General features: G+C 46.1%; 6 protein-coding genes and 1 pseudogene across 11 annotated transcripts in view; 3 read left to right on the forward strand and 4 right to left on the reverse strand.

Annotated features, from left to right (window-relative positions):
* ATAT1 (alpha tubulin acetyltransferase 1) overlaps positions 1-10461 on the forward strand; it is a 21483-nt gene extending 11022 nt beyond the window's left edge. The window contains exons 4-6 of the mRNA XM_048487253.1: positions 3323-3420; positions 5584-5638; positions 9879-10461. Coding sequence (XP_048343210.1) covers positions 3323-3420; positions 5584-5638; positions 9879-10227 — 502 coding nt within the window. The 3' untranslated portion in view covers positions 10228-10461. The remainder of the gene's footprint in view (positions 1-3322; positions 3421-5583; positions 5639-9878) is intronic.
* Positions 10462-48525: 38064 nt separating this feature from the next.
* Positions 48526-59343, forward strand: LG03H6orf136 (linkage group 03 C6orf136 homolog). The gene is made up of 6 exons (XM_048489663.1): positions 48526-48747; positions 52318-52851; positions 54697-54785; positions 56757-56957; positions 58807-58876; positions 58990-59343. The coding sequence occupies exons 1-6, from the start codon at positions 48616-48618 to the stop codon at positions 59113-59115; spliced, it is 1152 nt and encodes a 383-aa protein (XP_048345620.1). The 5' UTR covers positions 48526-48615; the 3' UTR covers positions 59116-59343.
* Positions 59344-60223: 880 nt separating this feature from the next.
* DHX16 (DEAH-box helicase 16) lies at positions 60224-91985 on the reverse strand. 5 transcript variants are annotated; one of them, XR_007243919.1, is made up of 21 exons: positions 91767-91985; positions 89815-90089; positions 89575-89737; positions 89109-89165; positions 87735-87989; positions 85662-85886; positions 84191-84379; positions 81326-81436; positions 80127-80242; positions 77901-78111; positions 74945-75043; positions 74701-74853; positions 72211-72351; positions 70235-70397; positions 69365-69483; positions 68098-68165; positions 65433-65595; positions 63899-64060; positions 61716-61889; positions 60380-60580; positions 60224-60286 (listed from the first exon to the last, which is right to left on the reverse strand). XR_007243919.1 is itself a non-coding variant. In XM_048489644.1 (21 exons), the coding sequence occupies exons 1-21, from the start codon at positions 91968-91970 to the stop codon at positions 61185-61187; spliced, it is 3192 nt and encodes a 1063-aa protein (XP_048345601.1). In that variant the 5' UTR covers positions 91971-91985; the 3' UTR covers positions 60606-61184. The 5 variants fall into 5 exon arrangements, 2 of the variants coding, with proteins under 2 accessions (XP_048345602.1, XP_048345601.1); XR_007243921.1 differs by having other exon boundaries at positions 60377-60580; XR_007243920.1 differs by having other exon boundaries at positions 60224-60279; positions 60373-60580.
* A 4971-nt stretch (positions 91986-96956) lies between these two features.
* On the reverse strand, positions 96957-163088 carry PPP1R18 (protein phosphatase 1 regulatory subunit 18). Of its 2 annotated transcripts, XM_048489652.1 has the most exons (5): positions 161781-163088; positions 160844-160943; positions 158613-160304; positions 102154-102355; positions 96957-99270 (listed from the first exon to the last, which is right to left on the reverse strand). In XM_048489652.1, the coding sequence occupies exons 3-5, from the start codon at positions 160254-160256 to the stop codon at positions 99251-99253; spliced, it is 1866 nt and encodes a 621-aa protein (XP_048345609.1). In that variant the 5' UTR covers positions 160257-160304; positions 160844-160943; positions 161781-163088; the 3' UTR covers positions 96957-99250. The 2 variants fall into 2 exon arrangements, with proteins under 2 accessions (XP_048345609.1, XP_048345608.1); XM_048489651.1 differs by lacking the exon at positions 160844-160943.
* A 35960-nt stretch (positions 163089-199048) lies between these two features.
* LOC125427702 lies at positions 199049-223055 on the reverse strand (annotated as a pseudogene).
* A 38489-nt stretch (positions 223056-261544) lies between these two features.
* LOC125428967 (cholinesterase-like) lies at positions 261545-274675 on the reverse strand. The gene is given in 5 exon segments (XM_048489661.1): positions 261545-262908; positions 265270-265433; positions 267177-267736; positions 267739-268682; positions 274600-274675. Coding segments are annotated over 4 exon segments (1701 nt in total). The 5' UTR covers positions 268675-268682; positions 274600-274675; the 3' UTR covers positions 261545-262867.
* Positions 274676-275523: 848 nt separating this feature from the next.
* LOC125428968 (acetylcholinesterase-like) lies at positions 275524-284789 on the forward strand. Its single transcript, XM_048489662.1, has 4 exons — positions 275524-275603; positions 280213-281701; positions 283090-283253; positions 284680-284789. The coding sequence occupies exons 2-4, from the start codon at positions 280221-280223 to the stop codon at positions 284724-284726; spliced, it is 1692 nt and encodes a 563-aa protein (XP_048345619.1). The 5' UTR covers positions 275524-275603; positions 280213-280220; the 3' UTR covers positions 284727-284789.
* The last annotated feature ends 3569 nt before the right edge of the window (positions 284790-288358 follow it).

Genomic DNA, 288358 nt, shown 5'->3' on the forward strand with positions numbered 1-288358 from the left:
AACGTTTCGCCAGCATCTGTGGCTGGCATCTTCAGAGGTGTATCACAGAGGGAAGTCGGTCGCACCCTGTGTCTGGTATATAGATGGGTTACTTTCCGCTCCAGCTCGGAATCTTCTGAAGTCCTTCTATTTAAGAGGGGCATTCCTGACTCCCAAGGGTTTCCAGGTACAGTATTAGTAGTCTCACCCACCCACTCATTATTTAAAAAGCAAACAGCCCCTGTCTACTAGGGCCATGGCTAGGCGACTATGAAATGAATTAAGTCCCCCCGCCCAAGTTTTTTAAAAAGCCCTCAATAAAGTTAGTGGCCATCTCTTTAGGTATTTGAACCTTTAATCTATTGTGTAGTTGTGTTGTTCTGTAGTTATAAAATAAAAACAGGCGTCCAGCGGTACCAGTTCTTAAGGTGCTACTGGCCTCCTGTTTTATTCCTGTAATCTGATTCTGAAATGGGTCCCATCTTCCTCTGCTACGTGGTGTGCCATTTGTACTGTCTTTATCGTGTGGATGTAGTTCCGTCTGTAGTATTTCTCAGCGAGGGCCTCTTGGACTCCGACTGAGGCTGTTGAATGTTTGGTTTGTCATTTGAAAAGGACGTGCCTGTGATGATAAAGAAAACCTTTATGATAAAGAAAAAAAGAAGATGCCTTCAAGTTTCTCATGCAGGCACACTCTTAGCAAGGCTTTAAAGAGCAAGTGTAAACAGAAGTGGAAGGCCCGACCCCCCCCCCACTTTTTTTTTCAGTTTTAAGGTTGAAAATGAGCAAGTTTAGGGGATAAGGAAGAAAGACCAAGAAATTGGGATCCAGGAATGAGTGCCTGGGTTTGCTTCTTTGGAGTGGGAATTGGCCTGTGGTAAGGAAAAGACAAGTGTTGGGAGTCAGGCAGACAAAGCAGAATTTTGTATGCGTGACTGAGTGCATTCAGTAAAAATTAAAGTCGTGCCAAGGTAGCCTGCATTTTGTGTCAGAAGAAGCTGTACCTCTTCAGTTACGTTCAAATTCTAGTTACTGGAAAGAGCAAGGATACATACAGCTGCTATTATGTAGTAGGTAGAGTGTTTGACTAGGACTGGGGAGGCCAGGGTTCAAATTCTGGCTCCGTATTGAAGCTCATGAGGTAATTTTGGGCCAATATTTATTTATTTTTATTTTATTTATTTTTTGAGTTTTTTATACCGCCCCACCCCCGAAGGGCTCTGAGCGGTGAACAACAAATTGAGCAACATACAATTAAAACCATTTAAAAGCACAGATTAAAACCATTTAAAAGCAATAGATACATCTTGGTCTAACATTCCTCCCTGAGCGTTACAAAATTCTAGATGGATTGATTAGCCATTAACAGTCTTGACAACTAAAAACGGGACCTCCATTATTCGGAGGCAATATATTAGAATTGTGAACACTCAAGAATGACCATCCTACCTTGCTTGAGAATTTCCAGCACACGTCTGACTGGTCACTGAGGCAGCTCCCTGACTTGATCTATGTTATGAAGCTGCCTTATTCTATGCCAGACCTTTATTAAGATCAGTATTGGTTACTCTGACTGGCAGCTGCTCTCTGAGGTTTCAGGTAGAGTTCTTTCACATTATCTACTACCTGATCTTTTTTAAACTTGAGATGCCAGAAATTGAAACTGGGACCTGCTGCATGCTCTACATTTTATATAACACTGCTCCGTTTTGTGTTTCATGTTCCCAATAGGGGGGTGAGGGGCAGAGCCTGTTGAACAGGGAGTGTAGAGCAAGCAGGGATAAAGCCAAAACTTTGTCTAATATCTTCAGTACAGTAACAGTCTTCTTATGGGCTCATGAACAACACAGTAGTAATGTCCCTTATTCTAGGACATTACTGTTTCATACAGTGTATTTGGAAACTGCTGAAATACGGAGAACTCCAAAGATCCCCTTTAGATTTTGGACAGGAGCGTGATAGCATCCTTCCTTCCTTCTGGCTTGCCCTTATCAGTTTCTCTGTCCACCCTCCCTTCTGATCAGAGCTTCCCAGGCTCTGAGCTGTCTTCAGCTGTTTGTGTCCAGCATGGAAATAAAAGCTCTTGTTTACATTTCAATAAAGTTTCCTTTTTTAAAATTTCAAGCCGTGGTCTCCTTGTCTGGTTTTTCAATATTGGGCGACTTCCAGTATAATTGTAAGAACTGCTGCTCGGCATGCAGAGCCTTTTTCTTTTGGACAGTTCTTGGTGCTGCCGTGAAGACAGTCAAAGGTTTGAGCCAGGTGAGTCTATAAACTTGATTCAACCCAACGTTCTACTACGGCGCTGCTGGGTCGGCAGTGCACTACTACAAAAATCAAGAAGTTTGCGCCCGCACACACACAGCTTTCATCTGTTTAAAATGCTGGGGGACTACAGGGAACTACGGTAAAGGGGATGGCTGCATGTTGGATGTAAAACAGACGTGTGACCTTCTGCATTCATTCAGACACTACTTTTAAGGATCTATGGGACACACATCATCTTGGATTCTGCTATTAGTATTCCCTGTGTGTGATGTGACCCTGGTGTGTCTATCCACTGTTTTAATGTCCAAAGGACAGCATTCTCAATGTGTTTCCATTTAGAGAAGTCAGCATTTTGAAGTATGTATGTATGTATGTATGTATGTATGTATGTATGTATGTATGTATGTATGTATGTATGTATGTATGTATGTATGTATGTATGTATTAATGGGTTTTTTATACCACTCTACCCCCGAAGGGCTCTGAGCGGTGTACAACATAATTTCGTCTACACAGTGTACAATAACCCATATAAACAACCCCGTTAAAATTAGATTAAAACACAGCGATAACATTAACAAAGATGGCGTCCTGCGATACCCCAATTAAAACCCTTCCAGAGGGGGGAAGCAAAACAAAAAGTGGGTCCCATAGATGATCATGGGAACTCCGAACCGGAGGAATAAGTAGGGATAGTGCACAGAGATGAGACATGGAAAAACTAGGTTGATCACAATTCTGACTTGGGCAAGCTGCTGGACTTTCCATCCAAGCCTACCTTTCAGGGTTGTGAGAATAAAATTAGGAGAAACTACACCTGCAACTTTCCCTCAAGTATGTGGAACTCTGAGTGGGGAAGAAACTAAACACTGGCCCCTCATCTCTTCCTGCAAATTACCTTCCCCCAATGTTGCCAGTTCTGAGCGGGGAAAAGCATCTCTTCAGTCCCACCAATTCAGTTACCTTCCACGTATTTTTCTCTTCGCTGTTTGTTCTTGTTTATCCTGCTCTGCCGACTTCCTTTTGCTGCCTCGTGTCCATCTCCCAGCTTGACTTTTCCGCATCCCACCTCTAGGAAGAGCCCTCCGAAGGATGTCACGGTGGCTCAGAAGTGTTCTTACAGTCGCTTTGAGAACGGTGCCCCGATTTTGGAAGACCGCAAGAAAAGAGCAAGTGAGTGGGCTCTCCTCCTCACCCTTTTTCAGGCTCATAACTGTCCTTATCTCAAGGGACCGGGCAAATACATTTTAGAACGATTAGAAAAGCGAACACAAACAGTGCCAAAGAAGATCATTCTTGATTGAAGCACTCTCAGGGGACTGAGCTGCCTCAGTAGACCATGTATGAAACTTCAGGAGAGCCAAAGGTTTGCCTGTGGCGAGTTTACTATTAAGGTAATAGGCCTCTCGACGGCTGGTAGCCATGGCAACTTAATTGAGCCTCTATATTCAGAGATCAGGGCCCTGCCCTGATGCTTCCTAGCACTACTTTTTTGGGAGGTTTCCTTCAGTCACAACGGCTAGTAGCCTTTGGCAAGCATCTTCAAGGTGTGGGTTTTGACCTTTAAGGCCTTTCGCGGCCTGGGACCCTCGTACCTGAGAGACCGCATTACCCCATATGCCCCTACTCGGCCTCTGCGTTCGGCAGAGGCCAATTTGCTGGTGGTTCCTGGCCCCTCAATGATGCGGCTGGCCTCCACACGGGCCAGGACCTTTATGGCCCTGGCCCCGGCCTGGTGGAACACTCTCCCTCCAGCTGTCCGGGCCCTGCGGGACCTTGGTGAATTCCGCAGGGCCTGTAAGACTGAGTTGTTCCGCCGGGCCTTTGGAGTGTCCAGTCGCTGAGGTGCGCCCCCTCCCCCCCTCCTTTGCTTTGCTCCTTGGCCTTTTGCTCTCTATTTTATAATTTATTTTGTATATTCATTGTTATTTTAAGAGTCTGGCCACTCCCTCCTTTTTGGGGCGGTTTAAGGGAATTGGGTTACGGGACGCCATCATCATTATTATTGTTACTGTTTTTGACCGCTGTTTAAATGGTTTTAATGGTTTTTAATGGATTTTAGTGTATTAGGTCACCATTGTGACCCTTGTTATATATTCCATATGTAGTGTTGTACACCGCCCAGAGCCCCTCGGGGATTGGGCGGTCTATAAATTCAAATAATAAATAAAATAAAAATAAATAAATCTCCATGAATCTAGCCCCCTTTTCAAGCCATTATTTATTTATTATTTATTTATTCATTCCACTTTTATACCGCCCTCCCCCAAAGGGCTCAGGGCGGTTAACAACATAATACATACAAGTGGATAATAGAATAAAATACTAAAATTTATACAAGTTAAAATGCAGCGGTCCAAACTTATAAATATTTAAAACAGATGGCGTCTAACCTTTCACTCCTCTGACTCTGAGGGGGGGGAACAGCGGATCTCAGTTGTTAATGGGCACCTATCAGCAGCCGGCCTCCCCAAAGGCCCGGCGGAATAACTCGGTCTTACAGGCCCTGCGGAATTCACTGAGGTCCCGCAGGGCCCGGACAGCTGGCGGAAGAGCATTCCACCAGGCAGGGGCCAGGGCCGTAAAAGCCCTGGCCCTGGTGGAGGCCAGCCGCATCATAGAGGGGGCAGGGACCTCCAGTAGATTGGCCTCTGCCGAACGCAGAGACCGACGTGGGACATATGGGGCCAGACGGTCCCTAAGGTACGAAGGTCCCAGACCGCGTAAGGCCTTAAAGGTTAACACCAATACCTTGAAGACGATTCGGAACTCAACAGGGAGCCAGTGCAAGCAGTGCAACTGGCCGTGAATTCATAATTTAATTACTTCTTATGTGAAGAAGTGCTTCCTATTGTCTGTCCTGAACCCATCAGGGGCCCCAGAGTTCTGGTATTATGGAAAAGGAAGTAGTCCCGGCCCCCATTCCCCCGTTATGCATAATTTATAAGCCTTTAATGTCACGCACCGCCCACAACCAACCACGTGCCTTTTTTTCTAAACTGAAAATTCTTGGCTCTTTATCCTGTAATTGAAAGTTCTTGCCTGCCCTCTTCTGCAATTTTTCCGCTCTGCAGTATTTATGTTGACATACTGCAACCAGAAGTGTATCAGATTGGTCATCTCTCTGGCTTGTGCGAAATCAACGGGGCTCGTTGGTTGCGAGGGCTTGGGCTGGAGGCATTCCTTGAGCAGTCAAAAATGTCCTCCGAGAGCTGGTTTTTGGCTGACACCCCACTCCCCACGCTGTTCAGAAATTCAGTTCTCTGGCAGAGGAAGTATTACAACGTCTGTGCAAATGAAAAACTAACAGTGCCTGTTTTCTTCCTTCTTCTTTAGATGACCTGAACAGCGTCCTCAGCTCCCCTAGGCAAGTTCAGGAATCAGAAAGCCAGTAAGACATTCCTTCCTCTTCCGCCTGCTCTTTTTCTTTTTCAGTGCTTTGCTTCCATCTTCTTCTTACTGTCAGAAAAGTCTCCTATACAAGCAAACAAAATGTAGAGAAAATGGTGGTGGTGGTAATAAGGGCAGTGGCTTGAATGCTGTGCGTCACACAAGTCCTGGGTTAGTTAAAGGACAGAGGAAGACTGGGATACTGGAGAGCCACAGCTAGTCATGGTTGGACGATATTCAGTGGTGGCGAACCTTTGGCACTCCAGATGATATGGACTACAATTCCCATCAGCCCCTGCCAGCATGGCCAATTGGTCATGCCAGCAGGGGCTGATGGGAATTTTAGTCCGTAACATCTGGAGTGCCAAAGGTTCGCCACCACGGAGCTAGATGGACCAATGGTCTGACTTTTTATAAGATCGCTTCATCATATGCACCCACATAGATTTTGTCAGAAAAAGGTTAATTTGTCCCTGATTATATCTGGAGGGGGAAAATGGGCACTGTTATGGACTGCTTTACCTTGGAAGGGCTAGGCGACAGGGTCGGCCCTGATTAGTACTTTAATGGGAGATTACCAAGGAAGTCCAAGGTCAAGAGACAGAGGCAGGCAATGGCAAACTTCCTCTGTTGGTCTCTTGCCTTGAAAATCCTACAGGCTTCCATTGGGCGGCATCTTTCACCACCAGTTTTATGTATTGGAGTTTCATAGACAGCGTTTGTTTCAATTTATCCAGAGGACTTTCTTGTTCAAGAGAACAGGAAAACAAAGGGGATAAGCAGTGGTGGGATCCAAAAATTTTAGTAACAGGTTCCCATGGTTGTGGGATTCAAACTGTGGTGTAGCGCCAATGGGGCTGGGTGGGGCATGATGGGGGCGTGGCTGGGCATTCCTGGGCAGGGCTGTGGCAAGGACACAGCCACTGCGCCGGTCCTTGGGCGGGAAACGAATGCACGCAGGCGCAGGCTGCCACGCACGCCGGTGCACCTCTTGCTAGACTGCTTCAAGTTCTGTGCGCTACTGCTGAGAGGAGGGGCGTAACTAAGGCAAAAATCACATGGCAAAATCACCAATTAGTAACCCCCTCTCGGCACACACAAATAATTAGTAACCTACTCTCGGGAACCTGTGAGAACCTGCTAGATCCCACCTCTGGGTATAAGTAATCAGATGTGTTTCATGGTATAATTACAGGGTCACATGTCAGTTTTTCAAGTTATGCTGTGGTTTACTTCATAGGTTGTAAAATATGTGAAAACCATATATTGATCCACAGGTCTCAAAAAGCATATAATAACCGTTGTTTACCCAAAGCAAAACTAATCAGTACGAGTACACCAGTGCCTCCAGTTCCAAATTCAAGATTTCAACATTCCTGTCAGCCACTGATCTGAAGGCCTGAGGGCTTTAACACCAGTCTAGGCTGTGTTCAGTCTGCCAGTGTGGTGTAGTAGTTAAGAGCCTTTCAGGGGAGGGTGACAAATAAATCTAAAGTATAAATAAATAAAATAAATAAGAGCAGTGGACTCTAATCTGGAGAACGGAGCTTGATCCTCTACGTGAATGGTGGGCTCTTAGCAGCAGTAGCGTAGGAGGTTAAGAGCTCGTGTATCTAATCTGGAGGAACCGGGTTTGATTCCCCGCTCTGCCGCCTGAGCTGTGGAGGCTTATCTGGGGAATTCAGATTAGCCTGTACACTCCCACACACGCCAGCTGGGTGCCCTTGGGCTAGTCACAGCTTCTCGGAGCTCTCTCAGCCCCACCTACCTCACAGGGTGTTTGTTGTGAGGGGGGAAGGGCAAGAAGATTGTAAGCCCCTTTGAGTCTCCTGCAGGAGAGAAAGGGGGGATATAAATCCAAACTCTTCTTCTTCTTATCTGGTGAACTAGAGTTGTTTTCCTGCTCCTCCATGTGAAGCCTGCTGGATAACTTTGGGTCAGTGACGGTTCTCTCAAAACTCTTCTCAGATCTCTACTCAGTAATTTTTTCATTGAAGATGACAGGATTGATCTGTTGGCTCCTCTTCTTTTGTTCTGGAATGCTTTGCTTGGGTCCTAGGGCCATGAGGACAGAACTAGGTAAGCACTAGGATCCAAGTGGAGCATTCTAGAACAAAAAGAAGGGCCAGGAAATGGCAGATCAATTCACAAATCTCCTGTCATCTTTACCTCACAAGGTGCCTGTTGTGGGGTGGGGGAAAGGAAGGAGTTTGTAAGCCACGCCTTTCGGTAGAGAAGAGTGGGGAATAAAAGACAATTCTTCTCAATTCCAGTGAGAATGTTGGTGAGACCTGCTCAGTTTAACTACCGGTAGTAGCCATCACATGATGCAATGGTGCCTAATTATGGTGGGTTTGTTTTCTCTCATTCAGTAAGATGACAATTACCTTCCTGGATCAAACGCAGGTTCATCTGATCCAACCCCTTAGGATCCATCAACTCACCACATCAGTTGCAGGTTTTGGAGGATCCTGGACAGAGAGTCCCCTGTGTGCATTTCCATATCAATGCTAAGAAGGGGGCATGGGTGGTGGAGCCCTTCTAAGCGAATGGGTAGGAAGGGCACACGAGACAAGGGCCAGGGAAGTGTATGGGTAGGAGAACAAGCCCTGTCAGAAGCTCTGGGACCTAATGCTAGCCTTCCCACCAGTTAGATGATTCCACCACACAAGGTACAACACATAAAAGTGGTTCTTTTCATACACTCTGGATGTGGATGTTAACGGCGCCGTCAGCATGGACAGGAGATAATTTGTTTCCTTTTTGATACTGGCGAACAGCTGTGACAGTTAGTGGATGATGGTATGCAACGTACACCCATTAGGATATCCTAAAAGAAAACTGACTAGATATACTTTTATGGACCTAGTATCCTCTCCTAGGTCCTGGCCATTCCAGCTGCTCTCTGAGAAAAGGTGGAGTTAGGGCAGGGGTGGGCAATTATTTTTTCCATGGGGCCGCATAATTCTGCATAATAGGGGCAGATAAGTGACAGACAGGTGCACAGATCAACTTGGAATCAGTGGCAACAGTTCTGCATACAACACTATTTGGCACAAAGAATCACAGGCTCAACCTACCTGCATAGTTGTCCACTGTGACAGTCAAGCAAGTGGGGAGACTTAAGTCCCTTGACCTACTTTTTTCATCGACTGGTGCTTTTGAAAGCCCCGCACAAGCCGGTTGCCTTGGTTGCCCGCTTCTGCAGGGCTTTTAAAGGCGCCTCGCTCCCCAGCAAGGCTTTCAAAGGAGGGGAACACCCCAGAAGCCACTGCGCGAGGGGAGGGGCCTTTCTCAGAGGTTCTTTCCGGCGCAGTGGCAAGGTGAGGGGGGAAGGGGGAGGGTTAGCGGAAGAATGAGCAGTGCGGTTCTAAACAGGTCCTCTTAGGCCAGGGCCAGGTCTGTCATATGGGCCAGTCAGGGTCATCCGGTGGGCCGGATGTGGCCTGCGGGCCGTATAATGCCCAGGTCTGAGTTAGGGCAACCCAAAATTGCACATTTGAGGGAAAAAAGTGACCAAGCAAAAGCATCAAAAGAAAAGCTGTAAGATACCCTTCAAAGATAGGCACATTCACAGAGAATACCAGTGCTTAAGCGTGGGGTGTTTTGTGTATCAGAGACCATAGTATACTGGTTAATTGTGCAGTTCTATACAGAATTAATGCTAGGCTGGATAGGTTTTCAGATAAATTAGAATCCACTATCAGTTTTCAGCATGGCCAATTGGCCATGCTGAAAGGGGCTGATGGGAATTGTAGTTCCTGAACATCTGGAGAGCCGCAGGTTCCCTACCCCTGGTTTAGATAGAAGTGCCCCATGATAGAATGAATGATGAGGCAGCAGCCCCCTGGATCAAATCACACTTCAGCCCTAGGCCAACCATTGTCCGTTAGTCTCCCCCCCCCCCCCCCCCCCAAGCTATAATCTGGTATGGTGGAAACAATACAGGTTTGATGTATCGTCGAAGGCTTTCACGGCCAGTTTCAACTGGTTGTGGATTGTTAGGGACAAGATCCACCAGACCACAGCCACATAGCCCGAAAAACCCACCACAACCAATACAAGTTTGTTTCATAGGATTCGTTCGAGGATTTCTGGGCTGATGAAAAAAAAATTCGTATATGCCTATCTGTTTCCTGAACACTTCTTGAAAACCTTTATAATCATCAATAACGCTTGCCACTATTGGTGTCCCTGGTACACCCCCTGATCTATCTGTCTGATGCCATCTTTTTCTCCAGCAGGTCAGGTACCACCTCTACCACATGTTCTCACCACCTAGAACCAGATGCCCGTGGACATTCGGAAGGTGTTGGCCATCCTCCTGAAGATTCCTCTTTCTCCAAGATGGACCTCCAAACTCTTGCTGCTCCAAAGCGGACTAAAAGCCCTGATGCTCCAGCTGCTGTAACAAACCTGTCCTCCAGTAACAGTGAACCGTGTATGGACCACCTGTCTTGGAAGCAGAAGTGCTGTAGTCTGGCCAGAAGCCCAAAGCAGATGATGCCCACGTGGACAGTAGCAGGGGGACCCTATGAAGCCAAAAGGATCAGCCACATGTACCTGCATCGCAACACCAGACCTTGGTGATGGGGAATGGGGGTTGCTAAAAATAGACAGCCTTGTCAGTCTGGAGAACAATGATGAATCTCCTTAGCAAGATATCCTGCTGCTAAAGTGACTTGGACTGAACCATTTAACCTGGAGCCCCCCATTAAAAGGTTTGACTCCAGTGCCACTTCTGTCTCCCCCCACCCCACAGCTGCCTTGTATCAAACCCGTTAGAAGCAAGTCATTCAATATAGCCTTCTTGTTGACCTTGTATTAAGTGGTAGCTGCTAATTTATTCGTCGCCTATTTCCCTCTTTTGATCATTTCTATTTGCTCCATCTTTTGAAGTTAGGTGTTGAAAGGAAAGTGCACCTGAACTCTCTGCATTTCAAATATGGTCTTGAATTCCATATATGAAAAATCCAGTTTCTTAGAAGAGAAAAATCGAAAGTTCATGGCGTTCAAACACCGATGCAGAAATTTGCCAACAACATATTATTATGTTTTTATTATTATTTATTAAATTTGATAAACCGCCCACCCCCGAAGGGCTCTGGGCGGTGTACAACAAAATCACAACTAAAACAATGTGCACAATAAATAAGTGACAAATAGTTAAAATACATAACTCAGAATAAGCAGCATTCTAAAACCCAGAAAAACAATATTAATAATACTAATGATGGCTCCCAGTCCCAAGGCCACAATTATGAAAATGTAAAATTATGTCACAATTATGAAAATGTAAAATTTGAAAGTTGTATTATCTTCATCACCAGAAAAACCAGCACCTTGAAAAACTAACACATATTGCCAATTATTCTTTCCCCATTTGCTTTTTATCATGAAGCTTTTTGGAAATTTTGACAAAATATTATTAGGCTGAGAAATTTGGGATGTGCACAATTATGAAAATGTAAAATTTGAAAGTTGTGTTATCTTCATCACCAGAAAAACCAACACCTTGAAAAACCAACACCAATTTTTATACGGAACACTTTGAGGAACCAACATTCGAAGCCCCTTTTCGAGTTAAAAAAGCAGCATGGGGATTTCTTGCTTTTAAAATAAAAAAGGGGATCAAATAGGTGAAGAGTATCCATACGCTAGAAAACATCTCTCTCCTTACCTCATGTTAAGTGGGACTTACCTCCTGGTCTGAGACAGAGGAAAACTAAGACAGCAAGTAGACAAGCTGGAGCCATGGGTGCCCCTTCTCCAAGAAAAAGCCCACTGCACCAGCTCGCCCTGTGGTGTAGAGACGGACCTTGTCAGAAGGCAGGGTGTTTTAAAAAAATCTCTTGCCCAACCTGGGGTTAAGGCAAGCAATTTAATGTAGGGGCACTTGCAGAGGTTTCAAATGCTGCTCATCAATAGCAGTTCAACTTAAACCATGGGACCAGCTGCTCAACCTGAGATAACAGTTAAATAAGGCCAGATGGGATGTTATAGGATCCTGAGGTCATCTGGTCCTACTAGAATTAAACGCTCCACTAATCTTATATCTGGTGACTTTCCCCACAGAAGTGATGCAGAACAGTAGGCATCTCGCCAGCGTTCCTGCAAACATTCCTTGACTGATATAATATCACATGGAACAGAAGTTTCCAAAATAATGACAAATGCTATCAGTAGTTCAGGTAGATTCAGGTAGATTCGGCCTCAGCAGCATCTTAGAGACTAACAAGGTTTTGGGGGGGATCAACTTTTGAGAGCCAAAGGTCTCTTTGTCAACAGTGTTCATGTTGAATGAGCTAATTTGTCATCCTACTGACTGACCTTGCTGCTTGATCATGATTTTAGTTTTTTCAGCAAGAATCTCAGGGAATGAAGTGATGGCAAGTGATAGTAAGAGATATTCACATGGATGACATGGAAAAACATTTACAGTGCAACCCTAAACTGAATTGCACCCTTCTAAATCCATTAAAGTCAATGGAGCATTCTAAATGCAGTTTGGGATTGCATTATTCACTGAGTAACATTTTTTTTAAAAAAAAATTGTAAAACTCCTGCTGATTTCCTCTTTGTGGACACTGAAAGAGTGTTTGTCATATTGGACTGGTAATATCTTTGGTTTTCTTACAAAGAGATCGAAAGACCTACACATTGTGTAGCGGGCTTACCTATGGTACTGTCTTTCCCAGTACATTCCAAAAGAACACTTCACTCAGCAAATAGTATTCTTCTGGGTGTCCCTGGTCCCAAGGAAATCTGGTTAGCCTTGGCAAGGCAAGGGGTTTTTCGGACGTGGTCCAGCCTGGTGGAAAGCTCGGTCCAGTGGGATCAGGACCCTGCTGGATCTTATTCAATTATTAATGGCCTGTAAAACAGAGACACCTTCCACACAGCACATGTATAGCGAGTTGTAGTCGGGATAAAGTAACCGGAATAAAGTAACCGGTTTTCCTTTTTTCGTGTTCACAAGTATCTGGGCAGGCTGTGATTGGAGCGCATGAAAACCGTAAGAACATAAGAACAAGCCAGCTGGATCAGACCAGAGTCCATCTAGTCCAGCTCTCTGCTACTCGCAGTGGCCCACCAGGTGCCTTTGGGAGCTCACATACAGGATGTGAAAGCAATGGCCTTCTGCGGCTGTTGCTCCCGATCACCTGGTCTGTTAAGGCATTTGCAATCTCAGATCAAAGAGGATCAAGATTGGTAGCCATAAATCGACTTCTCCTCCATAAATCTGTCCAAGCCTCCCTTTAAAAAAGCTATCCAGGTTAGTGGCCATCACCACCTCCTGTGGCAGCATATTCCAAACACCAATCACACATTGCGTGAAGAAGTGTTTCCTTTTATTAATCCTAATTCTTCCCCCCAGCATTTTCAATGTATGCCCCCTGGTTCTAGTATTGTGAGAAAGAGAGAAAAATTTCTCTCTGTCAACATTTTCTACCCCATGCATCATTTTATAGACTTCAATCTTATCCCCCCTCAGTCGTCTCCTCTCCAAACTAAAGAGTCCCAAACGCTGCAGCCTCTCCTCATAGGGAAGGTGCTCCAGTCCCTCAATCATCCTTGTTGCCCTTCTCTCTGCATCTTTTTTTCTATCTCATCTTCAATATTATCCTTTTTGGAGATGCGGCTTTACCAGAACTGCTGACACACAGTACCTAAGTACGGTCGCATCTTTGACGGCTTTTGGTTATATAAGGGCATGACAATCTTTGCAGCTTTATTATCAATTCCTTTCCTAATGATCCCCAGCATAGAGTTTGCTGAACAACCATGCGGGCTGTTCTTGCGCATTCGCATGGAAAAGTGTCTATTTTTTAAAGAATTACTTTCTACCAATGCATATCTACGCAAGCATGCACAAACGAACCCCCACAGCCATGCTGATGTCTCACAATACGACAATCTGCACCTGCGTGGCTATGCAGATGTAAGCTGTGACATTTTTAAAAAAGATAAATGGAGGTGAATAAAGCTCCTCCTGCCTGGCTCTTTGCTCATGAGAAGCTTCAACCTGAGATTTTTAAAAAGACTCGCAAATAATGCGATAACAAGAGGCAGATTTGTTTTAGGGCCAGGATCTGTGCAAAGTTCCCCCCAAAATGTTTTTTTTACCATTCTAAACCCGTGTTTTTTAGCCCTTGCTGAGTGAGCCCGAATTGTTCCACCAGGCATATAGTTGAGGCAGCGACAGTACCATCTGGTCCCCCCTTTTCCATCAAGTCCACCGTTAATCCCTCAATGAATTCTGTTATAGTTTTTCACCATCTTGAAGATAGTGGTGAATGTAGAATGAAATTATCTCATCGTATTTTAAATGTTTAAAAGTGTGCCGTGACTGTTGTAAGCCATCCCAAGCCTGTAAAAGGGAGATGCGACATATTAAACCCAAATAAATAAATAAATCCCACATCCTTTTAGTATTACCCTCTGCCATTCAGTTGTATATATTGAGCATTTTGAAGTTATGCAGGATATCTAATAATAACAGGTGTATTGACAAAGTTTTACAGGGATATGTTTATTTATCAACTTAATTGAGAAAACAAGTCAAACTGGCAGTCTTTGACTTTAGAAAGACTGAGGTGAACACAAAAAAACTTTGATAATTTGAAGTAAACAGAGTGACCAATTAGAGATTTTGGGGTTAACTGAGAACACAGTGGTTTCCTTCAAAGCCATTTTAATATATTGACAGGAAAAAATAATATTTCAGTATAGCCAATTCCAAATATTACATTTTGAGGAAGAATAAACACTGGTAAGATTCATATCTTCCCATTCAATGATTTTTATTCTTAATAATGTTCCATTTTTGAGTGCTTAACAGAGCCTGGCAGAACATATTGTTAAGTACAAGGAAAGGCAATAAAACCCTCAAAATGTAAGCAGAAAATAGGCCCACAAGCAGACTATTTTGTTAAAGGGGCCAATGATTCCAGCAAAAGGGTAGCTTTTACTTTGGGGCAAACGCAAAGAACACACTCCTATATTTCAAAGTAAACAAAAACACTCCTAATGATTAGTAGGTAGAATTTTTTTTAACTTTTTGATTATAAATAAATACACGTGCACGAATGCAAGTAGAAAAACATCTACTGTTGCATTTCACAGCAAGGTAGATTACTTGTAGTGTGATTTTCACAAAACAATTAATCTGGTAGGTGTAGTCATTTAGGCCTAGGCACTGGAATTAGACTAAACGCACATGAAGACAAAATATCACACCAAAAAGGTTGCTTCAAGGTGGCAAAGGACAAGAGAGACACCCTCACTTCTGCAGAAGTCTATCACATACCCTGCAGCTGTGGAAAGGTCTACACAGGAACCACAAAAAGTAGCATTCAGGCTCGTATAAAGGAGCACAAAATACAGTGTGGGCTTAACCATCCTGAAAAATTCTCAGTAGCAGAACATGTGCTAAACAAAACTGGACATAATATTTTATTTGAAAACACTGATATTCTGGCAGGGGCTGATGGGAATTGTAGTCCATAACATCTGGAGTGCCAAAGGTTCGCCACCACGGGCCTAATGGGAAGAGAAAGAGTCACAAGTGTCCAGCCTGGAGGCCCTTCCCAGCCGCAGAACTCCAAGGCCAGAACAAGTAGATGATGATGCACCTGCAAAAGTGAAGGCACTCCCAGACAATCCCCCCTCCCAGCAATGTTATCCTGACAAAGTGGTCAGAGAATTGCAGACTGGAGGGGGAAAAGGGATTCGAAGCTGGATCTCCCTGATCCTCGTATGGCCTTCTAATTACTATACCACACAGACTTTTATAGGTTAGGGAAGGCAGGAGGGCTTCTGTGGGCCTGGGAGCAGCAGGTGCCCAGGCACAGATGCTCCAAAGGCCAGGCTGTTGGGGTGGGGGAGAGGTGGGAGGGATTCTTCAGACCTGGGGAGGGGACCAAGGGGGCGACCTGTTGATGGGGGGGAGGGGGGAGTGATTCTTTGAGCCTGTGGGCAGCAGGCGCTAAGGTGTTGCTGCTCCACCAGGTGGGATGGGATGCTGGGGCATGCTCCTTGGTTGGGGGGAAGGCAGGTAGGGGAGGGGATGGAATGTTGCCTGCCAATGGGCGAGCAGGACTCACTATCTTGCCAATTGGTGGATTGTTTGTTGTCACAACATTCCAACCCTTAGCCTTTTATTTAGAATGCTGTATATTATACCAATAGTTGATTATATACCATTGTAGCAATAACTGTTGTAGTAGTGCACTGCCGACCCAGCAGTGCCGTAGTAGAACGTTGGGACGCCAACGGACCTGCGGCCTTGCCGGTCGCATCGCACCCCCACTCCTCATCCCCCCATGAGTCACGGGTCATGAACTGTCTGGTTTCAATCAACCGGGCGAGGGACAAATTGGTCTTTGCCCCCCAGGTGAGGATTAGGTTTCGACGCTGCGACGCTTCTCCTCAGACGTAGCCAGATGAGATCATGCATCACATGATGATCTCCTCGACCTCCCCGCCCGATCCCCCCAGTCCTCCCTCCTACACGCCTCGGCAGAGTATCAATAAAGGTGCCAGGAACCGCAGGACGGGAGACTTCAAGCAGGAACACGGACCTCCTCGGTTCCGCCGCTGGCTTATCTCCACCAGATGTTATCTCCGCTCGCCTCGCTCTTTACGCTGACCGCGGGTCGACTCACATAAGCTGGTGCCGAAACTCCGGGAATCCCCCTCGAACTCTCCACCTCCTTGCTTCACCGTCGCCTGGGAAGGGCTGACACCTAAGTCCGGCTGATCGGGCGATTCAGGGACCAATCAAGCTGCATCGCCGTCCTGGATCGGGCGATTCGAGACACGCTGCCCTAGGACACTTCCTCGTCCGGGACGAACACCGGTGAGTATGGGAGCTTGCAAAAGCAGGGGCTTATGACAAGCACCGCTGGATCTAACTGAAAGCGCTAACTAAAATGCGCAGGGTCCCCCCGAAAGAGAAGGAGCTGCGCGAAATTGGTTGAGAGATAGCTCAGTGTCCATGGTACCCAGAGGGGGGGACATTGAATCTATAAGGACTGGAAAACATCACGCACTTTTCCGCATACAGAGCCTCGCTACAAGGCCGATGTCGCCAAGTACTGACGCGGAGACAATGTTTGTCGCCATCAGCCCGGCAGACCTGATGGTGGCTCCCTTGCTGTGGGTACCGCCTCTTCGATCTTTCACCTTCAATTTCAACCCGAATTTCTATCCACCAAATTGGACGCCTGTCCTCCTTCTGCTCCCCGCCCTTCACCTGATTCAAACTCTCCGCTCAGCCGCCTCTGTTCGGGCCTCTGCCTCGGCCACTGTAACTCCGCCAGCCCACGTATCGGCTGGTTTAAACTTTCGCAGAACGATAGCTACTTTATCTGCAGAAGAAAGAAACCCTGACGAAGACGATGCCGATATTCTTGCATTTCTCAGGCCCCATCCACCTTTGCCAGATACTGAGGGGAGAATGGCGCTGATCCGGGCGGTTGTCGAAAATCGCCTCCCTAAGCTATAACATCCTTACCGAGCTCCTCAGCAATGCGGACGAGGGAGTCACTAGCCCCTACGCGGAGAGGCATGTTGGAGGCCATCGCGAAGGGAACCACCTAATGGTCCCAGATGATCGAAGACCACTCTTCGTGATGCTCCCGGAGCCCACAATTTGTGGTCTGGGAAAGTGAGGTTCTCCACAGCAGCCAACAGAGCAGAAGCATCTCTATGCATGCTTACAATCACGGGCCAGCTTTATGCTTCGGAGCGTTTTAAGCAATCCCAACGTATCAGATTGTCCTGCCTGAGGCCACTCCCACGGTCGCTCTGGAGTGCTTCTTATAAGGCATTTATCAAAGTCCCCACCGCCGGCCAAAGTTAACCCAGAGTTTCTCCTCCATCCTGCAAAACCCCAAGAGCCCTATGCTGACCTCTAGAACAGGCTCCAGGAAGCCAAGAGGCAGGTAGATACAGGAGGCTCCAAACGAAGCCTCATGCGCCTGCCGCAAGGAGAACGCCTGCTGGAGTGCCGTGAGGGCAATCACGCCGGCCTAGGCAAAACCTGAACTGGTCACATGCTTAAGGCTCTGCCAGGACATTGGGTCCCTCCGCCCACTGCTAGCCTCTCACAAGTAGCATCTTCAATCAGCGGGAGACAGTCTCAGGGATGACTGCTTTAACTGGGCGGCAGACCTCGACACTTCCTCGGGCGGGAGTGTAGGCAGCCCGGTGGGGGGCTTTACAACCCCGATGGAGGAGGATCCCTCCCCCAGGAGGTGAGCCACCTAAAACCCTCGGGTGCCTGTACGCAGCCAGAAGGGCTTCCATTGAGAACGTGACCGTCTGGCCGGGAAACTTCCCGCCTCGGCGCTGCCTTCCCCAGCCCAGGGACCAGCGGAGAGGAGAGTACTAGAGCAGACCCAAACGCCAAGGCCCCCCTGCCAAAACCACCCCCCCTCGTGGTATCTCGCCAGATGCACCCAGCCCATTTCCTTTAAGTTCCCCTTCTAATGAGTTCTTGTCGCCTTCAACCCAGTATGACGGTTCCGGGTTTCACCGTGGACACTCTTCAGCTTAGTACGCTAAAGGCTCCTGCCGCTGAACAGGGGACTGTTCATCGGCTCCCGAGTGATCGCACTCCACGCACTAAGGACCCATCCACCTTCCAGGTCTGGACAAACATCCCACAGGAGCTGCTACCGCCGAGCCGAAGCTGCTGCGCCAGCTGATTCTCTTTGCCCCATGCGCTGCCCGCTGCCGACCCAATAAAGGCTAACAATGGTTCCAGCAGCCGACATGGTTTGTGCCTACACCCACCGTCGCATGTGGAGACACCTATCGGGAGCTCCGGCCCATATCTGGAGCTTCATAGAAGGATGTAAGTTCAAGGGCCTGGTGGACACCGGGCGCTGATACCGCCATCAGAGTGGCCGAAAGTGGTCTCCGGCCCAGCGGTTTAATTCCAGGCTTGCCCGCATTATCTGGGGTGGGGAGACAAACTCACAGACGGAGCATCCGCTCGCCACGGTCAACAGCCCAGGACTTGAGCTGCAGCTCACAGTCCGGGCTCTTAACAATTCTAGACATCCATGTCAATCTCAGAAGAGGACCTGGCGAGTCAGGTTAAACGACTGGTCTGATGGGTAAAGCCGGATCATTGATTCCAATCGTGCCTTCCCACCTAGCTGCGAAATCTGTTTCCCTTCCTCTCCTTTTTTCCTTCTGTTTTTCGACTAGGTAAAAGGCGGAGGGCCAATTGGCTATTGACTGGTCTCTCCTGGATTGCAATCTGGGGTCTGCCCTGATACCGCAGCACTGTCAGGATGCGGCCCCAGTTTAAAAAGGGTTGTCACATTAAGGCTTCACCAAACCTCGCTTAAGCAGGGCTGCCCAGCCTGGCAGCTTTGATTACTACCATGTTAAAGGTTAGCGCCAGCCGCAGGCCTTTAAGGAGCGTGTGTCTCGCGGACGCAGTTCCCAAGATAATTCAGGGATCACAAAAATTCTAGCAACCACATCCAGCTTCCCGCGCATTAGCCACTGCTGTCACGGTAAGCAACCCCTTCGCAAAGAAACCTTCCTTTCTCCTTGTGTGTGCGAGAACTTTGCTCTAATTGTCTGATTGCTTCATTCCGGGATGTTCCATTCTAAAAGGTGCCCAAAGCCCCTTTGTGTTGTTGATTAAGCATGCATACCTACAACTCTAGGACTCGGGCTTCTGTTCCTCTCTCGAGGCTGGACTTTGACGACTTGATGACGCTTGAAGTTAATTCCCACCAGGGTCGCTTTACCTCTTGCCCTCCTGTCAAAACAACTAAAGAAAGAGGAGGTAGGCTGCCCCGTGGGAGGCATTAAAAGCAACCGCTCCCCAGGAGGCATTTTCAAAAGCAACTCTTTCACAAGCTGCAAACAAGCCTTCTTCCTTCCCATATTAAATCTAAACACTAACTCCGATCCCACCTCCGCCTATCCGCCGAACTGAGCTCATGGAATCTCGTCTCGCAACTCCTGTGGCGGGTGTGTGTTTCAGTCCCTCTTCCTACAGGTTCCCGTGGGACTCGACATTCACCATGACAGGCCAACCTGATGGGAGGGCGCCAGGAGGAAACCAACCCCATCCCGAGATGGAACGATTCTCTAGAGGATCCCGCCTAGCGATCCTAGTGGAACGCCGCTTCAACGCCCAAAAGACCGAATGACCTGGGGAGGCCATCAAGGCAAACCACCAGCCAGTTCCAGCGGCTGCTGGGCGCTTCAGCAAGACTCACCCCGAGACAACTGGTGAACCTCTCGTGCCGCCTTTGGCGACCACCACCAACTCAGCCACCCACCATCCTTTGCCTGTTCTGCTGCCTTCTGCCGTACGGGCGACCGGCCACCCTGGCAAGCTTTCACCAGGACCTTCAACACCTGGGGAGTAGCTTTGTTGCCGTTGCTAAACGCTCATCTTTTGCCTAAAGCAGTACCTAGAGTCGGAGTCTAAGCTGAGTTCTGACTTGCTCCGCTGCCTGCAGCACCGAGACTTCCTAGCGGAGTCTGGGGGGCTGAGCCCCTTCATGAATGCCTCATCCATCAGATATATTCCTATGAGCCGACTGGGGACTCGCGCCGCCCAAACTCAGGCTGGCGCCTTTGGCAGAGTCACTGTCGCTAACCATGAGTCCAACACCTGCCACAGATCACCGGGCGCAGCCGAACGGGAACCACCCGCCTCCATTCGGCCGCCTCGGCTAGCTGGAATCCGCACACACACATGGGAGTGATGCCTCTCGGGTTCGAAACATCCTGCTCTGTGGGGCTGGTTATCTCTTGGACCTGGGTGGGAGAGACGACCAACACCCCGCCGGACTCCCGCTGAACTCTTTGTTGCCTCAGTCGCTTCACCATTGTCCTACTCCCAGGCTCCACCCCCCGAGCCCGACGCCGCCGCCGCCTCCGCCTGCTCACCCTCCTGTCGGGAGCGACGCTGGGTCAGCCCCTCCTCGGCCGAGTTCGCCTTCCTCGCAACCCCCCTAAGTAGTGGAGTCCCCGACTCGCTTCCTACACAAGCAGACTCATTGGCCGGCTGGCCTGTGCCTGCGAAGTCCATCAATCCACTTCCACCGCCTGATGCCTTCTGGCCTCCGAAAGCAGCAGGAACTACTGTAGCTTCTACCCTATAATCGTACGCTATTGATTATTTGTTGTTGTTACATCACCTCGCTGTGGTTCGTACATAATATGTGTTGTTTTAATCTTTCTTGATAATTCCTAGTTGATCCACATGAAAAGCGGAGCTGCAAGCAGTTGTATCTAATTCGAAGTAATGATGTTTATTCCCATTGGTGGTCAGCCTCTGAGCTGGCTGCCGGGAGTGATGGTTGAGTGCTATTGTACAGCTCTGCATTGGTTTAATTGTGTGCCTTGTTATCGATCTTGTTTCGTCAATGCGGTTCAATATTGCCTGTAACGTGTAAGAAACTCCCTCGTGATTTCTTTACCTCAAGAACCAAGTCTCTACTGCCAGACAAGCGCTTGGCTAACTTCTGGAATTCAAACGGGCGGAGGAGACAAGCCCTTTAAATCGCCCCTTAGCGCTGCCCCCCCGCTTTCTAAAATGTAAAAGGAGGAGATGTGGTAGTGCACCGCTTCACTCCAGCAGTGCCGTAGTAGAACGCTGGGACGCCAACGGACCTGCGGCCTTGCCGTCGTGACGCGACCCCCCACCTCATCCCCCCCCATGAGTCACCGGTCATGAACTGTCTGGCTCAATCACCGGGCTTAGGACAATGGTCTTTGCCCCCAGGTGAGGGATTAGGGCTCAGACGCTGTGACGCTTTCTCCGCGACGTAGCCAGATGAGATCATGCATCACATGATTCCTCCGACTCTCCGCCTCGAACTCCCCAGTCCTCCTACACCGGCAGAGTAACAATAAAGAAAGCAGAACCGCAGACGGAGACTCAAGTAGAACACGGACTCCTCCTGGTCTTCCCCAGCTGCTGGCCATGCATCTCCACCGATGTTATCTCCGCCTCGTCTTCGCTCTACGCTGACCGGCCTCCACTACAACTGTGACAGATGTTAGAATTATCAGCTTTCATTTCAAAAAAAAAAGTTCAGAAGTTTAATTTCAACCTTTTTCTATGGCAAAGACCAAAGGTATTGGGAGAATTCCTAGAGTGGCATGAAGGAAGTGATGCCATCCCAATCCTAATCTCCCCAGGCACCACCCCTCCAACTCCTGGCATTTGCCAGAGCGGAATTAGGAACCCTAGGTGTACCTTATCAGTACATGTGGAGCCCCAATGAGAAACATAATGCCCCTCTGGGTTGTTTCAAGTCCAGAAAATGTTGTGTAACTCTGTGTGGGAAAAGACTGAAGCCCCCCTTTCCTGTAAAAAAAAAAAAAAAAAAAAAATTCCATGCCATTGGGCTGTATGTCGGGATTAAATTCCCTAGTTCTAGAACTGACAATACCCTTTTGATCGCGACAGTCCAAGGGAGAACCTGGGAACAACAGAACGTAGTTATAAGTTAATGATGTCTCCCTTTCTACATCTTCTGGAAAATAGTATCGCCTAATGGTCTGAATAATGGAAATTTGGTGGGACCTAGCAGCATGCTCTGTACTTTTCTCTCCCATTAACAAGTGCTGTGTTGAATGCCGGAATTTCAACGAGACTTGGTGGTAGGTTAAAGTTACAGGCTGAGGGGCTTTTACAAAGTCTGTTCACGCGTTCTACAAGGGAAAAGAGTTGGGGAGGTACCTCCCAGCAGTGAGCATAACCATAAGTTCTCCAGATGTAGTGGACTTGTTCCATCATCCCTCAAGCCAGCATCGTGCTGGCAGGGGATGATGGGAACTGAAGTCCACAACATCTGGAGGGCCGCGAGTTTGACACCTGTGATCTAGGGCAACTCCACACATCCCATTCACTCCCAGCCGAAACAGAAAAGCCTGTCCCTGCAAAACAGATCCGCAGGCATTCAAACACTAGCAGCCTTCTGTATAGCCTCCAGATCAGCAAAACCTATGTTTTTATATCATTTTATTACGCTAGTCATAATGATTCTCCCCTGCTAAAAAGTCAAACACCTCCAAAAAAATTCACACACAGCCAAAAACTATACATTTATATCATTTTTATTCCAGCGTATTCAATCACAGTGGCCTTAAATAAAAGCCTTTCTAACATTTGCAAATAACAGCCCTAACATTATATCGCAATTTATACTATCATTTTATTCCAAAGTATCCAAACTATCAAGCATCCCGCCCATATGAGGATCAGGAAATCAAACAGCCATCCAAATTCTGCCCCCCCTACTACGGCGCCGTCACTGCTAGAGAGTTGTAGGTTTCTCCGGGCCGAAAATATGAGTTGCACAAGTCGTACTCATCACAGCAGAAGTAGCGAACATAAGTTTCAGGGTCTGCATCTATGTATGTTTTTCCACAATGCCTGTACGTGCTGGAAACACACTGTCTTCTAATTGACGTTGGACCCCCTGCAAAGAAGAGGACGTCTTATATTACCATTAATAATAAAGAACAATCAAAATATTAGGGAAACGAAGAGTAGATCTTGTCAGAAAAGGGTTGGGTCAATTGGAGCAATATTGGCATCGCCGGTTAAAAGTACATCGCCTCACCTTCAGCGAGCTTGCATTATTATTAAAAGAGGGTGTCACCTGAATCATATGTTTACGAAGCTTCACGCCAAGACTGTGATGGGGACACTGAAACAAAATGGAGGATCCTTTTCCGGATTGGTCGAAAGCTGTGCCAAAGTGCCTCAGCAAGATCAACCACGCCAGCCAACTCGCTGGGTTCCCACCACCCTCATGTTCTGGCTTGGGAAAATGTTGCTCTTTGAAGAGGACCTAATTTGACATGCGCCAGGGAGGTGGGAAAGCAGCAGATTCTGGCAGCCGCTAGTGAGGTCAGCTTGGGTGATGGGAACGCCCAGGATCCCTGGCACCGATCAAGAGGTAACCCCAAGAACTTAAGTGGTAGGAGGTGGGGAGTGGCCCTTGCAGTGGAACAGGAGTGCAGGCTCTTTGCCTTTACTCTCACCTGCTGGGACTGGGATTGGGAGAGGGTTAGTGGCAGCATGCCCTTTGCTGCCCTGCTTGTAGCTTGTCAACTTCCCAGGATTGCATGACAACAAATCACTTGATAGTTTTCAAGGATTTTATTGACAGACAACAGGGAACAAAGGAAAGACGATTCTGGAGAAAAGGCGCCAACAGTTGAGAATATGGTTTGCACATACCCCACACCCAGCGACAAATATCAGAGAAACACAGAGGTACTGCATCTTAAAGCTCCATCCCAATAGCAGACTCCTAAGGCCAGACTGTTAATAGGATAGCAAAGCACCTGCTCAAAAGCCGGTAAGCAACTCTACACTTCATGCCCTCCCAGCAAAGAACCTGACAGAGTTACTGGCACACTGCTGCCCCCCTCCTTTACAAAGCCAAGATTCGGGGAGTGACCAGAGCAACAGTTTTCTAGAGACTATTTGTATTTTTTTTTTGCATGACGAGCGTTATTGCTGGTCAATTATAATCAATGGGCCAAGGCAAGGTGGGAGAAAAGATAGTCTTTGGAGCCAATAGTTGGCATACTACACCACTACCATAGCCTCCACTCCCCATGTATGCCTGTTTTAGTCTCAAAAATAGCATTGGAAACACAATTAGATTGTTCCAGTTCCAAAAGTAAGCAAATTTGGTGAAGGGACTCAACTGGGCATCATGCAGCTGCGAGCATCAATTGGCTTGGCTTCAAACAATTTGAATATAATGGCCACCCTTTGTCTTAAGGAATTTAAGCTAGAATTTTGGAAGAATGTATATTGTGAAATCTATTACAACTTTCACACTGGCTTCCGCAGTGACCTCCCTTGTTTCAGAACTGCTTGGAGCTCTTTGAAAGTGAGGGTGGATTCATGCAAAAAATTCCTGGACCATTGATACTACAGACCTGAGCTATTGCTGCATCCCGCTTTTTTTAAAAAAAGTAAATGTTTGCATGCCGCTTTTGTAAATTGGTCTCTTGATGTTTAAATATTTGGAAACTGGATGCCTTCTTAATAGCTTAGTAGTAAATTAAAAATACCCGGCTGATGTTTTAGTTATTTGACCTGGAAGTCAAATGCTTTGGAAATCGATGGCGACGTACATTTTTTTTGTAACTGAATGTATCTTTTCCACCATCACTATAAATAAAAGGTCTGTAAAATAAACTGTAATCCACCTTTCAGTTGGCGCTTTGCACTCCATTTTCACTCACGGTATCGCAATTCAGATCTTGTGCTTAAGAAGAAAAAGCGCGGAAAGGGAAAGATTTGGGGTGGCTGGTACGTGGCTAGAAAAGAGTATTGGCCTCCTCTATTTTTAATGGGCAAGAGATTAGATAGGGAGGACCTTATACTCCATGATACAGTGACTACATTCTTCCCATCAGCTCCCCTGCCAGCATAGCCAATTGGGCCATGTTGGCAGGGCCGATGGGAACTGTAGTCCATAACACATCTGAGTACAAAAGGTTCGCCACCAATGGACCAGGGAAATGTAAAGGTGTAAAACTGCTCTATCTTTTATGGTTGCAACTCCTAAAGATTGAGTTATTTCCATCTATCATATATTTATAACGAAGTTGCAGTTGTTATAAATGATTGAACCCACAGGTGATTGGCAAACTGGTTATAAATATGCTGTGCTTAAATCCATCATTGTTAGAGTATTGGTTACTGCTGCAAGAAAAAGTTCAACCAAAGCCTTATGCTGAGGGATTGTGGGACCCACATAAGTATACATTATGACGGACAATGGTTGCAATAAGTGGGGAATGATGCAAAATTGGTCCAGGGAAGTCAGGTATTGTGTGCCTCTGAATGGCAGCTGTTCCTCAGGGTCTTCGCATATAGGTCTTTGCATCACGGTTGCAAGCATTCGATCCCTTTAACCAGTGATGGGATAGAACCAGAGACCTTTTATGCGGTAAGCAAGTGATGACCTACCACCGGAGCCAAAACCTTCCCCAAATGAAACCCGTGAAACCCCGTGGTGAGTTCTTGTACACCAAAACTGATTGGGTGTGTCATCTTTCTTTGTGCTGGTGGACAACTTTGTCATGCCGGAGTGAAAATGTTGTATGAATCCTTGGTTGGCAATGATTATGATGATGCCGCCTTTTTTCCTTTACAGCACCCAGTGCATGGTATTTGTCAGGGAGGAAGAAGAAGAATCCCTTACTTTTACTTGGAGTGATCATTGTATGCATCATTAAGCAGAGCCCGCCTTCCGTATTACACGTCTCAGAACATTTATGCCTGAAAGTTCTTACAATACATTTACTGCATGTTATGGCATCCCCTAAAAAAGAGAGAGGGGATTAGTTTATTCTCAGCATTCTTTATAAACATCTCCCTTAGTTAAGCGTCAATACAATGAAATTGTAGGTTTCCTTTAAAATGTCTAAACCAGACCTTCTTACACATGCTGAAGAATGCACTTTCAATCCAAATGCTTTAACTTTGCAGGCTGGGATTCTTTACTGGGCTTAGAAGTAGCAAAAATGCACTTTGCAATCTATTGTGGAAATGGACCAAAAGCAAGTACAATAATCTGCATGAGTGGGAGGGACCCATGATCTACCGATTTAGTTAAGGGATACAAGGTACTGGTTGGATGAACCATAGGCCCTAAATCCATAAGTTTCATGGTGTCTGCCTATAAACACATGAAGTTGCCTCAGTATCTAATCAGGCATTTTGTTCAGACTGGCAGTGGTTCTATATGGTTGAGGACTTTCTACACTATGTACCCGGGATTGAGGACTCTTCAAGACATAGTACTGCTTGACCCTTTTCACTGGATATATCAGGGATTGAACCGGGGACCTTCTGCATGCCAAATGGATACTCTACCACTGAGCCACAACCTCTTCCATAAGCCTCCTAGCCATCCTGCAAATGGTTTCGCATTGAAGATTCGGGTAAACGGAGAGGGTTAAGGCAGGAGAACCAGATCAAGCGATGCCAAGACCTGGGATCACGGGGTAAGCACTCAGATTTCTGCTCATTAGGAGAGATGATAATCGAAGCTGTGTTTGTGCTCCTGCCCAGGGTTCAGTAAATCATAGTCACCGCAGATGAAGAACACTCAGATGGGATTGCCACACTTTGCAGTGTAGAGTTTAGAAAATCTTTTCCCCGGACCTCTTTCCCTGGACAATCACCATTTACCTCCTACCGTCTCTTGCTCCTGGAGCCATTGTATCCTTTAATTAACAGGGAACTCCTGTGGGAGCAAAGAGAGGCAGAGAGAGACCCTTCCTCCTCACGGGTTAAGTTCAACCCACAGGACTGCTTGCCTGTCTGACATTAGCAGGGATTAGGCTATATTACAGGTAGGGAACCTATGCCTCAAGAGAGCCGCATGCTGCTCTTCTGCTCCTTGCACTGCTTCTCTCCATGAGCCGAGTCAGCTGGCTTTTCCCATCCTTGCTCCACCCTGCAGGCAGTAGGCTGGCACACCAACTAACTGCCCGCAGACGGCCATTAATAGCCACGGGCCTTTCAGCCTTCCCGCTTCGCCCGCTGGAGCGGGCTGGCGTCAGCAGCCGGCAAGGTCGAAAGCTGTTGGCCCCATCCCTTGCCATGATCCATGCTTCTCAGAAATGAGCCGAGTAAAAAGCAAAAACCCCCATTATATATATACAGTAAGTTATCTTTATTTTAAACGTCAAAAAATTATTTATAATCTCTAAGTGTTTTCTTTTCCCTTACGGAAAACGGTCCAAACGCCTTTGAGGCTAAAGGTTCCCTTATCCCTGGCTAGTAGGTTATCATCACAACAGCCACAAAGCATATACGGTCTTCGCTCTTTCAGAAGGTATTTCCGCCTTTCAGGAAGATATTTCCTCCAGAATATTCTCTAAGTCGCTTTTTCTGGAAGTTAAAACAGCAGCATACTGGGATTTGTTGTCTTTAAAGAAGGAGGGGACTCGGCGATACAAGAGCACCTACTGACATTCTGAAAACGTCTCTCCTTACCCTCATGTTAAGTGGGACTTCTACCTCCTGGTCCGGAGGCAGAGGAGAAAACTACAGGCAATTAGCCAGGCCGTTGATTACGGGTGTCTCTATCCAAGAAAAGCCCACTGCACCAGCTATTCTGTGGTGTAGAGGACGGACTTTGTCAGGAAGGCAGGGTGCTTTTAAAAAGCCCTTTGCCCAACCCAAGTTAAGGCAGGCAATGAATGTAAGCTCCCATGCAATAAATGTTTCAAGCGCTGCTTTTCAACAGCAGTTCAACTTAAACCATAGACCAGCTGCTCAACCTGAGATATCAGCTAAATAAGTACAGATGGGATGTTATTGGATCCTGAGGTCACGTTCGGTCCTCTTAGGGAATTAAATGCTCCACTCAACCTTTATATCTGGTGGACCCTCCCCACAGAAGTGCGGGATGCATACTGCAGTAGCATGTAGCCAGTGTTCCTGCAAACATCCCTTGACTAATATCATCTCATGGAACAGAAGTTTCCAAATAATGACAAACAAGATTTTGAGGAAACAACTTTTGAGAGCCAAGTTCCTTTGTCAACAGTGTTCATATGTTGAATGGGCTAATCGTTCCACTGACTGACCTTGCTGTTTGAACATGATTTTAAAAAACAAATATCCTAGAATAAATTGACGGCAAGTATGGTAAGATTTACTAAAATGGATGAAAGGAAAACACACAATACACATTTATGAGTAAACACTAAACTGGAATGCACCTCTAAATCCATTAAAGTCAATGGAACATTAAAGTTTGGAAAAGCTTAGGACCGGTCATTTACTGGCTGTACATTTTTTTTTTTTAATAATGAAAACCCGGTTGAGTTCCTCTTTTGGACACTGAAAGAGGTTGCTTGTCATGTTTCAATGGAAATATCTTGGTTTCTTTACAAAGAGATCTAAAGCCCTGCTATTAAATGGGATTGGCATAATCTATTTATTTATTTTATTTTATTTATATTTTAGATTTATAGCCTTCCACTTCGAAGGCTCGAGGCGTACCAACATGGCTGTTATTACCAGCAACCCAACAACATAACGAAACATTAAACTCCCAGCAATTAACATATAATTAAACAATCCAAGCCATTCAACCCGCAGGATAAAAATGTGTTCAAACAACAGGCTCGCTCCTAAGGCTAAAACAAGGGAAAAAGAGGAAAGAAGAGTTGAGGGCAACGTGACGGAGCCGCCAGCAGGCCCAACCGATGACAAAGATGGAAATTCGCAGAGTTTCAGTGCGGGGGGTGTAGAACAGCCAGCCTCCGGCAAAGGCCCGGTGGGAATTCTAGCCTACAGGTTCCATGAACTCACTCAAGATCCCGCAGGGGCCCGGACTGATGGGGGCAGGCGGTTTACTCAGGCTGGGGCCAGAGCCGAAGGCCCTGGGTCTGGTCGAGGCCAGCCAGATCGCCGGGCTAGGGTCGCCAGTACCCTGCCACTGCCGAGCCGCAGTGGCCTATGTGGAATATAAGGGTGATGCGTCCCAGATAAGGAGAGGGGCCCCACGCCGCCAGAAGGCCTTAAAGGTTATTACCAGCACTCTGAAGACGCATCCCGAACTCCACTGGGAGCCAGTGCACAGCACAGGCGCGGTCTGAGTAATCACCACCTGTCAGTAGCCGCCGGGCTGCATTCTGGACCAGCTTCCAACTCCGGATCAATTCCTAGTCCAAAGCGAAGTTACAGTAAACCCAGGTGACTGTCGCGATGGACGCAGTACAGTCAGTCTGGGAGAGATAGAGCCAACCGTGCCTGGGCGGCAGATGAACGCAACCTGGGTAACATGGGCCACCTGGCTCACCGGACAAGGCAGAGTCCAGGCGGACCCCAGGCTACGCAGCTGGGGATGCCTGGGCCAAACGCACTCTCCACACGAAGCGGCTAAATTCGTCTTCCCTCGCCCAGCTGCCAGAGGGACCTGCCTTTGTTGATTGGTTTTAACCTACTTGCTTCAACCAACCACAATCGACTTCCAGACAATGCTGTAGAGCTGCAGGGCAGAGGTCACTCTCTCCATCAAATAGAATACTTGGGTGTCATTCGATATTGGTGACAGACTAGCTCCAAAGCTCCTCGACCAGCTGAGCAAGGGGTCGATGTAGATGCTTAAATAAAGGAAAGCAAGGCCCCCTGAGGAACCCCACAACCAAGTGGGGCTCGAGGCCTCAACCCCGCGACCATACCCAAGGGACCCTCGACCCTGGAGAAACGAGGCAATCCATTGAGGACAATGCCCCAGACTCCGAGGCTGCCAGGCGTGGATCAAGGTCGCGGATCGAATTACATCAAACGCCAGTTGTGAGATCGGCAACACAAGCAGCTCGATCCGCTTTGGTCTAGCTGCATGGAGCATGTCTGTGATGGTACGAGGGGACGGTCTCCTCCACGCCCAGCACGGAAGCCGGACTGAAGGGATCGAAGCACCGATGCGTCCTCCAGGGCTCTGAAGCTGCTCCAACACTCTCACACTTCACTACCTTCCCCATCCACAAGTTCAAACGGGCGGCCAGATCGCCAGGATCTAAAGTTGGTCTTTAAGAGTATGGACCACTGCCTCCTTCAACCCAATTCGAAACACTCTTGCTCATGCGGGAGCAGTTTACCGGTATTCAACAGGTGGGTCGTAACTCCTCCCGCAAGCTTTATCAGCCAAGAGGGCAATGGATCCAGAGGATACAGGTAGTAGGTCTAACAGCAGCTAGGACCCTGTCAACATCGGACTCTCTAGAGTAGGGAACCAATATCCAGACTTGGACCCAAAGACGGCGAGAGCTCCTCGAAGTTCCTTTACTGTATCACTCAGGGTCAGTCCTGGCGGAGGATCACTTTATCTACAATACAAAAAAAAAAAGTCGAAATGCCTCACAGCCAATAGTCAATTGAGAATTTATAGACCCTCCACCAAGGAGGTGAGGGCGGCATCCCCTAAAAAAGAGAGAGGGGATTAGTTTATTCTCAGCATTCTTTATAAACATCTCCCTTAGTTGAAGGGTCATTAAATGAATTGTGGCTTCCTTAAAATGAAACTAGGACCTCTTCCACACATGCTGAAGAATGCACTTTCAATCCACGCTCTTTGCACTTTGCAGCTGGATTTTACTGGGCGAAATAGCAAAATGCACTTGCAATCTATTGTGGAAATGGACCAAAAGTACAATAATCTGCATGAGTGGGAGGGACCTATGATCTACTGATGGCAGGACAAGGCATTGCTGGGATGAACCAGGTCTTAAATTCATGTTTCATGGTGTCTGCCTATAAACACATGAAGCTGCCTTATATCGAATCAGGGCATTTTGTTCAGACTGGCAGTGGTTCTATATGGTTGAGGACTTTCACATTATGTACTCCGATTGAGGACTTTCACATTATGTACTACTTCACCCTTTGCACTGGATATGCCAGGGATCAAACCTGGGACCTTCTGCATGCCAAATGGATACTCTACCACTGAGCCACAACCCTTCTATGCTTCCCACATCCTGCAAATGAAAGCAGATGGAAGATTGGGGTGCAACGGAGAGGAAGGCAGGAGAACCAGATCATGATGCCAAGACCTGGGATCACGGGGGTAAGCATCAGATTTCCTCAGTTTCATTAGAGAGATGATAATGGAAGCTGTGTTTGTGCTCCTGCCCAGGGTTCAGTAAATTGGAGTCACTGCAGATGAAGAACACTCAGATGGGACACACTTTGCAGTGTGAGAGTTTAGAAAATCTTTTCCCCTTGGACCTCTTTCCTGACATCAATTTACCCTCCTACTGTTCTTTGCCCTGAGCCATTGTATCCTTTACTAACAGGAACCCTGTGGAGCAAAGAGAGGCAGAGAGAGACCCTTCCTCTCACGGTTGTCTACAACCCACAGGACTGCTTGCCTTGACATTAACAGGGATTAGGCTAGTACAGGGGTAGGGAACCTGCGGCTCAAGAGCCGCATGCGGCTCTTCTGCCCTTGCACTGCTTCTCCATGAGCCGAGCCGCTGGCCCCATCCTTGCCCACCCTGCAGGCAGCAGGGCGGGCACACCAACTGCCCGCAGACGGCTGGGCTGTGCCACGGGCTTTCCCTCTCGCCTGCCCCGTTGGAGCGGGGCGGGCGCTTTCCCGGCAGCCGGCAAGGTCGAGCTGTTGGCCCCATCCTTGCCGCATCCATGCGCTTCTCAGAATGAGCGGAGTAAAAGGTAAAAAACCCCAATATATACAGTGTTATCTTTATTTTAAATGTCAAAAATTATTTGCGGCTCCAAGTGTTTTCTTTTCCCATGGAAAACGGGTCCAAATGGCTCTTTGAGTGTTAAAGGTTCCCTATCCCTGGGCTAGTAGGTTATCATCACAATAGCCAAAGTACATGGTGGTCTGCCTTTCAGAAGGTATTTCCGTCTTTCAGAAGATATTTCCTCCAGAACATTCTAAGTCGCTTTTTCAGTTAAAACAGCAGCATGGGGATTTGTTGCTTTTAAAGAAGGAGGGGGATCAAATAGATGAAGAGTACCCACACACTAGAAAATGTCTCTCCTTACCTCATGTTAAGTGGGACTTACCTCCTGGTCCGAGGCAGAGGAAAACTAAGACAGCAATTAGCCAAGCTGGAGCCATGGGTGTCCCTTATCCAAGAAAAAGCCCACTGCACCAGCTAGCCCTGTGGTGTAGAGACGGACTTTGTCAGAAGGCAGGGTGCTTTTAAAAAGTCTCTTGCCCAACCTGGGGTTAAGGCAGGCAATTTAATGTAGGGGCTCATGCAAATGTTTCAAGTGCTGCTTTCAACAGCAGTTCAACTTAAACCATGGGACCAGCTGCTCAACCTGAGATATCAGTTAAATAAGGCCAGATGGGATGTTATTGGATCCTGAGGTCACCTGGTCCTCTTAGAATTAAATGCTCCACTAACCTTATATCTGGTGACCCTCCCCACAGAAGTGATGCAGAACAGTAGGCATGTAGCCAGTGTTCCTGCAAACATCCCTTGACTAATATCTCATGGAACAGAAGTTTCCAAAATAATGACAAACAAGATTTTGGAGGGAACAACTTTTGAGAGCCAAAGTTCTCTTTGTCAACAGTGTTCATGTTGAATGGGCTAATTTGTCGTCCTACTGACTGACCTTGCTGTTTGAACATGATTTTTTTAAAAACAAATATCTCAGGGAATAAATTGACGGCAAGTGATAGTAAGATTTTATTTACATGGATGAAAGGAAAAACACACACACACACACACACATTTATGGTGCAACACTAAACTGAATTACACCCTTCTAAATCCATTAAAGTCAATGGAACATTAGAAGTTTGAAAATAAGTTTAGGACTGCATGGTTTATTTACTGGCTACATTTTTTTTTAATAATGAAAAAAACCTGCTGAGTTCCTCTTTTTGGACACTGAAAGAGTGTTTGTCATATTGGGCTGGAAATATCTTTGGTTTTCTTACAAAGAGATCTAAAGCCCTACACAATGTGGGATTGGCATACCTATGCACAGGCGTAGCTACCATGGGGACATCCGGGGACAAGTGCCCCGGGCGCCACCTTGTGATGGGTGCAAAAATTGCAGGTTCGTTTGTGGGAGGGGCCAGCCAGCCTAGATTCCCTGAATACTGAGGTTACAGTTCAGAAAACCAGGTTGCCACCAAGGCACACGTTACTCAGGAGTAAGCTCGGTAAAGCAACCGTGACATACTTTGAATGGCTGAGTCGCGCCCCTCAGAGGGTTTACTCAGAAGCGACACCCAAGCGACAACAATCAAACTTACTCCCAGGTAAAGGATCATGACCACCCAGCCTAGATGTGTGGGAGGGGTGCCTTTCCATTCCCCCCAAGGAATGCGGTCACACACATCAATGACAACGCACAGTATCAGGCTGTACGTTTCCATGAGCACGAACTGCTGGCCTCTGCAATTGATTTGCTGCTACTGTTCCTTTCCCATTTCACCACAATAACCCACAGCAATGCGTGGCTGGGTACTGCTAGTTATTATTATAATTGTTAGATTATGTTGTTTCCTCGGTTTTATCTGTGGTTAATAGTGGCCTTGTTTTTATTCTGTTGAAATGTTCCATTGTATTTCAAAAGATCTTGCCAGTACTTTGTAGCTGGCACTTTGTAGTTGAAAAGTGAAATTCTTTGAAATCTGTGTTACTTTCATGCAGCTGGACATTTGCATGGTACTCACTTTCAGAGACGGTATATGATAGATTTTTTTCTGCTTTTTATTGTAGAGATTTTAATTAATACTACACCACTGAGCAATATTTCTGCCCATTTACTTCAAGCCTGAGAAGGACACGATGCAAGCAGACCCAAACCTTACTAGCTTGAAGAGACATTTTATAAGCTATCTCACAACAGAGGCATTTCTTAGTGCTTGTTTAAAGTGGCCCCACCCCTACCCCTCCAGCCAGGCCCCAAGACCCCGAGCAGCCCAGCCAGGCTGTTTTTTTAGCCGGCTGCAAGAGCAGCTGGCTGAACTAAGGTAAGTGGGTGGGCAGGGGGTGGGAACTTGCAGGGGTGAGGCCTCACAAGGGGTAGGGCCAGCCCCACCCCTACCCACCCCTACCCAGCCCAGCCCCACAAGCCAGACCCAGCTAGGCTGCTATTTCAGCTGGCTGCAAGAGCAGCTGGCTGAACTAAGGTAAGTGGGGGTGGGGGCGTAGCCTCATGGGGTGGGGGAGGGGCCACAAAGAGGGTGTGTCCTGGGCACCATTTTGCCCCTGGCGCCATCCCCCCCACTCCACTGCCTCTTATCAGTTGCCCATCATGGCTCTGAGTGGCAGCAGGAAATTTTAAAAAATTAACACCAACTGTTTTGCTTCACCACTTCCTGCCTCTGGGCTTTTCTTGGAGGTGATGTCAAGATGCAGCCCATGTTGCCCCCCCCCCCCCGCCCAAAGAATTTCGCTTTTCAACTACAAAGTACCAACCCTCTCAGTCTTGAGCTGGCAACCCTAGAAACTGCCTTGGGGACTGGAACAGGGAATGTGTAGGGAAAGCTGCTATCTGGGAGCCCCATTGATGCTGTGCTGCATAAACAGCTGCAGCGACACTTGGGCTTCCCATGTTCCAGAATCTGACACACTCAGAAAAATGTGTACTTGGGATCGTTTTCTGTGGGGTTTGTGTGTGTGTGCGTACATTACAAAAACAGAAATGTTTCTGCATTGATCTATTAGTTTGTTCCCTTACTTTAAAAAAGTTTTCAGAAACGAAACACTCTGAGGATGAAGACCGGTGGGGTGTGTGTGTTCCTGATGCAATTTCCTTGTGTCTCTGTGTGTGGGTGCATGCATGTACATCCATGCGGTTCAGCAAAGAGAAAATACTCAGTAAGAAACATGATAACCTTTCCCACAGGATATTATGTCATGGGGAGGAAAATAAACCTGTGATGCATTTCATCATTTCCAGAATTTCAGAACATCCACAGATACATTGATTTTCTAAAATATTTTTGCTGCAGAGAGGCCTCTGCTGTTCTTTCTGCAGTTTTCCATGGGGTGAGTTCAGTGGTGGGATCCAAAAATTTTAGTAACAGGTTCCCATGGTGGTGGGATTCAAACTGTGGCGTAGCGCTAATGGGGCTGGGTGGGGCACGACGGGGGTGTGGCTGGGCATTCTGGGGGTGGGCATTCCTGGGTGGGGCTGTGGCAAGGACGCAGCCGCTGCACCGGTCCTTGGGCGGGAAACGAATGCACGCAGTCGCAGGCTGCCACGCATGCTGGTGCACCTCCTGCTAGACTGCTTCAAGTTCTGCGCGCTACTGCTGAGAGGAGGGGCGTAACTAAGGCAAAAACCACGTGGCAAAATCACCAATGAGCAACCCCCTCTCGGCACACACAAATAATTAGTAACCTACTCTCGGGAACCTGCGAGAACCTGCTGGATCCCACCTCTGGGTGAGTTTCAAGGCTGAGGGACAAGAAAGGAGGGAAAATATGCCACCACAGATCCCTGGTCCACAGGACAATGTCCTTTAAAAGGAGTAAGTGAGGCTGTATTATTAAGGGAACAATTCTGAGCAGGTGTACTCATAAGTAAGACCCATGTTATTAAATGGGATTTACTATCAGGACCATATTCTTTCTTTATTAAATATATATATATATCTTTATTTGTTAACATCAAGAAATAACAATTAACATTTAAATTTTCAGACGTTACAATTAACAATCAAATATTCAATTACATTTTGACAATTTTCTCAACATTTCTTTTAAAATTTAATTTTGCAGTTATACTAAATCCAATTAATCAAAATTTAAACTTCAAAGTATCCTATAAATGTTTTTGCTGTCATATGATTCATTCATTGAAATGATTTATAAATAGATTCCATGTTTTATAAAAATATTTCAGGATGTCCTCTCAATTTCCATGGAAGTTTGCTTATGGCCATTATATTAGCTATATTTCTTTCCCAGTTTTCTAGCTGAGGTAATTCATTTGTTTTCCATATCTTTGCTATTGCTATTTTTGCAGTAGTTAATAAATAGATCAATAAGTTAATGTGTCTATTTCCTATTTTATCTTTGGTCATTCCCAGCAATATGTGGATTATATAAGGACCATATTCTTAGGTCTGCAGGAGAGTCAGAGTGGTGAAAAGGAGGAGGAGGTGGAGGAGGAGTTTGCATTTATATCCTGCTTTCTCTCCTGCAAGGAGGCTCAAGGTGACTTTCAAACTCCTTTTCCTTCCTCTCCCCACAATATACACCTTGTGAGATAGGTGGGTCTGAGAGAGTTCCAAAGGATTGTGACTAGCTTGTTTTCTGCTGCTCCAGAGACTAGGACCAGGAGTAATGGTTTCAAGGTGAAGGAAAAGAGATTCCACCCAAACTTCAGGAAAAACTTCCTGACAGTAAGGGCTGCTCTACAGTGGAATGCACAACATCCAAGTGTGCTAGGGTCTCCTTCTTTGGAGGTTTTTAAACAGAGGCTTAATGGCCATCAGTCAGGAGTGCTTTGATTGTGTGTTCCTGCATTGCAGGGGGTTGGGCTTGATGGCCCTTGGGGTGTTTTCCAACTCTATGATTCTATGATTCTAGTCTAAGGTCGCCCGTCAGGCTTAATGTGTAGGAGTGAGGAAACAAACCTGGTTCACTGGATAAAAGTCCACCACATGCGGGGGAATAGGGAATCAAACCCAGTTCTCCAGATCAGAGTTTACCACTCTTAACGACTACACTTCATTGGGTAGTAGTTAAGGGCACCAGGTTCTGATCTGGAAAACCAGGTCCATTCCCCCTTTCTTCACATGAACACTACTGGCTGACCTTGAGCCAATCACAGTTCTGTTAGACCTCTCTCAGCTCATGCAGAGGCAGTGAATGGTAAATCACCTCTGAAGGTCTCTTACCTTTCCATAAGTCAGCTGTGACTTGACAACAAAATCATACACACACAATGGGTAGAATCAGGCTTTGATCTCAGCTGATCTTTTTTACATCTGTCTCCAGCCTCATATTCCATCAGTCCACCACAACATTCCATCTTTGTGTTCACCTCTTCTTCCAGGTGAGCTACATCTTAGGAGTTGCAGAAGTTGGATGTGTCACAGCAAGTGTAGTCAATAAAATACCGGTAAATACGGTTTACATCAAATTGTCGAAATGTTCCACAGTCCTTGAAATTCCTCGGAACACAGCTCCTCCCTATTAGATCTTTTGCGGCTGCAAAAAAGAGGACAGTTTATATTACCATTAATAGTAAAGAGCAATCAAAATATTAGAGAAACTAAGAGCAGATCTTGTCAGAAAAGGGTTGGGTCAATCAGTGTCTGGAACAGAGAGCAGGTTTTGCCTTTACTTGTACCTGCAAGACTGGGGTTGGGAGAGGGCTGGCCGACGACATGCCCTTTGCTGCCCTGCTTGGAGTTACAGAGAGACCCTGAGTGATCCCAGTTGCTGGAAAAGACGGGGGAGGGCTCCTTACGACAGAGGCGGCTACTGGAAGCAGAAGGTTTACAGTGTAGGGAGTGCCTATGGAGATGGGACGAGCTGTCCCCATCTTCTCAGGCACCCTGCTAGCTCCCTCCTTTGCACAGCTGGGATCCAGCTTTGCAAACTGCAGGGGGGGCTTTACCGATGGAGATTGGGGAAAACTCTCCCCATTTTCACTGCCACACTGCTGACTCGTCCTTTTCAAAGCCAATAGTCGGTGAGTGACCAGAGCAACAGTTTTCTAGATCCTGTTGTATTTTTTTTGCATGATGAGCATTATTGCTAGTCAATTATAATCAATGGACCAAGGCCATGTAGGAGAGAAGATAGCCTGAGCCAATCGTTAAGTATGGCCACCCATACAGTAGCTTCGACTTTCATAAGGTGTGTTTTTAGACTTAAAGTAGCATTAGAAACTCAATCACATTGTACCAGTTCCAAAAGGACAAATTTGGTGGAGGGTCCTAACTGGGCATCATACAGGAGGTGGTCAATTGACTTGGCTTCAAACAATTTGAGTGCCGCAGGTATATAATGGTCACTTTCCACCCACAAGGGAAGTCGGTATTGTGTACTCTAAATGGCAGTTTTTCTCAGGGGCCTCAGAAAGAGGTCTTTGAATCAGGTGCCACCTGATCCTTTTAACTGGTGATGCTCGGGATGGAACCAGAGATGGGATGCAGCCGGTTTGGGACGGTTCGGTGGAACCGTTTGTTAACATTTTCTCAGTTTGGAGAACCGGTTGTTAATGATTAACTCCACTAGGGACAAGGGGGTAATCTCTGTCCCTGGGTGCAACAAATCTCGTCAAGTGGGGGATGCAAAATTGCCCCCCAGGGCCCTCCACGGGCCCCCTGCCCCGCATGGCACCCCCACCCCCACACACTTACCTTCGTTTCAGAGCGAGATAGAAATTGGCAGACAATCCCTAACTTAAGTCTCTTTTCTGCAGCGGTAGCTTTTGCCCTTAACAAAAATGGCTGCGGTAATGGGGACGAGATCATGTCTGAAAATTGTGGAGGTAGGTTTTATAAGAAAATATGACCTTCTACTTTCAGTTTTGTAGAGGCTTCTGCCTCATGAGGGAGGGAGGGGGTGGGCTTGAAAACTGGCAAAAGGGCTGGGAATGGGATGGAGCTGGGGTGTGTATGTGGAGTGGGGAAGAGCACTTTAAAACTGCATTATGCAAACAGCACACAAGCAGCAATTTATAAAGCTTGGAGATTAGGAATCTGAAGTTTGCAAATTAATCTCATAGATGCTAGACTGCATTCAGCCATGAAACTTGAACAATTGAACCTGCAGCGTTTGAATTAGTAGTTTTTTATATTATGCTATTGAATGGAGTTGCATAAGCCATTTAGTTAAAACAATTATGCAGGCACATGTATGTGATTTTACAATATTGTGTCTCTTAAAGTAAGTTCATAGGTAACTAAGGAGTACAAGTCATATGTTGTTCCAACCTCCAGGTGGTGGCTGAAGATCTCCTGGAATTGCAATTGATTTCCAAGCACAGAGATCAGGTCACCAGGAGAAAATGGCAACTTTATATGGTAGATTCTGCATGGTATAGGTGTGGGGAAAGGTAGTATGGATCCCTCAAGAGAAAGTGACTGTCTATTTTCAGGTAATTTACAAAATATTTCAGCTGATCTAATGCAAAAAATCGCTGGGGGGTGATTTGTGAGCCGGCCCCATTGGCCCCACCACCATTGGAACCTGTTGTTAAAATTTTTGAATCCCACCACTGGATGGAACCTAAGACCTTTTGTGTGCAAGGCAGATGATCTAACACGGAGCCAAAAATCTTCCCCTAAATACAAGCCTGTGAAACCCTGTGTGAGTTCTTGTACAACAAAACTGATTGGGGAATCAACTTTCTTTAGGTAGGGACATCTTGTCATGCTGAATGTAATGTTGTATGCATCCTTGTCATAATGATTGTGGATGAAACCTCCCCTCCTTTACATCACCCAGTGCATGGTATTTGTCAGGGAGGAGAAAGAATTCCTTACAACTAGGTTGCCTAACTGTTGCTGTTGCACAGGACCCGCCTTCCACAGTACATGTCTCAGAACATTTCTCACTGGAACTCTTAATCATACATTTATGGCACATTATAGCATCCCCTAGAAGACAGAGGGAATTAGTTTATTCTCACCAATCTTTATAAACATCTCCCTTAGTTGAAGGGTCACTAAATGAATTGTGGCTTCTTTAAACTGACATTAAGGCCCCTTCTGCACATGCAGAATAATGCACTTTCAACCCACGCTCTTTGTACGTTGCAGCTGGATTTTAGTGTGCGAAATAGCAAAATGCACTTGCAATCAATTGTGAAAATGGACGGAAAGTGCATTATTCTGCATATGTGGGAGGGGCCCAAGATCCACTTATGGCAGGACAAGGCATTGCTGGGATGAACCCAGTCTTAAATTCCTGTTACATGGTGTCTGCCTATGAACACATGAAGCTGCCTTATATCGAATCAGGGCCTTTTTTTCAGACTGGCAGAGGTTCTATATGGTCTCCGGTTGAGGACTTTCACATGATGTACTGCTTGACCCTTTTCACTGGATATGCCAGTGACTGAACCAGGGACCTTCTGCGTGCCAACTACCACTGAGCCACAGCCCTTCTGTCCTTCCCACATCCTGCAGATGAAAGCAGATCTGGGGTGCCATGGAGAGGCAGGCAGGAGAACCAGATCGTGACGGCAAGACCAGCAATCACGGGGTTAAGCATCAGATTTCCGCAGTGTCATTAGAGAGATGATACTGGAAGCTGTGTTTGTGCCCCTGCCCAGGGTTCAGTAAATTGGAGTCACTGCAGATGAAGAACACTCAGATGGGACACACTTTGCAGTGTGAGAGTTTAGAAAATCTTTTCCCCTTGGACCACTTTCTTGACATCAATTTACCCTCCAACTGTTCTTTGCCCTGAGCCATTGTATCCTTTACTAACAGGAACCCTGTGGAACAATGGCCCCTTCCGCACATGTAACCCCCATGCCCAGAATGGGTTGGCCCAGAATGGGTTGACCCAGTAAGGGGGTGGAGACTCAGAGCAGCAGAAAGGCTGAAAGAGCTCTTTGCAGAAGACAAGGGTACCAGACTCGGACCTTGATTTCTATAAGCCCTTAACACCTTGTTAAGGTAATTTCAATATTGTTGGGAACTACTGGGAAGGTAGTTGTTGTTTTGCTGTGTTGTAAATGTTGGAGTTTATTGTTTCAGGGTTTCTTTTGTGGTTGTAATGGGTGAGAGTTCTCCTGGAGACCTTCATCATGTTGCAACCTGTTCATCAAGCCCTTGGAGTCTTCAGGAGCCAGCCAACTTGCAAAGAAGAATTTGGACTTGGCAACATCAGTAGACTGTAAATAGAAGGACTTGAAATGCAACCTGAACAGGACCTTGAATTGTAACATTAAATGTTGATGTTATATGTTATATGTAAAGAAAAGTAAACTGTTTTGTTTAAATTTGGTTCTTTGCAACTCATTCCAAGTACTGCCCCACAGAACCCACAAGCTGAGGTTACAAATGGCGCCCAACCAGCGTGGGGCTTGGAAGTGAGATTGCAAATATAAATTGCTTGCAATGGAAATGTGCAGCAAGTTGGGGTTTGATCCCCATATAACTGTTTTGTTATGTGATGTAAGTTCAAGAGATGTTGCTATGTGAATTTGAAGCACATGATTCTGTTTGGCAGTTGCATGAAGGAGGGGATTCCAGTTGCAACCCCCCCATCCCTTCTGCAAACTAATTGGCTGAATTTGCAACATTTGCTGGAAAGTTTTGCAAACTTCCAGTGCAGCTAAGTTTGGAACAGTTGGAAATCCTTGCAAGGGAAAGACAATGTTCTGCATTCAGATGCACCAAATGTGGTTCCTCCAAGTACAGGAATCTCTGGGGAAATCATTGTGCAATGATTTCAAGAGTCGCATTGTGATTACTGTCGAGACGACAGAATTTTAGTGGGGGAGAATGTAACCCCCATGCCCAGAATGGGTTGGCCCAGAATGGGTTGACCCAGTAAGGGGGTGGAGACTCAGAGCAGCAGAAAGGCTGAAAGAGCTCTTTGCAGAAGACAAGGGTACCAGACTCGGACCTTGATTTCTATAAGCCCTTAACACCTTGTTAAGGTAATTTCAATATTGTTGGGAACTACTGGGAAGGTAGTTGCTGTTTTGCTGTGTTGTAAATGTTGGAGTTTATTGTTTCAGGGTTTCTTTTGTGGTTGTAATGGGTGAGAGTTCTCCTGGAGACCTTCATCATGTTGCAACCTGTTCATCAAGCCCTTGGAGTCTTCAGGAGCCAGCCAACTTGCAAAGAAGAATTTGGACTTGGCAATATCAGTAGACTGAAACTAGAAGGACTTGAAATGCAACCTGAACAGGACCTTGAATTGTAACGTTAAATGTTGATGTTTTAAAAGTGTTAATTGTAAAGAAAAGTAAACCATTTTGTTGTTTAAAAATTGTTGTTGCAACTCATTCCAAGTACTGCCCCACAGAACCCACAAGCTGAGGTTACACACACACAAAATAATGTGTTTTCAAAGCACTTTCACAACTGTTTGCAAGTGGATTTTGCTATTCTGCACAGCTTCAAAGAGCACTGAAAGCAGTTTGAAAGTGCATTATTCTGCATGTGTGGAATGAGCCAAAGAGAGGCAGAGAGAGACCCTTCCTCTCACGGTTGTCTACAACCCACAGGACTGCTTGCCTTGACATTAACAGGAATTAGGCTAGTGGGTTATCATCACAATAGCCAAAGTACATGGTGGCCTGCCTGTGTGTCAGTCTTTCAGAAGATATTTCCTCCAGAACAGTCTAAGCCCCTTTTCCAGTTAAAACAGCAGCATGGGGATTTGTTTCTTTTAAAGAAACAAGGGGATCAAATAGATGAAGAGTACCCGCACACTAGAAAACGTCTCTCTCCTTACCTCATGTTAAGTTATTTATTATTTGGATTTTTTATACCAAAAATATTTCTAAATTTACTGTAATTAAAAAAGCAAAATACCTAGGACTATACCTTACAAATAACAATCACCATCTGTTCCAAAATAACTCTATTAATCTATGGAATGAAATTAAAGAGAACTTACAAAAATGGAAGAATTTAAACCTATCCTTATTAGGTTAGATTTCTCTAATAAAAATGAACATACTCCCAAAATTTATGTAACTCTTGCCACTGATTGAGACAGGAAAACCTTTCGCTAATTAGAACAAAGAATTATCCAGATTTATATGGAATGGCAAGAAACTGCGAATAAAGTATATAAATATGAATTGACTCGAAATTCAGGGGAGGTCTTTCTCTACCTGACCTAAAAATATACCACGATGCATGTGCCCTAACTTGGATTAGGGAATGAATGACATTGTCTAATAAGGATCTGCTACTTCTAGAAGGATATGGCTTGCCCTCAAGGTGGCACAGTCAACTTTGGCCAGATCAATTAAAAAAAATTGTAAGAACAACAGTAATTAAATCACATTTCATTAGAAAAACACTTAGAATTAGGCAAAAATACCAAACGGTACTTTATAACAAGATGCTGGGATGGGTATCAAGATTTGAATCTCTACTGTTAGTGACCAACTCCTCAGAACAAAAAGTGTTATGTTATGAGGATATGTTAATGAAGGAGTTGTCTAATTACAACCTGAAAAAGAGAGAATCAATATTTATCAACACTAACATATGTCATTGGTACACCTATAATCAACTTTATGGCTACTGTAAAAGAGATAAGGACAGCTGGGGCTCTGACCTAACAGAAAGTACAATTGACAAATTTTTATTTAAAGGAAGGACTAAACAGGTCAGTAAGATTTACAAACTGCTACTACAGCATAAAACACGACATAAACAGGTACAAATCCACATGATTAAATGGGCTGAAAGTCTGGGTAGACCTATACCGATAGATAACTGGGCTACCTATTGGAAAAATATTTACCGTATATACTCGCATATAAGTCAAGTTTTTCAGCCCTTTTTTAGGCTGAAAAATGCCCCCCTTGACTTTTACGCGCCCCCCCGTGGAGCCGCAGCACTTACTCGTGAGTCACGAAGCCTCGTCCCCCTCACTAACTCACACTTACTTTCCTTTCCTTGCAGTCTCTGAGGCTTGGCTTCAGGGAAGCTGCCGCTCGGGCAGCCTGTCTCTATGGTTTTCTTAAAAGGGCTGTGAGGGGACGAGGCACTGCGCGACTCGCGAGTAAGGGCTGTGGCACTTATTCGCTAGTAAGCGGGGCTCCGCAGGTGGTCTCCGGGCACCATGTTGGTCTCCGGGCATCATTTAGACCCCATACTGCATTCTCTGCTTCACTTTCTCCTGCCTTCAGCCTCTTTCCCTCTCCCTGGACCTGCGCGCACCCGCCTCACTTCTCTTTAAAAAGCCTCCCAAAGGCTTCTGGGGCGCTTCTTTCCCCCAGCTGTGGCTCCTTTGCCAGCTCAGCATCCTGCCTCCTGCTGGACCTTTCCCACCCTCGACTTATACGCGAGTCAATAAAATTTCCCAGTTTTTTGAAGTAAAATTGGGTGCCTCGACTTATATGCGGGTCGACTTATATATCGACTTGTATTTTAAAAGTTTTTTATTGTGTCTTGATTGCTGTAAGCCATCCCAAGCCTGAAAAAGGGAGATGCGGTATATTAAATCCACACAAATAGATCTCACATCTTTTCAGTATTACCTTCTGCCATTCAGTTGAGTTTTTTGTTTATGTATATATGAAGCATTATGAAGTTATACAGGAAAGGTATACACTTCTGAAGATGCCAGCCACAGATGCAGGAACAAGATCTACCATACCATGGCCACACAGCCTGGAAAATCCACAACAACCTGTTGCATATACCCGTAAAAGCCTTCAACAATGCATTATATAGGATAACTAATAATATCAGGTGTACCGACAAAGATTTACAGGAATATGTTCATCTATAAACTTATTTGAGAAAACAAGTCAAACTGGCAGTCTGACTTTAGAAAGACTAAGGTGAACACACACAAAACTTTGGTAATTTGTTCTTAAAAGCCATTTTAATATATTGACAGGAAAAATTAATTTCTCAGCATAACCGATTCCAAATATTGCATTTTGAGGAAGAATAAACACTGGTAAGATTCATATCTTCCCAAGACAATGATTTTTATTGTTAATAATGTTCCATTTTTGAGTGCTTAACAGAGCCTGGCAGAACATATTGTTAAGTACAAGGAAAGGCAATAAAACCCTCAAATGCTGTAAAGCAGAGAAAGGTATAGGTGGCCCACAAAGCCGAGACTACTTTGTTTGCATTAAAGGGGCCAATGATTCCAGCAAAAGGGTAGCTTTTATTTTGGGGCAAACACAAGGAACATACTCCTATATTTCAAAAACACTCCTAATGATTAGTAGGTAGAATTTTTTAAACTTTTGATTATAAATAAACACACCTGCATGAATGCATATAGAAAGACATACACTGTTGCATTTCACAGCAAGGTAGATTACTTGTAGTGTGATTTTCACAAAACAATTAATCTGGTAGGTGTAGTCACATAGGCCTAGGCACTGGAATTAGACTAAATGCACATGAAGAGAAAATATCACATCGAGAAGGTTGCTTCAAGGTTGCAAAGGACAAGAGAGTCCCCCTCACTTCTGCAGGCGTCTATCACATACCCTGCAGCTGTGGAATGGTCCACACAGGAACCACAAAACGCAGCATTCAGGCTCATATTAAGGAGCACAAAATACAGTGTGGGCTTAACCATCCTGAAAAATCTGCAGTAGCAGAACATGTGCTAAACAAAACTGGACATAACATTTTATTTGAAAACACTGGAATTCTGGACAATTCAAGGAAGAATTACTATCTATCAGGACTGTACAGGGAGGCCAAATTTAAGAAATCTCACAGACACCAAGGAACTAACTTCACAACAAGAAAGAAGAGACTCTGAGAATTAACAAAGCTTGGCTCCCAGTACTTAAAAACACCAGAATTAAAGGCCAAGGGCATGCTAAGTTCATTCACCAATACTGCTGCTGCTGCAATACAATGCACTCAACCATACCTTTGCATAGCAAGTTCCAAACAATGATTTTTACTATTAATAATGTTCCATTTTTGAGTGCTTAACAGAGCACAGCAGAACATATTGTTAAGTACAAGGAAAGGCAATAAATTTAAGCAGAAAATAGGCCCATAAACAGATGTATTTTGTTAAAGGGGCAAATGATTTCAGTAAAAGGGTAGCTTTTACTTCAGGGCGAACACAAGGAACATACCCTTATATTTCAAAGTAAACAAAGAAGCTCCTAATAATTAGTAGATAGACTTGTTCAACTTTTAAAATATAAATATATACACCTGCATGAATGTGTATAGAAAAACATATATTGTTGCATTTCACAGCAAGGTAGATCACTTGCAGTGTGACTTTCACAAAACAATCTGTAGGTGTAGACACATAGGCCATGGCACTGGAATTAGACTGAACACACCTGGGAACAAACTACAACAAAATATATGAGCTTTGTCTCGAGGGGACTTTTTCCCTCGATGGCAAGAAGCACACATGAATTTAATTCATAAAGAAGGAAATGATCCAGAATTACCACAATCATATAGACCAGAGACATAGGTATAGAATTTTTATGGGGGGAGGGGTTCATGGGGTGGTGCCAGGCCCCCACCCGCCCCTGGGGGCATGGCCACACCTCCCGAAGCCCCGCCCTGGCCTCAGTGCTTATAAAGGCAGCTCTCAAGGCCAGGGATGGCAGACTCCCCTGCCCCGCCCTCCTCCCCACCAGCTGGGCTCCCAGCTGGCAGCCCCTTCTGCCTTCCCCTCTGGGCAGAGGCATAGCTAGGGAAAATGGAGCTTGGTGCAAAATCTGAGTTTTGTGCTGCCGCTGCCCCCCCAAAAATGGGGGGCCGCAGTGATGCTGGAATCCACTCCAAATCCACTCCAAACACTCAATGGTGTTTAAACTAGCGAGCCCAAATTCTCCTTTTAAATCCACCTTAAAGGGAGAATCTGGGGTCCCCAGTTAAAACAACATTCAAAGTGATGCTGTTTGGGGGTAGATTCTCTCTCAATGTTTAATGTTTAATGTTTAAACTGGGAACCTCAGTTTCTCCCTTTAAATCCATGCCAAATGGGGTGGATTTAAAAGGAGAATCTGGGGAAATTTGGAGGGTGCTTGCTGTCAGGGGTGCAATTGTTAAGTTAGCAACACCAAACTTTCAGGGTATTTGTAGGAGACTCTCCTAATGATATCACCCAGGTTTGGTGAAGTTTGGTTCAGGGGGTCCAAAGCTATGGACTCTTTGGGAGTCCATAGCTTTGGACCCCCTGGACCAAACTTCACAAAACCTGGGTGGTATCAGTAAGAGATTCTCCTGATGATACCTCCCAGGTTTGGTGAAGTTTGGTTCAGGGGTCCAAAGTTATGGACCCTCAAAGGTGTAGCCCCCATCTTCTATTAGCTCCCATTGGAAACAATGGGAGATGGGGGCACCCACTTTGGGAGTCCATAACTTTGGACCCCCTGGACCTCACCAAACCTGGGTAGCATCATCAGGAGAGTCTCCAAACAAAGCCCTGAAATTGTGGTGTTGCTAGCTTAAAACATGCACCCCCTGCAGGCCAAAAACAAAAAAACACTAAAAATACAAAAATTACACAAATGAGGGGCGGAGCTTCGGACATGCAATGGGGGGGTTGAACGCGAGAACCTCCCCCCTTACCTACGTCCTTGAATAAACTAATATCCCTGTTAAATGTGGATTACAAACTATTTGTAACTATAATGGCAATGAGATTAAGACAGTGTATTCATGAGATGATACATGAAGATCAGACAGATTTTGTATCCAAAAGATATATGAAAGATAATTTGTTGAAACCAAGAGAAGGAAACAGCATTTATCTTCTTGGACGCAGAGAAGGCCTTTGATCATATTTCATGGACATTTTTATTAAAAACATTAGAATAGTTCACTAATGAAGAGTTCACTAATGAAGCCACAGATGCAGGCGAAACGTCAGGAGAGAATGCTGCTAGAACACGGTCATACAGCCCGGAAACCACACAGCACCCCAGATCTTGTATATGTTTAGGAACAACCATGAACCTTTAAGAATTCTTGCACCAAGTTGCAGCAAATCTATGAAAAGTTAGTGTGAAAAAATTCAACAGGAAACCTTATGAATGCATCTCCAGTTGTAATTAATTGATCACGCAGGATTTGAAAACAGGACTGCTTGCTATCTCAGTCAAACGCAGCACAATTTTTCGAGGGGGGGGATAGCTCATTTGGGACAGCATGGTCTTGGCACACAGGTCCCAGATACAGTCAGCCTTATGTAGCCTCTTTTCCTGACCAAAGGCAAAACTAGGGGAGTAGCCCTGACTCAGTTGTAGATCATGTCCTTTGCATGCAACAGGTGCCAGGTTCAATCCCCAGGACCTCCAAATTAAAAGGGTCTGGAAAACCAGGGACAGTCCAGGTGGCAGGTAATACTGATCTTGCTGAACCCAATGCTCTGATTCCGTGCAAGGCGGCTTCATGCGTGCATGAATGTCAAGTGAGTGCAACGAAACGAACCTCAGACTTAAAAACGTTTTTTAAAGAACTTATCCTACTAGTCATTCGAAACTCAAAGATTTCGGACGGATGCCTGCATTTCAAACGCAAGCCACAAGAACGGAACCTTTGGAACCCGATTTCCCTCTTCGCGCAAGCGCAGACACAAAAACAAAGTCCGCCAGACTCGAGCCTGTTTATGTAAGTCGGAACCCCGGCAACTGTAGGCCGCATGCGCACTACGTCCTCCTTCACCCAAGGAGACTATGGCAACGCGCATGCTCCGACTGGACTGTTAGTTCGCGCAGGCTCAGTGACATAGCCGGCTGAAGCGGGCGGAGAGCGGCACGGGGTGGGCTGCGCGTGCCGGAGGGGGGAGCCGCCCCGTGCCCGCGCCATGTATCAGCGGAGCCGGGCAGTGGCCGGACGAATCGGCCCCCGGTGCTGCTGGGGCTGGGAGGGGAGCGGCGGAAGGCGCCGTTGGGCTCAGGGCGACTCCACGAGATGCTGTTATCGGGCGCGGCCGCGGGTGAGTGCGGGGAGGAAGGAGTGACCGGCGGGGTGACCCTGGAGACTCTCTGGCGGGCGTGGCTTTGAATGGGCGTGGCCAGGCGGCCTGGCTGTCAGAGTGTCTCGTGCGGGAGATGGGGAAGGGGGAGGCTGCTTGGGGTAACGCACGTGGTGGCGCAAGACAATCTGCGTCGTTCACACGTGCAAGAGAGTGAGTTGTCGGGAGCGTTGAAGTGGTAGGGGGAATGCACTGCGCCGCTTCAGACTGCAGCTCACTTTTGGGAGGGATCCCTAAATGTTTAAGCCCCCCCTCCCCAAGTGGTAATATTCTGTTTTGGAGTGTATGATAAAAGAAGTTTCTTTGATGGAATCTTTTAAATTAAGCGAAGCGATGGGCCGTAGGACCTAGGTGGACAGAAGGAATTACTGCATTACTCAGTGAGTAAAATTCATTACTAGTGGGCATACAGAAGGCCACGTGGACACGTTGTTTCAAACGGAAATAAGACAGATTCCTGGAGGATTGTTCAATCAGTGACTACTAGCCATGCATGGTGGCTGAAGGGCGTTTCCATATCCAGAGGCTTTAAACCAATGAATACCAGTTCTTAGGAGGCGACATTGGGGAAGGGCCATCATCTCTGCCCTATTGATCTTGCAGGACAACCGATAGGCTGCTGTGTGAAACAGGATGCTGGCCTAGAGAGACCACTGCTGGTCTTGCACTGTTACAATTCTTTCACTACCGATAGCAGTCTGTGAAGTGCTGCAGACCATTCGGCCGTCACATCCTGGTTTCTCTTCATTCTGCATTCATTCTTCATTCTCCCCTTAGCTGGAGATGGCAAGGATGACAACAGAGACCATCTGTATGCAAGGTCTGTGCTCTGCTACTGGATTATAAAGCTTCCCCGCGACAATAGCAATTAGTGCTATGTGGTGCATTGTAAGCTAGGAGGTGGCAAGTGGTAACAACTGAAAAGCAAAATAGAGCTTCTCAAAATCCACACAGAATCTGAGGCTCATTCCGCACATGCAGAATAATGCACTTTCAAACTGCTTTCAGTGCTCTTTGAAGCTGTGCGGAATAGCAAAATCCACTTGCAAACAGTTGTGAAAGTGGTTTGAAAACGCATTATTTTGCGTGTGCGGAAGGGGCCTGAGCATCTATAATTCTGCTCCATAGAAAGGTTTCTTCATATATGTTTGCTTGCCACACTTGATCTCTTTGCTTTCAATAAAAAATGGTGTTGGGAGGGGATGATGATAGATGACAGAAGCACGGGAAAGGACAGAGACTTCCTGAAGCCACAAGGGCTGCCCAAGTGACTTTCATTGGCTGCTTGCTTTCTCTAAACATCTGCCACTGTTCAAGCTTTGCTTTGAGCATTCTTGTGAGCTGGAAAGCTGACCTCATCGGAACACTGGGTTCTGCCCCAAAAGTCTTATGTAGTTTACTAGACTCAGACAAAAGCCAGGGCTAGCGTGGTGTCCTCTAAGTGGAAAGGAGGGAGGGAATAAAATCCCGTGAGGCTGCTGGACATATGGCTAGGGCAGTGTTTCCCAACATTTTTGATGTCATGGTACCCTTGACCTCACTCTTCGTATCTCACGGTACCCCTGCCATCCCCCCACGTTACCCCCCCAGTGCCCCTGTTTGCCACCGCCACCTCCCCCTCCCAGTGCCTGTGCTTGCCACCCCGCCACCTTTTCCTCCCAAGGTGAAGGGAAGCACTGTTGGGCTGGAAGTGGCTGCTGACCTTCTGGCAGGTCCTGCCCCCTGGGCCAGCTCCATGTCCTTGCTGGCACTGGCGGAAGACACTGCAAAAGTGAGGGGGGCGGGTTGCGTTGCCGTGGTACGCCTGGGACATGCTCACGGCACAACCACGGAACCCTGGTTGGGAATCACTGGGCTAGGGCTTCTGTTTCTGGTGGCGTGGGAGAGGGTATAAGCTCCCAGTGTATAAGTGGAGTGGGAGAGGGTATAAGCTCCCAGTGATCGTGAGACTTTGGGCCAATAATGGCTCAGAGTGGCCTCCCCTTCCTCTCTGCCATTAATACAGAAGAAGCAAATGTGTTTTTCCTCTAGGAAGGTAAGATTGGATGACCCAGGACAAGTCTGGCCTGTGTGTTCCTCTCTGGAGAGCAAAAACAGATTGATGCTCTATAGCTGATTCCATACAAGGCAAATATAATAGGTGCAGGACGCTATATAACCCTTGGGGGGGGGGACTTCACACATGTCCTGCCCCCCAAACGAGCCTCCCCCATTTTATTTCCCCCAACCCATTTTTTTTCCAAAAAAATAGCTAAACAAGCAATCTTTTTGAAAAATCTCAGGTTGGAGCCGCTCCCGAGTGGCCAGGCCGGAGGCACTTTAATTTCCCTCCCTTCCACCCCATCCTTCACAGTCAGGGAGAAGCTGCCTGCCATTGCTCTGCCTTTTAAAAAAAATTGTGGCTTGCATCTGTGTAGCTACACAGGTGCAGCCAGTCGTATCATGGGACAATCGGCATGGCTGTGGGGGTTGCATATGTTGCACGTAATTAGAAAAAAGAGAGAAGCATCTCTGCGCGAAGGCATGACAGCAACCCGGATTGTTTCTGCGGCCTCCAATCGCAGCCTGCATGGAATGCAAGTGAATGGAAAAACAGGAAAACTGGAAAGGGATTTGGGCGTCTTAGTTGATAGTTCCATGGGAATGTCAACTCAATGCATGGCAGCTGTGAAAAAGGCAAACTCTATGCTGGGGATAATTAGGAAAGGAATTGAGAATAAAACTGCAAAGATGGTCATGCCCTTATATAAAGCAGTGGTGCGACTGCACTTGTAGTACTGTGTTCAGTTCTGGTCGCCACATCTAGAAAAGGATATCAAAGAGATAGAAAAAGTTCAGAGAAGGGCAACGAGGATGATTGAGGGACTGGAGCACCTTCCTTATGAGGAGAGGCTGCAGCGTTTGGGACTCTTTAGTTTGGAGAGGAGACGTCTGAGGGGGGATATGATTGAAGTCTATAAAATTATGCATGGGGTAGAAAATGTTGACAGAAAAAATTTTTTTCTCCCTTTCTCGCACAATACTACTAGAACCAGGAGGCATACAGGCATTGAAAATGCTGGGGGGGGAAGAACTGGGACTAATAAAAGGAAACACTTCTTCACGCAACGTGTGATTGGTGTTTGGAATATGCTGCCACCAGGGAGGTGGTGATGGCCACTAACCTGGATAGCCTTTTAAAAGGGGCTTGGACCAGATTTATGGAGGAAGAATGGAGTTTATGGGTACCCAATCTTGATCCTCTTTGATCTGAGATTGCAAATGCCTTAACAGACCAGGTGCTCGGGAGCAACAGCCACAGAAGGCCATTGCTTTCACATCCTGTATGTGAGCTCCCAAAGGCACCTGGTGGGCCACTGCGAGTAGCAGAGAGCTGGACTAGATGGACTCTGGTCTGATCCAGCTGGCTTGTTCTTATGTTCTTATGTTCCTTTATCACGACTGCAACCCATTATACATTTGCTGTGCGAAATCAGCCATCTTTGCAAACTAGCTGTTGTTATTCTCAAAGACCTTTTGCTTTCGTTATAGGACCTAGATGCATCTTGGGATAAGCTGCCTCCTGGGCTCGTCCCTGTGGGCTCCATAGGGCCAACGTTGCACTCGCTTTTCACCAGGAGACCGTTGGAAGCCCCCACCTCCCTCCTGGCTTTGCCCGTCCCTACACAAGGCAACTTTGCTGGTATCAACAGAAGTGAGCCAAAGATCAGACCTTGCCCACTGACTCACCGGCCCAGTGTTGAGACAGGGGCTCTTTTTCATCCTGCTGTGCTTTCCCCTCCTGAAGGCATGGAGTGTGCCATAACATTGGTGAATGGAAGGCAGGAAGATGACATAGTGGTAAGGGACGGTGAAGGACTGGATGGTGCCTCTTTAGACTCTTTGCACAGCTTGTTCCATGGCTGGCAGTGCCGTTCACCCTACCAGGTGCCCGAGGTAACCCTGGGTCCGCTCACGCCCTTCCGAGCCACAGCAGGAAGTCCGTCTCCAGCCAGTTCTTCAAGAAGTGACGATTCCAGCATGGAGGATCATCTTGCAGTCATGCACCAGAAATTACGGAGTGAGGTAGGTGCATGGAGATCTCATACTGTTTGGGGCAGAGCTTTTCATGGAATCATGGAAGAGACCTCAAGGGCCATCAAGTTTCTGCAGTGCAGGAACAGACAATCAAAGCACCCCTGACAGATGGCCATCCAGCCTCTGTTTAAAAACCTCCCAAGAAGGAGACTCCACTACACTCTGAGGAAGTGTATTCCTTTGTCAAACAGTCCTAACTGTCAGGAAGTTCCTCCTAATGTTTAGATGGAATCTCTTTTCCTGTACCTTGAACCCATTACTCTGACTCTGTTGCTCCTGTATCTGTTCCTTATCCTCACTGACAAGGGAGAGAACTTCAGATCTATTTTGTAGATTCAAACTCACAGAATGCTCCCTGGTCCCTCTACTTTTTTGAGTCACATTCCTCCAATTGCCCACCTTCGGTGTTTGAGAGCTGCTATCCTCAGAGAGATCCCCTGTGGGTTCCACACCTATTCCTGCCTGCTTCATTCTGTCAAGGAAATCTTCATTTTTCTTAGTGTTTTGAAGTGTAGATACTTGCACCTCTAAGTGCTGGACCTTCTCTTCCAAAAGAGCAACCAGCTTACACTTGCTGCAGGTGTAAATACCCACATTGCCCAGGAATAAACCCAAACATTCCACAGCTGTTGCAGGTGACAGCAGCAACTCCCTGATTGTCCATATTTAGTAGCCTTCAATAGTGTTTCCTTCAAAAAGTCTTGCCAATCTAACCAAGGACTTGTTCACTGAGCTCCAGGGAATGAGACCTAGTGTCTGGAGCCTCTACCAGACTAACTCTCCTTCTATTGTCTACCCCAAGATTGCTGCTTACCGACAAACAAACAAACAAAATTGTGTGCACCGCTACCTCAGTGACAGTGCTGAAGATGGCTGAATGGCCGTTAAATAGAGGTGGTGACTCTGAGAAGCCTGAGGCAAGCACACAGCCAGGACAAACAAAAACCCTCACACAGAGAGAAGCCTTCCCAAGCCCTCAAAAAGCAAACATACAAACCCTCCAAAAATGAACACAGTTAAAAATGTGACCTTAAGAATCCCCCCCACCCCGCCAAAAAACGCACAGCTCACCTTTTGTTTTCTGCTTGTTCCTTTTCTGCTTCCTCCCAGAATTCAGGGTGCGCGCCTCTGCTTCGAGGAGTTTTCTCTTTTTCTTGATTAGTTTTCTTTTTTAGCCAGTGTGTAGTGTCGGAAGACATCTTCGCCACATATATTTGAAAAGCTTGCAAAGAAGTATGAGTTTCCGTACTTTGGAGAATCACGTATTGGCGTCTCTAAAAGGCCTTTTCTTGCAAGGGAGTTGAGGCTCAAGGCTGGGCTCCCAAAGAACTGTGTGATGGATTCTTGTGTGCACCTTTGGATTCACCTTCCCCACAGCGCTTTCCCAAAAACCACTTATAAGGACTTGTGTCCTCTGGGGCAGCATCTGGCCCACGAAGCCCTGCACGTGTTCAGAACCTCTTCAGGCCTGCTCATGAGGATTTCTGAATCCCAGCCCCAGTCTTTTGAATGGTAACAGCAAGGCACGTGTTTGTCTCTGAAGGTAAAAATGAAGCTTAAGCACCAGAGCTGGAGTTTCCATGTGCAAAAGGGAGGTTCTCAATCAGAACGTGTTTCAGCTGTTCCGAGTGATTCACTGGTCAAGTAGCCTGCTGTCTGGATTGCTCAAGGGGCAATTGCTGGGCATACAACAGGTGGGGAAACTGAGGCCTGGGGAGGCTAAGAGACTTTGCCAAGATTGTACAGACACGCAGTAGCTGGACAGTGAATGCTTGACATTTCTTTTTCTTGTAACCTTCTTTTTTCTTGTAACTCTTCCTCCACCCCTCCCAGTTACCAGGCTTCTTTTTGAAGATACACGACTATGGAATCTACTCAAAGGATGTGGAGTTTGACAATGAGATTCTGCACTTTAAAACTCGGTCAGTTTTGGGGACAGCTTGGGGGACCATTAATAAAAAAATTAGTGCCTTGGTACCATTGAACGCACCATTATTGCTCAGCTACCATCCCGTAGGCCAGATCTGTCCCCCAGCCAGCCATTGGTTGGTTTTCTACATGCTTGTGACCTTCTAGTGCAGTGTTTTGCAACCTTTTCGAGGTCAGGGTACCCTTGACCTCACTCTTCATATCTCACGGTACCCCTGCCACCACCCTCCACCGTCCCCTCCCATTGCCCTGCTTGCCACACTCCCCACCTTCCCCTCCCAGGGTGAAGGGAAGCACTGGGAGTGGTGGTGGCTGCTGACCTTGTGGCAGGCCCTGCCCCATGGGCCAGCTCCATGTCCTTGCTGGTGCCGGTGGGAGGCACCACAAAAATGAGGGGGGCAGTAGTTGTTGCAGCGGTACCCTGGGACATGCTCATTACAGGCACCCCAGGGAATTTACTCAACGGAACCCCTGTTGGTTGAGTATCGAAGCTGTTCTAGTGGGACCTCAAAAAGGCCTTTCAGACCTCTTTCCCTCATATCACTTCTGAAAATCATGGTGGGAATTGACCTCATCCCCAAATGTTCTTGTTCATGTTCAGCCTGTTAGTCTGGTATCTTCAGTCTTGCCACTTGAGTACACTGGAAGAGGCAGCTGAGTGGACAAGTGGCTCATTCTTTCATGCTTGTGGTCTGACTGGGGCAGTGGTGGTGAACCTATGTCACTCTAGATGTTCATGAACTATGATTCCCATCAGCCCCTGCCAGCATGGCCAATTGGCTAATGGGAATTGTGGTCCATGAACATCTGGAGTGCCATAGGTTCGCCACCACGGGACTAGGGTGACCAGGTCTTCTTTTCTAGCAGAAGACAGCCCCCTCCCCCCCACCTTGCTGCTGCTCAGTGAAGTAGCTGGAGCAAAGCTGGAAGTGGTGGTAGTGGTGGAAACCACCATTGCATTGATACCACAGAGCCGCTTCCAGCACAACCCCAAAGTGACATCTCTGTGTCAGGGCAATGCTTAACCCAACATGGTGATGTCAGTGCTGGAAATGGTGCTGGCGCAATGCCATTGCCCCTGCCCCTTCACTTCCCACCAGTTTTTTTTTTTTGGGGGGGGGGGGCGCAACCCTATCTCTGACCTACACTGGGCCAGCACTTCCTGTTCAATGCTGATACCTGGTCTTGGTTTATGTTAGCCCTTTGATTGCTGTGATCACCACATTTTTGACTCGTACTGCAAATTATTTTGGGGAGATAACATGGAAGACATATTTAGGGTACACGGAACTGTGTGCATGAGTCTTGGGAGTTGCAGTTGAGGCAGAACATGCATATATGAGCTCATATCCTGAGGCTCCCTAGTTTAAGAGGGGGGGAAGTTGTGGAAACGCTCATGTAAACTTTGACAGATGTCAATGAACTGCATGGAACTGTATCATTCATTTTTCATAGAGCAGGAAAGAGCTATCTGTATGTTTGTTGGGGCTGGATTTACTGCAGAGAAGGGGAGGGAGAGGTACAGTCTTTCATAGTGAGAGGGAAATACGGCCCACTTGCCTCAGTTGGGATGGGATGGTAGAACCATGCATGCCTTTCCCACCGTGGGAGAATGACAGGGAAGGAAGAAATGCAGATAGAAAAGATCTACATTGGGTACAGAAACAGGAAAGTAATGGTGGGATTATTTCCCCACTGTAGTGTGAGAATATCCACTATAGCACAGGTGTCAAACTCGCGGCCCTCCAGATGTTATGGACTACAGTTCCCATCATCCCCTGCCAGCATCATCCTGGCAGCGGATGATGGGAACTGTAGTCCATAACATCTGGAGGGCCGTGAGTTTGACACCTGTGCACTATAGTGTGAGACTATAATATACAGGAAGAAAGGTCCGTTGTTATTGTGTTCAATAAGTTCCTCGAATCATTTGGTAATTTCATAATTCCCTCTTCCGTCTCCAGTGGCCGAACTATGTACCAGCTGGCACTGACCTTGTGCCGTTTCGTGGCCTGGAACTACTTTGCCGACTTGCGCATGGAAGTGCTGAAGGTGACGCAGCACTCTGAGAACTGGAGCATCCAAGCCCGGTGGCGGATTACGGGGCTGCCTTTCCACGTCCTCCTTTTCCGCTTCTACAGGAGGGACAAGGCTGAGCTGTACAGGTGAGGCATTCCCCAGAGAGCCGCTGCTCTGTCTCTGAGCTGAGTATGTTCATTTCTGTTTCTCGTAGTCCTGGAAGCTTCTGACAGATCAGCACTTTGTAGGGCAATGCAAATACTGTCCTCCTCTTGCCATTAATCAGGGTATTTGAGGCAAGGCTGGACTTCTTAAGCCGTGACAGAACTTTATTTTTGTGTATCTTGTGATGGGGGTTCCGATAAGTTAGAACTGGGCTTGTACAGGGGGTGGGGGGTAAAGAAGGAGAGTTTGGATTTGTACTCTGCTTTTCTCAACCGTAAGGAGTCTCAAACTCCTTTCCCTTCCTCTCCTCACAACAGACATCTTGTGAGGCAGGTGGGGCTGAGAGAGTTCTGAAAGAACTGTCTAGTCCAAGATCAGCCAGCAGGCTTCATATGTAAGAGTGGGGAAAGAAATCCAGTAAGAGTCTGCCACTCGGGTGCAGGAGTGGGGAATCAAACCCAGTTCTCCAGATTAGAGTCCATCTGCTCTTAACCATTACACCACACTGGCTGTGACCATCCTGGAGCATACTATTACATCACAGCAAAAATAATTCCCGTAAGAAACTTCACGAAATTCGCTTACATTTCTCAATTTTAAAAAAACCTCTAAGTTGTTCAAGGCATATATTAATAGTGTACAAAGGTTTCCTTAGCGTACAATGTTTCTTTTGAATGATATCGTTTGTATCTTTGCTTTGGGGAAGATCTAGCCCAGGGGTAGGGAACCTGCGGCTCTCCAGATGTTCAGGAACTACAATTCCCATCAGCCCCTACCAGCATGGCCAATTGGCCATGCTGACAGAGGCTGATGGGAATTGTAGTTCCTGAACATCTGGAGAGCCGCAGGTTCCCTACCCCTGATCTAGCCCAAGTATGCCAGTGTTGAGAGCTAAGCAGGGTTGATCACGGTCAGTACTTGGAAGGGAAGATGGGAGTTGTTAGGCAGATGAAGTCAGCGGCAAACCACATCTGGTCATCTCTTGGCCCAGTGGTGGCGAACCTATGGCACGGGTGCCAGAGGTGGCACTCAGAGCCCTCTCTGTGAGCACGCGCAAACAGAGTGCCCCCCCATCTAGGCTGGCCCGGGCCGCTGGGCTCGATTATTAGCATTAAACCTAAGACCCAGTTTTGGGAAGCAGTGTAGCGCTGTTAAACCCCACTGATTTTCATGCGAAGAACTAAAGCACGATCCTTTACCTGGGAGTAAGCTCGGTTGCTGGCAATGGGGCTTGCTTCTGAGAAAAACCCCCTAGGGTCGTGATTCACCCATTGGAAGATTTGCACGGTTGCTTCAAAGCAAAGCCACCGACTACCTCCAAGCCTACTCCCGAGTAGCGCACGCCTCGGAGCCCACCGTTTTTTTAAAACTAAAACCTCAGTGTTCAGGTTAAATTGCCGTGTTGGCACTTTGCAATAAATAAGTGGGTTTGGGGTTGCAATTTGGGCACTCGGTCTCGAAAAGGTTTGCCATCACTGTCTTGGCCCCTGGATGGGGTCGCCGTGAGTCGGTTGCGACTTGGCAGTACCAACTTTTTCAGGCAGCTGACATTCTACATAAAGCAAGCACAGGTAGATCTAGTACAGACAAAATGTCTAAATCAGGGGTCTTCAAACTATGGCCCTCCAGATGTTCATGGACTACAATTCCCATTAGCCCTGCCACTTGGCCATGCTGGCAGGGGCTGATGGGAATTGTAGTCCATGAACATCTGGAGGGCCATAGTTTGAAGACCCCTGGTCTAAATCCTTATGATGCACTAGCAAGATGCTAGAAATATTTAGTGTCACTTAAATAAACCTTGATTTTTTTTTAAAATTCCCCTTCTAGGACCTACGATGCCTATTCCACTTTCTTCCTAGATTCCGAAGGGTTAATTAAATGTCACAGGGTAAGCAAGGTAAGTTTGAGGGGGATCTCTTCTCCTACCCAGAGCTTTGCCTGTTTATGGACAGGAAGCCCGTTTATGGCAGCTGTTAAGACTAATCTCACATGTTTTTTTCTTCCTTGCAGCTGATGCCATCCCAGCCTCCCCTGACCACGGTAAAAAAACTCCTGGTCGCCTCTTTGTTGGGCCTGGGGTTGTCTGACCAGAGGCCCTCTCTGCAACTCTTCTTTTCAGCTCTGGCAGGCAAATAGCAGGGGCTGCCAGAACAGCTGAGGCCGAGCCCACTTCTTGCGTTTCCTATAGTTCGTCTGCGCCAAGGCAGGGCGAGAATGTCACCAGGGGCTCATTGTGTCTCTGTGTGGCCTTCGTGCAGGGAGTGTGGGCCTTCCTTGACGTTGCTTCGTTAGTCCCACCTGATAAGTGCTGTAAAGACGGTTGTAATTTAATCTGTACATAATAAAGGTTTATGTTGAAGAGAGTTTGGCTAGTCCTGAGTGGCTCTGTCAAAATCAGGCAATTAGGTGGCAGGTTTCACATGGAAGTGGTGAACTTTGAACAAGTGTTGAACAAACAGGGAGCTCCTGTTTAGCTAAACCCTTTGCCTATCGACAGCATGTGCAAACAGCCCTTTGAAGTAGGAACTGCTTCTTTGATAGTGCCTGGACTGGAAGCTAAGCATGTGGTCTGTGCTCGGATGGGAAACCAGTGAGGAAGACTGGGATTGCTCCCCAGAGGCAACCCTAGGAAAACAGTGGCAAGCCATCTCTGCTCATCTCTTTGCCTAAGGCCGCAAAGAGCCCTGACAGGCATCAGCAAGGGCTGGAAACACCAGGGCTTTTTTAGAACTGGATCAGACCAGAGTCCATCTAATCCAGCACTCTGCTACTCGCAGTGGCCCAACAGGTGCCTTTGGGAGCTCATGTGCAGGATGTGAAAGCAATGGCCGTCTGCTGCTGTTGCTCCAGAGCACCTGGTCTGCTAAGGCATTTGCAATCTGAGATCAAGGAGGATCAAGATTGGTAGCCATAGATCGACTTCTCCATAAATCTGTCCAAGCCCCTTTTAAAGCTATCCAGGTTAGCGGCCATCACCACCTCCTGTGGCAGCATATTCCAAACACCAATCACACGTTGCGTGAAGAAGTGTTTCCTTTTATTAGTCCTAATTCTTCCCCCCAGCATTTTCAATGAATGCCCCCTGGTTCTAGTACTGTGAGAAAGAGAGAAAAATTTCTCTCTGTCAACATTCAGATACTAGTGGAAAGCCATGCCAATTCCGGGTGGCTGGAACAGTTCAGAGATTCCCCCCAAAGAAACGATCAAGAGTTTTTGAACAGGAAAACAAACAAGAATCCAAAACTTAAAAAAAAACCACCATGTTTATTCTGTATCACAAAATACTGTACAGCTGTGCAAAAAAACCCTAGTCCAGTGGTGGCGAACCTTTGGCACTCCAGATGTTATGGGCTACATTTCCCATCAGCCCCTGCCAGCATGGCCAATTGGCCACCACGGCCCTAGTCCCTGGGTGAAGGCATCACTGCAGCACAGGGTTAATGAGACGCAAGGCTGTCTGTCTGTTCCGGCTTCAGCCCAGCTCCTCCCGCGTCTTCCCCACTTTCTTGGGCAGCTTCTTGGTGGAGGCATCCTCCAGTTCCTTGGCCTTGTAGTAGTGGGGGGCCACTTCCAGCAGCCACGTGCTGTCAATCTCTATGACCTTCAGGGAAACGAGATGGGGGGGTGTTAGCCTGCTCTCTGGCAAAACCCTGTTTGTCATAATCAGTTCCTTTCTCCTGTTCCTTCACTTGAAAGTGCTGCCCTGCCCCCCCCCCCCCCCCCCGAAAAAGGGGACCTCACATGTAGTATGCACAGAAGAGGGAGAAAACAAGTGCTTTTAGAGAAGGTTACAAGGATGGAACCACAGGAGTGCACAGCCAGGCAGTACATGGAAGCATGAACCAGACCACCAATCCCTCAAGGTCAGTATTATGTACTCAGACATGCCGAACAGACGCTATGCCATGGAACCACAGCCTCCTCCCTCTTCCAAGGCTCAACACAGAAGGGGGATCCACTGTCACAGTCTGCTCACAAGACTGGATATCTGGAGCTGGGGGCGGGAAGGCTGCAGCAACTATGGGCCATACAATGACAGTGGTGGTGCTGGCTAAGGAAGGGTGTGTGTAGGCGTGCTTGGGTTTGAAAGTGGAATTAGGCTCTTTTTCAAGCTGTGTGCGCCCTTTCACTGTCTGACCCTGCTGTGCAGAGACAGTGAAATGATGGTGGTATCCGTACATGTGAAGGCACCTCAGACCAGTGGTCTATCTCACAAAGTACTGTCTAGGCCAGGGGTCTGCAACCTGCGGCTCTCTAGATGTTCATTTATTTATTTATTTATTACTTAAACTTTTATACCGCCCCCATCCCTGAAGCTCTGTCAGTTGGCCATGCTGGCAGGGGCTGATGGGATTTGTAGTCCACGAACATCTGGAAAGCCGCAGGTTGCAGACCCCTGGTCTAGGCTGACGGCCAGTCCAGCTATAGCTCTTGCAGGCCCCGATAACTTAAGATCTGAATGTGCTAGGAGTGGAATCTGGGACCTTCTGCATGGAAAGCATTGGGGCTCCAACTGTAAACAAAAAGGAAGGCAGCATATTAGAACCACCTGAACTAAGCTCCGCCCTATTAAACTATTTGAGCATCGCTGCTCAGCCTACCTAAAACTACTCTCTCTCCCGTGGCAGCTTTATCATGAAACATCTGCTATACCTGCCAACCATCTCCCTGCAAGACAAAAGGCTGCGTTGCCCTTATCAGTCAGGAATCCCCTGTGCGATGGCCGTGAGTCTTACCTGCCTCATGAACTCCTTAGTGGTGAAGACCAACTCGTGATAGATTAGCCAGCGTGGCTGCTCTTCAAACAGGGAGCTGTTTGGATGGGTAAACACTGTCTGCTGGTGCTTGACCGTCTTGTAACCACTACGGGTGAGGCGGGACGTGTGATAAAAGAAGCCAGCGGTGATGGCCTGAGGGTGGAGAGAAGAGGCGTAGCACTGAGAACGAAGACAGATCTGAAACCACAGTGCGGGGAATGCAGGCTGCCTCCTTTCAAAGCATCAGTCTCTGTGTGGCACCACAATTGGCCAAAGTGTTCAAAATGCTGTGGCTAGATTTCTCGTGGTCATTCAAATCCACAATTTTCTCTTAACTGTTCTTGACTTACTGTACTGGACTACGGTAAGAAAGCAGTGCTAATTTCACAGGACTAGTAAGACACCAGAAACATACTAGCAGACTATAAACTGACTCTCAGTCACGGACAATCAAGCCAATGTTTGGGGGTGGAGTCCTCTCCTTGATAAGACAGAAAATCTGGGAGGAAAATGAGACATTCATGTCCTGAACATGTTCACAGGAGTGATCACGTGCAAGAGGCACGTGGTGGTCTTGAAAGACAAGCCAGATCTTCTCCCTTCTCATTGCTCGAGGGTGTTTTGTTTAAGTTGGCTTCCGGTGGAATTCTGAATCATTTTCAAGGTGTGGGTTTTGACCTTTAAGGCCTTACGCGGCCTGGGACCCTCGTATCTCCGGGAACGCATTACCCCCCCACTTATGCCTCCCTCTACTGCGTCCTCTTCACGCTTCAGCTGGGAGGCGAACCCATTGGTGGTCCCCGGCCCCTCCATGATGCGGCTGGCCTCCACGCGGGCCAGGGCTTTTACGGCCCTGGCCCCGGCCTGGTGGAACACTTTCTCTCCAGCTATCCGGGCCACCTCCCGGAGATCTTGATGAGTTCCGCAGAGGGCCTGTAAGCACTCGGGAGTTGTTCCGCCGGGCCTTTGGAGTAACTGTAGCCCGGCTGAGAGTATGGCGCCAAAACTGCTCGCTTAAACACATCCTAGATTTATCCCTCCCATGGAGGAGAGTCCGCTGTCTCCCTAGGGAGAGTTTTAAGGGTAAGGACTTACCGGGCGCCTTTTAGTATGCCTTTAGTATGACTTTTAGTATGACTACCGCTGTTTTAACACAATTTAATATGTTTTTAGTATGTTTTAATGATGGAGCCTTATGGGTTATTGTTATCTTATTCATTGTTGCTCCCGACTTTGTTATATTAGTTATGTTGTACACCGCCCAGAGCCCCTGGGGATGGGGCGGTATAAAAATTTAAATAATAAATAAATAATAAATAAATAAAATAATAAAATAAAATAAATAAGTTTCTGGGCTGCCCCAGTTAATTGTTTGGCAACCTGACTTTGCTTTTCTCCCCTGATTAACCCTTCCTTGGGTTGTCACACACACTCTCCCACTCAACTGGCGGGGTATTACAGGCCAGAGAAATGGGACTTCATCCTTTTATTCCTCGGGAGCCTTGTGCTGGCTCTGCCTCCTTGCGGTGTGTCCCACTGAGCTCAGGTAGGAACAGACGGGACTACCTTTTGCACTCTCCCCTTGCTTTGCCTTTGGAAATGTGCTTCAGAGCCAGGACAGGATAACAGCAGGGTACAGAAATCAGACGTCTGGCATTCAACTTGTAAAGGTTAAAAAGGGAACCATGGAAGAAAAAGAAGAAGAAGAAGAGTTTGGATTTATATCCCCCCCTTCTCTCCTGAAGGAGACTCAAAGGGGCTTACAATCTCCTTGCCCTTCCCCCCTCACAACAAACACCCTGTGAGGTAGGTGGGGCTGAGAGGAGAGTCTCCGGTGAGAAGCTGTAGCCCAGAGCTAGCCCAAAGGTCACCCAGCTGGCATGTGTGGGGAGTGTACAGGCTAATCTGAATTCCCCAGATAAGCCTCCACAGCTCAGGCGGCAGAGCTGGGAATCAAACCCGGTTTCTCCAGATTAGATACACGAGCTCTTAACCTCCGACGCCACTGCTGCTTCTCCTCCCTGACGTTTTATATGAAAAGCCACGTTTTCAGGGTAGCAGATTCTCAAAGTGGGGTGTGCAGAACGTAGAAACATGGCTGTATCTTTCCACCACATGGTATTACCATACTGACAGAGTGAAAGAGTGCGGCCACGCTGTACCTTGCGGACAGGGATGTAGTCTCCCTCGCTGGAGGTGATGTCCACCTCGATGCACTCCATCAGCCCCTCCAGCTGCTCTCGCACGTCCCTGGCTCGCCTCATGGAACGGAACTGGATGAAGTTCTCATAGCACCACTGCATGGAGTGACCACTCTCCACCCACTGCAGAAAGTCAGAGGTAAGACAAGTTCAGTCCAGGGGACAGCCATTTCCTGGGGTGCCCTGCCCTGCTGCTGGCTTAACTGTAGGCTTGAGCAAGATCACGCACCACCTGCCCATCCCTACCTGCCACGGCCACTTCTGCAACCATTCGGTGTCAGTAATTCAGGGAACAGCCGTTGCCTGATGCCTCCTGAAAATCCCTGAGTCCCCACCCACTCCAGTAAGCACCTACAAGCAACTTTAGTACTTAATTTTTTTATCTATCATTAAACTTAACAAAAAGCTTATTCCTGTCCCTGATCTCGTTCCATTCCCTCTTTCCTCTCTTCCCCGGTGTCCTGATTTTCGTTGTATATTGGCATCTGTTTTTAGAAAAGCTGATGTCGGATGTCAATTTTGTTTTTAAACTGGTATTTTTTAACTGAAATGTTGGAAGCCGCCCTGTGCCCATGAAGGAAGGGGGGATACAAAACCAATAAACGAATTGAAATAATCGGCATGCCAGACTGGATTTAGATCCCTCCTGTACCCATGAAGTTCACTGGGTAATCTCAGCCCAGCCTGTCCCCTTGGGGTAGAAGACAAAGCTGGTGCATCCTCCAGTTCTTTGAAGCTTTGAAGAACTAGACCAGCCCGGGACTTAAACAGCCACAGATGCCTGAAGAACTCTGAGCACGCACGCACGCACGCACGCACGCACGCACGCACGCGCCAGTCCACTCTTCTTACAATCAAGGGCAACAAGGATGATTGAGGGACTGGAGCACCTTCCCTATGAGGAGAGGGTGGGAGGAGCTTCGCAAGCGTTTGGGACTCTTTCGTTTGGAGAGGAGACGGCTGAGGGGGGATATGATTGAAGTCTATAAATTATTATGCATGTGGTAGGAAATGCTTGACAGAGAGAAATTTTTCTCTCTTTCTCACAATACTAGAACCAGGGGGGCATTCATTGAAAATGCTGGGGGGGGGGGGGAATTAGGACTAATAAAAGTGAAACACTTCTTCATAATGCTAACGTGTGATTGGTGCTTTGGAATATGCTGCCACAGGGAGGTGGTGATGGTCCGCTTAACCTGGGATAGCTTTAAAGGGGGGGCTCTGGAGCAGGATTTGAAATGGAGGAGAAGTCGATTTATGGCTACCAATCTTGATCCTCTTTGATCTGAGATTGCAAATGCCTTAGCAGACCAGGTGCTCGGGAGCAACAGCCGCAGAAGGCCATTGCTTTCACATCCTGCACATGAGCTCCCAAAGGCACCTGGTGGGCCACTGCGAGTAGCAGAGAGCTGGACTAGATGGACTCTGGTCTGATCCAGCTGGCTTGCTCTTATGTTCTTATGTTCTTCTCCAAAGCTTATCAGCTCCTCCTGACCTGATTGTACACATTGAGAAGCACCAGGTGATCCCCACCAGGCAGGAAGAAATTCATGCGGGCGTTGTCAGCATGGACCACTTTGTCTTTGGGCCGGTAGAAGATGGCATTGTTGACTGACAGCATGGCAGCAATGGTCAGGATCTGCTCGGAGCATTTGTACCTGAACAATCACACCCAGTGGACAAAAGGGAGAAGTGTTAGGGTCTGGCAGAATAGCAGCTGATTGGGGAACAAAAGAAACTTGAAAAGAATATATATATAATCCAGGGACACAAAAGAAACGTGTGCCCTAAACTGATGCAACCTTTCCCCCCCGCCTCCCCAAGCATATTGCTTTTCACCAAGGCTACGACAGAAATCAGGCAAAGAAAGCTTCCAGCGCTTTCAAAGGCAGTGTAAACAGTAAAATGCCCTAGATCGGTGATGGCAAACCTCTGGTACGGGTGCCAGAGGTGGCACTCGGAGCCCTCTCTGTGGGCACATGCAAACAGAGTTCGTCATATGGGGGAGGAATCCCCCCCCCCCCCACATCTAGGCTGGCCTGGGCTGCTGGGCTCGAATATTAGCATTAAACCTAAGACCTAGTTTTAAGGAAGCAGTGTAGGTAACCCTGTAAATCGCTGTTAAAGCCCACTGATTTTCATGCAAAGAACCAAAGTGCAATCCTTTACCTGGGAGTAACCTCGGTTGCTGGCAATGGGGCTTGCTTCTGAGCAAACCCTCCTAGGGCCATGATTCACCTGTTAGAAGAGTTGCGTGGTTGCTTCAAAGCAAAGCCAACAACTACCACCAAGCTCCTAACCAACCGTTTTTTCTAAACTAAAACCTCAGTATTCAGGTTAAATTGCCGTGTTGGCACTTTGCGATAAGTAAGTGGGTTTTGGGTTGCAGTTTGGGCACTCGGTCTCGAAAAGGTTCGCCATCACTGCCCTAGATTGAGCTATATGTTCAAAACGGGTTGAGTCATCTTGAGAAAACGAATTAGCTTTTCAATGACACTCGTTGACAGATCTTCTCCTGGTCTGTCCCTCCCTCCCCCACCCATAATGCCAAGCCATTTTGGATCTAGCCAGAAGGCTAATTCAGTGGGTGGGGTGATTGCACACACAAAAAAGCAACAGAAAGGCAGCCAATCCAAGACAAGCTGAAAAATGATAGGGAGTTGGGTGCTGTGTGGTTTCCGGGCTGTATGGCCGTGTTCTAGCAGCATTCTCTCCTGATGTTTCGCCTGCATCTGTGGCTGGCATCTTCAGAGGATCAGAGGAAACCACACAGCACCCAAGTGATTCCGGCCGTGAAAGCCTTCGACAATACAATGATAGGGAGGATTTTCACAATTCAGAGGGACTGTTTTCTGTAAAAATAAAATTAATCTTCCAGCCTGCAAATTTTGGCATGTATCCAACCATCCCATGCATGTAAGTTTTCCTGTGTTCCTCTCCTTTCCTGCACCTCCTCTCGAACCCTGGAAAGATTGTTTATGGGGTCAAGGGGTCCATGCAGCCGTGTGGCCTGGGTGACTGGAGAAATAAGGAGCAAAAGGATGAAACTGACCCTTTGTGGCATAGGAGGTTAAGAGCTTGTGTATCTAATCTGGAGGAACCGGGTTTGATTCCCAGCTCTGCCGCCTGAGCTGTGGAGGTTTATCTGTGGAATTCAAATTAGCCTGTACACTCCCACAAACGCCAGCTGGGTGACTTTGGGCTAGTCACAGCTTTCTGGAGCTCTCTCAGCCCCACCCACCTCAGAGGGTGTTTGTTGTGAGGGTGGGAAGGGCAAGGAGATTGTGAGCCCCTTTGAGTCTCCTGCAGGAGAGAAAGGGGGGGGGATATAAATCCAAACTCTTCTTCTTCTTCTTCTTCTTCTTCTTCTTCTTCTTCTTCTTCTTCTTCTTCTTCTTCTTCTTTTCCTCAGTGAAGCTGTAACTGCAGTACAGGAAGAAGGAGCAATTTCACCCCCTTGGCCTTTCTCACTCTAGCCCAACCCAAGCAGCTAGTCCAGTCCATGGGTGCCATGACCCTCGGGAATGCTCTTTCCATGTGTCAGAAGGGCCTTGCAGAAATGGAGACAAATGTAGGAACACTCCTTATTCGGTGCCAAGCAATACTGCTGTATAATGGTTGGAGTATCAGACTAGGATTATTTATTTATTTTTTAGGCTGCCTCTTCCCATCGAGTTGGGCTCAAAGGCAGCTCACGTCGATCAACGCACAAACACAGCAATACAACAGGACATCCATTGACCAAGTCAAACCCAATTTCCAATTTAGGCACCATAAATAACAATATGCCTGGAAGACCCAGATAAGAACCCCAGCTCTATCAAGGAAGCTTGCCAGGCGGCCTCAGGCCAAACCCCGCAGGGTTGTTGTGAGGATAAAATGGAGAAAGGCTGTGTATGAACGAAGTAAATTAAGGCAAAGGGCAGCCGGCCCAAGATGCAATATCAAAAGACAGTGGGCTCTATCTAGCTGTGTCGTTACTCTTAATTGCTTACTGGTGTTGAGGAAATTGGAATTTCCTGGGAAGGTTATGAAAGGGAGCCAAACAGGAGGCCCGGCACTGAGAGACGCACGGTCACAAGACACACGAAGGAGAGGAAGCCGGACTAGCCAAGTAGCATTGATGGCAAAGAGGCTGAAGGGGGCTGAGAAAGACTCACTGTTCTGAAGCCAGAATCATCTTGGACAGCATCGGATCCACAGGAAGCTCCGCCATCTTCCGGCCCAACTGCATGCGCAACAAAGGATGGTCAAGCTTGGTCTCATTTAACAGCCCCTCAGATCTCAATTCAAAAGGTAGAATTGATACACAGACAAAAGTCTCACAGCGATTTAGGACCAATTAAAAAAAGAGCACCCCAAAACATCAGAAGCCAGTTGGGATATGATAGTGAGGCGCCAGGCTTGAGCTTGAGGCGAACTGAATTCTCAAATCCCCCCCTCAGGCATGAGTCTCCTTGGCTGACTTTTGGCCGGTTACCTTCCAGCCTAAGCCACTAAAGACTGTGGAGATAACACAACAGATGCCCCCCACCCTCCACACCAGCTCGTTGAAGAACGGGTGTAAGGTGGAAATGCAAACACTGGTGATTTTTTGGGAGGGAGAAAGGGGCACCTAACTCCACAATATGACAGGCTTTTATTTAACAGTGGGTCGGGGGGGGGGGGGGCGTTGCCTCTTGATGTTTCTTCTGCCCACCCCCCTGCCTATGACCTCTCAAGCTGAAGAAGATTCTCCTCAGGATTTTTCTCGAGTCTTCTCCCCGACGTACACCCTTTCTTTCTAATTGTTCTAATTAAAGTGTGCTAATGCTGACACACACTTTGGCCCGTTTTGTGCCCTTAGGATGTAGTGGGAAGTCAACTAAATAACTGCCACATAAACGGCTAAAGGATTCAGCACCTCTATTCCCGCTGTCGAGCCTTTGCCCTCCCTCTAGAATTGGCAATGATGACCACCGGTGAGAGCTGGCTAAGGACTAAGCACCAAGAATAAGGTGGAATCTTAAAATACCCCAGTCTAGAACCTGTTTCGCTACCTGTCCCAGTATGCCACGTTTTCAAAGCTCGTCCAGGATTAGTAGAGAGATGTGTATTGAACCCACTGTGGTGGAAGAGAGGTTGAGGTCTCTGCTGAGGTCTTGTCACAAGGTGATGGACCACTATCCTGGATGGGGCAGTCAGGAAGAGGGACATCGTAGTCCCGTGGTGGCGAACCTTTGGCACTCCAGATGTTATGGACTACAATTCCCATCAGCCCCTGCCAGCATGGCCTCATCTGGGTAGTAATGGGGAGATGCTGACCGGAGGCCCCAAACCTCCGTTCCCACTTCTCCAACTTTCCCCACTGGAGAAGAGGACAGTCAGCTTGCAAAACCAGTCTGGAGCCCTGACCAAGAAGATGGGTCTGAACCCAAGTAAGCTTACCTTGGTGAGCTCGCCAAGGTGGTTGAGGGCCCCCAGTGCATAGAGCTGCTCCAGGGCTAGAACCAGCGTTTCATGGGGAGGCGGATCCATGAAGTCAAAATGGATGAGGTCATTGATTCCTGAAGGGGAAGATGGAGGAAGGCTGGGCTAAGGAAATTGCATGCAAGTCCCTCCCCTCCCAAGCATTTGCATTGCCACAGAGAACACATGAAGCTGCCTTACACTGAATCAGATCCTTACACTTGATCAGAACAAGGTCATACTGGTTGCTCCGACAAGCGGCGCTTCTCCAGTGTTTCAGGCAGAGGGCTATCTCTCCTGCTCCCTGATCCTTTTAAATGGGGATGTCAGGGTTGAACCACGGGGTATACATTGAAAACCAGGGGGCATACATTGAAAATGCTGGGGGGAAGAATTAGGACTAATAAAAGGAAACACTTCTTCACGCAACGTGTGATTGGTGTTTGGAATATGCTGCCACAGGAGGTGGTGATGGCCACTCACCTGGATAGCTTTAAAAGAGGCTTGGAAAGATTTATGGAGGAGAAGTCGATCTCTGGCTACCAATCTTGATCCTCCTTGATCTGAGATTGCAAATGCCTTAGCAGACCAGGTGCTCGGGAGCAACAGCCGCAGCAGGCCATTGCTTTCACATCCTGCATGTGAGCTCCCAAAGGCACCTGGGGGGCCACTGCGAGTAGCAGAGAGCTGGACTAGATGGACTCTGGTCTGATCCAGCTGGCTTGTTCTTATGAACATGGGACCTTCTCCATGGAAAGCAGATGCCCCACTGCTGAGCTACCCAGTGGGAAAACCTTCACACCACCTAGCGGGATGGAGCATGCAACATCGCCACCTTAGACTGCCTACCCAGGCTCTTGAGCAGCAGCACGACGTTGCCCAGGTTGGTCCTCTGAATCTCTGGCACGGTGGTCTCTTCCATCTCGTTCTTGTAGGCCCAGGCCGTGTAGAGGCGGAAGCACTTCCCGGCAGCCACGCGGCCAGCTCGGCCTGCTCTCTGGTTGGCAGAAGCCTGCCGGGGATAACAGCATCGAAGTGAGGGAGAGGGCCTCGTGGTGGAATCTTTACCTGTTTGCTTGTGTTACTTGTAGCCTGCCTTTCTCAGAGTCTCAAGGTGGATCACACAATGTAAATCAAGAGGAGGAAACATCAGGTGAACATGGCAGAATCTGTCCTGACAATGTTCAAGGATAAAAACAAGGGGGGGGGGGGGGGAGGGGTTGTTGTTACAAGAACTAGCAATTATTCAGTGAAATAAACAGGCCTGCATGAGAGTTTTTTAAAAAGTCACAGCAAAAAACATTGGAGGAATTTTCTATTACATATCGTGTTTCCCCGAATATAAGACAGTGTCTTATATTAATTTTTGCCCCCAATGATGCGCTATGTCTTATTTTCAGGGGATGTCTTATTTTTCCTGTGTTCTGTTCGTCAGGCATGCTTCCAAACAAAAACTTTGCTACATCTTACTTTCGGGGGATGCCTTATATTTCGCACCTCAGCAAAACCTCTACTACGTCTTATTTTTCGGGGATGACTTATATTAGGGGAAACAGGGTAGTTCTGTGTTGCACTGACTTTGCCTTTACTGGGGACACCACCTGCCTGTTTTTGGTAACTAATTAAGATGACCTAGCTCAGTGGTGGCGAACCTTTGGCACTGCAGATGTTATGGACTACAATTCCCATCAGCCCCTGCCACCATGGCCAATTGGCCTAGAATGTTTAGAATAGCTCAACTTTCACTTGGATGAATCCAACATTCCTTGTTTAACTGTAAAAAAAAGCAAGTTTGAAAAATGTGTGCAGAGTTCAGCGAAGGTTGAAAAATTATGAACCAGGAGACGGGTGGAGATGGCACAGAAAATGCCATCCGAGGCATTTAGAAACAGCTTGAAATTTTCATGAGGATCTTCAGATCCACAAGGATCAGAAACTTGCCTTTGAACTATGCCCCCCAAATTTAAATCTTTGGAATGCAAATTCTTCCCAGAGGAATTCTGTGTGTAGAGTTGCATCACAAAATGCCTTGATTTGCTTTAAGAAGAGAAGAAGAAGAGGAGTTTGGATTTATATCCCCTCTTTCTCTCCTGCAGGAGACTCAAAGAGGCTTACAATCTCCTTGCCCTTCCCCCCTCACAACAAACACCCTGTGAGGTAGGTGGGGCTGAGAGAGCTCCGAGAAGCTGTGACTTGCCCAAGGTCACCCAGCTGGCGTGTGTGGGAGTGTACAGGCTAATCTGAATTCCCCAGAGACGCCTCCACAGCTCAGGTGGCACAGCTGGGAATCAAACCCGGTTCCTCCAGATTAGATACACGAGCTCTTAACCTCCTACGCCACTGCTGCTCCTGAAGCAGTTCGAACAGATTTAGGACCCACCAAAGAAATGCATTCATTACTTTGATGTCATCTACCCCATTATATTTCCTTGCCCAATTATCCTGTAATCTCTGCCTAATTCCTAGTCAACTGCTGGGAATCAACTAACTGGGAATCAGGCATTCTGCAGGAGACATTGCTGTAATTCAAGACGTCTCCAAGTGAGATTCCACATTACATAGTCTGGTTAAGCTCGTTTGGCTTTATAAAAACCACTGTCATGTGCATTTAATTTATCGTGCCCAGCAATTACCTCGGCAAACACACAAGCCCCTTCATCCCTTGTTACTTCACATTTAGCACACTCCCTCTCCCCAAGCATAAAGCCAGTGGGAATGAGAGAGGAAGCAGTGAGAACAGCAAACAGGACAAAGGTTTACTATCTGAAGTCCCTGCACACAAATCAGTCCAGAGGAGATGCAAGAGAGGTACAGAAGGCGGGTACCCGAGAGCAGGGGGTGACAATCAGCGACTCCATGCCTGTGCGAGCATTGTAGCTCTTCTGCTTGCAAAAGCCGGGGTCGATCACGTAAATGATGCCGTCAATGGTCAGAGAGGTCTCTGCAATGTTTGTGGCCACGACAACCTGGAGAAGGCAATAAGATGTATCACGTTAGGAAAGTTTTATCTGACACTGAGCCTGGTTGTGTCCAAAGCAGCTTAAGCTACACCCTTAGAATCAGCACCCTAAAAATCCAAAGCAAGTTTTCACGAATCCATGGCTCTCATAGCAGAAACCTCAGCATTCAAAACGAATGATACCTGAACCCTTGGTGAAAAGAGTTTGGATTTATATCCCTCCTGTAGGAGTCTCGAAGGGGCTTACAATCTCCTTGCCCTTCCCACCCTCACAACAAACACCCTCTGAGGTAGGTGGGGCTGAGAGAGCTCCGAGAAGCTGTGACTAGCCCAAGGTCACCCAGCTGGCGTGTGTGGGAGCGCACAGGCTAATCTGAATTCCTCAGATAAGCCTCCACAGCTCAGGCGGCAGAGCAGGGAATCAAACCCGGTTCCTCCAGATTAGATACACGAGCTCTTAACCCTTATACCCCTGCCTTTCTCTCCTGTAAGGAGACTCAAGATGGCCTACAATCTCCTTTCCCTTCCCCTCCCCACAACAGATACCTTGTGAGGTAGGTGGGGCTGAGAGAGTTCTGAGACTAGCCTAAGGTCATCCAGCAGGTTGCATGGGTAAGAGCAGTGAAAGAAAGCTGGTTCACCAGATAAGCTTCCGCCACTCAGGTGGAGGAGTGGGGGAATCAAACCCAGTTGTCCACCTGCTCTTAGCCATTACACCCCACTGGCTCTAGGACAGTGATGGCGAACCTTTTCGAGATCGAGTGCCCAAATTGCAACCCAAACCCCATTTGTTTATCACAAAGTGCCAACATGGCAATTTAACCTGAATACTGAGGTTTTAGTTTAGAAAAAAACAGTTGGCTCTGAGGCGTGTGTTACTCAGGAGTAAGCTTCGTGGTAGTGGCGCCACGTGGCATAGTGGTTAAGTGCTTGTGATGCCACTCACACGGTCAGGAGTTCAAGCCCCCTGTGGGTCAGATATCCTGGCAGCTGGCTCATGGTCAACTCAGCCATCCATCCATTCCTTAGTCTGTAAATGAGTACCTAGCACACAGCTAGGGGGCAAAGAGTAGCCAGGGAAAGCAATGGCAAACTACCCCACAAAAAAAAGGGCTTTCCTATGAAATTACTGCTTGCAGTGGTACCCCCCACTGGGTTGGACCACTCTAACTGAAGGGGAAACTTTACCTTTACCTAAGCTTCGTGGTAGTCAGTGGCTCTGCTTTGAAGGAACCATGCAACTCTTCCAATGGGTGAATCACGACCCTAGGAGGGTTTACTCAGAAGCAAGCCCCATTGCCAGCAACCGAGCTTGCTCCCAGGTAAAGGGTTGTGCTTTAGTTCTTCGCATGAAAATCAGTGGGGTTTAACAGCGCTTATCAGGGTCACCTACACTGCTTCCCCAAAACTAGGTCTTAGGTTTAATGCTAATAATCGAGCCCAGCAGCCCAGGACAGCCTAGATGTGGGGGGGGGGGGGGGCTGACTCTGTTTGCACGTGCCCACAGAGAGAGCTTTGAGTGCCACCTCTGGCACCCGTGCCATAGGTTCGCCACCACTGCTCTAGGAAGTCCTGTTTACAAGTTACAGAAAATGCACATGCAATCGGTGTCAGGTTTATGCTTGATTTTTCCTTATACGTGTTCTGAATCATTCTTACATTACATTCAGCACAGGCAAAGCTGAACGCATGATTTAGCCCTCATATTTATCTAAGTACCGGTCCCTGATTTCATTTGTAACGTGAATGTTCGTTGGCTCCTTCGTATGAAGAGATATACACATAGACATGCCAGAAATATTTTTGCCGCCTTGGGGACCCTATTTGGGTGGAAAGTTGGCATAGCAGCATTTTAAATAAAATCAATAAAAAATAAACAAACACTGTGCAAACGTCATGCCTTTTCCAAAAATCACCTCTACTTCTACCAAGTCTCTTCCCCATGCTCACAGTGTTGATCCCTCCAGACCAGCCATTCTCAACCAGGGTTCCGTGGTACCCTGGGGTGCCGTGAGCATGTCCCAGGGGTACCGTGGCAACACTACCGCCCCGCCCCCCTCATTTTTGTGGTGTCTCCCACCGGCGCCAGCAAGGACATGGAGCTGGCCCATGGGGCAGGGCCTGCCACAAGGTCAGCAGCCACCACCACCCACAGTGCTTCCCTTCACCCTGGGAGGGGAAGGTGGGGGGTGTGGCAAGCAGGGGCAATGGGAGGGGCAGGTGGAGGGTGGCGGCAGGGGTACCGTGAGATATGAAGAGTGAGGTTGGGAAAAGGTTGGGAAACACTGCTCCAGACAGTGGAAAGCCTGCTCCTAACAGTCAACCATTTGTTCCGTTCTAGCTTCTTAGATCCTACCTTCCTGGCCCCTGGTGGGGTCGGTTCAAAAATTTTGGCCTGCATATCAGAAGGTAGGTTGGCATAGATGGGGAGGACCAGGAGCTCTGCAATTTTGGAACCCAGGCGACGACAGCGATCCTGCAACATCTCACAGCAGGCTTCGATTTCTTCCTGCCAAGAGACAGTGGGGAGTTAGGCACACAGCGGGCTTGACACAAAAAGCCAGAAGAGGGCAGTGAAAGGGGTACTAAAGAGGACTCACCTGGCCAGTAAGGAAAACCAGGATGTCCCCTCTGGGCTGCGTAACATGGATCTGTAGCACTGACACCACACAGGCCTCCAAGTAGTCAGCCTCTGGGGCCTAAAGGCAAAGACCAGGGAGATGAGTCAGTGTGCCTGCAACAGCTTTCAGAAGACCAAGGCCACCATGCCACTCATCGAGGACACATATTCAACTTCCCTACACTTTTGGTGTCTCCTCCACAGGCTAGCTACCTTTTCCCTCTGCCATGGACTAGATCTCCCTTTCCTTATGTTATTCTGTCCAGCCAAGCCTTTTTGGTATTTCGTTCGTTTGCTCGTTTGCTCGTTTGTTCGCTCCATCCATCCATCCATCCATCCATCCATCCATCCATCCATCCATCCATCCATCCATCCATCCATCCATCCATCCATCCATCCATCCATCCATCCATCCATCCATCCATCCATCCATCCATCCATCCATCCATCCATCCATCCATCCATCCATCCATCCATCCATCCATCCATCCATCCATCCATCCATCCATCCATCCATCCATCCATCCATCCATCCATCCATCCATCCATCCATCCATCCATCCATCCATCCGGCTCCCCCAGCTTTTGCACATATGTCGCCTGCCCAACTGTGGAAAGACACCCTTTGGGTGAATTTGCACAATATTAACAAGGAATCCTCACCATAAAGTGAATTGGCCTACAGTTGTTGCAGCTTCACTGGCAGTGTGGGAGGGTGGAGAGCAAAAGGACTCTTTTATTCTTTACAGGGGGTGTGAAATTCAGAGGGTTGTTAGCCATACAAATAAGACACGGATCTCTGGCCACAAGGAGATCAACCATTCTATTAAAAGAAAAAAAAAAGATTCTCCTGGAGAGCAGGGCTTCTTTAGAAATCTTGGCTGAAGCCATCTTACTACACTCAATACCACAAGGTTCACTTACCACCTCTTCTTTCACCCTAACCCTAACACTGGCCCCAGTGGCAGATAGGAAGGCGCTCCAAAGGGTGATCACTACTGCACAGAGGATTATCGGCTGTCCTCTCCCCTCCTTGGAAGAACTCTATAATTCCCGAAGCCTAAAGAAAGCCCAAAATATTCTGAGAGACCCGTCTCATCCAGCACACTCTCTTTTGGAACTGTTACCATCTGGCAGACGATACAGGTCTATCAAAACTAGGACAAAGAGGCTTAGAGACAGCTTCTACTCAAGAGCTGTGGCAATGCTGAATTCCGTGGCTTCGTGTTGATGTGTTTGGGGCTGTGTAGGGATGGGTGGAGGAAGGGGAAAGTGAGGATGGGGTATGAGTCTGAAATTGTGTGCATCGAGGAATGCTGCTGTAAATTTCGTTGTGCGTGCACAATGACAATAAAATGTTTATGCTTACTGGGTCTGTGGCTGAGACCATCCACTAGTCCTAATTGTTCATCTTCTTGGCCTCCCAATTTCCATCCAATTGCCACCCTGCACATTTGTGCATTCCCGCTTTGCCCCTTGCCTCCCATCCCCCACCTCCCACCCCAAGTATAGAATCAGAGTAACTGGGAATGGGGTTGAAGTAAATGACTAGGCTTCTGGTCTTGGATTACTACTAGGCCACCATCCTATGTATTTGAGATTTAGATTTTTGGGTATAATTTATATTTTACTGACTTTCTAATTCTTATGAAAGCAGCCCTGAGCCCAGCTTTGACTGGGAAGGGTGGGGTATAAATACAATAAAATTTTTAAAAATAAAATAAAGAACAGAGATTCTCCTGGAGCCAGAAAGTTACATCTGGCTCTGTGAGACAACGGACATGCCTTATGGAAGAAGAATGTTTGGAAGTTCCTCATTCCCTAGAAAGGCTATGAAAACTTGAGGTGTTGAAAAAATCTAGGCATGTGTTTGGGGCTTTCCCCACTACAGAAGGGAGCTAAGGTCGACTCGGTTCCCTTCAGCGGAGGGCGATTCCAGGCTGTCCCCACAGCATCTGAGTTGGCACCCTGGGACCGAGCTAAGTGGGCGGGATCATCTTGGTGCCTGTTTCGCTCCTCGATCGTGACTGGCGCTTGTGTTATGGCGGGAAATGGGAGCGTTCTTTCTTTCTTTTTTTAAAATAGTTTTTACAGTTTACAGTTACATGCGCTTTCTGCCCGCCATGACTCTCCCGTTCTGCGCATGCCACAAAAGCGGCTCGTGATTGGTTGGACGGATGAGGTGTCATTTCGATGCTTCCCCACTTTGAAGCTTCAAAGCGGTATCGACCTTGTTCCGGCAGAAAAGTGTAGTTCATAACTGCGACAAGGATGTCGCAGTTCTGAGGGGAGGGGGGAGAAACTGAGACAAAACAATGTTGAGCTCGGTGGCAGTAGGAATTCACTGAGGCGAAACTAGGTAGAAACCAGTTCAACTCTGTCAGTGGGGAAAGCCCCTTGGGGGGGGGGGGGGAATCCTTTGGAAGGGCTTCAGGGCTGGGGAAGGTATAGACGGGATGGAAAGGTGGATCCTGTCTCAAACCTCTCTAAATCAGCAGGCCAAGCAGGGGCTGCCCCCTTTGGGGCTACAATGACATTCCCTGTTCCTATGCTTCTCAACAACCTGTTATGTGTGAGATGCAGGAAAAGCTTGGGAAACAATGCACACATACAGACAGATTATCAGGGTAGTCCAAACTGAAGTGAGAGGAATTAAGTTAAATCAGGGGAAATCCCAATATTGAAACACACAAGGTTGACTGCATTCCACATCACCAATTCAATTTTGAACACAGGAATCAGCATTCAGAGACCCTTGATTCGTTTTGTGTGTGTGTTTTTTAATGAAATTTCTAGAGCTTGAGCTTAAGACAGATCTATGGGCACAGATCCTGTGACGTGGCTCTGCTTCCTCGGTCACCATCTCTCTCACTTTCTGTCTCTCCCCTTCTCACACACCCACTCCACTGTCTTCTCTTCCTGCCATCCCCGCTGACCTTAGTGTAGTAGATGTCAACAGGGAAGCGGCGCCCAGGGATGCGAAAGATGGGGGCGTCGTCAAAGAAGGTGGAGAAGCGCTCCGTGTCCAGGGTTGCGCTGGCAATCAGCACCTTCAGCTCAGGCCGGAAGCGAGCGATGTCCTTGATCAGCCCAAAGAGGATGTCTGTGTGCAGCGTCCGCTCGTGCGCCTCATCTATGATGATGACACTAGGGAGGAAGTTGGGGGGAGCTTGTACTATAGCAAGAGTGCTGCTTATCACTGATAAGGCACTTGCAGGTCTGCAGACTTTGATGTATCCATCCCCAAGAACGCCAGCCTTCAACTGCGTGTCAGGATCATGCCTTTGTACTAATATAACCAATGCTGTTTGATCTGTATTTCGTTTGTAACAATCCTGACTTAGGTTTATGGCTTCTTCGCAACCTCTAGACGAGCCATTCTCAACCAAGGTTCCGTGGTACCCTGGGGTGCCGTGAGCATGTCCCAAGGGTACCGCGGCAACACTACCGCCCGCCCCCCCCCCATTTCTGTGGTGTCTCCCACAGGCGTCAGCAAGGACATGGGGCTGGCCCATGGGGCAGGGCCTGCCGCAAGGTCAGCAGCCAACCCCCCCCCCCATGCTTCCCTTCACCCTGGGAGGGGAAGGTGGGGGTGTGGCAAGCAGGGGAGGGGAAGGTGGGGGGTGGCGGCAGGGGTACCATGAGATATGAAGAGTGAGGTCAAGGGTACCCTGACCTCAAAAAGGTTGGGAAACACTGCTCTAGACAGCTAGACCTCACCTGACTGGAGTCTGGCATGCCAGCATCCTGAGCAAGTGTAATTGTTATCCTGTCTCTGGGATGCCAGCCAGGTAGCTCATTGTAGTTATCAGAATTGACAGAGAAACCTTGGTACCGAGCACAACCGAAAGTAACTTTTACCAGATGTTGTGCTCTGGGAAAGCAGGAGGGGGGATCTGACTGTAATAAATGTGTGTCAAATGGCCAGTTCCCCAGAACTGGCTTCTTCACGTGTATACGTGATCTATGTATCCACAATTAAAGACTACTGAGCAATATACCAGAGTCTGATTATTGGAACGAGATTCAGAGATCTAACACTGAGGAAACCTCCCCAGACCACAGAATGAACCTTTCCTGGTTCAAGCCAAACATGTCCCATCCACTGGACTGCACCACGTTAGAGGGGCATGTAAATGCCACCCTTGCATTAACTCGTGGCACTGGTATAAGGACCCTGGGCTGACTGCTTTGGTTCTAGATCAGTGGTTCCCACCTTTTTTTCCCACTTGCATACCCCTTGGCAACCCTAAAATTGTACCCCCATGTTAGAAAATTCATTAGGCATTTTTTTCCGCATAACCCCACCCCCCCTCACAAAACACTTTGGCATGTACCCCAGGTTGGGAATCACTGTTCTAGTGTATGACAACACTTGCTCAGTCATCTGTTAGACTAAGGGTGGACATGGTAGGAAGATATAAAATTATGCACAAGGTGGAGGAAGTGGATAGAAAGAACTTTTTTCTATCCCCCCTCCCCCCCATCATACTAGAACAGGGGTAGGGAACCTGCGGCTCGAGAGTCGCATGCGGCTCTTCTGCCCTTGCACTGCGGCTCCACGAGCCGAGCCGCCGGCCCCATTCTTGCCCGCCCTGCAGGCAGCAGGGTGGGCGCATCCATGCGCTTCTCAGAATGAGTGGAGTAAAAGGTAAAAAACCCAATATATACAGTGTTATCTTTATTTTAAATGTCAAAAATTATTTGCGGCTCCAAGTGTTTTCTTTTCCTGTGGAAAACGGGTCCAAATGGCTCTTTGAGTGTTAAAGGTTCCCTAGCCCTGTACTAGAACTTGGGGGAAGCACCCAGTGAAATTGACAAGCAATAAAAGTTCAGGATAGACCAAAAAAAGTACATATTCACTCCAAGAGTAATTAACTTGGGAATTCAAGATCACAGGATGCAGTGGTAGCTATCAGTTCAAAAGGTTGTTAGACAGATCCATGGAAGATGATAGGTCCCTCAGTGGCTGGTTATTGGCTCCCTACAGTCATTCTTTGGCTCACTGCCACCTTGCTGAAACATTCTTCCTAAGGTGAAATAGTTTGATTAAGGCGCCATCTGTGTATAATATGTATCAGTTTAGTTCTATTATTTTAATTATATTTTCAAGCCATGTGTCTGTGCTTGATGTCAGCAAAAGAGTCAAAGCTGCTGCCCACCTGTAGCTGCTCAGGTCTGGTTCAGTGAGGAACTCCCTCAGCAACATCCCATCTGTCATGTATTTCAACACTGTCCGCTCCGAGGTGCAGTCCTCAAAACGGATGCTATAACCCACCTGCAGGAAGACATTATTTAGACACAAGGTTACTACGAAGACACTCTTACTGCCCCCCACTGGAGCAGGTTCAAGAGGAGACACATGTAGGTCAGGACTTGGAAGATGGGAAGACTGTCATTATACCCCAGGCTAGGGCGGGGGTGCCCAACTCAAGCCCAAGATGGTCCACAAAACGAACATAAGATAAGATCTAGCCTGCTGGATCAGACCAGAGTCCATCTAGTCCAGCTCTCTGCTACTCGCAGTGGCCCACCAGGTGCCTTTGGGAGCTCACATGCAGGATGTGAAAGCAATGGTTCACAAGCGGCCTGTTGCTCCCGAGCACCTGGTCTGTTAAGGCATTTGCAATCTCAGATCAAGGAGGATCAAGATTGGTAGCCATAGATCGACTTCTCCTCCATAAATCTGTCCAAGCCCCTTTTAAAGCTATCCAGGTGAGTGGCCATCACCACCTCCTGTGGCAGCATATTCCAAACACCAATCACACGTTGCGTGAAGAAGTGTTTCCTTTTATTAGTCCTAATTCTTCCCCCCAGCATTTTCAATGGATGCCCCCTGGTTCTAGTATTGTGAGAAAGAGAGAAAAATGTCTCTCTGTCAACATTTTCTACCCCATGCATAATTTTATAGACTTCAATCATATCCCCCCTCAGACGTCTCCTCTCCAAACTAAAAGAACTCAAGTAAGAGAACTTGAAGGGCAACAAAGGTCCTTTTGACAAATGCGACGTCCACTCCCCATTACAAAAGGGCAATGAAGTGCTACCCCTGGTCACAAGAGACAATAAGCAACTATGCTTGCTGTGCTGTTGCTAGACTGAGAACAGAAAATGTCCAGTGACCACCAGACAGAGCGTGGATCCCATTCACAAAATCTGAGTGCCATTTAACTGTGTTAACATCGCTTCCCACTTTTCCAGATCAACTGCCATGAAGAAAGACTTGGTCTTCCCAGTTACAAACCATCTTTAGGCAAAGCCCAACACCTTGGTGTTAGAACGATTACTAGAAAGGTTAAACTGAAGAGCGGCTGACTGAACCAGGGGAATGACATGTGACTCTCCCTCCCCAACCACGTACTTCGTTTCCAAGTTTGACCCCCATTTCCTGCGACACGCGAGCAGCAACGCTCATCGCTGCCACTCGCCTGGGTTGAGTGCAGCCAATTTTCATTCCTTTCTCTGTGTACCCCTGTTGGGAGAAAAACAAAATGTTCACAACAACACGCACCACACACAGCCTGCATTCATAGAGACTGCTTGTTTCGGAAGAAGAGTTTGGATTTATATCCCCCCCTTCTCTCCTATAGGAGACTCAAAGGGGCTTACAATCTCCTTGCCCTTCTCCCCTTACAACAAATACTCTGTGAGGTAAGTGGGGCTGAGAGAGCTCCAGAAAGCTGTGACTAGCCCAAGGTCACCCAGCTGGTGTGTGTGGGAGTGCACAGGCTAATCTGAATTCCCCAGATAAGCCTCCACAGCTCAGGCGGCAGAGCGGGGAATCAAACCCGGTTCCTCCAGATCAGAGTGCACCTGCTCTCAGCCACTACGCCACTGCTGCTCTTCAGGAGCTTCTTTGCACAATGAGCGCTTAACATATGGAAATGGCTGCCATGAGAGGCAACAGCTGGTTTTAAAAGACAGATTCTAGAGCAATGGGTCTGCCCATGGCTGCTTGCCACTTCCAGAATCATTTTGCCAGCTGCTTGGAAGCAATCTGTGGGGAAAGGCTGTGGCCTTCATGAGCTTCTAGGCTTCCGAGAAGAATGTGGCTAAACCTTTGTCAGAACGGGATGCTGGGCTAGATGGAACTTCATTCATGAAATAATGAGAACTCATTCATTCTACTGATACATCAACAGGCAAGGTTGCCCTCTGCATCCCAAGAAAGGCAGGAAAAAAATTAACACCAATGGAAGCAAACAGCAAAGGGTTTTGTGCATCCACCCCACGGTCACGGAAAATGGCACAAACCTTGCAATCTGCTCAAGTCATTTTTAGCCATTGGTGCCGTACAGAACAACAACAGAAAAAGGGTCAAAAACTTAACCTCAGTAACAGAGGAAAGAACCCAAAGGTTAAGCCGAAATTGAGCCTTTTAAGATGGAAACTGCTATGCAGTGAAAATACAAATGTGATCATTTAAATTAAAATCAAAATATCAAATCAAAATATCATAGGTTTCCAAACATATAGATTAGATTAGATATTTAATTTATATACCGCCCTCCCCTGGAGGGCAGGGCGGTGCACAACATAATAAACAATAACATAATAATATGATAGGATTAATAATACAGTAGGACTAAGCAAAATAACAGAACCAATGTTACACTAGCCCCACAATGGGCCAACAATTCACCAAATACTTATCAATTCTATACCAGGTTAACAAATGATCAATATATCAATGAAAATCACAACATAATGACACATAAAGTCTTATGAAACCCTTTCAGACCCAAATACGTTTCAGCCCATTGGCCTTCTTCAGTGGACAAGAATAATGTTACGGAATATTGACATCTGACAAAATGTCACAATATTGACAACAAGTGCCTTATAAATGACGGAGGTAAATATTCAAAAGTTTAGCACCATTTAAACCCAGGTCTTCACTATGGAACCATTGTTTATTCAAAAAGTATGAAATGGTGTGCCAACATTTTCAATCAGGCTCAGTTCTGGTAAAACAGTGTCCTATAGTACCTCAGTCATGTCGAGTTTAAAGTCAGAAGTCGCGATTGTAGGCCCTCAGTCATTTAAAAGGCACTTTTTTGTCAATATTATAACAATTTGTAATACTCCGTAACATTATTTTTGAGCGCTGGGGAAGGCCAATGGGCTGAAACGCATGTGGCTCTAAAAGTGATGTACAAAACAAGTCAGAAAAATAGCATTTCCTCAGACTCTGGGGGACAGGGCAGCAAATACCCTGCATCGTCACCAAAACCATTCCTCCTAGGTCCACAGTTGCCATCATTGTCCCTGGGCCTTGCCAACATATATATATCAATTTCTATCTATCTATCTATCTATCTATCTATCTATCTATCTATCTATCTATCTATCTATCTATCTATCTATCTATCTATCTATCTACCTACCTACCTACCTACCTACCTACCTACCTACCTACCTACCTACCTACCTACCTACCTACCTACCTACCTACCTACCTACCTACCTACCTCAATCTCTCTCTCTCTCTCTCAATATCTATCTATCTATCTATCTATCTATCTATCTATCTATCTATCTATCTATCTATCTATCTATCTATCTCTCTCTCTCTCTCTCTCTCTCTCTCTCTCTCTCTCTCTCTCTCTCTCTCTCTCAATATCTATCTATCTATCTATCTATCTATCTATCTATCTATCTATCTATCTATCTATCTATCTATCTATCTATCTATCTATCTATCTATCTATCTATCTATCTATCTATCTATCTATCTAAATCTCTCTCTCTCTCTCTCTCTCTCTCTCTCTCTATATATATATATATATATATATATATCTGTATATCTGTATGTATGTATGTGTTTATATATCTTTATATATATTTTTATATATAATTTTTTTTATATATACAGGCAAGGCCCAGGGACAGATATATAAAAATTAGGTGGAATGATCCCAAAGCTGCTTTCTGACCGAATACTACCAGGGTAAGACAGGCATTTTAGCCAATTGCTCATTCCCTCCTTCTACTGCATATCTGATCTGGGATAGCGAGCTCCCCAAAAAGATGAACACTACAGCCCACTGGGCTCCTGGGGAATCAGGGACTCTTAGGAATAGTGTGGGAATGAAGCTGAGGCCTGAAATGGGCTATTTCTGTTGTTTTTTTCTATTCCCTGCTGATCCTGGCTCCCTTAACCTCTACTACAGTAGAGTCCATCCTGTGTCCCTTGCATCCCCCCACCGCCCCGCAGTCTCATTACCTCTTCAAACAAGTACTGTGGGATTTGAGTGGTCTTGCCGGAGCCTGTCTCCCCCTCGATGATGAGCACCTGATGTTCGGCAATGGCAGCCAGCAGGTCTTCACGATAGGGGAAGATGGGCAGACTGTGGCGCACCTCTTGGATAGACAGCTTCCGGAGCTCAGCCTCGGATAGCTCCGGCTTCTCTTCCTGGGAATAATGGAAACAGAGACTTATAAGCGAAGAGTTTATGCAGATGACCTTGTCCTTATTCCGGAAGACCCTTTAGACTCAGTTGACACAGTCAAAGATATAGTACATACATTTGAGAGTATACCTGGACTGAAAATAAATCTAGTTAATAAAATAAATTAATTAAGATACCATAGAGGCTAATAATAGTCATCAATTGGCAAATTAATTGAGATTTCAAGCGGCATCTAATGTAGAATATCTTGGTGTAAATATATCACCTTCAAAGCTTTCATTATTTAAAAACAATTAAATCAAAATAATAGTTAAAAAGTGGAACACTATCAAACAAAACTTTAAAAGATGGGGGAAAACTGGATTTATCTTTTATCGGTGAGATATCTGCAATCAAAATAATACATCCGCTGTTTGCTTAGCATCAGATACAAAGCACCTGCTCAAGGAAACCTCTAGGGATAATGAAGGGTGGGGCATCTTAAGATATAAGGTAATGTGTTGGAGGGCCTGAGTGCTTGGGAAACGCTCGAGTACGGGGGCACACCGCTGGAAAAGGGTCTCTCACACTCCCCCGACTGACCTCTCCTTCCAAAGTGTGGATTCAGAGAAACCGCTGAGGTTGCAAGACCTCCTGGCTCCAATGTGTACGTGCAATTTTGCCAAATCCCCTGCCCAAATCCCCCAGCGCCCTTTTGCCCTGTTCACTGTCTTGTATCCAGGTGCTGCAAACCCCTGCCTGCCTGCCTTGTTTGTTTTTCCTCTTGTAAACTGTCAATAAAAGGGCTTGGGGAGAAACAGGACAGCAGAGTTGCCCCCTGCATCTCTCACTGGCCGAAACGACATGCTGTCTCCGTTGCTGTAAGACAACAGTAATGGTGCTTCTAAAAGAGTTTCTTCATCTTTGTGCTGTTTCTACACGCCAGACTCCAGATTCAGCTGCTCTGAGCTTAATAAACCTGAGCTAGAGAACCACCACTGAATTACCAACATCCTTATCCTTTAACCCCATCCAGAACCTCCCCCGATGAGGTCTAGCAATATGCACGGCTCTGCCTTCAGACACAAAAGAGGACTTAACTCTTTTCTGGCTACTCTCCAAACGGCTGATGAAAAACAAATTATAGTCCTTTCTCTCATCTGCACTTTCTGGCGACACAGAACAGGTAGTCAAGACAAATGGAGCCTCATTTCCCACTAATCAAGCATGTTGTTCCTTGGTGACCCTGATGTGCTTACTGGCAGATTTGGCTTGATCAGCTTGATCTCCCACACACTTTCTCACCTTGCTCTGGCTTGTGCCCCGCATCTGCACAGCATTTACAAACTGGATAATCTCGTCCTCCTCGAGCACGTACTCATAGTCTTTCTGAGGGTGGCGCTGGCTGGAGTCCCGGGCCCCAAAGCGCAAGGCGGCAGCTCCAATGTGATCTTCCTCCCAGCGGCGCTGTTCATCTCGTGGGGCCGAGTGGTCATCCGCCTGAGGCTCCTCATAGCGATCCGGAATCTTCTGCGGGGCAGAAGGAAACAGGAAAAGGCTCAGGCGCGGCATTTCCTACTGTGCGTTGTGCAGCTCTGCTCTTTATGAGATCAGGAAGCTGAAGCTAAAAGCACAATCCCACCAGATCACACAGACACTGAAGTGAGCCCCACTAAGCTCAATGGGCTGTACCTCAGAGCAAAGGTATTGAAGACTACTCTTTTGGACACCACAGAAGGATGGTTTGGAATTCATGGAACTAAGGTTTTTTTTTCCAGAGTGCTGTATTCCCTTGGGCGGGGCCCCCAGAAGAACCCTCAAGCAACTTGACAAGCGTCAAAATCTAGTTGTGCCAAAGAGACGTAAAACCATCCACACAGACTTCCTGTTTGAGTAATCCACTCCCAACAATCTATCACCTGCCTATAACTTCCCTATTGGCCTCCTGTGGGCATGGTGGGGAGGCAGGGAAGTCGCCATCTGAGCTTCTTTTATTGGTTTTATGTATTTTGAACTGTTTTTATTATTGTTTTACTGTTTTACTGTTCGCCGCCTTGAGCCCTATTGGGGAGGGTGGGATATAAATAGGAAAAAAAACACAACCACCCAGGGAATGGTCATGCAAATTACTTGGGGAGGTGAGCAAATAAGAACTGGTTGGAACCCAGTGGCTGGGGTTGGCAGAGGTTATGGCATCCCAGAAGTGACTCCCAAGTTCCCCCCTCATATATTTTCTTCCTAGATAAGTGGGTGAGTGGTTGCCACTCTCTTCCACAGGAAAAAGCAAAACTCTTGAAAACGATACTATAATGGAAATAAAAGTCTGCATCCTATCCTCATGCTGGGTGGCCTGGCCCTGAGAGAAGCAGCTCCCAAAAGAGATTTGGTGCACCCTCTTGAAATAAGCATATTTGGTATAGTGTGGAATGGTGGTTAATAGCATCAGACTAGGATCTGGAAGACAGAGATAAATTTTTCTCTCTTTCTCACAATACTAGAACCAGGGGGCATTCATTGAAAATGCTGGGGGGGCGGGGGGGGGGAGAATTAGGACTAATAAAAGGAAACACTTCTTCACACAACGTGTGGTTGGTGTTTGGAATATGCTGCCACAGGAGGTGGTGATGGCCACTAACCTGGATAGCTTTAAAAAGGGCTTGGACAGATTTATGGAGGAGAAGTCGATCTATAGCTACCAATCTTGATCCTCCTTGATCTCAGATTGCAAATGCCTTAGCAGACCAGGTGCTCGGGAGCAGCAGCAGCAGCAGCAGAAGGCCATTGCTTTCACCTCCTGCATGTGAGCTCCCAAAGGCACCTGGTGGGCCACTGCGAGTAGCAGAGCGCTGGACTAGATGGACTCTGGTCTAATCCACCTGGCTAGTTCTTCTGTTCTTATGAAGGTCAAATCCCCAATCATGCCACAGCTTCCTGGATGACCTTGGGCCAGTGATGCTTCCAGCCTCACCGGGTTGTTGTGAGGATAGAATGGAGGAGAGTGATGTACGGCACTTTGGGTCCCCCAGTGGGGAGAAAGGTTGGGTATACATTGGTTAGAGAACTGGACTAGAATCTGGGATTCAACTTTGCAGAATGCCTCCCATATGACCATGGGTTCATAATCATTTGCACATGCCTCGCTTCATCCAACCTGAAGGGCAGGAACCAGGTCTGCTCTTAGTGTATCTCTCCGAGGATAAATGGCTGGGAGAACCAGAGCAGCTCTTTCCAAACTCTGCTAAAGGTCCTTCCCAAGACTGCCTCCAGAGGCCCTCTACCTGCAGCCACCAGAGGATGTTCTCCAGTACTCCAGACACGCACACCCTTCATTAAACCCCTGAATAAGGCTTAGGACTGATCCACACCCAGAATCGTTACCTTGCTGCGACTCTCTTCAGGCATGTAGTAGCGATTGCTCTTCTCCCGTTTCTCCTGCTCGCCGGCCTGCTTGTACTGATTCGCCAAGTCCCGCACTTTGCGCTTGTACTCCAGCTCCTGTTTCTCAGAGGCTGTCAGCTCAAGCTCTGAGAAGAGGTACTCCTCGTCTGCAATCTCTGCCTCCAGGTCCTCGATCTTGTCCTTTTCCCGCTTGGCCAAATATTCTCGGCGAGACTTCTTACGCAGCTCTGGGATCTGCCAGCAGACATGAGGATAAGTCCAACAGCAGATATTGTTTAAAAATTCCAGTCCCAAACTCTAGCTGCCAATAAGCCCCGCTAGGCTTTTTAATATTAGCTACTGAGTAGGGAAAGAATTGCACTTCCTTCCTGTTTCGCAGCTGCTTAGCCTCCCCAGTCAAACTGCCCCGTGCTGAGTAGCTAGATGCAGGCAAAAGTATGTTGATTTATTCACAGTATTTTCATCTCAACTCCTTGCGGGAGTATTTTCCACTCACAACAATAAAATAAAACAACCAAAAAAAAAATCAAAATATAAGAGCAAAAATAACAACTATTAAAAACTACATCAGACTAAAACATAAACTAATGACATAACCTCCTAAAGAAGCACACCATAAATTTCAAAACAGATAAAAGCTACAGGCATAAAATGGGGCAGATAGAAATTCTAGCGAAGGGGAATTCTAAACGGATGGAGACAATCAAAATGTCCTCATGCTGTACTAAAAGATTGTTAAATTTGGTGCTAGAGGCACTTCTGCAGGAAGGGAGTTCCAAAGCCTAGGTGCCACCACAGAGAAGGCCCTGTTTCTCGTGCTCACCCATCTAGCCTCTGAAAGTGGGATGATATAAGGGTGGACCTCTGGTGAGGATCTTAAGCAGTGGGCAGGTTCATTATGGGAGAAGGCGCTTCTTCAGATACCCTTTCCTCAGACCATCTTAGAGCTTTAGAGATGGAGACAGTAACCAGAACTTTTTGTGTTTGGAAGCAAACTGTCACTCCCTATGGATCTTTTAAGACTGGAGAGAGGCAATTCTTGAACCCTCCCCTACACACATAACTTTCCAAATCAATGGAAATATAAAAGTCTTTTGTTTTTTGTGGGTTTTCTAGACAAGCAGTAATTTTATTAAAAAAATTGTAAGTGGATTTCTCTTATACCTCTGGTATGCACACAGAGTAGCATCCAGCGAACAAGACTAAAATCAATCTGTTACTCATCCACAAAAATGCAGGAAAGGGAACTGGTTGGATGATCTGAGACAGGAACAGGGTTGCAGAAGGAATTCTAGAAAGAAATCATTGAACGATCCCAAATTTACACCATATAAACAAAACCGGAGTTCTCACCATGAATTTCCTGTCCTCTTCTGCCATCTTCAGTCGCTTCTGAGCCTCCTCATAGGCCTAAGCTCGGCATGACAGGAGAGCAAAACATATAAGCATTACACCCCCAACCAAAGCAGATTTCCCTCAAACTCCTTATCACCACCCTTGGCATCAGGATTGTTGAGACTGCCCAGGGCTAGTTAGTCCATGCACCATGGAAGTCAATGACTTACAGAATGCTCGTGTTAAAATCTCGCAAGGAAACTAAATAAAGAGCCCCCTCCCTACACTGAATCAGAATCATGAGATGCACGAAAGTCCTGTAAAGTTATTAGGAACCAACATCATTTACAATGCAAAGCTCCTAAATTATTTGCAACCCAAAAAGAACAGCCTGGGGGGAGGGAGGAGAAGAAACTGAGGAGCACGAGCCCTGAAGAATGATCGAACAGAAACAAGACTGTTCGCAGGGTGGCTGTGGCTGTACCTTCTTGTCTGAACGCTCGAGGATGTTGCGAGTCTTTTCCTTGTCCTTGCGTTTGACGCGTTCGGCAAAGGCATCCCGCTCCTCCAGATCCTGCAGCCGCTGTCGCTCACTCCGATCCCATTCGTCCTCTGAATCCTCTTTCACGGGGGACGCTGATGTCTTCCTGCAGAAAACCGAAGGGGTCAGGTTCCTGAGGCTTTGCTGGCCCATCCTCACACCCTGCAAAGAACCCGTACTCACGGCTCTCCATCGCCTTTGCTGCCTTTCCGGTCAGAGTCCCTGTCATCCTCTTCCTCCTCCTTACGGGGCCGCAGGTGCTTGTGCCGCTTCCGCTGCTTCCCCTCAGGGCCGCGTGGGGGCCGCCGACGCTTTGAGTCCTGAGCTCCTGTGGCCTTGCTGGCGTCTTCATCGTCACTGTCCTCCAGCAAGGTGTACGAGCGGTTCTTCTGTTGCAAGGCTAAGGCCTCCTTCTCAGCTGCTCTGGCTCGATGCTCCTGTGGGGCCGGATGGGGAACCTATCCAGAAGTTATGGGAGGGAACAGGTCAGGCAACAGGCAACTCAAGCCTCCTTCACTGCCCCGCAGCTCCCTTGGGCACCTGTCCCCTAAGATCTTAATCTCCAGAGGTCCAGCTCATGCCTGCTTCCTCTTCTCCAACTTCCTCATCTCTAATCTGTGTTCTACCTTAATGCCATCCTTCATCCTACCCTATTCCTATGCAATATTCCTGCTTACCTCACTCTCGTTGTCTTCTGGTGGCAGAAGGTGCCATTATGGCTCAGCTGACTCATGGCGACCTCGTAGGGCTTCCAAGGTAAGAGGCTTTCCTCAAGTTTTTATGGAACACAAACACACTATGCTTGAGGCCATGGGTCCCAAAAGGGCTTGTTTTTAAATACCATGGTTTTAGTTGCCTCAAGCACGTTTCTGGAGAAGAGACACATACATTTTCTCCATAATGAACAAGTACTAATAAACATTCATTTTCTTATGACCGGGATCAACTTCTATGGCAAATGCATTTCCAAGCATGCCCCTGGGAATAAAGGAACACATACTTTGCTATTTTCCTTCTCTTTAAAAAAATATATACAAAGCTATCAATACTCATGGAAACCACCAAGGGCCTTGGGACATATTGATGAATAATCCTGGCAAACCAGGATATCCTTGGTTCAAATTTTATCTCTACCAGCAACTCACTCCTCCAAGATAAGCTACTGTTTTCAAAATCAGCCTTGCCTGTCTCCTCATCCACAATGACAGAATTCCAATAACATGGGTTTAGCTTACCAGATCAGGATATTACAAAGCACTGACATAGTCTTCTCTCTCCCTACACACAAGTGCACAAACCACACACAAATAATCTACTAGCACGTGGAAGACTAACACATTTACTGTGGCAGAAGCTCTCATGATCCAAAACCCACTCCATCATGTTCATCTGGCAGGAGGTTCAGCCTCCTAGCACACTGGCGCATTACATTATTTTGGAAAGCACAGATGAAAAGGAGCCACAATACAAAGCATAAAGGATCAAAACAGAGGGCCTGGAGAGTGTTTCAAAATTGTGATAAATCAGGAGGCTAGGATCAATTTCAATAGACTTCACCAAGCTGAAAGGAGGGGACTACTTCCTGTACTGAGGGCATTTTCGCACAAGCAGAATAATGCAATTTCAATTCACTTTCAAAATTGTTTGCAAGCGGATTTTGCTATTTCGCACAGTAAAATCCAGCTGCAAAGGGAATTGAAAGTGGATCAAAAGTGCATGATTCCGCATGTGTAAAAGTGCCCTGAGCTGATAACCCCAACAGTGCAAATCCACACAAGGATGTTTACCCAGGGCTGGCCAACCATTTGTGCTTTGTATGGACACGTGTGCACGCTCATGCAAATAGGCAACATATGTAAAGTGCCTTGAACGCTCAGAAAGGACATCACTGTGTACATTTTACACACCCGTAATGATATCAGAATGTCACATACGTCCTTTCTGACCATTCAAAGCACTTTGTGTACACACACACACACACACTAAACTCTATGTATTCGTGTACAAGCATACAAATACATACAGTATGAGCTTTCCACATTCAGCCCCCTCCACTAACATTCTGTAAGGGACCCTCACCTTAAACGCCCCCCCCCCCTTCTACGTAACCACGCCCACCGGCCAAGCCGCCTCACCCGCTCCCAGAGCTGCTGAGCGAAGGCTCGCGCGGGAGGATCCGACACGCGAAGGGTCTCCGTCTCCTCCAGGCGCGCGAGCAAGTCGTCCGCCGTGCGGCTGCGTCGGGCCAGGCCCACCAAAAAGGCCACCACGTGACGCTCGCTGAGCCCCAGCAGGGCATGCAGCTGCCCAGACACCCACCGCTCCAGTTCGCCCGCCATGGTCGAGACCCAACGATTTTCTTCCGGTCGCTGCAGCAGCATTTCCTGATTGGCGTTCCGTTAACCAATCAAAGCTCTCAGAAGGAAACAACTTCCTGTGTTGGAGAATGACCATAGAGGACAAGGACGTGCTTGAGATTTTTCCCTCATGGGAGAGCTATCGGCTTACCATAGAGAATTGAAAGGCTAGAGTGGCACGTAGCTTGAGTTTCCGGCGCTCAAGGAAAAAGCTCGGCGACTGTTTTCTATGGACGCGTTAGGCTGTGGGATGGGGAGATGGAAGTAGAGTGGCTGAGAGGGCTAGATAGAAGGTCGGAAGATGCCTGACATCCTTTATCCTTTTGGAGTTTTAGCTCTTCCATAGAGCAGTTTAATAACCTGTCACCATTCAGTGGAATCGCCCAACAGAGGCACATTCTACACGGGCCAAGAAACATGGGTGTAAGACGCTACACAACATGTTTGGGGCGGAGGGACTGCACAGCTCCCACTCCCCAAATGAGTCCACCCCGTTTTATTTGCCCCAACCCGGGTTTTTTTGAAAACCGCTAAACAAGCAATCTTTTTGAAGAATCTCAGGTTGGAGCCATTGAGTGAAAAGCCAATCAGGAGGTGCTTTATTTCCCTCCCACCCCATCCTCCATGGTCAGGGAGAAGCTGTCAGCCATTGCGGTGCAGCAGGTCATATCATGGGACATCGGTATGACTGGGGGTTCTTTTCAGCCAGCCTGTGAAGCTAAACGTGTGTTGCAGAATTCTGTGACCTCCAACCGCTGCCTCCACGGAACGCACTGGAACTGGAAAACGGGTTTCTTTATCACAACTGCAACCCGTTATATGTTTGCTATGCAGAAGGGGCCAGAGTCGCAGTTCTTGCCTAAGTACAGAAATATGTATTTTCTTTGCTTGCTGTTGGTGGTACTAAAATGCTGTTGGTAGTGCTAAATGGTGGTTCAAGATGAAGCCACGCAGCCTGAGCAGCTACATATTTCTGCATATTTACTGGGAAGTACCAAATTTTATTTGGCGGGCTTACTCTGAAATAAGTTTGACCGTAGCCTTACAGCATTGTCTTGTGCATTGTCCAGAACTGGAGCATTTGTATACTGTCTTATGTATTTGGTGTGTGTTTGGATTTTGCTTTGGGTGGATGTTGTTACCTTCAACCCAGGCCTGTCAAGTCTTTTTTCTTTAGGGGTTTATAATTCGTCGGCCTTCCCAGAAAGTTTACAGCGGATTACTGTTCCTCCTTAATGCATAAGAAAAAGTCTATACAGGAAGTTTCCACAATTAAGCCAGTTCACTTTAGAAAGCAAGATGCTCTCTTTACCTGGGTGCATTCACTGAAATGGCCACATCCCTATGGATATGTTTCCTCCCTTAGTGTAAAGAAATTTTTAAAAAAGCATTTCCCCCCAGCATTGCATCTCTGTGGTGGGAAAAACTTGCTAGTTCTAGCCATTGTGTAGCCATCAAAAATAAAGGTAGCAAACCCAACAGTGCAGCTGTAAAATGAACTAATCAGAGCCCCCCTGCTGTTTTCCTTACAAGTGCCTGTGCTTTTAACAGTTATTGATATGGTCCTTTTTCCAAGCTGTTTCTTGGATGGAATAGTATGTGGCTATTCAAGGGACAGGAACCTATCAAGAAAGTATTTGGTAATCATTGGCCCATTACGCATAGAATGCTTACCTTGGAGCTCTTAACAGTGCAGTGGGCTTGTAGTGGGATTTCCTTGCATTCTGTTTACACACAAGGGGGCACTCCTTGCTGTGCAGCTTTTCTGCTGAGAACTCTCAGCCTGCTTTCCCTGGTTCTCATAACTCTGCCCATCAAGTCATTCTTGAAGGCACAGGTCTCATCACACCCAGCAGTCTCAAGATTGCTGGCTTTGTAGAAGCCATTTAAGTTATATCGACATCAAATTATATTGTAGTCCATTCCAAAAATAATCTCCCTCCTAAATGAAAGAGGCAAAGCAATTCCCTTGACCTCATGCTGCTGAAGAAGGGGACCATGGGGTAGAACTGATATTTTCTCCCCATCCCCTGCACACACACACAGTCTTTCCTCACAGGGAAGGGGCTCCTATCCTCTATTTATCTTGGTTGCCCACTACTGTAATTTTTCCAACTCTGCAGTGTCCTTTTTGAAATATGGTGACCAAAACTGCCCATAGTATTCCAAATGAGGCCACACCATAGATACATAAAGGGATGTTATATTGTCTGTTTTATTTTCAGTTCCTTTCCTAATAATCTCCAACATTTGAGTTTGCACTTCTCGGTCCCGCAGCACACTAGATCGACACTTTCATTAAGCTGTTATGACTCCCAAGATTTTTTTCCTTCTCAATCTCAGAAAGTTCAGACTCATTAGCCCATATTTGGATTTTTTTTGTTCTAGTATGTATCACCTTATTACACTTACCAACATTAAACTTCATTTGCTTCATCTTTGCCTGTTCACCCTGTTTGTGGAGGTCTTCCTGGAGCTCTTCGTATCCTGAATAATTTGGAGCCCCGTCCAAAGGTGGGGAAGGACTTTTGGGAGCGGCGCACCCTCAAGTCAGCATGTTTGCCCTCCCTGGGACACTTACCCTGACTGAGAGGCGAAACCACCGGTGTGCTGGCCTCCCCTGCTGCTGGGACACAGAATGCAGCGGTGGCAGTGGCCAGAGGAGGATCTGACATTAGTTGGCTTCCTCCCAGACATTTGCCAGGTTACACCGGTTGGCAGGAAATTCGGACTTATGCGACCCATGTAGCCCCTTAGAGGCTTCTTGGCAGTGGGAGGGCTGTTTTGTTTGCAAGCCTCCCGGCACAGCCGGGAAGCCTCTCTGGGAGCAGCAGGGCAGCGCGGTTGTGGCACCATGGCCGCCCATCTCACCACTTGGAAGGGGGTTCCATCAACTGCAAATTTGGCTGCTACAAATGTGCCCCTAGGTTCATTTAATTTATGAACAAATTGAATAGTACTGGTCCCACTACCAATCTTTGCAGGACCCCTCTGCTTACTAGTCTTCATTGTGAGAACTGTTTTTATCCCTACTCTTTGTTTCCTGTCATTCTGCCAATTTTAATCCAGAAGAGAACCCATCCTCTTATCCCATGACTGCTAAGTTTACTGAGGAGTCTTTGGTGAAGTACTTTGTCAAAAGACTTTTGAAAGTCTAAATATATAATGTCTACCCGGTCATTGTTGTCTGCATCCTTATTCACTTTCTCAAATAACTCCCAAAAGTTGGTGAGGCAGGACTTCCCTTTGCAGAAGCCATGCTGATTTTCCCTCAGCAGGCTTTGTTCCTCTTTTCTGCCTAATAATTCTATCTTTGATCACAGTTTCTACTAATTTGCCTGTAACTGGCCTGTAATTTCCTAGTTCCTTTCTGCACCCTTAAAAATGGTGTTACGTGTGTTACTCTCCAGTCTTCTAGTACAGCAGCTGAATTTAGTGATAGGTTACATATATTAGTTAGTAGATCTCACATTTGAGTTCCCTAAGAACTCTGGGTGTGCATGCTCTCTAGCACACCCAGGACTTGGAAACTTAGTGGTTTTTAATTTCCCCAGTAGAGCTGGGACTTCATGACTGGTCACCACAATTTGACACAGCTCTTCAGATCATCTTCCTGAAAATGGTGACTGTGGCATGGATACACACCCCACACTTTTTGCAGTGAACACAGAAACAGAAAATCCGCCGACCTCCTCTGCCATCTCTCCATCCTCCTTTAACAATCGTCCCTTTGTTGCTTGGTTATCCCAAGACCCAGCTGCTTCTCTAGTTGGTTTCCTGCTCCAGATACACTGAAAGAAATGTTTAGTGTTTGTTTCAGCAACCTGCTTTTCAAATTCATCTTTTTGCATGCCTAATTATTTCTTTTGCCAATTACCGTATATACTCGTGTATAAGTCGACCCGCATATAAGTCGAGGCACCTAATTTTACCACAAAAAACTGGGAAAACTTATTGACTCGCGTATAAGTCGAGGGTGGGAAATGCAGCATCAATTGAGGCATCAGTAGGTTAAATGTTTTTGAATATTTATTTCAAAGAAAAACAGTAAACTGGCTCTGTAAGTGGAAAAGGGGGTCAACAAGAACAGTATGGTATCAACAATAACTTTAAAAGTACAAAAACCTTAGCTCAACCAGCAACCAAGCTAAAACACAAGAGTTAAAATCCTTCAAAACTGGATTCCTCATCATCAACTGTATGTCCAAATGTAACCCAACTTAGATTTTAAGAGGGATATTATCAGAAATGAAAAATCTACTATTAGCTTCCATTGTAAACAATGGGGGATGGGGCATCCTCTTTGGGGGTCAATAACTTTGGATCCCCTGACCCAAACTTCACCAAACCTGGCTGGTATCATAAAGAGACTCTCCTGATGATACCAGCCAGGTTTGGTGAAGTTTGGGTCAGAGGGTCCAAAGTTATGGACCCTCAAAAGGGTAGCCCCATCTACTAATAGCTCCCATTGAAAACAATGGGGAATGGGGGCACCTCCTTTGGGGGTCCATAACTTTGGACCCCCTGAACCAAACTTTACCAAACTTGGCTGGTATCATCAGGAGAGTCTTCTGAGGGTACCCTGAAATTTTGGTGCTGCTAGCCTAACAACTGCGCCCCCTGCTGGCCGGCAAAGTAAAAACACACACAAAAATTTAATGACCCGCATATAAGTCAAGAGGAGCTTTTTCAGCATTAAAAATGTGCTGAAAAATTCGACTTATACATGAGTATATACGGTAATAAAGACAAGATCACTTCCGAGGCATACCAAAGTCCATGCATTTAGTTTCTAACTGTAAATACAGATGCCTCCAGGAGTTGGGCAGGCACAGGCAACATGGTTAAGGGAAGCACCTTCTGCGTTTTTTCCACCCTAACGGCACCTGAAATCCAAAGGTACATTGCCTGTGTCCATGGAAGTTTGTTTGACTATCGTGACTGACAGATGACAGCAGACAGGATGAATCCACGTGCAACATCGTTTGGATTTATTGTTATTAATAGTAATAATAATACATATAAAAACACTGATGAAAATGGCTGGACACAGCTGCTTCAGCCCTCGCCTCACATGCACTGATCTGGGCAAAGCTCTGTTCTGTTCCTGTAAAAGGAAGAGATGTTTGCCATGCCCAGTAATTCACTCTCTGACTTGTTCATGGGCTCTAGGTACGGCTGTTCCCGCAGTGCAAAAAAAAAAAAAGGGGGGGGGGAGATAATAAAAACTGTGCACAGGTAACAAGATAAATTAGCCAGGAAGGGAGAGGGAAGAAACACACTGTTTTCCTTGTTCCTTCCCCCCCTGTGCTTCCTTCATCCACTCATTCATGCTTCTGCTTGTTCAGCTCACACTCGTTCCCTACAGTTTGACTAACCAATGGCGTTCCTACAGTCACAACAACTCTCTTCTGTCATCCATCCATCACTCCTCTGTGCTCTCAGTCCACATCCTCTCTAACCGATGGGTCACACCCTTTCTCCACAAGCCACTGAACACAAGTTTTCCACAAGACACATATGATTCATATGTGGGGGATTCCAAGATAGGCGTTTTAAGAAATACTGCCATTCTGATCTGGACGTTTCCAGCATGGTTCTATGTTTACAGCAGGATTCGGAGAGTCATGCACAGACTATGACAGGTGGCATGGAGGGTGGTTGACAGTGCCCTCATTTCAACAGAGGGATCAGGCGAGGATGCTTGAAAAAACGGAGTAAAACTTTCCAGCGAAAGCACTGCATGGTCTGGTTGGGAATGTAAGAATCATTAAAAGGTTTTGTTTCCCTTTGCACCATTTGTTTCCTTGCCTGGTTATAATAATGCCAAGCTGGTTATTGCCCTCAGTTGCGAGGGGGAAAAATTGCCCTATTTGATTATACACCTCCAAGACAATATTGTTGTCCTATGGCTGGACTTTAGTCATCAGCACCGAGGAGTCTGAGCTGTCCCTTAAGAACAAGCCAGCTGGATCAGACCAGAGTCCATGTAGTCCAGCTCTCTGCTACTCGCAGTGGCCCACCAGGTGCCTTTGGGAGCTCACATGCAGGAGGTGAAAGCAATGGCCTTCTGCTGCTGCTGCTCCTGAGCACCTGTCTTGTCCAAGAGTCCTCAAAGTCCTGAATGTCAGTCTTTTGAACTGTTGTGACTACTGTGCATTGTGACATTTTTGAAAACCTTTCCTAAATTAGCCTTTCTCTCCATTGATTTAAAATGCCATGATGTGAAGAATGATAAACACTCATTTATCCACAGTCCATTTTCTACAATGCAACCTGCCTCTGCTCATTTGTTCAACTCCGCCTTCTCTTCCATGTCCACTTACCCAATCCTCCTGAATCCTTTGACAGGAAGTGGGTTGGGCAAAGACAGGAAGCCACATTTTTCCGCTCTACTTTGTTGCTTATCATCTCCATAAACAAGTGCCTTTGTTTTCCTGTTTCTAAGCACGAGTCCACCTTTGCCCAGTCGTGTGACTTAATACCAGCTGTACTTGTTTTAACAACACGGACAGCCATTTGGAATTGCCTTCCTTCATAATGGCTTACTAAAAAGGCTATTAGAAATACCCCTCCTTGGTAGAAATCCTTATACAATACTGATAGGTTGTTGGCCACCAAAATTGCGCCCCCCCCCCCAAAGCTAGTTCCTCTACCCACCCCCAACTCCCTCCCCACAACATGGCAGCGATTAGAAAATTTAAAAATAATGAGTCGTAAAGGATAAACCTCAGAGATTTTACAAAAATGTGGATCTCGGAATTAGAAACATCCCTCAGCCCACTGTGGGCTGTATTTGGGCAAGGAGAAATTAGCCCTTGGCTCAGGATTTGCTGCAATACTGGAGGCAAGCAGGCATGAGGTTTGGTGCTCCACCTTGCTGGCTGCTTTAACGTCTTCACTTCGAAGCTGCTTTTGCAAAACAAGATTTTCTTTGCGTCAAACTCGCATGGATGCAGTCTGGGTTGTCCCTCATCTTTTTGCTGTTTAGATTTAGGATGGGGTTTCTGAGGTTCTGTTCTCAGTGCCAGAATATTGATGAAAGAGTTTTTCAAGCTTTCTCCCATTCCAAAGAAAGAACCGCACGAGCCTTAGGAAAATGGACAAAATGGCCCAGTCTGGTATGGTCCCAGCTTCTTTCCTTGGTGTGGCAATCACTGGAAGACTAGAAGAAATAAAGTCCCACCGAGAGACTTTGAAGGGTGACACGAATCCTTAGATGTCCTCCATCTTTCCCCGGCGATGGAGAAGGATGAGTTGGGTTACCGCCGACAAGACTCATCTGGGAAAAGAAGAGAGAAGAAATAAGGATTTCTAAGAGTCCACGCAGTTCTCCAGATCAGCCTCTAGGTGGAGCTCCAATATTGGCGTCATCCTAAAATTTTCCAAGCATATTGAATTCAGCGGGTTCAGAAGGGGGGTACTTCTGAGGTTGGCATCACAAGGACCTTCTTGTTAAAAAAAAAAAGGAAACGACTACCTGTCTTCATTTCTAGCACTTCCAGACATAGCTTTGCTTCTGCTTTACAGGGATGATTCCAGTGCGCCCCACCCCCCTCAAATGCAGTTTGCTGGCATCTGCATTCCAATTAGTTTTCACAATTTTATAACCAGGGTTGTTTTTAATGCCTCAACCATGTACACCGACCCATATAGAACATTAATTCCAAAGGGGCACCCATGTTAATTGGTTATAGCAAAAATAAACAGGAGTCTAGTGGCACTTTAAGAACTAGCAATATTTTACTCTAACATACACTTTCACGGCCAGGACCCCACTTCTTGAGATGCTATGAGTGGATTTTATGTAAAGCTTATAAAAATGAATAAAATTAAAACCACTCTGAGCCCGTTGGGGAAAAGCTGCCTACAAATTGAACAGAGAAAGGAATACACAGAACAGGATAGAATTAGAAGATCTGAAAAAGTGTTAGGCTTTTTCAGTGTTCCCCCAACCAAAAGCCTATCAAGGAACAAGTTAGCCTACAACTGTTCTCTATCATCTTATCCTACCCCCTGCACTCTTGGAAGGCAGTTACTGTGGTACACAGCCCTGGAAATGTATGTGTTCTACTGGGGGGGTTTGAAACTGTTGGACATGTTTTATCATACTGCCCTTTTTATTGCAATTTTAGACATGATGTCATTATGCCTCCCCAAAATTCCAGGTAGATCAAAGGAGTCATCAATTGCCTTTCTCCTCTTGGACCATGAACTTTGGATCAGGGCTCAAGTGGCCAGATTCTGGCTATCAAGACCTGTTTGGTCTTGTCATGAGTGGGCGTGGGAGGTCTGGTATCTGGGGAACAGGCTGTTTATGTTCAATATGCTTGCTTTCATTTCTTTATTTGTATTGCTTTGGCTCTGCATGCTTGTTATGGAACAACTTTCATGGGAACTTCAGAGTGTGTTGTCTGTGAGGGTGCACAGCTGTACCAGCTAGCGAATAACCGTTGGGTATTGGGAGGAGGGGCTGAGGTAGTTTTGCTGGGGTTTTTGCACCCATTTTCAGATTGGGCAAAGTTCTTGTCTAGAGTGCATCTCTTCTGATTTTCTGCCAAATAAAATCGATTTCATTTCCAACTGAGTCTGATTCATTGAGAAATCTAGAGAACATGACACATACTGCCCTTTCCACACAAAGCAGTCAAAACATTTGTAGAACGTTTCCAGATTGTTTTCAATACTATTGTTTTCTGGGGTTTTGTCTGCATTTTGCCTTTTAAAATGTTCTGCAGATGTAACCCCCATGCTCAGAATGGGTTGACCCAGAAAGGGGTGGAGACTCAAAGCAGCAGAAGGCTGAAGAGATCATGTAGTTTGGAGGAGACAAGGCTACCAGACTCGAACCTTGATTTGTATAAGCCCTTAACATCTTGTTAAGGTAACTGCAACTAGTGGGAAGGTAGTTGTTTATTTTTGCTATGTTGTAAATGTTGGAGTTTATTGTTTCAGGGTTTTTTATGTTTGTAATGGGTGAGAGTTCTCCTGGAAACCTTCATCATGTTGAATCCTGTTCATCAAGCCCTTGGAGTCTTCAGGAGCCAACCCACATGCAAAGAAGAATTGGACTTGGCAGTATCAGTAGACCGTAAATATAAGGACTTCAAAATGCAACCTGAACAGGACCTTGAAGTGTGTTGTTAAATGTTGATGTTATATGTTATATGTTAAGAAAGTAAACCATTTTGTTTTAAAAATTTGTTGTTGCAAACTCATTCCAAGTTCTGCCCCACAGAACCCACACAGACAAAATTTTAAAAAATCACTAAGTTTGCACAGAAAATGTTTGCAACTTTCTGTGTAGAGATATCAGTTGTGACTTTGCCATAAAGGTTACTTTTTAAAAGAAAACATGCATGAATGGAGTTGATTCTTTGAAGATTCAGTCCTTAGAATCTATGCATCATTGATCCCACAACAGAAGATTTTTAAAAATGGGGTAAAGGCAAATTGATCGGCACTTCTGTTTTATAGGCAAGCAATACTGAACATATTACTGCAAATTGATGAAGAAAATGGTGGATGGCCGCGATGGCAGATGAGAAAACACCAGTTGGAAGAAGAAGAAAACGGCAGAAAACTGCAGAGGGTGAGGAAGAGGGGCGTGAATCTGTGATTTTGGATGGGAGAAATAAAATGTTGCATATTTAACTGCGCAACAAGGAAAAACATTTTGAAAACATTTCAGGGAAAAAAATTCTTGTAAAAGGGGTTTCATGTAAAATGTTTTCAGGCTGGAAAAAACCTATAAGTAACTATGGTTGTTTCCCCACTTACCTTGACCCAAGGTTGCTGCGCGCTACTCCCAGCGCGTGTCATTCCTGGCGCGCTCCCGGGCTTCCCCACGATCCCGCACTCTGCGCGGGGTCATCAAAAGGCGCCATTTTGAGGAGCACCAGGAATGACGCGCGCTGAGGGGGCGCGAGAGCGGCAGCGTCAGGGCGGCAGCATTGTCACCACCCCTGTAGTGGGAAGTGCCAGGAGACCCCGCGCTACTTGGGGAGAGTAGCGCGCAGCAGCAGGTAAGTGGGGAAACGACCTATGTTTAGGACTACACAATCTATGAAAAGACCCTCAATTTAGTTTCAGTGTACTGGGTGGGGGTGGGGGGCAGTGTTTTCTGAATGGTCATAACGCTAGACACATAACAGCAAGCACTCACCCACAATGAGGGGCTTGGTCCTCAATAGTCCAGGGAGACCCCGGTGAAGCAGCAGCAGCTCCTCCTCTTCCTCCTCCTCGTCCCCATGGGTAGACACCAAAGGCTCCGACTCCTCAGGGGGCCCAAACTCTTCCAGCAGGGAACCCTCTGATGGGTACTGGAAGGTCCTCTCCAGCTGGTTCTCGCTGAACGAAATCTTCAGCTGCAGGGGAGGAGAGAAGAGGTTAGATCCCCAAAGCCAGGAGCAACTACCCAGCATGCTCTGCTTTCAACCGCCCCATTCCCTTGGCTGCGCAAGATCAGAACGATTTCATGCTAGGATCTTTCCATTTGCATTGGGGTCATTTGGTAACGCATGCTGTATGTGGTCTCCGAGATCATAGTTCCGTGTTTATTCATTCCCCATTTTCTCCCCAATGGGGACTGTGGAGAAATGTCCCGGCCCTTCCTTTTGTTCCCAACCAGGCACCATAGAGCGGGTGGGCAGAAGTTGCAGTGAGCCTGGTAACAACATCAGGGGGAGCCAAAAAAGGGAGGGAAAAAAGGAGGGATAAAACCACCCAGAACCCTGTGGGCGGGGTCTTCTTGTTTTGCTGGGCTCTGGGAAGAGGAAGGCTCTGCCTGGGAGAGAAGGCAGCGGCCATTTCCCCGCAGGCCGTGTGCTAGGTCCAGTGATGGGAGCTTCCTCATAAGCCATACCTACGTAAGCCGAGGACCTACCCTGCTGGGCAACAACTAGTAGGCAGGGTATGTGGTAGCGACAGGGCCAGAGGACTTGTGGTTTGCTGTTCTTTAGTTTGTGTTCCTTGTTGTCTTTGGGGTGCTGTGCCAGAAAATCTCTCTAAATTCTTCTTCTTCTGTTATTAAAGAATTGACTTTGTTACATCTTTACCAGGAGTGGACATTTCTCTGTACTGCGTGTGTCCCCTCTGTTTTGGACCAGCTAGTGCAGGGGTAGGGAACCTGCGGCTCTCCAGATGTTCAGGAACTACAATTCCCATCAGCCCCTACCAGCATGGCCAATTGGCCATGCTGACCGAAACAGTGAGTAGGAATTGTGGATGGTATCTGAGGGAAGAAGGTTCCCTGATTCCTGAGCTTCAGTGAAGGAGAGGAGACTGGGAAGTCCTGGTCCTTTCCTCAGTGGACAATCCAAAAAAAAACTGACCAGGTGGGTGGCAGCTGAAGCCTGGAAATAAGATATAGCCCCTCTCCAGGGAAAGGTTGGCAACTCTGGGAGAGGTCAGAGGGCGAAATAGGGCCTGCAAGCCATAGGCAAGCCTGTTTAGCCACAGGGACATTAAAAAGCTTAAGACATCATTCTTCCCTCCTGTTTTTATCCTGATAACAACCATGGGAGGTAGGACGTCTGTCTGAATAGTGTTGTTAAGTTGCAGCTGACTCATAGCGACCTTTTATGGGGGTTTCAAAGTGAGAGACAAATAGAGGTGCTTTGCCATTGCTTCCTCTGCATGGCCATAGACTACCTTTGGCCATAGACTACCTAGCGCTTGGATGGGTGCGCACTAGGTCCATCCAAGCACTAACCAGGGCTGACCCTGCTTACCTTCCAAGATCTGACAAGATCAGGTTAGCTTGGACCACACAGATCAGTGTATGAGGCAGGATAGATAGAAAGACAATGTGACAAGCCCACAGTCATTCAGCAATCTGGATGACTGAGTAGGTATTTGTACCTGGGGCTCCTAATCTGTGGAAGAGTCCGTGTGGTATAGTGGCTATCAGTGGCGGACTCTATCCTGGAGAACCGGGTTTGTTTCCCCACTCCCTCCACATGCAGCCTGCTGGATGACCTTGGGCCAGTTAGAGTTCTCTCAGAACTCACTCAGCCCACACAGAGGCAGGCAATGGCAAACTATCTCTGAACATTCTCTTGCCTTGAAAAACTTACTGGGGGCGGGGGAGGGGGAGGGTAACTATAAGACAGTTGTGAGTTGACAGCCCACAAACACTGACCTAGTCTGGCCCTCAAACCACTTCACTAGGCTGGGGTAACAAAAATCCCACTTTTGAAAGCTTTTAAAGAGCAAATTTCTAACTACCATGAGCGCATAGATATCTGGAAAAATGATAATGGAAGAGGCGGGAAATAACAGAAAAGAAGTGTACATATTCATGATATTCTGAGTGACTGCTTCATCAGTTTATCAATAGTTAGCAGTGGTTCCCACCCATTCTGAGCAGATTCTTTACTCTTGACATTATCACGTGTTTTGATTTGTAACGTAACAAACTCACAGCCTGGGAAATGGAGCCTCTTTGTAACCTCCCTTCTTGCTCCCAACCCAGCCCGTCTGTTTTGTGCATGTAGCTTTGTGTACATCTCTTTCTCCCAACTGAATGGAACACCTCTGGCAAAATGACCTACAGCTCTTCAAAGCAGACGTCCCTATTAATTTATTATAGCCTTTAAGGGGCAACGAGACTCTGGCTTGCAGCACACTAATATGGCTACTCCTCTGGAACAAACAGACAGGGTTCACTGAGCCTGCCCTGTGCTATTTAAAACGGATCCCCATTCAACTCTTGTCCTGTGTAACAAGCTGGATAAGGATACGCATTCCTAACCACTTCAAAAGAAAATGCAGCTAGTTCAAAAGGACCCAGGTGAACATCACAGTGCAAGCACATCTGGATCCACACCTTCATCTGCGTAGGCTGATATTGTGTGCCAATCTCTTGTATTGGATCAGGCCAACCTGTGCTACCATTGGCTTCATATAGTATGGAAATGTGACCCACAGAGTGAGAGCCGTTGGAAGCTAGTGTCCTATTTTATATTTGAATAATTCAAAGGATTAAAATAATTCATTCGTTTTGATAATGTTAGTTCTCGAACCTTGAATCAATAAACAAACTCTGGATTGTGGATCAGTAGTGTTTGTTCTGGCGAAACTGGCTTTTGCTAACACATTTATTCAGAAATATCCCCCCCCCCCATTTTTGCAAAGAATGTAAGAAAGAGTTACTTTGGAGCTGAGGTGCCCCAAGGTCAGTGACAGTTAAAGCCACCTGGCCTCCTACCCCCACAGAGCAATGGAAACATCCATTTTCTCATGGAAGCAGAAGGTGTCAGGGGTAAGCCTAGTTATCTACAAAGCATGTGAAACCATAAAGTACAGATCAAGGGACGAATGTCCCATTACAGCATTGTTAACATATGGCAAACCGAGTACATATATCTTGTTATGGTTACATTGAAGCACGAATGCATCTCCATCAACTAGATACAATCACCACCCATATATTTTGGGACAATCATATTGTGCTAGGAATGCATCTCAATCAACTAGGTGTCATCCCTGAAAGATACCTGTATTACATTTTTCCTCGCAATGGGAACCCAAAGCAATTTACAACCATGTTCTCCCCTCTTCTCTTTTATCTCAACAACAACAACAACCACAACCCTGTGAGGTAAATGAGGCCGAGAGAAAGTGACCCATCTACCCGGGAAGCTTCCCAGATCAAACCCAGGTCTCCAAGAGCCTTGTGCAGCACTCTTAACTCACTGTGTGCTGGTGAGTGATCAGTGTAGAAACGATGGAACTAGATAAGCTTCCTAGTATATTCTAGTTTGCAGAAAGGTCTCCTGATGCAATTCTCTTTTGCCACACTGGCACTTTAAATAGCAGGTCTGCCTATAATTTATCAGGGTCATAAGAAGAAGAGTTGGTTTTTATAATCCATTTTTCTCCACCTTAAGGAGACTCACGCGGCTGGCCTGACTCCTTTCTCCCTCCCCTGTACAACAGCCACGTTGTAGGAGGTAGGTGTGGGCTGAAAGAATTCATGAAAACTGTGACTAGCCCAAGGTCACCCAGCAGGCTTCATGTGGAGGAGTGGGGGAATTTAATCTAATTCTTTAGACTATAGAGTCTGCTGCTCTACACTACCAGAGGCGTGCATCGAGGGTAAATGGGCTCGAGACAAACTGTCTCCAGGGACGTCCCACAGTGCCCCCTGGCTCTGCCTCCTGATGCCCCCCTGTGGCTCCAGCCCCCCACTGCCGGGTGCCCTCAACCCTGCCCATGTCACCATGGACATGGGCAAGGTCTAGGGTGCCCACCTCCCTCCCAGACTCCCCCTGCTGGCTGGGCTCCCAGTAGGCAGTCCCTTCTGACCTCCCCTCTGGGGAGGCCAGAAGAGACTGCAATCCCTGGCCTCAGAGACCTGCTTTTATAAAAAACGCGAATGACTATGGGCAGGGTTGAGAGCAGTGGCGTATCTAGGCAAACTGGAGCCCTGGGCAAAACCTGAGTTTGATGGCCCCCCCCACCCCCCATGAAGTGACGCCCTCTGCCTTCCCACAGTGACCAAACAATGATTTTTTCCCCCAGGTTGTTTCAAAGTCATCATCACATTATAGAGCCATGGTGGTGAACCTTTGGCACTCCAGATGTTATGGACTACAGTTCCCATCAGCCCCTTCCAGCATGGCCAATTGGCCATGCTGGCGAAACTGATAGAGCTATGAATGCATAACATCTGGAGTGCCAAAGGTTCACCACCACTGTTATAGAGCATGCCCCAACTCACAAATCTGAACACAGCAATGGGTCATGCCACACAGCAGAAATATTTTTTTGAAAACATTTTCAAAATGCTTTCAAAATGTTTTATTGCTGCTATGAAAACGTTTTATGGTGTTGTATCCAGTCCCCAATTGGGGGAAACAGCATCGATTTTCGTAATGTTATTTAAACTGGGGATCTCTTAGATTCTCCTTTAAGGTGGATTTGAAAAGGAGAATCTGGGCTCCCTAGATTTAAACAAGAATGATATGGAATCCACCCCCCCAAACAGCATTATTTTCAATGGTGTTTTAAACTAGGAGGCTAGATTCTCCTTTTAAATCCACCTTAAAGGGAGAATCTGGGGTCCCCAGTTTAATTCGCTAACATTGAAAGTGATGCTATTTTGAAATTGAATTATCCCCCACCCTGAAACAGCATCACTTTCAATGTTTAAACTGGGGACCTCAGATTCTCCCTTTAAATCCATGCCGAAGGGGGTGGATTTAATAATAATAATAATAATAATAATAATAATAATAATAATAATAATAATAATAATAATAATAATGATGATGATGATGATGATGATGATGATGATGATGATGATGATGATGATGATAATAATGATAACAACAACAACAACAACAACAACCTTTATTAGGCATTGAGAGATTAAAAGAAAGAAAACAAGCATTGGCAGGAAGGGGATGGATTTAAAAGGAAAATCTGGGGAAATTTAGGGGGTGCCTGTTGTCAGGGGTGCAATTATTAAGATAGCAGCACCAAAATTTCAGAGTTTCTTCATGAGACCCTTCTGATGATACCACCCAGGTTTGCTGAAGTTTGGTTTAGGGGGTCCAAAGTTATGGACCCTCAAAGGTGTAGCCCCATCTCCTATCAGCTCCCATTGGAAACAATGGGGGATGGGGGCACTCCCTTTGGACTCCCTAAACCAAACCTCACCAAGCCTGGGTGGAATCATCAGGAGAGTCTCCCAAAAAATCCCTGAAATTTTGGTGCTGCTAGCCTAAAAACTGTGCCCTCTGCAGGCCAAAAACGGTAAAACACTGAAAATACAAAAAATCCCACCAACGAACCTGCAGTTTTTGAGCCCCCTACAAGGTGGTGCCCTGGGCAACTGCACACTTTGCCCAATAGGAGGAATGCCTCTGGTTGAGAGCACTTGGAGGCAGCAGGAAGTCCTGACATGGGTGGGGTCAGGGGTTCTCGGAGACAATGAGGCAGCAGGATTTCCTGCTGCCTCATGGTGGTCTTCGAGCGCCCTGACCCTGCCCATGTCGGTGACACATGGACAGGTTGAGGCATGCGAAAAGGACAAGGCAGCAGGACTTCCTGGTCATGTGGGGGGCCGATTTTGCGCCCCCACGTGACCAGAAGAGTGGCGCCCGGGGACAAAGGGTACCCCTTGTCCCCTAGGTAGATACACCACTGTACACTACACTGGCTTCATTTAACAATATTTAAATAATGTTAGCAAAAGAAGGCAAACATGTGTACACGTGTACAAGCCTAGATTATGTACAAACACTGAAGTTTATTCATGTTTCTTATAGAAGAGTTGTTTTTTTATGCCCTGCTTTTTTTAACCTTAAAGCAGTGGTTCTCAACCTTCCTAATGCCGTGACCCTTTAATACAGTTCCTCATGTGGTGGTGACCCCCAACCCTAACATTTATCCATTTTACAGATGGAGAACACTGATGCAGAGCGTCTTAGGTGACCCCTGCGAAAGGGTCGTTCGACCCCCAGGTTGAGAACCATTGCCTTAAAGAGTCTCAAAGCACCTTGCAATCACGATCCCTTCCTCTCCCCCACAACAGGCATATTGTGGGGTAGGTGGGGATGAGAGAGTTCTGGGAGAACTGCGACGAGCCAAAGGTCACCCAGCAGGCTTCATGTGGAGGAGTAGGGAGTCAAACTTGGTTCTGCAGATCAGAGTCCGCCACTCGTAACCATGCTGGCTCTCAACATAAGCAGAGCCATGCTGGATCAGACTAAAAGCCCATCAGTTCCAGCACTGTTTACACAGTGAGTAACCAGCTGCTGCTATGAAGCCCATGACCAGATTGACTGAAATGGCATCCTCCCGCCTGTGCTCCCCAGCAGCTGATATACAGAGGCATTCTGCCTTCAACAGATGGGACGCTTCATTGGCAAAAGCTCAGGAATGACTCAGAATAGCTGGGGTGGGGGAGGGCAGCTGGATGTGTCTCAGATCCAGGAAGCCTAAAAATACAGGAGGTTGCATCGCCTTGGCCAGGTAAGCTTGTCTGTACTGGCCTGCCAAGATATGTCCTTTCTGCTCCCACGCCGAACCCGACGCTGGCAAAACCCAGGACGGAAGCCACAGCAGGAGATAAACCTGGGAGGAAATGAGATTACCCTCCCCACCTCCACCTATCGCAGCTCCAGTGGAAAGAGAGAGAATAATAATATTCCCAAGGACAGGTGTCCTGCCCCTGCCCCTTGGGCTCAGAAATAGCATCCGGGAAAAGTGGGTAGAAAGCCGCACCTGGAGGAGCAGATGACGAGGCACCGCTGCCTTTGGGGTGGAGCAGCTATTGCAGGGGTAGGGAACCTGCGGCTCTCCAGATGTTCAGGAACTACAATTCCCATCAGCCCCTTCCTGCATGGCCAGTGGCCGTAGGGAAAGACTGATAAGTGGACTATCTGGAAAACACAAATTCCAAACTATTGCCAATAGCTGCCGCCTGATTGCCACACACGGGTGTGCGTCAACAGTATGTGCAAAATGCTGCAGGGAGCCATGGAAGAGGTGCAGCTCCACCCTGCTCTGAAGGCCGACAAGGGGGGGGGGGTGCTGGGAGAGTTTGCAAAGGGATTGAGGGCAGCCAGGCCAGCCGACTGTCCTTTTGACACTGCTGCGGTGAAGGGGGTTGCTGTTAACACACCCGGAGCCATCCCAATTCTGCCAAGGGGCCCTTCTCAAAATCCCCTCTTCTGCACAGAGCCAGTGTGCGACATAGTGATTGGAGAGTTGGACTAGGAAGGGGAAGACACAGGTTCAAATCCCCATTTGGCCGCGAAACTCGCCGAGTGACCATGGGCAATCATATCCCGCTTAGAAGACAGAAGCTCTGCCCACCGTGTTTGGCTGCCCCAAGCACCCAGTTCCCAGGAGCTTAATGGGGTATTTACCCCCATAAGAACATAAGAACGAGCCAGCTGGATCAGACCAGAGTCCATCTAGTCCAGCTCTCTGCTACTCGCAGTGGCCCACCAGGTGCCTTTGGGAGCTCACCTGCAGGATGTGAAAGCAGTGGCCTGCTGCTGCTGCTGCTGCTGCTGCTCCCGAGCACCTGGTCTGCTAAGGCATTTGCAATCTCAGATCAAAGAGGATCAAGATTGGTAGCCATAAATCGACTTCTCCTCCATAAATCTGTCCAAGCCCCTTTTAAAGCTATCCAGGTTAGTGGCCATCACCACCTCCTGTGGCAGCATATTCCAAACACCACAAAAAGCTTCAACCAACCATGACTATACATAACTTCTACAGAAATGATGGGTCTTTTTCCTCCTCCAGGCCTTTTGGCAACCCAGTTCCAAAGCGAATTATTCACTGATTTATTTTGACGTATTCCTCTACTGACTTTCTGTCCAGCCTTCCAGGCGGCAGACATTAAAAGAAAATTAAAAACCAAGACACCTGGATGGAAAGGAAATTGGAACGATCCTGCTTGCTGGCTAGCGGCATCTTAGCACAACCTGGACGGAGTTTGTTTTCTCCTCTGTTTAGCCCGACGGGCATGACCAGAAGCTTGAACAGAGGGGAAGGATCCAGGACATATTTTTAGCTCTCGGCCCAAGATGTATTTTTTTCCCCTTTCTTTGTTCTGCTTATTTAAATTGGTGGTTCTGTATTTTTGCAAAACACTTTGGATGCCTTGGGGGAGAAAAGTGGTGTAGAAACGGCCCCTCCCCGATAAATAATTTCAAAAGCAAACTTCAGTAAAATAGTTTAAAATGCAAAAAAAAGTACGTCCTTGAATGGCCCTGTATATTCTGTCCTTTGGGGGAGGATTTCTATATATGCTTACAGTAGTTGAGCAGTTTGTCATTACTTCTCATAGCTTCTGCCCTTGGAAGCTTCTGCCAATATTGCAGCATGGCTGAGGTGCATATTTAATAAGGCTCATGGCCTCGTGGGCCCTCCTGAAAACATTTTCTTGTGCAGCTGAGTTGGCATTAAGGTTAGGTGGCAGTAAAGGTACCCATACGACAAGACCTCAATGACAGAAACGGGTGAGGCTCAGTCTGGGAGCGATAGGCTCATCCCTGGAGCCCAATTAGGGGATATGTGAAGTAATAATGAGGGTACCTTCAAACATGCGAAGAGCGCATCTCCTTTAGCAGCCTTGATTGACACATTTGCACAAGAGACGGGGCTTCAGCAACAGAAAATATGGCTTGCAGGCAAGTTTGAATCCCAGTAGCTTTCAGAAATGTGTTAAGGAGAACTGTCAGTATGCAAAGTTGTCTTTGCCCTCTTGAGCCATCTCCCATGTTAGAAAGGCTTTTTCTGGTTGAATTTCTGCCTATTGTATAGCCTTTAAAAGCCCCCCCCCCCCCCCCAGACAGTGGTGGGATTCAAACATTTTAACAACAGGTTCCGGTGGGGGTGGGATTCAAACAATGACTGTTAAAAAGTATTTAAAAATATTTTTAATATCACTTTTTCTATTTTAAGTATTAAAAATATTAATACAATACAAATATTTTAAGTATTAAAAAAGTGATATTTTAAATTTTAACAGCAGGTTCTACGGAACCTTCGGAACCCCCTGAATCCCACCTCTGCCCCCAGAGCTCCATTTACCACAGCCCCGTCACTGAATTATTCAAGAAACCTCCTCGTGCAGGTTGGCTGAAGAGATAACTTCAACATGGAGGGTCTGAATTAAAGGCCATAAATTCCAAGTCACAAATTCACAAGGTGACCTTGGATAGGCTGACCAGCCGTCCCGCTTTTGGCGGGACCGTCACGCCTTTAAACAATTTGTCCCGCGGGTTCTGCAAATTGTCCCGATTTTTGGGAGGCTGCTGCACTGCCTTCTGGGGCGCAAGGCAGTGCGGCAGCCTCCCGTGCGCCTGGCCGCAGGAGTGCATGGCCTTCTGGGGCTTGCCGTTTGCTGTTCTGTCACAGAGGCGAGGAAACGGTGCAAGTTTTCCCATAAGGCCGATCAACGTATACTATCCACGTGCCACTGTCTTGGGCTTGCCGTTTGCCTCCCTGTCACAGGGCGGCAAACGGCAAGCCCCAGAAGCCCGTGCGCTTCTGTGGCTCTTGGCGTGCGCCTGCTTTCCCTGTCCCGGACCACAAAGGTGACCATCTGGTCACCTTAACCTTGGACAATTATCTGGCTGAGTCAGTCCCCTCCTGTGCAGTTTTAACAGTCTTTCTGACAAGGTTGTTGTGAGAGAGAACAGAAAAGTCTCACAGTACTCCACTCATCACCTTTTGACTCATTCTAATTCTTAAAAACTCGATGTGCTCAAGTTCAGAATGGCTCATGAAAGCTGATTTCTCTCTTTACTGTAAAGTAGACCGGGCCTTTCTTTCTCCAGAGTTCTGCCAATGTTACAGTTTTTAACGATATCTTTGCCAATGGTTGTTTCAGGCCCCAATAACCCCTCTAATCCCATTTCTCCTCTGCCCCCCTACCCAGAGTTCAAAGACGCAGGGGGTCCTTGATCTTGTCTTCTTCTCAAACAGTTCACATGGGAATTAATCTCAGCTAATCTCAATTAACTGAGGTCTATTAATGACCAGGGTGGAAGCAGGGTGTTCATGTCTGGAGATTTGTTTGAGGCGGAGCAGAGAACAAAGTTGACAGCCAGCCAGGCCCACTTCTGTGCCTTTAAAACAGCGAGGTTTGCAACAACAAAAAAGGAGAATAATTTTTTCATAACCTGGAATGCAATATCAAGCTGCCATTAAAGGCACAGAGAAGGCAGTAGGGTGGCCAGCCCTGGACTGAGAAATATGGGGATTCTAGTGTGTGCAAGAGAAGGGTGGGGTAATTAGAGAGAGGAGGACTGTAATGGGATATAAATTCATCTTTCAAAGCAGCCAATTTCTCCAGGTGAAGTGTCACCTGGAGATCAGTGGTAATCCCGGGAAAACCCTAGAGGGCAGACAAAAAACTACTGTGGGTTGATACAGACCTGAGCAAACTGAAAATAGAGAAAGAATTGGAAATGTCTGAGGGAGGCCCTAAAGACAATTGGCAATATTTAAGAAAAGAAACAGCTGGCTGAATAGCAATCTCCTGTACCACTGGTCAGGTAGTAATTCTTATTTCTATGTCTTGAAAAGCTTCAGCCATCGAATCTTGCATATCGGGCTGCTATCAATCCCACAGGTGAAGATATGACTATTTTCTTCTAGACTGTTGGAAAAAAACGGTGCACCGGACATAATTTGAGCAAAGCCTCACCAGCAGTTAGCCTCCCAAGGTTAAACTTTACTCCTAAATGCAGGGGTGTAATGAGGCAAACTGGAGCCCTGGGCAAAACCTGAATTGGATGCCCCTCCCATGGACGGCCACCCCACCACGACCAAAAATTTTTTTTGCACCAGGTCATTGGTGCCTGCAGGGGGTGCATTTTTAGACAAATCGGCACCAAAATTCCAGCGTATCATCAGGAGACTGTCCTTATGCTATCCCCCAAGTTTGGTGCAGTTTGGTTCAGGGAGTCCAAAGTTATGGACTCCCAAAAGGGGTGCCCCATCCCCTTTTGTTTCCAATGGGAGCTAATAGGAGATGGGGGCTACAATTTTGAGGATCCATAACTTTGGCCCCCCTGAACCAAACTGCACCAAACCTGGGAGGTATCATTAGGGCAGTCTCCTGATGAGACCCTGAAAGCGTTGAGACTGTGCCTTCAGAAATGTCCCCCCCCCCCCCAGCCTGCAAGCCCCATTGACAGCAATGCAGAAAATTCAATGCAGAACAAAGATTCTTGGGCAAATTTGTGGGATGTTTCTGCAGGGGGCGCATTTTTGGATGTATCGGCACCAATATTTCAGGGTATCATCTGGAGACTGTCCTGATGGCACCCCTCAAGTTTGGTGCAGTTTGATTCAGGGGGACCAAAGTTATGGACCCTCAAAGGGAGTGCCCCATCCCCCATTCTTTGCTAAGGGGCTACCCTAGAACTTACTTCCACATCCCCCTGGTGGTTACCAAGGGGGGCCTGACAACCCTAATCCAAGCTAAGCATCCTTCTATGACGGAGGGAAACGTTCCAAAATGGTCGCTCTCTGTGGGTATAAAGTGGGCTCTTCCTACTGCAGTGAAGCAGAGGCAATCCAGGTATGATTCTCTGCTTTGAGAGAAATATTCTCTGGAAGAAGAATAACCGGGCACCATTAAATATATTGGGGATCACTGCATTAAGGCATGTATGACTGCCTGATATATATATTTTTTCCCTTGCAAGGTGTAAAGAAATCCCAAAGAGGCTTGAGCTCTGACTACTTAGTCTAAGCAATGTAGGTGTGAACAGAGGAGAAAGCAGCACACCATTTGAATGGGTTAGATCAGTGGTGGCGAACCTATGGCACGGGTGCCAAAGGTGGCACTCAGAGCCCTCTCTGTGGGCACACCCCACCCCCACCCCACACACATCTAGGCTGGCCTGGGCTTCTGGGCTCGATTTTTAGCATTAAACCTAAGACCTAGTTTTGGGGAAGCAGTGTCGGTAACCCTGTTAAGCGCTGTTAAACCCCATTGATTTTCATGCGAAGAACTACAGCTCCTTTACCTGGGAGTAAGCTCGGTTGCTGGCAATGGGGCTTGCTTCTGAGTAAACCCTCCTAGAGTCATGAGTCACACACTGGAAGAGTTGCACAGTTGCTTCAAAGCAAAGCCACCGACTACCACTTAGCTTACTCCCGAGTAACGCACGCCTCTGAGCCAACCGTTTTTTCTAAACTAAAACCGAAGTATTCAGGTTAAATTGCTGTGTTGGCACTTTGCGATAAATAAGTGGGTTTTGGGTTGCAGTTTGGGCACTCGGTCTCGAAAAGGTTTGCTATCACTGGGTCAGATAAAGAAGGGGGGCTCATTTTGATCTCTTTATTCATTATTTGTTTCTCCTATTTTCTCCACGGAGCTAAAAACAGCTCTCCTGCCCTCGAAATAACCCCGCAAAGCAGTTTCCGAGGGCAGCCGTGTTGGTCTGCAGTAGAATAATTAGATTTGAGTCCGATAGCGCCAAAGAGACCAACAAGATTTTAAGGTTATAAGCTTTCGAGAATTATCAGCTTGCCCAGAGCCACTAAAGTTGCCAGCTTGGAGAAAACCTAGCCGGGCTTGCTCCTGCGCTTTAACAGATACTTGAGTGGCAGAAACCAGCGAGTAAAGCTTGTCACGGCTTGCTAAAAATGTAGATCAAGGTGCTGATAAAGGCACAGGATCAGGGACTGGCGAAAAAAAATTGGCAACTGAAAGCCTTCATCTCTATGCTTTATAGCTAAGTAGAATTCAGGATAACCACCACACCCAATTGCCTTTGTATAGTAGCAATAATGTAGTATACTCAGGGCTAATCAGAAGGAACAGCCATTTTGTTCAAGCTCAAAAGGCCTCAAATTTAGACCTTTTTTTTGCATTTAATGAATGTTGTATCTTGTTCTTATGCACATGCTTACTGAACTGAACATCCTTACCGGATCAAAATGGGACACAGCCTCGATACCTTTTTCAGAATAAAGATGACAGGAGATTTGTGAATTCATCTGCCATTTTCTGGATCATCTTTGTTTTGGAATGCTCTGCTTGGGTCCCAGTGCCTTGGGGACATGCACCAGGACACAAATGGAGAATTCTATAACAATGACAGTCCAGGAAATGGCAGATGAATTCCTGTCATCTTTATCCTGTAAAAGCTATGGCGGTTTCTGCACGGGGTGAAAGCAACGGCTTCTGCCCAGTAAAACACCGTTTTGGCGGGGACCCTTAGCACAGGCACCGCTGCCAAATCGATGCAGCAGCGCTCTGTGCCCGCCAAAACGGTGCATTCAAAACTCGCTTGGGGAGCGAGTTTTCCTGCAAACGCCGGCTTCCATCCGCTGCCATGTGAACGGCAGCAGGTGGAAGCTGGCATTTTCCCCTCCCCGGCCCCAAACGCCTCATTACCTTCTGCTGGCAGCCACGTCGCTCTATTGTTGCTCTGAGGAGGGAAGGGGACACGCCCCGGGGCTCCGGTGCTTCAGCCGTCGCTGTGGCCATGGGAGCATGTCCCCTTCCCTCCTCAGAGTGACGATAGAGCAACGTGGCTGCCAGCAGAAGGTAACAAGGCGTTTGGGGCCGGGGAGGGGAATACGCGACTGTGCAGAGCTTGCTCCCACAGCTGTGCATCCCATGGGGCCATTTGTGCGAACAGCCCCAGACCCTGCATCGGCATGATTAATGCTGATGCAGGGTCTCTACCTTGGCTGTGCGGAAACCGCCTATATGTGGTAAAAGCCATACATTTTTTGTTAACTGATACAAATTTTGTTACTTTTTTGGGCACATTCTTTTGTTTCCATATGTCATAATTTTATTTGGGGGGAGGAAGAAGGCCACAAAAGTTAGCTCTCTAGACCTCTGAAAGGGCCTCAGTATATGGCAGTGGCGGCGAACCTATGGCACGGGTGCCAGAGGTGGCACTCAGAGCCCTCCCTGTGGGCACATATCTAGGCTGGCCTGGGCCACTGGACTTGATTATTAGCATTAAACCTAAGGCCTAGTTTTGGGGAAGCAGTGTAGGTAACCCTGTTAAGCGCTGTTCAACCCCTCTGATTTTCATGCGCTGAACTAAAGTGCGATCCTTTACCTGGGAGTAAGCTCAGTTGCTGACAATGGGGCTTGCTCCTGAGTAAACCCTCCAAGGGTCGTGATTCACTCGTTGGAAGAGTTGCACAGTTGCTTCAAAGCAAATACACCGACTACCACCAAGCTTACTCCTGAGTAACGCACGCCTTGGAACCAACCGTTTTTTCTAACCGAAAACCTCAGTATTCAGGTTAAATTGCCGTGTTGGCACTTTGCGATAAATAAGTGGGTTTTTGGATTGCAATCTGGGCACTCGGTCTTGAAAAGGTTCGCCATCACTGGTATATGGTGGATGGATTCAGACCTGGATCATACATAGAAGAAGTTTTTATATGACAGCAGAGTAGGAATATCAGGCTTCCCACTATAGCAGACCAACAGGTTATCCTGTTGTTTTGCCCACCAGTGGGAAGAAATGAGGGGTGGGGGAATGGATCATGTCCCAACATTCCTATCATCACCACTGGTAAAAACTGGAAGTGATTTTGTAGACTTTCTAGAATTTACAAACTCTATGGTAAAACTATAGAAGATTTTGTAAATTCTAGAGAGTCTAACAACGTCACTTCTGTTTGGTTTTTTTTGCTGAAAATTATGTCAGCACTCTGGCACAAAACAGGCCCTTCTAACATTCGCAGCAGCACTTCACACCAGAGGTGGCAAATTCCAACAACCAATGACATGTTATAATTCCATGCATAAAGAAAAGTAGAGCAACAGGAAAAGTGGTCCTCCCCTCTTGCTTGGATAGTTTTCAGAGACATTCCAGCACAGTAGAATGTTCCAAAAACATGTTCCTCCATCTCACTACCTCCTGACCTTGCATGTGCGAACAGGCCTAAGATTGGTGGTAGCACCTGTGTTGGTGACTTCTGGTCAGTCTCTCAGGGTGATTCCCCACTGGCAGAGTCAACCTAGGTTCGACCTAGGTTTGTCCCAGCAACCCGCTGATTTCGACCTGGGTTCGTTTCAGTTCTGCCCCCCTCAGAACTGGAATTTCTGGTTCCAGTTCTGAGGTACAGATTTCCTTTGAACCTAGGTCGAACTCAGTTGGAAGCTAGACAGTGGGGAATCATCCGTGGCGACTCTCCCGTTCAGCCAATCAAGAGCTGTGTTTTGGGCATGCACAGAGTTGAAATCAGTTGCTGTGGGGAGTGACGAGAGTTGACCTAGGGTCAGTACCCGTTAAAGGAACCGTGTCGAACCTAGGTTGTCTCTGCAGTGGGGAATCGCCCTCATTGTAATTTCTTGCGGTGAGTTGTGAGGAATAAAATGGGGGGAGGGAGGGGAGACCTGTACCCTGAGCTTCTTGGAGAAAAGATGGGACAAGATTATTGATAGAAACCTCAATACAGAACACTTTTTATGCATATGACAACTGCAGCAAGGATTTTATATGCATGCAAATGGAGGACAATAACATTCCAACAAAACAAGACTGGCTCTTGAAAGTCACAGAATATGCAGAGATGGCAAGGCTGATGGCGGTTATAAGAGACAAGAATACGGACAATTTTCTTAAAGACTGGAAACCCTTTGCAGACGACTTACTGGAAACATATGCAAAGAAACAATGGCAGGATTTGAGACTTAAATGAAAACAGCATATTGGATTAAGACAATTTTATAAGAAGGACTAAAAGTGAAAAAAATGTAGATATTAATTATAAGCACTGAGTTAGATGTACGTCTGGATCCATAGTGAGGTAGCTGGAAGTCACCATATATGTATAGGTGTGTGCAGTGGTGGCATCCAAAAATTTTAGTAACAGGTTCCCATGGTGGTGGGATTCAAACTGTGGCGTAGCGCCAATGGGGTTGGGCGGGGCATGACGGGGGTGTGGCCAGGCATTCTTGGGCGGGGCTGTGGCAAGGACGCAGCCACTGCACCGGTCCTTGGGCGGGAAACGAATGCACACAGGCGCAGGCTGCCACGCACGCTGGTGCACCTCCTGCTAGACTGCTTCAAGTTCTGCGCGCTACTGCTGAGAGGAGGGGCGTAACTAAGGCAAAAATCACGTGGCAAAATCACCCATTAGTAACCCCCTCTCGGCACACACAAATAATTAGTAACCAACTCTCGGGAACCTGTGAGAACCTGCTGGATCCCACCTCTGGGTGTGTGGGTATGTGTTTTCTTCTTTTTTTCATTTAGTATTTTTGATATTATAGGGGTAGAGGGACTAGATGGAATCTTTTCTTATCTTTCTATGTATTGTTATCCAGATGTGCAAAAATAAACAAAAATTCAAGTGTGGAAAGAAAGATAATTGATAGAAACCCCAATATATTTACTTAGGCTTTAAGATACTACACGGTTTTTGCTTGTTGGTGCTGAATGAAACCTACAGGGCTGTCCTCTGGAGTTTGAACGACTGCTGTTCACACACTCTTGGGTACAAAGCATATATCTCCCCGAATCCCATCCTCACCCCCCAGAGAATCTGGCTCTGCTTTCAGTCCTTTCCCTTGCTGCTCTGCATTACCGCACATGTGAGAAAAGGGGATTCTGAGCGGGGATTCTCCAGACTGGGCTGAGCCGAGTCAGACAACAGCTGCGTGGATCCTCAGCTTCCCCTCTGCTGTGCCAGGCCTTATTTAGGAGCCTGAGCGGGTGACTCAGACTTAGTGCATTCCTTAGGGAGGCAGGCATTCGGGTGGGGCACAGCAGCTGGGGTGGGCAGGGAGGAAATGCAAGATAGGAGGGGAGGAGGGAAGGCTGGGGAAATGTGTGGGAGGGGGATGGCCATTGCTCGGAGAAGAGCAAGGGGCAGATATGAAAGAACAAAGACAAGGTAGCAGTGTGAGAAATGTTTGCTTTCAAGTTTGCACAGACTCCATTCCTTTTCTTTACAAATAAGTCTACCCTGGGCTTAACCCCTTCATCTCAGGAGTTCATGAAGTCAGGTGGTGCTGGAACCTTAAGCTTTTTATTGCCGCTAGGGCCGGAGGAAAATGTCCCAGCCCTTTAACAAAAGCTTAAGGCAGCGATTCCCAACCAGGGTTCCGTGGTACCCTGGGGTGCCGAGAGCATTTCCCAGGGGTACCGCGGAAATGTTACCGGCCCCCCTCACTTTTGTGGTGTCTCCCACTGGCACCAGCAAGGATATGGAGCTGGCCCAGGGGGCAGGGTCTGCCACAAAGTCAGCATCCACTCCCCCTCCCCCCCCCCCCGTGCTTCCCTTCACCCTAGGAGGGGAAGGTGGGGGGTGGCAAGCAGGAGAACTGGGAGAGGAAGGTAGGGGGAGGATGGCAGGGGTACCGTGAGATATGAAGTCAAGGGTTCCGTGATGTCAAAAAGGTTGGAAAACACTGGCTCAAGGAGTGCGAATGGGCAGTTGAAACTTTTCATAGGCATGGAGCTGCATAACGGCATCTGGGATTTGCTCCAGATCAAACTAATATTAAAGGGACAGCTAGAGCAACCAAGTTAGCAGCTGACGATTCTCATTTCAGGATAAGCAGACTAAAGTCTATTAAAAAAAATCATGCCACCATGAAACTGTCTTTAAAGAGTGTTTCCGACTCTTTGATGTTTTGTCGGTAACAGATTAAGAATGGCACTACCTTCATGCTACTGACATATGCTTACTTTCATCTTTTGTTAGACAGGGCTTCTTTACTACCAGAATGCAGACTCCATAGGGAGATGGGTCTTTTTTTTTGGTATTGTCTTTTTTTTTTTGTATTGTCGAAGGCTTTCATGGCCGGAATCACTGGGGTGCTGTGTGGTTTCCGGGCTGTATGGCCGTGTTCTAGCAGCTTTCCCTCCTGACGTTTTGCCTGCATCTGTGGCTGGCATCTTCAGAGGATCTGAAGTTTTGGGCTGGAATCAGAGATCCTCTGAAGATGCCAGCCACAGATGCAGGCGAAACATCAGGAGAGAATGCTGCTAGAACACGGCCATACAGCCCGGAAACCACACAGCACCCCAGTCTTTTTTTTTTTGTCTATGAATTTCTGCAGCGTGCCTTGTACAACAAAATGGAGTGTACAACAAAATAATGACGATGTATCTGCTAGCTTAAATCAGGGTCCCCAATAGGGCATCCACCAACACCTTTCTGGGTTCCCACCAAATAGGTTTAGAAAGACAGTAGAGCTAGGTGTGCCTTTTGCCCAGCAGGGTTTTGGATTGGCCAACGGAAATCCGATCGGCTGTGCAATTTTCTTAACGTTGCTTTGGCATCACCACTACAACACCATGACTTTCACTGCGTGACTGAAGGTAAGCTTATGGGTGCAAGAAAATGATTTTAAACAATACGTTCATTTTGAAAGGCAGCTTGTTCAAGTGGGCTTCTGCCCGAAATGCTGAAGAGTTACTATAAGACATTTTGTGGTTGGCACAGCCTCCTCTGGAAGCCATTTTAGGGTTGATCCCACTACAGCATAGGTGTCAAACTCGCGGCCCTCCAGATGTTATGGACTACAGTTCCCATCATCCCATGCCAGCGTGATGCTGGCAGGGGATGATGAGAACTGTAATCCATAACATCTAGAGTGCTGTGAGTTTGACACCTGTGCACTACAGTGTCTGAGAATTCTGAAGGTGCTCATAGCTCAGAACGAAGAAGAAGAAGAGTTTGGATTTATATCCCCCCTTTCTCTCCTGCAGGAGACTCAAAGGGGCTTACAATCTCCTTGCCCTTCGCCCCTCACAACAAACACCCTGTGAGGTAGGTGGGGCTGAGAGAGCTCCGAGAAGCTGTGACTAGCCCAAGGTCCCCCAGCTGGCGTGTGTGGGAGTGTACAGGCTAATCTGAATTCCCCAGATAAGCCTCCACAGCTCAGGCGGCAGAGCTGGGAATCAAACCCGGCAGGGGACTTTTTGTAAAGTTCTTGAACCAAATGACATTGATGCCCCCCCCCCCCCCCCCCCCCCCGCTTCAAGAAATCTGGACAGGGGATGTTGTGTGTGTAGTTCTTTTTGAACAGTCAGCCACGTCACCAGGAAACGTGTGCAGAAGAAACCGGATGACCACTACCCTACTCTCTGCCGATAGCCTTACTTGTAATCCCATTTCTGTCCATTTACCTCAAAGTATGACGCCATTTTTTTTTTCAAGAGCAAGGGCTGTAGAAGAAAAAAAGGGGAATGAGCAAGGCCAGAGAGAAGTGCTGAAAACAGAGGCACTACAGGGGGGTTAGAAAAGAAGCAGAACTCAATATGCTTCAAGCATCTGTCTATCTAACCTCTTTCTGACCCCACCTTTCACTTTAAAAAAGTACTGAAGTACATCACTACATGTACCTTGCCTCATTAGTCTTTTTGACAGCCCTGTAAAGTCAGAGATGAAGCTCGGCGATTTGCACATGTCGAGGGATTTGCCGTGGGGAGGCCTCTCAGCTGCTTGCCTGTACTTGGCTGACTGGGAAAGGGCGGGGGGGGGGGGGGGGCATGGGATCAGTGCGGACTGTCAGATTTTCTGCTTTGGACTGACATTTGTCACAGTGGGAAAAAATGTACCTTGCCTGTGTGTTCTTTCAGTTGGCTGAGACCAACTGAAATCAGCCAACAGTTCAGGGAGCTCCCAGTATGAATAAACCCCGAGAGCAAATATACAATTACAAACCCCGTGCTCTGTACTATGCAACTCCAGAATACACAAACACTCATCTAGTCTGTTTCTTCACCTAAACTTTCTCTAATGAACTCAAAAACAACACACAGGACCAGTGGTGGGATCCAAAAATTTTAGTAACAGGTTCCCATGGTGGTGGGATTCAAACTGTGGTGTAGTGCCAATGGGGTTGGGCGGGGCACGATGAGGGCGTGGGCGGGCATTCCAGGGGTGGGGCATTGCTGGGCGGGGCTGTGGCAAGGACGCAGCCGCTGCACCGGTCCTTGGGCGGGAAACGAATGCACGCAGGCGCAAGCTGCCACGCACGCCGGTGCACCTCCTGCTAGACTGCTTCAAGTTCTGCGCGCTACTGCGGAGAGGAGGGGCGTAACTAAGGCAAAAATCACGTGGCAAAATCACCAATTAGTAACCCCCTCTCGGCACACACAAATAATTAGTAACCTACTCTCGGGAACCTGTGAGAACCTGCTGGATCCCACCTCTGCACAGGACTTATCTTCACAACAACCCAGTAAGACAACATACACAGAAAGAAAGTGACTGGTGCAAAAACAGTCCGATTTTCATAGCTGCTGAACGCAGACTCAAGTTACACAAGCCTTCCCCCAACCCCATTTCTTTTATTTACTTTGTTTATACACTGTCTTTCTCCCCCAAAGGGACCAACAATGGCTTACTCATTCTCCTGTCCTCCAGTTTATCTTAACAGCAGCTCTGTGAGGCACGGGTGGCTGAAAGGCCCAAGTGAGAGGCCCAAGGTTAACCAGTGAGCTCCCATGGCAGAGTGGGGATTCAAACCTGGGTTTCCCAGATCCCAGCCCCAAACTAGCCTCTATACTACACTTCCACTCAACCCTGATGTTCTCTCTCTTTTTTACAGAAAAATTTATTTATTTTACACACATAAACAACACATGCAGAAAGAAAAGGACCCAAATCTAAGCTCCCCTCCCGCTATAGTAAAACACACACATTTCAAAGACATCCCTACATGCATATATGGCAGTGGTGGCGAACCTATGGCACGGGTGCCAGAGGTGGCACTCAGAGCCCTCTCTGTGGGCATGCACAAACAGAGTCCCCCCCCCCCCACATCTAGGCTGGCCTGGGCCGCTGGGCACGATTATTAGAATTAAACCTAAGACCTAGTTTTGGGGAAGCAGTGTAGGTAACCCTGTTAAGCGCTGTTAAACCCTACTGATAACTAACTAGGTAACTAACATGGGAAGAACTTACTCCTTTACCTGGGAGTAAGCTCAGTTGCTGGCAATGGGGCTTGCTCCTGAGTAAACCTAGGGTTGTGATTCACCTGTTGGAAGAGTTACACGGTTGCTTCAAAGCAAAGCCACCAACTACCACCAAGCTTACTCCTGAGTAACGCGCGCCTCGGAGCCAACCGGTTTTTTCTAAACTAAAACCTCAGTATTCAGGTTAAATTGCCGTGTTGGCACTTTGCGATAAATAAGTGGGTTTTGGGTTGCAATTGGGCACTCGGCCTTGAAAAGGTTCGCCATCACTGATGTATGGTGACTCTACCTCAGCTACCTCATTATGGATCTGAATACAAATCTAGCTTCGTGCTTATGATTAACAGCTGCATTTCTTTGACTTTTAGTCCTTAAAAAAACTATTTTGGTCCAATCCGCTGTTTTCATTTAAAATCTCAAATCCTGCCATTAGTTCTCTATTTGTATATGTTTTCAGTAGGTAGTCTGCAAAGGGTTTCCAGTCCTTCAGGAAACTGTCCATGTGTCTTATAAACACTGTCAGGTCCCTTCCGCACACGCAAAATAATGCATTTTCAAACCACTTTCACAACTGTTTGCAAGTGGATTTTGCCATTCTGCACAGCTTCAAAGAGCACTGGAAGCAGTTTGAAAGTGCATTATTCTGCATGTGCAGAAGGAGCCTAAGTTAGGGCTGCCAGCCTCCAGGTGAGACTTAGCAGTCTTCCAGAATTACAAGTGACCCCTGACAGAGGTCTGTCCCCCTGGAGAAAACAGCCACTTTGGAGGGTGGAGTGTTTAGCATTATACCCTGCTGACGTCCTCCCTCTCCCCAAAGTCTGCCCTCCCCAAGCTTCACTACAAATCCCAGTAGTTTCCCAACCTGGAGTTGGCAACCCCAATCTCTAGCATAGTTGAGAACCTCCACTGCGCCAGGGCTCTCAAAATATTCTGTGCTCCCCATCTCAAACTTCCTAACAAATCACCTCTATTCCCTGGCTCTGTGGATTCACAGAGTAATGTCCCTACCCCCACACCAAATCATGACAGCCCTGGCGCAGTGTCTGGAGGAACCAGGTTTGATTCCCCGCTCTGCCGCCTGAGCTGTGGAGGCTGATCTGGGGAATTTCAGACTAGCCTGTACACTCCCACACACGCCAGCTGGGTGACCTTGGGCTAGTCACAGCTTCTCGGAGCTCTCTCAGCCCCACCCACCTCACAGGGTGTTTGTTGTGAGGGGGGAAGGGCAAGGAGATTGTCAGCCCCTTTGAGTTTCCTACAGGAGAGAAAGGGGGGATATAAATCCAAACTCTTCTTCTTCTTCTATCCCGTATTCTAACTGGAACCGAGGTTCTTGTTCCCAGTCACTCATGTAGAGTAGATGCCCCCACACGATCCATAAGAATGCACTGAAAGAATGAGAAGAATGAAAACCTACCTTTTAACCACCCCAACTGCCAGTATAGCAAGATGATTAATAGGCATTAAGAGCTTATGGGATCCACGGTCTGAGATCCAGAGGCAAAGTTTACACAGATTACTTTTAACAAGCGCATGTTAAGTTGTTAAGAGCTCCTGTGTGTTGTAGCTGATTAATTATAGTGTAGAAAGAATGGGGGTATAGATACCTTAAAGAGAAGCAAAGGCCTTGACTGTTCTTATGCACATGCCACAGCAAGGCCCTCTGAGTAAGCCTGGACCTCCTGGCCACTGATGGGGAGATCATGGGGGGATAGGGTTGCCAGATCCAGGTTGCGAAACTCCTCAAGATTTGGGGATGGCGCCACCTCACTGGGCTCCATGTAGGCTGACCAGACGTCCCGCTTTTGGCGGGACAGTCCTGCCTTTAAACAATTTGTCCCGCGTCCCGCGGGTTCTTCAAATTGTCCCGATTTTTGGGAGGCTGCCGCACTGCCTTCTGGGGCGTAAGGCAGTGCAGCAGCCTCCCGCACGCGCGGCCGCCTACCACCCCGTCCCGGTTCACAAAGGTGACCATCTGGTCACCTTAGTAAAATGCCACATACTTTATCCACCTGAGAGCCAGGGTGGTGTGGTGCTTAAGAGTGGTGGACCTTAATCTACTCCTTCACATGAAGCCTGCTGGGTGACCTTGGGCTACTGTCATTCTTCTTCATTTTTTCCTGCTTCTTAGCACCCATTTTCTCTGTCGTCTGGAAAGGAGTTGTAATTGGGTGTCCCCATGTCCCACCTGAAGGCTGGCATCCCTAGTTTCCCCTTCCCAACATGTTATATATAGTTCTGTGGCCATTTTAAAGGAAATCTTTTACAGAGTATAGGCATTGGGGGTGCAGTTGCCAGGGAGAAGGGGGCAATTAGAGGGGATTTTCGCCCCCCCCGCCCCCCCAATCCAGTCCTCTGAATCTAATTACTATCACCAAGCTACTTTCAGCCCACTGCAAACATTTAACCCTGGAAAATGGTTAAAGGCAGCTCTAGCAGTTGCAAACTACACAAGAAAAGTTTTTTTAAAATGATTATGGAATTACAGAGGCAAAGTCTGGGATATTTCTGCCTGATTTCACCAAATATGACCGTTTGGGGTTTGTGTGTGTGTGTGTGGAGATTGGTTTCATGCATTATGTTCTCTACGCATCATTTTTCTTGTTAAATGTGAAGAGTTTATAACCCAGTCTAAAGCTTCTTCCCTCATGTTTTTGTGAAGGGAGATCTTGAGAAAGAGCCAGTATGGTGTAATTTAGGGTGTAAAAATAGGATCTGGGAGAGCCAGCTTCAAATCCCTGCTTACCCTTGGAGCTTGGTGGGTAACCTTGGACCAAGTCAGCCCAATCTACCTCACAGGGTTGATGTGAGGATACAGTGGGGTTTGGAGAACAATCTGCATTGTCTTGAGCTCCTTTGAGGAGGGGCAGGATAAAAATGCACTAAATAAAATAGTTTTATATAATCTAGAATCATCTGCTCTAATATTTCTCAAACTGCTGATAGCTGAACCACAATATTTTTTAAAGGTTAAAGTAGGAGACACATTTCACTCTTAAAGTAAGGTGACCAGATTGTCACCTTTTAAAACCGGGGATCGGGTTGCGCTAAGATGCGTTATCAGTCAAGGAGAAAGCTTACTGCCTTTTGGGGCGCTCCCTGGTTTCCCGCCCTGTGACAGGGCGGGAAACTGGGGAGCGCCCCAAAAGGCAGTGCGCTCCTGTGGCCGCGTTCGCGGGAGGCTGCCACACTGCCTTCTGGGGTGCTCCCCTGTGACAGGGCGGGAAAGGGGAGTGCCCCAGAAGGCAAAATCGGGACAATTAAAAAACCCCGCGGGATGCGGGACAGATTGGTTTAAGGCAGGACTGTCCCGCCAAAAGCGGGACGTCTGGTCACCTTATCTTAAAGCCAAAAGTAAAGTAAATCTTCTGAATAGTAAAAACAATCCCCCCCTATATTTTCTGTCTGATTAGAAATGGCTCGCGCAGAGTAGTCTCTTTGGAGAGTAGGTAGTCTGCTATGGGTGGGTATTCACTGGAAAATATAATAATGAAGGAATCAGGAAAAAAGGAAGATATGCCATGAGATGTGTTGACTCTATCAAGGAAGCCATGGCCCTCAGTTTGCAAGATCCAAGCAACGCTTTTAAAAACAGGATGTTTGGAGAACATTGATTCATAGGGTGGTCATGAGTCAGAAGCAACTTGATGGCACTTAACACACTCACATTCTGCTGTACAATAAACCACTGAATAAGAGTTTGGGAGAATTACCTGTCCCCATCTGATAGGAAGCTGAAAGGAAGAAGTCAAGGCCACAGCATGCAGAGATGCAGCAGGCAGCCTCCTCCATTACTTGTACGATTGGGCTCATAGGAGCCTTTAAGCACTTCATTCATTCAGTTTTATCTTGTGACATACTCGTTCTCCTGTGGCATCCCCCAGCACACAGGTTAGGAATTAGAGATTTAATATAACTCTCTGCCCCCAGACATGATCTTCTTATCTCTGACCCACATTAACTCCCTAGAGATTAACCCGCATTATCTAGCCTCTGGTTTGCCCCAAGCAGAGAACATACAGGAATAAGATGTTCTACTACAGCAGAGATCTCTGCGCTTCCAAAGGAAAAGTAAATTGGAATTACCCTGTACTTTAAATACTGCTCACTCAGGGTGGATCAACACATTGTTTATTTATTTGTTGATTTATTTCTTTAAATCATTTTGTGTCTTACCTGGGGTTGTTAACAAGAAAAAAAACGCATCCTGCTCCTGTAATACAGGCTTAATGCGTGCAAGTCCTGAGTTGGATGGCCCAGGCTAGCCTGATCTTGTCAGATCACATCACAGAAGCTAAGAAGGTTTGGCCGTGGTTAGGATTTGAATGGAAGACCTCCAAGGAATACCAGGGTCTCCATGCAAAGGAGAGTGATGGCAAACCACCACTGAATGTCTTTTGCTTTGAAAACCCAATGAGGTTGCCACGAGTCAGCTGTGACTTCATGGCACTTTCCACTGTGTAGGGAAATGGCCAGTTGAAGCTTTTCATAACATGGAGGGAAACAATATGGCCCAGCAAATAACATCTCACCAAGGGCGTTATGATTAAAGAGGACTTGACCTGGGGAGTACAGACTGCCGCGGTGGTTAAGAAGGCCCAGCAAAGACTGTACTATCTGAGACTTCTAAGGAAACAACAACTAAATGGAAAACTCCTGGTGTCCTTTTACCGCTGTGCTATAGAGAGTGTCTTAACCTACTGCATCCGTGTATGGTTCTCCAGTTGCACAGTGGCAGATAGGAAGGTGCTCCAAAGGGTGATCACTACTGCACAGAGGATTATTGGCTGCCCTCTCCCCTCCTTGGAAGAACTCTATAATTCCCGAAGCCTAAAGAAAGCCCAAAATATTCTGAGAGAGCCGTCTCATCCAGCACACTCTCTTTTTGAACTTTTGCCATCCGGCAGACGATACAGGTCTATCAAAACTAGGACAAAGAGGCTTAGAGACAGCTTCTACTCTAGAGCTGTGGCTATGCTAAACTCCACAGCTTCGGGTTGATGTGTTTGGGGCTGTGTAGGGATGGGTGGAGGAAGGGGAAAGTGAGGATGGGGTAGGAGTCTGAAATGGTGTGCATCGAGGAATGCTGCTGTAAATTTTGTTGTGCATGCACAATGACAATAAATGCTTATGCTTACTAAAGGGACAGGATTCCCCCTCCCTCCCCAAGGCCATTGGTAACGCTAACCACCTGTCAAAAATACTTTTGCGGAGACAATTTGCAACGAGAAATGTTAAAAACAAACACCCCCCCCCTCTAAACCCACATACTAAAAATAAAAACCAACCACCAAGAAAAGCAACAAAATGCTGAATAAAGAAGTAGCTAGTAACATACCAGAAAAACAGGCACAAGCAGGAATCTTAATTAAAAACTTGTGCAAATGGAACGACTGTAATCCAGCACCTACAAGGAGATGAGTTTCTTTAGTGTATTTTGAAAGCACAGAATCTCTGGAATACTGGCTCATTCCGCACATGCAGAATAATGCACTTTCAAACTGCTTTCAGTTCTCTTTGAAGCTGTGCGGAATGGCAAAATCCACTTGCAAACAGTTGTGAAAGTGGTTTGAAAATGCATTATTTTGCGTGTGCGGAAGGGGCCACTGACCCATTTGGCAGTCATAATTTTTGCCCGCTATCACAGCAATGAGGACTGGAATCCTGATTTTTTAAAAAGAGCCTGTGGAGAGTTGCAGGGGTCTGAAATTTTGTTGTGGGATTCCTTGCGCATGCTGAGGAACTAGGAATTCAGTGAGACCTACCTCCAGTGAGACCTGGAGATCCCTGGAGATCCCTGGGAATTATGGTTTATCTCCAGACTACAGAGATCAATTCTTCTGGGGGGGAAATGGGTGCTTGGGAGGGTGGACTCTATGGCAATCGGACCCTGTTCTCCCTTGGTTCCATCTCCAAATCTCTAGAAATGTCCCAGCTTGGACTTGGCCACCCTACCCCCATCCCCCACTGCTTAATGGTTGTGTTCTTCCACTTTAGCAACCGCTTCCTGAGTTGAGCTAGCCAGGGGACATTCTGTTGCATGCAAAGGCCTCTCATTTCCGCCCCACACATTTTCTGCTTCCTGTTTTCGGAAGAACGGTGATGCAGCCGAGGGGGTGGCTAAAGTCACCAGGGATGGAAACAAGGCCAAACAGCTAAGGATCCAATTGTGAGGAGATGAATACAAGGGACCTGGTGTTGTTGTCTAGTGGTGCAGGTGTTAACTTAGGACTCACAAGGCCCGTTGATGGGGGAGAGTTGAGGAGGGCGCATTCTCTGCTTGGAGAAGGTCTAGGTTTGGTCCCCAGCATCTCCTATGAAAAGGTTTCAGGTACCAGGTGCTTGAAGAGACATTTTGCTGCCTTGAGCCCCAGGAGAGCTGTTGCCAAGTAGAGGTAGACAGACCAATGGCCCAAATCTGTATGAGGCAGCTTTTTATATTTGTACAGCTGGTCTTTCATCGCTGGAGCTGAGCGGGGGAGCCCCAATAAGAGGTTTTATGAGTTGCTTCTTACCAGTATTTATTTATTTTATACCCTGCCTTTCTCCCCAATGAGGACCCAAGCAGGTTTACATTGTTCTCTTCTGCTCCATTTTCCCTCACATCCCCTGTCAGATAGTTTGGGTTGAAAGTGTATGACTGACTTAGGCAACTCAGCAATCTTCAGTGGCTAGACTAGGGATTTGAACCTGGATCTATCAGATCCTAGCTCCGTGGTGGCGAACCTTTGGCACTCCAGATGTTATGGACTACAATTCCCATCAGCCCCTACCAGCATGGCCAATTGGCCATGCTGGCAGGGGCTGATGGGAATTGTAGTCCATAACATCTGGAGTGCCAAAGGTTCGCCACCACTGACACTCTAACCACTACACCACACAAGCTCTAAAGTTAGGCTTACCAGACGTCCCGCTTTTGGCGGGACAGTCCCGCCTTGAAACAACTTGTCCCGCGTCCTGCGGGTTTTTTCAAATGTCCTGGGTTTTGGAAGGTTGCCGTACTGCCTTCTGGGGCGCAAGGCAATGCAGCCGCCTCCCATGCTGCCGCAGGAGCGCACGGCCTTCTGTGGTGCTGTCGTTTCCCGCCCTGTCACAGGGCAGGAAACAGGAGCACCCCAGAAGGCCGTGCGCTTCTGCGGTTGTGTGCGCATGCGCACGCCCGCCTGTCCCGGTTTGCGATGGTCACCTTATCTAAGGTGAATGCCACGAAAAACTTTAACTGCCCATTTTCACACACGAAGCCTCTATTAAAAGGACAGGACGTCCCTCCCCCCTCCTCCCAGGCCTATTGCCAACCTTAACCATGGCCTAGCTGTATGTGACACTGTTAAGGGGTCTGTCCTATACTCTGTCAAACAGATTATGCTGAGGATTCCCTGTTTAAATTTCAATTCTCAAGCACCACAGGGGCCTGATTTGCATTGGGAATGCATCACATGGAGTTTCAGCTCTGGATGTACAAGTCCCATTTAGCTCTGAAGCCTGATGGGCGCAGCCAATAATATATATCAGTGATGGTGAACCTTTTTGAGACCGAGTGCCCAAATTGCAACCCAAACCCCACTTATTTATCGCAAAGTGCCAACCCGGCAATTTAATCTAAAAACTGAGGTTTTAGTTTAGAAAAAGCCGGTTGGCTCCTCCTTCCTCCGCCCCAGCCACTCAAGCAGGGGCCAGCCTACTCTAGCCTCCAGCAAGTCCCGCTAGCATCTCTGCCTCCTCTATGCCCCCCCACCCTTGGGCAGCAACCACCCAGAGCACAGGCACCAGGCCCGCCAGCCGAGTTCTCCCTGCTCACCGCGGTGCACGCATGTCGTGCTCAGTGGCCTAGGCCAGCCTAGGTGTGTGTGGGGTGTGTGTGTGTGATTTTCCGCCCCCAACATGACGAACTCTGTGTGCGCGTGCCCACAGAGAGGGCTCCGAGTGCCACTTCTGGCACCCATGCCATAGGTTCGCCATCACTGGTATATATGTAGCTCATCAGTCGGTGGTAGGAACACTAAGATAAAAACCTTCTCCCTGTGGTTCTGATCCGAACAGGGCTCCATGCACTTGAGCATCTAAGTTTCATTAGAGAACTATTGATGCAGATCTACCTGACAGTGCCCAGCAGAGCCACAAACAGTGTAACATATATTAGTGCCCTCTGTTCAACATACCCCACAAGGTTGGTACGGAGCTATTCTTAACATGGATCTGACACAGTAATTCTCAAATTCTCGGCTGGGCTCCAAAAGCAGGTTGTAACTCTTTCCCAGGTGTACCATGAAGCAGAGTTGCCTTATTCCCTGCATACTGATTCATGCAATTTGCTCCCAATATCTGTACCGCCAGCAGCCTGTGGGGTGTGGGCAGAGGCGTATCTAGGCAAACTGGAGCTCGGGGACAAAACCTGGGTTTGGCGCCCCCCCATTTGGGCGGCCACCCTCCCCCACCATGAGCAAGCAATGATTTTTTGCACCAGTTCACAAAACACCTCCCACCCACAGCAAAACATACATAGCTCTCTCCCCACCAACTCCTAATTTTGTCCTCACACCAACCCTATGAAGTAGGTTGTTAGTCTGAGAAATAGCTCCAAGCCAGTGCAAGTGGGTATTAAACATGTAAATCTCTCACAAATCACCCCCAGCAAAACATTTACCAAACAAATATCAGCATCATCTCTCACAAAACACCTCCAGTGGAATCCACCCCCCAAAGAGCATCACTTTCAATGGTGCTTGAACTAGGGAGCCCAGATTCTTCTTTTAAATCCACCTTAAAGGGAGAATCTGGGGTCCTCAGTTAAAACAACATTGAAAGTGATGCTGTTTTGGGGTGGATTCTCCCCCACCCTGAAACAGCATCACTTTCAAGGTTTAAACTGGGGACCTCAGATTCTCCCTTTAAGTCCATGCCAAAGGGGGGTGGATTTAAAAGGAGAATATGGGGAAATTTGGAGGGTGCCTGCTGTCAGAGGTGCAATTGTTAAGCTAGCAGCACCAAACTTTCAGGCTATCTTTAGGAGACTCTCCTGATAATACCACCCAGGTTTGGTGAAGTTTGGTTCAAGGGGTCCAAAGTTATGGACCCTCAAAGGTGTAGCCCCGTCTCCCATTAGCTCCCATTGGAAACAATGGGTGATGGGGGCACCCCTTTTGTGAGTCCATAACTTTAAACCCCCTGAACCAAACCTTACCAAACCTGGGTGGTATCATCAGGAGAGTCTCCTGAAAAATCCCTGAAATTTTGGTGCTGTTAGCCGAACAACTGCGCCCCCCTGCAGGCCAAAATCTGAAAAAACATGAAAAATACAAAACACACACAAATGAACCTGAAATTTATTTTTGCACCCCCTGTGTGACCAAATGGGGGGTACCCTGGGACATGGGGGCACGCCCTGGGACAGAGGCTAATACGCCTCTGGGTGCGGGCCTCAAAAGTGGACCCTACATCAAAAAACTCAAGAACTACAGATCTATTGTATTAAAATAGTTCAGTGTTCCCCAACCCCCCTGGAATTCTGACATTAAGTACTGTTTTACTGGATCGAACTAAACATTCAGCATTTTGTTTCCAACAGTGCCCCGCTAAATTCTTCTAGAGCTTGGAAATGTTGTATGTCCTGGGGATATACTGCCACTAATTGCAGAGGTTCCACTTAACTATCTTGGTTTTGTATCCGATGAGAGATGCATCCATCTCAGATAGGCTTTTTTAAAAAAGGACAAAATATCTTTCTCACTGGGATTAAGAGGAAGCAGCTTTCAATATTGCAGCCAAAAAAAAGGCATGGAAATGAATGTGGCAGTCCTGATTGTAGGGATGTCATCTTCATTTGCTCGCCCAGGTTCAGAAGCAGGGCCGGGGGCTTTTCCTTTATGCCACTATCCAAATTCTACTTCAGGCTTCACGGGAAGAAATAAAAGAGGAAAGGAACAGGTGTAATTGGAATGTACTGTTCTCCCCCGTGCAGCTATGTTCATTTTTCTGCTATTGTGCATGTTCAGCCCAAATAGATTCTGTGACATGAAAAAAAAAGGAAAAATACCAAAGCAGCCGCAGAAGTGATGGCTTACCAGAAAGGAAGGCAAAATTGTGCAATATTTACCAGGTATATAAGGGAAATTGAGAAGAATGATGGGAAAACAGAACGCACGGACAGGTTGGCAGCGCCTTTGCAACTCAGCTGTGTAAACACGCTAGATTTGAATACCGAACCTTTAGAAAGGGGCAGCTGACCAGATGCAATTGTAAGGATTTGAGGGGCTCCCTGTCCAGTGGGGGGATCCAAAAATTTTAGTAACAGGTTCCCATGGTGGTGGGATTCCAACTGTGGCGTAGCGCCAATGGGGTTGGGCGGGGCATGACGGGGGCGTGGTTGGGCATTCTGGGGGCGGGGCATTCCTGGGTGGGGCTGTGGCAAGGACGCAGCCGCTGCGCCGGTCCTTGGGCGGGAAACGAATGCACGCAGGTGCAGGCTGCCATGCACGCCGGTGCACCTCCTGCTAGACTGCTTCAAGTTCTGCGCGGTACTGCTGAGAGGAGGGGCAAAAATCACGTGGCAAAATCACCAATTAGTAACTCCCTCTCGGCACACACAAATAATTAGTAACCTACTCTCGGGAACCTGTGAGAACCTGCTGGATCCCACCTCTGCCCCTGTCCTTCCGGGGAGTCCGACGCTTTGTATGCAGTAGTATTTCTAAGTCTGAACACAGAAGTTACATTGAGCCTCAAAAAGGATGCAGTAATAGTTTCTGCCCCAATCTCTTCTGTCCTTTCAGCAGTGGGGCAAAACAAGCCCCTCCCCTATCCCTGAGCTCTAGCAGGTAGAAAAGGAAGATGGACAGAGGGGCCAGGGAAGGAACAAGTGGGGAGAAGCCCTTGCTGCATCCTCTTTCTTGATTGCAGAGCTGCTATGAAGACATGATCTTCAGGTTGCAACTCTATTCCCCAACTCTTGCTAGGGTTGGTAACTTAAAAAAAACAACAACCCCTAGCTTGCCCAGCTCTTTCATATTTAATAAAAGTCTGATGTGTGCAAATCTGTCTGTGAAGCTCTTGGCTGCATGGAGTTATTGGCACGTATCTAACCGGTGTGGCTTGGTGGCAGTAGTGGGATTCAGATAATTTAACAATCAGTTCCAGTAGTGGGATTCAAATAATTTGACAACTGGTTGTTTACAAGCACCATTTTAACAACCGGTTCTGCCGAAGTGGTGCGAACCTGATGAGTCCCACCACTGCTTGGTGGGTTGCCTGTCATGCTATGATCCAAGAGACCCGGGTTCAAACGTCTGCTTTACCAAGGAAGCTCACAGGGTAACCATGGGCCAGTCACTCTCTCTCAGTCAGGCCCACCTCACAGGACTGTGGTTGGGATGATCTTGTAAGCTACTTAGGGTTCTCACTGAAGAGGACAGTGGAGTACAAATATCTAAATGAAGCAAATAAAGAGCACCTGGCTGCTGTTAAAGGCACACCTACAATAGCTAGTTTTTTTTAAAAAAAAACTGGCACCACTAGATGTCCTGATGACCACCAGGAAGCCCCCTCCTAGCTCAACACTACTGGAAATAAGTGATATTTTCAAGAGAAATGTCAACTGATCTGGAAACTCCACCCTGGATGATATATAAGAGTTCAGGGGACAGCAATGAAGATGGCCGGGGTCTCTGGAAAACAAGTCCTACGAGAGAACACTGACAGAACTTGGTGGGTATAGCCTGAAAAAATGAGGTTTATTTATTTATTTATTTATTTATTTGTTGGTTGGTTGGTTGGTTGGTTGGTTGGTTGGTTGGTTGGTTGGTTGGTTGGTTGGTTGGTTGGTTGGTTGAACTTATATACCACCCTCCCCCGGAGGGCTCAGGGCGGTGAACAACAAAACAAAATAGAGCACATAACCAAAACCTAAAATCCAGTAAATATTAATTAAATTGGCTCTATATAAAATAAAATAACCCCACCCATTAAAACGCAGCATACTAAAATCAACATAGTAGATGGCGCCTACTATCAATCCCCTAAAAACCAGAAGAAGGGGGGGGGGGGAAGCAGCAGGATCCACTGATGTAACAGATGTTCTAGATGTTACAGGGGGGCCATCAGCGACCGGCCTCCCCAATAGGCCCGGCGGAACAGCTCAGTCTTACAGGCCCTGCGGAACTCGCTAAGATCCCGCAGGGCCCTGACAGCTGGGGGGAGAGCGTTCCACCAGGCCGGGGCCAGAGCAGTAAAGGCTCTGGCCTGGGTAGAGGCCAGCCGCATCATTGAGGGGCCAGGGATCACCAGTAAATTGGCCTCTGCCGAACGCAGAGACCGATTCGGGACATATGGGCTAAGACGGTCCCAAGGTTAAAGCAAGACTGCATTCTTTAGAAAAGCTGAAGAATTGTTAGATCTAACTGGTGTCAGTCACAGGAGGGCAGACGTTGGATGAACATTAGAGAAACTTCCTAATAGCGAAAACGGCCTGACAGTTACTGAGCAAGGCGGCAGAGACTCCCTCACAAGAGGGGGGCTTTCTCCAAAAGCCTGAGCAGCCATCTGTCAGGTATGCTCTAGCTCTAGATTCCCTTCACCAAGCAGGTGGCTGAACTCTGAATTCTAGGCAACAACCACCCCTTCAATAGAAGTTTAGTGTGTAGAAACGGGCAAGCAAAGTATTGTCGAAGGCTTTCACGGCCGGAATCACTTGGGTGCTGTGTGGTTTCCGGGCTGTATGGCCGTGTTCTAGCAGCATTCTCTCCTGACGTTTCGCCTGCATCTGTGGCTGGCATCTTCAGAGGATTTGATGTTGGGAAAGCAAGTGGAGTATATATATCTGTTGGAGTGTCCAGGGTGGGTAGAGAAACATTGTGAGTAACAAAGAAGGCAACCAGGTCAATAGTTGAGGGCATCTGAATAGAAGTATGAGTAACAATATACTCCACTTGCTTTCCCAACATCAGATCCTCTGAAGATGCCAGCCACAGATGCAGGCAAAACGTCAGGAGAGAATGCTGCTAGAACACGGCCATACAGCCCGGAAACCACACAGCACCCAAGGGCAAGCAAAGCTTTCTCATGGCATGGAGCTAAACAAAACCACCTGGTAAATAACATCCCTATGTTAAGGGGGAAGGATATTTTTTTTCTCCAGGTTGCTGGCAACCTGAATTCTTTCCACTTGATGACTCCAGGAGAAGTCCCTCCATTCCAGACCAGAGACAGGGCAGTCGGGGCGGGGGGGGGGTAAGCTTGCTTAGCATTGCAGAGTCTGAGCATTATAAGAACATAATCACAGTGGAGCAAGTTCCATTTGGAATCTTTGGCAGGGGTGGGTGTGAGAAGCCATACACAAATTGGAAGGGAGTATGGCAGTAGCTCAGAACCTGAAGGGAAAGATGGGAGACACAAAAAGTATACATCTGTAGACACACTGTTGTCTGGCAGGCTAAGAATCTGGCTCTCTAGATGGCCTTGAGACATATCTCACAGATTGGTGCTCTATCAGGGACTATCTCGAGAACAAATCTGACACAGATAGTTAAGCACTTTGCAAACTGAAAGAAGCTAGGTGAAGCGAGCACGCTTAGAAGAAGAAGGAGTTTGGATTTATATCCCCCCTTTCTCTCCTGCAGGAGACTCAAAGGGGCTTACAATCTCCTTGCCCTTCCCCCCTCACAATAAACACCCTGTGAGGTAGGTGGGGCTGAGAGAGCTCCGAGAAGCTGTGACTAACCCAAGATCACCCAGCTGGCGTGCGTGGGAGTGTACAGGCGAATCTGAATTCCCCAGATAAGCCTCCACAGCTCAGGCGGCAGAGCTGGGAATCAAACCCGGTTCCTCCAAATTAGATACATGAGCTCTTAACCTCCTACGCCACTGCTTAGAAGAATTCGGGCCAGAAATCCTACTTTTTTTCTTCTTCTCTGTGGCTCTGCCTACCTCATTCCTTCATAAGCAGTCCAGGTTGTAAAAATTTAGCAAGAAACATTTGTCCAGCAAGCAGAGAGCAGTGACTTTATTTCTATGTATTGGCCAGCTGTTAATGGCATGGGAACAGGGCTTCTACAGAAGCTGGCAACTCTGGGTGACCTGAAGACCTTCGTTTGTTCTCTAGCGCTGTGGGGAAAAATGCCAAGAATATATGAACCAGAAGGAAAGCGACATGTCCTTTTGAGAGGGTTGTGGACTTGACGGCTCTTTCTTCACCCATTTCCAGACAACAAATCTCTCCATCTCAGCACAGCCCCCAAGTCCTCAAGCCTTCCTGGACATGAACATCATTTCAAAAGAAGAAGGAGTGGGCTGAATTCCCCTCAGAGCTGAGGCTGGGCTGAAACCAGCGAGATCGAGTTCAAATCAATGCCAGGAATGTTTCTGCCCTACAGCCTGAGGCAGCCAACGCTAGCGTCAGGATGGGCTGGGTTGGAGCTAAAAGCAGAAGGGCCTTCAGTGGGGAGGTTTCTTCAGGGCATCTGCTCCGGAGAGTGAAGGGCTACCCTTCCACCGTAACTGTGGCAACTCTATAAACACTGACATCAGTACTTTTTTAATGACTTCCTTTGGAAAAACACAGCTGTGCGCTTGTGCCAGCAGAAACCCCGCTCTATAGCTCGCTCAGGCTTCCATGATGCCTGTGCTTCAACGTTTCCCAGATGAACACAGGGTCGCCACCAGCACTTAACAACTCTAAACTCATTCCCAATCCCAGGATCACATTGTGAACCCTCTCTCTCCAATGTTACATTGCATTGCCAAAGGCTCTACTCTACCCGCTGTGTTTATTTACAGTGTCAAAAGCAAAGCAAGTATTTCTTCCCTTGCTTAAGAGAAAAATATCCCTATCCCACAATATGTTCTCAGCTTCCAATGCTGTGATTAGATCCCAAGAAGTGCATTTCTGATTCAAAAGAGGAGGTGTGGGAAGGGAGGTATTGATTGGGGTTAACCCTTTCTCCCTATCCCATTTTCTTAATCAGAAATGCCTTGCTGGGGTATGTTCAGCCTTGGGAGGGGGAAAATACAGGATTATTGCACCTCTTTTTTTCCAACAACGAGGGCTAAAAGTCCAGACCTGGATAGCCCCAAGTTAGGCTGATCTCATCAGATCTTAGGAACTAAATAGAGTCGGCCCTGGCTAAGTATTTGGATGGGCAACCTGCAAGCAGCGTCAGGGTTGTGATATGGAGGTAAGCAATGGCAAACCACTTCTGAACACTTCTTGCCTTGATCTCAGATTGCAAATGCCTTAGCAGACCAGGTGCTCAGGAGCAGCAGCAGCAGAAGGCATGTGAGCTCCCAAAGGCACCTGGTGAGCCATTGCGAGTAGCAGAATGCTGGACTAGATGGACTCCGGTCTGATCCAGCAGGCTATTTCTTATGTTCTTATGTTCTTATGCCTTGAAAATCCTATGCGTTCACCATAAGGTAGCTGTGACTTGATGGCACAAAGGGCTAAAAGTGTTGTAACCCTGCCCTGCATACCCTGCCTTATGAAAATATTGAATTTCATATTGTTTCTCATACTGTGTGCGACAGAATGCCAGTTTCCATGTTTGTATGGGTGGATAGCACAGTGTCCAAGCTGAGAGCAAGCCTAAGGCAAAACTATTTGTTTGCAGAGATAAGATTTGTGAGTTACTCCAGGCAATACTATCTGGACGTCTCATAATAAGGACAGGCATCTTAGATTATCTCACGCTGCCAGAATATTCCTGAGCACCACACCTCGCTAAGCTGTTTCTTTGGAAGCTCCTGATACTGTGCCTTTGAGAAAACATTTCCCAAACAATTCCTTGCATTTCCCCCACCTCTCAGATATGATCTCCCTAACAACAAGATCCTTTCCTAGATCACTCAAGCCTCAGCTAAATTTGAATACTTAAGGCAGAGACTTTAGGAAGTACCTTTGCATGAAGCCTTTCAGAGCTACTGATATAATCTAGGACCAATTGGCCCCATTGTCCCAGAAAGTAGATCAACAGATAGAGCTGCTAATTAGCTCAGCCCTGCAACCAGCATAGAGGCAAGAAACGAAACCTAATGCAAAGGGTCGCTTTTCCCGCCAAACTAGCGATCCACCCTATAAAAGTCCAGCTCACCTTAAGCTCATTGCTCATTTCTAACCTGAACCTCCCTTGGTCAAGTTGGTGTGAGACCTTCGCTTGGGTCCCTATGCTGGCACAGACATCCTTGCCTTCTTTTGGAACTTCTCTGCAGATCTTTGGTAACGTATAAGTCCCCTGCTTCCCCAAATCCCATTCTATCATCCCACCTATCTTTTCCTCCCTATTTATATACTTAGGAACTGTGTGTATGTGCCTTAACGTCTCACTGTGTGATTGTGTGCAACCAAAACTTATATAAACATATTTAAACTGCAATTTGGTCTCTTGTGAATTCTCTGTGGATACGTTTCAAGCCGTTTCTGGTACACATAGTCTAAAAAGATCCCCTCCCAGCCTACCTCTAGCACTGCCAAGCCGAGTAATTCCCCATTGCTCTATAAAAATAAGTTCGTTCACTGTTATGCAGGGTAACAGTGTCCTGTGGGAAACTATTTTGGAAGAGGGGGAAGGGTCTGCCATTTTCTTTCCCCATTGCCACATCCCTGACCTGTGCTGGTCTTTCCCCACAGCTGTGTTTGCAGCTAAAATGCTCACCTGAACATCTGGCCATGAAACCCCAGATTGCAGTTGTGGGGATCCTGTGCAAACATTCATAAAGCAGGTGCATGACAGGCGAGATGCTAGAATCCACCACCAAGAGGCACCATGAGCCAACTGCCCATCAAAGGATCCAAGCTGAGTCTTGCTTCTCTAGTCAATGCATTGACAATGTGACCAGGGCCATGCTTTGGGATGGAAGAACAGGACCCCAACACATGGGCTTGTGGGGAGGGAGGAGTCTACAGCTTGACACTTGACATCTACACGATCATCAGAAGTGGGGAGGGCTACTGACAGGTCTGACCTACAGTACCTTGACCCCTTAATAGAGGCTTCATATGTGGGACTGTGTGGCTGAAGCTTTTTATGGGACAGAAAAAAATAACATCACCTGGGGTATAACATTCTCTTAAGCCCCTATTAAAGTGACAGATTTTCTCCAGGCCTGTTGGCAACCCTATGAGATATTTAAGTCCCAAATCCAAAATTTCTTCACTCTGCCACTTGGAGATACATAGCTGCATTTGGTGCAATGCTGCCTTCTATGCCAGCAGTCTTCATCCTATGGTTCAAGACCCTCTGGTGAGTCACAGCTATGAACTCTGTTTTTTTGGCAGGACTTGTCGAAAGGACATCACAGAAAATGACAGCACCACACTTGATGTCTCTCTTTGCATGCAACCAGGACAGCATGGCTCCAACCCTTGGCTTGTTCTACACCTTGGTTAGTTTGTTTTCCTTGCCTGACTCTTCAGGTCAGCTAGCCTTGATCATGGTGCTTGCTCCCTCTCTTCCTGTCACATGACCATGAGGTCATACGCATGCCGCTAAAACCACCAGCGCTAATGGCTTCACCCACTCTTGCAGTAATGAAATCAATAAGCTCATCACATTTCAAGATGCAATTTCTTTTCTCTCTCTCCTGAAACCTTGTACCAGTCAGCTTCATTGGGAAATCTCCAATTCCAGCATCACAAAAGCAAGTCAAGAATGTTTCTCTAGCTGATCTCTCCACTCTAGTCATGATTTCAAATGCAGCAATTAGACTTTTGACTGGGACTTTCTGGCTTGAACATATCCTGCTGATATTAAAAAGTCCTTCCCGTTTGTTTCCAGGCAAAAGTTTTGACACTTTAACCCTTTCTGACCGGAGCATGGCTTCTTCCACCTGGTCTTGCCTATTATGAAAGAGCCTCAAATGATTTGGGTCCCTTGTTTTCCAGGATTTAAGAGGTTATGACCAGAAATAAAGTCCTTTCTGATTACTGAACATCTTCATTAGATATGCTCGACAGATTCCTGTTTTATTGTTTTTAAGAAAGTCAAAGCATTTTAATTCTCCTGAGTTTCAAGTGATTGATCTTTTTTCACGCTGACAAAAAAAATCATATTTATTTTAAGCTATTATTGTCTGTTTTGTTACAATTTTCCATGGGTTTTATCATTGATTTATGAATGACATTGCTGGCAACAAATTCATTGGCCAGGTGCCTCTGAAATTTTGAATATTTTAAATAGGCAAATATTTTAAATAGTTTTTTTTTGCTGCCAAATCACAGCTGACTTATTACAACCCATGTGGTTTTCAAGGCAAAAGATGTTCAGAGGTGGTTTGCTATTACCTACCTGTGCTTTGCGACTCTGAATTTCCTCGGAGGTCTCCCATCCAAATACTAACCAGGGGCCAAGCATCCTTAGCTTCCAAAATCTGATGAGTTCGGACTAGCCTGAGTTATCCAAAGTCAGGGCTTTAAGTAGATACCAGTCTATAAAATTTGAATTTGCTCACATTTTCATCCAATGCCTTTTCTAAGTAGCTCAGGCCATGGTATTTTTCTCCTCCAACTCATCCACTTAACAACCCTATGAAATAGGCAAGACACACAGACGGGCCCAAGGTAACCTAATCAGCTCCACACCAGAGGGGACATTTGAATTCCAGTCTCTCGGCCATTAGTCACTACACCAGACTGGCATGGAAAAAAACTTACACTGCCATTCTGTACTCTCTCTTTCATTCTCACACGCTTATTTATTTCATACACACATTCTTTTTCTAAGGGTACATTCTCTGGATTATTGGACATATCCATGTACCCTTTACAAACCCTTTTAAACACCCCGGCGTATGTATTATTGAAGTGGCCAGTTTCCACCCTTGTATTGCATGTTTTGGGGAGACTGTGTTAGGAGTCTGATGCAATAGCACTAGCTTCAATAATGTGCAGTGTCATCTCCTATCCAGGCAGAGGCGTAGAAAGAGGGAAAAGCGCCCGGTGCACAGGTGCGTCCTCTGCCCCTGTCCCGCCCTGGAACTCCCCGCCCTGCCCCCACAGGGGTGCGCACCCGGTGTGTCGCGCCCCCCTCTGTCCCCTTGGAGCTACACCTCTGTATCCAGGGTATGCCTTAATTTGTATCTCACTGCAGGCCCCATCTGTACCTCAAAGTGCACACTAATTAGCAACTCTCAGGAGGAGCAAACACTAAAAAGCCATGCTTGTCCCTTGCAGCAAAAACAACAGAATCTGAAAGCCCATCCCATTTACTGGGACAAGAGTTTTCATAGGCTAGAGCCTGTTTCATCAGATGCATGAAGCGGCGCAGTAAATTAGCTCTGTCAGCTTTTTTTACCTGTACCTTTTCCTGTGCAGTGAACTATGCGACACTACACAGAAAATTAGCTGGTCGAGCTTTAAGTTCCTTTCTACTGCATGGTAAACAGCCGCTAAATGCACAAGATAACATCCGGCCATTCTTCCTAGTCAGTTAGCAACCTTAAAGAGCCACCTTGGCCTGATGGTTAGGGCATCAGATTGCAATCAGGAAAACCCAGGTTCAAACCTCTACTATGCCACAGATTTTCGGCATGACCTTTCTTTAGTTTTCTCTCAGCCTAGCCTACCTCACAGGGTTGTTGTGATAGCATGTAAGCTGCATTTAGGATAAAAGCACATTATAAATATGTAAATACAGTGCCGGACTCATGTCTGTTCTTTTCTGTTTCCACGGATTCCTCTGAAGCTGAGTGTGGAAACAAAATATCTGATTTCCCACCCCGCTTCAATTCCATCAGGCCCCGGAAACGACCCGGAACTAAGTTATAACATAGAGGGGATAGTGGGGAATGCAATTCTTGCATGAGAACATCCTTTCTGCAGCCAAAAGTCCCTGATGTTGTAAAAAGCCCTGGGGGAGGGAGAAAGAATACTCCCGTTTCCATTAGCAACAGAGAGGAATTCCGCCACTCCTAAGTGATGTCATCACTAAGTCTGGCATATCCTCTCTGGCATATCCTTACCCAGAAGTCCCTTTGGCTAGTCAGAGCTGGCAGGGGCTAGCCGCGAAGAGACAAAGGGAGTTTGAGAGGCAGCCAACTCCTACGGGCCCAGGATTTTTTTTTTTTTAAGGCTCAAAGTTGTACTCTGGCAAGCATTGCTACAGAGGCGGGCTGTGGAAATTTGTGCCTTGTCTCAACTCTTCTGCTCATTCACACAGCTCACATCTTCCAAAGATGCTGGAACAAGGTCTGAATTCTCTCAGGGGAAGAGTTGCCCCAGACGAAAGGAGCTTGTCAAGGGGAGTAGACAGTAACCAGAAAAGAAAAACATAGTAGGTTATGTCCCAGAAAGAAGAAAGGGGGCTTTCCTGAAGAAGAAGAAGAAGAAGAAGAAGAAGAAGAAGAAGAAGAAGAAGAAGAAGAAGAAGAAGAAGAAGAAGAAGAAGAAGAAGAAGAAGAAGAAGAAGAAGAAGAAGAAGAAGAAGAAGAAGAAGAAGAAGAAGAAGAAGAAGAGTTGGATTTATATCCCCCCTTTCTCTCCTGTAAGGAGACTCAAAGGGGCTTACAAACACATTTCCCTTTCCCCCTCACAACAAACACCCTGTGAGGTAGGTGGGGCTGAGAGAGCTCAGAAGAACTGTGACTAGCCCAAGGTCACCCAGCTGGCATGTGTGGGAATACACAGGCTAATCTGAATTCCCCAGATAAGCCTCCACAGCTCAAGTGGCAGAGCAGGGAATCAAACCCAGTTCCTCCAGATTAGAGGACACCTGCTCTTAACCACTGCGCCACTGCTGCTCCTGCCGAAAGTCCAACGAATATTTATTTCGACTTAAAAGGGGGGAAAAATTCACAGGCTGCTTCAGATAGATTGGAGAGGGTCTGCAGAGAAGATGGACTGATGGGAAACATGCCACAAAACATGCTCTAACTACCCACCTATCAGTTTCGTAGGCAGAATACAGATGTGGAGAACATGCTCGCTTCTAGACGGGGGGGTCTAAGGACTTCTGGGAATGTATATCCCTTTGCTTCCAGGGAGGCCACCATGGCAAAGGGAAAACAAGCTTGGCTCCACAGTCATCCGGAGAACAAGCTGATACTTTCTTGGCAGAAAGAACACTCTGTTCACACACCAGACAGCAGATGTGCGGGAAAGAACCCTCTGGCCTCCGTCATCCTGGGCAACTGGAATAAAGGCCAAAACGGAGAGGACAGAGGCAAATTTGTCTCTCCCTTCCCTTTCAAAACTGCTAATTCTACAAAGCCCAGCTTGATTTCTTGAAATATTCTTTCCCCTCCACACTCATTTTTGAAACAAACTGTGCCTGCAAAATTTATTCTTTATAGGCAAGGGAGATGTGTGATCTCTGCCACGTGTGTTTGGGCCCAAAAGGGACACGGCACCATCACCAACTCCAACCTACAGTGAACTTCACTGAGGGGAGGAGTACTCTGGCCCCATCTGGATATGAATGTTCGCTTCGTCCTGACATTGTCCAATCAATCTCCTTCTAGATGGTCTCCAAGCCTGGTGCAGAACCAGACGACGTTACAAAGTCCTTGGGTCTACCCAGTCTATTACGAGGACCTCCAGGCATACATTGCGAGTTTCCTCCTAGGAACTCGATCTCAAGCCGCATGGATTTGGATCAGGACCATGGTGCATGGCACAGGAAAAGGGTCCTTATGGTTCCCCCCTTGCACCAGTTTTCTGACATGAAACTGAACTTGAAACACCTGTCTGACAGTTCAGACCAGGGGTCTTCAAACTATGGCCCTCCAGATGTTCATAGACTACAATTCCCATCAGCCCCTGCCAGCATGGCCAAGTGGTAGGGCTCATGGGAATTGTAGTCTATGAACATCTGGAGGGCCATAGTTTGAAGACCCCTGGTTCAGACTGAGGAAAAACACAGGAAAATGACATGTCTTTAGGCTGTTGCTATACGGCAGCTTCAAATGTGAGAGGCCTCTGTGGTGATATGAGATTGCCTGATCCCCATCATTTTTAATGTCTTGTTCATTTTAACCAGGCCACATGAAAACATTAGAAGCTGATCGCATCATTACCCACACAGAATCGCAGAATCTGTTAGGTGAACTTAGAGAGCACGATATGGTGATACAATGAAGTAAGCCAGTGGTGGCGAACCTATGGCACGGGTGCCAGAGGTGGCACTCAGAGCCTTCTCTGTAGGCACAGGCAAACAGAGTCGCCCCCACCACCCCACACACATCTAGGTTGACCTGGGCCTCTGGGCTCGATTATTAGCATTAAACCTAAGACCTAGTTTTGGGGAAGCGGGGTCGGTAACCCTGTTAAGCGCTGTTAAACTCCACTGATTTTCATGCGAAAAACTAAAGCGCGATCCTTTACCTGGGGTAAGCTCGGTTGCTAGCAATGGGGCTTGCTACTGAGTAAACCCTCCTAGGGTCATGATTCACCCATTGAAAGAGTTGCACGGTTGCTTCAAAGCAAAGCCACCGACTACCACCAAGCTTACTCCTGAGTAATGCACGCCTCGGAGCCAACCATTTTTTCTAAACTAAAACTTCAGCATTCAGGTTAAATTGCCGTGCTGGCACTTTGCGATAAATAAGTGGGTTTTGGGTCGCAATTTGGGCACTCGGTCTCGAAAAGGTTCGCCATCACTGAAGTAAGCTGTTGCTTATACATGGCCCAGTACCTAGTTGCTGTCTGAGGTGCCACAGAGTTCAGCGTCAAACCTCTGAGCCTCCGTTGAACTATTTTAGTAGTCTCTGACTCACTAAAACTAGATTAGCCCCTCCTCCACCCAGAGGTCTTAACCAGAGTGCCTTTCCCAACTGGTGCCTGCACTCACACAGGGGCTGGAGCTGTTCACCGATTTGCTTGCTCAGATGAGGAAGGCAGCTGAGCCAAGCTATTGCATTCAGCTGATGTCAGCTGGGCGCACTTCCTCTCAGAGGCCGTTGTGTCAGCCCTGGGCCCAAGCCAGAGTGCTCCAGCTCAGGCCAAAGAAATGTGGGAAGGAGGAGGGAGGTCCCCCAGCCAGGCCTGGAGGCTTCGAGCGGCCCACAAGATAAAAGGGTCATTTGTACCAGAAGAAGGGAAGCGGAGGAGAAGAGCCAGAGAGGGATGAAAAGGCAGGGCTGGAATTTTCCCTGAGGGGGAATCACGAATGGCTGGCTTGAATGGAGACAAGTCAGAAATGGGGGAGGAGGGGGTGCCAGACGGCAGAGGTCAGAACAAAGATTACCATCGGGCTGAGTTGTACCCATTGAACAGTGAGAAAACAGGTTCTGTCCCTACATGTACCAGTCATTGGCACGTCCCGATATTGTATCAAGTACCAGGTCATAGTGGTCAACTGTACATGCTCAGTCCTCAGAAATACACCTTTGGGAACTGTTTGTCAAGCATATACAGCATTTTGACATCCTGACACATGGGTTCGTTCTGCACAGCTGAAATATGACCTTCTGAGGATGCAAAAAAAGACATCCTGGGAAGGCGGCCCACACAGCCTTTTCCCCCCAAGGCACATCCTTAGGATGCCTTATTTCTGCTCAAAATGCCTTAAAAAAAACCCAAACGCATCAAGGTGCATGTTTGATGTCTAAGCTGCCTGGCTGTTTGGAATGCAGAGCTCTGGAAGTTAAGCGTCCTGCCCGACCATTCTGCTCTCTGGTCAGTTTTAGAGCTTGTTCCAGACATTTTGTGTGCAGCTGAAGGGATTCTACCGGCTGCCATTTGCTGAAGGTTGCCCCAGGATGTTTGTTCTGCAGGCTCCGATCCTGGGTGCCTTTTCGGCCCCAAAAGTACATAGTTGTACTCAGCTGGTCCTGTCGATTCCGGCAATACATACCTTTCCTTTTAATTTTTTTTTCAAGGAGATATCTTTGTAGCTACGCATAAGAACATAAGAACTAGCCTGCTGGATCAGACCAGAGTCCATCTAGTCCAGCACTCTGCTATTCGTGCAGGATGTGATTTGGGAGCTCACGTGCAGGATGTGAAAGCAATGGCCTGCTGCTGCTGTTGCTCCCGAGCACCTGGTCTACTAAGGCATTTGCAATCTCAGATCAAGGAGGATCAAGATTGGTAGCCATAGATCGACTTCTCCTCCATAAATCTGTCCAAGCCCCTTTTAAAGCTATCCAGGTTAGTGGCCATCACCACCTCCTGTGGCAGCATATTCCAAACACCAATCACACGTTGCGTGAAGAAGTGTTTCCTTTTATTAGCCCTAATTCTTCCCCCCAGCATTTTCAATGGATGCCCCCTGGTTCTAGTATTGTGAGAAAGAGAGAAAAATTTCTCTCTGTCAACATTTTCTACCCTATGCATAATTTTATAGACTTTATAGACTACGCAGACGCACATAAGAGAATCTTAGCCACTTGGAAGATGGGTCTGCCATTGAGAAGCGCTGGGTTCACTTGCCCTCTGTGGACTGATTTAGTGTTTGCTTACTGCCTAGCCCCATGGTGGCGAACCTTTGGCACTCCAGATGTTATGGACTACAATTCCCATCAGCCCCTACCAGCATGGCCAATTGGCCATGCTGGCAGAAAATGGGAATAGAAGATCCATGCTTTATCTAGAGTGGAAAGGTTCGCCACTACTAATAACCTCTTTTCCCCTCTGATGCCTTTGTTGCCTGAAACGCATCCAGAAGCCACCTCTTTTTAAGACTTCCCCCAGATAGTCCTTTTTTTGTTGTGTGGAGTTGACCATGGAGAGGCTTAGGAGCGACCATCAACCAAAAGCGAGACTGCAACCAGGAAATCAGGAGGCTAAGACTGAGAAGTGCAGCCCTGAAGGAATTAGAAGAGTTTCTTAAGGGTAAGGATGTGTTGCTGGCACCCAAGGTCAAGATGATTCATACCATTAGTATTCCCCATCATGCGTGTGAAAGTGGAGAAGACAGGAAGAAAGTTGGTTCATTTAAAATATGTTGTAGGAAGAGAGTTTAATGGATACTATGGACTGCCGAAAAGGCAATTCAGTGGGTTCTAGATCAAATCAAATCTCCCTATAAGTTAAAATGACTAAAATAAAGCTATTGACTTCTGTATTGTCGAAGGCTTTCACAGCCGGATTCAACTGGTTCTGGTGGGTTTTCCAGGCTGTGTGGCTGTGGTCTGGTGGATCTTGTTCCTAACGTCTTGCCTGCATCTGTGGTTGGCATCTTCAGAGGTGTATCACAGAGTGTGTAACAGACTTCCCTCTGTGATACACCTCTGAAGATGCCAGCCACAGATGCAGGTGAAACTTTAGGAACAAGATCCACCAGATTCCACCAGATCCAGCCACACAGCCCGTAGAACCCACCACAACCTATTGACTTCTGTTCACAAGAGAAAACACGAGTCACTTGAGTTGTGGAGGCTTATCTGGGGAATTCAGATTGGCCTGTACACTCCCACACACGCAGCTGGGTGACCTTGGGCTAGTCACAGCTTTTCGGAGCTCTCTCAGCCCCACCCACCTCACAGGGTGTTTGTTGTGAGGGGGGAAGGGCAAGGAGATTGTAAGCCCCTTTGCGTTTTCTGCAGGAGAGAAAGGGGGGATATAAATCCAAACTCTTCTTCTTCTTCTTCTTCACTGGAAATGACAATAACTCTAGGAAAAATTGAAGGCAGCATTACAAGTGGGAGACCCAACATGAGATGGATTGACTCAATCAAGGAAGCCATAGCCATCAATTTGTGAAACCTCAGCAATGCTGTTGAAAAGAGGATGTTTTGGAGGTCATTTGTTCAGCGTTGTCTTAAGTTGGAAGCAACTCGATGGCATTTACACACACAGGAGTGAGACATTCTGTGACAACAAAACCACAAAAAGGCCATCTCAAATAATCCCAAACAGTACACTCCATAGGAATACAGCACAAACAGTCAAAGTATGAACCACGAAACCTGTGTGCATGTCAAACACGCGCATCCTGGTCACTAGCCGATCTATTGTGGGAACAAATGTGAAGAATGTCCACTAAGCTGTTGGTATTTTCTTTTGGTGGCAGGTCACAGCCCTTTGAATCCCAGCAATTGTTTCCTTTTGGGGAGGCGGGGGGGGGGGGGGGTGACCGAATCTGAATTTTGGGTGCCAAAACCAGTAGTGAGGTCAAAATTTCATCCAGCTACTGCAACTGTGCCTTTCAACAGCAGCTTATAGAAAAATTATAAGCTTCAGAAAGGCTGCTTAGCCTGAAGACATTATCCCAAATGACTTCAATTGTGAATGGTCTCTGTCCAGGTCTTTACTGGTGGTGAAAAGTGGCATCAAGTTTGTTTGTTTGTTTTCATTTTTAGACCGCCCTCGCCTGAAGTGCTCAGGGCGGTGTACATCCATATCAGATAGTAAACAGATAACAGCAAAAACAACCTAATAACAACTTAAAATTCACAGTTCAACAGTTCCCTGTGATAACTGATGGCGACTTATCCTAACCCCATTCCCGCCCATGGGAGACCTAGGTGCTATGAGGGTCTGATGGTCACCCCGGCTGGCCAAAAATCTGGTGGAACAGATCTGTTTTGCAGGCCCTGCAGTAGGCCTGTAGGACCCGGTCTCCTTAGGCCAGTAGGTCTGGTCTCCTTAGGGAGCATGTTCCATCAGGTAGGGGCCAGGGCAGTAAAGGCCCTGGCCCTTGTTGAGGCCAGCCTGATCTTTTTTGGCCCGGGGATTTCCAGCAGCCGCTCCTCTGTGTACCAACTTTATGGTGACCCCTGTGAGGGTTTTCAAGACGAGAGATATTCAGAAGTGATTTGCCATTGCCTACCACGTCATAATGACCCTTGGCCAGTGGTGGGATCCAAAAATTTTAGTAACAGGTTCCCATGGTGGTGGGATTCAAACAGTGGCGTATCAGTGGCCAATGGGGCTGGGTGGGGCACGATGGGGGCGTGGCCGGACATTCCAGGGGCGGGGCATTAATAATTTCTCTGTTACTGTAAAAAACTCTTACTGTAAAAAAAAAGTTCCTAATTTCCAGCTGGTATCTTTCTGTCCATAATTTAAACGCATTATAGCAAGTCCTATCGCCTACTGCCAACAGAAACAACTACTTCTCCTCTAATTGACTGCCTGTCAAATAGTACTTTCAAATACTTAATTTTGTTTCTAGAAATCAAAAGAAGGATACTTTCCTTAAACAGGGAACTTTACCATATTTCTAAAACATGTTTTTAAAACAGCCCAACAGGGAGAATTATCCCGTTTTCCACCTTCGCTAACCAGCCACATAGGAAACAACAGGACTTTATGATTTTTGGACCTAATGGAATTTCTAACGGAAAAGCAGACCCAATTAGTAACCCCCTCTCGGCACACACAAATAATTAGTAACCCACTCTCTGGAACTGGTGAGAACCTGCTGGATCCCACCTCTGCCCTTGGCCTTCTTTGAGGGGGGTGGTGGTCTCTCATACAGTTACCAACCAAGGCCAACTCTGCTCAGATTTTGAGATCTGATGAAACTGGACTAATCTGGGCTATTTAGGCCAGCTATTTTTTTTTATTATTACACTTCACTTTTATATCATTACGTCACACCTTGTTCTTTCCCCATTTCATGGCCTTTTGACCTTAACACTGACAGCTTTTTATATTGACAGCTCAATGTATATTTTTCTCTAGCAAGCGAGGACCCCAACTTGGGCTCCAGCCCAAGAAAACACGTGCTAGAATTAGTATGTGTTTATCGTTAAAGTTCCACAAGACTCTTGCTCACGTTTGTTTTTGTTTTGTTTTTGCTGGAACAGACCCAGACGGTGACTTGCTGCAGTTCTGGGAAAAGAAGAACGTTAACTCACTTCTAAACTTAGTCTAATGTAATGTAGTGCAGATGTGGTCTAGCAGCTCTGTTCCTTTAAGAAACCGGCCCAGTCTTTTGGGACGGATGACCTAAGGAATTTCCACAATGATTGATAATTAAAGACTGACAAAAGATCCCCTTAAGGGGGTTATTTAACCAAGGGCCTAAAGAGACATCTCAGCTTCATCTTTGCTGATTCCCGGATTGGTAGAGGCTGGTAGGAAAATGGAGAAAGAGAGGACAGGAATAAGAAGAAGAATATGCGGGAGAAGTATGTGCGCATTGGACGGCTGGAAAGGGAACATCTTTTTTGACACTGAAATGGCCGCAGAGAGAGCCGGGACTTAGCAACAAAGAAGGAGCCAGGATGCCTCTCACGTAACTAGCAATTTAGCTAAATAGCCCTCTTATGAAGTACCAAAGAAACTGGCCACTGTATCAGCTAGGGGCACATCCGGTGACCCCAGGCCACGGTGCATAGTGGCTGCTATGAAAACCCCTTTTGTGGGGAGAACTGAGGGCTTTCTGTATCACTGTGTAAGTCTTCTGGCTGGGGCCGGCACAATCATCCAGATTCCATCTCAAGCTGGTTAATTTGGGGTGCGATTCATGGCTGGCATCTTTTGGACATTGACTGCAGCCTCGTCTGTTTGTGTTTTAGAAAGGGGGAAGTATTTCTAAGGCTATGATGGAGGTGGAGATTAGAAGAAGAAGAAGAGTTTGGATTTCTATCCCCCCTTTCTCTCCTGCAGGAGACTCAAAGGGGCTGACAATCTCCTTGCCCTTCCCCCCTCACAACAAACACCCTGTGAGGTAGGTGGGGCTGAGAGAGCTCCGAGAAGCTGTGACTAGCCCAAGGTCACCCAGCTGGCATGTGTGGGAGTGCACAGGCTAATCTGAATTCCCCAGATAAGCCTCCACAGCTCAGGCGGCAGAGCTGGGAATCAAACCCGGTTCCTCCAGATTAGATACACGAGCTCTTAACCTCCTACACCACTGCTCCTCCGCCTATGCCACTGCTGCTCCTTAAATTGTGTAAGCGTTGTTTAGGGTGGACACTCTACGGTGGCACCAGCTTGTCTAAGACTCTGCTGTTTGAACACCACATAGTTCCCTTAGAGGTACTTCTCATGAGACTGACCAGATGTGTGGAAGGGGAGCAGGTCAGATAGCCAGCTTGGCAAAAGGGAGCAGCAGTCTATACAGAAAATCACATGTTTTGACAATGCCCCACTGCACAGGTGACCATTATGGGGAGTTTTCAGGCAGAGAGCCATTGGAAGAATGTGTTCGTGTATGGGAAGGGGGGGAAAACCAACCATGCTCAACTAGATAAATCACAGCAATTTATTTGTTTAGATATTTATTGCTTGCTTTTCTCCTCAGTGGGGTTCCAGTGACTTACAACTTTGTGGTTATCCTCTATTCCATTTTTTTTATACAACAGCCCTGTGAGGTAAGTTAGACTGAGAGAAAGTGACTGGCCCCAGGTCACCCAATAAGCTTCACTAACACAGCAGGGATTGAAACCTACGCCCCGTTCTTAGTCCGGCGCTCTGTCCACTATATCACTCTGGCTGGGAGAGCTTTCTATTTTGGCAGCTGATTCCTCCCATTCACATCCTCTGCTTTTTCATTTCCACAGCTTGCTGGCCATGTTTTAGTGCAAGAGTCATGTAAACAGGGCTTGGATAAGTCAGTGATACATGGATATGGCATACTGCCATGTCAAAGGCCCAAACCACAGCCTGATTTTTAGGGTGCAGTTCCAGCCTTAAGCTTTCACTGAAAGACTTGCAGATGTCTTTGGTTTTGACACATCCTGTCTCATTCATTATACATCAAGAAACAATGTCGCTGCTAGGTTATTTCTGAAATTCCTGGCTCTGGTCATGCTATGGACTTCCTTCAATATCTTCATCCATCCCGCTTACATCCAGTGGTGGGATCCAAAAATTTTAGCAACAGGTTCCCATGGTGGTGGGATTCAAACTGTGGCGTAGCGCCAATGGGGCTGGGCGCGGCACGACGGGGGCCTGGCCGGGCATTCTGGGGGCGGGGCATTCCTAGGCGGAACTGTGGCAAGGATGCAGCCGCTGCGCCGGTCCTTGGGCGGGAAACGAATGCACACAGGCGCAGGCTGCCACGCACGCCGGTGCACCTCCTGCTAGACTGCTTCCAGTTCTGCGCGCTACTGCTGAGAGGAGGGGCGTAACTAAGGCAAAAATCACGTGGCAAAATTACCAATTAGTAACCCCCTCTCGGCACACACAAATAATTAGTAACCTACTCTCGGGAACCTGTGAGAACCTGCTGGATCCCACCTCTGCTTACATCCCAATATTACTTTCAGGTTGTCCCCTCAATTTGCTTTACATCCAGGTGTGTGTGTGTGTGTATGAGAGAGAGAGAATGCACAAAACAGTTATGTGGAACCCTGTGGATCCTGACTGGATTTGTGGGCCGTCCTGTGATGTTGGCAGATTTCATTAAGACCAGGTATCTCTTGGTGGGTTAGAACTAGAACATGGCCACTCTGCTGGTCTCTGGGATGAGGGCGTGTTCCAATTCCCACCATCTTGGGAAATTTCCCTGTTGCAACTTCTGGGATAAAATTGTGACATTTATTTTGTGTGTGTGTGTGTGTGTGTGTGCGCGCGCGCATTTGTAGGGGGAAATCAGTCCTAGAGCAGCTAAGATTTGGCATTCCAAATCCTCAACTTATCACTATGCCTCTGCTCTGGGAAATGACAGGTAGGAAAGAACTCAGAACGCAAGGGAGAGTTTGCATTTCTGACCCCTCTCTCAAAAAAAGTTAACTTTTGGAAGTGTCGAGCGAGAAGTGTGTTTGGGGGTAGGAAGTTCTACCGTGCTGGTTATCCATCCTCCAGTCTCATGGGAGGAAGCAGAATACACAATATGGCTTCAGTGGGCAGGCTGCATGTGTCCCCTGGGCTGTGAGTGTGTTTGTTCCTTCTCCCCCCATATACACCTCTGCTTGGCTAAGACCGTAATTACTCTAAATGCAGCTCAGGAAGAGTCACATTTGCAATTACTACGAGCCTTTCCTGAGGCAGGGCACGTGGCATGTGCTACACTGAGGAACAGCGCTCTGAAGAGCCACAGGTGGCACGCCAAAGAGTTGCTCGGGGCTGCTGATGTGACACTATCACAGCTCTGAAACAGACATCAGACAGACTGACCTCCATGTTTTAAACTGCTCCCAGCACTTTTCAAGGAGACAACCTCAGACATGTCAGGACTCACTTCCTCCCTTTCATGTATAAGACCCAGGTTTGTCTGGCCCTCCTCCCAACTAGATGTTCAGCAGAGATCTGGACCTGGGTCTCTGATGAACATGTAAAAAGCCTCCAAGAAGGGCCAGTTTGGCGGGAAGAAGTGGGGGGGGGGGGCTTAACCTTTTTCCTGCCCGATCTTCCCCTCCTGTGCCCTCCTTTAATTCGTTTTTCTTCTAGCTTAGGCCCCTTCCGCACCCGCAAAATAATGCGTTTTCAAACCACTTTCACAACTGTTTGCAAGTGGATTTTGCCATTCCGCACAGCTTCAAAGAGCACTGAAAGCAGTTTGAAAGTGCATGATTCTGCATGTGCGGAATGAGCCTTAGAAAAATACTTATGTAGGAATTGTACCTAGGAAAGAGCAGCCTGAGGGAACTGTGGCACCTCTGTCACTGTCCAGAAATATTTCTTTTTGAGAACTTCTAGTGTTGCTCTATGAAAAATGTATTCTCTAGTGTGTGTGTGTGTGTGTGTGTGTGTGTGTGTGTGTGTGTGTGTGTGTGTGTGTGAAAGAGAGAGAGAATCCATAACTCTGAAGTTATGGATAGTGATATACCTTTGTTTGCCTGAAAGATGTCTTTTTTTACCTACGTTTTAATTTTATATGTAACAATACATGTCAGACCTTGGTATATGTTGACGTTCACCAGGAATTCTTAAGATTTCAAGAAAGCCAGCAGGAAATGCTAGAAATGTTTGAATCCTGCAGCTTGTCTTTCATGCACGACACATGTCAAAAAACGATCTGGAGGATGCAAACAAAGTAAGTGGCATTTTGACTGTTAAGTGATGCAAATAAGGAAGCCATTTGGATATTTATTGAAGGCTTTCAGTTAGCTTTGAGCCTTCCTGGCAAAAATCAGAACTTCCTGACACTATCCTCTAGGCCTCTACAAATGTTAGCAATTGCCAGCATCTGATGAAGGGAGGGTTGAAAGCTTATACTCCAAAATTCTTGTTGTTCTCTTAGGTCCATGGTGGCGAACCTTTGGCACTCCAGAGAAAAATTGGCCATGCTGGCAGGGGCTGATGGGAATTGTAGTCCATAACATCTGGAGTGCCAAAGGTTCGCTGAGCCAGCATGGTGTAGTGGTTAAGGTGTCCAACTAGGACCTGGTAAACCAAGGTTTGAATCCACACTCTACTATGGGGACTTGCCGGGTGATCTTGGGCCAGTCACAGACTCTCAGCCTTGACCCCAGCGAGTATTTGGATGGGAGACCTCCAAGGAGTACCGGGACTGTGATGCAAAGGAAGGCACTGGCAAACAACCTCTGAATGTCTCTTGCCTTGAAAGCTTATGGGGTTGCCATAAGTCAGCTATTACTTGACAGCAAAAAAAAGAGAGGTGCTGTTGGATTTGAGTAACTGTTCTACTGAAGACCCCTGCAGCTATCCTCTGAAATTACCAGTAAGGCCCCTTCTGCACATGCGGAATAATGCACTTTCAATCCACTTTCAATCCACTTTGCAGCTGAATTTTACTGTGCAAACAATTGTGAAAGTGGGTTGAAAGTCCATTATTCTGCATGTGTGTAAGGGGCCTACGCATCAGCATTTACCACATTTTGGATACATACTACAACAAAAGATTTAAAGGCAGCCTTTGACATTGCAATATTTAAAAAAATGGATTCAGACCATTGGGTTGGAACAGGGCAAAGGGACATCTCTTATCCTGAGACAGAAGCATCTGTTCATCCACACTCATAAGAACATAAGAACAAGCCAGCTGGATCAGACCAGAGTCCATCTAGTCCAGCTCTCTGCTACTCGCAGTGGCCCACCAGGTGCCTTTGGGAGCTCACATGCAGGATGTGAAAGCAATGGCCTTCTGCGGTTGTTGCTCCTGAGCACCTGGTCTGTTAAGGCATTTGCAATCTGAGATCAAGGAGGATCAAGATTGGTAGCCATAAATCGACTTCTCCTCCATAAATCTGTCCAAGCCCCCTTTAAAGCTATCCAGGTTAGTGGCCATCACCACCTCCAGTGGCTGCATATTCCAAACACCAATCACACGTTGCGTGAAGAAGTGTTTCCTTTTATTAGTCCTAATTCTTCCCCCCAGCATTTTCAATGAATGCCCCCTGGTTCTAGCATTGTGAGAAAGAGAGAAAAATTTCTCTCTGTCAACATTTTCTACCCCATGCATAATTTTATAGACTTCAATCATATCCCCCCTCAGACGTCTCCTCTCCAAACTAAAGAGTCCCAAACGCTGTAGCCTCTCCTCATAGGGAAGGTGCTCCAGTCCCCCAGTCATCCTTGTTGCCCTTCTCTGTACTTTTTCTATCTCCTCAATATCCTTTTTGAGATGTGGCGACCAGAACTGGTCAGTTTTATTATCAATTCAAAAAAATTGCAGTTTTATTATCAATTCCTTGTCCTTTATTATCAATTCCTTTATTATCAATTCCTTTCCTAATGATCCCCAGCATAGAGTTTGCCTTGTCACACATCCTGGGCAAAATTCACACAGCAGGGCGGGCAAGCAGGGAGCAGGTGCATTGGAGAAAAGTGATTACAGAGTACAAGACAACCTACAGACATAACCTTTCACGTGCAGAGTCCTTAACAAGGGAGTTTTTGAGTGGATCCTTTCGGGAGTTCACAAAGAAAAACAACACCTGTTGAAATTTTAGCTCAACAGACAATTGCAGGTGAACCACACCTATATTATTGATCTCGCTTTGAACTAAGACAGGTTTCACATTTTTTAAAATGTGTTCCTAAAATCTGGCCTGCACAAGAGGGGGCCTGGGTCGTAATCGGGCCTCCTGGAGCATCATTTGTAAGTACCACTTACAGGTGGCCATTTTCACTTGTCAGTCTTAGATAAGAGCCTGTGGAATCAATGTGAGCTTGGCGCAGCAGAGTAGCTGAGAGAACGAACTGCAGTCAGAGGAGGTCTCTGATTTTAAATCTCTTTTCTGCCATGAACCTGCTAGGTAGCTTTTGACAAACTGCCTTGGGGACCCAATTTGGAAAAGTGGCACGGAAACGTGTTAAATAAAATAAAGCCGCTCTTTCTCTGCCTCTCATCTGCAACATGCACAGCCCTACTGAACGAGGTTGTTGTAGGGATTACAACAAATGGTGCGCTGCTTGAACAATTAATGACCATGTAAAAGTTAACTGTTACTATTACACTAAAACCAAAAGTAATGGGAAAGGGCTATGAAAAAGGTGCATTTGTGATCACTTAGATTAGGTTTCTGTTCTATGTTTTGGCCCACGTTCCACAGCCTTCAGGCTGAAATACAGGAAGGCGCTGCAAAGGTGCTTTTTTGGTGACCACTGAAAATGCGCCCACTCTTAAACAGCAGCTGTAGGTCAAAGGTCAACTGCAGCTGACCTTCAGTTTCGGGACAGCCTAAAGTTCTCCTTGGGCTGCAACAGAAGTCTTCTGGGGGTAGTGAAAGAGTGACAGTGGGGTGAGAAAAGCAGTGGAGGAAAAAACTCAAAAGCAAATAAAGGCAAACCAAAAAGGGGGAAGAGGTCCCTTTGGCAAGTGGGCGTTTTCTCTCACCATCAGCTGGACGAAAGCTGTTCACTGTTTTGCCTTACATGGCTATGATGAGCACAACTACTGTTTATACAACCCTTCTCTTTGCAGAGAAGTGTGCAGCTCTGCAGCAATTATAAAAGCAATATAAAGAACCAACAGGAGTCACCCTAACGAAAGCCACAATGATGCCCTCTGGCTAGCATTCCGGGCTTGCCCCCGAGAGACCCGGGTTCGAATCCCACGCGTCCTATATTTTCTTGGCTTCATTTAGCCATTCAGTAAAACGGGAATGTCAGGAAGCTACCTTACAAAGACAAGGCGAGTGAAGGCATTTTGTTCACAGAGATACGTGATGGTAAATCACATATTGGGTGCATGAGTGCTGAAGCTCACCAGGTTTGTTGCCCATCCACTCGTTTGGTCTGCATTTCAATGCTGCTAAGTTGTGTCCCAAGTCACAAACATGCCACTTATGTGCCAGTATCATCAAAGGCACAAAGGCACGAAAGAGAAAAACGTAAAAGAAATCGGGAGGGGGAGAAGCAAAGGGAAGAGCAAACAAAATTGGGGGGTGGGGGTGGGGGACAGGAAATATGCAGACTTTCTGCGGAAACAAATGAGACATGCTCAAAAGGCGGGAAACAGCTGGAGAGTCTGAGGCAGAATGAAACATAGCAGACAAATGCATGTACCTTTTTCCGATGCGGGTCGTTCTTTGCGAGACAGGACCTTTGCAGCGAGAGGTAGCCTCCGATCACCTGGATCTCCTCAGCGGTGGGATAGCGTTTCTTCACAGGTGCCACCGCTGTGGGAGCGTTACTCTCGATGCCGTTCTCCACCGCAGTGACAGGTGTCACGGGAGCCTTCCGAGGGTTGATGGTGATGGTGTTGCCGCTGCGGCGCTGCACGGCCGGGTGGGGGGACGAGGCACGAACCAAGCCCCCCATCCTGACATCCTCCTTGGCACTGCTGTTCCCGCTGCGTTTCATGGCCTCAGCCTCGGGTGGATCCTCCGCCTCTGGGGGAAGCGGCTCACAGCTGAGCGAGGAGCAGGAAGTGGGGGCCGGGGGCTTGTGTGAAGAAGGAGCAGGGCTGGTTTCCTGCTTGAGTTCTGGGGGTGGGGGTGGGGAGGCCAAGGCCCGTCGCGGCACCACCACAAAGGAGTTCCGGGAGTGCAGCCGTAGATTAGCCAAGGCCTTGCCCTGGACGTCGTCGTCAGCAACCGGCGCTGGTGGTGGTGCTGGACGGAACTCAAACGTAGCCTCAGAATCAATGTTGTCCGGTCTAGACCCTCTCTCGGGGGAAGCAGCCTCTCTGCCCCACGTTCTGCTTGTCGGCGAGCGTCTTGGGGGGCTGTCCGGCCAGGCCTCACCACTGCTCGATTTGGCTTCAAATTGGCTGCGGTAAGATGCCACCGTGAAGGGCACCGGTGAGGTGAGGCCCGGCAGGTCACGGGGAGGACTGGGCGTCCGGTCCCGGCGCTGCCTGGTCGGGCTGGGGTCTGCCAGCACACGGCCACCCTTCCTGGCCCCATAGGTACCCTCTGTCAAGTTCTCAGTGCTCACGGATCTCACTGGGCGTGGCAGCACCGGTCCACCACCATCCTCCTGGCTGAACCTGCTCAGCAATTTGCTCACCCGCCCGCGCCGCTGCTCCGGCGGCAGCGAGGACCGGTACTCCGCCTTACCGACCGAATCAAGGTCCTCCACGCTACGGCTCAAGGCCGACTTGACGATGAAGACCTCCCCAGCGCGGATCTCAGTGACGCTGCCACCGCGACGGGCCAGCAACTCATTGAGGGACTCCACGCTGCCCGATTTGGACTCCGTAGAGCGCCGGTCACAGCCCAGCTGAGCCGGTGGCGCCCCGGGGACTGACTCAATGATGATGACATTATCCGCCCGCAGCGTGCGGACGCCGGGGATCTGTCCATACAGATCCACGATCTGCTTGGCTTTAGCACTGGCGAGTTCGCTCTCTGACGGGGCCGACTCCTTGTGGCGCCGCTTCTCCAGCTGAATGAAGGGGTTCTGGTGGACCGGGCCGATCTTCTCCTGCAACACGGAGCTCTCCAGATCCCCCTCCTGGGAGGGTTGAGGGGTAGCAGGAGCGGGGGCCACCCCACTTTCTACCCCTCCCGGCCCACTGGACTCTGAGAAAGAAGCGTTAGAGCCTTGCTTGGCACGGCGTCTTTCGATTATCTCTCGTTTCCAAGCGGGCATTTTCGCCATGCGGTCCTGTTGCTCCCTTTCCCGCCGCAGGGCCTCTTCCTCCTCTTTGCGGCGCCGTTCCAGTAACTGGAGCTTCCACTCCGGCAGCGCCTGGGACGAAGACATCTTCACGTGGAATAGTGTGCGCGTGCAGAAGGAAACAGGAGGAAAAACCTGGGAAAGACACAGGGTGGTGGTTGTTGTTTTCTTCCAAAGAAGAATAAGTTACGAAGCAGCGGGGAGAAGAGTGGGAAACGAAGTCGGCAAAGGGAGCAAACAAGAGGAAGGGATACAGAGATGAGAGGAGATGTCAAAACACCGAGGGGAGAAGAGACAGTGAGTGGGAAAGAATCTTGGAAAGGAAGAAAAAGAAACAGGAAGAGAAAAAATTAAACAAACCGGGTGGAGAAGTGGAAAGGGGATTGGAGGAGAGGTGTGGGGGGAAAGAGGGAGAAAGAAAGGGAAAGAGAAGAAGGGGGTCAAGAGCTCTGGGAAAGGACAGCAGGGAAGGGGAGGGATAGCGCTAGAGACAGGAGGAAGAAGGGAGGGAAGGAAGGAAGGAAAATGTAAGGATTGGAGAAGGGAGGAGATTCAGGAGGTGGAATGGAGAGGTCTGGCTGCTCAGGAAGAGAAAGCGAGAGGACGAGAAAAAAAAGGAAGAAAAGCCCTCCCTTGGGCTCCGCCTGGAACTCGCCCCCCCCCCCTCCACTCACCCTTTCCGCACACGTCACGCACACTCCCTCTCACACCCCAGGGAGGTGACAGCTCCACACGTGGGGCTCCGCACCAGGAACCCGGGCATCCGAATGCAGGCTGGGGCGTGTGCGTGAGAAGAGAAAGAGAGGAAGGATCTAAGGATTAGTCGTCTCTAGGTGTGCTTTAAAGTATCCCCCTTGTCTGCAATATCAGCTATGAGGGTGTGATGGGGAAAGGAAGAAGGGAGAATGCTGAATTTATCTCAAGGCATTCTAGTTTTCCGGTGAATGCAATACGGGAGGAGTGGGGAGGAGTTACTAGATTAGCTAAATGCTGGTTTATGAGTATTTTGCAGCACAATGGTATGCAGAGGCATTCCAATCTGAGCCCAGTGGCTGAGTAACTTTGCATAGGATTGCACTGAGATAGTCTAGGATCTGGGGTAATCTGACCCAACGAGTAGGAATTGATTTTAAGGAGAAGACGGTTCATCCAGATTACTTAATCTAGACCAAAACCAAGGAGATGTCATGCTTTCAAGATAAGAAAAGGAAACCCAGATCCCAAAACCTCAAGGAAATGGCAGATCTAAGTGGAATGAACCAATGGTGAGGATAACTCATGTTTGACAGCTATTTCCCTCCTACCCCAATTAATATTTGACCCACAGAGTGGGGGGCATTTATTTTAACCAAACCTGAAATAGGAAACGGTTTGGGATTAGAAAGCTACATCAGAGTCATCAACCAGAAGGCGGGGGGGGGGGGGGCTGTTAAAATTAATGCTGCCTGTATGCCAAATTGTTTTGATATGGTGAAGAAGGGTGAAATATGGATGTGTGTTAATAAATCCCCAATGGATCACATTTCCGCCTGATGACAGAACCCAATCAGACCATGGTTGGGGGCAGGAAAACATAGGGCTGTGCAGAAGATGAATGAGAGTAAAATTTACCGGAGTCCGAATGTCAAGCAATTTCCGGAGTTCAAGGGTCTGTAGGATCAATAGCAGCAAACCACGGTAGGAGGGTGACTTAAGGCCGCCTTATGAAGTTCCCATCTGGGTCAGCACCCAGGATCATAGAGGAAGCAGCGCAGTTGCATCAGGCAAAGCAGCGGGGAAGACAAGACTCAAATCAGCTCAGCTGGAACTCAGAAATAATGCCAGTGGATGGTTGGGGGACCAAGAATTCCTTCTATCCCGGGGAATCCCAAACATCCAGATGTCTGGGAGAAAGAAGATCTTAAAAAAAAAAAATCCTTTTAAAATCAGTAGTGGGTGTGTTCGGTTAACTCGTTAAAACCCAGGCGGCCAAAGACGGAACAGCAGTTCGAAGGAATCTTTTGATCGGTGGAAATTATAGATCCCAATAACCGGAGGGAACCCGAGCACCGACGAGATGGGACCAGAGATCAACAGCTTTGGGCGGCGGCGGGGACAAACGGGGTGGTGGTTCTCGAGATCAAAGACTGTCTTTCCCTCTTCCTCTTTTTGCTCCCCGGATGAGCGGATGCTGGTCGAATAAAAGGGGCGCCACTCCGGATTCGCACCCCGATATGGATTCTTCGCAGAGGCTCCGGCATAAATGAGGGTGGAAAAAGCGGAGGGCGGAGGGCGGAGGGCGGGGGGGGGGGAGAATCCAGTCCTCGGAACTGGGTGGAGGGAGGAAAAGAAGATCCTTTCAAGCCAGCTTGGTCTTGGAGGTCCGGAGCAGGCGGCGGGCGGGATCCCTCGCTTGGCCCATGCCTGCTGGGAGCGTGGCGGGTTGCAAGCTGCTCCTTGTGGGTCGCGTTGGCGGCGGCAATTCAGCCTGAGCAATCTTTCCGCTGAGCCCAGGGAGGGGATCCGGGTAGATCTGGTCTGGGCTGCGGCTGGAGAGCAACGTTTGCTCAGTTCCCTTTCCCCCCCATCTCCTTTCTTCTTCTTCTTCTTTTAAAAAAGAAAAGATTTCTTCTCCCGCCGCTTTCCAAGAAGAAGTTTTCGAAATCGGAGAGGAGGAGATGGCGGAGGGAGGGAGGGAGGGGGGGGAAATCTGTTATCTACCTAACCCATCCGCTGCTTTTAATCCTCGGCCGAGCTGCACTCCGCCCCCATTTCTGAAATCCTTTAACCTGAGGGTGGAGAAAGGAGGAAATAGGGAGACAGGAAAGGGGGGGGGGAGAGAGGAAGAGAGAAAGGAGAAAGGACAGGGGGAGGGAAAGATCCAGGGAGGGGGAGAGAGGAAGGGAAGCTGGGGGTCTTTGTGTATAAACAGGAGGGGTGGACAATGCAAAGGGGCGGGGCCCGGGCTGGCAGCAGATCTGGAGGGGGGGGGTCTGATGGGGTGGGCTGACTCAGGCAGAGGGGCGTGGTTTGTCCGGGATCCTGGGGGTCCGGCTGGGGAAGCAGCACAGTGCCGCCCATAGGAAGCCCCTACAAAAGAGGGCCCTCCCCATAAATCAGGGCCTGCTTAGCCTTGAAGCCTTGCAACTGACAGGTCTCCTAGAGAGGATTAGCTAGAGCAGAGGCTGTCTGCTCCCACGATGGAGTTCTTCCTCCTTGCTCTAGATAGCGTGTTCTATTTACCTGCATTTCAGTACTCTATCCCCAAAGGCATCCTCTCTACTACCCAAATGGGTGGGAGCGAAACGCCCGATTATTTTACTGGTTTATGTATTTCTTAGAAAGGACGACTGGCGTTTTTACAGCAAAGGTACAGAGGGTGAGCAGGGACTAGAGAAAAGCATCTGCCTATTTTTTTTTAAAAAATCATTCATCAAATCTATGTGTTTGCACCTTACTACGGTGTCTCAGGACTGCAGATCTGTGATTCTTATGTCATGGCTTGCATGCGTGTATATGAAGCATGTTTATATGAGGGATCTAGGGCAGTGATGGCGAACCAATGGCACGGGTGCCAGAGGTGGCACTCAGAGCCCTCTCTGTGAGCACGAGCAAACAGAGTAACCCCCCCACCCACACATCTAGGCTGGCCTGGACCGCTGGGCTTGATTATTAGCATTAAACCTAAGACCTAGTTTTGGGGAAGCAGTGTAGGTAACCCTGTTAAGCACTGTTAAACCCCACTGATTTTCATGCAAAGAACTAAAGCGCGATCCTTTACCTGGGAGTAAGCTGATTCACCCATTGGAAGAGTTGCACGGTTGCTTCAAAGCAAAGCCATCGACTACCACCAAGCTTGCTCCTGAGTAACGCACGCCTCGGAGCCAACCGTTTTTTTCCCTAAACTAAAACCTCAGTACTCAGATTAAATTGCTGTGTTGGCACTTTGTGATAAATAAGTGGGTTTTGGGTTGCAATTTGGGCATTTGGTCTTGAAAAGGTTCGCCATCGCTGATCTAGGGCATGAGAATCCACGCCTTGAGTCTTGTAGGATGTGGAGTTCTGCCCCACAGTGGCACACCTTGAAGCTTCTGTATCTTTTACAGTGCATGTCTTTGCCAGCAGAGACAGACAGGTGTGCCGCAGCATCTGATTTGATTTGATGACCAACCTGTTCTTCTGAGGACACAATCTGGAGAAACAATAGTTTCCAGTTAGCAAAGGTGTTGGACAAGGATGTATTTTATCTCCCTGTCTCTTCAATCTGTATGCAGAACATATAATAAGGAAAGATGGGTTAGATTTAGATGAATTTAGGTGAAAATTGAGTGGGGGGGGATATTGAGATAAGCCACTGATACTACTTTACTGGCAGAAAATAGCAAAGACTTCAGATGTTTACTGCTGAAAATTACAAGACAGTGCAAAGCAGGACTACTGCTGAACATCAAAAATGTTATGGAAGTTTTTACCCATTAAAAATTCCACACAAGGATGGCTAATAGCAAACTAGGTTTACTGACATGTCTGCAGACATGCCTGGGCGATTCCGCACACGAGTAAAATAGGTTCGACCCAGTTCCCTGAGAAGGGTACTAACCTAGGTCGAAGCCATTGTTGTTCCCCACTGCAACCAGCTTGATCCCAGCTCGGAGGGCGGAATCATCTGTGCCTCTTCACCACTCCATTCCGATTGGCTACTGTTCTACGGCCATGTTCCGTCTATCCCCACACACTTTATAAAAAAAACTGCCACAGGAATGGAGGGACGAAGGTGGCGTTTTTTGATTGGCCAGCTGTACGTATGCCCAAAACTGTGATTGGCTGAATGGGGGACTCCTGGCACCAGAGATTCCGCACTTTACTGGAATTGAGCTGAGTTTGAGCGTGGTTCCCTGAAAAAGTAGTCGGAAATTTGACCATTACACGGGGCGAAGCTGGTACCAAACCATGTCGATCCTAGTGGTTGTGCGGAGCACTTAGGTCGAACGCAGCTCGAACTTAGGTCGATAACGCAAGTGCGAAATCGACCATGGAGAGAGGAATACCGTGGTACCCACTCTCTGAAGTCTGAATCACAGTACAGCTCATTTTAAGGCGTTTCTGAACAGACCCTTCTGACCACTTCTGGCCAATCAGCAAAATACAATCAGCAAAATACATTTTAAAAAGAATACATCGTTTGACTTGGTTACGTATGGGTCTACTTATATTTTCTGTCCAGTAAGCATAATCAGCAAAAAGCCTAACCAGTTGGGTGAACCATCACTATATTCTTCAAACCCCTAGGTCACTGCTCACTGTTGCCCTCTCACTCATAAGCAAGTATCTGCTGGTTCTTGCAAAATAGCAAACGCGGTGGTTCCAATAGCACTCAGTCACTGATTTCCTGAGTGCAACCGCAAAATGTATTTTCAGCTATGAATATTTCTCAACTGCGGTCTTGCAGCCAGCATATCTTTATAATGTTTATATCAAAAAGACAAGAATAATGACTACTTGAGGGTGGATAATAAGGAAAGTGAAATTGTTGGAAAACTTCCATCCCTTGGCTCCGTCGTCAACCAAAAGGGAGACCGCAACCACTGGCGAAATGCCCATTGGGCAAGGTGGGCAGCTGCCCAGGGCATCACCTTGTGGGGGGCATCAAAATGCTGAGTTCGTTTTGGGGGATTTTTAGTGGTTTTCCATTTTTGGCCTGCAGGGGGCGCAGTTTTTAGGCTAGTGGCACCAAATTTTCAGCATATCATCAGGAGACTGTCCTTATGCTACTCCCCAAGTTTGGTGAGGTTTGGCTCAGGGAGTCCAAAGTTATGTACTTCCAAAGGGGGTGCCCCTATCCCCCATTGTTTCCAATGGGAGCTAACAGGAGATGGGGGCTACAGTTTTGAGGGTCCATAACTTTGGCCCCCCTGAACCAAACTGCACCAAACCTGGGGGGTATCATCAGGAGATGATGGCACCCTCAAAGTTTTGTGCAGTTTGGTTCAGGGGGTCCAAAGTTATGGACCCTCAAAGGGTAGCCCCCATCTCCTTAGCAAAAAATGGGGGATGGGGCACCCCCTTTGAGGGTCCATAACTTTGGACCCCCTAAACCAAACTGCACCAAACTTTGGGGGTACCATAAGGACAGTTTCCAGATGATACCCTGAAATTCTGGTGTCGATACATCCAAAAATGCACCCCCTGCAGGTACATCCCAGAAATTTGCCCAAGAATCTTCGTTCTGCATTGAGTTTTCTGTATTGCTGTCCATGGGGGTTGCAGGCTGGGGGGGGGGACATTCTGAAGGCACAGTCTCAAAACTTTCAGGGTCTCATCAGGCAAATGTCCTGATGATACCCCCCAGGTTTGGTGCAGTTTGGTTCAGGGGGGCCAAAGTTATGGACACTCAAAACTGTAGCCCCCATCTCCTATTAGCTCCCATTGGAAACAATGGGGGATGGGGCACCCCCTTTGGGAGTCCATAACTTTGGACTCCCTGAACCAAACCTCACCAAACTTGGGGAGTAGCTTAAGGACAGTCTGCTGATAATACGCTGCAATTTTAGTGCTGATATGTCTACAAATGCACCCCCTGCAGGCACCAATGTCCTGGTGCAAAAAAAATTGGTCGTGGTGGAGTGGCCGCCCATGGGGGGGTGGGGGCATCCAATTCAGGTTTTGCCCAGGGCTACAGTTTGCCCAGGGCTGCCTCGTTACGCCCCTGACCGCAACCAAGAAATCAGAAGGCGATTGAGACTAGGAAAGGCAGCCATGAAGAAGTTAGGAAATATTCTCAAGTGTAAGGATGTGTCGCTGGAAACCAAGATCAAGTTAATTCGTGCCATACTATTCCCTGTTACTATGTAGGAGCGTGAAAGCTGGATAATGAAGAAAGATGATAGGATGAAAGTAGAAGAGAATGTTATGGATACTGTAGACCACGGGTGTCAAACTCGCGGCCCTCCAGATGTTAATGAACTACAATTCCCATCAGTCCCTCCCAACGTGAGCATTGGCTATACTGGCAAGGGATGGTGGGAATTGTAGTTCATTAACAACTGGAAGGAGTCATCGCGAGTTATTTACACCCTATGCCAAATGAACAGATGCCCTCCCCGGCAAAGAAGTGGATTGTAGGTTAAATCAAGCCCTGAACTATCACTAGGAGCTAATAAGACTAAACTGAGGCTGTCATACTTTGGTCACATTATGAAAAGACAAGAGTCGCTGGAAAAGATGACAATGCTAGGAAAGGTTGAAGGTTGCAGGAAAAGAGGAAGACCCAAAATGAGACGGATGGACCGTATAAAGGAAGCCATGGCCCTCCCTTTGTAAGACCCGAGCAAGGATGTTAAGGACAGGACATTTTGGAAGACACTGATGGATTCCGCACAGCATAAATATTTCCTGAGAACATTATAAAAAGTGTTTTGAGGAAGAATTTCATACAGCTGTCTTCCCCAAAACGACTTCGGCCCGTTTTATTTCTTTCAACCCGGGTTCTTCAAAAAATTGCCAACCTAACAATCTTTTCCCGCCAACCCGGGTTGAAGATGTTTCCTGTCGGCCGAGAGAACAAAAGCAGGCAGGAAATGCTTTATTTCTCCTGCTCAAACCTCTTACTTTCATTTTCACCAATCATACCTGCCATTTGGTGTGCTGTGGCAGATTCTCCATGAAGATTCCCCGCGGAGGTTTCCTCTGCTTGCAGCTCATCCACGTGCGATTTTGCTGTACAAAGTAGATGAATAAAGTTCAGAAATATGATGTCCTGCAGAAAGTTTAAAAAGATTGTTTTGGCACAGTTGGTTTTTTCCCCCCACAGTGCAAGAGAATAGAAGCATTGCCATCAAAACGGATCTTTTTTCCCACTTGCTGTGCAGAGTTCTTGGCCCTTTCCCCTCTTACCTTAAGCCCTGCGCTACTCTCCTAAAGTGGTGCGGGGTCCAGCTGCACTCCCCACTTCAGGGGCGGCGAGAACGCAGCAGCCCCGACGCTGCCTCTCTCTCGCCCCCTTAGCGTGCGCAATTCCTGGCGCCTTTTCAAATGGCGCCTTTTGATGACCCCAGCGAGGCCTTGAGAGCGTGAAGTCGATGGGGAAAGCGAGGAACGCACGCGCCAGGAATTGCGCGTGCTGTGAATTGCCCTCAGCAACCCTCCGACAAGGGTAAGTGGGGAAAGGGCCCTTGGCTTCACAGAGAGTCTCCATGCCTCTGACATTTGGTGAAGGTTTTCACAGAGGTTTCCTCTGTTTGCAGTTCTGCGCACCATTTCATTGTAAAAAGTCAATGAACAAAGTTTGTTTTGCCTAGCTAAACTGCACACTTGTTGTTTTACCTCTTTCTTGTTTTGAGGGGTATGTCTGCGAAGCTACAGCAACAGTTAGAGAAGCTGCAATAGGCACATATTTGTGTTTTCTGCAGTTACTGTTAGATATATTTTATTTTTATTACAATGGAATTGTGTGGATATTAATGTTAAATAACAATTATTATTTTATATTAAAAATTATATCCTGCCCTTTTTTATTTACACATTTCCAGAGCAGCAAACAAATCAAAAAGACCACAGCATAATATAAAACAGTAATATACGAGCAACTTGTCTCCTCACCTCACTCCTTCAATATTTATGAAAATAGATAACAAAAGTATTGAAATAAAATGGTAATTTAGCTACTCTGCGGTGTTTTCAACAGCCCTGCCGTCTATGTTGAAAAACAAATATATTAATCTCGTACCTTTTCATTCCACCCTTCCTCTGAGAAGCTCGGGGTTTTATCCTCACGACAACCCCATGAAGTAGGTTAGGCCAAAAGAGAGTGACTGGCCTAAAGTTACTGAGCAAGGTTCATGGCAGAGTAGAGATTTGAACCCAGGTCTCTGAAGTCATATTCTGCCACTCTAAGCACTATCCCACAATGGCTGTCCTGGGTGGTTTTCTTAGGCCCTAACCTCCATTTAGCCATCCCAAACAACACTAAATGTTTCCAGGAAACCTACATCTTAGTCGATTCCCCACTGACTAAATAGTGCGCGATACTAGCAGAAAAAAAACAGGTTTGGCGCAGAATTCCCCACTGAGTTCTGGGCGAAAATGGTTCTTCCGCTCCTTCTCCCTCTTATTTATTTATTTATTAAATTTATAGGCCGCCTCATCCCCGAAGGGCTCGAGGTGGCTCACAGCATGACTGTTTCCAGAACAGTAAATCAATATAACATAAAATCTAACTCATTAAAATTCAGCAGCAATTAAAACAATAAATACAAATTAAACAACAAGGTTGTGTAAAAACACACACACAGGCGCCAGGTCTAAAGGCCAAAGGAGAAGGGAGGAGAGGCAGGGCCCAGGATGGAATCAGGGCCCTACCAGGATGGAAAAGGCAGCTTAGTTCTGGTTTCAGTGGGGGGCAATAGAACCGCGGCCAGCCCCTCCAAAAGCCCGGTGGAATAGCTCCGTCTTACAGGCCCTGCGGAATTCACCAAGGTCCCGCAGGGCCTGGACAGCTGGAGGTAGAACATTCCACCAGGCAGGGGCCAGAGCCGTAAAGGCCCTGGCCCGGGTTGAGGCCAGCCGCATCGTCGCAGGGCCAGGAATCACCAACAGTTCTGCCGCAGTTGACTGCAGCGGCCTATGTGGGACATAAGGGGTGATGCGGTCCCGTAGCGCATGCTTTTCCTGGACCTGGATGGAAGTAAATCTTTTGAACAACCCGGGATCAATGTGGATCGGAGGGGAGCAGTGGGGAAGATTGGTGGGTTGAATCTCCCGCCATTGTGACTGACGTGGAGCCTCCCAGCCAATCAGGGCACAGTGGGCTGTGCGCGATGCGTACGCAGCCCTTTAAAAAAAGATTCTCGTAGCCAAACCGTGGGGCTGGTTTGGAATGATTTTGTGAGTAACACAAAAAGGCAATACAAAGCATCGCTAAACCTCATATCCACGTGGATATAGGGGGACAAAGCAGGGCAGAAATGGGGCATTGCTTCAATCGCCCGTTTCCCTGTTTCTCTGTACAGTTGTTCTGCACATGCTCACGCAGACGTGGATCCGAAGGGTAGAATTTTTTTTTAAATCCCGCCCCAGCACAATGCAGCAGCCAATCAGGAAAGCCCCTGAGCGGATCGCACAACAGATCTGCATACAGTGGGCAGTTTTGCTTGACTGCTGCGTCTCCTGGAACAGGAGTCGTTTGGGGGCCATAACCTGCAGTGGGGACCATGAAACTTTCATTTTTTCAGTAGGGAATCGACCATAGTATTCCTAGCAGAGCAGCACCACCTAAGTTGTTTTCAGAGTATCCCTCATTATATTTTCTAATCTGTACTTCAAGTTGATTTACAACATCATCCTCCCCACCTCCATTTTATCCTTGCAACTACAACACCATGAGATAGGCCAGACTGAGGGTGAGTGACTGACAGAGAGTCCCTTCGCACATGTACATTTTGGATTGGAAGTTCCTTAGGGCAGGGACATTGTCAACAGGCAAGGAACTGTGATAGTTACTATTTTTTTTGTTTTCTTCCTATATTTCCTGCTTTTCTCCTCAAGGGGCCTCAAAGTGGCTTACATCATTCACTTCTTCATTATATCCTCCCAACACATGTGCGGAAACGCACCTCCACCGGCATGAAGTATGTCAGTGGAGGCTCAGGGACTGTTTGCACGCTAGCATGCATGCAGCCCTGACTTCCCCTGCAGCTGGAGAGGTGGCTCCGTGCGGAGCTGCCTCTTGGTGGTCCCCCTCCACTCACCTTGTGCAGCGTCCCTCTGGAGGACTGCAGAGAGGTCGCAGGGCAGTGTGGGTAGGTCTCTGCAGTCCTCCAGGGGGACGGTGCACAAGAAGGTGAGTGGAGCCAACGGGAAAAGCAGCGGCTTCCCGGTGGTGCGGTTTGCACTGCGCTGCCGGAAAGACGCTGTTTATCAATAACTTCACTCATTGAGCAAGGTTTTCAGGGGCGGCTTCACGCCGCCTGGGGAAAGCCAGGACAGCGCTGCTGCGCAGCATCAACGCATCCTGTGCGAATGCTCTCCCAGGGACAGCATTTTTGCTGCCCCTGGGACGCTGTATTTGACCCGTGCAGAAAGGGCCTCTGTCACATCCAAGGGCAACCAGCACATTTTGTGACAGAGCGGGGATTTAAACATGAGTCTCTCATATTCTAGTCTGGCTCTCTAAATCATCATGCCACACACAATTCAAAAACATTTTATTACTTGCAGTGCCAGGAGCATCTACAGCATGAAACTGCTGAGTTAGACTTCAAGAATAAGTTCAACACTCCATTGAGGACTCAACAAGGACTCACCTTAACTATTACTTGCCTTAGAAAGACCATTTTAATTTCCAGTTGGATCTTCTTATCTTGTTTCAGATTTATCAGCAGTTCCTCAACCACTCTGAACAAATGGATGGGATGCAGACAGGATATTGTTTTAAAGTGACCGATCACTCACCTTTCTGGTACTAATATAAATGGAGGAGTCTAATGAATATGCATTTAGTGAACTTGGAGAAACCAGGGGATCTTCACCACATTCTTTGTATCATGGTGCCACCTAGTGGCAAGACAATGTTATGTGCTGGATGACCTCACATAACAGCATATGACTGGGCATACTAAAACCCCTTTTTCAAAGAGTTCATTATAGATAAACTTTCATTTGGTTAGCACATTAATTTTTCTGCCCCTACAGACTGTTATCTTTGAGGAAACACATGGTGTTTCCACAAAACACAACAAAAATCTTCATTTTGAACAAAAAATATTAGGTGGAGGGATGAGCTACAGTCACTGATACCTCAATACAATTTTCATTTCTCATAAAAAATAAAATAAAATGGGACATCATGCCTCTGCTTCTAATAATATATCTATTTTGGCTGTGTTTCAGGCAATCCATTACCTGTCATGTTTTAATTCTACTTTCCCTATGAGGCTTAGGGCAGTTTATACAGCTCCCCAATTTTATCCTTATAGTGGTTCAAGTGTGTGACCTTGGGCCAGTCATAGACTTTACTCAGCCTAGCCCACCTCACAGGGTTGTTGTGAGAATAAAACATAGGAGATAATGTCTTAAGTCACTTTGAGCCCTTACTGGGGAGAAAGGTAAAGCATAAATGAGGCGAATAAATAAATACTCCTGAGAGATTGACTAGAGACTGAGGCTGCACTAAATAATATTGGACTTACTTCTTGAGTAGACCTGCTTTATAGTGTTTTCTGAGAGAGATTGGAACTGGCCTAATATCTCCCTGTGGACCTCACTGGTTGTTGCACGTCACTGAGGCTCATTCCGCACATGCAGAATAATGCACTTTCAAACTGCTTTCAGTGCTCTTTGAAGCTGTGCGGAATAGCAAAAGCCACTTGCAAACAGTTGTGAAAGTAATTTGAAAACGCATTATTTGGTGTGTGCGGAAGGGGCCTGAGTTACATGTTATATTTCAACAAGACAACAAGCATCCTTCTAGTCATTTCATGTTGGAAAATGTGAGAAGGGCTGAAGACTAAACCCCTTGCTCCATCCACCCCAGTCGTTTCTCAGTTCATGCTTAGGGGTGCTAGAAAACCCAGGATTTCAGACCATAGCAAGTTTTTTTTTTTAATTGCTTGGTCTGAAAAGGGGAAACTTACAAATGTGCAAGAATTGCCTGTCAAGAGGCTGGTCCCTTTTTACCTCCTCTTTTGATTCCAACAATAATTCAGGCTGAGGCCCAGGCAAAAATCATGGAAGCTTTTGTTTCTCTGAGAACCAAGGTCAAGCTAAGTGTACCTTTAAAGAATGAGACAAGAAGGTGGGAGGTTGTCACAGGTCCTAATGGACCTAAGCAGTGGTGGGATTCAAATGATTCAACAACTGGTTGTTTACAAGCACCATTGTAACAACTGGTTCTGCCAGAGTGGTGCGAACCTGCTGAATCCCACCACTGGACCTACATTAGGTTTAGCAAAGAATCCGGGAGATCACATGCCTTCTCACATGCAGTCTCAGTAGCACATTGTAGCCATCTCAGTAGCTCAGTAGCCATCTCAGTGGCACATTGTTTGGGGGAGATGCTTGCTTAATTGGTGTAGAAGGTTAAGAGCTCATGTATCGAATCTGGAGGAACCGGGTTTGCTGCCTGAGCTGTGGAGGCTTATCTGGGGAATTCAGAATAGCCTGTACACTCCCACACATGCCAGCTGGGTGACCTTGGGCTAGTCACAGCTTCTCGGAGCTCTCTCAGGCCCACCTACCTCACAGGGTGTTTGTTGTGAGTGGGGAAGGGCAAGGAGATTGTAAGCCCCTTTGAGTCTCCTGCAGGAGAGAAAGGGTGGATATAAATCCAAAACTCTTCTTCTTCTTCTATACAACTGCAGAGTATTTGGACTCATTAGGGCAATCCACACAGCTATGTCATCTGGTAAGCCGCACAAATGATTGATCAAGTTACATTATTCACCATTCTTTTGACTGGTCAACATGGGCCCTTGGACATAAAGAAAGATCTTTCAGTTTTTGTCCTTTGTCTGGATTACATCTAACTTCAAGACACCTCTTGATTCTGGGTGGGTCAGGCAGGAGTTAAGACTCTGAAACTCTGTTGAACTCAGTCTTGCCTGGTAACATCTGGACATATAACCAATAGTGGCATAACAAGGGGAGAAGTGAGGGTGCATGAACTCTGGGTGCCACATGAGTGGGTCACACAGGGGGCCCATTTAGCTGGCTCCCTCCCTTCCCCAGCCAGCATTCAACTAGGCCCACCTTGCCCCAAACTCCATGTGGAATTCAGGGGAGGGGGCACCTGTTCCATGCTGGGATCAGCTAAATTGAACTTTGAATGGCAGGCTTTGAGTTACTGACTATAAGTTACTGGCTTGATGGAATTCAGACCAGGATGCAGATTAACTACTGTGTTGGGGTCTATAGGTGTTATTAAAGGCGAATAGATTTACTGATGCCTAAACTTCCACATGCTGTAGCCTGCTAGTCCTTCAAGTGCTTGAAGATTTTTTAAAAAAACAGCAATATGTTTTCTTTATAAAACATTAAGGTTATCATTTTTGATAAATATGTTCCTGTTAGTTATAATGCTCCTGTAAGGAGATAATTATCCCATATCCAGTTTAAAGGTCTGCATTGTTCTGTGAGTTTTATCCGCACTAGCCAAGCAGCATCAGAGACTTAAAAAGAATCTATACAGTTAATAACACCTGTAGACCCCCAGAGGGGCAACTTAATTGGAACAGTGCAATATTTATGAGTTTTACATTTCCAATCTTAATAGCGAAAAGCAAACTAGGTAGGTAACTTTCCAGCAAAGTTGAGGGAGCTTTTATTGAAAAAGAAAAAAGACACAACTTTATTGAAACAAAACACAGCTCTCTTTATTAGGCAAGAAATGAAAAACAGAATCAAGAACAAGTCCTGTATGCAGGAAAAATCAACTCTAATATTTCTCTGGAATAAGAACATAAGAACATAAGAACTAGCCTGCTGGATCAGACCAGAGTCCATCTAGTCCAGCATTCTGCTACTCGCAGTGGCCCACCAGGAGCCTTTGGGAGCTCACGTGCAGGATGTGAAAGCAATGGCCTGCTGCTGCTGCTGCTGCTCCTGAGCACCTGGTCTGCTAAGGCATTTGCAATCTGAGATCAAGGAGGATCAAGATTGGTAGCCATAGATTGACTTCTCCTCCATAAATCTGTCCTAGCCCTTTTTAAAGCTATCCAGGTTAGTGGCCATCACCACCTCCTGTGGCAGCATATTCCAAACACCACCGGCTCACATGCGTTAGCGTGAAGAAGTGTTTCCCTTTTATTGAAGATCCTTCCATTCTTCCCCCAGCATTTTCAATATGGAATGCCCCCCCCTGGTTCTAGTATTGTGAGAAAGAGAGAAAAATTTCTCTCTGTCAAACGCGATTCTCTACCCCATGCATAATTTTATAGACTTCAATCATATCCCCTCAGGCGTCTCCTCTCTAAACTAAAAAAGAGTCCCAAAGCGGCTGCAGCTCTCTCTCCCTCATAAGGAAGGCACTCCCAATCCTTCAATCATCCTTGTTGCCCTTCTCTGCACTTTTTCTATCTCTTCGATATCCTTTTTGAGATGTGGCGACCAGAACTGAACACAGTTCTCCAAGTGCGGCCGCACCACGGCTTTCCTTTTATTAGTCCTAATTCTTCCCCCTAGCATTTTCAATGAATGCCCCCTGGTTCTAGTATTGTGAGAAAGAGAGAAAAATTTCTCTCTGTCAACATTCTCTACCCCATGCATAATTTTATAGACTTCAATCATATCCCCCCTCAGACGTCTCCTCTCCAAACTAAAGAGTCCCAAATGCTGCAGCCTCTCCTCATAAGAGGAGAGTAGGCTCCAATCCTTCAATCATCCTTGTTTGCCCTTCTCTGCACTTTTTCTATCTCTTCAATATCCTTTTTGAGATGTGGCGACCAGAACTGAACACAGTCTCCTCCAAAGATGCTGAGCCGCATCTACGGCTTTATATAAGAGGCAAGACAATCCTTGCAGATTTTATTATCAACTCCTTTCCTAATTCATCCCCAGCATAGAGTTTTGCCTTTTTCACAGCTGCCATGCATTGAGTTGACATTCCCATGGAACTATCCACTAAGACGCCCAAATCCCTTTCCTGGTCTGTGACTGATAGCACTGATCCCTGTAGCATGTATGTGAAGTTTGGATTTTTTGCCCCTATGTGCATCACTTTACATTTTGCTACATGGAACTGCATTTGCCATTTCTGAGCCCACTCACCTAATTTATCAAGGTCCTCTTGGAGCTCTTCGCAATCCTTTGTGGTTCTTACCACCCTACATAATTTGGTATCATCTGCAAACTTGGCCACCGCGCTACCCACCCTTACTTCCAGGTCATTTATGAATAGGTTAAAGAGCACTGGTCCCAAAACGGATCCTTGGGGGACACCACTCCTTACATCTCTCCACTGCAAGAATTTCCCATTTACACCCACCCTTTGCTTCCTGTTTGTTTAAAAATGCAGACAGATGAACAAGTAGTTACAACTTGACCTAGGCGTTAATGGCAGAGTCCTGGTTATTGCTAGAGAATCCAGGAGCTGATGGAAGTTGCAGCTACCAAGCCCGAAAAGGAACTAAACAGTGGATTAAGCAGCCCAGGAAGCCGAGTCAAGCTGTTTGACGGTGTGGAGCTGATAATTCTCGGTGATGATGACCAGGAGTTGCCAGAGGTGCATTCCAGAAGGTTATCAGGAGCCAGAGAAGCCAAGCGAGATAGTCTGGAGACAGAGGATTTGTCGGTGCCGACCAAGATTGAGGTCTGGACACGGACCGAGCAAGTATCTGTGTGCACATGAATTTGCTGTAAATCTGCTGATACGGGACAGGCAAAGGGATATGCTTGCTAGGTGACAAAGCAGGCAGTTCCCAGGTTGCCAGTTTGGTGAGTCAAGTAATGAAAAGTTCAGAAGGCGAGTGTTAACCAAATGTGAAGACTGGTTGAGAGAAGGACTGAGAAAGTATTTTCACCGGTAAAAGGAAAATCAAGAAATGTCTCCATGACCTTGCCCGCAAGAGTACAGTGAACTGACATGAAAATCATCTCATGTTTTCTTTTCTGTAATGTTATTTTAGTGTTGCTAAATGTATCCTGCAAACCGAGAGTCCTGAATGTTGTTGTTATGTTGTTGTTGTTTTTATGCTATAAATTTTGGAGCGTTTAGCCCCAAAATTATAGCTTAAGGGGGGCGTGTAGAGAAATTGAGTCTACCATTTTAAATTTCTCTATTTTAGTAGCTTGTTTGGCTAAGTGTAGAGCCCCAGCTGTTGAGCATGTTCCTTTTAGTTAGGACTCAAATGAGTAACACCTGTTAGCAACTTTTGATTATTGCCAAGCTGACTCAGCTAATTATCAAAAAAGAATGATTGGTCCGTTTATATCAGCTGACAGACAATTTCTGTATAATTTGCCTTTCAGCAGTTCATTAGTTTATCTCTCTCTCTTTCTATACCTCTTTATGCTTGCTGTTGCTCTGTTTCAAAACTCCGCCTATCTATGTTTTAGGTTGTTAATCTCTGCCAGTGAATAATTTTGTCGTAGTTAAGTGTTTAGTCTCTGCTTGCACTTTATCGCAACCAACCTACGCTACCAGGAATTTTAAGTTATTGTTTTAACTTTTACTTTGCATTCTCAGTTTATTGAGCAGGTGCAGAACTCAATAAACATCAAATATATTTTTCTAAGAACCATTTTGTTTGCAGTGGTTTTTTGCATGCTTAATGACAAAATCCCAGACTTCAATCATATGCCCCCCTCAGCCGCCTCCTCTCCAAACTAGAGTCCCAAACGCTGCAGCCTCTCCTCATAGGGAAGGTGCTCCAGTCCCTCAATCATCCTTGTTGCCCTTCTCTGCCCTTTTTCTATCTCCTCAATATCCTTTTTGAGATGCGGCGACCAGAACTGGACACAGTACTCCAAGTGCGGTCGCACCACTGCTTTATATAAGGGCATGACAATCTTTGCAGTTTTATTGTCAATTCCTTTTCTAATGATCCCCAGCATAGAGTTTGCCTTTTTCACAGCTGCCATGCATTGAGTTGACATTCCCATGGAACTATCAACTAAGACGCCTAAATCCCTTTCCTCCCCTGGTCTCTTGACCCCAGTAGCACTGACCCTGTAGCATATTAATGTGAAGTTTGGATTTTTGTCCCTATATTGCATCGCATTTACATTTGCTACATGGAACTGCATTTACCATTTCTGAGCCCACTCACCCTAATTTATCAAAGGTCCGCTTGGAGCTCTTTCGCCAATCCTTTGTAGTTCCTCACCACTTGCCTACAAGGTGGCATCATCTGCAAACCTTGCCACCGCTACCCACCCCCCCTACTTCCAGGTCATTTATGAATAGGTTAAAAGATCCCTGGTCAAAAAACAGATCCTTGGGGACTTTCCTCCCCCAATGATTGAATACGCAAACTTTTAAAGCCGTGATCAAATTTCAAACAATCAATGCAAATATCTCAAGAAACAGCACACTCAAAACACCTACTCCTGCCATATACCGGATACGTCTAACTTCAAGACGTATGATGATCCTACAGATAAGCCGCTTTGAATATTAATATAGTCCTATCCGTCCCTATCGAGTGTACTTTGAGATTGTATCCTGAATGCTCATAATCTGCTCAATTTACTAGCATTGAAAAGGTAATAATTCTTTTTCTTTCAACTTCCATTTAATTGACTATCAAAGATAAAAGTGTGGTACTCTCTTTGACTAGCTGGTGGACTCTCCACAAAGCGGTGAAACGTAGACAAGAACATGCATGTAATATGCGCTATCTTATGACACTCTGATCCAGATTGGCCGGAGCTGAAAGCCTGTCCCTCAGATTTCCAGAGGTAAGCAGAGCCAGCTGGTTAGTATTGGATGGGAGATACCAAAGGAAACACGAGTTCTTACACTTATGTCCTTCCACGTAGAATAATGCACTTTCAACCAGTGGTAGAGACAAAGGGACAGGGTGTGTGTGCACCCCTGTGAGAAGCGTGGTGAACATGTGAGGGTGCATTGTGGGACAAGGGTGGAATGAGGTGCCAGGGCACACGCAGAAGGCCGAGCAGTTTACCGCTTTGCCTGCTTTCAGCCCACTTTCTGAGAATTGTTTTGCAAAATGGATTGCTATTTCGCACAGTAAAATCCAGATGCAAGAAGAATGGATTGAAAGAAGATGGATTAGCTTACTGGCGTAATGCCCATTGGGGAAAGGTGGGCAGCTGCCAGGGCATCACCTTGTGGGGGCATCAAAATGCTGGGTTCGTTTTAGGTATTTTTGAGTGGTTTCCATTTTTTGGCCTGCAGAGGCACAGTTTTTAGGCTAGCAGCACCAAAGTTCAACGTATGTCAGAGGACTGACCTTATGCTACCCCAAGTTTGAGTGAGTTTGGTTCAGAGTCCAAAGTTATGGACTCCCAAAGAGGGTGCCTATCCCCATTGTTTCCAGTAATGGGGAGTTAATAGGAAGATGGGGAGCTACAGTTTGAGGTCCATAACTTTGGCCCTAGACCAAGCGCAAACGCAGGGGTATCGTGAAGTCTCATATGAAAGACCCTGAAAGTTTGAGACTCAATGCCTTCAAGTAGTGCCCCAGCCTGCAACTACGTGACAGCAATGCAGAAAACTCAATTTTAGAACAAAGATTCTTGGGCAAATTTGGGATGTTCTTGCAGGAGGGCATTCTTAGACGATATCAGCACCAACATGTCAGGGTATCATCTGGAGACTGTCATAATGGCACCCCAAAAGGTTTGGTCCAGTTTCTATTTCGGGGTCAAATTATGGACCCTCAAAAGGGTAGACTATCCTTAGCAAAGAGATGGGAGATGGGGCGCAACTGAGGATACGCCTTTTGGACCTAACAAACTTCGCAAACTGAAAGAGGGTACCATAAGGACAGTTTCCAGATGATACTGAAAGCCCTGATGCCGAAACATCAAAATAAGCCTGCAGTGCATATGTCCTAGTGCAAATTTGAATAGGTGGTGGAATGGCAGCCTGGGCGGGGCATCAACTCAGGTTTTGCCAGGGGCTACAGTTTGCCCAGGGCTTACCGTTGCATCCTGATTGAAGGGTGCATTATTCTGCGTATTATTGAAGGGGCAGAGACGCGTGGTGGCAAACTTCTCTGAACATCTCTTGCCATGAAATCCCCATGGGGTAGCCATTGATGGGCTGAGATTTGATGGCACTTTCCATCAATTATTTCATTCTTGTGGGCAAACCCTAGTTTGCTAAATCACACAGGTTAGATATCAAGAGCACAAGAGTGGTTAAATCCTGAGGTTACCCAAGCCGTGAAGTGTTACTTTCAGTTCTAGGCTTCTTCTCCAGCAAGACCCAGGATGTGTAGTCAACTTCGATCCAGAATGCACAGTCTTCAAATCTGCAAATCCAAATGTAAAGATGTACATAAAACAAAAGGCGACTGGAAGCAGAAAAGAACCAGTAGGTTAAGTTAGAATTTAGTCCACTTGGATGTAGACTTGATCATACCAGAGAAGAAAGTAAAAGGGAGTTGGTTTTTGATTGTATCATTTAACAGACACTATCATAAATCACTCTGAAAGTAAAGAAAGTGCGACTTTGTGAACTAAAATTTGTGCATTGCCCCTTTAGATTTCTTCCTCCGAATACACATGATTCTCTTTCTCGATTAATACACACTTTTCTTAATTCACCGTTCTTGCTTCATATTGCCTCCTATTCTGGGCTGGACGGTACAGAATCATTGAAGGCCGATCTGCAGCAAAGAAAGAAACCCATAAAATTACCTTCCTACAGATAAACAAACATGTTATCATGTGACAATCGAAACTGAAATTGGTGTTTTCTAGACAGCTGATTGATTAGTGTTTACTAAAAGATCGCGACACCTATTTTTTCACATCTGGTAAAATATTTTACATCACAGCCTTTCTCAAGACATCTCATATCCCAAAATGGGTAACAGCGATATCTAACAATTTGATGAATATTAAAATGAAAGATATAAATGACTTGATCTAAGGACACAAAGATTCCACCAAATCAACAAGGTATTCTCCATGGGTTCGGGCTGGCTCTCTAAACTGCTCACTATACAGCCTTGTCACGAAAGCAGGTATGTAAAGAGACAGGAGGCCCATTCCAAAAGGCATGGGGTAGACGATGAAAAAAGTTTGAACCTGGACTCTACTGAACATGCTTTTATGAGTAAAGATTTATTGAATGTTAACAACACTGCATCCGGAGACGGGCAAGGTGAAATGGTGGCCATGGCCGAAGGGCCTTTTCACAAAGAGCTCAGGGTGGAAAACAGGAGCACCAAGAAGGAGCCCGGGTGCTCCTGTATTAAAGATTAAGCAGAAGGCTGCCGCTTACTGCCTTGCACCCCAGTGCGTCAGCCTTCAAAGCTCAGGACACTTCAAAAAAAAAACCAGCGAGACAAAATTGTCTTAGGTGGGACTGCCTATAAAGCGGGGCGTCTGGTCACCGTATTTATGAGGAACCAAACACTGCCACTCTGCTGGGACTGTTCGGGTTTTATTCTTACCCTGTAGAGATTTATTTTTTTTATCCACCCTCTGAAAGCTGTCCATATTCCCACAATGGCTGGAACCATTAAAGAGTTTTTCCCCAAGATAGTCCTCAGTGCAGCAAAGTCTAAGGTCAGTCGTTTCAAGTATGAATATACACACAGACTGAGTCTCAGCTGTATCTGATAGAAGGCGAAATTACCAGTTCTTAGCAGAGTAAAAAGACGGCAAGAACGAACAGCAGAGGCAGGGGTATTAGTTTACGGTTATAAAAGCGGAAACACGAAACCAGCGGTAAAGGAGAACTGCGAAAAAATCGATATCATGGCGCGAAAGTAGCAAAACGAGCTAGGTACGGTAACAGGCAGCGGCAGCATGGAAGAATCGCTGTTGAGGGTGGCAAAAGGGAAGGTAAAAGCGCGAAGCGCGGGAGCTTCCGTCTTCCCAATGGCAAAACGTTGGGCCGTACCGGCTACATCTTCCATGCAAAGGACTTTTCAAAATAAATTATGGGAGGTGAAATGTTCAAACGGTATCAATGCATCTCACCAGAGGAGAACGATTCTTTTCTAAAATAGACCTAACCACAAGGAACAGAGAAGCTTTGTAGCCCTGGAGCCTAATGACACCGTTACACCAACTGAGTCGCAAATTAAGCGCACCAATGTCACCAATGATTCCGCCATCTATGGAACGAGCCAACAGGATCATGGCAATGCTTGTGCACCTGTGTGACATCACTCCACCGAACATCAGAACCTGTTGTTAAAATTTTTGAATCCCACCACTGGAACTAGGGTAGACGCAGGAACTCTTATAAGCATACCAATGGTGTTGACAACTGAACTACGTTCAGCAGAAGCCCAATCTGCTGAAGTGGTTTCACGAGCCCCCTCAATGATGCGCTGGCCTCCCACTAGGGGCCAGGACTTTTTTCGGCCCTGGCCCTGGTGGAACTCTTCCTCAACTGTCCGAGGAACCCTGCCGGGATCTTGGTGAGTTCGCGGGGCCTGTAAGGCGGAGTTGTTCCACGGGCTTTTGGAGTGTCCAACACGCTGATGAAGTGCCCAACATTCTCCTGTGCTTGGGGTCCTTTACTATCCATGGGTTCCATTTTCCTCCCTCCCATTTTGGGAGGGTTTTTTAATAAGAGTTCTATTGCTAACAACTGTTTTATTATATTTACGCTGTGTTTATTTTATGTTTTTTGGTTGTATATGTTGTAACATTATGTTGTTGTTCCTTAAGAGCCCTTCAGGGTATACAAAGCAGAAATAAATACAATAAATAAATAAACAAGTGGCATGCCCACAAACACTCTACAGTGGATGTGCTCTGCAGATATGGGTGTGGTGTAGTGAAGTTTGGGGAGTGCTGGACCAAAGGGTTCAGGTTCAGAATTCCCACCCTGCCACCATGGATGACCTTGAAGACTAGTCAAGCAATCTCAGCCTCATGTAACTCACAGATTTGTTGTGAGGAGGGTAAAATGGAAGAAGAGAACAACGTAAGCCACTCTGGGTCTCCACTGGGAAGAAAGGAAAAGTAACAATTTTTTAAAAAAATCATCTAGGTTTCCTGGGAAAGGCTGCCACAAGTGGAAACCCGTGAGTCATAGTACATGGAAGCTCTGGCTTGGTTGAACAGTGCCTTGTGTGGGTATGGAGTTGCTATGTTCCAAATCTGTCTTACGGTTTTTGTTGTCTCCAGAGTGACCATAATTCTCTCATCAAACACAGTTTCTGGAGTGAATTGGCTACCTCAGGGAATGGCTTTGAACTCTACCTTCCCTTTTCAAGGGCTTTACTTACGTGGAAGCTTGATGTCTGTGATAAAGTGCCTTGCAGAAACTGCAGTGCAGCCGGGTGAGACTTCATGACTTGAAGTGACTCTGTGCTGATCTGAAAAGAAGTTCTGTTCTGCAGGGTTGGCCAGAAGGCGACCGACATGGTGACACCTGAAGGTGGGATTTAGCATACCGCGAGGAGGCAAAAATATCATGATCCAAAGAAGCCAAAAAAAAAGAAGGAAAGACTGGTTCGCGTAAAGTACACAATATATGTTATTCTTATCTATTCACTTATTAAGTTTACTTGTCTCACAAGACAAAAATGGACTAAACAATCACTCTAAATGCAATCCAGTTCCGGTGAAATACACTTAGCGAGTATAGTCCCTGTATATTCGAATTCCACTTGCTTTAAATACGTTTAATATTAATTAGATCTGGTAAAGCTTTGATCCCCCTTCAACATTGGCTTCTGGTAGAGTTCGAATCATCTTCAAGGTGTTAGTGCTGACCTTTAAAAGACCTTCTGTGACCTGGGACCCTCATTATCTTCGGGGCAGCACCATATAATAAACATGCGACTCTTCGTTCAGTCCGAGGCCAATTTACTGAGTGGTCCCTGGCCCTCAATGATGCGGCTGTAGCCTCCACGGGCCAGGGCTATGGCTCTGGCCTCGAAACGCTCTCCCTCCAGCTGTATCCAGGCCCATAGCGAGGATCTCAATGAGTTCGCAGGGCCTGTAAGACAGAAACTGTTCCACCGAGCCTTTGGAGGGTCAGGCTGCTGATTGTCCCCTTTCTTGGCTCCAACACATCTGGGCCTTTTGTCATCCAATGGGACTGCCGTCCCGCCCTCTTGGGAGAGGATTTTTAAAAAATGGGGTTGCGGATGCGCCATTGTTGTATTTCTTATGTGTTTATTCCTTAGTTTTATTGCTTCTACAGCTGTTTAAGGTTTTAGTTATTTTATGATTGTGTACTGTGATGCGTGTGTTGTGTACCTTGAATAGCCGGGGAATAAGTATAATAAAATCAAGAATGAATGAATAATGAATGAATGAATGAATGAATGAACATGTATGTAGAATCTGAAGGCGTTATTAATGGCACAATAAACTAATATAGTTGCCATTTTAGGAATCTTCTTTGGGGTGGTGATTAGGAGTGTGAAGTAGTGGTTAAGAGCAGCAGACTTTAATCTGGAGAACTAGGTTACGGTTTCTCAGTCCTACACGCGAAGCCTGCTAGATGACTTGGCCAGTCACAGTTCTCTGCAAGAACTCTCAACACCACCACCATCATAAGGTGTCTGGCCAATGAGAGGAGAGTAAGGGGAAGAGTTTATAAACTTGAGACTACATGGTTGAGAAAAGTGTGAGTATAAATCAAAACTCAGCTTTCTTTGTAGCTTTACCGAAATTAGAGCGAGGCAGCGACCAACAAAGAAATTGCTTTCTGTGAGGGACTGACCATTTGTTGGAATAATGACGCTTTCTGGAGATGTATTGCTAGGCACCAGCCAACTTTATTTTCTCCAAACCTTGAATTACTAACATGCTTTTTGTTGCAACTGGATTTTTCTGCTTCATTTCACTATTATTATTATGAAATAATTGTTTTTAAGCTTTCACTAGTTACCTTGGAAGTTTAACAGTGAATAGCAGAATAGAAATGGTTACAGACTCGTCCACAAGAATAACATAAAAGTAAAGTTGCCAGCTCTGAGTTGGGAAATATCACAGGTTTTGGGGAGGAAGAACACAAGGAGGTGGGGTTTACAGGAAGATGGGGAGGGACCTCCAGCATACAGAATCCGACCATCAAAACAGCTTTTTGTTCCAGAGGAACCAGAGATCAATTGCATTAGCTGGAGATCCCCACACTTAGAGGTTGGCAACCATATATAAAAGTATGTTGTAATACTGGATGCAGACTGGGATTTGGGAAATCCAGACTCAAATCCCCATTGTGACATGAAACTTGTTTGGGTGATCTTTGGACCAGTTTTGCTTCCTTGCTCTCTCTCTCTCTCTCTCTCTCTGATTCCCAACCTTTTCATGGTTGTTCTGAGATTAATATGCACAAGGAATTATTGTATGCTAGCAGGTATGAAGGAAGGAAGGATTAAAATGTATTAAATAAGAAAATAAAATGCCTCTAAACTAATACATTGAACCGGTCTATACATAGGTGATGTTATTTCCTAATAGTTAAAGGTGGCATTGTCTTCACAAACAGCAGAAACTCAGCATATACTTAAGAGCGGTATCAATTCTAATATGTACTGTGACAAAGAAACCTGAGGCAGTAGAGCCAATGGGGCAGGGAGGTCGCGATGTCACAGATGCTTGCTGTGCTGGGGGGTGTGGCAGGGTGTTCTGGAGCTGGCGTGGCGAGGCTACGGCAGGGGCAGAATGTGTGCCCTGGAGCGATTCCCCTACGCTCTGCCACATGACCTGAGGACGGTAACCTTCTGGGCCGGGAAGGTGAACATTTACAAAGTAAAGTATGCAGTCCACTTCTTACCCAGCTTCACAGCAGAAGCCTCCTTTGAGTATTGCATCACTTGGGGATTAGAACTCCGCTTTCCATGCGATTGGTTCCACGATATTAATCCAGAGAGTTCCAAAAGGTATGGGATTTCAGATCCATGGGCGGGACCCCATCCATTCTGGCCCAGAAAGCCAACACTCGATGGGTGAAATAGTAAGCATACACAGGGCTTCCGGTCTTTGCAGTCTCTGTAAGCAACCGTTTGCCTGGACATACAAACAAATGTCACCGGAGCATGGGACAAAGTGAACGATACGGAGTGCTGGGCCCTCTGGCTCTGCTTCGCTGTATCTCCGAGCAATGGCTTGGATGGCATCATCGGTTGCATTCTGTACATTGTGTTGAAACCACTCAAGAAACTTCTCCCCAGGTCCAAAAGGCATTAGCTGGATGTACATAATAAAGGAGGAGCAGCATGAAGGACGGGGCCTTCATGCCGAGAAGTGGTACCAATCATAATGGAATTTGGCCTGAAAGGGTGCTTACCAAGTTCCACTAGTTTTTTTTTTTGTGGGTGATCAGGAAGAAAATCTCCATCTGTGGTTGGTATGAAGGGAAGTTTCAAAATAAACCTGAGATCTACAACTGAGGACATGTATGCTTGAAATTCTTCCATTGGCTTTTCCTGCAAGCAGCTCACTGTGGCATTGCCTCCGTCTTCTGCACAGCCCATGTGTGCTGAGCCCAGAACTGAAACTCTCCTCGCCAGCCTCCTCCCGGGACTCACCCAAGCCCAGGAGATAGAGTGGCGATCCCTCTGCAGCGCCCGGTCAAGAGGCTGACTCCCTGAGTGAGGTGGGAGTGGACAGACGCTCCTCCAGCTACTCTGGCCCAAGATGGTGATCGAGTGGGGTCTCGCACTCAAGGCAGCGGCATTCTCCCTCACCCATCTCAGGGCCAGTGCCAGTCCAGCAGGCCATGTTTCCTGGGGCAGCTGGTGAGTAATGAAAGGAAGCCTAGAGGCTCCCAGGCATTCATATGGACACCACAATCACATTCACCGGTGCAGCAGCTAAAGATGCCCATTTATACATTACCAGGAAGTTGTGCCAGGAACCCCACCATAGATCAGACCAGGATAGCGGCTGGTGTGGAGGGGCCGTGGATGGGAGAACCCAGACATTGAGGGAAAGACAGTCCTCCAAAAATGGGGCGTGTTGGTCTTCGCTCATTTTCAGCATCACGGGTACCTGAAATAAGTATTTGTATGGGCATGAATTGCCAAAGTTGGTGGCTTCATGAATGTGGCTCCGCGAAGCATGGGGAACGGGCTTTTCAGGCACTTGGTTCCACCAGCGGGGGGGTTCGCGTGAGGATGCCAGATGAGCTGTGACTGATTTTGAGCCAGCTGGAATGCTTTCCTGGATAGGGGCCAGTGGTGAGTGACTACTACAGTACCATTGTCAGCAAGACTCCAGATTCCAAAGGGGAAAGGGCCAGAAGCTCAAAGACCAAAGCGGAATTTCGGCATTTGCAGCACCTGAAAGGGAAGCATCGGAAGAAGCTATAAAATAATATAAGACAAATAACCAATCATCTTCTAAAGTCCTGCCTCTCCCTGGGGTCTGGACCAATCCTTGGTGGATTCCACACAGCGAATACAATGTCTTTAGGATGTTCTTTTTTAGGTAAGAACATAGCTCTCTTCCCAAAGAAGATGGGCCTCTTGTATTCCTCTCATCTAGGTTTCAAGATAACTAAACTATCTCCCCCCCTCCCAACCAGGGTTGAGGATAATTCACATGATGAACAAATGCAGCAGGCAGAAACACTTTATTTCAGTAGCCCTCTCGCACCATTCACTTGCTTGCTCACACCTGTGGAGGTGGTCGGTTGTTTCCTGATGGAATCTGGGACCAATAATAAATAAGGACTCTAGATACAGGATCCAGTAGTCTTTATTGAGTTGGCAGTGAGGACTCAGGGCTTCCAGAAAGCCAGTTCTGGCAATCCCTGGCTTTTAAGGCACAGACAAATGGCGGTGTTACCTCTTAGACTCCCCTCACAGTTCCCCCATCTTCCCAGAGAATGTGAGAACATGAGGTGTGAAAGAATTTTTCCCCAGACAAGTATCCCAAGGCGAAGCGATAGTCTCCTACTGGTGACTCCTATGGGCAGAGGTCCATAACCCGTAGCCTCCACTACTCCCCCTCCCATCTGGAGCACCAGGCAGGGTCAGCCTAGTTATCTTTATGCACATAGAAGCGCATAGAAAGAGATTACAGAAACACAGGCCCATTGACAAGGCAGAAAGGAATGCAAGCCCCCCAACTGGCCCAACGAACTGTCCCAGATGTCACCCCTTGGGCTACTTTTACACCCAAGCAGGCTAATTCACTTGTCTCAAGACAATGATTATTTTTTACATCTTTATAATATAACGTACGTACAAAAATGCTTCTCTAATCGTTCACCAAAACAAAATCGGTTTAAAACTTACAAATAACTACAATGTTTGCGGTGCAGAGACAATGCTTTTAGTTGTTTAAACAAAAAAAAATTTACAACTCACTCATTTCTCGAGTCGCACATCAACCATATTCTGGCTTGGACAATCTTTTTTATTATTATTATTTAAACCAATAAAACTTAACAACGGCAATGCATTGGTCAGCCATCGAATCATTAATCGCATTGTTACGGCTTGGGCATGTTTTGGCTTGGAAGACTAACAACAGGGTAGGAACTGCGGGCTCGAAGGCCGCGATGCGGCTCTTCTGCTCTGCTTGCTGTGACTCCACCCAGCTGAGTCCGCCGGTACATCCTTATAACGCCGCCCTGCAGGCAGCAGAACTGACGCACCAACTGCCCACGGTCAGCTGGGCCGCGCCCAGAAATACCTCCACCGCCCCGTTGGAGCGAAGGCGAGTGCTTTCCCAGCGGCCGGCGTAGGCCGAAAGCCACCGGCTTCATCCAAGCACATCCATGCACTTCTCCAGAATGAGCGGGTAAAAGGTTAAAAAAAATATATATGAGTGTTGTCTTTATTTTAGATGTCAAAAATTATTTGCGGCTCCAAGTGTTTTCTTTTCCCATGGAAAATGGGTCCAAATGGCTCTTTGAGTGTTAAAGGTTCCCTACCCCTGGGCTAACCAAACTCCTGTGTGGGTAATCTTTTTTTTTTTAAGAGAATTTTTATTTATTTTACACATCTAAATAGTTTGGCTGACCAAAAGGCCGTAATAATAAATATCTATCTATCTATCTATAATCACATCTAAACAGCACATGCATAGAAAGATAAAGAAAAGATCCTGATCTAGTTCCTTCTCCACCCCAATAATAGTACTTTATATGAAAAGAAAGGAATAAAAACACCTACACAAATGCTTACTACGCCTATATGAAGGCTTCCAGCTACCTCAAAACTAGAAAAGAGGAAAAACAACACATGCTTGGGTAGTAGGAGAATAGATCTGTTTTGCCTGGCGGAAGGCTTGTGTTCTTAACATTGCTGTGAGAACACAAATTTCTCCAACGGTATCTTTTATGGCGTCCTGAATACATTATATTTATGCTATGCAAGATCTACACCCTCGTGAACGTCAATCCAGAGCGACAAGGCAGGGAAAATTGCCTTGTTTGTTGCTGCCATGGGGTTTTTGCACAACAGTGGAAGCAAATTATGTAAGGTCACACAGGGCCATTTCCAAAAGAACCTCCAATTTGGTGGGTTTTGAAAGTCCTGAGAAAAAAAGGAAAATGGCCGTGCAATGGAGGGGGGAATTTGGACCAAGTGCAACTCAAGTGAAGAATTTCAGGCTGCACCTGGGATATTCCCCATATGATATTAACAATGCGTACAATTTGGCCGTGAAAAAAAATAAGGTACTTTGAGTAGAAGAAATAAGCACCTTGTTAAGGGCAACCGACGTGCGAATGTACATATGGCATGTTCTGAGGAGTAGGAAGCTCTGTGTGAAATAGCAGCCCTGAACCTGGGGAAGAATCTCATCATCAGATGTGTGTGTCTAAAGACATTATACATTTATTCAATACAGAATCCACCCACTTGTGAATGCAAATCCGGGTAGATCCAGCCAATCTGACCCCATAGAACAGTGATGGCGAAGACCTTTTCGAAAGACCAAGTGCCCAAATTGCAGCCCAAAGCCCACTTATTTATCGCAAAGTGCCAACACGGAAATTTAACCTGAATACTGGAGGTTCTAGGTTTAGAAAAAAAAAAACGGTTTGCTCTGAAGCACGGTTACGTGCTGGGGTAAGCTTGGTGGAAACGCAACTGATACACCAACACTTCCGAATGGGTGATCCGCAATCCTAGTTTACTCCAGAAGCAAGGCCAACCTAAAGATGTGTGTGCGTGTGTGGGGGTGATTTTTGGCCTCACCACATGACAAACAGGGCTTCTGCATTATACAGAGAGGGCTTTGAGTGCTGAAGTGGTTGTTAAGAGCTTGAACCTTGGATCCTGAAGCAGATTTTTTGTATTATTGATCCAGCAACATTTATTGATAGGCATTGAAGCACTCAGTTTGTCAAAGCCAGCCTCCTGGTGAGAACTTGGCACTGCTATCACGCTTCATTCCAATGTGTTAATCCCCATCCCGATTTACCAAAGGGATATGTAAAAGAGTTAGTTTGAATTTCTCGAATGGTGCCCCAATGTTTGCCGTGATAGATAGATGCCAGGATGCCACCCTGGCATCCTGCCCCTGAGGACAACAAAATCAATCCTGTTTCCTACGAGACCAAAGTGTATGTAAGCCTAGTCATCTAGTCGGTGTTGTTGAAGCCATAAAAGCAAAAAGATCAAAAGGGAAAGAATGTCCCAGAATGGCGGTGATAACATATAGCAGGCTGGTTTCACATATATCTTAATAGGCAATTATATTGAGCTAGGAATGCATCTCAATCAACCAGATACAATCCCCCTGGAATGTACAGTGGTACAGGTCGATTCTCCACCACACTTTATTACTGCATGGATAGACCAAACTCCCAATACATCGGGTGCTATAGAGATCAATTACAAATGAGTAAAAGAGTCAGCAACCTAGCAGAGAACATGTCTCTGCCCATTTGCAGAAGAGACTGCTGAGATTAATTGTGCAGTCCTAATGGGAGTTACTGCACTCTAAGCTCATTCATTTCAGCGGTCTTGGGTTGGAAGTAACTCCTTTTAGGATTGCACTATCGGAATCTCCCTGGCAGGACTCTTCCCCTCTCTTTTCTGTCATCTGGTGCAACGGTAATTTGAGACAGAGGCTCACCCTTTCTCTTGCCTCGCTTCACTCTAGCAAATGGTCTTTTTTCAGCTCTTTCCAAATATCCAAGTCACTTATCTGCTACAAAATGAAGAGAGCAAAAAAGAAACCAACATGATTTATCTGGAAAAGACACAGCAGAGAAAGAGCCGCTATAAATATCCACTGGCTAGAGAGATATTCAATGTGTAGAGACCGTTGAACCGAAGTTGGCGGGTAATTGGATAATAGAACATGGTGGAACGGGAGGAATACTGGTAGGTTCAGGGTTGCGTATGGCCAGAAAAGCCCTGTTTAAGGTAATGGAGCGCCTGGATAAGATATGAGACTTTTAGCCAAACAAGAGCAGAATTTTGAAGATGGACCAAAGGCATACTTTGATGTCAAGAACACCTGTTTCGGATGCAAGAAGGGTCCAGGGTCAATTCTGGCCCTTGCCAGTTGAAAAGCTATCAGGAACTTTGACTCCCAAAAGCTTATATACCAAAAAAATCTTGTCGGTCTCGAAGAAGCTACTGGACTTAAATCTAGCTTTTCCATTGCGAGACGAACATAGTTACCCTCTGAAACTTATCAGGATATTATTATTGGCCATTAACATCATTTATCATCCACCTTTCTCACTGAGTTTCAGAGCGGATTGCAAAATACAATGAAAGGACTTCAGTCTAACAGCCAGGTCTCTAACCAAAACAATGCAGTGGAACCAGGCCTTAAGAACTAGCAAACACATGCAGTAAAGAGGGGGTTACAAAGGAAGAAGACTCTGGAATGCTGTAAAAGGAATGGTGGTAGTATTTGCAGTAAACTCTGGTACATACTATGGTTATAAGTCAAGTACAATCAACTGGATTGGACATCCAATAAACAATACAATAGGGTTTGGAGGACAGAAGTTGGGCACCTACTTATGTTGGTTGTTTCCGCCCGGTCAAAATATTCTGGGTTGAGCAAGAAAAATGTCCTTGTGCAGCCAAGAATTCTGCACAGTTCCCGGTCTAAAACAGGTTTGTCCCGCAAATGTTCCTCATCCCAGGGTATTAAAAAAAACGCCAGATTGAGTGATTCTTTAAAATCCCAGGGTGTTTTGCTTATACTTCTGAAACCTCTACGTACAGACACCAATTGGGGTAGGACTGGTTTATTTTTCCCCGCAGCCTGACGTTCACTCAAAGCTGCTACTCAAAAAAACAACAGCCAATCAGAATGGCTAAGGAACACTGGGCATGCTCAGATGTGCTTTAGTAAGCACAGAAAGTCTGGGCTTTGTGCAAAACAAGCTGGAGTACTTCCTCCCAGTCTCACTGGATTCCTTCAAAAGCGGGAAGCCATGCAAATGGATGCCCAGGATAAAAAATAGACAGGTTTTAAAATGGTAGTACCTGGGTATAAATTTGCTGTGGCGTGTATCCGTATATTCTCTGCAGGAAAAGACCACGCGTGACGATCCTGGCGCTTAATGCAATTTTCTAAACCTTTCATTATTTACCAATACTGCGATTAAGCGTATGCTTCTAATGGGACTGTAAGAGGCGCCGCCTTACTATGCATTGGGTCCGCGATGCCGGAAAATTGTCCAACCCTCACCCTGCCCTGCCCCTCCGGCCCAGACCCTGCAGTCGAACGAGCTGCTGCCAGCTGCGAAGAGCTGGCTGGCTCTGAACTAAGAGGTAAGTAAGGCGAAGGCGGGGGGCATGGAGGTGCCATAGGGGCACCTACCTCACCCAACAACGCAGCCGAATTGCGGTACCAGAACTGATATTAGAGTAAGTGGGCAAAGAGCTCAAAGGCAGATGCGTGGGGAAGGGCCAGAGCTACCTGAATACCCATTTTGCCCGGGTGCAATTCCCCACCTGCGGTACTGTGAAAGGCCCTCTTAAATAATTCAATTTTGGCTGGTTTGTGGAAGCCGGGAGGGGGGAACCTTCCTAACCTTGGCGGGGAACTTTTCTCTAAAAGGTGGGGAGTGTTGGAAAAAAAAAGTGCAGCAATTGGACGGTAGAAAGGAAAACTGCATTTACTAATAAGAGTGGAACACAGTGAGAGTCAAAACACGGTTTGTGTTCAAAGAATAACTACTCAACAAAACACTTTATATAGTATATTAGCGGGGCACAGCTGTGGCAGTTGTCCTTCTCATCACAGTCCGCAACCAGGTCCAATGATTCCCCAGCATAGCCTTTTGGGGTGGTCAAATGGAATCCCTCTTTCCCTTTTCAATTCACATTGTTACATATGGTGGTATTACCATTTTAGTATAATGCTTGGCCTTTCCATTTCCTGATGGAACTGTCAAGTCATCCGCTGTCCATGAGGCTGGTTGACGCGCAGTCCCTGGTTTGGGTAAAAAAACAGAACTGGGGCAAAGCAGGCTATCAGTCAGGCGGCAGAGGCAGGGTGGTGAACAGATCGAGGCCAGCTCCTGGGTTCTTAAGGCCCATATTACCAAAGAAGCGAGGCCAGTAGTGTTGGTTAAGCTACCAGCGGTTTTCTTAAAAGAAAAAGGCAAACTCCTACTAAGCTTTAGCAAAAGGGCTGTGGCGGGCTATCGGGTGAAATTGGGTAAGTGGTGGTTGTATGTGAGGGGAGGGGCAGAGTGATGTGTGTGAGGATGACCTGGATGTGTATGAAAGTATATGTGTTATGTGGTAGCAGTGGGTGAGGCACAGAGAGTGAAAGCTACCTGCGTGTGAGGGGGGGGGGACCCCACCAGGTGTCTCACATGGCAAAGTGTGTATGTATTTCACTTCCAGTTGTATTACTTAACAGTGTTACCTATTTACTGTTTTCACTGCTCTTCTCTGCCCATCTGCGCGAACATTCTAAGCCCTCAGGCCACAGACAGACAGGCTGCCTGAACATTCTAAGGGTGACAGTTAAGCTCTGAACGGCTTCATGGCGCAGTGCGCCGAAAAAAGGCGTTTTACCTAGCTCCAGGTATGGACTTTCCGGCGGATTTGAAGGTCGATTACTATACCACTTAATAACTGAGGAGGGCGTCATGTGTGAAATTTGAGGCGACCTGTCCGGCGTTTAGAGCGTGGGGAGTGACTAACAAAGTCACTTGTTTGCTTTTTATATATATAGATATGTAATGTTCTGGTTGGTTCTAAGACACCTAGCGTGACTTCCCTGATTTTTTTGGGAAAGGAGGGAATTCAATCAGGATGTTATGCCACCCTCCAGAGCTGCCCTTCCCCCCCAGGTGATAGAGATATTAGCTTATAGATGTATTAAGCCATAAGGGAAATATATTTAATCACACAAGTTATATAAAAGTAACTCACAAAAACACCAATAACTTTAGATGAAAAATACATTTGTTAAGGAAACTGATAAGGCAACCGAGTACTGAACTTTTCTGATAGTCCAGAAACTTTACAGGAATGTTAGATGTCGGTCTAACGATTAACTTTGGGGGACTGAAGGAATCGAACTTGGAGAGCCACACTTATCTCACCCCAATGCTGGGTTCTTTTTCCCTCCAATGAATTCAGGCCAGCTGAGTTCTCAAAGATTTAATGAAAAACAGAAATCAAAGAAATAAAACATAAATGCAGTTACAGAGATTTCTCAGCAGCGTACATCCTTATGGTTCTTTCGGGACCTCCTGCCAAGAGGTGTGTCTCTCAGCCTAGGCTATGATAGAGTGACCCTTGTCTTTGTTCTCCCTTTGTTCTCCCTCCCAGGAAAACTCCCTTCCTGCCATGCGGGTTACCCAAAGCCTGTGAAGTGCCTTATTTGGCCCTCTTCCTGTCCTGGGTAAATTTCCATGGCCTTTTGGTTTTGGAGATGAAAGGACCCTTTTAGCATATAGGTGTGATTCCAGTAGAGCTGTAGCCCCATGCCATCACAGGTCCCACCTTAGAGATAAAACTAGTAGAAACGCACAAAAGCATGGATGAAGGATGACAGAATAGGAAGCTTGGTTGGTACTTAACTTAACCATTACATGAGATGTTTTGACTTTTGCGTTTGACCAAGGAATAGAGGTGCAAGGTGGGTGAAGGGGTGGAGGGTAGAGATGACCAGTCCGTGCATCCTCTTAACACCAACCAATGAGCAAAGGGACGGGGAGGAATGTTTGCAAAAAAGGTATAAAATAGGTTACGCAGACAACAGCACTTTGAACCTCTTCCTGTCTGCTTGCCAGAGGAGCGTTCCTGATGCTGCAGCCTTGATTAAATCATTGAAATCTGAGGACTCTTCTTGGACTGGTTTATTTGAACCTGACAGAGCTTTTGCTCTGTGCTGATCTGAGGGCATTGATCGCACTGAAGTCTGGGAAGTCAGTTGGCAGTACTTCCAGGAAGAACTCCAGGCCCCACTTGGGGGGTTGGGAAATAGGGTTAGGAACCTCCAGAAAGTGGCTGCAGATCTGCTGCTGGCCACAGCTGATCTCCAGATAGACAAAAGATCTGTACACCTGGAGCAAATGGGTGCTATGGAGGTGGACCTCTTGGGCGATATACCTGTTGAAGGTCCTCCACAGAACCTTGCTCTCCCCAGGCCCCATCCCCCAAATGTCCATAAGAACATAAGAACATAAGAACAAGCCAGCTGGATCAGACCAAAGTCCACCTAGTCCAGCTCTCTGCACTGCTCGCGGTAAGCACCAGTTGCCTTTGGGGAGCTCACATGTAGGATATGAGACATAATGTGGCTTCTCGCGGCTGTTGCTCCCGATCCGCACCCTGGTCTGTTAAGGCATTTTGCAATCTCAGATCAAGGAGGGATCAAGGTGGTAGCCATAGATCGAGCTTCTCCTCCATAAAATCTGTCCAAGCCCCTTTTAAAAGCTATCCAGATTTAGTGGCCGTCGCAGCCTCCTGTGGCAGCATATTCCAAACACCAATCACACTGTTGCGTAGAAGAAGTGTTTTCCTTTTATTGGTTCTAATTCTTCCCTAGCATTTTCAATGTATGCCCCCCCCTGGTTCTAGTATTGTGAGAAAGAGAAAAAATTTCTCTCTGTCAACATTTTTCTACCCCATGCCATAATTTTGTAGACTTCAATCATATGCCCACCTCAGCGCCTCCTCTCCAAACCTAAGAGTCCCAAAGCGCTGCAGCCTCTCCCTCATAGGGAAGGTGCTCCAGTCCCTCAATCATCCTTGTTTGCCCTTCTCTTGCCCTTTTCTATCTCCTCAATATCCTTTTTTTTTTGAGATCACGTGACCAGAACTGGACTAACAGAATACTCCAAGTCTTGATCAGCACCACTGCTTTTATATAAGGGGCATGACAATCTTTGCAGTTTTATTGTCAGGAGAGATTCCTTTTCTAATGATCCCCAGCATAGAGTTTGCCTTTTTTCACAGCAGCTGCCATTGCATTGAGTTGACATTCCCATGGAACTATCAACTAAAGGCGCCTAAATCCCTTTCCTGGTCTGTGACTGATAGCATGCAGCCCTGTAGCGTGTATGTGAAGTTTGGATTTTTTGCCCTATGTGCATCACTTTACATTTTGCTACATGGAACTGCATTTGCCATTTCACAGAGAGCCCGCTCACCTAATTTATCAAGGTCCGGCTTGGAGCTCTTCGAGCAATCCTTTGTGGTTCTGCCACGCCTACATAATTTTACATCATCTACTGCAAACTTTTGCGCACGGCGCTACACCACCCTACTTCCCGGGTCATTTTATGAATAGGTTAAAAGGCACTGATCCCCAAAGCGGATCGCTTGGGAATACCATCCCTTCGCCATCTCTCCACTGCAAGAATTTCCCATTTACACCCACCCTTTGCTTCCTGTTTCACAACCAGTTTTTAATCCATAGGAGGACTTCCCCTCTTATTCCTTCATTGCTGAGTTTTCTCAATAGTCTCTGGTGAGGAACTTTGCAATCCAGAAGCCTTTTGGAAATCCAGTAGACAATGTCCACTGGTTCCCCCTTATCCACGTATACTGTTTTACACCCTCAAAAGAACTCCTGGTAAGTTTGTAAGACAGGACTTTGCCTCTGCAAAAGCCAAACATGACTCTTCCTCAGCAGGTCTTGCTTTCTACATGTTTTATGAATTTTATCTTTAATGATAGATTACTACTAATTTACAGGGAATAGATGTCAAACTGGCTGGCCTGTAATTTCGAGGTCCCCCCCCCTGAATCCTTTTCTTAAAGATTGAGGTGTGACGTGAAGCCATCTTCCAGTCTTTAGGGATGGAGCCTGATTTCAGGGATAAGTTGCATATTAAAGTGAGAAGATCAACAATTTCATGCTTGACTATTTTAAAGAACTCTTGGTGAAGATACCAATCTGGGCCAGAGGATTTGGTAACGTTTAGCTTATCAGTAAGCTGCCAGAACTTCTTCCTTGTCTACCACTATCTTAGCTAGTTCCACCAGTTAAGCCTCCTAAACTGGTTCAGGTGCGGGAATTTTTCCTCACCGCCTCCTCTTGGGTGAAGATATGAATCACATGCAAAAGAATTCATTCAGCTTCTCTGCAATCTCCCTGGTCATCTTTTTTTAGCACACCCGCTTTGTTCCTTTGTCATCCTAGCGGGACTGCAACTTCCCTTGCTGGCTTCCTGCTTTTGATGTACTTGAAGAACTTGTTTGTTGCTTTGTGGTCTTGATGTTGCAGCCATCGATTCCCTCATAATCCTTTTTTGCCTCCCTTGCACAGCTAACTTGCTTCTCTTTTGCCACCATTTTGTGTTCCCTCTCATATTCTTTCATCAGTCAAACTGGACTTCCATTTTTCTAAAAGACATTTTTCTTTTTTTTCTGATAATTTTATCAACCTCTCTTGTTGTTAACCATGGTGGCTTTCTTTTGGACTGGGTGCTGCCTTTTCCACAACCGGTGGAACACATTCCAGCTGAGCTTTTATTACTGTGTTTTAAATAACCTCAAGCATCCTGGACAGTTTTGACTCTCCTGATTTTTCCTTTTCAACTTCCCTGCACACTATCCCCCTCATCTTTGAGAAATTTCCCTTTCTGAAGGCGAATGTAACTGCATTAGTAGTTGCCACTTGTTCGCATGCTGAGATACTGAATCTGACAGCATTGTGGTCGCTGTTCCCTATCGGCTCAACAACACTGACTTCCTGCACCAGGTCCCGGGTCCCACATAGAATTAGATCTAGGATCACCTCTCCCCTGGTTGGTTCCACAACCATCTGCTCTAAGCCACAGTCATTTAGCATATCCAGGAATGCTCTCTCCTTACTATGACCTGAACATGCATTTTTCCAGTTTATATGGGGATAGTTAAAATCACCCATTACCACTACATTTTTGTTTTTGTTGGCCTCTCTAATTTCTTTTTCCATCTCAGAATCCTCTTGTGCACTTTGGTCAGGGGGACGATAATATATTCCTAATATTAAACTGTCCTTCACATCTGGTATTGATGTCCAGGTATTTCCCAACCCAGAGCTGACAAAACTAATTGGTAACCCTACCATGAATGTGGATTTGAACCTTAGCCTTGTCTGATACTGCCTATTGTTGCTTGTTGGTGTATGTCATGTAGGGGGCTGCATAATTTCTACGGTGGGAATCTTCAAAGAGGCCTTGACACACATCTACTGTCTCTTTTTTCCATCTGTAAAGACTCTGTCGCAGACTTAGAACTTAAAATTCTTAGACTCCATCAGGCTCTTTGGTTAGAATGGGTCACAATAGCACTTTTATATAGGTGCAAATTGAGTCCCCAGGGCCCAAATGCAGACCAAAATTTAAATTGTTTGATTTTGCTTGACCAGAAAAGGGAAAATTTCCATTTGAGCAAAAACTGGCTAACAACCACAGGACCAAGGAAAGATACACCAAGTAATAAACATGATCCTTTTTCGGTAGACCAGGGAACCCCAACTCTTTTGAGCCTGTGGGCACCTTTGGAATTCTGACACCATGTAGTGGGAGCGGACAGAAAACAGTTGCCTCAGCTTACTTTCATTCATATAGTGAAGATCCCTGTACTGTAGTGGCAGCTGCTGCCAAAGCAGCATTTTCAAAAATCTGCACAGCCCATCAAATCTCCTATGGCCAGTCAGAAACCTGGCATGGCACTGGTATTGATAGATATAATATAATATGATATATGTCTTGTGTGTGTGTGTGTGTGTGTGTGTGTGTGTGTGTGTATTAGCAGAGTAGAACAGAACAGACAGGTTCTCAGTTGCTTTTTATATATCAGTTTACTAACTAAAGGGAGGTTTATATGGAGATAAAAAAAGAAAACCTTTCTTTCCTGTTACACATCTACATTTTTGTACGTTTGGTTACATGTTGGTAACTACCTGCTGTCTCATGCGCATAAGTGGTGGTGGTGGTGGTGCCGTGTCTGCTCAAAGACACAGAATTAACTTTATAACTGCAGATGTCCGTGCTCCCTAACATGTAAGCAATGGCTATCTGACTGTCCAGGTCAAGGAGGATCAAGATTGGTAGCCATAGATTGACTTCTCCTCCATAAATCTGTCCAAGCCCTTTTTAAAGCTATCCAGGTTAGTGGCCATCACCACCTCCAGTGCCAGCATATTGATATTATGTTTTAAAATCAGTCAACAGAAATGGCTATGAAAGAAGGAAATGGAAACTTCCTCCATTTTCCACTGTATCTTTAGACTTCTTCCTCTCAGTTCATATGATAGGGTTTCTTCACCCATATGCCCATAATTCTCAATACTGCTTTCTGGGCTAGACAGAAGATAATCTTTTGGAGACTGATCTCCAAATGGGAAAATGAGCTTCCCACTGAATCAAGCAAGATAAACCAGTAACAAACATATTATCTATCATGGGAAAAACCCAAATTTAAATTGTTGCTGCCTAGACAGGTGACTGGCCAATTCTCATGACTATCTCAGGACACAAAATGGGTAACAACAGTGTAACAACAATTTGATGAACATCAAAATGACAGACATAATAACCAATCAAAGGCTGAATCCCCACGGAAAAAATATCCCGGGATTCTCACTGACTGGCCGAAAGTTACTGAGCAAGGTTCATGGCTGAGTAGAGATTTGAACCCAGGTCTCTGAAGTCATAAGCTTTCCAAGATGGCGCCCGCAGCGGCAGCTCAGCAGCGGAGCTCCGCCAAAAACTGGATTTTAATTTAAATTCTCCTCCATGTTTAGCCTGAAATGAGAGCTCTACCCACTCTCTTAATCTATGTGCCTTGGGAGTTTAGAAACTTGGTTCAAACTGGTGGAAAGAAAGGAAAGAAAGGACTGGTGAACGAAATAAGAGGAAATAAGAGGAAAGAAAGAAGGGCTGGGATGTAACAGACTGGGGCAAACCGAGAGAGACGACGGCATGAGGTACCTGGCTTCTCCTGTGCCTGTGTTTTGTATCCCTCGCCTCCCCTGTCTTTCTCGCCTTCGCTTTTGCGGGGGCTTGAATTCTTTCCGCTTTTGCCACTTTCCCCGCGGCCCCCATGAGTTCCTTTACTGCGCCCCTCGTGAGTTCCTTTACTGCGCCCACTCCCCCGGACTGGAGGGCCTCCGTGATCTCTCCTGTTGCACCCCCAGACCTGAAGGGCCGGCTATTGAGGCTGGGACAGCTGGACGGTTGTATAGCCGGAGATCGGTGGCAGAGATCCCCGCTGTTATTCCAGCCTGGAATTCATCAAGCTGAGAGCCCTGTAGCCTTAAAGAACTGGGCGCGACGCCTGAGCCTGGAGTGATTCGGCAGCGGCGATATCAGGGGTTGGGGGTAACGGCCCCCCCTATTTTTCAACTTGGATTTCGCCATCCCAGGAGTTCCGGGGGGAGGAAAAACTGGGCGCAGCAACAGCTGCACCGAGGCCCGCCGTGGGAGGTAGCAAAGCAGCTGCAGATAATGTTGCTGACATCGCTGCCGCAAATACCACGTCTCTAACGTGACGGCCTCCCTCGTTATCGAGGCCTCGGAAATCTACTTTGGCGCAGTATAGACCGCATTTTTACATCTGTGAGCAGCGGAGGGGAACATGGGAGGCGAGCCGGGAGGCTGAAAGTCCCCGCTGGCATAGTCGACGGAACCCATTTGTGAGGCCGACTGTGCAGCGGGGGGTTGCTGGAGCACAAGCACTTTATAGCACCATTGGAGCACAAGCTCTCTGTGACATTATTGTTCTCTCGGTGACGGCCGAATCGGTCGTGAGAGGGCCGAGTAGGGAAGACTTTGGGAGACCATCTTTAGATGCAGAGTGTTCTGTCCCGGGGTTAAGTGGAGTGGCGGGCGGCGGGGTTTCCCCGATTGTTACCCGCATTACAGCTCGGTGTTGCCGACCCTCTATGATCTTTCCCAGCCTGGTGGTCTGGCACATTAATGGTTGGCCTGGGTGGTGTGAGCCCCACGCCTGCCGCCTGTGCAGTAGACACCCACTATTATTTTCGGTGGGCCACGCCATAATATCGCCTCTTATCGAGGGCGTGGGGATCTGGTAGCAGCAGCTCCCCTGGGTTTTCATCTAAACGCCCTCTGCTGGCCTATATATTTCTTAACTCTCTGATCATGTTTACAACTTAGATGTGTGTAGGGGGAATGTAGTTGCATTTAGTTAGTTGTTATAGATTGTGTTATTAGCAATGAGTGGGTAGCTCATTTAAACCCATTTAAGTACCTATTGTATATAGTATATTGTATATTGTATATAGTTAGTCTAGCCCAGCCTGGCTTGTAGATTAGAGTTAGTTTAGTCCTTATTGCAGAGCTGGGTCTATTTCTAGTGGGGATTTTAGTCAGGTCTTAGGTAGAGGGAGGTCGGTGGAGCTATGGGGGCGCCAACCTTGGGGCTAGGGATCCCCGTTCTGATGGGACGGGGTAGATATTGCGGTAGGCGGTGGCCATATGATAGAAGACACACGAGATATGGCTATGCTCGTTCGCCTTCTGACCTCCGACCTATCCCGAGGAACGATGGTGGTTGGGATCAGGGACACTCTACTTCGTCTTTGGTGCTGATTAATGCCAGGTCCATTAATAATAAGACCATGGTGCTCCGGGATTTTCTTGGAGCCCAGCAGGTGGACCTGGCATGCGTCACCAAAACCTGGGTGTGCGAAGGTGAGACCATCGCCTTGGGCGAGGTCGAGCCACCAGGTTTCGCATGTCTCCACCGATCACGAACACAGGGCCGGGGGGGTGGGGGGGCACTGTTCATCCGTGAGTCTATTCCCTTCAGGGCTGTCCCCACCCCGGAGATCACCGGCATAGAATGTGTCGGCCTGGAGTGGTTGGCCTCGGAGAGGTTGGCCATTCTTCTGGTGTACCGGTCGCCTAGCGCACCAGGAGACGGCCTGCCGAGGCTGCTGGAGGCGGTGTCGGACTGGGTGCTGCAGTTTCCCAGGCTTATTGTCCTGGGTGACTTCAACGTCCATGTCGATGCCACCTCATGCACGGTGGCTGCGGACCTAGTGTCATCCATGGCGACGCTAGGCCTCTCCTTAGTAAACTCTGGCCCCACTCATGAGGCCGGGCACACGCTGGATTTGGTCTTTGGGTCGAGGATTAATTTGGTCGTATCCTCTGTTGACAGAGTGCCATGGTCGACCACTATGCCTTGAAGGTCGGATGGACTTGCCGCACCACCACCCTGTCTAGGCGGCGAGGCTTTGATTTATGCCATCCCTTCGCTTGGAACTTATGGATCCCACTTGGTTTCCCTGAATGTCTCACGGGACCCTGAACCAACCCGGCACACTCGATGTGAGCAGGTGGAGGATTGGAATTCCCGGCTCTCCGATGCCATCGAGGTAGTTGCCCCCCGGCGTCCTCTACGCCCCCGTTCTCGGCACGCTCCTTGGTACACAGAGGAGCTGCGCCGTATGAAGCGGGTGCTTAGACGTCTAGAGCGAGTGTGGAGGAAATCTGCGTGGCGAAGCTCGCGGGAACATCTTATAGGACGTTTATGAGAAAGCCTATGAGGTGGCGGCGAAGGAGGCGAAGAAGAGCTTTCTTCTCCTCATCTCTCGCATCCGCTAGCTCCTCAGAAGCGCCAATTATTTGCCGTTACAATTCGGTCCTATCGGCGAGGTCTTCAAATTCTCAATTGAGTGATATCAGCTGTGGGGGCTTTCATGAGCTTTTGCCCGGACAAAGATTGGCGTCGCTCCATCAGGATCTTCCCCTCCGCGTTGGCTACAATTAGTGAACTGGAGGCTCCCTTGCGTCTTCAAAGGCCCTTGTTTGGCCCAGTTTTCCCTGCTCTACGAAGCCACTGTTGACAGGCCCTTAGCTGCTGTTAGACCTACTACCTGTCCTCTGGCTCCGTGCCCCTCCTGGCTTGTACAAACTTGCAGGGCGGAGCGACGACCCCATCTGTTGAGTATCATCAATGGCTCCCTTGAGCAAAGAGTCTTCCGGATGATAGGTTAAGAAGGAGGCAGTGGTCCACTCACTCTTAAAAAGACCACCGTTAGATCCAAGTGATCTGGCCAATTACCGCCCCATTTCGAATCTTTCATTTCTGGGGAAGGTAATTGAGAGAGTGGTGTTGGAGCAGCTTCAAGGTTTCCTGGATGACGCATCGGCCTTTGATCCCTTCCAGTACGGCTTCCGTGCTGGGCATGGCATGAGAGAACTGTTCTCGTCGCCCGTCACAGACTCTGCAGCTCTGTATTCAGCTTGGCCGGCGGTAGTTAGGCTGCTGGTACTGTTAAGATCTTACTGCAGCGTTTGATGTGGTTGACCACGACCTTTTGACCCACCGCCTGGCGCCTCGAGATGCGGGGCACTGTCCTTCAATGGATTACGTCTTGTTCCTCGGGGCGAGGAGTCAGCAAGTGAGGTCGCGGGGATCAAAGCCTCCCGGAAGTGCCCGCTTTATTGCGGTGTGTACCCCAGAGGCGTTATTTATCCCAGCTGTTATTGCTAATATCTATCATGCGACCCCTTGCTCAGCTGAGTGCGAGGAGTTTTGGGCTGGCGTGCCACTAATATGCAGATGACCGCGCCCATAGCTCATTCTGTTGTTGATGGAGGGGAAGCGGTTGCAGCCCATGCGGCTCTGCAGCACTGTTTGGAAGCGGTGAAGCGCTGGTTGGATTTCGCGGCAGAGCAGGTTAAAACTGAATCCATCGAAGACGGAGATCCTCTGGCAGCTCGCGAGAAAGAAGAAGGCGGGACTTTCCAGCCGCCCGGTGTGGGAAAGGGGTCACATTGGCGCCCGACCCCTTCCGATGTGCAACCTGGGGGGGTCCCACCTGGATTCGATCTCTCTCTATGGAGACCCAGGTGGCCCATGTAACCCGGGTTGCTTTTTTCCATCTTCGCCAGCCCAGGCCGGCTTGTGGCTCCCTTCCTCTCCCAAAAGCGGACCTAGCTTTCACTGTGATCCAGTAATGCAGCGGTCACCTCCAGATTGGACTATTGTAGCTTCGGCTCTACACAGGCCTTCCCGCTTGCGGCTTGATCCGGAGACTCAAACTGGTCCAGCAACGCGGCAGCAGCTATACGTTTTAACTCACGGGAACAGCGCCAGTTGGGACCATAATATCCAGCCTGTGCTTTTCGCGCCAGCTGCACTGGCTCCCGGTGGAGTTCCTGAATCATCTTCAAAGGTGCTGGTGCTGACCTTTAAGGCCTTCGCAGCGGCCTGGGACCCTCATTGTACCTTCCGAGACCGCATCACCCCATCTGCGTCCCCTCACGGTATTGGCTACTCTCCGTTCGGTGGAGGCCAATCTGTTGGTGGTCCCTGGCCCCTCGATGATACGGCTGGCCTCCACGCGGGCCAGGGCCTTTACGGCTCTGGCCCTGGCCTGGTGGAACACTCTTCCTCCAGCTGTCCGGGCCCTGCGGGACCTTGGTGAGTTCCGCAGGGCCTGTAAGACGGAGTAGTTCCGCCGGACCTTTGGAGGGACCAGCCGCTGATGGCGCCCCCCCCGCTCCAACAAATGGGACTCACCGTCCCTCCCTCCTAGGGAGGATTTTTAAAAGTGGGGTTGCCAGACGCCTCTTGTTGTTATTATCGCTGCTTTAAATTGTTTTTAACTAGTGTTTTAATTGTATTTTATGTAGTATACCGCCCAGAGCCCTTCGAGGATTGGGCGTTATAAAAATCTAAATAATAAATAAATAAATAAATAAAATATTCTGCCATTCTAAGCACTATCACACGATGGCTGTCCTGTCTGGTTCTCTTAGGCCGTAACCCCCATTTAGCCATTCCAAACAACACTAAATGTTTCTAGAAAACCTACATCACAGTATTCCTAGCAAAGTAGACCAGCTAAGTTGTTATCCCTGATGATATTTTCTAAACTAGGTCACATCCAAGGGCAACCAGCAAATTTTGTGGCAGAGTGGGCATTTAAACACGAGTCTCTCATATCCTAATCTGGCTCTCTAAATCATCCAGCCACTCACAATTCAAGAATATTTTATTACTTTCAGTGCCAGGAGCATCTACGGCATGAAACTGCTGAATTAGACTTCAAGAATAAGTTCATCACTCCATTGAGGACTCAACAAGGACTCACCTTAACTATTACTTGCCTTAGAAAGACCATTTTAATTTCCAGTTGGATCTTCTTATCTTGTTTCAGATTTATTAGCAGTTGGGTTTGATCAGTGGTGGGATTCAGCCTATTTGCACCTGTTCGGTAGAATCGGTAGCTAATTTTTTGTCTAGTTCAGAGAACTGGTTGTAATCCACCACTGAGTCCATTCGGAAGTGGTTATTAAATGAACCGGTTGTTAAATGATTTGAATCCTACCACTGGGTTTGATCCTTAAAGTAACCTATCACTCACCTTTCTGGTACTAATATAAATGCAGGAGTCTAATAAACACGCATTTAGTGAACCTGGAGAAACCAGCTATCTTCACTGCATGCTTTGTATCATGGTGCCACCTAGTGGCAAGACAAGATTTTCTGCTGGACGACCTCACATAACAACATATGGCTGGGCATCCTAAAAGCCCTTTTTCAAAGAGTTCATTTCATTTAGTTAACGCATTATTTTTTCTGTCCCCTACAGACTTTTCCACAAAATACCATGAAAATACCATGAAAATCTTCATTTTGAACAAAGAATATAGGTAGAGGGAGGAGCTCACACTACAGTCACTGATGCCTCAATACAATTTTCATTTCTCATTTTAAAAAGGGATCTCTTTCCTGCCTCTTCTTCTAAGAATATATTTATTTGGGCTGTGTTTCAGGCAACCCATTAACTGTCATGTTTTAATTCTACATTTTCCCTATGAGGCTTAGGGCAGTTTATACAGCTCCCCAATTTTATCTTTATACAAGGAAGAAGTTCTGGCAGCCATTGATAAACTAAATGCTACCAAATCCCCTAGCCCAGATAGAGCTCAAGCATGAAATTGCTGATCTTCTCACTTTAATATGCAACTTATCCCTGAAATCAGCCTCCATCCCTAAAGAGTGAGCCCCTTGGGGTAGGGCGGTAGAAAAGTGGAATGAATAAATAAAAATAAAATAAATAAGATGGCCAATGTTACACGAATCTTTAAGAAAGGATCTAGGGAAGACCCTGGAAATTACAGGCCAGTCAGTTTGACATCTATTCCTGGTAAATTAGTAGAATCTATCATTAAAGATAAAATTATAAAACATGTAGAAAAGCAAGACCTGCTGAGGAAGAGTCAGCATGGCTTTTGCAGAGGCAAGTCCTGTCTTTGGCTGTAAACTTACTAGAGTTCTTTGAGGGTGTAATGCAGGCATGTGGATAAGGGGGAACCAGTGGACATTGCTCTACTTGGATTTCCAAAAAAGGCTTTATTGACAGAGTTCTCTCACCAGAGACTATTGAGAAAACTCAGCAAATGAAAGGGAATAAGTGGAGGGGAAGTCCTCCTATGGATTAAAAACTGGTTGAGAAACAGGAAGCAAAGGGTGGGTGTGAATGGGAAATTCTTGCAGTGGAGAGATGTAAGGAGTGGTGTCCCCCAAGGATCCGTTTTGGGACCAGTGCTCTTTAACCTTATTCATAAAATGACCTGGAAGTATTAAGAGGGTGGGTAGCCTTGCGGTGGCTTGAAGTTTGCAGATGATACCCAAATTATGGTAGGGTGGGTGAGAACACGCCAAAGGATTCTGGCGAAAGAGCTCCAAGCGGTTACCTTGATAAATTAGGGAATTGAGATGGGTTAAGCAAAATGGCAAATGCAGTTCCAATGTGTAAGCAAAATGACAAGTGAAGTGCACATAGGGGCAAAAAAAATCCAAACTTCACCATACATGCTACAGGGGTCAGTGCTATCAGTCACAGACCAGGAAGGGATTTTAGGCGTCTTAGTTGACAGTTCCATGGAAATGTCAACTCAATGCACATAACAGCTGTGAAAAAAGGCAAAACTTCTATGCTGGGGATAATTTTAGGAAAGGAGTTGATAATAAAACTGCAAAGATTGTCATGCCCGCTTATATAAAGCAGTGGTGCGCCCGCTCTTGGAGTACTTTGTGTTCAGTTCTGGTCGCCACATCTCAAAAAGGATATCGGAAGAGAGATAGAAAAATTTTACAGAGAGAAAGGACAAGAAAAGGATGATTGATTGGATTTGGAGCCCTTATGAGGGAGAGGCTGCAGCATTTGGGACTCTTTAGTTTGGAGAGGAGACGTCTGAGGGGGGATATGATTGAAGTCTATAAGAATTATGCATGGTGTAGAAAATGTTGACAGAGAGAAATTTCTCTCTCTCACAATACTAGAACGAGGGGGCACTCATTGAAAATGCTTGGGGAAAGAATAAGGACTAATAAAAGGAAACACTTCTTCATGCAACATGTGATTGGTGTTTGGAATATGCTGTCACAGGAGGTGGTGATGGCCACTCACCTGGATAGCTTTAAAAAGGGCTTGGACAGATTTATGGAGGAGAAGTCGATCTATGGCTACCAATCTTGATCCTCCTTGATCTGAGAATGCAAATGCCTTAGCAGACCAGGTGCTCAGGAGCAGCAGCAGCAGAAGGCCATTGCTTTCAAATCCTGCACGTAAGCTCCCAAAGGCACCTGGTGGGCCACTGCGAGTAGCAGAGTGCTGGACTAGATGGACTCTGGTCTGATTCAGCGGGCTCTTTCTTATGTTCTTATGTTCTTATGGTTCAAGTGTGGGACCTTGGGCCAGTCCTAGACTTTACTCAGTCTAGCCCACCTCACAGGGTTGTTGTGAGAATAAAACAGAGGAGAGGAGACTTTCTCCCTAGTCACTTTGGGTCCCTACTGGTGAGAAAGGTAAAGCATAAATGAAGCGAATGAATAAATAATCCTGTGAGACTGACTAGACTGAGGTTGCACTGAATAATATTGGACTTACTTCTGAGTAGACCTGCTTTATAGTGTTTTCTGAGATAGATGGGAACTGGCCTAAGCTCTCCCTCACTCGTTGCTGCATGTATACTACTGAGCTACATGTTACATTTCAGCAAGACAACAAGCATCCTTCTAGTCATTTCATGTTGGAAAATGTGAGAAGGGCTGAAGACTAAACCCCTTGCTCCATCCACCCCACTCCTTTCTCAGTTCATGCTTAGGGGTGCTAGAAAGCCCAGGATTTCAGACCAAGCAAGTTTTTTCTTTTTAAATTGCTTGGTCTGAAAAGGGGAAACTTAAAATTGTGCAAGAATTGCCTGTCAAAGGCTGGTCCTTTTTTCCTTCCTCTTTAGATTCCAACGATGATTCAGGCCGAGACCCAGGCAAAAATCATGGCAGCTTTTCTTCCTGTGAGAACCAAAATCAGGCTAAGTATAGCTTCAAAGAATGAGACAAGGAGATGGGAGGTTGTCGCAGGTGCTGGACCTACATTAGGTTTAGCAGTTTCAAGGCCAAAGAATCCGGGAGATCACATGCCTTCTCACGTGCCATCTCGGTAGCACAAGACTTTTGGGATGGCACTAGGGTTGGACAATACTAAAAAAATTCGGTAAAATTCGGATTTGGGTATTTGGGGGCATAAAGTGATTTGTATGCCCGAATCCAAATCATAGCCGATTCGGATATGCCCGAAAATTCGGGTAAATCCAAAAAATTCTGGTCCATTTTATTATTTTTTGAATTTTTGGTGTTTTTACACATTTTGGCCTGCAGGGGGGCGCAATTTTAAAGCTAGTGGCACTAAACTTTCAGGATTACATCCGGAGACTGTCCTGATGATTCCCCCCAAGTTTAGTGAAGTTTGGTTCAGGAGGGGGCTTCCCATGGAAGCTAACAGGAGATGGGGGCTACACTTTTGAGCGCCCATAACTTTGGACCCCCTGAACCAAACTTCACCAAACTTGGGGAGTATCATAAGGGCAGTACTTGTATGATAGCCTGAAATTTTGGTAACAATAGCTCTAAAACTGTGCCCCTCACAGTCACCCAAAAATATTTCCCCAGATTCTGTGCTCTGTAGTGGCTGGCTGGCTCCATTGCAGCCAATGGGAAATTTCTGTGGGAGGGCTGTGGAGTGCACATTTCTTATGGTAAACCCACAAAACTTTCAGGGTGTCTTCAGGAGAGTCTCTTCATGACCCCATCCAGGTTTGGTGACCGTTGCTTCAAGGGGTTCAATGTTATGGGTAGGGTCCATTTCCCACTGCCCCTGTAAGCAAAGTTCCTCAAACCTGGATGGTGACATCCAGAGACTCTCCTAAAGATACCCTAAATGTTTTGTGACTGTACCTTGATAAATGTGCACCCCACAGCCCTCCACCAGAAATTCCCCATTGACAGCAATGAAGAAGTCACTGCAGAAAAAAGAATCTTGGCCAAATGTTTGGGGGTGCCTGCAGGGGCGCATTTGTAGATGTATCGGTACCAAAACTTCAGGGCATCATCAGGAGACTGTCCTGATGATACCCTCCAAGTTTGGTGCAGTTTGGTTCAGGGGGGCCAAAGTTATGGACCCTCAAAATGGTAGCCACCATCTTCTTTGTTCCCATTGGAAAGAATGGGGGATAGGGGCACCCCTTTTTGGGGTCCATAACTTTGGCCCCCCTAAACCAAACTGCACCAAACTTGGGAGGTATCATCAGGACAGTCTCTTGATGATACCCTGAAATTTTGGTGCCAATATGTTTAAAAATGCGCCCCCTGAAGGCCAAAACGTGAAACAAACACCAAAAAATAAAAACGCAATTCGGCTGATGATCCGAATCCCATGGATCTGATAGGATTCAGACAAATCAAATTCGGACCCTGCTTGTCCGAATCCGTCCGAATCAGTGCAAATTCGGTAAAATCCAGATTTGGACTGCCCGAATCTCCAACCCTAGATGGCACATTGTTTGTTGGAGATGCTTGCTTAATTGGATCCTATACAACTGCAGACTATTTGGACTCATTAGGGCAATCCACACAGCTGTGTCATCTAACTAGTCACACAAATGATTGCTCAAGTTACATTTTTCACCGTTCTTTTGACTGGTCAACATGGGCCGTTGGGCATAAAGAAATATCTTTCAGTTTTTGCCCTTTGTCTGGATTATATCTAACTTCAAGACACCTCTTGATTCTGGGTGGGTCAGGCAGGAGTTAAGACTCTGAAACTCTATTGAACTCAGTCTTGCCTGATAACGTCTGGATATAGAACCAATAGTGGCATAACAAGGGGGGAATGAGGGTGCAGGAGCTCCGGGTGCCACTTGAGTGGGTCACACGGGGGGCTCATTTAGCTGGCCCTCCTCCCTTCCCCTAGCCAGAATTCAACTGGGTTCACCCTGCCCCAAACTCCATGTGGAGTTCGGGGGAGGGGGCACCGGTTCCATGCTGGGATCAGCTAATTGAGCTTTGAATGGTGGGCTCTGCGTTACTGGCTATAAGTTACTGGCTTGATGGAATCCAGACCAGGATGCAAGTTAACTACTGTGTTGGGGTCTACAGGTTTTATTAAAGGCTAATAGATTTACTGATGCCTAAGCTGCCATGTGCCATAGCCTGCTAGTCCTTCAAGTGCTTGAAGATTTTCAAACAGCAATATGTTTTCTATATAAAACATTAAGGTTATCATTTTTGATAAATATGTTCCTGTTAGTTATAATACTCCTGTAAGGAGATAAGGATCCCATATCCAGTTTCAAGGTCTGCATTGTTTTGTGAGTTTTATCTGCACTAGCCAAGCAGCATCAGAGACTTAAAAAGAATCTATACAGTTATGTCCTGGCAGAGGGCCAACTTAATTGCAACAGTGCAATATTTATGAGTTTTACATTTAATCTTATGCCAGCAAACCAGGTAGGTAATTTCAGCAAGTTGAGGAGCTTTATTGAAAAAAGACACAGGTTTATTGAAACAAGACACAGCTCTCTTTATTAGGCAAGAAATGAAAAACAGAATCAAGAACAAGTTAAAATCATTGAAAGACTGTATGCAGGAAAAAATCAACTCTAATATTTCTCTGGAATGATTGAATATATAGGCTTTAAAGCTGATCAAATTTCAAACAATCATCTTAAATATCTCAGGAAACAGCATACTCAAAAACACCTACTCCTGCCCTTTTTCTGGACTACATCTAACTTCAAGACACCTCTTGATTCTGAGTGGGTCAGGCTGGAGTTAAGACTCTGAAACTCTGGTGAACTCAGTCTTGCCTGGTAACGTCCGGATATGAAACCCATAGTGGCATAACAAGGGGGGAAATGAGGGTATCGGAGTTCCAAGTGCCACTTGAGTGGGTCACATGGGGGGCTTCTACTTCTTTGATACCCCATTCACAGAAACCCGATTAAGTCTTCTGTGTGATATCTTTGTACAGGAAAAGTGTCATCCCTTATCTTAACAATAATTTTGTCATGTGATGATCCTACAGATAAGTGTTTGAATATTAATATAATTCTATCAAATCATATGCAAGTGTACTGAGATAGTATCTGAATGCTCATAATCTGCTGAATTTACTAGCATTGAAAAGGTAATCATTCTTTTTTCTTCAACTTCATTAATTGACTATCAAAGATAAAAAGTGTGGTACTCTCTTGACTAGCTGGTGGACTCTCCACAAAGGGTATGAAAAGCAGACAAGAACATGCATGTAATATACACATCATGACACCCTGATCCAGATTGGCCAGGCTAACCTAATCCCCTCAGATTTCAGAAGGTAAGCAGAGCCAGCTTTGGTTAGTATTGGATGGGAGACCACCAAGGAAACACAGGGGTTGCTACACTTATGTCCCTTCCACACATGCAGAATAATGCACTGTCAACCGGTGGCATAGAGACAAGGGGACGGGTGTGTGTCCACCCCTGTGGGGGCGTGGTGAGGGCATGTTGGGGACAGTGTGGGACAAGGGTGGAATGGGGTGCAGGGCACACATGAAAACTGGGTGCAGTTCCCCCTCGCTTTGCCCCTGCTTTCAACCCACTTTCACAATTGTTTGCAAATGGATTTTACTATTCTGCACAGTAAAATCTAGCTGCAAAGTGGATTGAAAGTGGATTGAAAGTGCATTATTCTGCATGTGTGAAAGGGGCCAGAAGCACGTAGTGGCTAAGATTTGATGGCACGTTCCATCACTTATTTCATTCTTGTGGGCAAACCCTAGTTTGGGTGCTGTGTGGTTTCCGGGCTGTATGGCCGTGTTCTAGCAGCATTCTCTCCTGACGTTTCGCCTGCATCTGTGGCTGGCATCTTCAGAGGATCTGATATTGGGAAAGCAAGTGGAGTATATATATCTGTTGGAGTGTCCAGGGTGGGTGGAGAAACATTGTCTGTGAGTAACAAAGAAGGCAACCAGGTCAATAGGTGAGGGCATCTGAATAGAAGTATGAGTAACAATGAAGACTATAGCATGGGAGTAACAATGGAGATAGCAAGGTCACTGGTGGGAGCATCTGAATAGAAGTATCCTGGCCTTTGTTTCTTTTGTCTATGGTCATCCTGTGTTTGTGTGGAGCTGGTTAGACACTGTCTTGACTCTAGTATTTTTCATTTTTCAGAAGGCGAAACGTCAGGAGAGAATGCTGCTAGAACACGGCCATACAGCCCGGAAACCACACAGCACCCAAGTGATTCCGGCCGTGAAAGCCTTCGACAATACAAACCCTAGTTTGCTAAATCACACAGATTTAGATATCAAACACAGAGTGGTTAAATCTAGGGATTTTTTTAAACCGGCAAGTGTTTACTTTCAGTTCCCCAAACTTCTTCTCAACACGACCCAGGGTGTGTAGTCAACTCGATCCAGCATGCACAGTCTTCAAATCAAATCAAATGTAAGATGTACATAAAACAAAGGGCAACTGAAGCAGAAAGAGGGCTCAGTAGGTTAAGTTAATTTAGTCACATGAATGTAGACTTGATCATACCAGAGAAGAAAGTAAAAGGGAATTGGTTTTTGATTGTATCATTTAACGGAAACTATCATAATTCACTGTTCTTGCTTCATATTGCCTCCTATTCTGTGCTGGACGGTACGGAATCATTTGAAGGCCGATCTGCAGCAAGAAAGAAACCCGGAAAAATTACCTTCCTACTGAGTCAAACCAGATAAACAAACATGTTATCATGTGACAACCCAAACTGAAATTGGTGTTTTCTAGACAGCTGACTGACCAGTGTTGACTAAGACACATCTATTTAAAATATATACTCTCATATCCCAAAATGGGTAACAGCAGTATAACAACAATTTGATGAATATTAAAATGAAAGATATATATGCCAGTCTAAAAGGACCTAATACCCCCACCCCCCAAATCAACAAGGTATTCTCCTTTTGCCCAGGTTCAGGCTGGCTCCCTGAAACTGCTCACTGTGCAGCCTTGTCTGAAAGCTAGGTATGTAGGAGCCAGGAGGCTGTTCCAAAGGCATGGGGTAGACACTGAAAAAGTTTGAACCTGGACTGCTACTGAACATGCTTTATGAGTAAGGTGACCAGATGGTCACCTTTGTAAACCGGGACGGGCAGGTAGGTGGGCGGCCGCACATGCGCATGCGCAGCTGAAGGAGCGCACTGCTTTCTGGGGCGCTCTGGGTGGGAAACGGGAACACCCCAGAAGGCAGTGCTCCTGCGGCCATGTGTACGGGAGGCTGCCGCACTGCCTTGCGCCCCAGTGCGGCAGCCTTCCAAAAATCGGGACAATTCAAAAAACCCGTGGGACGTGGGACAAATTGTCTTAAGGCGAGACTGTCCCGCCAAAAGTGGGACGTCTGGTCACTGTATTTATGAGGGAACCAAACACTGCCACTCTGCAAGGACTGTTAGGTTTTTATTCTTACCCTGTACAAGAGATTTATTTTTATCCACCCTCTCTGAAAGCTGTCCATATTCCCACAATGGCTAGACACACTAAGAGTTTTTTCCCCCCAAGTCCTTAGCGCAGTGAAGTCATAAGGTCAGTCATTCAAGTATGATATATACACAGACTGTCTCCAGTTGTATCTGATAGAAGAACTGAAATTACCCAGTTCTTAGCAGAGTAAAAAGGCAACAGAGTTTAAAAAGGAATTTATTAGAATTCTAGTTATAAAAAATTAGGCTACAAAATATATACAATAAAAAGAGGAAGACAAAAAATAATCATGTGCAAAAATGCACAAGCAAGCAAACTCACGGTACATAGTAACAAATAGCAAAACAGCATAAGGAGAAAAGAGCAGCAGGAGAATATGATAAAGGTGTAAAAAAGGGAGGAGTAAAAAGCATACAAAACTACACCATTATATGCAAAAAGGAGGTGACTCCCAATTAACCTATTAGCAGCTCACAGAAACAATCAAATAAATGCAGCTATCTTACTCCTGCAAGGACTTACTAAAATAATCACTAGGAAGGCCAAATATTCTAACAGTATCTAGCTGGTCTCCAGTGTTGTCTCACCAGAGGAAAACGATTCTCTTCTGAAATAGACCTAACCACAAGGAACAGAGAGTGTAGCACTGGAGAGCCTAAAGACACCATTCACACCAACTAGTCACAGAATAGCACACCAATGTCACCCATGATTCTGCCATCTATGGAACGAGCCAACAGGATCATGGCAATGCTTGTGCACCTCTATGACATCACTCCACCGAACATCAGAACCTGTTGTTAAAATTTTTGAATCCCACCACTGGAACTAGGGTAGACGCAAGGACAACGCAAGCACTCTCAATGGTGTCGACAACTGAACTGCGTTCAGCAGAGGCCAATCTGCTGGTGGTTCCTGACCCCTCAATGATGCAGCTGGCCTCCACTCGGGCCAGGACTTTTTCGGCCCTGGCCCCTGCCTGGTGGAACACTCTTCCTCCAGCTGTCCGGGCCCTGCGGGATCTTGGTGAGTTCCGCAGGGCCTGTAAGACGGAGTTGTTCCACCGGGCTTTTGGAGTGTCCAGCCGCTGATGAAGTGCCCCTTTATTCTCCTGTGCTTGGGGTCCCTTTACTATCCATTGGACCCATTTTTCCTTCTCCCCTCTTTGGGAGGGTTTTAATAAGGGTTCTATTGCTGACGCTGTTTTATTATATTTACCGCTGTGTTTATTTTAATGGTTTTTGGTTGTATATGTTGTAACATTATGTTGTTCACCGCCCAGAGCCCTTCAGGGGTATACAAAACTTAGAAATAAATACAATAAATAAATAAACTGTGGCATTCCCACCAAACACTCTACAGTGGATCATGCTCTGCAGATATGGGTGTGGTGTAGTGGTTAGAGTGCTGGACCAAAGGGTTCTAGGTTCAAATTCCCACCCTGCCACCATGGAAGTTTGTTGGATGACCTTGGGCTAGTCACGCAATCTCAGCCTAATGTAACTCACAGATTTGTTGTGAGGGTAAAATAGAAGGGAAGAGAACAATGTAAGCTATTCTGGGACTCCACGGGGAAGAAAAGAAGAGTAAAAGTAACAATTTTTTTTAATCATCTAGTTTTCCTGGGAAAGGCTGCCACAAGTGGAAACCCATGAGTCATGAGCCCCCATAAGAGCTCTAGCCCCAGTTGGGGAACAGTGCCTTGTGTGGGTATGGAGTGAAGCAGTGCTAGCTGTTCCAAATCTGTCTTACCGTTTTGTTGTCTCCAGAGTGACCATGATTCTCATCCAAACACAGTTTCTGGGTGAAGGACTACCTCAGGGAATGGCTTTGGGCTCTGCCTTCCCTTTTCAGGGCTTTTACTTACATAGGCTTGATGTCTCTGATAAAAGTGCCTTGCAGAAACTGCAGTGCCGAGCAGGTGAGGGCTTCATGACTTGTGGCAGCTCAGTGCTGATGCGAAAGAAGTTCTGTTCTGCAGGGTTGTAGAGTGGCCATTTTGTCTCATTGACACCTGAAGGGGTGGGATTGCTGCACGGGAGGCAAAAATATCATGATCCAAGAAGCCAAAGAAGGAACTAGTTCTGTGTGAGGTACACAATACATGTTGTCTTATCTATTCACTTATTTAAGTTTACTTGTCTCACAAAGACAAAAAATGGATTAAACAGTATACAAATGCAATCAGTTCAGTGAAATACATAGCTTGGTATGGTCCCTACAACATATTCGATTCCCACTTGCTTTTAAAATACTGATTTAATATTAATTGGATCTGGTAAAGCTTTGATCCCCTTCAACATCGGCTTCCGGTAGAGTTCCGAATCATCTTCAAGGTGTTGGTGCTGACCTTTAAGGCCTTACGTGGCCTGGGACCCTCGTATCTTCGAGACCGCATCACCCCATATGTCGCTGTACGGCCTCTTCGTTCAGTTGAGGCCAATTTACTGGTGGTCCCTGGCCCCTCAATGATGCGGCTGGCCTCCACACGGGCCAGGGCCTTTATGGCTCTGGCCTCAGCCTGGTGGAACGCTCTCCCTCCAGCTGTCCAGGCCCTGCAGGATCTCAATGAGTTCCGCAGGGCCTGTAAGACAGAGCTGTTCCACCGGGCCTTTGGAGGGTCCGGCCGCTGATGGTGTCCCCCCCCTTTCTTGGCTCTTTACATCTGGGCCTTTTGTCATCCAATGGGACTCGCCGTCCCTCCCTCTTGGGAGAGGATTTTAAAAATGGGGTTGCCGGATGCCATTTGTTATATTTCTTATGTTTATTCCACTTAGTTTTATTGCTTCTACCGCTGTTTTAAAGGTTTTAGTTATTTTATGATTGTACTGTGATCGTGTGTTGTGTACCGCCTGGAGCCCTTCGGGGATAGGGCGGTATAAAAATCCAAAGAATGAATGAATGAATGAATGAATGAATGAATGAACATGTATGTAAGAATCTGGGCATTGTTAATGGCACAATAAACTAATATGGTTGCCATTTAAGATTCTTCTTTGAGGTGGTGATTCGAGTGTGATGTAATGGTTAAGAGCAGCAGACTTTAATCTGGAGAACTAGGTTGGTTTCTCAGTCCTACACATAAAACCTGCTGGATGAGCTTTGGCCAGTCACAGTTCTCTCAGAACTCTCTCAGAACCACCTACATCATAAGGTGTCTATTGTGGGGAGAGTAAGGGAAGGAGTTTATAAGCTTGAGACTTCACATGGTTGAGAAAAGTGTGGTATAAATCCAAACTCAGCTTTTTCTTCTTGTGAAATTAGGCAGGCAGCGACCATAGCAAAGGCCTTTCTGTGAGGACGACCCATTTGTTGGAATGTCCTTTCTGGAGATATGTGCTAGGTACCAGCCAACTTTATTTTCTCCAAACCTTGAATTACTAACATGCTTTTTGTTGCAACTGGATTTTTCTGCTTCATTGTTATTTCACTATTATTATTATGAAATAATTGTTTTTAAGCTTTCACTAATTACCTTGGAAGTTTAACAGTGAATAGCAGAATAGAAATGGTTACAGACTCGTCCACCAGAATAACATAAAAGTAAAGTTGCCAGCTCTGAGTTGGGAAATATCTGGAGGTTTTGGGGGCGGAGCCTGGGGAGGGTGGGGTTTGGAGATGGGAGGGACCTCAGCATGGCCACAGAATCGGCCATCCAAAACAGCTTTTTGCTCGAGAGGAACCAGAGATCAATTGCATTAGCTAAAGATCCCCAGACCTAGAGGTTGGCAACCCTATATAAAAGTGAGTATGTTGTGATACTGGATGCAGACTGGGATTTGGGAAATCCAGACTCAAATCCCCATTGTGACATGAAACTTGTTTGGGTGATCTTTGGACCAGTTTTGTTTCCTTGCTCTTTCTCTCTCTCTCTCTCTGATTACTAACCTTTTCAGGATTGTTGTGAGATTAATATGCACAAGGGGAGAATTGTGTATACGGCCTTGAGCCCCTTGAAGGAAGGGAAGGATTAAAATGTATTAAGTAAGAAAATAAATGCCTCTAAACTAATACATTGAACCAGTCTATACATAGGTGATGTTATTTCTAGTTAAAAGGTAGGCATTTGTCTTTCACAAGCAACAGAAACCAGCATATACTTAAAACTGATATCAATTCCTAATATGTACTGTGACAAAGAAACCTGAGGCAGTGGTGTAGGGCCAATGGGGCAGGGGGAGGGTGCAACATCCCGGGTGCGCGCTGTGCTGGGAGTGTGGCGGGGGTGTTCTGGGGCATGGCGTGGCGGGGGCGCTACGGCAGGGGAGCGGGGCATGTGTGTGCCCTGGGCGCAGTTCCCCCTCGCTCCGCCCATGACCTGAGGGACGAGCAACCTTCTGGGCCAGGGAAGGTGAACATTTACAAGTAAATATGCAGAAGTCCTCTTACCCGCTTCTGGCAAACTCCGTAGTATTGCATCACTTGGGGATTAAGCGCGAAACTCCGCTATAAATACGATTGGTTCCCAGTAATAATGTCAGAGTTCCAAAAAGGTATGGGACTTCAGATCCATGGACGGACCCCATCCATTCTGGCCCAAGAAAGCCAACACTGCGATGAGTGAAAGTGTAAGCATACACAGGGCTTCCGGTCTTTGCAGTCTCTGTGGCAACTTCGTTTGCTGGACATACAAACAAATAATCACCGAAGACATGGGACAAGGCGGAGCGATACCGTGCTGGGCCCTCTGGCTCTGCTTCGCTGTATCTCCGAGCAATGGCTTGGATGGCATCATCGGTTGCATTCCGTACATTTATGTTGAAACCCTCCAAGAGCTTCTCCCAGGTCAAAAGGCACTCGCTGGATGTACATAATGAGGAAGCAGACTGGAAGAGAAGGAAGGACCCTTCATCAGAAGTGGTACCAATCATAATAGGTTTGGCCTGAAAGCGCCTGGACTCCACTAGTTTCTGGGGGTCACCAGGAAGAAAATCTCCATCTGTGGTTGGTACGAAGGGAGGATTAAAAAAAAACTTGAGATCTACAACTGAGGACATGTATGCTTGAAATTCTTCCATTGGCTTTTCCTGCAAGCAGTTCACTGTGGCATTGGCCCCATCTTCTGTACAGCCCATGTGCTGGGCCAGAACTAGAGCTCTCCTCTTGGCCTCCTCTGAACTCACCCAAGCCCAGGATGCAATGGCCGTCCCACTCTGCAGCACAGCCTGGTCAAAAAGAGGCTGACTCCCAGGTGAAAGGAGGTGATAGTGGACAGACGCTCCTCCAGCACTCTGGCCAAAGATGGTGATTCGAGAAGGGTCTCCTCCAAAGGCAGCGGCATTCTCCCTCACCCATCTCAGGGCCAATTGCTGGTCCAACAGGCCCATGTTTCCTGGGGCAGCTGGTGGTAATGAAAGGAAGCCTAGAGCTCCCAGGCGGTAATTCATGGACACCACAATCACATTCTCGGTAGCAGCTAAGAATGCCCCATTGTATATTATCTGGGAAGTTGTGCCAAGGAAAAACCCCCCACCATAAATCCAGACCAGGATAGCGGCTGGTGTGGAGGGCCGTGGATGGGGAACCCAGACATTGAGGAAAAGACAGTCCTCCAAAATGGGCGTGTTGGCCTTCAACATTTCAGCATGAACAGTGTCCAAAATAAGTATTTGTGGGCATGAATTGCCAAAGTTGGTGGCTTCCAGAGTGTGGCTCCATGGCTTATGGGGAACGGGCTTTTGGAAACGCAGTTTCCCCACAGGGGGTTCTGCGTAGGGGATGCCCAGATAGGCTGTGACTGATTTTGAGCCAGCTGGGAGATGCTTTCCCTGGATAGGGCCAGTGGTGGTGACTACTACAGTACCATTGTCAGCAGAAGACTCAGATTCCACAAGGGAAAGGGCCAGGAAGCTCAAAGACCAAAGCAGGAGACTCGGCATTGCAGCACCTGAAAGGGAAGCATCCCAGAAGAAGCTATAAAATATAAGACAAATAAGCAATCATCTTCTAAAGTCCTGCCTCTCCCTGGGGGTCTGGACCAATCCTTGGTGGATTCCACACAGCGGAAATACAATGTCTTTAGGATGTTCTTTTAGGTAAGAACTTCGCATAGCTCTCTTCCCCCAAAGAAGATGGGCCTCTTGTATTCCTCTCATCTAGGTTTTTCAAAGATTGCTAAACTATCTCCCCCCCTCCCAACCAGGGTTGAGGATAATTCCTGCATAGTGAACAAATGCCAGCAGGCAGGAAACACTTTTATTTCTCCAGCCCAACCCTCTCACTTTCATTCCTGCTGCTCACACCTGTGGAGATTGGTCACGGGTGTTTCCTGTTAGGTCTCGGACCAATAATCAATAAGCAGACTCTAGATACAGGATCAGTAGTCTTTATTGAGTTGGCAGTGAGGACTCAGGCTTCAGAAAGCCAGTTCTGGCAATCCTGGCTTTTACAGACAAATGTACGGTGTTACCCTTAGACTCCCTCTGATTCCCATCTTCCCAGAGAATGTGAGAACATGAGGTGTGAAAGAATTTTTCCCCAGACAAGTATCCCAAGGCGAAGCGATAGTCTCCTACTGGTGACTCCTATGGGTAGAAGTCCATAACCCGTAGCCTCCACTGCTCCCCCTCCCATGTGGAGCACCAGGCAGGGTCAGCCTAGTTATCTTTATGCACATAGAAGCGCATAGAAAGAGATTACAGAAACACAGGCCCATTGACAAGGCAGAAAGGAATGCAAAGCCCCCAACCCCAACGGAACTGTCCCAGATGTCACCCCTTGGGCTACTTTTACACCCAAGCAGGCTAATTCACTTGTCTCAAGACAATGATTATTTTTACATCTTTATAATATAACGTACGTACAAAAATGCTTCTCTAATCGTTCACCAAAACAAATCATTTAAACTTACAAGTAGCTACAATGTTTGCAGTGCAGAGACAACTTTTTTAGTTGTTTAAACAAAAAAAAATTACAACTCACTCATTTCTCAGTCGACATCAACCATATTCTGGCTTGGACAATCTTTTTATTATTATTATTTAAACAATAAAACTTAACAACGTGCACATTGGTCAGCCATCGAATCATTAATCGTATTTTGACTTGGGCATGTTTTGGCTTGGGCTAACCAAACTCCTGTGTGGGTAATCTTTTTTTTAAAGAGAATTTTTATTTATTTTACACATCTAAATGGCACATGCATAGAAAGATAAAGAAAATATCCTGATCTAGTTCCTTCTCCCCCCTATAATAATAGTACTATATGAAAAGAAAAGGAATAAAAAACACCTACACAAATGCCTACACATATATATGGTGACTTCCAGCTACCTCAAAACTAGAAAAGAAGGAAAAACAACACATGCGCAGGTAGGAGAATAGATCTGTTTTGCCTGGCAAGGCTTGTGTTCTGCTGTGCTGTGAGAACACAAATTTCTCCAACGTATCTTTTTATGGCGTCCTGAATACATTATATTTATGCTATGCAGATCTACCCCACGTGAACGTCAATCCAGATCGACAAAGCAGGAAAAATTGCCTTGGTTGTGCTGCCATGGGGTTTTGCACAGCAGTGGAAGCAAGTGGAGTCACACAGGGGCATTTCAAAAGAACCTCCAATTTGGTGGTTTTTAAAAGCCACAGGGAAAAGGGAAAATGGCGGTGCAGTGGAGGGACAGACCCAGTTAAGCTTCAAGAATGGTGAAGAATTCCAGGCTGCACTGGGATATTCCATGTGCTAACAATGGTACAATTTGGCCGTGAAAAAATGGAGTACTTTAGTGAAAGAAATAAGCACCTTGTTAAGGGCCCGACATTCCGAATGTACATATGCATGTTCTGAGGTAGGAGCTCTGTGTGAAATAGCAGCCCTGAACCTGGGAAGAATCTCATCAGTTGTGTTCTAAAGACATTGTATTTATTCAATACAGAATCCACCCTTGTGAATGCAAATCCAGATGATCCAGCCAATCTGACCCCATAGAACAGTGATGGCGAACCTTTTCGAGACCAAGTGCCCAAATTGCAACCCAAAACCCACTTATTTATCGCAAAGTGCCAACACGGAAATTTAACCTGAATACTGAGGTTCTAGTTTAGAAAAAACGGTTTGCTCTGAGGCACGTGTTACTTGGGAGTAAGCTTGGTGAAGCAACTGTGCAACGCTTCGAATGGGTGAATCACGATCCTAGTTTACTCAGAAGCAAGGTCAGCCTAGATGTGTGTGTGTGTGTGGGGGGGCGATTTTCCGCTCACCCCACATGACAAACTGTATGTGCACGTGCCCACAGAGAGGGCTTTGAGTGCTGAAGTGGTTGTTAGAGCTTGAACCTTGAATCAACAAACAGATTTTGTATTATTGATCAGCAACATTTATTGATAGGCATTGAAGCACTCAGTTTGTCAAAGCCAGCTCTGGTGAACTTGGCTTTTGCTATCCCCTTCATTCCAATGTTAATCCCCCATCCCATTTTCCAAAGGAATGTAAAAAAGAGTTAGTTTGGACTATGGTGCCCCAATGATGCCGATAGATGCCAGATGCCACCTGGCATCCTGCCCCCACAGGACAACAGAAACAATCTCGTTTCCCAGGAGGCCAAAGTGTCAGGGGAAAGCATAGTCATCTAGTCGGTGTCTGAAGTCATAAAGCAAAGATCAAGGAAAGAATGTCCCAGAATGGCAGTGATAACATAGAACAGGCTGGTTACATATATCTTGTAGCAATTATATTGAGCTAGGAATACATCTCAATCAACTAGATACAATCCCCCTGATTGTACAGTGGTACAGGTCATTCCACCACACTTTACTGCATGAATAGACCAAACCCCACCCCACTGGTGCTATAGGAATCAATGACGTTGAGTAAAAGAGTCAATCAACCTAGCAGAGAGAACATGTCTACTTATTTACAGAAGAGACTGCTGAGATTAATTGTGCAATCCGAATGGGAGTTACTGCACTCTAAGCTCATTCATTTCAATGGACTTGGGTTGGAGTAACTCCTTTTAAGATTGCACTGTTGGTCTTCCTGGCAGGACTCTCTTCCCTCTCTTTTCTGTCATCTGGTGCAGGAGTAATTTGAGACAGAAGACTCACCCTTTCTCTTGGCTCCTCCTTTAGCAAATGGTCTTTTTCAGCTCTTTTCAATATCAAGTCACTTATCTGCTACAAATGAAGAGAGCAAGAAACCAGCATGATTTATCTGGAAAGACACAGCAGGGAAGAACCTGTATAAATATCCACTGGCTGTGACATCCACGTGAAGAGACAATTGGACAAGAAGTTCATGGGTAACTGGTTCATAGGGGGCATGGTGGGGCAGGATAATTCCTGATAGGTTCAGGTTGAGTATGGCCAAAAGTCTCTGGATAAGATAAGAGACCTCTGGATAAGATAAGAGACTTTTATCCAAACAAGAGAAGAATTTGCAGAAAGACCAAACATACTTTGATGTCAGAACACCTGTTTTGGATGCAGAAGGGTCCAGGGTCAATTCTGGCCATTGCCTGTTGAAAGCTCTCAGGGAACTATGACTCTCTAAAGCTTATATTCCAAAAATCTCGTCAGTCTCTAAGAAGCTACTGGACTTAAATCTAGCTTTTCCATTGCAGACCAACATGGTTACCCTCTGAAACTATCAGATATTATTATTATTAACATCATCTATCATCCACCTTTGTCACTGCGAGTCGATTGCAAAATACAATGAAAGGATTTCAGTCTAGCAGCAAGATCTCTAACAAAAACAATGCAGTGGAGCCAGGCCTTAAGAACTAGCGAACACATGCAGTAAAGAGGGGGTTACAAAGGAAGAAGACTCTGGAATGCTGTAAAAGGAATGGTGGTAGTATTTGCAGCGGACTCAGTACATACTACGGCTATAAAACTATACTTTGTTGAAGCAACCACCATTATACTGTTGTTCTTATCCCTTTTATAATTATTTATAGTCCACCTTTCTCATTGACACTCAAGGTGGATTACATAACATAAGTCAAGTACAATCAACTGGATTGGACATCCAATAAACAATACAATAGGGTTTGGAGGACAGAAGTTGGGCGCCTACTTATGTTGGTTGTTTCTGCCCAGTCAAAATATTCTGGATTGAGCAAGAAAAATATCCTTGTGCAGCCAAGAATTCTGCACAGTTCCCGGTCCTAAAACAGGTTTGTCCCGCCGTATTTCCCTCATCCCAGGGTAATAAAAAAACGCCAGATTGGTGATTCTTTTTAAAAATCCCACGGTAAGCCTGCTAGAGCCTCCTACCGTACAGACACCAATTGGGAGCAGGACTGGTTTATTTTTCCCACCCAGCCTGACGTTCACTCAAGCTGCTACTCAAAAAACAACAGCCAATCAAAACCTGGGACACTGGGCATGCTCAGATGTGCTTCCAAAGTAAACACAGAAGTCCTGGGCTTGTGCAAAACAAGCTGGAGTACTTCCTCCCAGTCTTCACTGGATTCCTTCAAAAAGCGGGAAGGCATGCAAATGGACACCCCAGGATAAAAATAGACCCAGGTTTTTAAAAAATGGTGGTACACAGGTATAAATTTGCTGTGTGCAAACGACCATTGACAGCTAGCAATATACCAGTAAAGACCACACGACGATCCCTGTAGCAATGCAATTTTCTAAACCTTTCATTGCAATACTGCAGTGGCGTAGCTACAATGGGACTGGGGAGGGCTCTGCACCCCAGCATACACCATTGGTGTCATGTGCAGAGTGGAAAATTGTCCCACCCCTCACTCTGCCCTGCCCCATCAGCCAGCCCTGCAGTCCGGAGCAGGCTGCTTTTTTTGCCGGCTGCAAAGAGGAGGCGGCTGAACTAAGGTAAGTGGGTGGGGAGCGGGGCACCATGGAGGGGTGCCATAGGGGCACACCCCTATCCCCTCGCCCAACAACACCAGCCAGGCCCCATGGCCTGGAGCAGGTTGCTAAGGTAAGTGGGCAGGAGGCCCAAAGGCAGATGCGTGGGGGAGGGGGCGGAGCCTGGGCTCCATTTTGCCCAGGGTGCAATTCCCCCCACATCTCTGCAATACTGTGAAAGAAAGCCCACTTGAATAATTCAATTTGGCACAGTTTGTGGAAAGCCAGGAGAGGGGGAACCTTCCTAACCTTGTGAGGGAGACTTTTCTCTAAGGTGGGGAGTGTTGGAAAAAAGACTGCAACAATTTGTGGACAGTAGAAAAGGGAAAACTTCGTTGCAATAAAGTGGAACACAAGCGGTCAAGGCACGCGAGTTGTGTTCAAAGAATAGCTACTCAACAAAACACTTTATCTATATATAAAAAAATCTAACAGTGTGTTTGTCTCTAATGGTCTACCTCAGAAACTGCTGGACGGATCGCCCCCAAATTTTCACAGGATGTCCCTCCCTGTTGCGGGCAGGTACTTGGACCTTCAAATCGCCAAATTCCATACCTGAGCCAGGTAAAACGTCTTTTTCCTGGCACACCAGGCCATGAAGCTGTTTGTGTTCAACTGTCACCCTTAGAATGTTCGTGCAGCCTGTCTGTCTGTGGCCTGAGGGCTTAGAATGTTCGTGCAGATGGGCAGAGATGAGCAGTGAAAACAGTAAATAGGCAATACGAGTAGAAGTGAAACACATACACACTTTGCCATGTGAGACGTCAGGTGGGGTTCCCCCCCTCACACGCAGGTAACTTCCACTCTCTGTGCCTCACCCACTGCTACCACACAATACACATCCAGCTCATCCTCACACACCTCACTCTGCCCTCCCTCACATCCAACCACCACTTACCCACTTCCTCACCCATATTCGCCACAGCTCTCTTTTACTAAAAGTGAGCTGGAGTTTGCCTTTTTTTTCTAAGAAAATCCGCGGGGTGGGAGCGAACCAACACTACAGTGGCTCTGTTTCTTTTGCACATGGCCCTTTAAGAACCCAGGGAGCTGGCCTCGATCTGAGCGCCTCACCACCCTGCCTCTGCTGCCTGACTGGGATAGCCTGCTTGCCCCAGTTCTGCCTTACCCAAGCCAGGACTGTGCGTGTCAACCAGCCTCATGGACAGCGGGATTCGCACTCTGGACAGTTCTGTTGTGGAATGGGAAGGGTTACCTTATACTAAAAAAACAAGACAGCACCATATAACGATGTGTATTGAAAAGGGAAAGAGGGATTCCATTTGACCACCCAAAAGGCTATGCTGCAGATCATTGGACCTGCATGGACATCTGTGTGGGGTGCGGACTATGATGAGAAGGAGAATTGCCACAGCAATGCGTGGCTGGGCCCGCTAGTACAGTATATATGTAATGTTCTGGTTGGTTCTAAGACACCTAGCGTGACTTCCCTGATTTGTTTGGGAAAGGAGGGAATTCAATCAGGATGTTACGCCATCCTCCAGAGCTGCCCTTCCCCCCCCCACAGGTGATAGAGATATTAGCTTATAGATGTATTAAGCCATAAGGGAAATATATTTAATCATACAAGTTATATAAAAGTAACTCACACAAACACCAAGCACCTTAGATGAAAAATACATTTGTTAAGGAAACTAATGGGGCAACCATGTACTCAAGTTTTCTGAAAGTCCAGAAAAACACACAGGAATGTTCGATCGGTCCTATGATGCTTGGGGCTGAGATCGAGCTTGGGAGAGCCACACTTATCTCACCCCAATGCTGGGTTCTTTTTCCCTCCAATGAATTCAGGCCAGCTGAGCTCTCAAAGATTTAATGAAAAACAGAAATCAAAGAAATAAAACGTAAATGCAGTTACAGAGATTTCTCAGCAGCGTACATCCTTATGGTTCTTTTGGGACCTCCTGCCAAGAGGTGTGTCTCTCAGCCTAGGCTATGATAGAGTGACCCTTGTCTTTGTTCTCTACTCTCCAGGAAAACTCCCTTCCTGCCATGCGGGTTACCCAAAGCCTTTGAATAAGGCCCTCTTCCTGTCCTGGGAAGCCAAATAAGGCCCTCTTCCTGTCCTGGGAAAATTTCCATGGCCTTTTGGTTTTGGAGATGAAAGGACCCTTTTAGCATATAGTAGGCTGACCAGATGTCCCGCTTTTGGCGGGACAGTCCCGCCTTGAAACAACTTGTCCCGCGTCCCACGGGTTTTTTCAAATGTCCCGGGTTTTGGAAGGCTGCTGCACTGCCTTCTGGGGCACAAGGCAGTGCGGCAGCCTCCCACGCGGCCGCAGGAGCGCACGGACTTCTGGGGCGCTGCCGTTTCCCGCCCTGTCACCGCGGCCGCCCACCTGCCTGTCCCAGTTTGCAAAGGTGACCATCTGGTCACCTTAGCATATAGGTGTGATTCCAGTAGAGCTGTAGCCCCATGCCATCACAGGTTCCACCTTAGAGGTAAAACTGGTAGAAACGCACAAAAGCATAGATGAAGACAGAACAGAGCTTAGTTGGTATAGCAACCATTATGCAGGATGTTTTTGACTTAGGTCTTGACCAAAGATAGAGGTGCAAGGTGGGTGAAGGGGTGGAGGGTAGAGATGACCAGTCCGTGCATCCTCTTAACCCAGCCAATGGGCAAAGGACAGGGAGGAATGTTTGCAAAGGTATAACATAGGTTACGTAGACAACAGCACTTTGAACCTCTTCCTGTCTGCTTGCCAGAGGAATGTTCCTGATGCTGCAGCCTCGATTAAATCATTGAACTCTGAGGACTCTTCTTGGACTGGTTTATATGAACCTGACAGAGTTTTTGCTCTGTACTGATCACAGGGGCATTGATCGCTGAAGTCTGGAGATCAGTTGTGCTTCCAGGAGAACTCCAGGCCCCACTTGGAGGTTGGAAATAGGGCTGCCAACCTCCAGAAAGTGGCTGCAGATCTGCTGCTATTACAGCTGATCTCCAGATGAACAAGATCTGTTTACCTGGAGCAAATGGGTGCTTTGGAGGGTGGACTCTTGGGCATTATATCCTGTTGAGGTCCCTCCCCAAACCTTGCTCTCCCCAGGCCCCATCCCCCAAATGTCCAGGTATTTCCTAACCCAGAGATGACAAACCTAATTGGTAACCCTACCATGAATGTGGATTTGAACCTTGGCCTGCCCAGTCCTTGTCTGATACTGCCTATTGTTGCTTGTTGGTGTTTATACTATATGTCATGTAGGGGGCTGCATAATTTCTATGGTGGGAATCTTCAAAGAGGCCTTGACACACCCATCTACTGTCTCTTTTTTCCATCTGTAAAGACTCTGTCACAGACTAGGTACTTACAATTCTTAGACTCCATCAGGTTCTTTGAATAGAAGTAACACTTTTATATAGGTGCAAATTGAGTCCCCAAGGCCCAAATGCAGGCCAAACTTTAAATTATTTGATTTTGCTTTTTTTAAAATAATTTTTTATTGTATCATTTGAAAATTACATTTATATTAATGCTTTTCTTCATTTGTTTTCAAACAATACATTTTCCCCTTTTTTCCCTCCCCCCTATATTTTTCATATTTTTTGTCAAACAAACAGCAGTAAGTTCATTCTTTGTAATCTTTTCTCCCATTTCTCTTCATTGACTCCAGCTTCTTTCATCCAGTCCTCGTATATGGTCCATATCTTCAAGATTTCGCTCTGTTTATCTTGCCATAGTTTATTCTTCGTTATTATATAGAAAATGTCCAGTGTCACTTGTTCCCAGATGTAATCCAACCATTTCTGGATTGTCCATTTTTTCTTTTCTTTCCAGCCTAAAGCTATTGTTGCATGTGCTGCTTTGATCATTATTTTGTACATATAGCTATATTTTTTATCTATCCTTCTATCCTCCATTACACCCATGAACATTAAGTCGTTTATTTATCTCAATATTAATCTTCACTTCAGTTTCATTCGATATATATAATATTACAGTTGTCCAAAAATTTTTTTCCACTTCTATACATTCCATCCACATATGGCTATAATACATGCCTGCTGATCTCCACAATGCCAGCATTTAGGGCTGAGTCCTTTAATCATATATGCTAGTTGTTTTGGTGTTCTATACCACTTCAATATAATCTTTTCTTCCCAATTCCATATATTTCTCAATCTTTATATTTTTTTCCTTAACTATCAATTAGGATTTTCTTCAGTTTTCCCAGTATGTCTAGAGAGAACCTTCCCTTCTCCCATTTTTGTTTCTAATGTTCTTATCATAAAAAAAGTCTCTTATCATCAAAACTTTTCCATATACTCTCATATATATATGTCCCAAAAAAATTTTTCCCCTTTACATTTTTCTCTTATATAGTTCTAAACATTTAGCCATTATACATTCTCCTCTTATTCTCTGTGAAAACCTTTATCTTTTCCCAGATGCCCCTCAGAAGGACCAAACCAGGTTCTCATTACCTCCTAACTCTATAAAATTTTGTACAGTCATAATTTCTCCTCCTTCTCTTATCAGGATTTTGCAACAGTCTGAATCCCTTTGTCTTTTTCTCAATATTTTTTGTAATCGCTTTTTTTCCCATCTTTTTCCCAAGCCACAATACACTTGCCAATGGTGCCACATCCAGTGTACCGGGCATCCATTTTACTCTCTCTCTTTCATTTTCCCCATATATCCTAATAACACCTTTTCTTGGTCCCTATTGCGGTCTTGGTTCCCTCTCTTCAACTCATTATATTAAATAATATTCCATAGGCTCCAATCCCTTCTCCATTTATTTCCATTTTTCAAATTCTAACTCCATCCCTTTCACTATTTTCTTTTGTTTTATGTTCATCAGATTTTTAATCTGGAATGCTTCATAATACTCTTTGCATTTTAGGTATCCCCATCCTAAATAATTTTTTCGTCATGTAAATTATCTTGTTCATATAATTCTAGGATTTTTTGATTAAAACACCCATGCTTTTCAGCTTTCTGTCCCATTCCTCAAATTGTTTCTTCTTAATTTCTAAAGGTAGAGTCTCGAAATAGATAAAACATTTTTTTGGCATTGCTATACACATTTTTAGTGCTTTTATGGATTCCTTCCCTTTTATAATCGAGTAGAGTTTTCTTATCCCATTCTTTTTTAATTCTTTGTTTTTAATATTTTTGTTTCCATCTTTCCTCATAATTATATTTAAACATCTTCTCTCCCTTTCTCTCTGTGTTATTATAATGTACCTAAAATATTTAATTTTTCTTTTACTAGTTTTCTAATTGTCTTTTTTCCACATTAACCCCCATTATCTCTGCTTTTTCCATGTTTACTTTTTAATCCAGGAAGTAATTTTGAAAATCTTCTAGAATAATTCTTTTTAGTTCTTTTTCATTGTATCTACCGGATTCACTGTTATTATTAATATATCATCTGCAAATAAGTTCAATCTTTATCTCTCTTCGTGTTTTACTTTATATCCTTTTTTTATCCTTTTCCATTATTATTAATCTTTTTCTGCCAGGGAATCTCCTATAGCCATTATAGTGTCACAAATGTGCGTGAAAGTGGGCAATCCTTGCTTTTCTACCCCTCTTTCGATATTTTATTGTTCCTGTCCATCCATCATTTATTCTTATCTTTTGCCTTTTCCTCTTTGATATAACTCTCGTAGAGTATTTATAAGTTGTTTTCCAAAGCCAAAATTTTCCTAAGTTTGAAATAAATAATTGTGACTAACTGTATCAAATGCTTTTATATACATCTAACTTTATCATTGCATATTTTTTTATTCTTTACCATGTTCTGTATTACTGCTTAATCACATTCCTTAGTGGGTTACTTATGTCTCTACCTCTTATATAAACCCATGTTGCTTCCTTGTCCTATTACATTCCGGAAGAACATTTTTTTTAATCTGTTTTGCTAATACTTTCGCCAAAGCATCTCTTGTAATCTTGATTTAATAGTATCTTATTGGTCTATATGACTCCACTTGTTCTGGATTCCTCGGTCCTGGTTTTGCAATAGTTATTATTTCCGCTTCTCTCCATGTCTCTGGCACCTTTCTGTCCTTTTAGAATTCTGAATAAACAATATTTTGCATCTCGAGAATTAATACTTCTGCCATTTCCTTATAAATATTCTGCTGTAAATCCATCTAACCCTGGAGAGTTTTTATTTTCAACCCTTTAATTACATTGTCTGTTCATTTCTTTACTTGTGAAATGGAGGCTCTTCCATCTTGATCTCTCTGTTCCTGTAAGTTATAACCTTTTTTTTGGTTTTTTTCATCAAATTCTTTTCATTATGGACATAACTAAATAAGTCTCCCTTATAAAATTCTTCGAATTCTCTTCCTTATTTCTTTTATTTTCTATTATCAATTTATTATTTTTATCTTTTATCGGCTCTTATTCTCTGTTTCTCCTTTCTCTTTTTTCTTCAAATAATTTTGCTAATCTTTTCATTGGAGTTTTATGTTTGTTCTTTGAAATTCATTTTTAATCCATATTTCCTTTTTCCACATCTCTGCTTTATCCTAACCTCATCTAGCTGTGCTTTTAACCTTATTTGGATTAGTTTTTCATTATAATATCATATTTAGTCTGTAGTAGCAGCCTTTTTATCTTTAATCTCTTCTACTAGCTTTTTCCTTTCCAGATTTTACTATTTTATTCCATCTTTGCTTCTCTAGATAAACAATAGCCTCTGGATTACTGCCTTGGATGCATCCCACACTATTATTTCATTTTGAGACCGATCTTTTATTTTCTGCAAAGTGCAGTGCCTTATTTTTTCTTTGTAATTTTCTTTTCTGTCTTTCTCATTTTTTCCATACTATATTTTTATATCTCCATCTATATTGTTTTGCTTCTCCCTCTCTACTCCTGAACGTGGCAACTAACGGGGCATGGTCCGGAAATCCCATTCCTTGTATGCGTTTCTATTTGCTCGGCTGTGCAAATTACTCTTATTTTTTTTTACCAAAATATAGTCTATATAAAGTATGATTTTTTAATGTCTATTTGAGAAGCTTAGGTTGGTTCGTTGAGGTTCACCCAGTTCATTATACATGTTTTACAAGATTCCATTTCATTTTAATATTTCATGTCCCCTTAAATCCATATTGCAGTCTCCATAATTAAGCGTGTCTCCTGAGAAAAACTTTGTAGTCTGCCTAACTGTTTTATCCATAAACTTTTTTCTGTTTCTTATTTGGGGCATATAAATTCAGTTTATTGTTATTCTGAAATCCATTTTAGTTTCCCTTTAACAATAATCCAAGCGTCCATTCTGGTCTCTGACTTAAGTCTTCTAACTGAAAATCAATGCTCTCTCTTATCAAAATAAAGCAACACCCATTTCTTTTTTACATTTCGCATCGTAGATTCCCCAGCAATTTTCCACCCTGGCATTCTTATTAAATCTTTCATATCTATCTTCTTTTTATGGGTCTCTTGAAGGCATAAAAAATCCGGACGTGTTTGTTTAATAAACCTGGTAAGTTTGTATCTCTTGGAGTCTGAGTTTAGGTCATTTATGTTAATTGAAGCTATTTTTACCTTACTGCAAATCATTTGGTAACTGTACTTTTATTTTTTCAGAACCCTGCTGTTTGTACATTTTCAAATTCTTCCCCCCTCTGTCCCTCCTGTTCCCCCTCCCTTTCTCCAACTGTTCTTATGGGGATAAACTTCCCCCACCATGTTGAAGCTTTGTTATGGGCTTCTGCACACCCCGATCCCCCCCGGCATTCTATTACTTCTTAATATTATTATAAAAATTACCAGCAAAAAACCCCTTTCTCCAATTGTGTGATTTTCTAATACAGATCCTTCTATTTTTTTTTATTTTCTGTTCTGGTTGCTTATCTACAATCCGTGTTATTTACATTCTTTAGTTTCTGGGCATTTAGCCAATACACTTATTTAGTCTAGGCTAGGGCCGGTGTTATTTTTGCCATTAATCTGTTAATAAACTTTTAAAACTATGTTAGTTTATTAGTCTTTATTAAAGTTATAGTGGCAAGTTATTAGAAATAGTGTGAAAAGTTAAGACAGACAGAAAACAGCTTTTATTCTACTGAAGAAGTCTTTACTCCTTGGGTCCAGATTCTGTTTTTTCATCCTTAAGTTATGGCATTGGTTTCGAAGACAATGTATTTTTCCGGAATCACTTTCATCAGAAGTTGGTTTTCTTTCTTTTGTAAGAATGTTTTCATCAAGTCAGGCTTTGTGTTCTCTTTCCCTTGCTTCGTTCCTTTGCTCTCTATTGTTGTTCTAACTGGCCTTTCTGCCCGTTTGAATTTTGTTTGGGAGATTTCAAAAGGAACCAAGCTTTCTTTCTCTGCCATTTCTGCAACTTCTCCAGCTTCTTCAGGGGTCTGTACAATTTTATTTATTATCTTTTCAATATCTTTCCAGACCCCTTTCAAGCTCTCCATAGTTGCCTTTTCAAAGGTCTCAAATGCCTGTTTTAGCTTCCAAATGGATTCAGTAAACATTTTGGTTTTGCCAAGCTAGCTTTCTGCGTCTCAACCGTCCGGCTTGTTTATATAGCTTTTAATGAGTTGGAATTCACTCACCGACTCCGCTGAGGCTTTGCACTGCTGCCCGGAGTTGTCTTTTAATTAGGTTGTAGAGATTTCTGTTTGATCTGGCTATATTTTCATTCTTTTGCTGGTATTTTATTTATTTCTGCCGGAGGTATCTCGATTTGCGACTAGCCGGTGTCGCACATGCGCAGGAAGCCTATTTGATTTTGCTTGACCAGAAAAGGGAAAACTTACATTTGAGCAAAAACTGGCTAACAACCACAGAACTAAGGAAAGATACACCAAGTGATAAACATGATCCTTTTCCTCTAGCTCAGGGAACCCCAACTCTTTTGAGCCTGTGGGCATCTTTGGAATTCTGACACCATGTAGTGGGTGCAGACAGAAAGATATTTATTATTACGGCCTTTTGGACAGCCAAGGTGCGGACAGAAAATGGTTGCCTCAGCTTACTTTCATTCATATAGTGAAGATCCCTGTACTGTAGTGGCAGCTGCTGCCAAAGCAGCGTTTTCAAAAATCTGCATAGCTTATCAAATCTCCTATGGCCAGTCAGAAACCTGGCATGGCAGTGGTATTGATAGATATAATATAATATGATATATATATGTATATGTATATGTATATATATATATTAGCAGAGTAGAACAGAAGAGACAGCTTCTCAGTTGCTTTTTATATATGTTATATAACTATAAAGGGAGGGTTATATGGAGATAAAATAAGAAAACCTTTCTTTCTTATTACACACCTACATTATTGTACGTTTGGTTACATGTTGGTACCTATCTGCTGTCTCATGCTCATAGCTGTGGTGGTGGTGGTGCCGTGTCTGCTCAAAGACACAGAATTAACTTTATACCTGCAGATGTCCGTGCTCACTAACATGTAAGCAATGGCTATCTGACTGTCCAGTAGATAATCAATAGCCCAGGTCATAAACAGTGACTTACGCAACTTTTTTACATATGAACAGTTAACCCTTTTTATAACTGAGTTGTGACACACACTTGCAAAATATCAACAATAGACCTTGCTGGAGATCCCTGCCTTAGGTCTAAAATGTATCTTAGGTCTAAAATGCAGACCTAAAAAAATGCAGGTCTAAAATTTTTTCTATCTACATGTTTAATTTTATGCCAATAAAGGTATTTGTACTTGTACTTGCCCTATTAAGAAATAGACGAATACATCATACACAATTATGGTGGTATATATATATTTTGTTAACAGAGCCGATAATATTGAGATTAGACCTGCCGCGCCTAAAAAGCAGAAAGGGCAAAAGCAGATATTGCTAATGATAGTGACAGGCTGTTGTTTCTGGTTGCAAATGTATTCTGAGTCTCCATCTTTGCATGTGAGTTTATAGTGTCCTGGAAGCTTGAGAGGCTGTTTATGTTTATTGAATGTACAGGGGATGGGATCTCTGCGGTTTCTGCCTTCTGACCCCAGCAAGTTCAAGCTCTTTCACAACCCTTTGGTGTCCAGTCCCATAAGGCAGTACGGAAGCTGCAGTGCCAGGGATAAGGACATACACAGCAGGAGACAGGTGGGACACACCGCTGACCAGTCTCTCCAGTCGCAAGCTGCACTTGGTTTCTCCGAGGACTGTTAACGTCTCCAGCTAACCCAGAACCGCAGTAGTCAATGACACTACCGAACTGAGACATGGCAGCATAGAGGGAAGGTCAAAAGAGAGTTTCTGTGGGATTAAGGAATGACGAAGAAATCAAATTGATTTACAACATCATTCTCCCCACCTCCATTTTATCCTTGCAACTACAACACCACAAGGTGGGCCAGACTGAGGGTGAGTGACCGTCAGAGAATCCCTTCACACATGTACCTTTTGGATTGGAAGTTACTTAGGGCAGGGACTTGTCTCATTGTCAAGAGGCAAAGAACTGTGATAGTTATTATTTTTTGTTTTCTTCAAATATTCCCTGCTTCTCTCCTCACGGGGACTCAAAGTGGCTTACATCATTCACTTCTCCATTATATTCTCCCAACAGCCCTGTGAGGTGGTTTAGTTGAAACTAGTAACACAAGTGAGTTCACACCCTAAGAAACTGAATGGTGTTATGTGTTTTGAAATATCTAATATTTTTAAACATTTGAACAGGACCCACAGGATAATAAATAATGACATGAAAACATGTACTTGACTTGGAAAATATTTTCATATATATGTATTTTCCTATTGCTTCACAGGAATAACAACATAAACAAAAATTCCTTTGTACCAAAGTTATACAAACCTATTGCTTCATAGAAGAATTATATACAGAAAAATCATTTCATAATTAAAAACAAATATTAGGTGAGAAACAATATTTTAGTCACAATGTAACACAGCAATTTTCAGCTCTCATTCATAATATTTTACTGTGATATAATACACAGCTAAATTCCCATTCATAATACTTTTGTCCAAGTCAACATAGACATTTCATTCATAATAGGTAACAACTCTTTATAGACTCAGTCCATTCATGAAATTGGCTCTCCAGCTGATGCTATCCAAGAAGTTGCTCATAACAAGTCAATTCAAGGACAACCCTGTAAGGTAGGACGTATATTATAAGCAAGCATCAAACAGAACGCATCGTGCTTGATATTGCATTTTCGGCTTAACAAAGCCTTCTTCAGTAAAATTGTTGTATACTTATTCTAGCCATCTTTGGGATTCATTCTACAATAATTAGAACATATTTTTAAAGAATATATATCTGCAAAACTATTACTCATAAACACAAAATTAAGTATTTAAGATACCACACTTACTGTCTCTTTTTAATAATATGTATAAGAGCTCTTAACATCCCATGGCTTCTACCAGTTTTGTTACTGTAAGAAATGTTCTACCTACAGTTTTATCAGCAGTGTAAAGTTAATTGGTTGCAGCTGTCCTTCAAGGCTACAAACCTGTTGCTAAGGAACCAATCTAAACATTCCTCACAGGTGGCAGGAAAAATCCAAGGATTTGTTAAGCCCTATTTGGACAGTATTAAATCTGAAAATTAATTTATTTTCTGCTTGTAACAAACATGTTTCTTTGTCCATATGTGAGGAAAAATTAAATTTCTGTAACACACAACATTGGATGTCTGTGTCTCGATGATTCATTCTATTTCTGCACGATCCAACTAATGGAGCCTCTTTTTTTTGAAGTCTTATGCAACTTCTACGCTCAGAAATTCTTAACTTTAACGCTCTTGTGGTTTTTCCCACATATAGTTTAGGACAGGGACAAATGATTGCATATATGCAGTTGGAAGTATTACAGTTTGAGAAGTGCTTAAACTTCCAAATTTCCTTGGTGTTAGGCACCAAAAACTCTTTAGCATTTAAAGAAAATCTGCACTGAGAACAATTTCCACAACTGTAATGTCCTGTCAAAATAAGTCTCAAAATTTCCTTGGTGTTAGGCACCAAAAACTCTTTAGCATTTAAAGAAAAATCTGCACTGGGAACAATTTCCACAACTTTTGACGGGACATTACAGTTGTGGAAATTGTTCTCAGTGCAGATTTTCTTTAAATGCTAAAGAGTTTTTGGTGCCTAACAAATGTTGTGGCAGAGTGGGTATTTAAACACGAGTCTCTCATATCCTAGTCTGGCTCTCTAAATCATCACACCACACACAATTCAAGAATACTTTATTACTTGCAGTGCCAGGAGCATCTATAGCATGAAACTGCTATAGACTTTAAGAATAAGTTCAACACTCTACTGAGGTCTCAACAAGGACTCACCTTAACTATTACTTGCCTTAGAAAGACTATTTTAATTTCCAGTTGGATCTTCTTATCTTGTTTCAGATTTATCAGCAGTTGGGTTTGATCAGTGGTGGGATTCAGCCTATTTGCACCTATTCGGTAGAACCGGTAGCTAATTTTTTGTCTAGTTCAGAGAACTGGTTGTAATCCACCTCTGAGTCCATTCGGAAGTGGTTATTAAATGAACCGGGTTAGCTAAATGACGGAATCCTACCACTGGGTTTGATCCTTAAAGTAACCTATCACTCACCTTTCTGGTACTAATATAAATGCAGGAGTCTAATAAACATGCATTTAGTGAACCTGGATAAACCAGCTATCTTCACTGCATGCTTTGTATCATGGTGCCACCTAGTGGCAAGACAAGATTTTCTGCTGGACGACCTCACATAACAGCATATGGCTGGGCATCCTAAAAGCCCCTTTTCAAAGAGTTCTTTATAGATAAACTTTCATTTGGTTAACACATTTTTTCTGCCCCCTACAGACTTTTCCACAAAACACCACAAAAATCTTCATTTTGAACAAAGAATATAGGTAGAGGGATGAGCTCACACTATAGTCACTGATGCCTCAATACAGTTTTCATTTCTCATTTTTAAAAAAGGAATCTCTTTCCTGCATCTTCTTCGAATAATATATTTATTTGGGCTGTGTTTCAGGCAATCTATTAACTGTCATGTTTTAATTCTACATTTTCCCTATGAGACTTAGGGCAGTTTATACAGCTCCCCAATTTTATCTTTATACAAGAAAGAAGTTCTGGCAGCCATTGATAAACTAAATGTTACCAAATCCCCTGGCCCAGATTGCATTCACCAAAGAGTTCTTAAAGAGCTCAAGCATGAAATTGCTGATCTTCTCACTTTAATATGCCTCCATCCCTAAAGACTGGAAGATGGCCAATGTCACATGAATCTTTAAGAAAGGATCTAGGGAAGACCCTGGAAATTACAGGCCAGTCAGTTTGACATCTGTTCCTGGCAAATTAGTAGAATCTATCATTAAAGATAAAATTATAAAACATGTAGAAAAGCAAGACCTGCTGAGGAAGAGTTAGCATGGCTTTTGCAGAGGCAAGTCCTGTCTTACAAACTTACTAGAGTTCTTTGAGGGTGTAAACAGGCATGTGGATAAGGGGGAACCAGTGGACATTGTTTACTTGGATTTCCAAAAGGCTTTTGACAAAGTTCCTCACCAGAGACTATTGAGAAACTCAGCAATGAAGGAATAAGAGGGGAAGTCCTCCTATGGATTAAAAACTGGCTGGAGAAACAGGAAGCAAAGGCGGGGTGTAAATGGGAAATTCTTTATGCAGTGGAGAGATGTAGGGAGTGGTGTCCCCCAAGGATCTGTTTTGGGACCAGTGCTCTTTACCCTATTCATAAATGACCTGGAAGTAAGGGTGGGTAGCGTGGGGGCCAAGTTTGCAGATGATACCAAATTATGTGGGGTGGCTATAGAACCGCGAAAGGACTGCAAAAGAGCTCCAAGCGGACCTTGATAAATTAGGTGATTGGGCTAAGAAATGGCAAATGCAGTTCAATGTAGCAAAATGTAAAGTGATACACATAGCGGCCAAAAATCCAAACTTCACATACATGCTACAGGGGTCAGTGCTATCAGTCAGCGTATCTCTGTATGGGATTTACGTCCCAGCTGATAGTTCCATGGGAATGCTTTTCTCAACTCAATGCATGGGCAGCTGTGAAAAAGGCAAACTCTATGCTGGGGATCAATAGGAAAGTTTTGAATTGATAATAAAACTGCAAAGATTGTCATGCCCTTATATAAAGCAGGAAAGCGACCCAAAAGCACTTTGGAGTACTGTGTTCAGTTCTGGTGGCTTACATCTCAAAAAAGCAAAGGATATTGAATAGACCTAAAAAAAAAGCTGCATGATTGGATGGATTGGAGCCTTATGGAGGAGAGGCTGCAGCGTTATCGTAGACTCTTTAGTTTGGAGAGGAGACGCCCGAGGGTAGATATGATTGGAAGTCTATAAAATTATGCATACGGTAGAAAATGCTGATAGAGAGGTACTCCTCTCTCTCACGTAATACTATAGAACCAGGGGGCATTCATTGAAAATGCTGGGGGAAAGAATAAGCACTAATAAAGCGAAACACACACGCAACGTGTGATTGGTGTTTGGAATATGCTGCCGCCGCGAGGCATTGATTACCACTAACCTGGATAGCTTTAAAAGGGGCTTGGACAGATTTATGGAGGAGAAGTCGATCTATGGCTACCAATCTTGATCTTCCTTGATCTCAGATTGCAAATGCCTTAGCAGACCAGGTGCTCGGGAGCAGCAGCAGCAGCAGGAGGCCATTGCTTTCACCTCCTGCATGTGAGCTCCCAAAGGCACCTGGTGGGCCACTGCGAGTAGCAGAGTGCTGGACTAGATGGACTCTGGTCTGATCCAGCGGGCTCTTTCTTATGTTCTTATGTTCTTATGGTTCAAGTGTGGGACCTTGGGCCAGTCCTAGACTTTACTCAGTCTAGCCCACCTCACAGGGTTGTTGTGAGAATAAAATGATATAGTGGACTTTCTCCCCAGTCTCTTTAACCTTACCGGATTCCAACGATGATTCAGTCCGGCGACCCAAAAGTAAAACCGCAAGCTTTTCTTTCTGGCGAGAACCAAGGTCAAGCTAAGTGTACCTACAAAGAATGAGACAAGGAGATGGGAGGTTGTCGCAGGTCAGGTGCTGGACCAACATTAGGTTTAGCAGTTTCAAGGCCAAAGAATCCGGGAGATCACATGCCTTCTCACATGCCACCTCAGTAGCACAAGACTTTTGGGATGGCACATTGGCTGGGGGAGATGCTTGCTTAATTGGATCCTATACAACTGCAGAGTATTTGGACTCATTAGGGCAATACACACAGCTGTTTCATCTAGTTAGCCACACAAATGATTGATCAAGTTACATTATTCACCATTCTTTTGACTGGTCAACATAGGCTGTTGGGCATAAAGAACCATCTTTCAGTTTTTGCCCTTTGTCTAGATTATATCTAACTTCAAGACACCTCTTGATTCTGGGTGGGTCAGGCTGGAGTTAAGACTCTGAAACTCTGTTGAACTCAGTCTTGCCTGGTAACGCCTGGATATAGAACCAATAGTGGCATAACAAGGGGGGAAATGAGGGTGCAGGAGCTCCAGGTGCCACTTGAGTGGGTCACACAGGGGGCTCATTTAGCTGGCCCTCCTCCCTTTCCCTAGCCAGCATTCAACTGGGTTCACCCTGCCCCAAACTCCATGTGGAGTTCGGGGGAGGGGGCACCGGTTCCATGCTGGGATCAGCTAAATTGAACTTTGAATGGCGGGCTCTGAGTTACTGGCTATAAGCTACTGGCTTGATGGAATCCAGACCAGGATGCAGGTTACATCCATTGTAAGTTGGGGCTCTATAGGTGCTATTAAAAGGCTAATATTAGACTACTTTGATGCCTCTAAACTTCCATCGCTGTAGCTCTGCTAGTCCTTCTCGGCGTTGGCCGCTTCTTAAAAAACAGCAAATATGTTTTCATATAAACACATTAAGATTACTATTTTGGATAATATGTTCCTTGTTAGTTAAGGTAATGCTCCTGTAAGGAGATAATTATCCCATATCCAGTTTAAAGGTCTGCATTGTTCCCAGAGTTTTATCCCAAGCACTCAGCTGCTACAGCACTGTGAGACTTAAAAAAGAATCTATACAGTTAATAACACCTGTAGACCCCCAGAGGGGCAACTTAATTGGAACAGTGCAATATTTATGAGTTTTACATTTAATCTTATGCCAGCAAACTAGGTAGGTACTTTCAGCAAGTTGAGGAGCTTTATTGAAAAAAGACACAACTTTATTGAAACAAAACACAGCTCTCTTTATTAGGCAAGAAATGAAAAACAGAATCAAGAACAAGTCCTGTATGCAGGAAAAATCAACTCTAATATTTCTCTGGAATAAGAACATAAGAACATAAGAACTAGCCTGCTGGATCAGACTGTAGTGTCCATCTAGAACTACATTCTGCTACTGCAGTAGGGCCCACCAGGAGCCTTTGGGAGCTCACGCAGGATGGAGCAATGGCCTGCTGCTGCTGCCAAGTGCTCCTGAGCACCTGGGTCTGCTAAGGCATTTGCAATCTGAGATCAAGGAGATCAAGATTGGTAGCCATAGATTGACTTCTCCCTCCATAAATCTGTCCAGCTCCTTTTAAAGCTATCCAGGTTAGTGGGCCACCACCTCCTGTGGCAGCATATTCCAAACACCAATCACACGTTGCGTGAAGAAGTGTTTCCTTTTATTAGTCCTAATTCTTCCCCCCAGCATTTTCAATGAATGCCCCCTGGTTCTAGTATTGTGAGAAAGAGAGAAAAATTTCTCTCTGTCAACATTCTCTACCCATGCATAATTTTATAGACTTCAATCATATCCCCCCTCAGGACGCCTCCTCTCCAAACTAAAGAGTCCCAAACGCTGCAGCGCCTTCTCTCCTCATAAGGAAGGCACCCAACTCTTCAATCACATCCTTGTTGCCCTTTCTGCACTTTTTTTCTATCTCTTCGACATCCTTTTGAGATGTACACCAGAACCAGCCAGCTCTCCAAGGTCGCACTTCCTTTATTAGTCCTAATTCTTCCCTAGTATCTTCAATGAATGCCCCTGGTTCTAGTGTATTGTGAGAAAGAGAGAAAAATTTCTCTGTCAACATTCTCACCCCCCATGCATAATTTTATAGACTTCAATCATATCCCCTGTATCTTTTTCCCTTCCAAACTAAAGAGTCCCAAATGCTGCAGCCTCTCCCTAAGGAAGGCGCCCAACTTCATCCATCCTTGTTGTCTTCTGCACTTTTTCTATCTCTCTTCAATATCCTTTTGAGATGTGGCTTACCCAGAACTGAACACAGTTCTCCTTATGCTACCAGCACTACCTGTGAGAGAGTAAGGGGCAAAGACAACTTTGCAGTTTTATTATCAACTCCTTCCTAATTATCCCAGCATAGAGTTTGCCTTTTTCACAGCTGCCATGCATTGAGTTGACATTCCCATGGAACTATCCACTAAGACTTCAAATCCCTTCTTTCCAAGTTCAGACTGATAGCACTGATCCCAGTAGCATGTATGTGAAGCTTCGGATTTTTTGCCCTATGTGCATCACTTTTACATTTTGCTACATTAAACCGCATTTGCCATTTCCTGAGCCCACTCACCCAATTTATCAAGGTCCTCTTGGAGCTCTTCGCGAATCCTTTTGTGTTCTTACCTCACCTCTACATAATTTGGTATATCATCTGCAAACTTACAATGCTTTACCCAATTCTACTTCCAGGTCATTTATGAATAGGTTAAAGAGCACTGGTCCCAAAACGGATCCTTGGGGGACACCACTCCTTACATCTCTCCACTGCAAGAATTTCCCATTTACACCCACCCTTTGCTTCCTGTTTGTTTAAAAATGCAGACAGATGAACAAGTAGTTACAACTTGACCTAGGCGTGTAGCAGAGTCACAGTTTGTGCTAGAGAATCCAGGAGAAGCGTGGAAGTTGCAGCTACCAAGCCCGAGGCAAGCAGTGGATTGGCAGCCCAGGAGACGGGAGTCAAGCTGTTTGACGGTGTGGAGCTGATAATTCTCGGTGATGATGACCAGGAGTTGCCAGAGGTGCATTCCAGAAGGTTATCAGGAGCCAGAGAAGCCGCTTTGAAGATAGTCTGAGACAGAGGATTTGGTCGGGTGCCACCAAGATTGAGGTCTGGACGGACTCCAGAGCAAGACTGGTGTGCACATGAATTTGCTGTAAATCTGTTGATACGGGACAGGCAAAGGGATATGCTTGCTAGGTGACAAAGCAGGCAGTTCCCAGGTTGCCAGTTTGGTGAGTCAAGTAATGAAAAGTTCAGAAGGCGAGTGTTAACCAAATGTGAAGACTGGTTGAGAGAAGGACTGAGAAAAGCTCTTCTCGAGAGTAAAAGGAAAATCAAGTACTTCCATGACCTGCCTGAAGAGTACAGTGAACTGACATGAAAATCATCTCATGTTTTCTTTTCTGTAATGTTATTTTAGTGTTGCTAAATGTATCCTGCAAACCGAGAGTCCTGAATGTTGTTGTTATGTTGTTGTTGTTATATAAAATTTGGAGCCGCGTATTCCAAAAATTATAGCTTATAAAGGTAGAGAAATTGAGTCTACCATGTTAAATTTCTCTATTTTAGTAGCTTGTTTGGCTAAGTGTAGAGCCCCCGCTGTTGAGCATGTTCCTTTTAGTTAGGACTCAAAATGAGTAATAATTTGTTAGCAACTTCTTGATTACGCTGGCTGACTCAGCTAATTATCAAAAAAAGAATGATTTGTCCCGCCATCAGCTGACATGATACAAGCAATTTGCCTTTCAGCAGTTCATTATTATCTCTCTCTTCTATACTTTTTATGCTTGTTGTTGCTCTGTTTCAAACTCCGGCCATCTATGTTTTAGGTTGTTAATCTCTGCCAGTAACACTTTGGTTTTAGTTAAGTAAGCTTAGTCTCTGCTTGCACTTTATCGCAACCAACCTACTACCAGGAATTTTAAGTTATTATTTAACTTTTACTTTGTATTCTCAGTTTATTGAGCAGGTGCAGAACCTGTCAAACATCAAATATATTTTCTTTAAGAACCATTTTTGTTTGCAGTGGTTTTTTGCATGCTTAATGGACAAAAATCCCCGTGACTTCAATCATATGCCCTCAGCTCTTCCAAACTAGAGTCCCAAACGCTGCAGCCTCCCTCATAGGAAGGTGCTCCCAGTCCTCAATCCTTTTGTTGCCTCTTCTCTTCACCCTTCTTTTTTTTTCTATCTCCTCAATATCCTTTTTTGAGATGCGCTTACCTCAGAACTGGACATTAGTACTCCGGCATGTCGACCACTGCTTTATATATATAAGGGCATTTACAATTCTTGGTAAAGCTCTTTATTGTCAATCTTCTTTCTAATGATCCCCAGCATAGAGTTTGCCTTTTTCAGCTGCCATGCATTGAGAGCTGACATTCCCATGGAACTATCAACTAAGACTTTTCTAAATCCCTTTCCTGGTTCAGATCGATAGCACTGACCCCTGTAGCATGTATGTGCTTGGATTTTGCCCCTATGCATCAGCTTTACATTTTGCTACATGGAACTGCATTTGCCATTTCTGAGCCCACTCCATCTAATTCATGTCCGCTTTGGAGCTCGCAGAATCCTTTTGTGGTTCACCACTCCTACAATTGGTGAACATCTGCAACTTACCCTACCCACCCCTACTTCCAGGTCATTTATGAATAGGTTAAAGAGCAATTGGTCCTAAAATGAGATCCTTGGGGACACCACTCCCACGATTGAATGGGTTGTATTTTAAAGCTGATCAAATTTCAAACAATCATCTTAAATATCTCAAGAAACAGCACACTCAAAACACCTGCTCTGCCCTTTTTCTGGACCACGTCTAACTTCAAGACATGTGATGATCCTACAGATAAGCGTTTGAATATTAATATAATTCTATCAAATCCTATGCGAGTGTACTGAGATTGTATCTGAATGCTCATAATCTGCTCAATTTACTAGCACTTAAAAGGTAATAATTCTTTTTTCTTCAACTTCATTACACTGACTAATGTGATAAAAAAGTGTGGTACTCTCTTGACTAGCTGGTGGCCTCCCACAAAGCTGCAAAGCAGAGACAAGAAATATGCATGTAATAGCACTGCACACTCTTGATCCAGGATTTCTGGCCAGCTAACCTAACTCTCAGATTTCAGGAAGCCGCTGCAGCCAGCCTTGGTTAGTAGGCTGGATGGGAGACCACCAAGGAAACACAGGGATCGCTACACCTCTATGTCCCTTCCACACATGCAGAATAATGCACTTTCAACCAGTGGCGTAGAGACAAGGGGGGACAGGGTGTGTGCACCCCTGTGGGGCGTGGTGAGGCATCGGGGACAGGGGACAAGGGTGGAATGGGGCAGGCACACATGAGAACCCTCGCGAAACTCACAACCCACTGTTTGCAAATGGATTTTACTATTCCGCACAGTAAAATCCAGATGCAAAGTGGATTGAAAGTGGATTGAAAGCACTGGCGTAATGCCCATTGGGTACAGGCAGCTGCCTGTGGCATCACCTTGTGGGGCATCAAATAAGCGGTTCGCTTTTATATTTTAGTGGTTTTCCATTTTTTACCCGTAGGGGCACAGTTTTTAGGCTAGTAAAAGCCAGCGTATCATCAGGGATTATGCTACTCCCCAAGTTTGGTGATGGTTCAGGAGTCCAAAGTTATGTGGACTCCTGTGTTCTCTATCCCCCCATTGTTTCAATGGGAGTTAATAGGAGATGGGGCTACAGCTCTTTGAGGGTCCATAACTCTTTGGCCCTGAACCAACTGCACCAAAACCTGGGGGGGTATCATTAGGGAAGTCTCCCCATGAGACCCTGAAAGTTTTGAGACTGTGCCTGTAGTCGTGCTGCCCCCCCAGCCTGCAACCCCATTGACAGCAATGCAGAAAACTCAATGCAGTCAGCATTCTAAATATAATAGGTGGAACACTGGAGATTGTCATAATGGTAACTCATATTTGTTAGCGTGAGCCTGGGGGTCCAAAGAGGGATCTCGTACAGACTCTCCTTAGCAAAGAATGGGAGATGGGGCACCCCCTTTGAGGATACATAACTTTGGGACCCCTAAACCAAACTGCACTCATTAAACTTTGGGGTACCATATGACAGTTTGATGATAATTGGAAATCTTAAAAAAAAGGAAGATCCAAAATGCGCCCCTGCAGGCACCAAATGTCCTAAAAGGTGTAATTGGTCGTAGGAGGCCGCCTCATGGGATCCAACTCAGGTTTTGGCCCAGGCCACAGTTTGCCCATAGGCTAAATTTGCTACGCCTCTGCAGATTGAAAGTGCATTATTCTGAACGTGAAAGGGGCCAGAGGCACGAAGTGGCAAACTTCTCTGAACATCTCTTTTGCTAGAAATCCCCAAGGGTAGCCATTGATGGGCTGACGGATGGCACTTTTCCATCAATTATTTCATTCTGTGGGCAACCCTAGTTTGCTAAATCTACACAGATTTAGATAATGGGAACACAGAGTGGTTAAATCTAGGGATTTTAAACCGGCAAGTCACTTTCTCAGTCTCAAACTTCTTCTACAAATAAGACCAGGTGTGTAGTCAACTCGATCCAGAATGCACAGTCTTCAAATCAAATCAAATGTAGATGTACATAAACAAAGGGCTTAATTGAAGCAGAAAAGAGGGCTCAGTAGGTTGTTATTTAGTCACATGAATGTAGACTTGATCATACCAGAGAAGAAAGTAAAAGGGAGTTGGTTTTTGATTGTATCATTTAACAGACACTAATAGTAACCACTTGGTGCGCAAAAGCGACTTCAGGAACTAAAAAATTTGGTGCATCAAGGTTCTTTAGATTTCTTCCTCCCAATACACATGATCCCTTCTTCGACATCACACACTTTCTTAATCTCACCGTTTTGCCTTCCATATTGCCTCCTATTCGCAATACAATAATAGCTGACGGTACAGAATCATTTTGAAGGTCGATCTGCAGCAAGAAAGTGTCCTATAAAATTACCTTCCGGCAGATAAACAAACATGTTATCATGTGACAATCTAAAACTGAAATTGGTGCTTTTCTAGACAGCTGATTGATTAGGTAAGCGCATTTTAAGATGTATGCACCTATTTTCACATCTATTTAAAATATTTACACATCTGGCCTTTCTCAAGACTATCTCATATCCCAAAATGGGTAACAGCAGTATAACAACAATTTGATGAATATTAAAATGAAAGATATAAATGACAGTCTAAAAGGACCTAATTCCCACCCCCCACAAACTCACGCAAGGTATTCTCCTTTTGCCCAGGTTCAGGCTGGCTCTCTGAAACTGCCTACCATGCAGCCTGTCTGAAAGCTAGGTAAGGAGCCAGGAGGCCGTTCCAGCGCGCGTGGGGTAGACATTGAAAAGTTTGAACCTGACTGCTACTGAACATGCTTTTGAGAGTAAGTGTGACCAGATGGTCACCCCTTTTAAATCGGGATGGCAGGCGGCCGAGCCAAGAGCTTCATGAGCGACTGCCTTCTGGGCCAGAAACAGGAGCACCCCAGGAAGGCAGTGCTCCTGTGGCCATATCGCAGATGCCAAGACTGCCTTTGTACCCCAGTGCGTAGCCTTCCAAAATCGACACTTCAAAAAACCTCGCCGAGACACCACTTTAAGGTGGACTGCTCCTGCCAAAAGTTGACGTCTGGTCAACGATTATGAGGGAAATCAAACACTGCCACTCTGGCAAGGACTGTTCAGGTTTCTTTATTCTTACCTCTGTACAAGAGATTATTTTATCCACCCTCTGAAAGCTTGCTGTCCATATTCCCAATGGCTAGACTCCATTAAGAGTTTTTTTCCCCCAAGATAGTCCTCAGTGCAGCAAAGTCCTAAGGTCAGTCATTCAAGTATGATATACACACAGACTGGTCTCCAGCTGTATCTGATAGAAGAACTGAAATTACCCAGTTCTTAGCAGAGTAAAAAGGCAACAGAACAAAAGGCAACAGAACAAAAGGAATTCTATTAGGAATTTGAAGTTATAAAAACTAGGCTACAAAATATATACAATAAAAAAGAGGAAGACAAAAAATAATCAGCGTGCAAAATGCACAAGCAAGCAAACTCGCACATAGTAACAAACAGCAAAACAGCATATGAGAAAAGAGCAGCAGGAGAATATGATAAAGGGGTAAAAAAGGGAGGAGGAAAGCAGGCTAAGAAATCTAAGCACCATTATATGCAAAAAGGAGGTGACTCCCAATTAACCTATTAGCAGCTCACAGAAACAATTCAGATAAATGCAGCTATCTTACTCCTTCAAGGACTTACTAAAATAATCACTAGGAAGGCCAAATATTCAAACAGTATCTAGCTGGTCTCCAGTGTTGTCTCACCAGAGGAGAACGATTCTTTTCTAAAATAGACCTAACCACAAGGAACAGAGAGCTTGTAGCCCTGGAGAGCCTAATGACACCATTCACACCAACTAGTCACAGAATAGCACACCAATGTCACCCATGATTCTGCCATCTATGGAACGAGCCAACAGGATCATGGCAATGCTTGTGCACCTGTGTGACATCACTCCACCGAACATCAGAACCTGTTGTTAAAATTTTTGAATCCCACCACTGGAACTAGGGTAGACGCAAGGACAACGCAAGCACTCTCAATGGTGTCGACAACTGAACTGCGTTCAGCAGAGGCCAATCTGCTGGTGGTTCCTGACCCCTCACGATGCAGTTGGTGCCCACTATTAGGGCCAGGACTTTTCTCCTGGCTCCCTGCCTGGTGGAACACTCTTCCTCCAAAGTTGTCCGGCCCCCCGCGGATCTTGGGTGAGTCAAGAGGCCTGTAAGACGGAGCACCTTAATCGGCTTTGGAGTGTCCAGCCGCCAGGATGAAGTGCTCCTCGGCCTTGTGCTTAAAGTCCCTTTACTATCCATGGGACCCATTTTTTCCTCCCCATTTTGGGAGGGTTTTATTATATTCTATTGTTGACGCTTAAGTTGCTGGTGAGCCACCGCTGTGTTTATTTTAATGTTTTTTGGTGGTGATATGTTGTAAATATGTTGTTCACTCCCAGATTCTTCAGGGGTATACAAAACTTAGAAATAAATACAATAAATAAATAAAACCGTGGCATGCCCACCAAACACTCTCTACAGTGGATCATGCTCTGTGATATGGGTGTGGTGGTAGTGAGTGCTGGGACCAGGCACCCAGGTTCAAATTCCCAATTCTGCCACCATGGATGACCTTTTCGCTAGTCAATGGCAATCTCAGGCCCCAGCGCAGCCCCAGATTTGTTGTGAGGGTAAAATGAAGAGAAGAGAAATGTAAATGTAAGCTATTCTGGTCTTACTGGGAAGAAAAGCATAGAAGAGTAAAAGTAACAATTTTTTAAAAAAATCATCTAGTTTTCCTGGGAAAGGCTGCCAAGGTAGAAACCCGTGAGTCATGAGCCCTCCCCATAAGAGCTCTAGCCCCAGTTGGGGAACAGTGCCTTGTGTAAAGTGGAGGAAGCAGAAGGTTAGCTGTTCCAAATCTGTCTTACCGCTTTGTTGTTCCAGAGTGACCATAATTCTCATCCAAACACAGTTTCTAGTGAATGACTACCTCAGGAATGGCTTTTGGCTCTGCCTTCCCTTTTCAGGCTTTACTGCATGAGGCTTGATGTCTTGATAAAAGTGCCTTGGCAGAAACTGCAGAAAAGTGCCGAAATGGTGAGCTTCATGACTTGAGAGGCTGCTCTGTGCCATAAAGCAGTTCTGTTCTTGGCAGGGCTGTAGAGCCGCCATTTTGTCTCATTGACACCTGAAGGTGGGATTGCTGCACGGGAGGCAAAAATATCATGATCCAAGAAGCCAAAGAAGGAACTAGTTCGCGAAAGTACACAATATATGTTGTCTTTATCTATTCACTTATTAAAGTTTACTTGGTCTCACAAAGACAAAAATGGGATCTAAAATAGTATACAAATGCAATCAGTTCAGTGAAATATATAGCTTGCATGGTCCTACAACATATTCACTCCCACTTGCTTTTGGAAAATACTGATTTAATATTAATTAGATCAAAGCTTTGATCCTTCAACATTGAAGCTTCTGGTAGAGTCTCGAATCATCTTCAAGGTGTTGGTGCTGACCTTTAAGGCCTTACGCCGCCTGGGAACCTCAGATCTCGGTGACTGCACCACCCCCCATATACACGCTGCACGGCCTCTTCGCTCAGTTGGAGGCCAATTTCTATCTGGTGGTGGTCCCTGGCCCCTCAGGTCGATGCTGCTGGCCTCTCCACGCGGCTGGGCCAGCCTTATGGCTCTGGTTATTCTCAGCCTGGTGGGAACGCCTTCCTCCGAAGGTTCAGGCCCCGGGCGGGCCTCAATGAGCAAGAGGGCCTGTAAGAAGGGAGCCACCCACCGAGCCTTTGAGGCCCCGGGCTGCTGATGGTGTCCCCTGGCTCTTACACCTGGGCTTTGTCATCCAATGGGACTCGCTGGCCCCTCCTCTGGGAGGATTTTAAAATGGGGGGTTGCCGGATGCCATTTGTTATATTTCTTATGTTTATTCCACTTATGTTTTATTGTTTCTACCGCTGTTTTAAAGGTTTTAGTTATTTTATGATTGTAATTGTGACGTATACCTCACTCGGATTCTCTCAGGGAATAGGGCTGCATAAAATCCAAAGAATGAATGAATGAATGAATGGAATGAATGAATGTAACATGTATGTAAGTGAACTTGGCATTGCTATAATTTCAGGCACAATAAACTAATATGGTTGCCATTTCTAAGATTCTTTCTTTATAGTGATTCGAGTGTGAAGTAGTGGTTAAGTGAGCAGCACTTAATCTGGAGAAACCAGGTTGGTTTCTCAGTCCTACACATGAAGCCTGCTGATGAGCTTTGGCCAGTACACAGTTCTCAGAACTCTCTCAGCACCCCACCTACACGCAAGGTGTCTATTGTGGGAGAGTAAGGAAGGAGTTTATAAGCTTGAGACTCACACATGGTTGAGAAAAGTGGTATAAATCCAAACTCCAGCTTTTCTTCTTCTGAAATTAGGCAGGCAGCCACTCATAGCAAAGGCCTTTCTGTGAGACGCACTCCATTTGTTGGAATGACCTTTCTGGAGATATGTGCTAGGCACCCAGCCACTATTTTCCAAACCTGAATTACTAACATGCTTTTGTTGCAACTGGATTTTTCTGCTTCTATTTCACTATTATTATGAAATAATTGTTTTTGCTTTCACTAGTTACCTTGGAAGTTTAACAGTGAATAGCAGAATAGAAAATGGTTAACCTCATTCACAAAGAATAACAACATACAAGTAAAGTTGCCAGCTCTGAGTTGTAAACATTCAAGGTTTTGGGGGCGGAGCCTGGGGAGGGTAGCTTGAGATGGAGACTCCCGGCATGGCCACAGAATCGCCATCCAAAATGTGCTTTGTTCCAGAGGAAACCAGAGATCAATTGCATTAGCTGGAGATCCCCACACCTAGAGGTTGGCAACCCTATATAAAAGTGTGTATGTTGTAATACTGGAACCAGACTGGGATCTGGGAAATCCAGATTCAAATCCCCATTGTGACTTGAAACTTGTTTGGGTGATCTTTAGATCAGTTTTGCTTCCTTGCTCTCTCTCTCTCTCTCTCTCTCTGATTCCCAACCTTTTCATGGTTGTTCTGAGATTAATATGCACAAAGGGGGAATTGTGTATGCTGCCTTGAGCCCCTTGAAGGAAGGGAAGGATTAAAATGTGGTTGGTAAAGAAAATAAATGCCGCAAACCAATACATTGAACCGTCTACAATATTAGGTGATGTTATTTCTAGTTAAAAGGTAGGCATTTGTCTTTCACAAGCAAAGAAACCAGCATATAGCCTCTAAAACTGATATCAATTCCACAGCTGGTGTACTCAGACAAAGAAACCCAGGTGCAGCGTGTAGGGGCCAATGGGGCAGGGGAGGGTGGCGCATGTCCCAGCGCAATGCTGGGGTGTGGCAGGGGTGTTCTGGGGCGGGCGGAAGGGCGCCACGCAGGGGAGCAGGGCAGGGCTTAGTTCCCTCTCGGCTCTGGCCCATGACCTGAGGGACGAGCAACCTTCTGGGCCAGGGAAGGTGAACATTTACAAGTGTATGCAGAAGTCTCCTCTTACCCCGCTTCTGCAAACCCCAGTATTTGCATCACTTGGGGATTAGCTAACTCCGGCCCAGACGCATTGGTTCCGTATTAATGCAGTTCCAAAGGTATAGATTTCTGTGACCTGATGGACGGACTCATCCATTCTGGGCTCAAGAAAGCCAACGAAGGGTGAAAGAGTAAGCATACACAGGGCTTCCGGTTCCTTGAAATCTTGTGGTAAATCCTTGCTTTGCTGGACATACAAACAACAAATAATCACCGGCTATATGGACAGCATGAACGATACCGTGGTTGGGCCCTTCTGGCTTGCTTTCACAGGGCCCGAGCAATGGCTTGGATGGCATCATCGGTTGCATTCTGTACATTTATGTTGAAACCCTCCAAGAGCTTCTCCCAGGTCAAAAGGCATTTGCTGGATGTACATAATAAAGGAGCAGCATGAAGGATAAAGAGGGACCCTTCATCGGAAGTGGTACCAATCATAATAGATCAGCCTGAAAAAAAGCCTGGATTCCACTACTTTGTGGGTGATCAGGAAGAAAATCTCCATCTGTGGTTGGTATGAAGGGAAGTTTCAAAATAAACCTGAGATCTACAACTGAGGACATATGCTTGAAATTTTCCATTGGTTTTTTCCGCAAGCAGTCACACTGTGGCAGTATTGCCTCCTCGCTCTTCTTGCACAGCTCATGTGTTGGGCCAGAACTAGAGTTTTCCCTCTTGGCCTCCTCAGGACTCCGCTACACCTAAGCCCAGGGGTGTGTGGTCGGCCCCACTCTGCCACTGTGCCCGTCAAAAGAGGCCGACTCCTGGTGAGAGGTGAGGTGAAAGGACAGACGCCTCCCAGCACTCTCTCTCTCACAAAGATGGTGATCCGAAAGTAGGTCTCCTCCTGTGCTGCAGCCTCCCTCACCCATCTCTAGGGCCAATTGCTGGTCCAACAGGCCTATGTTTCCTGGGCAGCTGGTGGTAATGAAAGGAAGCCTAGAGCTCCAGGCTGTAATGTTCATGACACCACAATCACATTCTCGTAGTAGCCAAGAATGCCCCATTATACATTACCAGGGAAGTTTGTACAGAAAGGGAACCCCCCAACAGATCCAGACCAGGATAGCGGCTGGTGTGGAGGATGGGGAACCCAGACATTGAGGCAGAAAAGACAGTCCTCCAAATGTGGGCGAAAGTTATTCTACCATCATTTCAGCATACGGAGTGCCTGAAATAAGTATTTGTGCATGACTGCTAAAGACAGGTATTTCTATGAATGGGCTCCATATTATAAATAGGGCTTCTGAAATCCAGCTTCACCGGGGTTCCGCGAGATGCCCAGGATAGGCTGTGACTGATTTTGTCGGCTGGAGATGCTTTCCTGGATAGGGCCAGTGGTGGTGGACTACTACAGTACCACATTGTCAGCAGAGAAGACCTAGATTCCACAAGGAAAGGGCCAGGAAGCTCAAAGACCAAAGCAGAGACCTCGCATTGCAGCACCTGAAAGGGAAGCCATCCCAGAATAAAGCTATAAAATATAAGACAAGCCAATCATCTTCTAAAGTCCTGCCTCTCCCTGGGTCTGACCAATCCTTGGTGGATTCCACACAGCTGAAATATAATGTCTTTAGGGATGTTCTTTTTTAGGTAAGAACTTCGCGATAGCCTCTTCCCAAAAGAAGATGCAAATTTTGTATTCCTCTCATCTAGGTTTTCAAAAAGATTGTTAAACTATCTCCCTCCCAACTGTGTTGAGGGATAATTCCTGCATATAGTGAACAAAATGCCAAAGTAGAAACAATTTCTTTATTTCTCCAGCCCAACCTCTCGCTCTCATTCCCTGCTGCCTACACCTGTGGAGAGATTGGTCACTGGTGTTTCTGTTGTCTCTCAGACCACACAATCAATAAGCTTGACTCTAGATACAGTGATCAGCAGTCTTATTGAGCTGGCAGTACACTCATCAAAAGCCAAGTTCTAAATTGGCTTAGCAGAGACAAAATGCACGGTGTTACCCTTTAGACTCTCTGATTCCCATCTTCTCCAGAGAATGTGAGAACATGAGGTAAAGAATTTTCCCTTATCAAGTATCCCAAGGCTGGTTATGTTCTGCCTGGTGACTCCTTATGGGTAGAAGTCCATAACCTGTAGTTTCCACTGCTCCTCCCATGTGGAAGTACCGGTGCAATTAGTTATCTTTATGCACAGTAGCTTTTTGATAGAAAGAGATTACAGAAACAGGCTCCATTGACAAGGCAGAAAGGAATGCAAAGCCCCCAACCCCAACGGAACTGTCCCAGATGTCACCCCTTGGGCTACTTTTACACCCAAGCAGGCTAATTCACTTATCTCAAGACAATGATTATTTTTTAGATCTTTATAATATAACGTACGTACAAAAATGCTTCTCTAATCATTCACCAAAATAAATCATTTAAACTTACAAGTAGCTACAATGTTTTCAGGCGCAGAGACAACTTTTTAGTTGTTTAAACAAAATTACAACTCACCTCATTTCTCAGTCGACATCAAACCATATTCTGGCTTGGACACCTTTTTTTTATTATTATTATTTACCAATAAACTTAACAACGTGCACATTGGTCAGCCATCTAATCATTAATCAGATGATTCTGGGCATGTTTTCATTTGGGCTAACCCAGGGTAGGGAACCTGCGTTCGAGATTTACGCGCCTTCCGCCCTTGCACTGCTCCACCCAGCTGAGCCGCCGTTCCATCCTTGCTCCACGCGTAGCAGGGCAGGCGCATTCAACTGCCATATACGTCACAGCCTCTCGCCGCTTCTCCCACCCTACCGCTGAGCTGGTGGCGAAGTGCTTTCCCAGCGGCCGGGCGAGGCCGAAAGCCACCGGCTTCCATCCAAGCACATCCATGCACTTCAGAATGAGCTGAGTAAAAGGTTAAAACCTGCGTATATATAGTGCTATCTTTGTATTTTAGATGTCAAAATTATTTTTGCGTCTTAAGTGTTTTCTTTTTTCCATGAAAATGGGTCCAAATGGCTCTGAGGTTAAAGGTCCCTACCCCTGGGCTAAACCAAACTCCTGTGTGGGTAATCTTTTTTTTTTTAAGAGAATTTTTATTTATTTTACACATCTAAATAGTTTGGCTGGCCAAAAGGCCGTAATAATAAATATCTATCTATCTATCTATAATCACATCTAAATAGCACATGCATAGAAAGATAAAGAAAAGATCCTGATCTAGTTCCTTCTCCCCCCAATAATAATAGTACTATATGAAAAGAAAAGGAATGTTCTACACAAATGCCTACACATATATGGTGACTTCAGCACTGAAACTAGAAAAGAAGGAAAACAACACATGCTATAGGAGAATAGGACTGTTTTGGTTTCCAGGCGGCTTTAGGTTCTTCGCTGTGCTGTGAGAACACAAATTCTCCAACGATTCTTTATGGTAGCCTAACACATTATATTTATTAAGTGCAGATCTTACCCCTCTGTGAATTGGATCCAGAGCGACAAGGCAGGAAAAATTGCCTTGGCCGTGCCGCCGGCGGGGTTTGCACAGCAGTGGAAGCAAGTGGAGTCACAGGGCCATTTCAAAAAAGAACCTAATTTGGTGGTTTTTGAAAGTCACGGGAAAGGAAAATGGTCGTAGTAATGGAGGGCAGACCCAGTGCAGCTTCAAGGACCGTGAAGAATTTCAGGCTGCACTGGGATATTCCCCATGGTAACAATGGTACAATTCTACCGAAAAATGGAGTACCGGTGAAAGGAAATAAGCACCTTGTTAAGGCCCGACATTCAATGTACATATGCATACCCTGAGGGAGCCTCTGTGTGAAGAAGAAGTGCCCTGAACCTGGGGAAGAATCTCTAATTAGCTAGGTTCGCAAAGACATTGTATTTATTCAATACAAGAATCCACCCTTGTGAATGCACCCGATGATCCTGCTTCATCTGACCCCATAGAACAACAGTGATGGCTAAACTTCTTTCGGTGACCAAGTGCCCACCCAGAACCCGCAAAACCTACCTTAGAGATTAATTTCAAAGTGCCAACACGAAATTCCTGAACCTAATCACTGAGGGTCTTAGCCAGAAAACGGTTTGCTCTGAGGCACCGTGTTACTGGGAGTAAGCTGGCAGCAACCGTGCAACACCTCTCACCGGGTAATCACAATCCTAGTTTTTCCAGAAGCAGCGCCGCCCTAGATGTGCGGTAAAAGGCAGGGCATTCTCCGCCACCCCGATGACAACTGTATGACGCGCTCACAGAGAGGGTTTCGAGTGCTGAAGTGGTTGTTAGAGTTTGAACCTGAATCCACAAACAGATATCTTTTAGTATGGCTTATCAGCAACATTTATTGATAGGCATGAAGTAATTCCAGTTTGTCAAAGCCAGCTCTGGTGAACTTGGCTTTTGCTATCCCATTTATTCTGATATAACCTCCCAATTTTCCCATTTTCCAAAGGAATGTAGAAAGGAAGTCAGGATCTAACGGTGCCCCAAAGACGCCGATAGATAGATGCCAGGATGCCACCTGACATCCTGCCCCCACAGGACAACGGAATCAATCCTGTTTCCCATGAGACCAAAGTGTCAGGGGAAAGCCTAGTCATCTACTTGGCATGTGAAGCCATAAAACAAAAATCGAGGGGGGAATGTCCCAGAATGGCAGTGATAACATATAACAGGCTGGTTACATATATCTTGTAGCAATTATGGTGAGCTAGGAATGCATCTCAATCAAATCCCCTTGATTGTACAGTGGTACAGGTCATTCCACCACACTTTACTGCATGAATAAACCAAACCTCAGTCCATTGGTGCTATAGGAATCAATGACCTTGAGTAAAAGAGTCAGCAGCCTAGCAGAGAGAACATGTCTACTTACTTACAGAAGAGACTGCTGAGATTAATTGTGCAGTCCTAATGGGAGTTACTGCACTCTAAGCTCATTCATTTCAATGGACTTGGGTTGGAGTAACTCCTTTTAGGATTGCACTGTTGGTCTCCCTGGCAGGGCTCTCTTCCCTCTCTTTTCTGTCATCTGGTGCAGGAGTAATTTGAGACAGAAGACTCACCCTTTCTCTTGGCTCCTCCTCTAGCAAATGGTCTTTTTCAGCTCTTTGCAATATCAAGTCTCTTATCTGCTACAAACGGAGGGAGCAAGAAACCAGCATGATTTATCTGGAAAGAAACAGCAGGGAATAACCTGTATAAATATCCACTAGCTGAGATATCCACGTGACGAGACAATTGGACAAGAAGTTCATGGGTAACTGGATCATAGGGGGCATGGTGGGGCAGGAGAATCCCTGATAGGTTCAGGTTGAGTATGGCCAAAAGTCTCTGGATGAGATAAGAGATTCTTATCCAAAGAAGAGAAAAATTTGCAGGAAGGCCAAACATACTTTGATGTCAGCACACCTGGTTTGTATGCAGAAGGGTCCAGGGTCAATTCAGGCCATTGCCTGTTGAAAACTATCAGGGAACTTTGACTCTCTAAAGCTCATATTCCAAAGAAGCTACTGGACTTAAAACTAGCTTTTCCATTGCAGACCAACATGGTTACCCTCTGAAACGATCAGATATTATTATTGGCGGGTTTGTCCTGCCATATTTTCCTCATCCTAGGGTATTAAAAAAACACCAGATTGGTGATTCTTTTTAAAAATCCCAGGATGTGCCTGCTAGAGCCTGCTACCATACAAACACCAATTGGGAGCAAGACTGGTTTATTTTTCCCACCCAGCCTGACGTTTGCTCAAGCTGCTACTCAAAAAACGACAGCCAATCAGAACGTGGGACATTGGGTATGCTCATATATGCTTCCAAAGTAAATACTGGGCTTGTGCAAAACAAGCTGGAGTACTTCCTCCCGGTCTTCGCTGGATTCCTTCAAAAAACGGGCACTCCGGGATAATGTAGACCCAGGTTAAAAAAATAGTTATATAATTATATAAAAATAGTTATATAATTATATAAATTATATAAATTATATAATTATATAATTATATAAAATAGTTATATAATTATATAAAAATAGTTATATAAAATCAGCACAGGTATAATTTTGCTGTGTGTAAATGACTATTGACAGCTAGCAATATACCTGTTAAGGCCACATGACGATCCCTTTAGCAATGCCATTTTCTAAACCTTTCATTGCAATACTGCAGTGGCGTAGCTACAATGGGACAGGGGAGGGTGCTGCACCCCAGCATGCACCATTGGAATCACGTGGGGGGTGGAAAATTGCCTCTCCCCCTGCCCTGCCCCACCAGCCAGGTCCTGCAGTCCAGAGCAGGCTGATTTTTTAGCGAGCTGCAAAGAGCAGCCGGCTGAACTAAGGTAAGTGGGCAGGGGTGGGGCACCATGGAGGGGTGCAGTAGGGCACACCCCTACCCCCTTGTCCCACCCCACCAGCCAGGCCCCATGGCCTGGAGCAGGCTGTTAAGGGAAGTGGGCAGGAGGCTCAAGGGCGGGTGTATGGGGGGGGCAGAGCCCGGGCACCGTTTTGCCCAGGGTGCAATTTCCCCCCCACACCTCTGCAATACTGTGAAAGAAAGCCCTCTTGAATAATTCAATTTGGCACAGTTTGTGAAAAGACAGGAGAGGGGGAACCTTCCTAAACTTGTGAGGGAGACCTTTCTCTAAGGTGGGGAGTGTGGGAAAAAAGACTGCAACAATTTGTGGACAGTAGAAAAGGGAAAACTTCGTTGCAGCAAAGTGGAACACGAGCGGTCAAGGCACGCGAGTTGTGTTCAAAGTATAGCTACTCCACAAAACACTTTATACAGTATATATGCCATGTTCTGGTTGGTTCTAAGACACCTAGTGTGACTTCCCTGATTGGTTCTGAGCCCCCCTAGCATGATTTCTTTGAGTTACTACGTACATGTGGCTTTTGCTGATTGGTGAAATGTTTCCGCGGTTCTGGAAAACTTCTGCGTGTGCTCCTGGCTTCTGGATCTTTCTGCTTTCGACAAGTCCCCCGTTCTTGAAACTCAGCGTCATTCTGCGTGTGCTTCTTATTTCTGCGTACATGATGTTTAGCACTTACATCATCGGCCTACGTGACTTGCCCGCTTGCTGCTTATGGCTGAAAGTTGACTTTTGGTTCTTTCCGCTTTCTACAGGGAGCACCAAAGAGAATGCCCATTTGCAGACATTCCTGGAGATGGTGTGTTTGGGGGAATTCAATCAGGATGTTACGCCATCCTCCAGAGCTGCCCTTCCCCCACCCCTAGGTGATAGAGATATTAGTTTATAGATGTATTAAGCCATAAGGGAAATATATTTAATCACACAAGTTATATAAAAGTGACTCACAAAACCACCAAGCACCTTAGATGAAGAATACATTAGTTAAGGAAAGTGATGGGGCAACCTGGTACTGAGCTTTTCTGAAAGTCCAGTAAAACACACAGGAATGTAAGATGGATCCCACCTTAGAGATAAAACTAGTAGAAAAGCACAAAAGCATAAAGACAGAATAGAGTGTAGTTGGTATAGCAACCATTATGTAGGATGTTTTTGACTTAGGTCTTGACCAAAGATAGAGGTGCAAGGTGGGTGAAGGGGTGGAGGGTAGAGATGACCAGTCTGTACATCCTCTTAACCCAGCCAATGGGCAAAGGACAGGGAGGAATGTTTGCAAAGGTATAACATATGGGTTTGCAAAGGTATAAAATAGGGGTTACGCAGACAACACTTTGAACCTCCTCCTGTCTGCTCGCCAGAGGAGCATTCCTGATGCTGCAGCCTTCATTAAATCATTGAACTCTGAGGAATCTTCTTGGACTAGTTTATTTTAACCTGACAGAGTTTTTGCTCTGTGCTGATCACAGGGGCATTGATCACTGAAGTCTGGAGATCAGTTGTACTTCCAGGAGAACTCCAGGCTCCACTTGGAGGTTGGAAATAGGGTTGCCAACCTCCAAAAAGTGGCTGCAGATCTGCTGCTATTACAGCTGATCTCCAGATGAACAAGATCTGTTTACCTGGAGCAAATGGGTGCTTTGGAGGGTGGACTCTTGGGCATTATACCCTATTGAGGTCCCTCCCCAAATCTTGCTCTCCCCAGGCCCCATCCCCCAAATGTCCAGGTCTTTCCCAACCTAGAGCGGACTAACCTAATTGGTAACCCTACCATGAATGTGGATTTGAACCTTCGTCTGCCCAGTCCTTTATCTGATACTGCCTATTGTTACTTGTTGGTGTCATGTGGGGGGCTGCATATTTTCTATGGTGGGAATCTTCAAAGAGGCCTTGACACACATCTACTGTCTCTTTTTTCCATCTGTAAAGACTCTGCCACAGACTAAGAAGTTAAAATTCTTAGACTCCATCAGGTTCTTTGAATAGAATGGGTCAGAATAACACTTTTATATAGGTGCAAATTGAGTCCCCAAGGCCCAAATTCAGACCCAAATGTAAATTATTTGATTTTCCTTGACCAGAAAAGAGAAAACTTACATTTGAGCAAAAACTGGCTAACAACCACAGGACCAAGGAAAGATACACCAAGTGATAAACATGATCATTTTTCTGCAGATCAGGGAACCCCAACTCTTTTGAGCCTGTGGGCACCTTTGGAATTCTGACACCATGTAGTGGGTGCGGACAGAAAATGGTTGCCTCAGCTTACTTTCATTCACACTGGCCCTTTCCACACGGGCGGAATATGGCGGCCTGGGGACGGCAAAAACACCGTCCCCAGGCCGCCATTCGCACAGGGGGCACAGCTGCAGCGCAGCCGCGCCGCCCTCGCGCCGCCCGACCGGCACGAAGCCGGCGTTCCCAAACCACGCTTCCCCAGCGTGGTTTTTTGGGAACGCCGGCTTGGACCCGCTGCCGTGTGAATGGCAGCGGCTTCCGAACGCCTTTCCCCCCCCACCGGGCGACTTACCAGTCCTTCGGCCCTCCGGCGCGTCGCCGAGGCCTGGGGACACCCCCCCCTTTGCCCTGCGACCCTGGAGTCAGTCCCGGTACCGGTTCCCAGTCCGCCCGAGAAGCCGTTTGGTCGGGCGGCTACGCCTCAGTGCAGGCAAGGCCACTCAGGAAGATCCCTGTACTGTAGTGACAGCTGCTGCCAAAGCAAAGCCCATCAAATCTCCTATGGCCAGTCAGAAACCTGGCATGGCACTGGTATTGATAGATATAATATAAATAATTTGATGTATGTATGTATATGTATATATATATATCTTAGCAGAGTAGAAGAGACAGGTTCTCAGTTGCTTTTTATATATCAGTTTACTAACTATAAAGGGAGGATTATATGGAGATAAAATACGAAAACCTTTCTTTCCTGTTACACATCTACATTATTGTACGTTTGGTTACATGTTGGTACCTATCTGCTGTCTCATGCTCATAGCTGTGGTGGTGGTGGTGCCGTGTCTGCTCAAAGACACAGAATTAACTTTATACCTGCAGATGTATGTGCTCACTAACATGTAAGCAATGGCTATCTGACTGTCCAGTAGCTAATCAATAGACCAGGTCATAAACAGTGACTTACGCAACTTGTTTACATATGAACAGTTAACCCTTTTATAACCGAGTTGTGACAGACACCTGCAAAATCCCAACAATAGACCTTGCTGGAGATCCCTGCCTTAGGTCTAAAATGTATCTTAGGTCTAAAATGCAGACCTAAAAAAATGCAGGTCTAAAAATTTTTCTATCTACATGTTTAATTTTATGCCAATAAAGGTATCTGTACTTGTCCTGTTAAGAAATAGACCAATGTCATAATAATGATTCATGTATGTATTTTTTATTAATTGTTATTAACATTAGATGAGACTGCCAAAAATAAAAACAAAAAGGGCAAAAGCAGATATTGCTAATGATAGTTACAGGCCATTACTGATGGTAGAAATATTGTGAGTCTCCATCTTTGCTGTGAGTCGTATAAAATCCAGCTGATATGTTGTCAAGGCTGTTGAAATTACAGGGGATGGGACCTTGGCACTTCTGCCTCTGACCCCAGCAACCAAGCTCTTGCTGTCCCTTCTGGTGTCCTGTTCCCATAATAAAGTATAGCTGCGAAGTCAGGGATAAGGACATATGCAGCAGGAGACAGGTGGGACACACCCGCTGACCAGCCTCTCCAGCCGCAAGCTGCACTTGGTTTCTCCAAGGACTGTTAACGTCTCCAGCTAACCCAGAAGCACAGTAGCCAATGACGCTGCCGAACTGAGACATGGCAGCATTGAGGGAAGGTCAAGACAGAGTTTCTGTGGGATTAAGGAATGACGAAGAAACCAAACATTGTGGTTTAAGTAGTGGTTTAAAGAAGAGATTTTGCTATTCTGCACAGTAAAATCCAGCTTCAAAGTGGATTGAAAGTGCATTGTTCTGCATGTGTGGAAGGGGCCAGAAGCACGTAGTGGCAAACCGTCTCTGAACATCTCTTGCTGTGAAAACCCCATGGGATTGCCATCGATTGTCCGAGTTTTGATGGCACCTTCCATCAGTTATTTCATTCTTACAGGCAAACCCTAGTTTGCTAAATCACTCAGATTTAGATATCAAACACAGAGTGGTTAAATCTAGGGATTTTTTAAACTGGCAGGTCCTTACTTCCAGTTCCCCAAACTTCTTCTCAACACAATCCAGGGAGTGCAGACAGACGTGCACAGTTTTCAAATCAAATCAAATGTAAGATGTACCTAAAACAAAGGGTGTTGAAGCAGAAAGAGGGCTCAGTAGGTTAAGTTAATTTAGTCACACGAACATAGACTTGATCATACCAGAGAAGAAAGTAAAAGGGAGTTGATTTTTGTATTGTCGAAGGCTTTCATGGCCGGAATCATTGAAGATGCCAGTCACAGATGCAGGCGAAACGTCAGGAGAGAATGCTGCTAGAACACGGCCATACAGCCCGGAAACCACACAGCACCCTGGAGTTGATTTTTGATTGTATCATTCAACAGAAACTATCATTAATCACTGAAAGTAAATGAAAGAGAGACTTTGTGAACTAAAATTTGTGCATTGCCCCTTTAGACTTCTTCCTCCCAATACACATGATTCTCTTTCTCAATTAATATGCACTTTTCTTAATTCACTGTTCTTGCTTCATATTGCCTCCTATTCTGGGCTGGACGGCACGGAATCATTTGAAGGCCGATCTGCAGCAAGAAAGAAACCCAGAAAATTATCTTCCTATGGAGTCAAACCAGGTAAACAAACATGTTATCATGTGACCACCCAAACTGAAGTAGGTGTTTTCTAGACAGCTGACTGACTAGTGTTGACTAAGATGCGGCACCCTGTTTTCACATCTATTTAAAATATTTATACATCTGGCCTTTCTCAAGACTATCTCATATCCCCAAACGGGTAACAGCAGTTTAACAACAATTGGATGAATATTATCGGGACCGCATTACCCAATGATGCGGCTGGCCTCCTCTCGGGCCAGGGCCTTTTCAGCCCTGGCCCCCGCCTGGTGGAACACTCTCCCTCCAGCTGTCCGGGCCCTGCGGGATCTTGGTGAATTCCGCAGGGCCTGAAAGACTGAGTTGTTCCGCCGGGCCTTTGGAGTGTCCAGTCGCTGATTGAGTGCCCCTTTCTATTCCTCCGGTTTGGAGTTCCCTTTTGCCATCTATGGGACCCACTTCTTCGTTTTGCTTCCCCCCTCTTGGGGGGGGGGGGTTAATTGGGTTTTATTGTGTGACGCCATCTCTGTAAATTTTATCGCTGTGTTTTAATTCTAATTTAATGGGGTTTGTTTGTAAGAGGTTGTAAGATGTAATTATGTTGTGCACCGCCCAGAGCCCTCTGGGGGTTGGGTGGTATATAAAACCCATACATACATACATACGATTAGATAGATAGATGGATAGATGGATAGATAGAAAAGCCAATCTAAAAGGACCTTATCCCCACCCCCCAAATCAACAAGGTATTCTCCTTTTGCCCTGGTTCAGGCTGGCTCCCTGAAACTGCTCAGTGTGAGCCTTGTCTGAAAGCTAGGTATATAGGGCTCAGTTTTTTCCCCCAAGTTCTTTTTCCAAGATAGTCCTCAGTGCAGTGAAGTCCTAAGGTCAGTCATTCAAGTATGCTATATACACAGAGAGACTGGTCTCCAGCTGCATCTGATAGAAGAACTGAAATTACCCAGTTCTTAGCAGAGGAAAAAGGCAACGGAGTTTAAAAAGGAATTCATTAGAGTTATAGTTATTAAAAAATTAGGCTACAAAATATATACAATAAAAAGAAGAAGACATAAAATAATCATGCACAAAAATGCACAAGCCAGCAAACTCACGGTACATAGTAATAAACAGCAAAGCAGCTTTGACAATACAGCATAAGGAGAAAAGAGCAGCAGGAGAATAAGATAAAGGGTAAAAAAGGGAGGAGTAAAAAGCATACAAAACTACACCATTATATGCAAAAAGGAGGTGACCCCTAATTAACCTATGAGCAGCTCACCTGTCTTGCATTAACAGAAAAAACCAAGTAAATGCAGCTATCTTACTCCTGCAAGGACTTATGGAAAGAATCACTAGGAATGCCAAATATTCTAACAGTATCTAGCTCAGGGGTCTGCAACCTGCGGCTCTCCAGATGTTCATGAACTACAATTCCCATCAACCCCTGCCAGCATGGCCAATTGGCTGATGGGATTTGTAGTTCATGAACATCTGGAGAGTCGCAGGTTGCAGACCCCTGATCTAGCTGGTCTCCAGTGTTGTCTCACCAGAGGAAAACGATTCTTTTCTAAAATAGACCTAACCACAAGGAACAGAGAGAGGGTAGCCCTGGAGAACCTAATGACACCATTCACACCAACTAGTCACAGAATAGCACACCAATGTCACCCATGATTCTGCCATCTATGGAACAAGCCAACTGGAGCAATGCTTGTGCACCTCTGTGACATCACTCCACTGAATAGACCTAGGGTAGAAGCAAGGACAACGCAAGCACTCTCAATGGTGTCGAGAACAGTGGCATGCCCAAAAAACACTCTACAGTGGATCATGCTCTGCAGATATGGGTGCGGTGTAGTGGTTAGAGTGCTAGACCAAAGGGTTCCAGTTTCAAATTCCCACTCTGCCACCATGGAAGTTTGTTGGATGACCTTGGGCTAGTCATGCAATCTCAGCCTAATGTACCTCACAGATTTGTTGTGAGGGTAAAATGGAAGAAAAGAGAACAATGTAAGCCATTCTGGGTCTCCACTGGGAAGAAAAGAAGAGTAAAAGTAACAATTTTTTTTAAAAAATTCATCTAGGTTGACTGGGAAAAGCTGCCACAAGTGGAAACCTGTGAGCCATGAGCCCCCATAAGACCTCTAGCCCCACTGGGGGAATAGTGCCTTGTGTGAGAATGGAGTGAAGCAGTTGCTAGCTGTTCCAAATCTGTCTTACCGTTGTTCTGTTGTCTCCAGAGTGACCATGATTCTCATCCAAACACAGTTTCTGGGTGAATGACTACCTCATAGAATGGCTCTGCCTTCCCTTTTCAGTGCTTTTACTTACGTAGGCTTGATGCCTCTGATAAGAGCGCCTTCCAGAAACTGCAGTGCCGAGCGGGTGAGGGCTTCATGACTTGAGGCGGCTCTGTGCTGATGCGAAAGAAGTTCTGTTCTGCAGGGTTGTAGAGCGGCCATTTTGTCTCATTGACACCTGAAGGGGTGGGATTGCTGCACGGGAGGCAAAAATATCATGATCCAAGAAGCCAAAGAAGGAACTAGTTCTGCGTAAGGTACACAATATATGTTGTCTTATTAAAGTTCACGTGTATCACAAAGACAAAAAATGGATTAAACAGTATACAAATGCAATTAGATCAGTGAAATACATAGCTTGGTAAGGTCCCCACAACATATTCCATTCCCACTTGCTTTTAAAATTACTGATTTAATATTAATTAGATCTGGTAAAGCTTTGATCCCCTTCAACACGTATGCAAGAATCTGGGCATTGTTACTGGCACAACAAACTAATATGGCTGCCATTTAAGATTCATCTTTGAGGTGGTGATTCTGAGCCAGTGTGATGTAGTGGTTAAGAGCGGCAGAGTGTAATCTGGAGAACTAGGTTGGTTTCCCAGTCCTACACATGAAGCCTGCTGGATGAGCTTTGGTCAGTCACAGTTCTCTCAGAACTCTCTCAGCACCACCTACATCATAAGGTGTCTGTTGTGGGGAGAGTAAGGGAAGGAGTTTATAAGCTATCTTGAGACTTCACATGGTTGAGAAAAGTGTGGTATGCAAACTCAGCTTTTTCTTCTTGTGAAATTAGGCAGGCAGCGACCATAGCAAAGGCCTTTCTGTGAGGAAGACCATTTGTTGGAATGTCCTTTCTGGAGATATGTCCTAGGCACCAGCCAACTTTATTTTCTCTAAACCTTGAATTACTAACATGCTTTTTGTTGCAACTGGATTTTTCTGCTTCATTGTTATTTCACTATTATTATTATGAAATAATTGTTGTTAAGCTTTCTCTAGTTACCTTGGAAGTTTAACAGTGAATAGCAGAATGGAAATGGCTACAGACTCGTCCGCAAGAATGACATCAAAGTAAGGTTGCCAGCTCTGAGTTGGGAAATATCTGGAGGTTTTGGGGGCGGAGCCTGGGGAGGGTGGGGTTTGGAGATGGGAGGGACCTCAGCATGTCTAATGCCACAGAATCTGCCATCCAAAACAGCTTTTTGCTCCAGAGGATCCAGAGATCAATTGCATTAGCTGGAGATCCCCACACCTGGAGTTTGGCAACCCTATCTGAAAGTATGTTGTAATGCTGGATGCAGACTGGGATCTGGAAAATCCAGACTCAAATCCCCATTGTGACATGAAACTTGTTTGGGTGTCCTTTAGACCAGTTTTGCTTCCTTGCTCTCTCTCTCTCTCTCTCTCTCTCTCTCTCTCTCTCTCTCTCTCTGATTCCAACCTTTTCATGGTTGTTCTGAGATTAATATGCACAAAGGGGGAATTGTGTATGCTGCCTTGAGTCCCTTGAAGGAAGGGAAGGATTAAAATGTATTAAGTAAGAAAGTAAATGCCTCTAAACTAGTACATTGAACCAGTCTATACATAGGTGATGTTATTAAAAGGTAGGCATTTTTGTTTCACAGGCAACAGAAACCAGCATATATTTAAAACTGATACCAATTCTTAATATGTTCTGTGACAAAGAAACCTGAGGCAGTCGTGTAGTGCCAGTGGGGCAGGGGGAGGGTGCGATGTCCCATGTGTGCGCTGTGGTGGGGGCGTGGAGTCGTCGTTCTGGGGCATGGCGTGGCGGGGGCGCTATGGCAGGGGAGCAGGGCAGGTGTGTGCCCTGGGTGCAGTTCCCCCTCGCTCTGCCCATGACCTGAGGGACGAGCAACTTTCTGGGCCAGGGAAAGTGAACATTTACAAGTAAATATGCAGAAGTCCTCTTACCCGCTTCTGGCAAACTCCGCCCAGTATTGCATCACTTGGGGAATTAGCGCTAACTCCGCCTCAGTACGAGTTTGATTGGTTCCCAGGATTAATGTCAGAGTTCCAAAAAGGTATGGGACTTCAGATCCATGGATGGACCCCAGCCATTTAGTACTGTGATGAGTGAAAGTGTAAGCATACACAGGGCTCCCGGTCTTTGCAGTCTCTGTAGCAACTTTGTTTGCTGGACATACAAACCAATAATCACCCAAGGCCTGGGACAAGGTGGGGTGATACCGAAATGGGTCCTCTGGTTCTGCTTCACTGTACCTCCGAGCAATGGCTTGGATGGCATCATTGGTTGCATTCCATATACTTATGTTGAAACCCTCCAAGAGTTTCTCCCGGCTCAAAAAGCACTCGCTGGATGTACATAATAAAGAAGCAGCATGAAGGATAAAGTAGGATCCTTCATCAGAAGTGGTACCAATCATAATAGGTTTGGCCTGAAAGCGCCTGGACTCCACTAGTTTCTGGGGGTCACCAGGAAGAAAATCTCCATCTGTGGATTTGAGTAAAGAAGGGAAAGATTCAAAACAATCTTGGGATCTACAACTGAGGAATTGTATGGTTGAAATTCTTCCATTGGCTTTTCCTGCAAGCAGCTCACTATGGCATTGCCCTCCTCTTCTGAACAGCCCATCTGCTGGGCCAGGACCAGTGCTCTCCTCTTGGCCTCCTCAGGACTCACCCAAATCCTGGGTGCAATGGCCGTCCCACTCTGCAGCACAGCCCGGTCAAAAGAGGCTGACCTCCCAGGTGAGAGGAGGTGATAGGTGGGACAGACAGCTCCTCCAGCACTCTGGCCAAAGATGCAGTGATTCGAGAAGGGTCTTCCTCCAAAGGCAATGAGCATACTCTCCCTCATCCATCCTCAGGAACCCAACTGCTGGTCTAACAGGCCCATGTTTCCTGGGGCGGCTGGTGGTAATGAAAGGAAGCCTAGAGCTCCCAGGCGGTAATTCATGGACACCACAATCACATTCTCGGTAGCAGCTAAGAATGCCCCATTATACATTACCTGGGAAGTTGTGCCAACCACAAATCCCCCACCATAGATCCAGACAAGGATAGCAGCTGGTGTGGAGGGTCGTGGATGGGGAACCCAGACATTGAGGAAAAGGCAATCTTCTGAAAGGGGCGTGTTGGCCTTCAACATTTCAGCATCAGGAGTGCCCGAAATAAGTTTTTGTGGGCATGAATTGCCAAAGTTGGTGGCTTCCAGAATGTGGCTCCATGGCTTATGGGGAACAGGCTTTTGGAAACGCAGTTTCCCCACAGGGGGTTCTGCATAGGGGATGCCCAGATAGGCTGTGACTGATCTTGAGCCAGCTGGGAGATGCTTTCCCTGGATAGGGCCAGTGGTGGTGACTACTACAGTACCATTGTCAGCAGAAGACTCAGATTCCACAAGGGAAAGGGCCAGGAAGCTCAAAGACCAAAGCAAAAGACAAGGCATTGCAGCACCTGAAAGGGAAGCATCCCAGAAGAAGCTATAAAATATAAGACAAATAAGCAATCATCTTCTAAAGTCCTGCCTCTCCCCTCGGGGTCTGGACCAATCCTTGGTGGATTCCACACAGCTGAAATACAATGTCTTTAGGATGTTATTTTAGGTAAGAACTTCACATAGCTGTGTTCTCCCAAAGAACTTAGTTCCCTTATATTCCTCTCATCTAGGTTTTTCAAAGACCTCTAAACTAGCTATCCCCCGCCCCCCCCAACCTGGGTTTAGGATGATTCCTGCATGGTGAACCAATGCCAGCAGGCAGGAAATGAAGGGAAACAGGTATATTTGGTATATATAATCCTGTCAAGCAAAGTAACGAGCAAAAATGTGGATTGTGCGGCACATCAATCTGTATATATAAAAAGCTAACAGTGTTTTTGTTGATGACAATATACCTCAGTAACTGCTGGGCCAATTCCTCTGAAAATTTCCAGCCACTACAGTCAGCTAGGCGAGAGTGTTTTTAGATGTTCACATACCTGAAATTTCACACCTGGCCCAGGTAAAATGCCTTTTTCCTGGCACTCCCTGGTGAAGGACATGCAGCTGCCTGTGTGTAACTGTCACTTTTAGAATGTTCGGGCTGCTTAGAATGTTCACTCAGACGGCCAGATATGAGCAGTGAAAACAGTACATAGACAGTAACTTGAGTGGAAGTGAAACACATACACACACATGCACACGAGGGAGAGGGAAGGGAGGGAGGAGAAGAAGAAGAAGAAGAAGAAGAAGAAGAAGAAGAAGAAGAAGAAGAAGAAGAAGAAGAAGAAGAGGAGGAGTTTGGATTTATATCCCCCCTTTCTCTCCTGCAGGAGACTCAAAGGGGCTTACAATCTCCTTGCCCTTCCCCCCTCACAACAAACACCCTGTGAGGTAGGTGGGGCTGAGAGAGCTCCGAGAAGCTGTGACTAGCCCAAGGTCACCCAGCTGGCACGTGTGGGAGTGTACAGGCTAATCTGAATTCCCCAGATAAGCCTCCACAGCTCAGGCGGCAGAGCGGGGAATCAAACCCGGTTCCTCCAGATTAGAATGCACCTGCTCTTAACCACTACACCACTGCCATTGAGAGGGAGGGGTGGCATCAGAGGTTCTCACAGGTTCCCGAGAGTAGGTTACTAATTATTTGTGTGTGCCGAGAGGGGATTACTAATTGGTGATTTTGCCATGTGATTTTTGCCTTAGTTACGCCTTTCCTCTCAGCAGTAGTGCGCAGAACTTGAAACAGTCTAGCACGAGGTGTACCGGTGTGCGTGACAGCCTGCACCTGTGTGCATTCGTTTCCCACCCAAGGACCGACCCAGTGGCTGTGTCCTTGCCACAGCACCGCCCAGGAATTCTCCGCCCCTGGAATACTTGGCCACGGCCCCGTTGTGCCCCGCCCAGCCCCATTGGCGCTACACCACAGTTTGAATTCCACCATCATGGGAACCTGTTACTAAAATTTTTGGATCCCACCACTGGGTGGCATGCAAGGGAAGAGAGGGAGGGAGAGGAAAGGGACGGAGGGGGAGGCATGCAAGGGAAGAGAAGTGAGGGAGGGGAGACAGTGAGGGGTGGCATGCAAGGGAGGGGAGGCAGGGGGCCCAGCATCTTTATATGACCCACCCACCCTAGCGGAGGGAAAGGGAAGGGAGGGAGGGGGAGGGATGGCATGCAAGGGAAGAGAAGTGAGGGAGGGAGGGAAGAGAGTGAGGGGCGACATGCAAGGGACGGGAGGGAGGGGCCAGGCATCCTAGATTCCCTGAATACTGCGGTTACAGTTAAGAAAACCAGGCACGTATTACTCAGGAGTAAGCTCGGTACAGCAACCGTGACATATTTTGAATGGCTGCGTCACGCCCCTCAGAGGGTTTCCTCAGAAGCGACACCCATTGCCACCAACCAAACTTACTCCCAGGTAAAGGATCATGACCAGTCAGCCTAGATGTGTGGGAGGGGTGCCTTTCCATCCCCCCCCTCAAGGAATGCAGGCACACACATCACTGACATTGCACAGTATCAGACTGTGTGTTTGCATGAGCACGTACTGCTGGCCTCTGCAATTGATTTGCTGCTACTGTTCCTTTCCCATTTCACCACAATAAGCCACAGCAACGCGTGGCCGGGCCACGCTAGTTTAGAATAGCTATCTCTCAAAAGACCAGCCATTTTTTCCTCAGAAATTCATAAAAACATAAGCAGAACTTTACTTAAACTGAGAGAGAAAACATACAGTGTATACATTAACAAAGTATCACAAACAATAGTTACATGCACGGCTCATAGTTTGTTATAGTTTGGTTGCGTTACAGTTATCTTTTAGTTATAGTCAGAGCACTTTCTATATATCATTTGGTTTTACAGAGCAGAATAACTTTCTTTTAGTCAGTCAGTCAGGGAGTTAGAGTGTGTTAAAATTCCCTGCTGCTTCTGCTGCTGCTGCATGCAAGGCTGGAAATTCCAACAGGAAACACTTTATTTCTCCAGCCCAACCCTCTTACTTTCATTCCTGCTGCTCACACCTGTGAAGATTTGTCACGGATGTTTCCTGTTAGGTCTCAGACCAATAATCAATAAGTGGACTCTAGATACAGGATCAGTAGTCTTTATTGAGTTGGCAGTGAGAACTCAGGCTTCGGAAAGCCAATTCTGGCAATCCTGGCTTTTACAGACATATTTACGGTATTACCCCTTGACTCCCTCTGATTCCCATCTTTCCAGAGAATGTGAGAAAATGAGAAGAAGAAGAAGAAGAAGAAGAAGAGTAGGAGGAGTAGGAGGAGGAGGAGGAGGAGGAGGAGGAGGAGTTTGGATTTATATCCCCCCTTTCTCTCCTGCAGGAGCCTCAAAGGGGCTGACAATATCCTTGCCCTTCCCCCCTCACAACAAACACCCTGTGAGGTAGGTGGGGCTGAGAGAGCTCCGAGAAGCTGTGACTAGCCCAAAGTCACCCAGCTGGCGTGTGTGGGGGTGTACAGGCTAATCTGAATTCCCCAGATAAGCCTCCACAGCTCAGGCGGTAGAGCTGGGAATCAAACCCGGTTCCTCCAGATTAGATACACGAGCTCTTAACCTCCTACGCCACTGCTGCTTAACCTCCTACACCACTGCTGAGGTGTGAAAGACTTTGTTTTCCAGACAAGGCCAAGTGATAGTCTCCTATTGGTGACTCCTATGGGTGGAGGTCCATAGCCCGTAGCCTCCACTACTCCCCCTCCCATGCGGAGCATCAGGCAGGGTCAGCCTAGTTATCTTTATGTTGAAGAGCATAGAAAGAGATCACAGAAACACAGGCCCATTGACATGGCAAAAAGGTATGCAAAGACCCCAACCCCAACGGAACTGTCCCAGATGTCACCCCTTGGGCTATTTTTACACCCAAGCAGGCTAATTCACTTGTCTCAAGACAAAGATTTTTAAAAGATCTTTATAATATAACGTACATACATATGTAAGAACTTCACATACAAAAATGATTCTCTAATGGTTCACCAAAATAAATAATTCAAATTTACAAGTAACTACAATGTTTGCAATGCAGAGTTGTTTAAACAAACAAAAAATAGTTGTTTAGTTGTTTAAACAAACAAAAAATACAACTCACTCATTTCTCAATCGAGATCAACCATATTCTGGCTTGGACAATCTTTTTTTTTTAATTAGTGTTTAAACAAAAAAAAATACAACTCACTCATTTCTCAGTCAACATCAACCATTTTCTGCCTTGGGCAATCTTTTTTTTTATTATTCAAACAATGAAACTTAACAACATGCACATTTGTTAGTCATCAAATTATTAATCATATTTTGGCTTGGGCCAACCAAACTCCTCTGTGGGTAATCTCTCTTTTTTTAATGAGAATGTTTATTTATTTTACACATCTAAATAGCACATGCATAGAAAGATAAAGAAAAGATCCTGATCTAGTCCCTTCTCCCCCTATAATAATACTACTACATGAAAAGAAAAAGAAAAACACCCACACAAACACCTCCACATATATATGGTGACTTCCAGCTGCCTCAAACCAAGAAAAGAAGAAAGAACAAAACATGCACAGGATTGCTGGGCTAAACAAACTTTGTTCTGCACAGAGAATCTCCTGTAACACACACAATGGTGGGTGCCACTGTGAAATTGACAAGAGCTCTGTGCAGCAGGTAGGAGAAAAGATCTGTTTTGGCTGGCAATGCTTCTGTTCTGCTGTGCTATGGGAACCCAAATTCCCCACATGTATCTTTTTACAGTGTCCTAAATACATTATATTTATGCTATGCAGAATCCACCCTTGTGAATGCAAATCCAGAGCAGCAAGGCAGGAAAAATGGCTATGGTTCTGCTGCCATGGGGTTTTGCACAGCAGTGGAAGCAAGCAGAGTCACACAGGGGCATTTCAAAAGAACCTCCAATTTGGTGATTTTTTTAAAGTCGTGGGGAAAAGGGAAAATGGCTGCGCAATGGAGCGGCAGTCCTAGTGCAACTTCAAGAACCGTGAAGAATTCCAGGCTGCACTTGGATATTTGCCATGCTAACAACGGTACAATTTGGCTGTGAAAAAATGGAGTACTTTAGTGAAAGAAATAAGCGCTTTGTTAAGGGCCCAACATTCCCAATGTAGCCCCAGCTACCTCACAAGTTGTCTGTTATGGGGAGGGGAAGGGAAAGAGATTGTAAGCCGCTTTGAGATTCCTCACGGGAGAGGAAGGTGGGATAAATCCAAACTCCTCTTCTTCTTCTATTACATTATTTATTGTCTGTCTTACTCATGGAGACTGAAAGTTACATAGCGAAACTCAATGCCTGATGGCCCCTTCGGTCAAGAGACTTCTTGCTCAAACACAAGGCGAAACATTCTAATCCACCAGGTCTCTACTGTGCCAGTTCTCTGTTTGCAGGATGCTTTAAAAAATTGAAAATTTGATCCCATCTCTGTGCTGAGGTGGTTGTTAGATCTCAAACCTTGAAGCAACAAACAGATTCTCTATTGTTGATCAGCAACATTTATTGATAGGCATCGAAGCACCCAGTTTGTCAAAGCCAGCTCTGGGGAACTTGGCTTTTGCTACCCCCTTTATTCCGATGTTAATCCCTCCTCCCATTTTCCAAAGGAATGTGAGAAAGAGTTAGTTTGGAGCTATGGTGCCCCAATGTTGCCGATAGATGCCAGGATGCCACCTGGCATCCTGCCCTCCACAGGACAACGGAAACAATCCCGTTTCCCATGAGACCAAAGTGTCAGGGGAAAGCCTAGTCATCTAGTCAGTGTGTGAAGCCATAAAGCAAAGATCAAGGAAAGAATGTCCCAGAATGGCAGTCATAACATATAACAGGCTGGTTACATATATCTTGTAGCAATTATATTGAGCTAAGCATAAGCATAAGCATAAGCATAAGCATTTTATTGTCATTGTGCACGCACAACGAAATTTACAGCAGCATTCCTCGATGCACACAATTTCAGACTCATACAATTTCAGACTCATGCAATTTCAGACTCATACATCATCATCCTCCACCCATGCAGCTAGGAATGCATCTCAATCAACTACCAGTAGATACAATCCCCCTGATTGTACAGTGGTACAGGTCATTCCACCACACTTTACTGCATGAATAGACCAAACCCCAGCCCATTGGTGCTATAGGAATCAATGACATTGAGTAAAAGAGTCAGCAACCTAGCAGAGAGAACATGTCTACTTATTTACAGAAGAGACTGCTGAGATTGATTGTGCAGTCCTACTGGGAGTTACTGCAGTCTAAGGTCATTCATTTCAATGGACTTGGGTTGGAGTAACTCCTTTTAGGATTGCACTGTTGGTCTCCCTGGCGGGCCTCTCTTCCCTCCCATTTCTGTCATCTGGTGCAACAGTAATTTGAGACAGAAGACTCACCCTTTCTCTTGCCTCCTCCTCTAGCAAATGGTCTTTTTCAGCTCTTTGCAATATCAAGTCACTTATCTGCTACAAATGAAGAGAGCAAGAAAGCAGCATGACTTATGTGGAAAGACACAGCAGGGAAGAGCCTGTATAGATATCCACTGGCTGAGATATTCATGTGAAGAGACAACTGGACAAGAAATTCATGGGTAACTGGTTCATAGGGGACATGGTGGGGCAGGAGAATCCCTGATAGGTTCAGGTTGAGTATGGCCAAAAGTCTCTTTAAAAGGTGACAGACCTCTGGATAAGATAAGAGACTTTTATCCAAACAAGAGAAGAATTTGCCGAAAGACCAAACATACTTTGATGTCAGAACACCTGGTTTGGATGCAGAAGGGTCCAGGGTCAATTCTGGCCCTTGCCAGTTGAAAGCTATCAGGGAACTTTGACTCAAAAACTTATATACCAAAAATCTTGTCGGTCTCTAAGAAGCTACTGGACTTAAATCTAGCTTTTCCATTGCAGACGAACATGGTTACCCTCTGAAACTATCAGATATTATTATTATTAACATCATTTATCATCCACCTTTTTCACTGAGTTTCAGAGTGGATTGCAAAATACAATGAAAGGACTTCAGTCTAACAGCCAGGTCTCTAACCAAAACAATGCAGTGGAGCCAGGCCTGAAGAACTAGCAAACACATGTAGTATAATAAAAGTGGACCAAAGGTCTCTTATCTTATCGAGAGACTTTTGGCTGTACTCAACCTGGTCCTATCAGGGATTTTCCTACCCCACCATGCCTCCTATGAAACAGTTACCCATGAACTTCTTGTCCAGTTGTCTCTTCATATGAATATCATAGCCAGTGAATATTATACAGGCTCTTCCCTGCTGTGTCTTTCCAGATAAATCATGCTGGTTTCTTGCTCTCTTCATTTGTAGCAGATAAGTGACTTGATATTGCAAAGAGCTGAAAAAGACCATTTGCTAGAGGAGGAGCCAAGAGAAAGGGTGAGTCTGCTATCTCAAATTACTGCTGCACCAGATGACAGAAAAGAGAGGGAAGAGAGTCCTGCCAGAGAGACCAACAGTGCAATCCTAAAAAGAGTTACTTCAACCAAAGTCCATTGAAATGAATGAGCTTAGACTGCAGTAACTCCCATTAGGACTGCACAATTAATCTCAGCAGTCTCTTCTGTAAATAAGTAGACATGTTCTCTCTGCTAGGTTGCTGACTCTTTTACTCAACCTCATTAATTCCGATAGCACCAATGGGCTGAGGTTTGGTCTATTCATGCAGTAAAGTGTGGTGGAAAATACAGACCGGATGTAAGTCCCAGTTTAAATGTGATATTGGCTGAAGTGAAAACTCTCAGCTATGAGGCTTTGTCGACAACACTGGAAAGTAAATTCCAGAGCCCTCCGGGGGTGGGCTGTATTGAAGTCAAATGAAGGAATAAATAAATATATAAATACATCATGAAGGGAACTTTGATTGGGGTGTGGTTTCCAGGCTGTATGGCCATGTTCTAGTAGCATTTTCTCCTGATGTTTCGCCTGCCTCTGGGGCTGGCATCTTCCTCTGAAGATGCCAGCCACAGATGCAGGCAAAACGTTAGGAGTAAATGCTACTAGAACATGGCCACACAGCCCGGAAATCACACAACACCCCAATGATTCCACTCGTGAAAGCCTTCGGGAATACATGGAACTTTGATTCTCTCTCCTTCGGGAATACATGGAACTTTGATTCTCTCTTCCTCCAGACAGGTTACTTCAGCTGAGTGGGTTTCGTGGTAATCCAATTCTACAGCTGATGAGATTATTCCAAGATTCAGGGCTGCTCTTTCACACAGAGCTCCTACCACAGAACATGCACATGTACATTGGGAATGTCGGGCCCTTAACAAGATGCTTATTTCTTTCACTAAAGTACTCCATTTTTTCACGGCCAAATTGTACCGTTGTTAGCATGGGGAATATCCCAGTGCAGCCTGGAATTCTTCACAGTCCTTGAAGCTGCACTGGGTCTGCCCCTCTGTTGCGCCGCCATTTTCCCTTTTCCCTGCGAGTTTCAAAAACTGCCAAATTGGAGGTTCTTTTTAAATACCTCTGTGTGACTCCACTTGCTTCTGCTGCTGTGCAAAACCCCACGGCAGATGAACTGGGGCCATTTTCCCTGCCTTGCCTCTCTGGATTCGCATTCAAAAGGGTTGATTCCACACAGCATGAATATAATTTATTTAGGACACTACAAAATATATACGTTTGGGGGATTTGTGTTTTCACAGCACAGCAGAACAGAAGCATTGCCAGCCAAAACAGATCTTTTCTCCTACCTGCTGCACAGAGCTCTTGTCAATTTCACAAGGGCACCCGCCATTGTGCGCGCTACAGGAGATTCTCTGTGCAGAATAAAGTTTGTTTAGCCCAGGAATCCTGTGCATGTATTGTTTTTCCTTCTTTTTTTGTTTTGAGGTAGCTGGAAGTCACCATATATATGTGGAGGTGTTTGTGTGGGTGTTTTTCTGTTCATGTAGTAGTATTATTATAGGGGGAGAAGGGACTAGATCAGGATCTTTTCTTTATCTTTCCATGTATGTGCTATTTAGAATAAATATGTATGTGCTATTTAAAATAAACAAAAATTCTCATTAAAAAAAGAGATTACCCACAAAGGAGTTTGGTTAGCCCCAGCCAAAATATGATTAAAGATTTGATGACTGACAAATGTGCATGTGGTTAAGTTTTATTGTTTAAATAATAAAAAAGATTGTCCAATCCAGAATATGATTGATGTTGACTGATAAATGAGTAAGTTGTAATTTTTTTTGTTTAAACAACTAAAAAAAATTGTCTCTGCATTGCAAACATTGTAGTTACTTGTAAGTTTGAATTTTGGTGAATGATTAGAGAAGCATTTTTGTATGTACATTATATCGTAAAGATTTTCAAAATAATCATTGTCTTGAGACAAGTGAATTAGCCTGTTTGGGTGTAAAAATAGCCCAAGGGGTGACATCTTGTTGGATTATTTAATTTAGCAGAGTGCGGAATAAGAGATCATGAGACAGTTGCTGTGATTATATAAAAAGAGTTTACTGACTAACAAGGGGGCTTTCCGCACTACAGAAGGGAGCTAAGGTCGGCTCAGTTCCCTTCAATGGGGGGCGATTCCAGGCTGTCCGCACAGCAACTTGCTTGGTCCCCTGGAACCGAGCTAAGTGGGCGGGATCATCTTGATGCCTGTTTCGCTCCTCGATCGTGATTGGAGCTTGTGTTACCATGGGAAACAGGAGCATTCTTTTTTTTTCAGTTTACAGTTACATGCCCGTTCTGCGCATGCCACAAAAGCGGCTCCTAATTGGTTGAACGGATGAGGAGTCGTTTCGATGCATCCGCACTTCGAAGCGGTATCGACCTTGTTCCAGCAGAAAGGTGCAGTTCTGAGGGGGGGGGGACTGAGACAAAACAACGTTGAGCTCAGTTGCAGTGCGGATACACTGAGGTGAACCTAGATAGAAACCAGTACAACTCTGTCAGTGCGGAAAGCCCCAAGGGAAGGGTTTACATGGAAGAAAACAATAAAGAACTTTCTATTCTAGCACAAGCTTGGTTCCATAGCTAAGCTTAGGCCCATGTGAGCCCACATGGTGCCTATTCAGCTGGGCAGATATTCATCTCTTGAGGTGAATCTTTTTGTTACAAAGATGCCTCATGTGTGACTGACTGACTGACTGACTGACTGACTGACTGAGACAAAGAAACATAGGCCCTTTCCACACGGGCCTTTTACAGCGCCCTCGGGATGGCAAAAACGCAGTCCCGAGGGAGCTGTTCGCATGGGGGGGGGGGGGCGCGGCTGCTTCGCAGCCACGCCGCCCTCGCTCCTCCCCAGCGGCGTGAAGCTGCCATTTTCCCACCCTGAGCGAGGTTTTTGGAAAGCAGCGGCTGGAAGGCGCCATCCCTCCCCCACTTGCCCAATCAACTTACTGTCCCTGTGACCGTCCGGCGCGTCGCCGAGGCCAGGGAACAGGCCCCCCTGCCTTGCGACTCCAGAGCGGTCGCTGGGACGAGAGGCATGTCCCCTGACACCGGCGGCGATTAACTGGAACGGTGCGCAAGGCTGAATGATAATCGACTCCCGAAGGCGATGGCACAGCGCAGCGCCGTCTTCCGGTCGTTACCGGGATCGTTCGTGCGAATGGTCCCAGGGGGGTTGGGTTGGCGTCATGCGGAAGCGGCCATAGTTAACTTTATAACCTCTGACCTACGTGACTTGTCTCACATAAGCAATGCCGGGTTAACTGACCAATAGCTTAATTAATTAACTGGTTGTAAGACTCTGACCTCAGTACCTAATTAGCATGCACATAGTTAACCCCTTCTTGTCAGGATTGTGACAGACACTTGCAAATGCCAACACATCTGGGACAGTTCCATTGGGGCTGGGGGCTTAGCATATCTTTCTGCCATGTCAATGGGCCTGTGTTTCTGCAATCTCTTTCTATGCGCTTCAACATAAAGATAACTAGGCTGCCCCTGCCTGATGCTCCACATGGGAGGGGGAGTAGTGGAGGCTACGGGCTATGGGCCTCCACCCATAGGAGTCACCAGTAGGAGACTATCGCTTGGCCGTGTCTGGAAAACAAAGTCTTTCACACCACATTTTCTCTCATTCTCTGGAAAGATGGGAATCAGAGGGAGTCAAAGGGTAATATGGTAAATATGTCTGTAAAAGCCAGGATTGTCAGAACTAGCTTTCTGAAGCCTGAGTCCTCGCTGCCAACTCAATAAAGACAACTGATCCTGTATCTAGAGTCCGCTTATTGATTATTGGTCCAAGACCTAACAGGAAACATCCATGACGAATCTCCACAGCAGGAACAACAGTAAGAGGGTTGGGCTGGAGAAATAAAGTGTTTCCTGGTTCTGGTGGGTTTTCCGGGCTGTGTGGCCGTGTTCTGGTGGATCTTGTTCCTAACGTTTCGCCTGCATCTGTGGCTGGTATCTTCAGAGGTGTATCACAGAGAGAAGTCTGTTACACACAGTGTTCAGTAAAAAGGGAATGTTTGGGGTATATATTGTCCATGTCCTGGGTAGAGCTATCAGTCCAGGGAGAGATTCACATTTTTTTTCATTTTTCATGCATTGCATCAGAAGCAGTATTGGTAAATGCAAATCCTCTGTTTGGCTGGAGTCCATTGTTCATGAACTTAGCATGCCCTTGGGGTTTGCTTTTAGTGCTTTTAACTACTGGTACCCAAGCTTTGTTAATTCTCAGAGTCTGTTTCCTGCCTGCTGACATTTGGTCACCATGCAGGAATCGTCCTCAACCCTGGTTGGGGGTGGGGGGTGGGGGGTGGGGATAACTAGTTTAGCAGTTTTTGAAAAACCCAGATGAGAGGAATATAAGAGACCTAAGTTCTTTGGGGGAAGAGAGCTGTGCAAAGTTCTTACCTAAAACACGATATATAGCATCATAAAGACACTGCATTTGTGCTGTGTGGAATCCACCAAGGATTGGTCCAGACCCCCAGGGGGAAAGGCAGGACTTTAGAAGATGATTGCTTACTTGTCTTATAGTTTTACAGCTTCTTCTGGGATGCTTCCCTTTCAGGTGCTGCAATGCCGAGTCTCCTGCTTTGGTCTTTGAGCTGCCTGGTCCTTTCTGTTCTGGAATGCAAGTCTTCTGCTGACAATGGTACTGTAGTAGTCACCACCAGTGGCCCTATCCAGGGAAAGCATCTCCCAGCTGGCTCAAGAGCAGTCACAGCCTATCTGGGCATCCCCTATGCAGAACCCCCTGTGGGGAAACTGCGTTTCCAAAAGCCTGTTCCCCGTAGGCCATGGACCCACATTTTGGAAGCCACTAACTTTGGCAATTCGTGCTCACAAAGACTTATTTTGGGCAATCCGTTGAAGGCCAACACCTCCATTTTGGAGGACTGTCTTTTCCTCAATGTCTGGGTTCCCCATCCACGGCCCTCCACACCAGCTGCTATCCTTGTCTGGATCTATGAAAGGGGGGTTTTACCTGGCACAACCGAGATAATATGTGATGGGGCATTCTTAGCTGCTACTGAGAATGTGATTGTGGTGTCCATGAATTACCGCCAGGGACCTCTAGGCTTCCTTTCATTGCCACCAGCCGCCCCTGGAAACATGGGCCTGTTGGATCAGCAACTGGCCCTGAGATGGACGAAGGAGAATGCAGCTGCCTTTGGAGGAGACCCTACTCGGATGACCATCTTTGGCGAGAGTGCTGGAGGAGCATCTGTCCACTATCACCTCCTCTCACCTGGGAGTCAGCCTCTTTTTGACCAGGCTGTGCTGCAGAGTGGGACGGCCATTACACCCTGGGCTTGGGTGAGCCCTGAGGAGGCCAAGAGGAGAGCACTGGTCCTGGCCCAGCAGATGGGGTGTACTGAAGATGAGGACAGTGCCATAGTGAGCTGCTTGCAGAAAAAACCAATGGAAAAATTTCTACTATACATGTCCTCAGTTGTAGATCTCAAGTTTATTTTTCATCTTCCCTTCGTACCAACCACAGATGGAGATTTTCTTCCTGATGACCCACAGAAACTAGTGGAGTCCAGGCACTTTCAGACCAAGCCTATTATGATTGGTACCACTTCCGATGAAGGGTCCCTCTTTGTCTTTCATGCCGCTCCCTTATTATCTACATCCAGCGAATGCCTTTTGACCTGGGAGAAATTCTTGGACGGTTTGAATATAATTGTACGGAATGCAACCGTTGACTTCATCCAAGCCATTGCTCGGAGGTACAGTGAAGCAGAACCAGAGGGCCCAGCACGGTATCGCTCCGCCTTGTCCCAGGTCTTCGGTGATTATTTGTTTGTATGTCCAGCAAGCGAAGTTGCCACAGAGACTGCAAAGACCGGAAGTCCCGTGTATGCTTACACTTTCACCCATCGCAGTACAGGCTTTTTCTGGCCTGAATGGGTGGGGTCCTTCCATGGATCTGAAATTCCATACCTTTTTGGAACTCTGACATTAATACTGGGAACCAATGAAAATCGTACAGAGGCGGAGTTAGCGCTAATCCCCCAAGTGATGCAGTACTGGGCAGAGTTTGCCAGAAGCGGGTAAGAGAACTTCTGCATATTTACTTGTAGATGTTGACCTTCGCTAGCCCAGAAGGTAGCACTTCTCTCAGGTCAGGGGCAGAGCAAGGGGGAACTGCACCCAGAGCACACACACCCGCCTCTCCTGCCGCAGTGCCACGCCGCACCCTGGAACGCCCCCACCACACCACACCGCACCCCTGCCGTGGCACGCGCTCGGAACATCGCGCCCTCCCCTCACCCCATTGGCACTACGTCGCTGCCTCAGGTTTCTTTGTCACAGAATGTATTAGGAATAGGTATCAGTTTTAAATGCCTGCTGGTTTCTGTTGCCTGTGAAAGAAAATGCCTACCTCTTAATTAGAAATAACATCACCTATGTATAGACTGGTTCAATGTATTTGTTTGATGCATTTATTTTTTTACTTAATATATTTTTATCCTTCCCTTCCTTCAAGGGACTCAAGGCAGTATACACAGCTCTCCCCTTATGCATATTAATCTCAGAACAACCATGAAAAGGTTAGGTATCAGAGAGAGAGAGAGAGAGAGAGAGAGAGAGAGAGCGCAAGGGAACAAAACTGATCTAAAGATCACCCAAACAAGTTTCATTTCAGAATGGGGATTTGAGTCTGGATTTCCCAGATCCCAGTCTGGATCCAGTATTACAACAGACTCACTTTTATATAGGGTTGCTGCCCTCCTGTTGCAACAAAGAGCAAGTTAGTAATTAAAGGTTTGGAGAAAATAAAGCTGGCTGGTGCTTAGCACATATCTCTGGAAAGGACATTCCAACAAATGGTCTTCCTCACAGAAAGGCCTTTGCTATGGTCACTGCCTGCCTAATTTCAGAAGAAAAACCTGACTTTGGATTTCTACCACACTTTTCTCAACCATGTGAAGTCTCAAGATAGCTTCCCTACTCTCCCCACAACAGACTGGCCCAAGCTAATCCAGCAGGTTTCACGTGTAGGACTGGAAAAACTACATAGTTCTCCAGATTAAAGTCTGCTGCTCTTCACCACTACATCACACTGGCTCAGGGGAAATCGAATCACCACCTCAGAGAAGAATATTAAATGGCAGCCGTATTAGTTAAATGGCAGCAATATTAACAATGCCCAGATTATTGGATACATGTTGAAGGGGATCAAAGCTTTACCAGATCCAATTAATATTAAATCAGTATTTTAAAAGCAAGTGGGATTGGAATATGTTGTTGGGGCCATACCAAGCTATGTATTTTACTGATCTGATTGCATTTTTATACTGTTTAATCCATTTTTTGGCTTTGTGAGACACGTGAATGTTAATAAGTGAATAAATAAGACAACATGTATTGTGTACCTCACACAGAACAAATTCCTTCTTTGGCTTCTTGGATCATGATATTTTTGCCTCCCGTGCAGCAATCCCACCCCTTCAGGTGTCAATGAGACAAAATGGCCGCTCTACAACCCTGCAGAACAGAACTTCTTTCGCATCAGCACTGAGCCGCCTCAAGTCATGAAGCCCTCACCCGCTTGGCACTGCAGTTTCTGGAAGGCGCTCTTATCACAGACATCAAGCCTACGTAAGTTAAAGCCCTGAAAAGGGAAGGCAGAGCCCAAAGCCGTTCCCTGAGGCAGTCATTCACCCAGAAACTGTGTTTGGATTAGAATTACGGTCACCCTGGAGACATCAGAACAATGCTAAGACAGATTTGGAACAGCTAGCAACTGCTTCACTCCATCCCCACATAAGACAGTGTTCCCCTAGTGGGGATAGAGCTCTTATGGGGGCTCACGGGTTTCCATTTGTGGCAGCCTTTCCCAGGAAACCTGGATGGTTTTTTTTAATTGTTACTTTTACTCTTCCTTTTTTCCCAGTGGGGACCCAGGGTGGCTTACGTTGTTCTCTTCTCTTCCATTTTACCCTCACAACAAATCTGTGAGGTACATTAGGCTGAGATTGCATGACTAGCCCAAAATCATCCAACAAACTTCCATGGTGGCAGAGTGGGAATTTGAACCTGGAACCCTTTGGTCCAGCACGCTAACCACTACACCACACCCAAATCTGCAGAGCATGATGCACTGTAGAGTGTTTTTTGGGCATGCCACTGTTCTCGACACCATTGAGAGTACTTGCGTTGTCCTTGCTTCTATCCGATCTCTATTCGGTGGAGTGATGTCACAGAGGTGCACAAGCATTGGCTTGTTCCATGGATGGCAGAATCATGGATGACATTGGTGTGCTATTCTGTGACTAGTTGGTGTGAATGGTGTCATTAGGCTCTCCAGGGCTACACTCTCTCTGTTCCTTGTGGTTAGGTCTATTTTAGAAAAGAATCATTTTCCTCTGGTGAGACAACACTGGAGACCAGCTAGATACTGTTAGAATATTTGGCATTCCTAGTGATCCAGTAAGTCCTTGCAGGAGTAAAATAGCTGCATTTACTTGGTTGTTTCTGTTAATGCAGGGCAGGTGAGCTGCTCTAGGCTAATTGGGGGTCACCTCCTTTTTGCGTATAATGGTGTAGTTTTGTATGCTTCTAACTCCTTGTTTTTCTTACCCCTTTATCTTATTCTCCTGCTGCTCTTTTCTCCTTATGCTGTATTGTTGATGCTGTTTTGCTGTTTGTTGCTAGGTAAGCTTTTTTGCTTGCTTGGGTGTGATTATTTTTTGTCCTCTTTTTGTTGCATCTATTTTGTAGACTAATTTTTAATAACTAGAATTCTAATAAATTCCTTTTTAAACTCTGGGGAATTTCAGTTCTTCTATCAAATACAGCTGGAGACCACCAGTCTCTCTGTGTCTATAACACACTTGAATGACTGACCTTAGCACTTCACTGCACTGAGGACTATCTTGGGGAAAAAAACTCTCAGTAGTCAACACTGGTCAGTCAGCTGTCTAGAAAACACCAATTTTAGTTTGGGTGGTCACATGATAACATGTTTGTTTACCTGGTTTGACTCAGTAGGAAGGTAATTTTCTGGGTTTCTTTCTTGCTGCAGATCGGCCTTCAAATGATTCCGTACCGTCCAGCCCAGAAGCAATATGAAGCAAGAACGCAGAATTAAGAAAAGTGCATATTGATCGAGAATGAGAATCATGTGTATTGGGGGGAAGAAGTCTAAAGAAGCAATACACAAATTTTAGTTCACAAAGTCACACTTTCATTTACTTTCAGAGTGATTTATGACAGTTTTTATTGAATGATACAATAAAAAACCAGCTCCCTTTTACTTTCTTCTCTGATCTGGTATGATCTACGTTCATGTGACTAAATTAACCTACTGAGCCCTTTTTCTGCTTCTACATAAAACCCTTTGTTTTATGTACATCTTACAGTTGATTTGATTTGAAAATTGTGCACGTCTGTCTACACACCCTGGATTGTGTTGAGAAGAAGTTTGGGGAACTGAAAGTAAGGACCTGCCAGTTTAAAAAATCCCTAGATTTAGCCACTCTGTGTTTGATATCTAAATCTGAGTGATTTAGCAAACTAGGGTTTGCCTGTAAGAATGAAATAACTGATGGAAGGTGCCATCAAAACTCGGACAATCGATGGCAATCCCATGGAGTTTTCACAGCAAGAGATGTTCAGAGACGGTTTGCCACTACATGCCTCTGGCCCCTTCCACGCATGCAGAATAATGCACTTTCAATCCACTTTGAAGCTGGATTTTATTGCGGAAAATAGCAAAATCCATTTGCAAACAATTGTGAAAGTGGGTTGAAAGTAGGGGCAAAGTGAGGGAGAACTGCACCCGGTGCTTGCGTGCACCCTGCACCCTGTCTTCCCCATCCTGCAACACCCTCGACCCCCCCGTGGAATGCTGCTGCCATGCTGCCACAGGGGTGCGCACCTGGTGCGCCGTGCACCCTCTGGGCCCCTTGGCGCTACGCCACTGATTGAAAGTGCATTATTCTGCATGTGCGGAAGGGACACAAGTGTAGCAATCCCTGTGCTTCCTTGGTGGTCTCCCATCCAAGTAATAACCAAGGCTGGCTCTGCTTACCTTCTGAAATCTGTGGAGATTAGATTAGCCTGGCCAATCTGGATCAGGGTGTCATGATGTGTATATTACATGCATGTCCTTGTCTGCTTTTCACACCCTTTGTGGAGAGTCCACCAGCTAGTCAGGAAAGTACCACACTTTTTATCTTTGGTTGATTCCTTACTGGGCAAAAAGCACATGCTAAGAAAGTGAACAAACTGTGGGAAGAGTTACCCACGATGTTCCAGTTGAACCAGGTTTCGCCATGCTTCTTCCCCTTTTCCGGGACCTTGATCAATGTAGAGCTTTTGAAAAGACACGCGGCGAATGTGGAGCGGTGGGGAAGAAGGGAGGGGTGAATCCAGGTTCAAAGTACCCGCCCTTGCAAGTGACATGGAGCCTCCCATCCAATCAGGAGGCAGTGGGCTGTGCTATGGTCTGAACTTGCTATGGTCTGAAATCCTGGGTTTTCTAGCACCCCTAAGCATGAACTGAGAAAGGACTGGGGTGCATGGAGCAAGTGGTTTAGTCAGAGGTGGGATCCAGCAGGTTCTCACAGGTTCCGGAGAGTAGGTTACTAATTATTTGTGTGTGCCAAGAGGGGGTTACTAATTGGTGATTTTGCCACATGATTTTTGCCTTAGTTACGCCCCTCCTCTCAGCAGTAGCGCGCAGAACTTGAAGCAGTCTAGCAGGAGGTGCACCGGCATGCGTGGCAGCCTGCGCCTGTGTGCATTCGTTTCCCGCCCAAGGACCAGCGCAGCGGCTGCGTCCTTGCCGCTGCCCCACCCCCGGAATGCCCGGCCACGCCCCCTTCGTGACCCGGCCAGCCCCATTGGCGTTATGCCACAGTTTGAATTCCACCACCATGGGAGCCTGTTACTAAAATTTTTGGATCCCACCACTGGGTTTAGTCTTCAGCCCTTCTCACATTTTCCAACATGAAATGACTAGAAGAATGCTTGTTGTCTTGCTGAAATGTAACATGTAGCTCAGTAGTATACATGCAGCAACCAGTGAGGGAGGGCTTAGGCCAGTTACCATCTCTCTCACAAAACACTATAAAGCAGGTCTACTCAGAAGTAAGTCCAATATTATTCAGTGCAGCCTCAGTCTAGTCAGTCTCACAGGGTTATTTATTCATTAGCTTCATTTATGCTTTACCTTTCTCCCCAGTAAGCCCCAAAGTGACTGGGGAGAAAGTCTCCTCTCCTCTGTTTTATTCTCACAACAACCCTGTGAGGTGGGTTAGACTGAGTAACGTCTAAGACTGGCCCAAGGTCCCACACTTGAACCACTATAAGAATAAAATTGGGGAGCTGTATAAACTGCCCTAAGCCTCATAGGGAAAATGTAGAATTAAAACGTGACAGGTAATGGATTGCCTGAAACACAGCCCAAATAGATATATTCTTAGAAGAAGAGGCAGGAAAGAGATCCCTTTTTTAAAAATGAGAAATGAAAATTGTATTGAGGCATCAGTGACTGTAGTGTGAGCTCCTCCCTCTACCTATATCCTTTGTTCAAAATGAAGATTTTTGTGGTGTCGTGCGGAAAAGTCTGTAGGGGGGCAGAAAAATTAATGTGTTAACCAAATGAAAGTTTATCTATAAAGAACGCTTTGAAAAAGGGCTTTTGGGATGCCCAGCCAGATGCTGCTATGTGAGGTCGTCCAGCAGAAAATCTTGTCTTGCCACTAGGGGGCACCATGATACAAAGCATTGTGGCCCTCTTAAATCATTCAATTTGGCACAGTTTGTGGAAAGCCAGGAGAGGGGGAACCTTCCTAACCTTGCGAGGGAGACCTTTCTCTAGTGGGGAGTGTTGGAAAAAAGAATGCAACAATTTGTGGACAGTAGAAAAGGGAAAACCTCATTGCAATACAGTGGAACACAAGCGGTCAAGGCACGCGAGTTGTGTTCAAAGTATAGCTACTCCAAAAAACACTTTATACAGTATATATGTCATGTTCTGGTTGCTTCCAAGACATTTAGTGTGACTTTCCTGATAGGTTCTAAGCCCCCCTAGCATGATTTCTTTGAGTTACTACGTACATGTGACTTTTGCTAAGCACGTATGACTTTTTTCATGGTTCTGGAAAACTTCTGCGTGTGCTCCTGACTTCTGGGATCTTTCTGCTTTTCGACAAGTCCCCCGTTCTTGAAACTCAGCGTCATTCTGCGTGTGCTTCTTATTTCTGCGTACATGACGTTTAGCACTTACATCATCGGCCTACGTGACTTGCCCGCTTGCTGCTTATGGCTGAAAGCCGACTTCCGGTTCTTTCTCCTTTCTATAGGGAGCACCAAAGAGAATGCCCATTTGCAGACATTCCTGGAGATGGTGTGTTTGGGGAAGGAGGGAATTCAATCAGGATGTTACGCCACCCTCCAGAGCTGCCATTTTTTCCAGGGACATTGATCACTGAAGTCTAGAGATCAGTTGTACTTCCAGGAGAACTCCAGGCCCCACTTGGAGGTTGGAAATAAGGCTGCCAACCTCCAAAAAGTGGCTGCAGATCTGCTGCTATTACAGCTGATCTCCAGATAAACAAGATCTGTTTACCTGGAGCAAATGGGTGCTTTGGAGGGTGGACTCTTGGGCATTATATCCTGTTGAGGTCCCTCCCCAAACCATGCTCTCCCCAGACCCCATCCCCCAAATGTCCAGGTATTTCCTAACCCAGAGATGA

This window comes from Sphaerodactylus townsendi, linkage group LG03 (genome assembly GCF_021028975.2).
Source record: "Sphaerodactylus townsendi isolate TG3544 linkage group LG03, MPM_Stown_v2.3, whole genome shotgun sequence".
NCBI lineage: Eukaryota > Metazoa > Chordata > Lepidosauria > Squamata > Sphaerodactylidae > Sphaerodactylus > Sphaerodactylus townsendi.

What these genes read in the sequence shown, in the direction of transcription:
- LOC125428968 (XM_048489662.1), top strand. Translation starts at nt 280,221, where the DNA reads ATGCCGAGTCTCCTGCTTTGGTCTTTGAGCTGCCTGGTCCTTTCTGTT. An exon ending in GCAGAGTTTGCCAGAAGCGG is followed by an intron (nt 281,702 to 283,089) that starts GTAAGAGAACTT and finishes CCTCCCGTGCAG; the next exon opens with CAATCCCACCCCTTCAGGTG. An exon ending in ATCACAGACATCAAGCCTAC is followed by an intron (nt 283,254 to 284,679) that starts GTAAGTTAAAGC and finishes TTCTTGCTGCAG; the next exon opens with ATCGGCCTTCAAATGATTCC.
- LG03H6orf136 (XM_048489663.1), top strand. Translation starts at nt 48,616, where the DNA reads ATGTATCAGCGGAGCCGGGCAGTGGCCGGACGAATCGGCCCCCGGTGC. An exon ending in GTTATCGGGCGCGGCCGCGG is followed by an intron (nt 48,748 to 52,317) that starts GTGAGTGCGGGG and finishes CTTTCGTTATAG; the next exon opens with GACCTAGATGCATCTTGGGA. An exon ending in ACCAGAAATTACGGAGTGAG is followed by an intron (nt 52,852 to 54,696) that starts GTAGGTGCATGG and finishes CACCCCTCCCAG; the next exon opens with TTACCAGGCTTCTTTTTGAA.
- PPP1R18 (XM_048489651.1), bottom strand. Translation starts at nt 160,256, where the DNA reads ATGTCTTCGTCCCAGGCGCTGCCGGAGTGGAAGCTCCAGTTACTGGAA. An exon ending in ACGACCCGCATCGGAAAAAG is followed by an intron (nt 102,356 to 158,612) that starts GTACATGCATTT and finishes CCTCCCCTGCAG; the next exon opens with CTGAAGATTTCGTTCAGCGA. An exon ending in GACCAAGCCCCTCATTGTGG is followed by an intron (nt 99,271 to 102,153) that starts GTGAGTGCTTGC and finishes TTCTTTTCCCAG; the next exon opens with ATGAGTCTTGTCGGCGGTAA.
- DHX16 (XM_048489644.1), bottom strand. Translation starts at nt 91,970, where the DNA reads ATGGCGGGCGAACTGGAGCGGTGGGTGTCTGGGCAGCTGCATGCCCTG. An exon ending in CTGAAGAGAGTCGCAGCAAG is followed by an intron (nt 85,887 to 87,734) that starts GTAACGATTCTG and finishes TCTGCCCCGCAG; the next exon opens with AAGATTCCGGATCGCTATGA. An exon ending in CCAGACCTGAGCAGCTACAG is followed by an intron (nt 78,112 to 80,126) that starts GTGGGCAGCAGC and finishes CTTCCTCCCTAG; the next exon opens with TGTCATCATCATAGATGAGG.